The sequence below is a fragment of the Oryctolagus cuniculus genome, chromosome 16 (genome assembly GCF_051225735.1).
Source record: "Oryctolagus cuniculus isolate XC-2025 breed Fujian yellow rabbit chromosome 16, ASM5122573v1, whole genome shotgun sequence".
NCBI lineage: Eukaryota > Metazoa > Chordata > Mammalia > Lagomorpha > Leporidae > Oryctolagus > Oryctolagus cuniculus.
Window position 1 is genome coordinate 9,149,203 of NC_142882.1, and position 275,804 is coordinate 9,425,006.

General features: G+C 52.9%; 14 protein-coding genes, 3 long non-coding RNA genes and 1 pseudogene across 40 annotated transcripts; 8 read left to right on the forward strand and 10 right to left on the reverse strand.

The window, feature by feature from the left end:
* Positions 1-1,814: 1,814 nt before the first annotated feature.
* On the reverse strand, positions 1,815-22,251 carry LOC138847771 (uncharacterized). Of its 3 annotated transcripts, XR_016222585.1 has the most exons (4): positions 22,135-22,251; positions 21,741-21,975; positions 7,634-7,714; positions 1,815-2,117 (listed from the first exon to the last, which is right to left on the reverse strand). It is a non-coding gene; the product is annotated as an uncharacterized LOC138847771 (long non-coding RNA). The 3 variants fall into 3 exon arrangements; XR_016222584.1 differs by lacking the exon at positions 22,135-22,251 and having other exon boundaries at positions 1,815-1,991; positions 21,741-22,125; XR_011385729.2 differs by lacking the exon at positions 22,135-22,251 and having other exon boundaries at positions 21,741-22,125.
* Positions 21,638-22,888, forward strand: LOC149121458 (uncharacterized). The gene is made up of 2 exons (XR_016222586.1): positions 21,638-21,798; positions 22,675-22,888. It is a non-coding gene; the product is annotated as an uncharacterized LOC149121458 (long non-coding RNA).
* Positions 22,889-23,802: 914 nt separating this feature from the next.
* ANGPTL4 (angiopoietin like 4) lies at positions 23,803-28,761 on the forward strand. The gene is made up of 7 exons (XM_002722024.6): positions 23,803-24,271; positions 24,477-24,587; positions 24,712-24,829; positions 26,695-26,808; positions 27,132-27,227; positions 27,314-27,595; positions 28,126-28,761. The coding sequence occupies exons 1-7, from the start codon at positions 23,939-23,941 to the stop codon at positions 28,305-28,307; spliced, it is 1,236 nt and encodes a 411-aa protein (XP_002722070.3). The 5' UTR covers positions 23,803-23,938; the 3' UTR covers positions 28,308-28,761.
* Positions 28,762-34,251: 5,490 nt separating this feature from the next.
* Positions 34,252-43,045, forward strand: RAB11B (RAB11B, member RAS oncogene family). 2 transcript variants are annotated; one of them, XM_089315458.1, is made up of 6 exons: positions 34,252-34,345; positions 39,749-39,895; positions 40,633-40,828; positions 41,387-41,580; positions 41,677-41,757; positions 42,220-43,045. In XM_089315458.1, the coding sequence occupies exons 1-6, from the start codon at positions 34,306-34,308 to the stop codon at positions 42,363-42,365; spliced, it is 804 nt and encodes a 267-aa protein (XP_089171584.1). In that variant the 5' UTR covers positions 34,252-34,305; the 3' UTR covers positions 42,366-43,045. The 2 variants fall into 2 exon arrangements, with proteins under 2 accessions (XP_089171584.1, XP_051691460.1); XM_051835500.3 differs by lacking the exon at positions 39,749-39,895.
* A 4,836-nt stretch (positions 43,046-47,881) lies between these two features.
* Positions 47,882-67,888, forward strand: MARCHF2 (membrane associated ring-CH-type finger 2). 7 transcript variants are annotated; one of them, XM_089315470.1, is made up of 6 exons: positions 47,882-48,035; positions 51,332-51,507; positions 52,841-53,068; positions 62,135-62,330; positions 63,717-63,950; positions 67,239-67,888. In XM_089315470.1, exons 3-6 carry the CDS (start codon positions 52,893-52,895, stop codon positions 67,395-67,397), a joined length of 765 nt encoding a protein of 254 aa, XP_089171596.1. In that variant the 5' UTR covers positions 47,882-48,035; positions 51,332-51,507; positions 52,841-52,892; the 3' UTR covers positions 67,398-67,888. The 7 variants fall into 7 exon arrangements, with proteins under 7 accessions (XP_089171596.1, XP_069923650.1, XP_008247356.1 ...); XM_070067549.2 differs by having other exon boundaries at positions 47,883-48,035; positions 63,741-63,950; XM_070067550.2 differs by having other exon boundaries at positions 47,954-48,035; positions 51,332-51,672; positions 63,741-63,950.
* Positions 67,889-69,669: 1,781 nt separating this feature from the next.
* Positions 69,670-113,929, forward strand: HNRNPM (heterogeneous nuclear ribonucleoprotein M). 5 transcript variants are annotated; one of them, XM_089315468.1, is made up of 17 exons: positions 69,670-69,810; positions 79,547-79,716; positions 87,185-87,237; positions 88,115-88,122; positions 88,208-88,301; positions 90,234-90,272; positions 90,390-90,425; positions 91,114-91,267; positions 92,236-92,285; positions 93,098-93,158; positions 98,804-98,905; positions 100,148-100,192; positions 100,636-100,713; positions 108,943-108,996; positions 110,631-111,433; positions 111,934-111,985; positions 113,507-113,926. In XM_089315468.1, the coding sequence occupies exons 1-17, from the start codon at positions 69,698-69,700 to the stop codon at positions 113,668-113,670; spliced, it is 2,076 nt and encodes a 691-aa protein (XP_089171594.1). In that variant the 5' UTR covers positions 69,670-69,697; the 3' UTR covers positions 113,671-113,926. The 5 variants fall into 5 exon arrangements, with proteins under 5 accessions (XP_089171594.1, XP_017193459.1, XP_089171591.1 ...); XM_017337970.4 differs by having other exon boundaries at positions 90,234-90,425; XM_089315465.1 differs by lacking the exons at positions 69,670-69,810; positions 79,547-79,716; positions 108,943-108,996 and having other exon boundaries at positions 87,185-88,122; positions 90,234-90,425; positions 113,507-113,929.
* A 497-nt stretch (positions 113,930-114,426) lies between these two features.
* On the reverse strand, positions 114,427-120,564 carry PRAM1 (PML-RARA regulated adaptor molecule 1). The gene is made up of 10 exons (XM_008249132.5): positions 120,489-120,564; positions 117,890-119,174; positions 117,753-117,807; positions 117,573-117,673; positions 115,388-115,445; positions 115,192-115,300; positions 114,924-115,086; positions 114,808-114,841; positions 114,681-114,715; positions 114,427-114,574 (listed from the first exon to the last, which is right to left on the reverse strand). The coding sequence occupies exons 1-10, from the start codon at positions 120,489-120,491 to the stop codon at positions 114,537-114,539; spliced, it is 1,881 nt and encodes a 626-aa protein (XP_008247354.1). The 5' UTR covers positions 120,492-120,564; the 3' UTR covers positions 114,427-114,536.
* Positions 120,565-123,263: 2,699 nt separating this feature from the next.
* Positions 123,264-126,491, reverse strand: ZNF414 (zinc finger protein 414). The gene is made up of 8 exons (XM_070067547.2): positions 126,357-126,491; positions 125,499-125,781; positions 125,150-125,257; positions 124,954-125,059; positions 124,268-124,611; positions 124,134-124,184; positions 123,524-123,694; positions 123,264-123,422 (listed from the first exon to the last, which is right to left on the reverse strand). Exons 1-8 carry the CDS (start codon positions 126,357-126,359, stop codon positions 123,349-123,351), a joined length of 1,140 nt encoding a protein of 379 aa, XP_069923648.2. The 5' UTR covers positions 126,360-126,491; the 3' UTR covers positions 123,264-123,348.
* A 2,238-nt stretch (positions 126,492-128,729) lies between these two features.
* MYO1F (myosin IF) lies at positions 128,730-159,145 on the reverse strand. Of its 2 annotated transcripts, none has more exons than XM_008249129.5 (28): positions 158,709-159,145; positions 150,204-150,341; positions 149,768-149,857; positions 149,579-149,673; positions 149,213-149,300; positions 149,023-149,112; positions 147,579-147,710; positions 147,315-147,449; positions 146,921-147,053; positions 146,548-146,744; positions 146,231-146,311; positions 146,032-146,118; positions 145,263-145,349; positions 144,636-144,803; positions 143,517-143,602; positions 140,748-140,829; positions 139,621-139,727; positions 139,229-139,327; positions 138,968-139,112; positions 137,137-137,251; positions 136,877-137,046; positions 133,703-133,848; positions 133,262-133,408; positions 132,930-133,078; positions 132,405-132,488; positions 131,720-131,915; positions 131,463-131,632; positions 128,730-129,979 (listed from the first exon to the last, which is right to left on the reverse strand). In XM_008249129.5, exons 1-28 carry the CDS (start codon positions 158,709-158,711, stop codon positions 129,903-129,905), a joined length of 3,297 nt encoding a protein of 1,098 aa, XP_008247351.3. In that variant the 5' UTR covers positions 158,712-159,145; the 3' UTR covers positions 128,730-129,902. The 2 variants fall into 2 exon arrangements, with proteins under 2 accessions (XP_008247351.3, XP_089171590.1); XM_089315464.1 differs by having other exon boundaries at positions 150,204-150,372; positions 158,709-158,849.
* Positions 159,146-159,707: 562 nt separating this feature from the next.
* Positions 159,708-178,403, reverse strand: ADAMTS10 (ADAM metallopeptidase with thrombospondin type 1 motif 10). 10 transcript variants are annotated; one of them, XM_070067552.2, is made up of 26 exons: positions 178,120-178,259; positions 175,585-175,698; positions 174,641-174,827; positions 174,084-174,430; positions 173,603-173,759; positions 171,432-171,649; positions 168,857-168,940; positions 168,617-168,762; positions 168,276-168,319; positions 168,006-168,111; positions 167,762-167,908; positions 167,463-167,604; positions 165,441-165,548; positions 164,968-165,113; positions 164,804-164,867; positions 164,062-164,164; positions 163,723-163,856; positions 163,514-163,637; positions 162,364-162,444; positions 162,120-162,283; positions 161,883-162,009; positions 161,642-161,771; positions 161,220-161,424; positions 160,908-161,084; positions 160,679-160,838; positions 159,708-160,452 (listed from the first exon to the last, which is right to left on the reverse strand). In XM_070067552.2, the coding sequence occupies exons 3-26, from the start codon at positions 174,726-174,728 to the stop codon at positions 160,343-160,345; spliced, it is 3,312 nt and encodes a 1,103-aa protein (XP_069923653.1). In that variant the 5' UTR covers positions 174,729-174,827; positions 175,585-175,698; positions 178,120-178,259; the 3' UTR covers positions 159,708-160,342. The 10 variants fall into 10 exon arrangements, 8 of the variants coding, with proteins under 8 accessions (XP_069923653.1, XP_069923652.1, XP_051691497.1 ...); XR_011385731.2 differs by lacking the exon at positions 175,585-175,698 and having other exon boundaries at positions 161,642-161,767; positions 178,120-178,395; XM_070067551.2 differs by lacking the exon at positions 175,585-175,698 and having other exon boundaries at positions 174,641-174,824; positions 178,120-178,385.
* Positions 178,404-184,577: 6,174 nt separating this feature from the next.
* On the reverse strand, positions 184,578-185,104 carry LOC149121459 (uncharacterized). The gene is made up of 2 exons (XR_016222588.1): positions 184,930-185,104; positions 184,578-184,735 (listed from the first exon to the last, which is right to left on the reverse strand). It is a non-coding gene; the product is annotated as an uncharacterized LOC149121459 (long non-coding RNA).
* A 22,284-nt stretch (positions 185,105-207,388) lies between these two features.
* On the forward strand, positions 207,389-212,039 carry NFILZ (NFIL3 like basic leucine zipper). Its single transcript, XM_051835513.3, has 2 exons — positions 207,389-207,469; positions 207,730-212,039. Exon 2 carries the CDS (start codon positions 207,749-207,751, stop codon positions 208,604-208,606), a length of 858 nt encoding a protein of 285 aa, XP_051691473.3. The 5' UTR covers positions 207,389-207,469; positions 207,730-207,748; the 3' UTR covers positions 208,607-212,039.
* Positions 212,040-219,362: 7,323 nt separating this feature from the next.
* Positions 219,363-220,918, forward strand: LOC100357269 (polycomb group RING finger protein 2). Its single transcript, XM_089315509.1, is given in 5 exon segments — positions 219,363-219,501; positions 219,504-219,801; positions 219,803-219,831; positions 219,834-220,090; positions 220,877-220,918. Coding segments are annotated over 5 exon segments (765 nt in total).
* Positions 220,919-222,467: 1,549 nt separating this feature from the next.
* On the reverse strand, positions 222,468-223,694 carry ACTL9 (actin like 9). Its single transcript, XM_051835539.3, has one exon. The coding sequence runs from the start codon at positions 223,692-223,694 to the stop codon at positions 222,468-222,470; it is 1,227 nt and encodes a 408-aa protein (XP_051691499.1).
* An 11,422-nt stretch (positions 223,695-235,116) lies between these two features.
* On the forward strand, positions 235,117-236,296 carry OR2Z1 (olfactory receptor family 2 subfamily Z member 1). Its single transcript, XM_089316005.1, has one exon. It carries the CDS (start codon positions 235,191-235,193, stop codon positions 236,154-236,156), a length of 966 nt encoding a protein of 321 aa, XP_089172131.1. The 5' UTR covers positions 235,117-235,190; the 3' UTR covers positions 236,157-236,296.
* A 6,068-nt stretch (positions 236,297-242,364) lies between these two features.
* On the reverse strand, positions 242,365-243,090 carry LOC149121460 (transcriptional regulator ZNF706 pseudogene; annotated as a pseudogene).
* Positions 243,091-259,740: 16,650 nt separating this feature from the next.
* On the reverse strand, positions 259,741-260,361 carry LOC149121461 (endogenous retrovirus group K member 7 Pro protein-like). The gene has a single exon (XM_089315511.1). It carries the CDS (start codon positions 260,359-260,361, stop codon positions 259,741-259,743), a length of 621 nt encoding a protein of 206 aa, XP_089171637.1.
* Positions 260,362-260,507: 146 nt separating this feature from the next.
* On the reverse strand, positions 260,508-261,467 carry LOC149121462 (endogenous retrovirus group K member 10 Gag polyprotein-like). Its single transcript, XM_089315512.1, has one exon. It carries the CDS (start codon positions 261,465-261,467, stop codon positions 260,508-260,510), a length of 960 nt encoding a protein of 319 aa, XP_089171638.1.
* Between the last annotated feature and the right edge of the window lie 14,337 nt (positions 261,468-275,804).

The window sequence follows — 275,804 nt, forward strand, 5'->3', positions numbered from 1 at the left end:
CCCACATACCTGGAAGGACTTGAGCCAGGAGCCAGGAGCTCCATCCGGGTCTCTCCCTCATGGGTGGCAGGGACCCAACTACTTGAGCGACCACTGCTGCCTCCCAGGGTGTGCAGTGGCAGGCAGCTGGAGTCAGGAGGAGCAGCTAGAGTGAAGAACTGGAACCCAAGCACTGTGATCGGGATTGTGAGTGTGCTAACCACTGGACCAAACCCCGACTCCTGGAAAACCTCTTCTCCATAAATAGCAGCTCCCCGCATCCATGGCTTTTCCCTTCCTGGAGTTATCCATGGTCAGTCGAGGTCTGAAAATATTCTATGGAAAGTTCCAGAAATGCACAGGCATACATTTGAAATTGCTCACCATCCCCAGCAGGCTGATGCAGTGCTCAGCGTCCTGCCTGAGATGCACCCCACCCATCTTCTCTGCGCGCCCGAGCTGTAGGGGCTGCCCTCCTGTTAGTCGTAGGTCTCACACTGAGTGTGGTAGTCTTGCAGTGCTTGTGTCCTGGGAACCCTGATTTTACTCTGGGAGGCAGTAGTGACGGCTCAAGTCGCTGGACCCCTGCCGCCCGCATGGGAGACCCAGATGGAGTTTCTGGCTCCTGGTTTTGGCCCAGCCCAGCGCTGGCTGTTGGGGACATTTGGGGAGTGAGCCAGCAGATTGGAATTCCTCTCTTTCTCCCTCTCTGTCTCCCTTTCTCTTTGCCTCTCAAATAAATAACTCACATTTTTTTTTTTAATTTTTTGACAGGCAGAGTGGATAGTGAGAGAGAGAGACAGAGAGAAAGGTCTTCCTTTGCCGTTGGTTCACCCTCCAATAGCCGCTGCAGCCGGCGCGCTGCGGCCGGCACACCGCGCTGATCCAATGGCAGGAGCCAGGAACCAGGTGCTTTTCCTGGTCTCCCATGGGGTGCAGGGCCCAAGCACCTGGGCCATCCTTCACTGCACTCCCGGGCCACAGCAGAGAGCTGGCCTGGAAGAGGGGCAACCAGGACAGAATCCGGCGCCCCAACCGGGACTAGAACCCGGTGTGCCAGCACCGCTAGGTGGAGGATTAGCCTATTGAGCCGCGGCGCCGGCCAATAACTCAAATTTTTAAATCCCCCTCAGATCCATGAGGGATTGGCTCCACGACACTCCCCCACACCCCGCCCAGTGGATCCCCACGTTCATGGCTGCTCAAGTCTCTCATACAGAATGGCTGAGGGGCCAGGGGTTTGGCACAATGGTTAACTCCTATCAGAGAGCTTGCTTCAAGTCCTGGCAACCCCACTTCTGATCCAACTTCCTGCCGATGTGCACCCTGGGAGGCAGCAGGTAGTGGCTCAAATACTCGGGTCCCTGGCGCCCATGAGGGAGACCCAGATGGAATCCCTGGCTCCTGGCTTTGACTTGGCCCAGCCTGGACTGTTGCAGGCATTTGGGGAGTGAACCAGTGGATGGAAGATCTCTGTCCCTTTGTCTCTCTACCTTTCAAGTAGTCATTTTAAAAGTTTTTTTTTTTAAGAGTTATTTCTTTTATTTGAAAGGCAGAGTTTACAGAGAGAGAGAGATCTTCCATCTACCAGCACTGCCCAAACGGCCAGATGCAACGGCCGGAGCTGGGCTGATCTCAAGCCATGAGTTGGGAGCTTTTTCCAGGTCTCCCACATGGGTGGCAGGGGCCCAAGGACTTACACCATCTTCTTCTGCTTTCCCAGGTGCATTAACAGGGAGCTGGATCAGAAGTGGAGTAGCCGGGACTGGAACTGGTGACCATATGGGATACCTGTGTGGCAGGTGGCAGCTCTACCTGATATGCTACAACGCAGCCCCAATTTAAAAGTTTTATTTATTTATTTACTTGTCCAAGCTGGCTCCAGGAACTTCTTCTGGGTCTCCCTCGTGGGTGCAGGGTCCAAGCACTTGGGCCATCTTCCACTGCTCTCCCAGGTGTATTAGCAGCGAGCTGGATCAGAAGTGGAGCCGTGGGGGCTGGAACCTGCGCTCCTGTGGAATGCCGGCGCCTCAGGAGGGGGCTTCACCTGTTGCGCCACAGCGCCGGCCCCCACGCCAAGGCCTTCTGAGTTCCCCGTAATCGTATTCCCGCCGGGTGATATTGACCTGGAGAACAGTCTGGGCTGCGTGGGTGAGTGGCAGGCGCGCAGTGATCTTAGCCTTTTCTGTACCCTTTATTCCCAGATTCCCGACTCTTAGGCACGTCCATACCCCCGTCCCCGGCTGCAGCGTGAGTGGCGGGAGAAGAGAAGAGAGGGCGGGGGAAGGAGGCTTCGCCCACTCCAGGCTGCCCGGGAACGACTGCCCTGGAAGCCACGATCAGCCCCTTCATCACTTCAGGAGCCTCTGGGAGGGTCCAGAGCAGCCCCGCCCCAGGCTGGCCCCGCCCAGCTGCACCAGAAACAGCTCTGTCCAGCCCGGCTCCGCCTTCCGCCCCTGCCCTGAAGGCCCTGGGGGTCCTGACCGGGTGGGTGTGGAGAGGCATTGAAGGTAGCATGCTTCTACCCAGCTCACCTTCCACCCACCACCCAGCCGGCCTACATCTGGTTAGCTCTGCCTCCTGCACAGCCCTGGAACCCACCCCTGCCTCCCACTTCCACTGATAAAAGGTTCCTGCTTTGCCTGGTCTGTGCCTCCCTGTAGGCACCTTCCTGTACCCTCCCCTCCCCAGCTTTAAATGCTTTATTTATTTATTTATTTATTTATTTTTATTTTTTGACAGGCAGAGTGGACAGTGAGAGAGAGAGAGAGAAAGGTCTTCCTTTGCCGTTGGTTCACCCTCCAATGGCCGCCGCGGCCGGCGCGCTGTGGCCGGCGCACCGCGCTGATCCGGTGGCAGGAGCCAGGAGCCAGGTGCTTCTCCTGGTCTCCCATGGGGTGCAGGGCCCAAGCACTTGGGCCATCCTCCACTGCACTCCCGGGCCACAGCTGAGAGCTGGCCTGGAAGAGGGGCAACCGGGACAGAATCCGGCGCCCAGACCGGGATTAGAACCCGGTGTGCCGGCGCCGCTAGGCGGAGGATTAGCCTAGTGAGCCGCGGCGCCGGCGAATGCTTTATTTTTTATAAATTCTTATCTACTTTTATTTTAGAGGCAGAGAAAGAGAGGGAGAGAAAAAAATCGTCCATTTGCTGGTTGATTCCCCACATGCCCACAACAGTTGGGGCTGGGCCGGGCCCAAGCCAGGAGCCAGGAGCTCCATGCAGATCTCCCCTGTGAGTGTCAGAGACCCAATACTCGGGCCATCCCAGGGTCTGCATTAGAGTGGGAACCCAAATCCAGACACTTCAATACAGGATGCAGGGGCCCCAAGATCTATTTAAAAAGGGATAATAATCGATCAATTGGAGCTGGCATGTTGGTGCAGTGGGTTAAGCTGCCCTTTGCAATGCTGGCATCCCATATCAGAGCACTGGTTTGCTTTCCAGCTGCTCTGCTTCCGATCCAGCTCCCTGCTAATGCTCCTGGGAAAGCAGCAGAGGATAACCCAAGTGCTTGGGCCCCTGCACCCATGTGGGAAACCCGGAAGGAGTTCCTGGCTCCTGGCTTAAGCCTGGCCCAACCCTGGCTGTTGTGGACATTTGGGGGAGATGGAAGATTGATCTCTCGCTCTCGCCTTCTCTGTCACTCTGCCTTTCAAGTGAATAAGCGCATCTTAACACCTCCCAAAAGGAATAAATTAATTCTTCTTCTTCTTCTTCTTCTTCTTCTTCTTCTTCTTCTTCTTCTTCTTCTTCTTCTTCTTCTTCTTCGACAGGCAGAGTGGACAGTGAGAGAGACAGAGACAGAGAGAAAGGTCTTCCCCCTGCCGTTGGTTCACCCTCCAATGGCTGCTGCAGCCAGCATGCTGAGGCTAGCGCACCATGCCGATCTGAAGCCAGGAGCCAGGTGCCTCTTCTTGTCTTTCATGTGGGTGCAGGGCCCAAGCACTTGGGCCATCCTCCACTGCACTCCCGGGCCACAGCAGAGAGCCGGCCTGGAAGAGGAGCAACCAGGACAGAATCCATGCCCCGACCAGGATTAGAACCCGGTGTGCCGGCGCCAAAGGCAGAGGTTGATTTTTTTTTTTTTTTTTTTTTGTGACAGGCAGAGTGGACAGTAAGAGAGAGACAGAGAGAAAGTTCTCCTGTTACCATTGGTTCACCCTCCAATGGCCACTGCGGCCGGTGCGCTGCGGCCGGCGCACCACATGATCCGAAGCCAGGAGATGGGTGCTTCTCCTGGTCTCCCATGGGGTGCAGGGCCCAAGGACTTGGGCCATCCTCCACTGCACTCCCTGGCCACAGCAGAGAGCTGGCCTGGAAGGGGGCAACTGGGACAGAATCGGGCACCCCAAATGGGACTAGAACCTGGTGTGCGGGCACCGCAGGCGGAGAATTAGCCTATTGAGCAGCGGCGCCGGCCCTGAATTGATTCTTAAAAATAGTTTTAAAAAACAAAGGAAGCTAAAGAGATAGGACCTGGAAATGCAATGCATAATTGTACATTGGACCAGAGACCAGAAAACAAAAAATTGCTACAAAAAGCGTTATTGGACTATAGATAATAATAGGAATAAGGTCTGTGGTATAGAGCGTAATATGCTGCCAGGTTGTGGCCATTGTCTGGTTCTTACTTAAAGCTCTGGTTTTCAGCCCGGGGCGGCGCTGCCCCATGGGGGACACTGGCTGGATCTGGAGCTCTGTGCGGCTGTCAGGACTGGGATGTGTGCACTCCTGCCCTCTAGTGGACGCAGACCAGAGATGAGGTTCCACGCCGGCGATGCACCTGCTGGTCCCCAGGGCAGAGGGGCAGAGACCATCTGTGAGACCATGTTTTTTCCCAGGAAACATAGGTCGATTTATTTGTATTCAATAATACAGAAGGAGAGGGGAGTCGAGTCTGTGAGTGAGCCTCAAAAGCCTCAAAAACTTGTATTTATATACCTGTTACTACGTGCACACACAGATTTATAGTGTGCATACTTAATTTTCCATTTTGACTCTTTAAATATAGTTACTTTGCTTCTACCTAGATTTTACTGCAGTTCATTTATTTGTTTCTTTGATAGAAAGAGTGTGAGAGAGAAGTAGGCAGATGAGAGCTTCCATCTGCTGGCTCACTCCTCCAGATGCCTGCAATGCCTGGGGCTGGGCCAGCAGCTGAAGCCAGGAGCCAGGAGCTCCATCCAGGTCCTCCTCGTGGATGGCAGGGACCCAGGTACTTGGGCCATCACTGGCTGCCTCCCAGGGTGTGCATCAGCAGGGAGCTGGATCAGAAGCAGAACCAGGGCTGGAATCTGAGCATTCTGGTGTGGGATATGGGCTGTGCCAGGTGCCTGCCCCAGCTCACAGTTTTGGAGAATAAAAGGCCACCATCAGGTGCACCCCCGCTTTGTTTTGGCTCTAGGAAGGGCTCTCGTAGCTGGGTCACCACGCGCAGGCCAGGGACACGTGGGAGAGGAGGCAATCCTGTGATGAGACCGGGAGCCAGAGAGTGGGGAGCAGCCCGTCTAGGTCTTTCATCACAGCTCCTCTCTCAGGCGCTTTCTGGGCTCCCTTGAGAACTAGGTTAATCCTTTCCAAAGACAGAGCTGTCAGTCACCTCATCTCCTTGCATAAGGCTCCGCCTCTTAAAGGCCCCACCAACCTCCCATATCACACGTGAACCCCAGGTGGAGATGTCCTGAAAATAGAACACAGACCAGTGCTTTCAGCCTTTGGAGACTGAGCAATGTTTGTTATGGGACAGAGACTCTCTTCTGCCTTGCCTTGTTTGGGATCCTTCTTCTGCCACTATATGTGGGTCAAGTGTCCAGTTGGATGTCACTTCCTTGGGGGAGGCTTCTCTCATTTCCCAGAGCAGGTGGCCAGCCCCTCACCTCCCAAGCATCTTTATTACAACCCCTAGCCCTTATGAGAGTTGGTGTTAGTGACTAACTGTATATATATTTTTAAATTATTTATTTGTTTGAAAGGCAGAATTACAGAGGGAGAGAGAGAGAGAGAGAGAGAGAGAGAGAGAGAGAGAGAGATCTTCCATGCAATTTCCCAGGCGCAATAACAGGGAGCTGGATCAGAAGTGGAGCAGCTGGGATTCAAACTGGCTCTTATGTGGAATGCCGGCATTGCAGGCGGCGGCTTACCCTGCTGTGCCACAGCACCAGCCCCAAGTGTACATATTTTTAAAGACTTATTTATTTAAAAGGCAGAGAGACATATGGACATAGAGCTCTCATCTGCTGGCTCACTCCCCAAAAGCCTGCAACAGCCAGGACTGGGCCAGATAAAGCTGGGAGATGGGAAATCAATCTGGGTCTCCCACATGGGTGGCAGGGACCCAGCTGTTACTGCTGCCTCCCGGGGTGCACATTAGCAGGAAGCTGGCATTGAGAGCAGAGATGGGACTTGAATCAGACCCTTTGATATGGGATGCAGGCATCCCAAGAGGTGTCTCAACCTCTCAACCGCTATGCCACTCACTTACTGCTGACTGTAGTATTATGGACTGCAAGATTGGGTCTCTCCCAAACTTAGTGGATTGAAGTTGCCCAGGGCAGGCCTGTGCCTGTCACCTGCCATGGGTGTCAGCTCTGACAACATCACCTGAGAGGTACAGCCTTCTGCCTCCTCCCCCCTTCTTCTTCGGCTCTACACTCCCAGCTCTCCAGGCCAACAGCGCTGGGCTCCCACTGAGCCCTTTCTCACCCTGCTTCTCACGTCCAAGTACATCAGAAAATCCCAGCAGCTCCATCTTCAGGCACCCGGGACCAGCCCTCGTCATTGCTTGCCTAGCCAGGGCAGCCACCACCACCTCCTGCACCTCCTAGGCTCCATGTTCAGTCCCCATGTGGCAGCCAGAGGGAGTCTCTCTTTTTTTAAGATTTTTAAAAATTGCTTGAAAGGCAGAGTGACACAGAGAGATGGAGAGAGGGAGAGAGGGAGAGAGGGAGAGAGGGAGAGAGGGAGAGAGGGAGAGAGGGAGAGGGAGAGGGAGAGGGAGAGGAGAGGAGAGGAGAGGAGAAGAGAGGAGATCTTCCATCTGCTGGTTCACTCCCCAAATGGCGATAACACAGGGCTGATCCAGGTCAATGCCTGGAGCCTGGAACTCCTTCTGGGTCTCCCATGTGAGTAGCTGGGGCTTCCTCAGGTACCTTTAGCAGGGAGCTGGGTCAGAGGCAGAACAGCCAGGACACAAACTGGCACTTATGTGGGACACCAGCATCTCAAGCAGCAGGTTAGCCTGCTAACCTGAGCCTTATGTCTCTTCTCTGCTCAGCTCCTCCTTGGCTCCCACTGATGCACACCTGGGAGGCAGCAGGTGATGGCTCCAGCAGTTGGGTCCCTGGAACTCACAGAGGAGACTCAGATGTAGTTCCTGGTTCCTTAAGCTGGCCTGGCCTAGCCCCAGCTATTTCAGGCATTTGGGGAGTAAGCCAGCAGATGGCAGCTCGCTCTCTCTCTGTCTCTGTCTCTCTGTCTCTCTCTCTCTTGCTCTCACTCTCGCTCTCTCTCACCCTCTCTCCTTCATTGCCTTTCAAATAAAACGACAATAAATAAACAACATTGCAAACATCCTTCTGCCATTCTGCACTGCCCCCTATCTACCTTCTTGGATTCCGTTTCCCTCGAGCGCTTAGCGCTGCGCATGACTTACCTTGTTTACTGTGTCAGCTCCTTCGGGGCAAAGATCTTCGTCCAGAGTACTTGGGACAGGGCCTGGCACGGGACAGGTTCTCTGTAAGTGGAGGAGGAAGAGGGGACAGAAAAGGTGCCACTGATTTCTATTCCCATTTAGCTCCTCCTCTGAATCTCCGGACAGATTCATCTTGGACGAGGAGACCCCAAGCCGCCTCCAGTGCCACCTCCCGCCCCCGTGGGACGCTCAGCCTGCAGGGGCACCTGTTCCCTGCGGACACCTGGACGGCCGCTCTCTGATCCACCACCAGGGGGCGCCAGTCTCCCTGCTAAACCCCTGGAACCAAGGTGTTCTCCCTAATACCTACAGAAAATGAATTCTGTCTAGATTTTTTCTTATTGTTATAAAATAATATATAATTTTAAAAAATTCTTTATAAAAAATTAGGGCACTCGGAAGGAGGAAGTAAAAACTGGCCCATTAAGAACTCAGTTATGCCTTAACACTCGGTATTGCATCTACCAACAGATTTTTACCTCATCTACTGTTAACATAGTCAGGATTTTTATTTTAACCTTTTACTTTGGGGAATTTTAAACAAACAAACAAAAAGAAGTAGAGAAGGACATTATGTGCCTCTGAGCTGTACACTTAGAGATGGTTAAAATGCTTGATTTGATGTTTTATATAGGAGGTCCCTTCACATCCCTAGACGGACAGGGAGCTGTCATTAAGTTGCAGCTTGGGATGCCTGTATCCCCTGTGACAGTGCCTTGGTTAGAGATCTGCCTCCACATCCCACCCAGCTCCCTGCTGACGCACACCCTGGGAGGCAGTAGGGATGGCTCAGGTACTTGGGTTTCTGCCACTCACATGGGAGACCCAGATGGAGCTCCAGGCTCCTGGCTTTGATCTGGCTCAGCCACTGCCCAGCTGTTGTGGGCATTTGAGGAATGAATCAGCTGATGGAAGATCTCATTGTGTCTCTCTGTTTGCCTGCCTTCCAAATATGATGAAAATGGAATCAAAGATAAGTTCAGGTTGGCAACAAAGGGTTTGAAATCCACGATGCATAGTTTTTTCATAATATGCATTTCCCACAAAATTTTGGAAGTGTGCATAGATATAGGAAATGTTCGCACAATAATGAATTTTTTTCAGAATTTATTTATTTATTTGTAAAGCAGGGTGATAGAAAGAAGAAGAAGAAGAAGAAGAAGAAGAAGAAGGAGAAGGAGAAGGAGAAGGAGAAGGAGAAGGAGAAGGAGAAGGAGAAGGAGAAGGAGAAGGAGAAGGAGAAGGAGAAGGAGAAGGGATCTTCCATCTGCTTGTTCACTACCCAAATGACGGCCAACAGCCAGGACTGGATCAGGTCTAAGCCAGGGACCAGAGCTCCATCCAGGTCCCCCGTGTGGGGGGCAGGGACCCCAGTACTGGAGCCCACACTTACTGCCTCCCAGAGGCATCAGCAGGAAGCAGGAATCAGGAGCTGGAGTGAAGCATCCAGCTCAGGTGCCCTGATGTTGGCATCTTCACTGTCAGGCTAAACACCCATTTCCAAGACTTTGTAACCGTGACCTGGATCCCAGACTCCCTAAAAGAAAAGCTTGAACAAACTCATTCTTCCCTCTCACACACAGGCAGTTTCTTTATGGGAGAAAAGAAACAACTTCAAAGCAAAGTCAAAGGAGAATGAAAATCTGACAAAAGGCTGTGTGCGACTCTTATTACAGTCAGCTTGCTACGGACCTTCTAGGAGTTGACAAGGAAAAGAACACCCAACAAAAGCAAGCCAAAGAAATACAGATGTCTGTTGAACATTTCAAATGGTATTCTCCTACTCAGATTAAAATTAAAACTAGGTGAGAAAGCATTTTCACACTTAACAGATTGGCAGAAATCCAGCAGTTTGTTTGATAAAACAACTTGTGAGCAAGGCTGTGGGGAAATGAGCAATCACGCCCATGTGCTGTTGCTGCCTGTTCGTATTGGCCCGAATCCCACGGAGGACAATTTGGTGACATTTTGCCAACAGTACAAATAAGACATCCCCTTTGACATAATAATTCCACGGTGAGGAATTTACCCTGCAGAAGGGGCAGTGGAATACGTACAAAATGAGCATCGGTGAGATTGGATATTACTGCCGGATTTACAGCAGTTATAGGTCAGGAACAATGCAGGTATCCATTAACAAAGAGCAGGTTAAATACCTTATAATCCAAAAATAAATTGGGATAAGACACATCTATACCCGGTTGCCCCTCTTCCAGGCCAGCTCTCTGCTGTGGCCCGGGAGTGCAGTGGAGGATGGCCCAAGTGCTTGGGCCCTGCACCCGTATGGGAGACCAGGAGAAGCACCTGGCTCCTGCCTTTGGATCAGCGTGGTGCACCGGCCGCAGAGGCCATTGGAGGGTGATCCAACAACAAAGGAAGACCTTTCTCTCTGTCTCTCTCTCTCACTGTCCACTCTGCCTGTCAAAAAAAAAAAAAAAAAAGACACATCTGTAAAGAATGAAGATGCTTCTGTTTGCTGGCAAGAAGAGAGCTCTCAGATTTATAGTATTTAAAAAACGGGGAGAGTGGGTGCTTGGAGAAGGGGTTAAGATGCCATTTGTAATTCCCACAGTGCCTGCACTCAAGTCCTGCTCTGCTTCCCATCCAGCTTCCTGCCAGCGTGCACCCTGGACAGCAGAAGTGTACCCTGGACTAGACTTGGGCCCTGCAACCCCATGGGAGACCAGAATGGAATCCTAGGCTCCTGGCTTCAGCCTGGTCCAGCTGTTGTGGGCATCTGGGGAGTAAACCAGCAAATGGAGCATCTTTGTGTCAGTCTCTGTCAGAGTTACATAGACAGAACAAGAGACACAGAATGAGAGAGATCTTTCACTGTAGGTATACTCCCCATATGGCTGCAATGGCCGGGACTGGGCCAGACCAAAGCCAGAAGCCAAGAGCTTCATTCAGATCTTTCTCATGGGTGCAGGGCCCAAGGACTTAGGTCATCTTCTGCTGCTTCCCTAGGTGCATTAACAGGGAGCTGGGGCTGGCGCTGCGGCTCACTAGGCTAATCCTCTGCCTGTGGCGCCCGTACACCAGGTTCTAGTCCCGGTCAGGGCACCGGATTCTGTCCCGGTTGCCCCTCTTCCAGGCCAGCTCTCTGCTGTGGCCCGGGAGTGCAGTGGAGGATGGCCCAAGTGCTTGGGCCCTGCACCCCATGGGAGACCAGGAGAAGCACCTGGCTCCTGCCTTTGGATCAGCGCGGTGCACCAGCCGCGGAGGCCATTGGAGGGTGAACCAACAACAAAGGAAGACCTTTCTCTCTGTCTCTCTCTCTCACTGTCCACTCTGCCTGTCACAAAAAAAAAAAAAAAAAAAAAAAACAGGGAGCTGGATATAGAGCAGCCAAGACTTGAACCAGTACCCACATGGGATACCAGTGTTGCAGATGCTGGCTTAACCCACTATGCCGTGCCACGGACCCCATAAAATAAATACTAAAAAATAATACTTTTTCAAGTTTCACCTGAAAAGAAATGAAGTGTTTGTCCAAAGACTTGGATGCGAATGGCCGTGGGACTTTCTTTCTACTGGCCAAAGACAGAACCAGTGAACGTCGTTCTACAAATGAATGGATAAGAGAACTGTGGTTTATCTGTATCAGCAATAAATTTGAGTGAATTATTAGTACCCTCTCCAACAGGTGCAGCTCTCCAAATAATTATGCTGCATGAGTAAGAGAAGACAAGCCATAGGGAGCCCATTCTGGGTGATTCTATTTGTAGAGAATTCTAGAAAATGCCAATGAATGCCTAGTGACGGAGTGCAGATCCTGATGACGCAGGGAGGGACGGAAGGGAGGAGGCAGGGAGAGGTTTCCATGGGACACAGGGATACTTTGGGGTGTGGTAGATATGTCTAGTACCTTAATTGTGATAATTTCATGGGCGTGGACATAAGTCAAAGTTTATTACATTATAGGTTCAAATAACTTACATATGATAATCTACCAATTAGTCTTCTCTAGAGCTACTAAACAAATTCCCCACCGTCTTAATAAAAAGATTTCTTTGTTTGAAAGCAGAATGACAAAGAGAGGGAGAGACAGACAGAGATCTTGCCTCTTGCATCCGCTGGTTCACGCCCCAAATGGTTGCCAACAGCCAGGGCCAGGCCAGACTGAAGCTAGGAGCCAGGAATGCCATCTGGGTCTCTCACGTGGGTGGCAGGGGCCCAAGTACTTGAGCCATCACAGCTGGTTCCCCAGGCACGTGATCTGGGCCAAACACCCATCCCCCAGGTTCAGATCCTGATACGGGTATGCTATGCGACTTTAGCCAAGTGCCTGAACTTATAGGAAGTTCCATGTCTCCCAGACTTCACTCCAGCTGATCTGAGGATGACATAGAAAGGATTATGCCAGCGCTCACTGCTGTAGTTGCTCTTATTTCCTTAGGGGCTTCGGAACATTTACCCTGTGGCGCATGATGTCCCAAGGCAGCGAGGACAAGGGGGCTGGGCACTGGCGGGGGAGGGAGCTGAACCTGCTCCATCCCCTCCGAGTCCCAGCTCAGGTGCTTTTTTTTTTTTTTTTAATTTTTTGAAAGGCAGAGTGGACGTGAGAGAGAGAGACAGAGAGAAAGGTCTTCCCTTATCGTTGGTTCACCCTCCAACGGCTGTTGCGGCTGGCGCGCTTCGGCCGGCGCACCGCACTGATCCGAAGCCAGGAGCCAGGTGCTTCTCCTGGTCTTCCTCGCAGGTGCAGGACCCAAGCACTTGGGCCATCCTCCACTCTGCCACAGCAGAGAGCTGGCCTGGAAGAGGGGCAACGGGGACAGAATCCGGGGCCCCGACTGGGACTAGAACCCGGTGTGCTGGCGCCGCAAGGCGGAGGATCAGCCTACTGATCCGCGGCGCCGGCTTTTTTTTTTTTTTTTTTTTAGATTTGTTAGTTGTCGTATAATGGGTAAAGCCAACTCCCTTGTAATGCGCCTGGGAAAGCAGTGGAAAAGGGTCCAAGTGCTTGGACCCTTGTACCCATGTGGGTACAATCTGCCTATCAAATAAAAATATAATTTTTAAAAAAGATTAATTTATTTGAAAGGCAGAGTTTCAGAGAGAGAGAGAGAGAGAGAGAGAGAGATCATCCATCTGTTGGTTTACTCCCCAAAGGGCCACAACAGCCAGGCTGGGCCAGGTTGAAACCCGGAGTCAGGAGCTTCAGCTGGGTCTCCCCTGTGGTGGCAGAGGTTCAAGTACTTGGGCCATTATCCACTGCCTTTCCAGGCACATTAGCAAGAGGCTGGATGGGATGTAGAGCAGCCGGGTCTCCAACCAGCTCCTGAGAAGGGATCCTGGAGTTGCAAATGATGGCTCAAACTGCTGCACCACAACGCCGGCCCCTCCAGCTCCGATTCTGAGCCATTCTTTCTGCTTTGAGTCTCTGTGGTCCCTTGCCCTCGCTCTGACCTCCCCTGGGGACTTGTATGTGAGCAGAGGGTGGTAGGGAAGTCGAGGCTGGCTGTTGGGACAGTGGTGAGCATTTCCGGGACAGAGTGTCTGCATGCATAGGAGGGTGCTTCAGAGAGCTCATGGAAAAACAGAACCAAAATATGAGTTTAGAGGCGGACATTTGGTGCAGGGTTAAGACACTCCTGGGCTGGAGCAGCCGGGACTCAAACCAGCACCTACATGGGACGACGGCACTGCAGGAAGTGGCTTTACCTGATACGCCACTGCGCTGGCCTCCATAATATACATTTTTCATGACCTTTTGGAAAACCTCTTGCATGCATGGATGTCAATTTTTGGTATCCAAATAAGTGTTTCATTTTATTTTTAAAGAACTTTTAAATTAATCAACTAATCAATTAATTTGAAAGACAGTTTGAGAGAGAGAGAGAGAGATCTTTCATTTATTGGTTCACTTCCCAGATACCCACAACGGCCAGGGCTGGGCCAGGCTGAAGCCAGGAGCCTGGGATGCCATCCAGGTCTCCCACGTGGGTGGCAGGGGCCCATGCACTTGGGCCATGTTCCTCTGCTTTCCCAGGTACATTAGCAAGGAGCTGGACTGGAAGTGGAGCAGCCAGGACACGAACCTGTACCCATGATGGAGATGCTGGTGTTGTAGGTGGCGGCTTCCCCTGCTATGCCACAGTGCCGGCCCCTTGCTGAACTCTTTAAGTACCCACATGGACCCAGTGCTTTCCTGGGCTCATCTGAGAAGGAGGAACAGGTCTCAGGTCAGAGTGTCCTTTCATGCTCTCCTTAGACCTGGCTCATCTGTCCCCTGAGCTAAAGAACTCAGGTCTAGATTCCCTGCAGGAAGCTGCCAGCCTTGGGACTGGAAGCCCTAGGACAGGTCTGATCCCTTTTACTTTTTTTTTTTTTAAAAAAGTATTTGTATTTATTTTGTTTGCAAGGGAGAGAAAGATCTTCCATCCACTGTGTGTGTGTGTGTGTGTAAGATTTGTTTTATTTACTTGAAAGGCAGAGTAAAAGAGTGAAAGCAAAAGAGAGAGAGAGCGAGAAAGAGAGAATGGATGTCTTCCATCCTTTGTTTCACTCCCCAAATGACACCAATGGCAGAGGCTAGGCCAGGCAGAAGCTAGGAACCAGGAACTCTATCTTGGTCTCCTGCAGGGGCCCAAATACTTGGACCATCTTGTGCTCCTTTCCAGGGTGCATTAGCAGGGAACTGGGTCAAAGTGGAGCAGCTGGGATTTGAACCAGCATGCCAGCATTGCACGCAGTGGCTTAACCCACTGTGCCACATTGCCAGCCCCCACTCACTGTTTCACTTCCCAGATGCCTATACAACAGCTAGGGTTGGACCAGGTCAAACACAGGAGCCCAGAACTCCATCCAGGTCTCTCACGTGGGCGGCAGGGGTGCAAGCACTCGGGTCATCACTGTTGCCTCTCAGGGTGTGCATTAGTGATGCTTCCCCCACCGCAGCACTGATCATCCATGAGTCTAATTATGTGATGAAAATGAGCACAGTTAGTGGTGCCCACAAGGAGCAAAGAGACATCCTGTGCCTCCTGATAGCATGCACTGAGGACGACGGCGACCTCACAGAGAAGCAGCAGCAGACAGGTGCAAAGTCAGGGTGTGCTTTCAAAGACGCCCGTGTCCTGGTGTGCAGCGGTTAAGTCACTGTTCGGAATGCCTGCGTCCACATAGAGTCCTGGCTAACCTCCCCCAATGCCAGCTTTCTGCTAATGCACACCCTGGGAGGTAGCAGGTGATGGCTCAAGTACTTAGGTGCCTGCACCCACATGGGAGACTTGGATTGAGTTCCCAGCTCCTGATTTTGGTCAGGCTCAGTCCTGGCTGTTGTAGGCATTGGAAGAATGAACCAGCAGATGGAAGATTCTCTCTCTCTTTCTCTCTCTCTGCCTTTCAAATAAAATGGAAACAAATAAATTTTTTAAATTTTACAAAAAAGGGGGCTGGCGCTGTGGCATGTGGGTAAAGCCACCACCTGCAGTGCCCACATCCCATATGGGTGCCGGTTCGAGTCCTGGAGGCTCCTCTTCCAATCCAGCTCTGCCAATGTGTCTGGGAAAGCTGCAGAAGATGATCTAAGTCCTTGGGCCCCTGCACCCAGGTGGGAGACCTGGAAGAAGCCCCTGGTTCCTGGCTTCGGATCAGCCCAGCTCTGGTTGTTGAAGCCATTTGGGGAGTGAACCAGCAGGTGGAAGATTCTCTCTCTCTCTCTCTCTCTCTCTCCCCCCGTCTCTCTCTCTGTCTCTGTCTCTCTCTCTTTGTCTCTCCTTCTCTCTCTGTAACTCTGCCTTTCAAATAAATAAATAAGTAAATCTTTAAAAAAATTTTTACAAAAGGCCAGCGTCTTGAGGATAGGGAAGGACCCAAGACATGTGATGGCAAAATACAGAGTGTGTGATTGTGCCCCGAGATCCTAATGGGAAAGAACATGGCTGTGAAGACATGATTACCACCAGGGATGGAACTGGAATATGGACTGTACATTAGATAACAGAACTAGGTCAGGGCCACGTTTCCTGGAGCTTCCAGCAGTGTTGTGGTTATGTAAGAGAGTTTTTGTTCCATGCAAAGGGCAAAAGGCACACATCATGTCTGAAGCACGCACTCACGCAGTTCTGAGAAAAATACTGCGTGGGTGTGTGAAAGAGAGTGTATTATCTGGCTATGCTCTGAGTGTATTCTGTGGATCTGTGTGTGTTTGCTTTTCTATCACCTATCTATCTACCCACCTACCTATCTATTATATATACATATATGAGAGAGAGAGAGAGAGAGACAGACAGATGGAGGTACCTCCCATCTTCTGGATTATTCTTGAAATGCTTATCAGCCAGGAACTCCATCTAGGTCTCCTATGTGGGTGGCAGGGACCCAATCATTTGAACCATCACTACTGCCTCCCAGCGTATGCGTTAGCAAGAAGTGAATTTTGCTTAAAACTATTTATTTATTTTTATCTATTTATGTATTTTATATCAATGTATTATACATATGTCTATGTGTGTATATGGTATATATATATTGCATTGTGTGTGTATGTATGTACATATGTATGACTGTGTAAGGTTCTCTAAACAGTTCATAGGGAAAATGGAATTAAAAGATAAGTTTGTGGAACTGATGTTGGGGCACAGCAGGTTAAGCCACTGCCTGCAACACCAGTATCCTGTATCAGGGTGCTGGTTTGAGTCTTGGCTGATCCAGCTTCCTACTAATGCTCCTGGGAGGCAGAGGTGGTGGCCTAAGTATTTGGGCCCCTGCTACCAAAGTGGCAGAGCCAGATGAAACTCCTGGCTCCTGGCTTCAGCCTGGCCCAGTCCTGGTGTTTTGGTCATTTGGGGAATGAATCAGCAGATAGGAGATCGATTCTCTCTCTCTCTCTCTCTCCCCCTCTCTCTCTCTCCCCCTGTGTGTGTGTGTGTGTGTGTGTGTGTCCCTTTCTGTCACTCTGCCTTCCAAGTGAATAAGTTTTTTAAAAAAAGTGATATTTGGGTGAAGCAGTTAAGATGCTGCCTGGGGTGCCTGTACCCCATGTCAGAGTGCCTGGGTTCAAGTACCAAGTGGGAGGTCATTAGGTCACGGGGAGCCTTGCATGCCCATGGAATTAATGCTAAGCTTGCTGAGTGAGTCCTCAAGACCCCAGGCTGTGAAATGGGTAAGACTGGGCCCTCCAGTCCCTGGCTTCCTGCCTCCCCCCGGGGACCTTTCCCTCTGGCACCAGCTTCCACCATGATGTCAACTACAATGTGACGCAGCTGGAAGCCCTCACCAGAGGCTGCACAGGGCTGCCCCCTCCTGGACTTGCTGTGAGCATAAACATTTCCTGGGGGGTGGATATGTGGCCTAGGGGGTTAAGATGCTGCTTGGGCTCCCCATATCCCATACCAGAGTGCCTGGGTTCAAGTCCTGACTCTGCTTCCAATTCCACCTTCCTGCTAATGGGCAATGGGGAGGCAGCAGGTAATGCGTGAGTGAGCTGGTCCCTGCCAGCCACATGGGAGACTTGGATTGAGTTCCTGGCTCCTGCACATATGATAGTGAACCAGTGGATGAGAGGTATCTTTATCTGTCCTGTTGCTTCTCAGATATTTTTTTTTGACAGGCAGAGTGGACAGTAAGAGAGAGAGAGAGAAAGGTCTTCCTTTGCCGTTGGTTCACCCTCCAATGGCCGCCGTGCCCGGCGCGCTGTGGCCGGCGCACCGCACTGATCCTAAGGCAGGAGCCAGGTGCTTCTCCTGGTCTCCCATGGAGTGCAGGGCCCAAGCACTTGGGCCATCCTCCACTGCACTCCCTGGCCATAGCAGAGAGCTGGCCTGGAAGAGGGGCAACCGGGACAGAATCCGGCGCCCTGACCGGGACTAGAATCCGGTGTGCCGGTGCCACAAGGTGGAGGATTAGCCTATTGAGCCGCGGCGCCAGCCCTTGCTTCTCAGATATTAAGAACAAAGAAAATAAGGATGTGTTGCTATGGATTCGTTCTGAAAGAAGGAGCGTGGTGGGGGTAAGAAGCACAGAGTCACCACACAGACCCCAGGAGTCGGGTGAAAGCAGGCCAGAGGTGAGCAGCCTGCAGACTCATTTATTTCAGTTGGTACAGCAGCTTATATAGCCAAGGCAGCCAATCTGGTCAAGGGGCATTTATGCCCTAACCAATCACAGCCAATCATTTATGCCCTAACCAATCATGCCATCTTGGCATGGCCTTCTCATTCCACCACAAGGATGCATGAGGATGACCCACACATGCTAAACAACAAAACGTGTTCTATCCTCCCACTTTAGGAAATATACCTTCACAGCAATCTGAAAGTTAGATTCACATTTATGATATTTTTTCCAAAACTTTCTTTAGCTTAGTTTTTTTAAATCAGAGTTAAACACACATAGCATAAAATTGAATATTTTAAAAGATTTAGTTATTTATTTGAAAGGCAGAATTACAGAGAGGCAAAACATAAAGAGAGAGAGAGAGAGAGGTCTTCCATCTGCTGGTTCACTCCTCAAATGGCCGCAACAGCTGGAGCTGGACCAATATGAAGCCAAGAGCCAGGAGCTTGCTCCAGGTCTCCCTCATGGATGCAGGGGTCCCATCTTCCACTGCCCTCCCAGGCCATAGCAGAGAGCTGGCTCAGAAGTGGAACAGCTGGGACTCAAACACGAGATGCTAGCACTGCAGGTGGTGGCATTACCCACTACACCATGGCGCCGGCCCCAAAGTTGAACATTTTAAAGCATACAATTCAGTGGCGTTCAGTACATCCCCAGCATTCTGCAACCATCACTACTAGCTCGTTCCGGAACACGTTCTTAAAGATTTATTGATTAATTAATTAATTTGAGGGAAAGAGTGACAGGGAGGGGGAGGGGAGACAGAATGATCTTCCATTTGCTGGTTCACTCCCCAGATGGCTTCAATGGCCAGGGCTGAAGCAAGGAGCCTGGAACCCATCCAGGTCTCTCACATGGGTGAAAGCCCTTGTGCCATCCCCCCCACCCCCACCGCTTTCCCAGGTGCATTTGCATTAGCAAGGAGCTGGATCTGCAGCAGAGCACCCAGGTCTTGAATCAGTGCTTCCATATGGGACATGGGTGCTGTAAGTGGTGTCTTAGCCTCCTGTGCACAACACCAGCCCACATTTTCTGTTTTCTTTCTTTCTTTCTTTCTTTCTTTCTTTCTTTCTTTCTTTCTTTCTTTCTTTCTTTCTTTCTTTCCTTCCTTCCTTCCTTCCTTCCTTCCTTCCTTCCTTCCTTCCTTCCTTCCTTCTTTCTTTCTTTCTTTCTTTCTTTCTTTCTTTCTTTCTTTCTTTCTTTCTTTCTTTCTTTCTTTCTTTCTTTCTTTTTTAAATTTATGAGACAGAGAGAGCTGCCATTTGCTGGTGTCATTGCCCAAATGCCCACACCTGCCAGGGCTGGCCAAGGCTGAAACCAGGAGTCCAGAACCCAGTGCAGGTCTCCCACGTGGGTGGCAGGGACCCGAGCACTTGAGCCATCACTGCTGTCTTCCAGAGTGTCCATTGGCAGGAAGCTGGAGTGGGGAGCCAGGGCCGGGTGTTGACGGCAGGTGCTCTGATGTGCAGCATGGGCATCTTAACTGGCACGATCACTGCCAGGCCAAACACCTGCCCTGTAGCAGTTTGTGTCAACTTGGCTATCCTAAGGGATGCCTAGCTAGCTGGCAAATGTTCCTTCTAGGTGTGCCTGCACGGGTCCTGTGGACTAGATTAGCACTGGAATTGGTACACTAAAGACGACAGCCCTCCCCTATGGCGTAGGCACCATCAGTTCATTGTGGGCCCAAATGGGGTAAAAAAAGGCAAGGAGGCAGGGTCAAGGAGCGGCATGTCAAGCTGTCCCTTGGGACACCCACAGTCCCATGTGTTCCTGGGTTCTTTTTTTTTTTTAATTAAAAAAAATTTGTTTTTGACAGGCAGAGTGGACAGTGAGAGAGAGAGACAGAGAGAAAGGTCTTCCCTTATCGTTGGTTCACCCTCCAATGGCCGCTGCAGCTGGTGCACTGCGGCCAGTGCACCGCGCTGATCCAAAGGCAGGATCCAGGTGCTTCTCCTGGTCTCCCATGCGGGTGCAGGGCCCAAGCACTTGGGCCATCCTCCACTGCACTCCCTGGCCACAGCAGAGAGCTGGCCTGGAAGAGGGGCAACCGGGACAGAATCCGGCGCCCCGACCGGGGCTAGAACCCGGTGTGCAGACGCCGCAAGGGGGAGGATTAGCCTATTGAGCCACGGCGCCGGCCCCCTGGGTTCTGATCCAGCTCCCTGCTAATGCACACCCCGGTCGGCAGCAGTGATGTCCCCAGTGCTTGGGTCCCTGACACTCATGTGGGAAACCCAGATGGAGTTCTGACACCTGGCTTCCGCCTGGCCCAGCCCAAGCTGTTGAAGATATTTGGGGAGTGAACCAGGGGCTAGAAGATATCTCTCTCCTTCCCTTCCTCCCTCTTTGTCATTCTGCCTTTTCAAATAAATAGCATTTAAAAGAAAAAGCATAAAAAGGCAGAGAAAGTGTGAATTCTCCCTCTCTCCTGGAGCTGGGACATCATGTCCTTCTCTGGGACATTAGAGTGCCTGGGCATCTGGCCCTCACATGTGGGCTGAATTATAAAATCCTACTTGGCGGAGCCTAATGGGAAATGTTAGGTGCCTTGGGGTCTGAGCCCTTATGAACCAGCCAATGCTTTTCCAGGACTGTGGGAGACTGGATTATTGTTATAGAGCAAGTCCTCTCTCTGCCACATGGGCTGGGCTGCCCTTCTACTTTCTAAAACATTTCACTTATTTATTTACTTTTATTCATTTGAAAGGCAGAGAAACAGAAACAGAGAGATCTTCCATCCCTGACTTCTCTCCCCAAATGCCCTCAACAGCCAGGGCTGGGCCAGGCCAAAACCCGGAGCTAGGAACTGCATCCAGATTTTGTAACTGCAGGGAGCCGAGTCACTGCTGCCTTCCAGGGTGTGCGTGCATTAGCAGGAAGCCGGAAGCTGGAATGGGAATGGGAATGAGAATGGGAAAAGCAGAGCCAAGACTCAAACCCAGGCACTTGGGTATACCATGTGGGTGTGCCAAGCAGCATCTTAACCACTGCTCCAAACACCCGCCCTGCCCTTACATTTTCCGCAGAGAGTCGACACGGTCCCAATGCAGTGACCAGTCTTAGAGTCCCTCACCTGCAGGATGGTGAGCCAAAACAAACCCCTTTCTTTTATAAACAACCCAGTCTCGGGTATTCTGTCTCAGCACCAGAGAACAGATTCAGAGAATGATCTCGGCCAGACCCTGGGAGGAGCCAGGTAGTCTCGTTTCTGACCCAACTGTGGAAGTCACCCGCGCCATCACCTCTCCTGCACCCTATCAGCTTTAGCACGCAAGGGAAGCAGGGATCGCTTGCTGTTAATGAAGGCAGCAACGTTTCACAACATCTAAGACTGCAGCTATGAGTCACGCTGCTGAGTTCCAAGTCCCAGCTCTGTCCAGGCCATTATGCGAACTTGGATGAGTCCTTCACCTCTCTTTCAACGAGTCCTCATCTAGAAGACAGAATACCAAGAGTGCCTACGTCGTTCAGAGTTGATATTGGGCTCAAATAGACGTATAATTACTACCGACAAAGAGAGGGAAAGACAGAGAGAGAGGTCTTCCATCCTCTGGTTCACTCCCCAGATGGCCACAACAGCTGAAGCTGGGCCAATCCGAAGCCAGGAGCCAGGAGCTTCCTCCAGATCTCCCACATGGGTGCAGGGGCCCAAACACTCGGGCCATCTTCCACTGCTTTCCCAGGCCATAGTAGGGGGCTGGATTGGAAGTGGAGCAGCGGGGACTTGAACCAGCGCCCATATGGGATGCGGACACCCCACGCAGGACTTAACTTACTGTACCCCAAAGAACAGTTTTTAGGATAAAATCCAGAGCCAGCTCCAGCCCTCAGGAAGGACTTTTTTTCCTTATTTATTTGAGAGGCAGAGAGAAAGGGAGAGGAAGAGGGAGAGGGAGAGGGAGAGGGAGAGGGAGAGGGAGAGGGAGAGGGAGAGGGAGAGGGAGAGGGAGAGGGGAGAGAGCACATTCCCATCTCTGTTGCCTCCAGCGTGTGCACTCACAGGGAGCTGGGATCAGGAATGGAGTCAGGACTCGAACCCAGGCACTGCAACATGGCAGGTAAGTGCCTTGGCTCTTGTCGGAACCGTGCTGTGCCCAACAGTGGAGTCTTCTGCAGCTGGCTCTCGGCAGGAAACCGCAGAAGCTTCGAGGGCTCTGTGTGCCCTGGAAAACAGGTTGTGAAGAAGCCATCCGGTTGGGTATGGGTCATTGATGGTTTCTCTTGATGCAAGAAGCCTGGAGAGCAGAGGAGAAGGCCGCATGGGACAGACAGCCTGGGGTCATTTCGCCTCCCGCTCAGAGAGAAGTCAGCGGCAGGAGGGGCAGCCAGATGGTGGCTGTCTGAAGCCGCTCCTTGTGGGGTTTTCCTCCCTGCCTGTCCCGTCTGTCACTTACTGCCTCCGGGATCGGTCATCTGGCGTCTGGCCCAGCTGAGCCAAGTGTCTGAGTGGTGGCCTGCACGTCAGCCTGGAGCGTGCAGTTTCAGATTCCACAGCCTGGAGCTGGCTCCCGGCCCTGCTGAGTCAACTCTTCTCGCCTGAGTCTGAGCCAACCTGCCCCAGGGGGTCCTTCCTGGCAGGGGCTTTTCTCTGCCAGCCTCTGCTCCCTGGCAGGGCTGAGGCAAGTCTGAGGGGGAAGACTGGGGGTGGGGAGTGGGGGATGTCTCAGTGCAAGTTTGTTGAATGAATGCTTAATCCGTGGAAGAAATGGGGTCCAGCCCCACAACCTCCCATGGTATTCCCTTCATCCCAACCTTGTCCATATGCCAGGCTTAGAGTATTAGCATCTTTCTACCTTCCTGGGAACTCTGGACAAGGCCTGGGCTAAAGGGCCGGCGTTGTGTCAAAGTACGTTAGTTAATCCTCTGCCTGTGGCACTGGCATCCCATATGGTCGCAGGTTCTAGTCGCAGACGTCTGTTCTACTTCCGATCCAGCTCTCTGCTATGGCCTGAGTGCTTGGGCCCCTGCACCAGCGTGGGAGACCTGGAGGAAGTTCCTGGCTCCTGGCTTCAGATCGGCCCAGCTCCAGCCGTTTTGGCCATTTGGGGAGTGAACCAGTGGGTGGAAGACCTTTCTCTCTGTCTCTCCCCCTCACTGTCTGTTAACCCTACCTCTCAAATAAATAAATAAAATACTAGCAAGGCCTGGGCTAAGAGAGCAGATCTCTGTTGAACGAATGAAAGGTTGAGTGAATGAATGAATAAACCCAAAAGGGAGGGAAGGAGAGAGGCCATTGTTTTTCTGTTCCAGAGGTTTCTGCTTTAGCCAAAGCCTTGGACGCTGGTGGTGGAGGGTGGTCAATGGGGCGGGGGTGAGGCCTTGGACTGGAATTTAAGCAAAAGGTGCCCAGGTCCTGCTACTATGGAGGCGTTCATGGTGTGTAGGGGAGGGGTGGGGTGGGGGTAATAAGGGCGTTAGGAAGCACACAGAGCCAACCGCAAGGACGAACCGCGGCGTGGCAAGGACCGGTGGTGGGGAAAACCCTGGGAAGTCCCCCCTCCCCCTACGGTCCGGGCCTCCAGCCTGGCCTTGGGAGTGGAGATGGCGCAGGAGGCCGCCTGGAAGCAGGAAGGTCACAGGCCCCTTGCCGCCGCCCTCTCGCATAACTCAGTGCACCAGGGAGGGACCTTTGTAACTCGCCTTCCTCACAGCCCAGGATCCTCCCGGCTTCCGACTTGGGCACTTAGTGAAGGGGTCAGGAATGCGCCCAGGACCCGCTGACGCGAGTGCCCTTTCCCCTACTGAGCGCGGCCGGGGTGGGAGAGGATAGAGTGGGGAGGGGGCTTGGAATGCGCCGCCGCCCAGACGGGAAGCGTGAACAACCAGAGTTAGGTTGTGCATGTTGCGCGCAGAAAGGCTGGCCTGGGTCCGGCGCGGAGAATCATAGCTTTGCACCCTCAGGGCGCACCCTGACTCCGCCAGTCACCACTAGGCTGCCAGCACACAGGACCCCACCCCTGGCCGCACGCCCCGCCCCCGGAACTCCCCGCGCCCCGCCTCCGAGGCTCCCCTCCCACCCCTGCATCGGGCTTATAAAAGGGGGCGTTGGTCGCCGTGGGCTCACGCCGAGCCGAGCGGGCCTGCGGCTGCCATCTGTTCCCACCATTGAGCTCCAGCACCCCGAGCGAGTCTCCAGCCCTCGTATCTCCAGCAGCCCGCGTCCCGTGCGAGTCCTCCGCGCCCAGGCAGACGGTGAACATGCGCCGTGCGTCGACAGCCGGTGCGGCCCTGATGCTGTGCGCCGCCACCGCCGGGCTGCTGAGCGCTCAGGGCCGCCCTGCACAGCCCGAGTCGCCGCGCTTCGCGTCCTGGGACGAGATGAACGTGCTGGCGCACGGGCTGCTGCAGCTCGGCCACGGACTGCGCGAACACGTGGAGCGCACCCGCGGGCAGCTGGGCGCGCTGGAGCGGCGCCTGGGCACTTGCGGAGCCGCCTGCCAGGGTTCCGGAGGGACCGTCGCGCCCCCGCAAGCCTCCGAGAGCCCGCTGCCCGGAGGCGAGGCAGCCCCTGAGATCCTCCGCAGCCTGCAGGTACGTGAGTACTCCCAGGGCTGCCTCTGCGCGCTCCTCCGGGCTCCCCGCCGGCCTGGAAGAGGAGACACAGCCCAACGCCCTTGGGCTTATTTGCACCAGTCTCAAAGGATGAAGATGTGGCCTGGGGGGAGGGGCGGTGAGTGCGGTTGTTTGGAGGGGGGGGGGTAGTGGGTTCTCACCGGGATTCTCCACCCCTCCCCAGACACAGCTCAAGGCTCAGAACAGCAAGATCGAGCAGTTATTCCACAAGGTGGCCCAGCAGCAGCGGCACCTGGAGAAACAGCACCTGAGAATCCAGAATCTGCAGAGCCAGGTGGCCGAGGGCTGTCCCAGTTGGGGAGGGACGGACGTCAGGAGCGTCCAGACTGGGAGCCACGGGAGCGCGGGGTCAGCCTGAGCCCCCAGACCTGACCTCCTTCCCTCCCATCCTATCCCAGGTTGGTCTCCTGACGCCCGTGCACCTACACAATGGGCTGGCCAAGTCCGCCACAAGGAAGAGGCTCCCCAAAATGGCCCAGCCTGTCGACCCTGCTCAGAATGCCAGCCGCCCGCACAGTGAGTGGCTGACCCTCTTGCCAGTGCTGTCCCTGTCCTTGGCAGGTCTTTGTCAGGCCTTGGGGTGAGCCGAGCGACCCCCACCCTTCTGCTGACCACTAGCTGGGCCAGGGGTTGAGAAATAGAAACCCAGAGAGATCGGAGCTGCAGGGGAGCCGGGGAGGCAGTGACTCTGCTCAGGAACACTGCCCTGCAGGTTAGAGCCTTCTGGGAGCTGCCAGGTAGGGGGTTCTGAGGCCCCCCTCCCCTGTGATCTCTCGAGGTGTACATCTAGGATCTAGCTCACAGGCCAGACACACTCACTCCCTCCTGCATCTCACAAACCCGCCATTCCTGGTGCCTCCCTCTGCTGTCCCCAGAGTTCTCATCCTGTCTCCCCACCACCACCACCGGCAGAGAGTGAGCTATGGCCACTGTCCTCCAGGTCTGGGTCTTTGTGTATGTGGCTGTTTCAACAAATTCGTGGCTTATTTTGGTGCCAGAACGGTCTGAAAGCCATGCCTGGTTTTGTCGCTGTTGCTCATTCTCAGTGAGCTTTTCCAAGACCTCTCAGATCCATGCCTTTCAAAACTTTCTGTTTGCACCAAAATAAACTTTATATTTTGCTTCCATTCGCAATAACCTTTTTGAAATACCCTCCTGAATTTCCCCTAATTCCAAACCGCAGTGCTGTCTCTGTGTGTTGTGTGTGTCTGGCGCAATCTCCCAGTTCCCACCCTGGGTTCACGGCCCCACACCCGGTTTCCCTCTGCCCCTCCCACCACCTTGTCACCCTGCCGGGCATCTGTGGCCGCTCACAGCCAACTGGGTGAAAGGTCGGATCCCCCTTCACACTTCGGGCTGCCGGCAGCCCCGGTGATCCTGTGGGTCCCCGCCCCCAGACTCCTCCTCCCTTCCCTGCCCTTCCCACCACCCTGTGGTGAGGGGTTTTTCTGGGTCCGGGCTGGGGGAGGTGCGGTGGAAGGTCATGGGGGTGTATTGTGTAGTTTTGGGACTCCCAGACTCGCGGGCTCAGCCCTGCCAAGTAGGCGAAAGTTCAGAGCTGGAAAGACGAACAGCTGTCACTAATAAAGGCCACATTGGTGGTTTGGCCACGTGCCTGTCCTGATTGGATGGGAGGAAAGTAGGGGAAAGGGGAGCCGCCGGAGGGGGCAGGAAGGTGTCTTCCCTGGGGCTCTGGGCCCGCCCACACTCCCGCGGTTTGGATGCTGGGAGTCTTGGCCTTCCCCTCCCCCTGGTCACCTTTCCCCTACTTTCCCAGCTGGGCTGGGGGCGGTTCTTGCGGCTTCCAGACCAGCCCGGCACTAAGCTCCTTCCCTAGGGTTCTCCTCCCTTCCTCCCTCCCTCCCCAATCCTGCCCCATCTCTCTGGAGAGCTGGGATCCCCAAACCGCCTTCCGCATCCCCCACTGCACCAGCTGGGGTCCCTCTTGTTCAGCTCCCTCTATCATTCTTTCATCAGGTTTTTGTTGGATACATGGTGTGAGCTAGGCTCAGCTCACAGCCGGGGTGGGGGTGGGGCAGGAAGACTTCTATGCCCGTTTTGGGAGATCTGGCCTGGTCTGGGGGAAGGGGTCCTTCCAGAAGCTGGGACCCCAAGACAGGAGTCAGGGGATAGAGTCTGGCAAAGGGACCAGCATGCCCAAAGTCCCTATAGTCAAGGGATGGGAAACCTGTGGGCCAGAGCCGGTGGGAGGGAGGATGGTGGGTGCCATGCAGAGTATAAGCAGATAGATTGGGGGGCGGGGACCATGGGGATCAGGATTCTCCCTCATCCCCCTGTTACCTGCTGCCCAGCTCCCTGAGACCCCAGGAGACCCGCTGCTGCTTCAAGACCCCTCATCCCCCCACCTTGTGTGTTTGCAGAGCTGCCCCGGGACTGCCAGGAGCTGTTCGAGGAAGGGGAGCGGCAGAGTGGGCTGTTCCAGATCCAACCTCAGGGGTCCCCACCGTTCCTGGTCAACTGCAAGATGACCTCAGGTGGGATGCACTGAGCCTGGGTGCCCTTGACATTCTATGGGAGGCGGCCCTTTCTCTGCTGGTTTCCATCTCCGGGCTCCCAGGGTTGAGAACTGCAGGGTGGGTTAACCCGGATTATCTGGGGACTTGGCCTCCTCCCTCCCTCCTGTTGGCTCCCGAAGAGGATCTGGCTCCAGGGCCCTGCCTTCTGGCCAGTCCCTGAAGTCCCCCTGGGACAAATACGGGGGCAAGTTGGGCTCCCTGGGCTTGGGAATTGGGAGCCAGATGGGGTCGTCAGGTGCCCAGGGAGGAGGGCCTCCCAGTAACTGTGGGTCTCTGCGCAGATGGAGGCTGGACGGTAATTCAGAGGCGTCAAGATGGCTCCGTGGACTTTGACCGGCCCTGGGAAGCTTACAAGGCTGGCTTCGGGGACCCTCACGGTGGGTGTTTGCTGTGACTACCCTAGGAAGGGGGTCCACGGAGCCAGGTGGGGGCCTGCCTCACCGTGCGGCTTCTCTTGCTGTAGGCGAGTTCTGGCTGGGGCTGGAGAAGGTGCACAGCATCATGGGGGACCGCAGCAGCCGCCTGGCTGTGCACCTGCAGGACTGGGATGGCAATGCCGAGTCGCTGCAGTTCCCTGTCCACCTGGGTGGGGAGGACACAGCCTACAGCCTGCAGCTCACGGCGCCTGTGGCCAGCAAGCTGGGTGCCACCGCCGTCACGCCCAGCGGCCTCTCCCTGCCCTTCTCCACGTGGGACCAGGACCACGACCTCCGTGGGGACCTTAACTGTGCCAAGAGCCTGACTGGTGAGCAGGCCCTGACCCCCACCAATCCTGTCATGCCCCTCACTGCTGCCCTGTCCTGTCTTCAGCTCCACATTGCACCTGTTCCCTGCCCCTATCTTCTTCTTACTTGCTGGATACCTTTGGGGCCCTCTAGCCTCAATTTTCCCATCTTTAAAATGGGTATAACCATGGCACTCAGGCTGTGAAGTGGAACCCGCGAAAGTGCCTTTTGAAGGGGTCAAAAGTAGTGAGTGGAGTATCGGTCGTTTCGTTCGGCCTGAGCTCGCTCGTATAAATTGATCTCAGATGTGACAACTGTGTTTGAGAAGTGGGAGCCATGTGCCCTGTGCCAGGCATGGAGACCTGACTTGTTGTGGTCACGGGTCACGGGAGCTGCTTCACTGTGATGACAGGGCAAGGGGGTGCCCAGGGGCCCTAACACGGCTGCATCTCCCGTAGACTTCACAGTCACTGCGAGTGTAGGGTCCCAAGCTCGGTCTGGCCCCAGCCCTGTCCTGACTTGTCCCCTCTCCTCTGCCTTTGCCCTGCAGGTGGCTGGTGGTTCGGCACCTGCAGTCACTCCAACCTCAACGGCCAGTACTTCCACTCCATTCCCCGGCAGCGGCGGCAGCGGAAGAAAGGCATCTTCTGGAAGACCTGGCGGGGCCGCTACTACCCGCTGCAGGCCACCACCATGCTGATCCGGCCTGCGGGAGCCGAGGCGGCCTCCTAGCCTCCTCACTGGGGCCTGCACCCAGGCTCCTCGTGGACACTGACTTTGGCTTGGGCCCAGGAGGTGGCCGGCCACTCCCTGCCCAGGCAGGGGCTCCACGCAGGAGCCATTTGGAGCCTGGTGGACAGAGCAGATGCCCAAGACTTGAGAGTGGCTCCCTGTCTGAGCGGGAAGCCACACAGGTTGTTCTTGGAGAAGAACCAGGGCCACGCACGGGACCGTGGAAGCGTGGGACTCAGGGGCATTCAGAGTCCTCCTCCTCGCCCGCCCGAGGAGTGGGGGACGCAGAGGGACCACTCGGAGATGGCCAGGCTGGCCTTCGACGGCGGACTCAGTCACATTGACTGGTGCGGGGCACCGGGGCGCCCTCACGGTGCTGCCGTGGTGTGAGCTGGCGCAGCGGTGTCCAGGCGGGGTTCACAGGATTCTTGGGAATAAAAGCAACTTCGGAACATTTTGTCCTTTTTTTTTTTTTGGCCTTTGGTTTGTTTTTTAAAAGCGCACAAAGTCCACATCAACATGTGCCGGGGTGGGGAGGACGTACCCCCAGGTCTCCTGAGGACAAGGCTGGTTGAGCCGCCACCCTCCACTGATGTCACTTTGCTTTATTTATCCTCTCGCCCAGCGTGTTTTCCTTTGCAAAATCATGAGAAAATCCTCACTCGCTTCAGTCCCAGCACAAGCAGGTTAACAGAGAAACTGAAGCTGTAAAATCCCTTCGCAACCACATTGACGCAAAAGAATCTCAGTTTTCTTTTTTTTTCTTTTTTTTTTTTTTTTTTTTTGAGATCAGAGCACACATTTTCTGGTTCACTCTCCAAATACCTGCAACAGCCAGGGCTGAATCAGGCTGAAGCTAGGCAGTTCAGGTCTCCCATGCGGGTGGCAGGAACCCAAGTACTTGAGCCATCACCTACTGCCTCCCAGGATCTGCTTTAGCAAGAAGCAGAGGTGGGTTGGCTGGCACCACAGCTCACTTGGCTAATCCTCCGCCTGTGGCGCCAGCACCCCGGGTTCTAGTCCCGGTCAGTGCGCCGGATTCTGTCCTGGTTGCTCCTCTTCCAGTCCAGCTCTCTGCTGTAGCCGGGGAAGGCAGTGGAGGATGGCCCAAGTGCTTGGGCCCTGCACCTGCATGGAAGACCAGGAGAAGCACCTGGCTCCTGGCTTCGGCACCTGGCGCAGCACCGGCCATAGCGGCCATATGGGGGGGTGAACCAACAGAAGGAAGACCTTTCTCTCTCTCTCTCTCTCTCTCTCTCTCTCTCTCACTGTCTAACTGCCTGTCAAATAAATTAAAAAAAAAAAAAAAAGGAAGCAGAGGTGGGACTTGGACCCCGCGGCATGACATGTAGGTGTCCCAAGTGGCATCAACCACTGTAGCAAACGCCCATCCCCCACAGACTTTTGGAAGTACCTTCATACAGCTGACTGTAAATACGAATGCAGGATTTTTGGTAAATTTTTCAAAAAATTTTTTGCACCATATCTACATATTTTCTACTCTGGAATTCTCTCTCTCTCTCTCTCTCTCTCTCTCTCTCTTTTTCCCTATAGCTTTATTTATTGAGAGGCAGGGCTAGAGAGAGGAAGAGAGAGGGAGAGAGCGAGCTTCCATCTGCAAGGAATGGCGAAATGGCTGCATCGGCCAGAGCTGCGCTGATCTGAAGCCAGAAGCCAGGAGCTTCTTCCCAGTCTCCCACATAGGTGCAGGGGCCCAAGCACTTGGGCCATCTTCTGCTGCTTTCCCAGGCCATTTAGCAGGGACCTGGATTGGAAGAGGAGCAGCCAGGACTGAAACCAACACCCATATGGGAAAGCCAGCCCTGCAGGCAGAGGCTTATCCTACTACATCCCAGTGCTGGCCACTAAGTTGACCTTTTTTATGGCAATAGAAATTTAAGATTTAGCTTTTTAAAAGATACACTTACGTATTTGGCAGAAGAACAGACAGAGAGAGGTAGTCTTCCATCTGCTGGTTCACTACCTAGGCCTGAGCCAGACTGAAACCAGCAGTCTGGAACTCCACCCCTGTCTCCCATGTGGGTGGCAAGACCCCAGGGACTTGGGCCATTTCCCACTGCTTTCCCAGATGTATCGACTTAACCTCCTGTGCCACAATGCCAGTCCTCAAATTCAGTATTTATTGAGTAGCTACTGCCTACCAAGTGCTGTATCAGATGCCCGGGCTATTCTAGTGAGCAGAAAGACCCTTTGCCCTCACTGACCTGAATGCCATAGCCCCTCCTCTTACAGACAGGGCAGCCTGTGACTGATGATCCACACTGGGACACTTGGACAGTGAAGTGTGCAGCTCATTCCCAGACGTAATCAGGACCTCCTGACCCAGATTTTCCTTTTTAAATGTAGTCATAAGGGTGGGTATTCAGCACAGCGGTTAAGACACCACTTGGGACGCCAGTTCCAGGCTCCTGGTGTTTGGACTTGGCTGTTGCAAGCATCTGAGGGAGTGAACCAGCAGATGAACCATCTCTGTCTTTCCAATACGGCCAAAAAAAAAAAAACATTAAAAATATATAATCATAGCTCTACCGCATCGGCAAAACCAAATCATTCGCTGTAAATAGGTCAGGAAAATTAGAGTTGATGAAAGTAAAACAATGCCTGTGCTTTAGGATTCTAGCTGGGGAATTGCTTTATGAAGACACTGAAGGATGTGCTTGGTCTCAGGGACGGGGACACGCTGTGAGAGTGTATTGTGAGCCAGTTCTGTCGTGTGTGCTCCTGCCGTGCACCTGCACAAAGCTGGAAGGTATAGCTCAACTGATGCACGTGGCCATTTGGCGCAATGGAGACTCAGTATACATGACATACACAAGGGTCTTGCTGGTGTAATGCGGCAGACTGCTCTACAGTAAACGTTATTTTCATTTCATTTGAAAGACAGAGACAGAGACATGGAGAGAGATCTTCCATCTGCTGGTTCACTCTCCAAATGCCCACAACAGCCAGGGCTGGCCCAATCCAAAGACAAGTGCTTAGAACTCCATCTGGGTCTCCCCAGTAGGTGGCAGGGACCCTGGTACTGGAGCCATCACCTGCTGCCTCCCAGGGTGTGCATCAATAGGAAGCTGAATGCGATGCAGAGTAGCTCAGGTGCAAACCCAGACTTTCCAGTGTAGGAGGAGGCAGGCATCCCGAGCAGTGACTTAATCATGGTGCCAAACACCTGCGCCAAAAGTCAACTTTTTACAAGTAGGAGTACACTGTAAAATAAGGATAAAAAGTACAGGAGAGGGGCCAGCATTGTGGCGCAGTGGGTTAAGCCGCCACCCAGCAACACCAGCACCCATACTTGAGCACAGGTTTGTATCTTGGCTGCTTCACTTCCCATCCAGTTCCCTGCTAATGCACCTGGGAAAGTGGTGGAGGATGGCCCAAGTCCCTGGGCCCCTGTCACCCACGTGGGAGACCTGGATGGAGATCTTGGCTCTGGCCTGGCCCAGCCCTGGCTGTAGTGGCCATCTGGGGAGTGAACTAGCAGATGGAAGATCTCTCTCTGTCTCTCTGCCTTTCAAATAAATGAACAAATCTTTAAAAAGTGTAGTATAGCGAACTCATAAACCAGTCACATAGCCATTGATGGTCATTATCAAATATTATGTACTATTCATAGCTGTGTGTGCTATTCAAGGGAAGGTCTTCAAAAAATTTCATATTCATATTATGCAAAAAGAATGTATGGAGGCTGCTGCTATGGTGTAGCTGATAAAGCCACCGCCAGTTCTAGTCCTGGCCACTCCACTTCCGATCCAGCTTCCTGCTAATGTGCCTGGGAAAAAAGCAGAGGATGGCCCAAATGCTTGGGCCCCTGCACCATCATGGGAGACCCAGAAGAAGCTCCTGGCTTCGGATCAGCCCAGCTCTAGCTGGTGCAGCCATTTGGAGAGTGAACCAGAGATGGAAGATCTCTCTGTCTTTCCCCCCACTGTCTCTCTGTAACTCTGTCTTTCAAATGAAGGGTCACATGCACATGGCTCAGTCACCCAGCGCTTCATGCAAATCTCCACCCCAGGAGGAGCAGCCACCTCTGAACTGGGCCTGCCTGCACTTCCGCCCATCCCTCCAGGTGATGACAAGCACTTCCCCTCTTGCATATTCATTACCCTTCAAAATTAAAAAACAAACAAACAAACCTGTTTTCATTGCTCCGGGGGTCACGGCTTTGGAAATGATTCCCTTCATCTCCTTATTTGCTGCGAATGAATTACTCTGTGTGACAAGTGCTTCTGGTGTGCTTCCTAGAGTTTGCCAGGGAACAGGCACACAGGTTGGGGTGGGTAACACTCTCTGCTGATTTCACTCCCCAAAGGCCTGAAACAGCCCATACTGGGCCGGGCCAAAGCCAGGAGCCAGCAACACAATCCAGGTGGCTCACGTGGGTGGTGGAGACGCAACTACTTCTGCCACCCTCAGGAGCCCAAAGCAGCTATCAAATAGCCCCCAGGCACCCCAATACAGAAGGCAGGTGTATTAACCTCTGGCCAAACACACTCCCCGAAAGGTTTTTTAAATGGGGCATTCCCACGACCTGGCACAGAGTGTGAGGGGTAAGGGCAGAGTGGGGGGGGGCAGGGAGGAGACAGCTGCACTGGTCCAGGTGACAGTAGGTGCCCAGGACAGGGTGAGAACTGGTCAGAACCTAGAGGGATGGAATAAGGCAAGCTGAGGGATGAGACAGGTAGGAAAAGGTGAGGAAGGGGCCCATGATCTCTGGCTTGGTTGGGGAGTGGATGCTGGGAAGGAGGCCTGACACACACGCCAGGGCTGAGCTCCGAGAGGCAGCAGTTGTAATCACCAGAACACTGAGTTCCACGCTTGCATCACACGCCGCTGAACGGAATCTACTCAGCACAGAGAATTCTGGGGTGATGGGGGATACCCAGTGCCTGCCCTTAGAGGGCTCATGTTCTGTTGACGGGGACAAGAAAATAATCCATACTTTATACCTAATAATAGTGCTGTGCCCAGCAACGTTTGCTGAGAGATCTTAGGGGCTCTTATCACACACACACACACACACACACACACGCACAAGAAGTTAACTATAGAGGTCAAGGGTAGTTAAATCTTAACTAGTACTCACTTCACCATCTCTCTCTATATGTATGTAGGTATACCCTCAAAAAATGCATGATGCAGATCTGAAACGTGAAAATCAACAAAAAATACAATGGCATTGAGAAATCCTATGGGCCGGGTGTAAAACAGACTAAGGGGGAGAGAGGGGGAGGGGTTCATGTTGGGGAGCGCCCAGCACCCCAGTAAGGAATTATAAATATTCGTTAAATAAAGCCTTATACGGCAGGAAGTGGACACCTGAGTCAGCGTGTGTTTAAGGAAATGATCCAGTTATTCTCACGACGGCTTTCTCCCCCATTCACAGAAGAGGAAACTGAGGCACGGGGGTGGGGTGGGTAAGATGATTAGTATGGAAGGCAACTGCATCCGAGAGGGGGTGCCCAGCGCAGAGGTCACCGGAAACGGTCATTCACGGGCTAGGGTAGGAGAGGCCAGAGCAGCGCAGACTGACCTATGACGTCATCGGTACGCTAAGCAGCGTAGCATCACCTGGACGTAGCTCCATTTCCTTTCCCGGACAGGTCCTCTGGTAGTCGGGCAGAGTCTGAATCAAGCCTCTCATTGGCTACGCACTCCGTCAATCCGTTTCATTCTTCCAGTCTTCCGCCCCGCCTTCCTGAGCCAACCTCTGATAGGCTGCCGCGGCAGTCACTTTAGAAAGGTCCGCATTCCTTCCGCCTTTCTCCAGGAGACCGAGGGCGAGGAGGGTGTATCCCCGGCAGCGTCCACCCCCTGGACTCTGATTCCATCTCTCATTGGCTGAGCTGGGTGCCGGTCGCTACTCCACCCGCTGCCCATTGGCCAACCTACAGCCGCTCTGCGCGGCGCCGGCTCCGCCCCCGTCGGGTGTTTGTGGTGGGGCTGCGGAGTCGCCGATCCCGCCGGAAGCGCCAGGACAATGGGGACCCGGGACGACGAGTACGACTACCTATTCAAAGGTGCGGTCGGTGGGGCGCAGACGGGCGAGGGCGAGGCGGCGAGGCGGTGGGCACGCGAATCGAGGCCGCGCTCCGACCCGCTGGGCCCAGACCGGAGCCTGAGGCTTGGGACTCGCTAGTCAGGCATCTGGAAAGGCCGGGGCAGCCGGGGATCCGTCAGTTGCGGGACGGAAGGTGCAGCGGTGCGGAGCGGGCATCCCAGAGAGGCCTAGGGGCCCAGGATGCGCTGAGGCGGGGCCTGGGCCCAGAGGGGGTGGGGCCCGGAGCAGTGGGAGAGGCCGTTAGGGGCGGAGCCTCGTGAGGGGGCGGGGCCACCCCGGGATTTGGCGGGCCCGGCTAGGTTGAAAGTGCGATTTGGGATGGGGGGGCGGAGCCGTTGGAGGCGGGGCCAGGGTATGGTGGGTGTGTCCAAGACGTGGGCAGGGTCTGGTTTGATGGGGCGGGGCCCATCACGAGCCCAGCTCTGACTGGAGGCAGTGCATCTGGGGGCGGGGCCTGGAGGAGAAGGGACGGACAGTCGGAACCCGGTATGCGGTGTGGGGAGGAAGCCATGAATTGGGGTGCGGATCCAGAGCTGGGTTGAGAGGCAGACGTGTGTGCAGCAGTAATTAAGAGAGTTCTTTTTTGCTTAATTTAAAAAAATAGGTGGGAAGCAGAGAGAGACAGAGATAGAGCCCCCACCTGCTATTTCACTCCCCAAATGCCTACAGTGGTCACTACTGGGCCAGGGACCCAAAAACTCGACAGGTCTCTTACGTGGGTGGCAAGAACCCAGTTATTTGAGTCATCACCGCTGCCTCCCAGGGTCTGCTTTAGCAGGAAGCTGGAGTTAGGAGCAGGAGCTGGGTATGAAACCCAGGTAACCCGGATGTGGATACCAGTATCTTAAGCCCTAAACTAAATGCCTATGCTAGAACTCTTTCTTGCACTGAGTACCTGCACTTTTCCAAGCACTTTATAGGGACGTGTTCATTTAAATCCTCCCTGCAACCTTTGAAGTCACTATTGTCCAGCCTCTCTTTTTTACAGACAGGGAAGCTCAGCCCAGAGAGTCATGTGGGAGCAGAACTGAACCCAGGCCAGCTGTGGACTTGGCCACTTAGGGAGGGTGTCTTGGGGGCCTTGTGGCCAGGGTCTGGAATTTGGTGCTTTCAAACTACCGCAGAGCCTTATGCTGATGGCCCAGCTGCGGCCAACCTGCTGCTTCCCTGCCCAAGGGACCCAGGGTGGTGGGAGCATCACGTGGGGCGTAGGCGGGCCAGGGGCCAGCTGGGAAAACTCCCTCATTTCTCAGTGGGGTGGGTTTCAGTGTTGCGGGCTGGACTTTGACCAGCCCCAAGTCCTCTGCTATCCACGCTGGACTCCTTGGCTGACAGTGGCTGCCCTTGACCATCGCCCTGCTAACTGCTGTGTGCCTCTTCCCCTTTCTGGGGGAGTGGGGAGTCCAGCCACCTCTGGGAGTGTGCTATGTGCCTGGAGCCGGCCTTGGCTGACCGCTGTGCCTATGATATCATGCAGCATGTGGGGGTTGACAGAGGATATGTGTGTGGCAGAAGCCTTCCAGAGGCCAGCTCACGCAGAGGCCAGTGTCGTCATGTGGCCCCACGGGCTGGGGCTGTCACTGGGGGTCAGTGTCAGCCCCAAGGCCTCACCCTAAAGGCAGGGGGAAGCTGTGGGGGAGTTTTGGAGAGTCAGGATCTGAGGCCCTTCTGGGGACAGGTGGACCAGACGCTGGTCCTGCTGTGGCCGGTAACAGCTGCTCCCAGATGTGGCACTGCCAGGGCCCCTACTTGCCACCTCCCGCTTTCTGTGGTCACCCGCCCCCCCTTGTTATTTTCGTCCTTTTCTGTTATAAATAACCTGACTCCAAGTGTTTGCCTGAGGCCTGCTGGGTTATTTCCTTGAAGTGTGTTCCCAGAAGTACAGTTACTGGGTCAGGGGCAACCGCGCGGCCGTGTGGTTCCCGGAGCAGTCCCCATTGTCGGCTTCCTGGAAGCGCCACTCCGACTCCTGCAAGAGCTGGCACGGGGCAGGTACGCGCCTGCCCCGCTGCCCTCCCCCACTGGCCTGCTTTCCCTGAGTCGAGCAGGTGCCCCGCTGACCTTCTCAAGTGGTGCCGGTAGCAAAAGGTCAGTGTCTCCCACACCGGCCTTCCGCGGCCACCTCCACAATGCGTCCTCACCTGAGTACACCTCTGGGCTCTGGGCATTTGTCTCCTGGTGCGCTCCCCTTTCCACTCTGTGAAACTCAGGGGAGCTCTGTGGCTCCGACAGACTGAGAAGGCAGGAAGGAAGGGCCTGGAGGCAGGCGCGGCCCTGCCACGGCATCACTTGCCCGCCGAAGTGCCTGGGTAACGCCCAGGTCCCATCCGGACGCCCTGGCCAAGGCCGGGGTGGCCTTGCACAGGTCTCTGAGACACAGTTGCACCAGATGTGTTGACAAAGGCTGGCTTGGTGACCGCGTGGATCTCCAGCCCTATCACCTGCTGGGAGTCCCTCAGGAGCCGGAGGGGACAGCCATCCTCCTGCCCTCACCTTGTTGCCAAACCAGCCCCCTTGCCCCTCCTGTCGCCTCTCTGCCGCCGGCTGGGCCCCCAATGTGGATGAGGGGCCACTGGCTGCCCCCTCCCACCACCGCCTTGTTTTTCTGGTTGGCTCCCCTGACCTCGGGGCCAAGGCCAGCAGATCCCAGTGCTGCCAGTGTGCTGTTGGTTTCCCTCCCTGACCCGCCTGCCCCTCCCCACGAGGGAGGTTGTTTATTTGTACCTAATTATAGAGCTTCCCATTTCTCCTCCTCCCGTTTGATCCTGCCAGTCCTGACTTTTCCTGGATACCCCAGATTTCTCTGATAGGCGTTGGGCTGTGTCCCCATGGGCCACCAAGGCCCTCCTGGGTTCCTCTCCCCTTGCCCAGAGCCCCTGGCTAATCGGGGCCCACTGAGCCCTGGAGGACACAGGTCATGTGGAAAGCAGGCTGCGGCGGCTCAGGCCCTCCCTGTCCTCTGGGTTGTGTCCGGCCTTGCAGGGACGCGGCCAGCCCCAGAGCTCCCAGAGCAAGCAGCAGCTCCAGGCCCTCCCGCTGCTCTGCTTGCTTGTTGGGGACCCAGACATGGGGGCTCCACCTGTGCCCCAGCTCCTGATCCCTCTCCTCAAAGACCACTGGGGACTGGGATGTTGGGGGTAGCTTCTTGGCTCTGCCTGTGAGGGAGCGCTGCCTTCCAAACAGCCACTTGGTCTACCCGGGTGTCTGGGTCTGTGCTCCGGGGATGCCACCCTGTCACAGGCCAGACCCGAGCACCCAAGGCCTCCATAAGGTGCCAGTTCTTTGTTTTTGCCAACTGGGCTTGCCTGCTCTGCGGGCCAAGTGGCATGCCCCCAGGGACCCATTCCTGGCCAGCAAAGCCACTGACTTCTGAAGAAATGCTGGCGGCTGTGTCCTCAATGGTCCTTTCTTTCCCCCACACAACAGAGCTGTGTGCCCTCAACAATGCCATTGTCACTCCCGGCCTGCTCGTGGGGCCGGCCTGGCCACTGCCCTGCTGGCCACCTTGGGCATCAGGCACCCCATCTACCTCTGCCCTCCTTGCCAGGTGACCTTGGGCTGGGAGCTTGGGCGCTGTGGGCCAAGTGTTCCCAGCCGTGCAGTGAATTTACCTTGGCCCCTGTGGTAGCCCTGAGAACTGCATAAAGCTGAGGCCTGCCCCAGATAGAGAGGACATGGGTGGCCAGGCTGGGGCGGGACCACTGGGGCTGTGTAGCCGGGGCAAGGCTGGGAAGGGGGTGAAGGCACTGGGGGTCCCCGGCAGGGCCTGAGATTCTTGTTCTGTTTGGAGGATAGGAGAACTGAGAGCAGAGTGCCCCGGCCCATGGGGAGGAGATGAAGGTGGTGTGCGTGGTGGTTCCCAGGGCTGGTCCCGCCTGCCCTATGTGGCCTGGGAGCCGGTCCTTGGCCCCAGCAGCGTGGTTGGGAGGCTGCAGGGCCACATCTGGTTCCACCTCTGCATCTTCCTCTGACCTCGGTCGTCCTGTGTGAGGCACATAGGGTGTCACGAGAGGACACCAACCCTGGGGTCACAGGTCTCACGGGCCAGGCCGGCAGGGGTCTGAGGGAAAGGCTGAGGGGTCCTAACGGAGGAGCAGGGGTTTGTGTGAGCTGGAGGGCTGGAGAGGCTGGGGAATCCGGCCTCAGTACCGGACCCAAGGCAAAACCAAGAGCCCTCAGCCCTGTGCTTAACAGCCGATGACGCAGGCAGATGGCTGCAGACAAGTCCCTACTTGGTGGGCGTGGTTGGGAGACGGACTGAGCCTACTCTGCTGCCCCCCCGACACACACAGTGCGCCGTCGTGGCTCTGTTTCCCATCTGAGTCTTGGTTTCTGCATCTGTAAAATGGGTACCAGGAGTTTCCCCATCACAGCCTCATTAAATGTTCTTTTTGTTCTTGCTCTTATTATTTTTGTTCTTGATGCAGCCAAGGCCAGAGGGCAGTCTGATCTGCCCCTTCCCTCACCTGTGGCCTTCAGGGTGGTGACCAGGGCACACCAGGAGCTAGAGGCAATAGGCCTGGGAGGCTTTGCCAGCCATTGGGGTGTTTGTTCATTTCACAGACATTTGTGGGCACATCTGTGTGCCAGGATCTGCAGATACAGCAGGAGGCAAGACTGGACCTAGGGTTTGACCCTGAGAGAGGTGGGAGCTGCCCAGCCCTAGCGCGGAAGACAGCCAAGCTGCCTCAGGAGCTCAGAGCTGCCCTCTGGTGGTTGTAAGGAGAACAGGCTTTTGGTTGTGGCTCGGTGAACTCTGCAATTGTGGGGACCCCTGGAACCCAGGTGGTGCCCTGGACAGGGAGTTGGGAATCTGGGGACACACCCCCCTTTCCATCAAAGAACTGCATTCGGGCAGAAAAGTACACGTAGAGGCATGGAGCTCAACGAGTGAGTGTTCACCAACTGATCCCCTCCCCCATCTCCAAAGCAAAACATCGCAGCCCCAGAAGCACTCCTCGCCCTCCCTTCCCCGTATCTGTTTGAAAGGTGCTGAGGGGCTGGCCTGGGCCGTGAGAGGAAGAAGGGAGTCAGGATGACACCAGGGTTGGGGCTGAGCGCCGGGAAGGACCAAGCTGCTGTTAATCAGATGGGGTAGGCGGGGGTGGGGGATGGTGAGCAGGCTCCGTGATGTTTGCAGGTAGAGGGGAGGCCGCTGGGTGCCTGCTGCAGGGGCAGGGGCTGGCTTGGCCCTGGACTTGGCACTGAGGTCTGTGGGTTCCGTGGGTCCTAGAGAACTAGGAGCACAGGAGGTAGAAACAGTGAAGACAGAACTTTCAAGCTGCCTGGGAATCTGGACGGGAGAGGATGGGGCGGTGCCTGGGGCAGGAAGTAGGGTCAGGAGAGAACCTTTTCTTAACAGGAAGGAGAAATGCCAGCATGGGAGGGCAGCCCGGAGAGCCCTGGGCCTGGTCCCTCCTCTCCAGCCCGGCCAGCCCACGCCTGCTCTGCTCCCTGTGTCCCTCAGCTGCTTTGGGCCAGCCCTGCTGCACACGTCATGGCGCCTGGGGTCAGTGCAATGCCCTGGGGAGCATCTTTCCACCTGCTCTGGCCCAGGGCCAGGTGTGGGCTGGGCTGGCCAGCTGGGGGCAGCGGCTGGGGAGGCTGTGTACACTTGTCTATGACCTCTGGGTTCACGCACACTCACAGCCGTGCGGCCCCTCCCTCTGCAACGCGGCTGTGACACAGGAGGGCAGCGGTACAGGGTGGGGTAGCCAGGGGCTCTGTCCTGTGCTACACGTTTCCCTTCCACATGGAACAGTCAGCGCCTGCAGCACTGAGAGAAGACGGGAGGTGGCTTGCCATTTCCTGCCCCTGAAAACACCAGCAGAAACCCTCATCTGGTGGAGCACTGACCTTCCCGCACCCCAAACCGGACTACCCGGTATTAAAGACAGCTGCTTACTCGTGGCCCTTCTGGCCCCCAGCCACGCATGCTCTCACTTCCCCCTCCCAAGAGGACCTCTGTCCCACGTGCAGAGAAGGCAGTCCAGAGAGGTGCAGTCACTTGCCCAAGGTCACCCAGCTCCAGAGGTCTCTTGAGTTGTTCCCTAGTGCCTGGGAACATGCCTGGGATGTCCCCACACCCCAGCTGGGACGGTGCTGCTCTGAGGACCAGTGACTGCACAGCCCGAACTCCTTGCGATGTTGGCGCCGCGTTTGCAGGGAGCCGCGTGCAGCGTCTGTGGGTGGCTGCGGGGGCGCCTGGGGACTCACAGACCCTCACCTTGCCTCCTCCCCCCGCAGTGGTGCTCATCGGGGACTCAGGCGTGGGCAAGAGCAACCTGCTGTCGCGCTTCACCCGTAACGAGTTCAACCTGGAGAGCAAGAGCACCATTGGCGTGGAGTTCGCCACCCGCAGCATCCAGGTGGACGGCAAGACCATCAAGGCGCAGATCTGGGACACCGCCGGCCAGGAGCGCTACCGCGCCATCACCTCCGCGTGCGTGTCGGGGCGCGAGGCCTGTGTAGGAGCTGGGCAGGAGAGGGGCAGCAGAGGGTGGAGGGACTGTGCAGGAGCTGTGGGGCCTCAGGCACACCGGGGGATCGCTAGGAGCCACACGCGCAGCTCGGGCCCTGGCTCGAGCCCCTCCACTCTGCTCCGCCTTCCCAGCCCTCCTCTTCCTCGTCTCCCTGCTGTTGTGTGGCCCAGGCCTTGTCCCACACCTTCTGGGACCCCACTTCCTTTGCCACCTCGAGACCCCCTGCCATCAGGGCCACCCAGGCTCCTCTTCCCGGACGCCTCCCAGCCCCTAGCTGCTGCCTGTCGTCTGTCACTGCATCACGTCTGTCCTCGGGCCTCCCTGTCTCCTGGGTGACCTAGACTTGTACTGCACAGTGGGTGGTCACTTCTGCCCAGTGGTGGCCTTTGCCGCCCACAGCTCCTGTCCCCCTCTGTCCCTCCGCTGATGGCCTCAGGACACACAGCCCTGCCCTGGTTCCCGTGAGGCCGCTGCTGCCCATGGAGCCGGGAGGCTCACACCCGGCACCTGCCCCCTAGGTACTACCGTGGCGCAGTGGGCGCTCTGCTGGTGTACGACATTGCCAAGCACCTGACCTACGAGAACGTGGAGCGCTGGCTGAAGGAGCTGCGGGACCACGCCGACAGCAACATCGTCATCATGCTGGTCGGCAACAAGAGCGACCTGCGCCACCTGCGGGCCGTGCCCACGGATGAGGCCCGCGCCTTTGCAGGTGCCGCACTCCCCGGGCGTGGTGAGGCTTCAGGGTAGCGCCCAGTGGGTCCCAAACACAGCCCCTGCTCACTGGGCCCTGTTCTCTGTGTTCCAGAGAAGAACAACCTGTCCTTCATCGAGACTTCAGCCTTGGATTCCACCAACGTAGAGGAAGCATTCAAGAACATCCTCACAGGTGGGCACCGGGGCCTGGGGGGGGGGGCGGCCACCAGCCCCTGGACTCCTGCTTGTTACACTCACTGGTCAGTCTGGACACAAGGACAGAAGTGCAGCTCCCCGGGGTCAGGCCACATCCAGCCTTGCTGGTGCCCGGGACACAGGGACCCCTGACCCAGCTCCATAGGTGGGCCCTGCGTGGGTGAGTGGAAGGTCCAGAGCTTCCTGGTCCAGTTTATTTTTGGAGGGGAGAGGGGGCCTCTGATGAGAAGAGAACAAGTGGCTGTGGCCAGATGTGGGTCCCAGCTTGGGCCTCCCCAGCAGGCAGGCGCTCCCTGTGTGATGAGAGTGTGCAGGGCCCCGTGGGGGCCGTTGGGAGGGGCTCTGGACACAGCCTCAGGGATGCTGCCTGGGAAGTGGTCAGCAGGGGAGGGGGCGCAGCTCGCTCACGCCGAATGCCCGCCCTGCCCCTGCCCCGCAGAGATCTACCGCATCGTGTCACAGAAGCAGATCGCCGACCGCGCCGCGCACGACGAGTCCCCCGGCAACAACGTGGTGGACATCAGCGTGCCGCCCACCACCGACGGACAGAAGCCCAGCAAGCTGCAGTGCTGCCAGAGCCTGTGACCGCGCCGCGCCGGCGTCCCTGCGTGCGTGCACGTCCTCGTCCTCGGCCCTCGTCCTCGTCCTCGTCCTCAGCCCGGCCCCTCTCCCGGCCCCCAGTGACCGGCTCCTCCCGCCCTCCCGCGGGCATCTCGGCAGGAAGGACAGGGCCGGCCAGCGGCGAGGAAGACGGGCCGACGGAGCTGGCTTCTCCTGCTTTTCCGCGGCAGACTCCAGGGAGCGATCACCTCCCTCCCCGCCCGGCCAGTGGGCCCAGCAGGTCCCTCCTCACCCAGAACCCGGGCCGGGCAGGCGACGCTCCGGGCTCTCGGCATCCCGCCCGCCCCTCCACGCACCGCCCGCGCCGGCTCGCCCGCCCGCGCCCTCCCGCCTGTAGGTTGGAGCTGGGAGCAGACCCCGTCCCGCCCGCCCGCCCCTCTGCACGCCGCGCGCCCCTGCCCGCCCGCCCCTCTGTCTCGTCTCCCCGTGCGGTCAGGAGCCTGTCTGAGTGAAGCAATATCTCCGTGTTTTGTACATACAACCGCTCTTGTAGCCTTTGGTTTTTGTTATTGTAGAGAAACACAGATTCTTTATACACTTTGTAAGATTTACGCCGGCCCTAGCTCTCGATCTCTTCTTCGCCCTGTGGCCCCTGCACTGTTGCCCGTTACTAAAAATGTATACGCCGACTTCCTGTACAGAAATCTGCAGCTGCGCCTCTGTCTTATTTCTCTCGGTCAGGCGGCCGCTCCCGAGCCAAGGCCCCTCGCTGCACGGTGCGTGCCCCCGGCCACAACGCGCGCCCGGCCCCGACGCGGCCCGGGGCGGCTGTGGGTCCCCTGAGCTGCCCCGCGGGCGCCCCCTGGCGGGGATGGGAGAGTGGAACCTGTGCAGCGAGGGGCCCGCCCGGCTGATGCTGGTGAAGCCAGCCCCATGCCGACTCTGAGCCCGCACCAACGCTTGAGGGCACACGGGGAACACTGGTGATCCAGGCAAAGTGCTGGCGTCCTGTGCCTCCTCCCAGAATCCAGTTTCTCCCTGCTTGCCGTGGGCAGGGCTGGCCGGTTGAGCAGACGTGGCCGTCCACCAGCCACCTCTCCCCACCACTGCAGTGGCCTCCTGACTGTGTGTGTCCACTCTGCTGAGCACAGCAGCCGTCCCAGAAGCTCCAGCCAGCTACCAAAGAGGCCACTCATGCCCTGGGTACCTTGCAGGCCCAGTCCTTCTTGAATCCAGGCTCTGGAGGGTTGGGCAATCCCAGACACTTTCTGTGGGAAGAGCCAGGAACCACCAGAGAAGGCGAGCTGAGCCACTCGTGTGTGCTCCTGGCCTCGCTGGGGCTGTGGATGGGAGGGTAAGGGGGTATGGTGAGCATCAGCAGGTGGGGCCTGGGGTGCTGACTCCTCCAGGTTTGGACCTCTGGTGGACAGAGCCTTTGGGGGAAGCCAGGAGGCAGTAAGGACTCCTAGGTCCCTCATACGGTCTTGTGGTCAGCTGCCATCTCAGGCAATGTCCCTATGTGCCAGGCCTTGGGGCAGGGATGGGTGTGCTCCCCGTCCCCTTAGGACTGCCAGGCTAGGAGTGCTGTTTTCATTACTCTAGCCCCAGTGACTTCATAAACACATCAAGCTCTGTCCAGGCCTGTTTTTTTTTAAGTCTTTATAAAAGACTGAGGCACGTTCACAATGATGTGCCACCATTGTCACCATCCATCTCCAGAATTTCTCATCTTCCCAAACTGAAACTCTGTCCTCATGAAACTCACTCTCCCACCCCCCAACTCTCCGTTCTACTTCCTGTCTCTGTGACTCCGGGGCTTCCTATAAGTGGACTCATACAGTATTTCAAAAAAAAAAAAAAAAAAAGATTTATTTGAGACGCAGAGTTTACAGAGAGGGAGACACAGAGAGATCTTCCATATTCTAGCTCATTCTCCAAAAGGCCACAACAACAGGGGCTAGGCTAGATGGAAGCCAGGAACTCCATCCGGGTTTCTCACCTGGGTGGCAGGGTCCCAAGCACTTGGGCCATCTGCTGCTGCTTTCGCAGCTGCATTAGCAGGGAGCTGGATTGGAAGTGGAGCAGCATCCCTATGAGCTGCTGGCATCACTGGCAGTTTAACCTGCTGCCCCACCACACCCTCCCTAAGTCACACAATATTGTCCTTTCACATCTGGCTTCTTTCAGCATAATGTCCTCAGGGGCTGTCCATGTTGTAACAGGTGTCAGAATTTCCTTTGTTCTTTGAACATTTATTCATTTTATTTGAAAGGCAGAGCGCTAGAGAAAGAGTGGAGAGAGAGGTTTTTTTTGTTTGTTTGTTTTTTGTTTTTTGACAGGCAGAGTGGACAGTGAGAGAGAGACAGAGAGAGAAAGGTCTTCCTTTGCCGTTGGTTCACCCTCCAATGGCCGCCGCAGCCGGTGCGCTGCGGCCGGCGCACCGCGCTGATCCGATGGCAGGAGCCAGGTACTTCTCCTGGTCTCCCATGGGGTGCAGGGCCCAAGCACTTGGGCCATCCTCCACTGCACTCCCTGGCCACAGCAGAGAGCTGGCCCGGAAGAGGGGCAACCGGGACAGAATCCGGCGCCCTGACTGGGACTAGAACCCGGTGTGCCGGCGCCGCAAGGCGGAGGATTAGCCTAGTGAGCTGCGGCGCCGGCGAGAGAGAGCTTCTATCAACTGGTTCACTCCCCAAATGGCCACAACAGTCATGTAGGAGCTTCTGACTACATCCAGGTCTCCTAAATGGGTGGCAGTGGTCCAAGGACTTGGGCCATCTGCTGCTGCTTTCCCAGACACAGTAGCAGGGAGCTGGATTGGAAGTGGTGCAGTCAGGATTGGAACTAGCACTTTTATGATTTTCTGTCCTTTGGTTCACCCTCCAGATACACACAATAGCCAGGGCTAAGTCAGGCTGAAGTCAGGAGCCCAGAACCAACCTGGGTCTTGTAAGTGGGTGGCAGGGACTCAACTACTTGAGCCACCGCTGCTGCCTCCCTGGGTGTGCATTAACAGCAAGTTGGAATCAGAAGCAGAGCTGGGGCCCCATCCCAGGCACCCTGATGTGGGATGCCAGCATTCCAAGCTGTGCCAACCACTGTGCCAGAAGCCTCCCACCCCGTTTTAAAATTTATTTGAAAAAGGAAGAGAACTATAATTCCAGAACTTTTCCACACCCCAAAAAGAAATCTATTACCCACGAAGGAATTACTCTCCGTTTGGCCCTGCCCCAGCCCTGGCAACCATTAATCTGCTTTCTTTCTCTGTGGGTCTATGGCACTGTTTAACTAGCTCCTTCATGCCTCGCCCTCCCTGTAAATTGATAGCTGGGTCTGGATGCGTGATTAGATTGGGGACAGCACTTCATAAATAGTGTCCCCATGTACTTGAAGGACAATTAACATGGGCCTGCCTCTTGCTCTGTAAACAGCTATTAAGTGTCTCTTGGAGTCATCATCCATTAGGGGCTACTAAGTGGTGATATTCAAACTATCCCTTCTTCATTTTTTTCTGGAAGACTTCTCTACAGAGAACTGTCTCCTCTTCCATTGTGTGGTGACCTTGAGGTGCTCTGTGGGTACAAGTCAGCATGAATACTTAAATTTTTTTTTTTTTTTTTGCTCATCAGTTTTACTTAAAAAAAAAAAACTATTGGAAAGATTTACAGAGAGAGAGAGAGAGAGAGAGAGAGAGAGAGAGAGAGGTCTTCCATCCACTGGTTTACTCCCCAATTGGCCACAATGGCCACGGCCAGTGCTATGCTGATCTGAAGCCAGGAGCTGGGAGCTTCTTCCGGGTCTCCCACGCGGGTGCAGGGGCCCAAGGACTTGGGCCATCTTCTACTGCTTTCCCAGGCCATAGCAGAGAGCTGTATTGGAAGTGGAGCAGCCAGGACTTGAACCGGCGCCCATATGAAATGCCAGCACTGCAGGCCGTGGCTTTATCCGCTACACCACAGCGATGGCCCCTCATCAGTTTTATTTTATTTATTTATTTATTTTTTTAAATTTTTTGACAGGCAGAGTGGACAGTGGGAGAGAGAGACAGAGAGAAAGGTCTTCCTTTGCCGTTGGTTCACCCTCCAATGGCCGCCGCGGCCGGCGCACTGCGGCCAGCGCACCGCGCTGATCCGATGGCAGGAGCCAGGAGCTAGGTGCTTTTCCTGGTCTCCCATGGGGTGCAGGGCCCAAGCACCTGGGCCATCCTCCACTGCACTCCCTGGCCACAGCAGAGAGCTGGCCTGGAAGAGGGGCAACTGGGACAGAATCTGGCGCCCGGACCGGGACTAGAACCCGGTGTGCCGGCGCTGCAAGGCGGAGGATTAGCCTAGTGAGCTGCAGCACTGACTCAGATATGAGTTCTTAAAAAAAGAATCAGAGGTATTAGTGTTCACCCATGGCTTTTGAGATGGATAGATGCACATGGGTGCATGCATGCATATGTATTGCGATGAGAAAGCCAAGATCAGTGAATCCACACTTAGCTCCCACGTCTTAGTTTCTGAATGTCAGTCTGGAACCAGCGCCTCTTGGAGGCATGGTTGATTATAGGATTTGTGCAAGGGAAAATACAAGACAGGTCAGCCTGGGACACCTTTTGTTGTTGTTTTAAGATGTATTTATATGGGGGCCGGCGCCCTGGCCCAGTAGGTTAATCCTCCACCTGCAGTGCCGGCATCCCGAATGGGCACTGGTTTGAGTCCTGGCTGCTCCACTTCTGATCCAGCTCTCTGCTGCAGCAGCTACGGCCAGAGCTATGCCAATCTAAAGCCAGGAGCCAGGTACTTCTTCCTGGTCCCGCACGCAGGTGCAGGGGCCCAAGCACTTGGACCATCCTCCACTGCCCTCCCGGGCCACAGCAGAGAGCTGGACTGGAAGAGGAGCAGCCGGGACTAGAACCTGGCGCCCATGTGGGATGCTGGCGCCTTAGGTGGAGGATTAACCAAGTGAGCCACGGCGCAGGACCCTGGCTTAAATAATTTTTAAAAAGCCCATTTAAAATAAGTATTTTTACAAATTGACTAGTAATACATTTGTCACCCCCTGGATTGAGGTCTATGAGGGCAGTCCACACTGCGTCCCCAGCACATAGCACAGGGCTCTGATTCATGCACAGATTCATGAATGTATGAATGAATGATGAAGGATATTGGCTTCAGCATCTCCCACGGACACCTAACTTCTGAAGGTTTCTATTTCCCCTTTGTGAAATATGATCGTAAGTTCTCTTCCTGCCCCTAGGATTGAAAGGAAGCCTACTGAAGGAGCTTGCCCGGTGTCAAATCGAGTTCTGAAGCGGTTTTATTTATTCCAAAGCAGGGGTGGTCTGCAGGTGGCGCAGGCAGCTCCGCTTGCGTTCGGCATGGGGGATGGGGCGTGGCCAGAGTTGGGGGCGGGGCCGAGGCGCGGCTGGGGCGGAGCCAGCAGCCTGCGGCGCCGCGGGGCCGGTACCGCCCAGGACGTCCCCCGTCGCCTCCGGCCCCGCCTACCGGGGCGGGACTTGTACGACGATTGGAGAGTGCGTACGAGAGGCGGTCATCATTGGTCCGCGGCGCTGTCGGCTCGGCGGGCGGTGTCCGGACGCAGGTGCCGGCCGGAGCCGAGCGAGCGCCGCTGACGGGCCGGGCCGGGCCGGGACACGGGCCAGGGAGAACGGAGGGGCCTGCGCGGCCGCCCGGCCCGGCCGCGAATCAGGTAGGCGCGGGCCGGGGGGTGGATATAGGGCCAGAGGGCGTCTCCTCTCCTTTTGGCCCCGGGTTCGAGGCCCGAGCTTGGCCCCTCGGGCAGGACAGCAGGACTCGGACCCTTGGCCTTAGCCTTTGCCGGGACGCGGGGACCGCAGTTCCGGTCTCGAGGCTGGCGGGGTGGTTTCCTGGGCCTGGCACACAGTAGGCGCCTCTCGGAGTCTCTGTTTCCCAATCTGTAAAACTGGGTCACCCCCTCGCCAACCTCATTCTGGAGGTGTTGTGATGAGGAAAGCGCCCGGCAAAGAGAAGGCAGCCAGTAAGTGGCGAACGTCCTTACCGAAGCTCCTGGAAAGTAGTCAATTTCGTGAAGAACTGGGTGCTGCGCAGAGATGCTCCCGGACGGCGCCCTGTGCCGTGCGGGTGCTCGAAACAGGGTGGTCAGAATGTCCATGATGAGCTCCTCTGCCCTCCAGGAACCAGCCGAGGTGAAGTCCTGAACGTGGATTCTGTCACACGGGTCAGAGAGCTTAAGGTCTGTTGCCCGGGGCCACACAGCAAATCAGAGGCAGAGCTGGAGTTAGAACCTGTCCCTTGAGCTGGGCCGTGGAAGGGCAGAAGGACCCACGGGAGTGGAAAAGAAGGAAGAGGAAGGAGTGCATTGGTCAGGGTCTACATTTATCCTAAAAAAAAAAAAAAAAAAAAAAAAAAAGAAGAGCAGGGGCCGGCTCCGTGGCTCACTTGGTTAATCCTCTGCCTGTGGCACCGGCATCCCATATGGGCGCTGGGTTCTAGTCCCAGTTGCTCCTCTTCCAGTCCAGCTCTGCTGTGGCCCGGGAAGGCAGTGGACCCTGCATCTGCATGGGAGACCGGGAGGAAGAACCCGGATCCTGGCTTCGGATCGGCATGGCTCCGGCCTTAGTGTCCATTTGGGGGGTGAACCAATGGAAGGAAGACCTTTCTCTCTCTCTCTCTCTCTCTCTCTCTCTCTCTCTCTATCTCTATCTCTCTATCTCTGTCAAATAAAAAAAAAATAAGAAGAGCAGTGAGTGTTTCTTCAACCCTTACTGTGTGCCAGGTACTGACTGTGTGTCCTATCATACCATCCACATAGCTTTGTAAGCTGATAATGCTGGTGATAAGAAGAGTTAATGTTTATGGATACTGCTTCTTTTTTTTTTTTTTAAGATTTATTTTATTTATTTGAAAGACAGAGTTACAGAGAGAGGTAGAGACAGAGAGAGAGGTCTTCCATCTGCTGGTTAACTCCCCAGATGGCTACAATGGCTGGAGCTGAGCCGATCTGAAGCCAGGAGACAGGAGATTCTTCCAGGTCTCCCACACAGGTGCAGGGGCCCAAGGACTTGGGCCATCTTCTACTGCTTTCCCAGGCCATAGCAGAGAGCTGGATCAGAAGAGGAGCAGCCAGGTCTAGAACTGGCACCCATATGGGATGCCAGCGCTCAGGCCAGGGCTTTAACACAGTACGCCACAGCGTAGGCCCCAGGATACTGCTTCTTAATATTTACCAATTTACAAGCTTACTCTGATTGTGACTCCCATTCTATGGATGTAAAAACTGAGGCCCAGAGACTTCTGCAACTACCCAAGATCACACTGTGGGGCATTAAAGCTCTCTGACGCCTCTTGCCCTCAGGAAAAGGAGGCTGGGCAGACATGAAAAAGAGTGCGGTACCCCAGTGCCAGCCCGAACAGGCCTAGTAGGAGACAGCGCCTTCTCCCCCAGCAGACACAACCCACCAGTGCCTTCAGCATGTTTGACAGAGGAGAAAGATGAGAGGCGAAATGGCTTGAACCAAGACACACAGTGTCAGTGCCAGAGCCAGGAACTTAAAGAACCCCTATCTCCTGTGGTCCAGACCCACTCACTGGACTAAGTTCAAATCCTGGCTGTGTGACCTTGAGCACGTAGCAGCCCCTCTCTGAACCCTAGCCTCCCCTCCCCATCAGATGGAGGAAATCATCAGACTTAGGTCATAGAGTTGTGAATATGCTGAAATCCATCCCCTGGGCCCTGGGCCAAGTTTGCTTAAGGCCCTGTAGCTCTACACCTAAGTCCAACTTGCAGCTGCACTGTCCTTGTGTCGAACCCCAAGTTGGGCCTCTTCCAAGCCCAGGTCTGTGTGGTTTGCATGGACCTCTAAACATCTCTGATTCCCACCTCGGGAGCTGGCGGACCTGGGTCTGGGGAGGACACACGGTCTGGTTCCCTTATACTTAATAAAAAGATCTGGGAAATGCAGACAGTACACTGTGGCAGACCCAGAGCCAGGAGCATCTGGGGACAGTAGGTGGCAGGTGCATCAGGGTCCCACCTTTCCAGTCCTCACTGAACTGACAGATGGGGAAGGCAGATGTGGTTAAACACCTTGATGAACAAAACAAAGATTTTCAGAGAGAAAGGGTCAGGGAGAGAGAGAGGTGCATGCCATTGGAGGAGCAGTGTGGACACCTGTGACACTTTCCCCAGAGCACTCAGGGCAGGCTCCTCCAGGGAGGTGACTTTGAAGGGATCACTTGTAACAAGCATTTCGAGTTCAGAGATGATGAACGCAGAGGCAGATTGCTTGGCACAATACCCGGTCCTTAACCTACTGTTGCTGCTAGGATTATTATTTTCAGCGATTTGTGGGTCTGGCATAAGCAGATTTACCAGCGTGTGTTTGTTTGTTTCCCTGATAGTGAAAGAAACAGAAGAAATGAATAGATGGGAGCGGTGGTGATTCTCGTAACACTCGATTACTTGCAGACAGGCTAAGCCCAGTCTCCTGAGAGGCAGAAGGGATGGATTCCTCTCTGCAGGTGCTCAACTGCAGGGCCCAGTGGCTTCCTCACTGGCCTCGGAGCTGAAAGTTCTGGTTCCAGGCCCTCGGGAGGGACGCGAGGGACAGCGGCTTGCTGGCCGGGCAGGCCTTGGCCACTGCCCCTGGGATGTTATCTCAGGCCTGCAGCCTTCCCCCAGGCTCCTCCTGCTTTTGCCTGATAGTTGCTTATCTGGCCTCTGGTGGCCCAAGTACAGAGGCCCAGGGAGTCCTGTTGGACTTCCGGCTGAGCTGTTCAGAGGGTACCGATCAGAAGTTAGTCAATAGCTTTCTCTGCTTTTGTTCCCACTTTGGGTCTTGGATTATTGAACGGCAGGGGCTGGTCAAAGCTGACTCGGGGTGGGCCAGGGCTTCGTCAGTAAGTGCCTCCCAGGCCCTGGCACTTGGAGTTCCCTTATTTAAGACAGAGAGAGAGGGGAGGGTGGGGGTTGAAACCTTCCCTCTGCTGTTTTCACTCCTCAAGAGCTCACAACAGCCGAGACCGGGCCAGACCAAAGCCAGGAGGCTGGAACTCCATCTGGGTCTCCCTGTGGGAGACCAAGCACTTGAGCCGTCACTGCTGCCTCCCAGGGAGCTGGAACTGGAAGTGGAGCCAACACTTGAACCCAGGCACTCTGATACTGGATGCCAGCATCCTAGGTAGCATCTCAACTCCTACACCAAATACCTGCTCCTTGCTTGGGGTTTCTGAAACCTTAGGGGCTCTGGAGCCAGGTCTGGAGACAAAAACCTGGGGATTGGACAAGTTGGGAACGGAGATGCCGGGCTCCAGAGCGTTGGTGTTGATGCCTCCATTCCTCTCAGGCAAGTCTCAAGCTCTGAATTTCATTGGCTGGCTCCAGGATGGAGGAGATGGCCTAAGATCCCTGTTTGCTGGTCAGACCCTGAAGCAGAGGAAGATAACAGGATCAGAGCTCAGAAGTGCTTTCTGAGGATGCAGCTATCTCCCATTGCTGCCCCCGGGGACTGAGGCTGCCGCCCTCCGCCCCTGCCTGGGCCACTGCTTCGATGGCCTGAGACCTCCAGGAGTGCCCGGCCTTGTGAAAGGTCAGGAGCCGGAAAGGTCAAGGTGCCTCCGTGTTCTGATCTGTGGAGCAAGTTTCTAACTCAGTTCTGCATCTCCCAAAGGCAGGCTTGCATGCGCAGAGCCCAGCCCTAGGGCTCAAACCCACACAGGACAAATCTCTTCATGGTTGGTGGGGACAGGGCAGTGCTGGCCCCTGGCAAATGCTGAGCACAGGGTCTAGGACAGTAAGTGCTCAATAGCTGTCAGGTGGTGCTCCTCCTAAACCTGGAAAGGTGATATAGAAAGTGGAAGGTGGCCTGCAGACTTTCTTTGTGTGTGTGTGTATGTTGCATTTATTTATTTGAAAGGATGAGTTACAGAGAGAGACACAGAGAAAGAGAGAGCGATCTTCCATCTGCTGGTTCATTCCCTTAATGCCTGTAATGGCTTGGGCTGGTCCAGATCAGAGTCAGGAGCCTGGAACTTCATCCAGGTCTCCCCCAGAGGGGCAGGACTTCAAGCTCCTGGGCCGTCTGCTTCTGCTTCTGCTTTTGGGTGCATTAGCAGGGAGCTGAATCCGAAGCGGAGCAGTTGGGCCTTGAATTGGTGCTCTGATGTGGGATGCTGGTGTTGAGGTGTTGGTTTAACCCACTGTGCAGCAACACTAGCCCCAAGCCTGCAGGCTTTGAGGATGGGGCTGGGTCTGCCTCTTCTTAGGAAAACAAGAGATTGTATAACCTGAGCCCCTGTGGTGCACCAAGCTTGGGCCAAGTTGCATGAATGCCATCTCATTGAATCTTCTCAGCTCCCCCTCCCTGCCAAAGCCCCATTTTATAGATTAGACAAACTGAGATTCAGAGAGGTAAGTCCTTGTCTATCGTCCCTAGAGTGTTGGTAAGAGTAGACATAAATCCTAGTCCATTGGGCTCACTAACCTCACCGTTAACCTCCCCGACATCTCCCCAGGCTCCTGGGACCATGGGCCTCAGGCCCTGAGGACACGGGGCTGCCTGTGGCCATGACGACAGGAGACTGCTGTCACCTCCCGGGCTCCCTGTGTGACTGCTCTGGTAGCTCCGCCTTCTCCAAGGTCGTGGAGGCCACAGGCCTCGGGCCACCCCAGTACGTGGCGCAAGTGACCTCGAAGGATGGCCGGCTCCTCTCGACCATCATCCGGGCCTTGGATGCGCCAAGGTAAGTGGCAGCCAGGTGAGTGTCCTGGCATTCTCTTCTCTCCAAGCTGGGTGATCTCCCTCCAGGCTGGGGTCTGCAGTCCAGCCCCTGAGAGAGCCCAGGTGGGTGAATATGTCAGAAAAGGGGGCCCACACAGGAGCCACCACCCAGAAGCAGGCTGGTCAGGTGCAGGCTCTGGACTCACAGTTCCTGAGTTCAAATCCTGAGTACACCCCTCTCCTTCTGTCCTTGGGTAACCCAGGGACAAGCTACTTCACTGTACCTCCAAAAATGGATACTTTTTCTGATTGAGTTATTCTGAGACTACGATGCCAGGGTCTCCATCAAGAGCCTGCAAGGGAGGGGCCAGAGCTGTGGCACAGCAGGTAAAGCTGCTGCCTGCAGTGCTGGCATCCCATATGGGCGCCTGTTGGAGTCCTAGCTGCTCCACTTCTGATCCAGCTCTCTGCTATGGCCTGGGAAAGTAGTAGAAGATGGCCCGAGTCCTTGGACCCCTGCACCTGCGTGGGGGACCTGGAAGAAGCTCCTGGCTCCTGGCTTCGGATCAGTGCAGCTTCAGACATTGCGGCCATCTGAGAGTGAACCAGTGGATGTAAGACCTCTCTCTCTCTGCCTCTGTCTCTCAAATAAATAAATCTTAAAAAAAAAATCTTCAGGCCGGCGCCGCGGCTCACTAGGCTAATCCTCCGCCTAGCGGCGCCGGCACACCGGGTTCTAGTCCTGGTCGGGGCGCCGGATTCTGTCCCAGTTGCCCCTCTTCCAGGCCAGCTCTCTGCTGTGGCCAGGGAGTGCAGTAGAGGATGGCCCAGGTGCTTGGGCCCTGCACCCCATGGGAGACCAGGAAAAGCACCTGGCTCCTGGCTCCTGCCATCGGATCAGCGCGGTGCGCCGGCCGCAGCGCGCCGGCCGCGGCAGCCATTGGAGGGTGAACCAACGGCAAAGGAAGACCTTTCTCTCTGTCTCTCTCTCTCACTGTCCACTCTGCCTGTCAAAAAAAAAAAAAAAAATCTTCAAATAAATAAATAAATCTTAAAAAAATAAAAAAAAAGAGCCTGCAAGGGGATTTGCCACAAGGCAAGCAGTCAAGAAATGTCCAGGTGCTCCTTGATCTGCAAGGAGGTTACACCTGGTAAACCCACCTGAAGATGGAAAACACATTTAACATGCATAACCGATGGAACAGCATAACCTAGCAATTGGGCACATGACAAAGCCTCCGCAACTGCGGGCCCCACTGGGAGCCAGGCCTCACTGCCCCGCCCAGCATCACCAGAGAGAATCTTGAGGTTTGTTGCTAGTCTGGGGAAAGATCAAAATCAAAACCTCAAAGTACGGCTCCTACCACATGTGTAGTCTTCATATCATAATTGTGTTAGTTTTCTAGAATGGCAGTGAAGTACCCGAGGCTATAACCTTGGTTTTTTTTTTTTTTTTTTTTTTTCACATTTAAGATTTATCTATTTGGAAGAAAGAGAGAGAGAGAAAGAAATCTTCCATTTAGTGTTTAATTCCCCAGATAGCTGCAAAGGCTGGGGCTGGGCCAGGATGAAGCCAGGAGCCAGGAACTTCTTCCAGGTCTCCCATGTGGGTGCAGGGGCCCAACCACATAGGCCATCTTCTACTGCTTCTACCAGGCACATTAGCAGGGAGCTAGATTGGAAGTGCAGCAGCCAAGACATAAACTGGCACCCATACGGGATGCTGACACCACAGGTGGAGGCTTAGCCTACCACGCCACAGCACTGGCCCCCTGTGTCCATTCTGTCACTGAGTCACTGTGACTCAGTCCCGGGGCTTCCACCCTAACAACCCAGTTCAGTCAAAGAGTCCACCAGCAAATGCTGTGATTGGATTTAACACTGTTAATGTAAGACTTTGAGTGCCAACCTTCAGATTTCAGGGCACAAATGTTCAAACAGCAATTGTGAAGCCATTGCGGCCATTTGGGGAATGAACCAGCAGATGGAAGACCTGTCTCCCTCTCTCTGTCTCTACTTCTCTCTATAACTCTTTCAAATAAATAAAATAAATCTTTAAAAACATATTCTTCCTCTTAGAACTGATAACAAATTAGCAAACCAGACTTGTTATGCTTACAGATGGTTCTAGAAGGTTCACACCAAGTTTTTTTTTTTTTTTTTTTTTTTTTTTTTTTTTTTTTTTTTTTTTTTTATAGGCAGAGTGGACAGTGAGAGAGAGAGACAGAGAGAAAGGTCTTCCTTTTGCCCTTGGTTCACCCTCCAATGGCTGCCGTGGCTGGCGCACTGCGGCCGGCGCACCGTGCTGATCCGATGGCAGGAGCCAGGTGCTTTTCCTGGTCTCCCATGGGGTGCAGGGCCCAAGCACTTGGGCCATCCTCCACTGCACTCCCAGGCCACAGCAGAGGGCTGGCCTGGAAGAGGGGCAACCGGGACAGAATCCGGCGCCCCGACCGGGGCTAGAACCCGGTGTACCGGCGCCGCAAGGCGGAGGGTTAGCCTAGTGAGCCGCGGCGCCGGCCCACACCAAGTTTTAAGTACAGACAGTCTCCGACGAATGGGGTGAGACTCAAGGTCAACTTATGCTGTAGCCAAGTGTCACATTTAATTAATGCTTTAAAAAAAAAAAAAAGATTTACTGGGGCCGACGCCATGGTGCAGGTTAATTCTCTGCCTGTGGCACCGGCATCCCATGTGGGTACCGGTTCTAGTCCCGGCTGCTCCTCTTCAGATCCAGCTCTCTGCTGTGGCCTGGGAAAGCAGCAGAAGATGGTCCAAGTGCTTGGGCCCCTGCACCCGCATGGGAGACCAGGAAGAAGCTCCTGGCTCCTGGCTTCAGATTGGCGCAGCTCTGGTCATTGCGGCCTTTTGGAGAGGAAGACCTCTCTGTCTGCCTCTTGCTGTCTGTAACTCTACCTCTCAAATAAATAAATAAATAAATAAATCTTTTGAGAGGTAGAGTTACAGAGAGAAAGAAGGAGAAGTAGATAGAGAAATCTTCCATCTACTGGTTCACTCCCCAAATGGCTGCAATGGCCAGGGCTGTGCCAGGCCAAAGCCAGGAACCAGGAGTTTCTTCTGGGTCTCTCATGTGGGTGCAGGGGCCCAAGCTCTTGGACCATCTTCTGCTGCTTTCCCAGGCACATTAGCAGGGAGCTGGATGGGAAGTGGAGCAACTGGGACTTGAACCTGTACCCATAGGGGATGCTGACACTGCACGCTATAGCTTAACCCAATGTGCCAAAGCATCAGTTCCTAATTTATAGATTTTTTAAAAGTTTTAAATTCATTTCTTTGAGAGACAGAGATGGATAAACATATATTCACACACATAGGAAAAATAGGGAGGGCGCTCCTATTGGTTCACCTCCCAAATGCCTGCAGCAGCTCCGGGCGGGAAGCCGGGAGCTGAGAACTCAATCCAGGTCTTCCGTATGGGAGTTAGGGACCCAGATACCTAAGCCATCACCTGCTGCCTCCCGAGGGCTGCACAGTAGAGCAGGAATCAGGAGCCAGAGTTAGCCGGCGCCGTGGCTCAATAGGCTAATCCTCCGCCTTGCGGCGCCGGTACACCGGGTTCTAGTCCCGGTCGGGGCGCCGGATTCTGTCCCAGTTGCCCCTTTTCCAGGCCAGCTCTCTACTGTGGCCCGGGAGAGCAGTGGAGGATGGCCCAAGTGCTTGGGCTCTGCACCCGCATGGGAGACCAGGAGAAGCACCTGGCTCCAGGCGTGGTGCGCTCCAGTGTGGTGCGCTGGCCACAGCGCACTGGCCGCAGCAGCCGCTGCGGGGTGAACCAATGGAAAAAAGGAAGATCTTTCTCTCTGTCTTTCTCACTGTCCACTCACTCTGCCTGTCAAAAAAAAAAAAAAAAAAAAAGCCTCACTGTCCACTCACTCTGCCTGTCAAAAAAAAAAAAAAAAAAAAAAAAAGCCCAAGTACGGCATCAGATATACCTAACTCTGGCTCCTTTTTTTTTTTTGCCTCTCCTGGTCTCCCGTGCGGGTGCAGGGCCCAAGCACTTGGGCCATCCTCCACTGTACTCCCGGGCCATAGCAGAGAGCTGCACTGGAAGAGAGGCAACCAGGACAGAATCTGGTGCCCCGACCGGGATTAGAACCTGGTGTGCTGGCGCTGTAGGCAGAGGATTAGCCTCTTGAGCCACGGCACCGGCCAACTTGGGCATCCTTAACTGCAAGGCTAATTCACTGCATTTAAAAAAATTTTTTTAATTGTTTTTGAAGATTTATTTTATTTATTTGAAAGACATACTTACAGAGAGTGGAAGATACAAGGATGGAGAGAGAGAGAGAAAGAGAAGTCTTCCATCCACCAGTTCACTCCCCAAAAGGCCACAACAGTCAGAGCTGAGCTGATCCGAAGCCAGGACCTAGGAGCCAGGAGCTTCTTCCAGGCCCCAATTCACTGGTTTTTATGCAAAACTAGAAAGAAGCCGATGGAAGCCTCACGGCACTCTGGAGGGGAATCAGCTGTTGCTCCCTACAGATCTGCCTAGTGTCTTGGCCTCCAAGAAGACTCGTGTGAGCCCAGATCAGATCCGGTGTTCTTCTGGACATCCTCTGAGGTGCTGGTTCATGTGTCTGCATCTCCGTCAGACCCCCTTGAAGGCCGAAAGGGGTCTGTGCTGGTTGAAGGAGGTTGGGACACAGGAGTTCCCTGGTGGACCCAGGGGCCTCCCAGCCAGGGCTGTGAGGGCTGGGAGGTGGGGAGGAGGCCATGGTGGCTGTAACTGGGGTCTCTCTGTTTGGGATTCCTGAGTAGCTGTGTGTCTGGGAAGCCCTGAGTGAGTTATTTGTCCCCACTTTGCCCCTTGTTTGAGGTCTGGGAAAAGAAAAGCCCAGATGGAAGCCGACACCTGTACGGGTTGCTGAGCGGAACAAAGGCTGCAGCCTGGGCCCCTACCAGCCTTTCCTGCAGCCTTCAGGGACCCAGGCCAGCAGCAGGCAGCAGAGTGGCCCCTATGCGAGTCCTGCTGTTTTCTCTCCTGTCCTTGGCCAATTTGTGCCGTTTCTCTGGGACCGCGGCTGGGGTTCTGTCCGATCAGGGTGCAGCTGGTGGGACCATGGGCTCTCCTGGGTCTGTCCCTCAGCCTCTTTGCCCACAGCTCAGCGGCCCAAGGGTCTCCTTGCTTCTTTTCCTTTCTTTGGGTACATCTCGCCCCAAACCTCCCCAGGCTAGAGGGCAGATCAGAAGAGCTCTGCACGGGGTGAATGCTGCCATGTATCTGGAGGTAACTTCCGGGGATAGGGTCTTCCTTCCAGCCTCCCCAGGGGCAAATAGGGCTCCTCCCACCACTGCCAGGAGCTGGGTTTGGCAGAGGCCACACAGGCTGACCTCTAACTCCTAGTGAGTCTCTGCCATCTGAGAGGCCCAGGAATGGGCCTCAGGGGCACCAGTGGTTCCCAGCACCTTGGCTGGTTCCACTATCATAAGAGTCAAGGGCAGGAATTGTGGCACAGCAGGCTAAGCTGCCAGTAGGGAAGCCCACATCCCACATCAGAGTGCCTGGGATCGAGTCCTGTCTTGCTTCCAATCCAGCTCCCTGCTGATGTACCTGGGAGGCAGCAGTGATGGCCCACGTATGTGGGAGACACGGTTGGAGTTCCTGGGTCCTGGCTTTGGCCTGGCCCAGCCACTGGCTGTTGCTTGCATTTGGGGAGTGAACCAGCAGATGGGTTATCTTTCTCTTTCTATCTCTCTCTGTCGCTGTACCTTTCAAATAAGCAAAAATGAATAAATAAGCATTAAAAAAACACCCCAAATCTTCCATTTGCTCAAAGGAGACTGATTCCTCAGGGCACACAGCAGAGACTGTGCTAGGTGGACAATTCGGGGCTCTCAAAGCTGCGGAGGTTGAAGAAGAAGGCGCATGAGGCATCTCCCAGGCGCAGGACAGTCCTCCAAGGCCCAGGCTCGGGTCAGCCTCTGGGGACTCCGAGCCTCTGGCTCTCTGCCCAGCCCTTTCGGAGTATTTCCTGGTGTTCTCCCTGCTGTCCTCTTTCCTGAACTCTGATTGCTCATGTTGTCTCTTCTTTCTGGAACATTCTCTGGGCAGCCTGCAGGGCGGGGATGGGAGGGTCTGAGCACATCCTGCCCATACCCTCTCTGCGCTGATGTCCCGCCCATGTCCCTTGCACTGTGGCCCCAGCCTGAGCTCCTGAGCAATACACATTGTTCGTGTGCTTTGCCTGCTGGGGTGCTCAGGCCCTGGGGGGCAGACTCTCTGGGTCACAGCCCCAGCTCTGTGGACAACCAGCTGTGTGAGTTTGCACAGGTGAGTTCCCTCCCCAGGACTTTAGCTTCGTCACCTGTCAAACGGGAGCAAATGGATAGGAGGTCTTCAAAAGGTCCATGGAAAAATAAATATTACAAAAAAACCATGCATAGATTTCAAAATTTTCTGCATCAAAATAAACATATCTTTTAAATATTTGTTTTTATCTACTTGAAAGGCAGAGCGATAGAGACAGATGGCGAAAGCTCTTCTATTGTCTGAGAAAAGAATTTCAGGGGTCAATGTTATGGCATAGCTAGTGAGGCTGCCACTTCAACACCGACATCCCTTGTGGGTGCCAGTGCGTGTCTCGGCCACTCTATTTCTGCTCCAGCTCCCTGCTAATGGCCTGGGAGGGCAGCGGATGATGGCCCAAGTGCTTGGGCCCTGTACCCACGTGGGAGACCCAGAGGAAGATTTTAGTTCCTGGCTTGTGACCATTTGGGGAGTGAACCAGTGGATGGAAGATATGTCTCTCTCTGTGACTCTTGACTTTCAGATACATAAATCAATGTTAAAAAAAAAGAAAACAAACAAACAAACAAAAAACAGAATTTCAGACGTGAGACAGAGAGGAGTAGTAAGTGACCAGGGGCATCTCAGCAAAGAACTGAGCTAGAGAGAGAGGTTTGGGTACACAGGTTTCCCCTACCCCGCCTCCTTCTGGGATGCTGCTGGTTGGAGGGCTTCCTGGGTGTGGATGCGTGCAGTTCCTCTTGGGACTTCATCAGCACAGTGTTCTGGGATGGCACAGGCCCCCAGGGGAGGGCTGGGACCCACCTAAGGGGGTTCTGACCAAGGGAAGACTGCCGAGGTGCAGCTGCCAGTCCACTCCCAAGGCTGCTCCTACGTTTCTTCCCTCGCCTGACCACGCAAAAATTCCTATTTTTGTCCTCCGGCCCCTCTCACACACATAGGCTGAAGTCTATTTTGCTACCTAACTGTTTACTCCCCAAATGCTTGCAACAGCCATGGCTGGGTCAGGCCAAAGCCAGGAGCCAGCAGCTCCTTCTGAAATCTCCCATGTGGCTGGCAGGGACCCAGCTGCTTGAGCCATTACCTGCCGCCTCCCAGGATGTACTCCAGCAGGAAGCTGGAGTCCAGACTCAAACCAGGCGCTCTGCCAGCGGATGTGGTCATCCCAAACAGTGGCTTAAGTGCTGCATCCAATACCTCCAAAATTATCTTTACAAAAGAGATTTATTTTATGTGTTTGAACGGCAGAGTGCCAGAGAGAGAAGGAGAGACAGAAAGAGAGAGAGAGAGAGAGAGAGAGAGATCTTCCATCCACTGGTCCACTCCCCAGATGGCTGCAACGGCCAATGCTGGGCCAGGCCAAAGCCAGGAGCCAGAGACTGCATCTGGGTCTCCCACATGGATGCAGGGGCCCAAGGACTTGGGCCATCTTCCACTGCTTTCCCAGAGGCATTAGCCAGGGGCTGGATGGGAAGTGGAACAGCCGGGACTCAAACCAGCATTCATATGGGATGCCAGCATCTCAGGCAATGGTTTAACCCCCTTGCACCACAACATCGCCCTAAACTTCTCTTCTAATTCCATTGTTCTGTGACTTTTCTGAGGTCCCATTCTAGGAACCAGTGCATCCAAAGGTGGCTCCTAAGTGCCCAGTACACAGTAAATGCTCAATAAATATTAGGCCTTGCTTTTGCCTTTTTTAATTTTTCCCTTCCTGTCTCTGAATTTGCTCCTGCAGAGCTCTCCAGAAGGGCTCTTCTTCAAGGTTCTTGTCACTCCATTTCCCTGAGTGGTTTCCGGAGCAGGGAATTCCTTTCCTGTTAACTTTTGTGTATGTGTGTTAGGATCAGGGTCTGAGGTTAGAAGGAGACCGGGCATGGCTCTCTTGACATCATGGGAGAAATTAGCAGCCCAGGGCCAGGACAAAACAGAGAGAGGTCACCAGGCCCTCCCCACCCCTACAGCAGGAGAGTCCTAGACAGGGACAGAAAACTCTGAGAGGAAGCCAACATTATCTGGAGAACAGCTCTCCCACTTGCCCTCCTCTGTGTGTTCCCAGCATAACTGTTTTCTGGGCAGACATGCTCGGAGAGCAATGACTCACGTGCTGGATAACCTCACAGCCCACTGCGGCCACTCCCCCTGCATCTGCAGCTGCCCCAGGAAGGACTCAACATCCCCAGAGACTGGGGCGGGGGGGCTGGCGGCTTTCCTGAGGCAGTTTTCTGCAGATGCAGAACCAGTGAGCAGTTCTCCCTGGAAGCACAGTTTTCTCGGCCAGCATGGCCTTCAGGTGTGGCTGGATTCATATGGGATGTTGCCACGGCAGTAGTTTAACCTACTACGCCACAACGCTGGCCCCAGTTCCTGTTGGTTCTGATTGTACCACAGGCCTTTTCCTGAGTTGGTCCCCGTGACATCAGGGGTGTATGATGCTCTGATTGGTCAGGCCCAAGGTCGTCAGAGGTCATTGGTTCTGCCCTAGCCCTTGAACACTGAGCCAAGAGTGGGATGGTTTGCACAGGACAATTGGAGGTGGTTTTGCAGGAAAGAGATAACGAGGACGTTGGGCAGGCAGGTATAAGAGATGATCATCCTGGGCCTAGAAGGGTGCTGCAGGGGCCCTGGGGAGGGAACATATCATTCTGCTTGTGGGAGTCCCAAAGGCTGGGATATTTGGAGCTGGGCATTGTAGGGTGAGTAGGAGTTCGCAACATGGTGGCAACATGGTCGTAACAGAGATCCTGAGACTCAGTGGGTAGTGGAGCGGGTGCAGTGGGAGGTCCGATGGTGGCTCACAGCTCCTGTTTCTGTGTCCAGCGACTGTCCCTTCTGCCGGATCTGCCACGAGGGAGCAAATGGGGAGAGCCTACTGTCTCCGTGCGGCTGCACGGGCACGCTGGGCGCCGTGCACAAGAGCTGCCTGGAGAAGTGGCTTTCCTCGTCCAACACCAGCTACTGCGAGCTGTGCCACACGGAATTTGCAGTAGAGAAGCGGCCTCGGCCCCTCACAGAGGTAAACCTGGGGATCCCAAGGTCGGGGTGGGCAGAGGGGAGGGGGCGGGGAGGAGTACGGGGGGCAGGAGGAAAGGTGTCAGGCAAGGCCTGGGTAGGAGACCTGAGGGGTAAATAGGAGCCAGCCATGCAGAGAAGCCGAGGATGGACAGCCTGGCAGACGACACAGCACGTGCAAAGGCCCTGAGGTCTGGGGGAGCTCTGTGTTCTCGACAAAGCCTGAATGGCTTTGAGCAAATGATCAAGTTAAAAGAGAGGAGGAGAGCACCCCTGAAGGGGGTAGGAGCAGTCACACCTGGAGTTTGGACGTTAGCCCAGGTATGATGGTCAGGGCGGGGACAGGGCATCCACAGGTGGCCACTGGGCCCCTGAGGCACCAGGCTTCTCCCTGCCCAGCCTGGCCTAGGGTGACTCAGAACTGTATGGCGGATGTCATTGGTTTGTGACAAGTATGGGGAGCAGAGTCCATCCCTGAGGCTGGGGAATGCTGCCCCATAGTAGACAGGGCCACAGTGAAGAGCCCCGGGGACCGTGGGCCCCTGAGTAAGCCTCTGATCCACCCAGGAGCCCAGCTCTGGGGAGAATTGTGGGAGCGAGACCCAGGCCCTGCCCGCACCCCTTCCCACCCTGCACTTGGTCCTTGCTCTCCAACTGCATGGGCCTCCTGCCTACTGCACCTTATCTTGGCCTCCCACTCCTGCCTCAGGGCCTTTGCACCTGCTATTCTGCAGCCTGGAGCACCGTTCCCTCCTCCCTTCTTCATCAGCTCTTTCTGCTCATTCTATTCTCCTTGACATTACCTCCTCCAGCTTGTTTTCCCCTCCCCGACCCCCCACCCCTTTTCCTTTGCCCCCCAGCATGAGAGAGCAGGGACCCTTTCTGTCCTATCCACTAGGACTCTGTGAGCCAGGCTCATTTCCGTTGCCCATCATCTGCTTTGTGGATTTTTTTTTTTTTAATTTTGGAACCTCTGCACGTACAGAATGAGCTATGTTGTGGGGTCAGGAGGAATTCAAGTCTGAAGATGAGATGCTGTGTTTCATGTACACCTTCTGGCATAGACAGGTTGACAGTCACTTTATACATTTTTTTTTCCATGACGGTGCAGGAAGCAAAGTTCCGCAGTGTGGCATTTTCCACTTGTTCAAGATCTGGAAGCATTTTGGACCTCAGCTTTTTATGTTAGGGATGCTATAATATGTGCTAGCTATGTGGATTTGTGTCGATGAATTCCTCTGTGCCTCAGTTTGCCTCACCTGTAAAAGGGGGGGCACATGTCCCAGCACCCAGTAGGGCCTGGCTCATCGAGGCTCAGTAAGCGTTTGGAAGAAGGAAAGGGTGGAAGGAGACCCAGGCCTGGAGGCACTGCCCTTCCACTCCCCTGTAGCCTGCTGCGCTTCTCTCCCTGCAGTGGCTGAAGGACCCAGGACCACGGACAGAGAAGCGGACGCTATGCTGCGACATGGTGTGCTTCCTGTTCATCACGCCGCTGGCCGCCATCTCGGGCTGGCTATGCCTGCGCGGGGCCCAGGACCATCTCCGGCTGCATAGCCGGCTGGAGGCCGTGGGGCTCATCGCCCTCACCATCGCCCTCTTCACCATCTACGTCCTCTGGACCCTGGTGAGTCACCGCCGGGCCGGGGGTGTGGTCAGTGACTTTGGTGGCTGTCCCTTGCGTGTGGCCTCAGCCTGTGTTTTGTGAAGCTGCAGGTTCTGAGCCTGGCCCTGGTGCAGGGAAGCCCTGAGCCAGGCCTCAGCCTTCTGCTCTGAGTGTACATGGTTCTGATCTCCAGTCCTGAGTGCAGGGTCCACTAAGAGAGAGAGGCAGAGAGAAGGAAAAGCAACAGAAAGAAAGAAACCGGAAAAGGATGAGATGGAGGGAGATAAGAAATTAGAGGGCATATACTTAGCCCAGCATGTAAAATGCCCCTTTAGATGCCCACACCCCACAGTGGAGCACTCGGGTTCAGCACCTGACTCTGGCTCCTGGCTCCGGCTTCCTGCTCACGTGCACTCTGGGAGGCAGCAGTGGTGGCTCCAGTACTTGGGTTATTGCTGCCCTCAGGGGAAACCAGGATTGAGCTCTTGGCTCCCAGCTTTGGCCCAGCCCCACCTTAGCATCTGGGGAGTAAACCAGCAGATGGGGGCTCTCTTTGTCTTTCAAAAATAATAACGAAAAATTTTTTAAAAAAAGAAATTGAGCGAGAGAGGTAGATACCAAGAAATGGACTAGAAAAAAAAAAACCAAAAAACCCAAGACAAACAAACAAACAAAAAAGAAATGGACTAGGAGAGCAAGAAGAGAGAGACTGAGACCAAAAGAAGAGGTGACAAGCAAGATGTGTGTGTGTGTGTGTGTGTGAGAGAGAGAGAGAGAGAGAGAGAGATAGAGAGAGAGAGGGAGAGAGATTTTGATTAAGACATTGAAAATAGGAAGAGAAACAAGAGCCACAGAGGTTGATTAAAGACTTGGAGGGTAGAGAGATTTTGATTAGGAAACCAAGTGGGGCTGGCACTGTGGTGGAGAAGGATAAGCCTCCGCCTGCCACACTGGCATCCCATATGGGTGCCGGGTCGAGTCCTGGCTGCTCCTTTTCTGATCCAGCTCCCTGCAAATGGCTGGAAAAACAGCAAAGGATAGACCAAGTCCTTGGACCCCTGCATCCATGTGGGAGACCTGGAAGAAGCTCCTGGCTCCTGGCTCCTGGCTTTAGCCAGGCCCAGCCCTGGCCATTGAGGCCATTTAGGAAGTGAACCAGCGGATGGAAGACCTCTCTCTCTCTCTCTCTCTCTCTCTCTCTCTCTCTCTCTCTCTCTCTTTATTTCTGCCTTTCAAGTAAATAAATACAGCTTTAAAAAAGAAAACTGAATGACAGCGAGAAAGAGAGAGAGAGAGACAGACAGACCGACCAAAAGAGTGAGAAAGGAAGCAATTGAGGCTGAAAGAGATGCACACAATGACAGTGACAGTGAGAGTGACTGAGGTGGGTGGTGTTTGTTGTTCCAGGTTCATTGTAGGCATTAGAACTGTGGCTCAGAGAGAAAAAGTGCCCCTGTTTTCCACCTGTTGGGGGAATGTATCTGACAGTGCCTCTGACAGCACATGTGTGTGTGTGTATGTGTTTATTTTTTTGAGGTAGAACTTAGAATAGAATTTATTTGCAAAACTGGCACAAACCTGGATTCTAGAATAACTTGGGAAGTTTCGCATGTGTGTTTTAATATACAGAGGATGGAGCCACAAGTACTATTTTGCAGCCTGCTTGTTTTCACTTTGCTGGTGTCATTTGAAAAAACAAAACAAAACACCAGGCAGCCGCCCAACAGTCATTCATTCGTCTGGGTGTCCATATTTATTTTACCAATCCTTTCTGATAGACACTAGGATTCTTTCCAATGTATTATTTTCCCCAACTCCCACCTCCCCCTGTGTTTTTTTGGCCATGATGAACAGTCTTCGGGGGCTTGCCTGTGTCATTGTTTCTTAGGAATGCTTGGTCAAGGGATAGGAGCCACTGAGGTTATTTTTCTTTATTTATTTGTTAAAGAACACTCTATTTGGCTCATGAGAAATTGGGTAGAAAGCAGAGAGTTCCCCTGGATGGTCTCCTGCCGTCACAGCCTCTGCCACCATCAAACCTCTCCCCATCCCCCCGAGTGGTTACATTTGTTACAGCAGTGAGCCTTCAAGTACAGATTATTGTTACCTAGCGTCCACAGCTCCCATTACACTTCCTCCTCCATCCTGGGGCGCTGGATCCCCTGGGTTTGGGCAAGTGTGTGAGATACCCGTCCAGCATCGCTGCATCACACAGAGTGGCTCCATGCTCTCGGGATCCTCTGTGCTCCACCTCTTCGTCCCTTGTTCCCCTAACCCCTGACAACCACTGGTCTTTTACTGGCTCCATCATTTTTTTTTTCCAAAGATTTATTTATTTATTTGAAAGAGTTACAAAAGTTAGAGAGGGAGAGAACTTCCATCTGCTGGCTCACTCCCTAAGTGGCTGCAATGGAGCCACTTAGCCAGGAGCTTCTTCCAGGTCTCCCAGGTAGATGGCAGGGGCCCAAGCACTTGGGCCATCCTCTGCCGCTTTTCCCAGATGCATTAGCAGGAAGTCAGAATCAGAAGGAAGCCTGGACTTGAATCTGGACCTTCTGATACAGGATGTGGGCATCCAAAATAGTCTTTTTTAAAGATTTATTTATTTATTTGAAAGTCAGAGTTACACGGGAGAAGGAGAGGCATAGAGAGAGAGAGAGAGAGAGGTCTTCCATCCGCTGGTTCACTCCCCAATTGGCTGCCATGGCTGGAGCTGTGCTGTGCCAATCCAAAGCCGAGGGCCAGGAGCTTCTTCTGGGTCTCCCATGCAGGTGCAGGGGCCCAAGGACTTGGGCCATCCTCCACTGCTTTCCCATAGCAGAGAGTTGTATCAGAAGTGGAGCAGCTGGCACTGGAACCGGCGCCCATATGGGGTGCCGGCACTGCAGGCGGCAGCTTTACCTGCTATGCCACAGCGCTGGCCCCCCAAATAGAGTCTTTAAGTATCACCAAATGCCACCCCCGGACACCATTTCTTTTTTAGGGCTGAGTAATATTCCATTGTCTGGCTGTACCACTATCTGTTTACCTCCTGAGGGGCATCTTGGTGGCTTCCAAGTTTAGGCAGTGGTGTGAACTGACAGTTAACCCCTGCCAAGAGGTCGAATGGCTGCATTCCCACCAGGAGATAGAGAGCAAGTTGGCGGTGGTGGAGTGGGGGGAGTGGCCTCTCACGGTGCATGTACGCGGGCTCAGTGCGTGCAGGACGCGGCCGCATACTGGCTCTGCTTCTGGAAGCAGGAGCCCTGCCCTAGTTTGGACCCCCGTGCCTGCCCGCGCCTTCCCACCCACTGCAGTGCTGCCCCGCAGGTCTCCTTCCGCTACCACTGCCAGCTCTACTCCGAGTGGAGAAGGACCCACCAGCACGTGCGCTTGAAGATACGGGACGCAGATGGCCCCGAGGGCTCTCAGCATTCGGCGCTGGCAGCCGGACTCCTGAAGAAGGTGGCAGAGGAGACGCCCGTGTGAGCGTCGGGCTGGCGGGAGCCCTACTGCTGCCGAGGGGCTGGGGCGACCAGCCATGCCCAGGCGCCTGGGAGGACGGAGACTGCCTGACCCTTCCCCGACGGCTGGAATGCTTCTTAGGCCACCAGACGCCCAGTGGAGCCTCTTCTGTGATCCTGTGTGAATATATTTTCAGGTCTTTCTTTTTTCTTTTTTCTTTTTCTTTTTGCATATTGTTGTACACGACTAGGACAAATGGATGTGCTCCTGAGCTGTGCACAGAACAAGCACCCTGATCTCATTCCTTGGCCCACTGGGTGTCTGCTGGGCCAGCAGCTGTGGCCGGTGGTGTCAAGGGTGCCCTTTGTGGCTGGAATGTTCTGACAAGCTCCTTGCATTCCCCATGCACCTGGCAGGCTCGCTTTGCTGGCACCTTCAACTTTAAAAAAGTTGCACTGCGTTTCAGAAACCCACCCCCAGAACGAATAAAAGGAGCCCTTGCTGGGCAAAATGGACTGGTTGGTTTTGTTTCTGAAGCTAAGGGACTGCACGGAGGTTAAACCAGTGTGCGATGCTCACTTGGGATTTGTTAGGGAGGCTTGGGAAGACACAGAGTTTTCACATGAAAAGCGAGTAGCAGGGTTCCATAGTACATGATTTTCCTAAATATTATTTTATTTATCTGAAAGGCAGAGAGGAAGATAGAGAGGTCTTCCATCTGCTGCTTCACTCCCCAAATGGCCCCAAAAGCTGGAGCCAAGAGCTTCTTCTGGGTCTCCGATGTGGGTGCAGGGGCCTAAACACTTGGGTCATCTGCTGCTGCTTTCCCAGAGGCATTAGCAGGGAGCTGGATTGGAAATGGAGCAGCTGGGACTCAAACCAGCACCCATATAAGATGCTGGTGTCACAAGCGTAGTACATGATTTTATTTTATTTGAGAGAGTGAGAGAGCAAGAGAGAGCAAGTGCATGAGCTCCTGTCTGTTGGTTTACTCCCCAAATACCTGCAACTGTCAGGGTTGGGTTAGGCCAAAGCCAGGAGCTGGGAACTCAATTTGGGTCTCCCACGTGGGTGGCAGGGACTCAAGTATTTGAGTCATCAAGTGCTGCCTCCCAGGGTGTGCACCGGCAAGAAGCTAAATTTGGAAGCAGAGCCAGGATGCAAACCCAGGCACTCTGATTTGGGACACCGGCATCCCAAGGGGGCATCCTAACCACCAACTAAAGTGCACTCTGGGGTTCAGTTCTGAGCCTTCATGGTGTCCTCCCCTCCTCCCATTCTTGCTGCCACCCCATGAGCATAAGGCACTGTTATTACCCCCATTTTACAGGTGAGACGACTGATGCCCAGGGCAGCAAAGCCCTCTGCTAAGGTCCCTCGGCTGTAGGACGCTGAGCTGGGGGGACACCAGGTCGTCACCACTCCAGCTGACCTTTATTTTCCACGGGACTCAGGGAGGACCAGAATGGGTTGGTGCTAATTAAGGCTTCTACTTCTTGAGCTCTTTGTTCATGCTGAGCTTTTCACATCCGAGGGCTCTTGGCGTCTGTCCACATTGGATACTCAGAGCAGCCCTCAGCAGAGCTGCGGTGTCTCATATTAGCCCCATTTGCAGATGAGCAAGCTGAGGCTCCGACTGTGTGGCTGGAGCAGTGTAATTGAGGGACAGGGCTCAGAGAGATGGGCAGGGCTCCCTAGGTGTTGGGTGACAGACGCGCTGGTGGTTGGCAGCGACACAGGATCGGGTAGGCGCATTAGGCCAGCTGGCTTTTTTTGGAGGGGTAGGATGGGGTGCGGTGGGAGCTGCTGGTCTTTGCAACTTGACTCCTTTACATAGTCTGGCATCTACACCTCCTTAGGCCAACTCTGGAGATGCTGTAAAGATTCTCCAGGAATGCCATCCAGAAGAGAGAGCCGTTTTCTGTGCAAGTCTTTTCTAACATTTGGAATTACATGCAGGAGACACTTTCAGGTCTGGTGTTTTATATCATCTTGTAAACCTCAGGCAGGACTTTCGCTGCCCTTTACCTCCAGCAGGGAGTGATCGGGTCCCCATAGTGAGCGTGTGTGAGTGGGCGGAGCAGATTCCTCCGGGTTAGCCCGGCTTCCAGTCCAGCACCTCCTTCGCAGCGAGAAATGAATGAAGCCACAGCTGTCGTTCTGCGCCTGCGCTCGCCAGGGGGGCGTGGCTCGGGGCGGGAGGGGGACGAGGCGGGAGCCCGTCGCGGCGCGCGCAGGCGTTACTGGTCGCGCCGGGTCACGTGGGCGCGCAGGCGCAGCGCCGCGCAGCCAGTTCGCTCACACAAAGCCTAGACGCGGAGAAAATGGCGGCAGGGGTCGAAGCGGCGGCCGAGGTGGCGGCGACGGAGCCCAAAATGGAGGAGGAGAGCGGCGCGCCCGGCGTGCCGAGCGGCAATGGGACTCCGGGCCCGAAGAGGTGAGTATCTTACGGTCCCTTGCCCCATGGGTCAAGTTCCCTCGCGGCCACCGATGGCGGCTCCGTTAGGTCTGTTGGCCTCCCTGCCGGCGCGGCTTCGGGCCCGGCTTTCCCCGTAGAGCCTGCTGGGTGTCTGGGACTGCCGGGTGGCCCCGGGAGCGCCTCAGGGGGTCGCCTTTTCGTCCTCAGTTGTCTGTCTTCAAGTTCTTCGGTCCCCCCAGTTTGGGTCCGGCGCGGTCGCCGAGGCCCCAGGCCCAGCCATTGCGTGCGGGGGTGATGGTGCGGGGCTCCTGGAGCTGAAGAACCCTGGAGTCCGAGGCTCGCTCGGGTGACCTTGGGCGCTCGTGTTTTTGCCTCCCCCTGCCCCCCCGGCCAACCCCTGGCCCGCTCCGCCGATGGCCTCAGTTTACCGACTCGTGAAGTGGGGGGAGGGGAGGCGCGCGCGCACAGCCTGCCGCGCGGTCGGCCTCGGTAAACGGCAGCGGAGCGGGGGAGGTGTCGGGCCGGGTCGGGCCGCGAGGCCGGGTCGGGGCTCCTGCCTCCCCGCCGCGCGCCGCCGGGAAGAGCCTCGCTCGGAACCGCTCCCGGCCGCAGCTCCGGTCCCTCGCGACTTCCCGCGCCGCCTCCGCTGGTGCGCAGGAGGTTGTCGTGGAGACCTCGGACCTGGTGCTCCGCGCTCAGCCTTGGAAACAAACACACGAGAAGGGGGTGGGGGAGGCGGAGAAACCGTGAGCCTCTTCCGTGTTGCTGGGGGAAGCGGGTCCGTCGTCCGCTTCCCAGGTTCCCCCCCATTCTCCGGGCTACGTGTGGGGTCCTTGATTTTTAAAATATTTGGTGCCCCTGTCAAGCATTTTGTCTGATTACAGTCGCTTGAGAGGGAGAGGAAAAGGCGGAAAAATGTTTTGGATCCGAGACCGGCGGTCGTGCCGGGAGAGAAGGGTGAAGACAGGGCACGCATTTCATTTCCCGCAGGTTTTTTTCTCTTCTTTTTTTAATAAGATACACATAACACGAAATTTTCCATTTTTTCCCCTCTATTAAATGTACGGTTCAGTGGCGTTGGGCGCATTAGTGTTGTGCAGCCGTCTCTGACTCTCCGCGTCCAGAACTTACCCTTCTCCCAGACGGAAACCGGAGCCGCCAATCGAGAGCTGCCCCCATTCCTCTCTCCCCAGCCCCTGTAATGCCTGTCAGACTTTCTGTGAATTTGCCTTGTCACATTTTAATGTACAGAACTTTATAAAAGCTTATGAGGATTAAAAGTGAATTTAGCCGAGCACTTATGTTTATGAACATGCACTAAGTAGTAGCTGTGTTGCTGTCAGACTACAGATGTGGAGAGAATTCCAGAATCTCTTTTCTCAGGTGTGAAGAAACAAAATACCATGGTTACTGATCCTTAGAAATCAAGGGAGAACTGTAATTATTCCCAATAGTTTACTACTAAAAATTCAGGGAAGGGATGTGTTGGCTCCTGTTTTATCCACTGTCTGTCTGGGGGAGCCTCGTAGGACTTGTAGCATTTATTTGTGTGCTGTATACAGTATGGAGTGCTGCTAGAACCTTGCTAGGTGGGAGGTTGAATTAGTTACAGATTATGGCATCTGGGGTGTGTGTTTTCAAAATTTCCACTGTCCATTTTCAAATGGTCACTGAGTCATCCAACAAGGACAATACTTGAACAGCCGGTTTTATAGTTGGAATAACAGCCTTTGTTAGAAAGAACCTGAGTTTAATAGAGGATGCTTAATAGAGGATGCTTAAGGAAACTGGCAGCACTAAGATCATTTTTTGTAGGGCTTGTGGAAAACTTGTTTTGCATTACAAATCTGTCCAAATGAAGCTCTTTAGAAACCTATGCCCAGAGAAGGAAGACAGATGAACATTTTTGTAGTAAGGTAATTATGCTGTGATAGAAATTGCTAGGTTAGAAGCTTGGAGGAGGCCTCTCCCGTCCCCCTCCCCCACCTGTTAGGGGTGGGTATTGGGGTGGAGTGGAAAGATTGTATTCAAAACCCAGGGATTTGGTGCAGGCCTTGTGGCACAGTGGGTTAAGCTGTGGTTTGTGGTGCCCACATTCCATATTAGAGCACTGCTTGGAGTCCTGACTGCTCTTTTTGCAGTCCAGTTTCCTGTGTATGCCTGTGCCTGGGAAGGAAACAGAAAGCCACCCAAGTGCTTGGGCCACTGCTTGCTACCCATATAGGAGACCATGATGGGATTCTTGGCTCTTGGCTTCAATCTGGCCCAGCCCTGGCTATGGCCTTTTGGGAGAGTGAACCAGCAGATGGAAGCTCTCTTGATTTCATTCTGCCTTTCAAGTAAATAAAACCCAAGGATTTGAGAGAGAGAGAGAGAGAGAGAATATAAAATCTACTTATTTGAGAAGCAGAAAGAGTTCCTTTCCACTGGTTCACTCTCCAAATAACCACGTCAGCAGGTAGGGATAAGGAGTGGGAGCTAGGAGCTGGGAACAGTCTCCAAGTCTCCCATGTGTGTAGCAGGAACCAAACAACTTGGACCATCCCCTGTCGTCTCCCAGGGCCAGCATTAGCAGGAGGCTAGAGACAGGATCTAGAGCTGGGAGTTGAACCCAGGTACTGTCATGTGGGATGCAAAGATCCTAATTGGCTAGGTCAAATGCCCACCCATAAGTGCGATTTTTGATTATAAAGAACTGAAGTTGTAGTGTTTTAAGTTTGGAACATTGAAGACCAACTGATAGGCAATGAATTCCAAGTTAAGGAATTTGGATTTTTACCTTGAAAGCCTTTAGAAGTGAGAGAAAAATAACCCAGTTCTTCTGACTGCTCCATGCTGGAGGGATGTGCTGTGGACCAACATAGCAGGGAGCCAGCAAGCTTGACTGAGGATCCCAAGTTGGAAATCTGGTTTTGCAGTTACTTCCCTCCTGGCTGTGAGAGGTTTGTTTTATTTTGATGAGTGGTGTGTTCCACTTAAAGATAGTCAAGATTTAGATTAGAGTAAACAAAAAAACATTTTGTTTACTTTTAAATTTTTTAAAAAAGATTTATTTTATTTATTTGAAAGACAGTGCCACAAAAAACCTTTCATCTACTGGGTCACTTCCCAAATGGTCACAGTGGCCAGGGCTGGGCCAGGCCAGGGCCAGACCAAAGCCAGGAGGTTCATCTGGATCTCCTACATGGGTGGATGGGGTGCAAGTACCTGGGCCATCCTCTGCTGCCTTTTCAGGCAGGTCAGCAGAGAGCTGGATCAGAAGTACAGCAGCTAGGACTTGAACCAGTGCCCATATGGGATGCCTATGTTGCCGGTGGTGTCTTAACCTGTCAGGCCACAATGCTGCCTGTTATTTTCACTTTAGAGGAATATGGAGATTTGAGATTTCTTGAGGTTTTTTTTTTTTATGTTTGTTTGTTTATTTGAAAGGCAGAGCAAAGAAAGTGAGCTATCTTCAGTCTACTAGTTAACTCTCTTAGTACTCGCCCAGGCCTGAAGCAGGGCCCCAAGTATTTGAGCCACCACTTGCTGCCTCCCAGGGTGCAGTGACAGATAGCTGAATCAGAAGTGGAGTAGCTAGGACTCCATCGCAGCAGTCATGAATGATACGGGATGTATGGGATGCTGATGTTCCAACAGCAGCTTAACCTGCTGTGCCACATTGTCTGCTTCAGTTTAGGAGTTTGTTGGTATTTATTTAAGATTCCTTTACTTGAAAGGCAGAGTTATGGGGATAGGGAGAAAGAGAGATCTTCCATCTGGTTTACTCCCCAAGTGACCACAATTCTCAGGCTTGCTCAAGGAGAAGCTAGAAGCTTGAAACACCATCTGGGTCTCCCATGTAGGTGTAGGGGCATAAGGAAGGTGCATTAGCAGGGAGCTGGATTGAAAGTAGAGCAGCCAGGACTCATACTTGGGCCCCTATGGGATGCTGGTGTTGGCAGGCGATGGCATAGCCCACTGCACCAGAATGCTGGCCCCTGTGTGTATACGTTTTAAATGTTTTATATATATACATATACACACACTCAGACACAGTATTTGAAATCAGTGACAACATATTTTCCTTTATAGTTAATTTTGTGGCTGAATCAGAAAGCAAGGAGAGATTTCAGGGAACTTCAGGTTAGCTTGACTCAAAGGCCACCTTAAGGCCATCTTGACTCCAAGGCCCTTGTGAGTCCATAATACTACCCTGGAAGCACTCACTAAAACAGTCATTTGAATTGTTAAACCAGATTCTCTGTATTTTGCAGTGATGTGTGTGTTTACTGTACTTTAAAAAGGGATTGTATGCTTAGTAAAAGATTGAAAGGATCAGATTGTTAGCTTAAGATTAGAATGGGGGGACATAAACTGGTACCCATATGGAATGCTGGCGCTGCAGGCCGTGGCTTTACCCACCATGCCACAGCACCAGTCCCAGGATTGCCTTTCAAACTACTCCCATTTGATTGAGAAGCTCCTGAATTACTGAGATTCCATACTAGTGGGAATGGTATGGAGGCCTAGGAGAAGGTAAGAGTCACTTTTTGGCCAGCGCCACGGCTTACTAAGCTAATCATCTGCCTGCGGCGCCAGCACCCTGGGTTTTAGTCCTGGTCGGGGCACCGGATTCTGTCCTGGTTGCTCCTCTTCCAGTCCAGCTCTCTGCTGTGGCCCAGGAAGGCAGTGGAGGATGGCCCAAGTGCTTGGGCCCTGCATCCGCATGGGAGACCAGGAGAAGCACCTGGCTCCTGATCAGCGTGATGCGCCGGCTGCAGCGCACCAGCCATAGCGACCATTTGGGGGGTGAACCAATGGAAAAAGGAAGACCTTTCTCTGACTCTCTCTCTCTCACTGTCCACTCTGCCTGTCAAAAAAAAAAAAAAATCACTTTTTATGTGAGAATGTGGCAGTCCTTTGTGGAGTGAGTACTTGATATTTTATTTGTAATCTGTATGTACAGTATAATTCCAAAAGGGTGGAGTGGTAGCATAATAAATTGCTGAAGAACTCAAAGATATTCTAAAGCCATATTAAGTATAATTGATCTTGGGGCTGGTGCTGTGGCATAGCAGGTAAAGCAGCTTTTTTAAATTCTGGATTCCTTTAATACTTTTCTTTCCTTAAAAATTGCTGGTAGGTTATAAAATGTGACATGTTTTCAGATAATTTTCTGTCTTTTAAAATGTAACTGTACAGGGGCTCGCATTGTGGCATAGGGGGTAAAGCCACCTGTGACACTGGCATCTGTGGGGCACCGATTCCTATCCTGGCTACTCCACTTCAGATCCAGCTTCCTGCTGATGGACTGGGAAATGCCACAGACCTTTACCCACATGGGAGACCCAGATGGAGCTCCTGGCTTCTGCTTATGTCAGCACTGGCTGTTGTGGCCTTTTGGGGAGTGAAACCAGTGGATGGAAGATCTCTCTATCTCTCCCTCTTGTCTCTGTAACTCTTTCAAATCTTTATTTATTTTTAAGTAACTGTACGTAAGTATTTTTCTATGCTATAGAGTCGTCATAAACCTAATTTTTAATGTCTATGATACTCCAAATTTGGAGTATTTAGGATAATTTATTTTATGAGTTTTGCCACATTATAATCTGCCTATAAAAGTAAAAGTTTGGTCATTTATTTGAAAGGCGGAGTTACAGAGAGGCAGAGGCAGAGAGAGAGAGGCGTCTTCCATCTGTTGGTTTACTCCCAGATGGCTGCAACGGCCGGAGCTGGGCTGATCCGAAGCCAGGAGCCAGGAACTTTTTCCACGTCTCCCAGGCGGCTGCAGGGGCCCAAGGACTTGAGACATCTACTGCTTTCCCAGGCCATAGCAGAGGGCCTGATCAGAAAAGGAACAGCCAGGACTTGAACTGGTGCCCATATGGGATGCTGACACCACAGTTGGCGGCTTCACCCACTATGCCACAGTGCCAGTCCCTGAATGTGTGTTTTGAGTTGCTTGTCTTTGTGGACCATTCTCTATAATTCTACAAAGAACAGTTGGTGGTGGGCATTAGGTTTTTCTTTTCTTTTTTTTTTTTTTTGACAGGCAGAGTGGACAGTGAGAGAGAGAGACAGAGAGAAAGGTCTTCCTTTGCCGTTGGTTCACCCTCCAATGGCCGCCGTGGCCGGCGCACTGCGCTGATCCGATGGCAGGAGTCAGGAGCCAGGTGCTTTTCCTGGTCTCCCATGGGGTGCAGGACCCAAGCACCTGGGCCATCCTCCACTGCACTCCCTGGCCACAGCAGAGAGCTGGCCTGGAAGAAGGGCAACCGGGACAGAATCCGGCGCCCCGACCGGGACTAGAACCTGGTGTGCTGGTGCCGCTAGGCGGAGGATTAGCCTAGTGAGCCGCGGCACCGGCCCAAGATTTATTTTTTTAAAAGAGTTACACAGGGGCCCAGGGGCTTGGGCCATCTTCTACTGCTTTCACAAGCCTTAGCAGAGAGCTGGATAGGAAGTGGAGCAGCCGGGACTCAAACTGGTGCCGACCCTGCAGGTGGTGGCTTAACCTGCTACACCACAGTGCCGGCCCTGGCATTAGATTTTTCAAGAGGCTGGAAGTGACAAGAGGTAGTTTTCATCTTTTTTTTTTTTTGACCTGTGGAGAAATTTCTTAGAGAAAGGAAATGATCAGAGAAAAGTGCTTTGCCTATACTTGGGAGGTTGAACCCAGTGCCCTGTGAGAGGGGATTAATCCAAGCCAGAGGGCCAGCTTCTGTGTTAGATTAGGTGGTTTATTCTTAGCCATATGGAGCAGCAGAATGAACTAGACACTTTGTTACCTGCAGTAGCTGTAATTGTTTCTATATTTTATAACTAATATATGAACTAAATGGTCTGAAAAACAGACTGGAACTGTTCCTGTGTCCCAATAACTTTTTTTTTTTTAAATTTTTTGACAGGCAGAGTTAGAGAAGAGAGAGAGAGAGAGAGAGAGAGAGAGAGAGAGAGAAAGGTCTTCCTTCCGTTGGTTCACCCCCCCCCCCCCAAAATGGCCGTTACGGCCGGCACAGTGCGCCAATCTGAAGCCAGGAGCCAGGTGCTTCTTCCTGGTCTCCCATGCGGGTGCAGGGCCCAAGTACTTGGGCCATCTTCCACTGTACTCCCGGGCCACAGCAGAGAGCTGGACTGGAAGAGGAGCAACCGGGACAGAACTGGCGCCCCAACCGGAACTAGAACCTGGGGTGCTGGTGCCGCAGGCGGATGATTAGCCTATTGAGCCATGGCGCCGGCCCCAATAACATTTTAAAATGCGAATCTTGGGGCCAGTTGTAGTGCAGCAGGTTAGCTGCAGCCTGTGATGCTGGCATACCAGTTCCTGTCTGCTATTCTGCTTCCCATCCAGCTTCATGTCCCCTCCATCCCCCCAACCCCCCCAAAAAGGCCTATATACTTGGGTTCCTGCCAGTGAGAGACACTTTCACAAATACATTCTGTTTGGCAGACTTTGGTGCAGAATTTTTCTCACGGAGTCAACTGGCGGTCTGTGTGACAATTGTGGGTTTCCTTTTGGAATCAGCTGTGTGCTTGCTGCCATCCTGAGGAGCATTTATTGTGAATTTGGATGGTTTGAGTTCTAGGAATCAGGGTTGGAGTGGCTCTAACACATCTGTGGGAAGGGAAACCTATTGATTGTGTGTTGGCGTGAAGTGTGGCAAAGCTTCCTATGATACCTTCCCTTGGACCCCACTTGGCAACCATGTATTTGGATATGGAGGATGAATAAAAAAGACTTTGGGGGCTATAAGAAAATTGTTAACTTAAATTTTTTTTTTTAGAGTAAAAGTTTGCAGGCTACCATCTGGTGTTTGAATACTGCCCCTGCCCCATAAAAGGAAGAGACAGAATCCAGGCTACACATCAGCCCTTTAATTAAATAAAGATAGTTTTATAACTCATCAAAATTGTGATCTGGGCTGGGTAACTCCCGAAGTTTCTGCAGTGGCTGGGGCTGAGTCGATCCGAAGCCAGGAGCTTCATCTGGGTCTCCCATGTGGCTACAGGGGCCCAAGTACTTAGGGCCAAGACATGGACCTGTACCTATAAAGGATGCTCACACTACAGATGATGTCTTAACCCACTATATCACAGCTCTGCACTTGTACTCGCTTTCTCTCTTTCTTTTAAAGATTTATTTATTTGAGGCAGAGTTCTGAAGCCAGGACCCAGAAGCTTCTTCTGAGTCTTTTTTTTTTTTTGACAGGCAGAGTTAGAGAGAGACAGGTCTTCCATTCCGTTGGTTCACCCCCCTAATGGCCGCTACAGCTGGTGTGTTGCGGCCGGCGTGCTGCGCTGATCCGAAGCCAGGAGCCAGGTGCTTCCTCCTGGTCTTCTGTGCAGGTGAAGGGCCCAAGGACTTGGGCCATCCTCCACTGCACTCCCGGGCCACGGCAGAGAGCTGGACTGGAAGAGGAGCAACCGGGACTAGAACCCGGGGTGCCGGCGCCGCAGTGGGGAGGATTAGCCAAGCGAGCCGTGGCGCCGGCCCTTCTGAGTCTGTCATGTGGGTGCAGGGCAAGCACTTGGGCCATCTTCCACTGTCTTCCCTGGCTATTAGCAGAGAGTTGGATTGGAAGAGGAGGAGCAGCTGGGACTTGAATCGGAATCCATATGGGATGGCAGTGCTGCAAGTGGAGGCTTAACTTTCTGCACCACAGTGTCAGCCCCCCTACCTTTTAATAAATAAAGTAAAAAAGCCTGGTGTCCTGGCATAGTGGAACGCTGCTGCCTGCAATACTGTCATTGCGTATGAGGGCCAGTTCGTGTCCCAGCTGCTCCACTTCTGATCCAACTCTCTGATAGTCTGAGAAAAGCAGAGAAATACGGCCCAAGTGCTTGGATCCTGCCAGCCACACTAGAGACCTGGAGGAAGCTTCTGGCTCCTTCGTTTGGCCTGGACCAGCTCTGGCCATTGTGATCATTTGGGGAGTGAACCAGTAGACTGAGGATCTCTTTCTCACTCCTTCTCTCTCTGTATAACTCTTTCAAATAAATAAAGTCTTTAAAAAATGTAACAAAAGATGGTTTTATTTGTAAGGCTAAAATTGATTAGGCCTGTGTGTACTACTTCATATTTCTATTCCTTTCTCTTTTCCTGTTTCTTTCTTGGAATTGACACACCTTAGGCTGGCAGTTGATGTCACTCCCATCTCTGTTAAAGCCCATAGGAGGGTTTGTAAACCTAGGAGTGTACTTGTGGGAATGGTTTGGAAGGTGGATGTGGAAGAACATAGTACTGGAGATTTCTGCCCTGTGGGGCACTTCACTTTGAATGTCTCATGTTAAAACCAGTATTAGTCTTTTTTTTTTTTTTTAAAGATCCACTTACTTATTTGAAAGTCAGAGTTATGCAGAGAGAAGGAGAGGCAGAGAAGAGAGAGAGAGGTTGGTCAGTCTTCATTCACCAGTTCACTCCCCAGTCGGCCACAACAGCCGGAGCTGCACTGATCTGAAGCCAGGAGCCAGGAGCTTCCTCCGGGTCTCCCACGCAGATGCAGGGGCCCAAGGACCTGGGCTAACCTCCACTGCTTTCCCAGGCCATAGCAGAGAGCTGGATTTGAAGTGGAACAGCTGGGTCTCGAACTGGTGCCCATGTGGGATGCTGGTACTGCAGGTGGCGGCTTTTACCCCCTATGCCACAGTGCCAGTCCCCCAATATTAGTCTTGTGTCACGTGTAATTTTGTGTGGAATTGTAAACCTAGCAAATCAAGTATTGTCTTTCATGTTGTGCTAATATGTGAACACTTCTTTCTCTCTTGAATTCAGTGAAGGAGAACGACCTACTCAGAATGAGAAGAGGAAGGAGAAAAACATAAAAAGAGGAGGCAATCGCTTTGAACCTTACGCCAATCCGACAAAGAGATACCGAGCCTTCATCACAAACATACCTTTTGATGTGAAATGGCAGTCACTTAAAGACCTGGTTAAAGAAAAAGGTAATGGTACTGGTGGTTGAGTAGGGTAAGAAGATTGGTGTGTCATCTTTCTGTGGCAGTTTCCTCGGTTATTTTTGTCAGTGGAAGCTGTTCTGGGTAGAGCATGTTTCTGTCCAGGCTCAAGCTGAGCCCCTTCACCTCACCCCACTTTTTGTGGTCATGCCCCTGTGTGTCATACAGGGTGGTTTGTATGGTCCTTTGGCCTACAAATGATTGTATTGGCTTCGTATGGTTAATAATAAGGCTTTGAGTAGACTTGGGGAGTTTTTTGTTTTAAGGAAATTTATCAAATTCTTCACATTATGTGGGAGAGGTTTTTCTATTTCTTTTCTCTGCCCCCTCCCCTAATTAAAAAAAAAATTAAATCTATCAGGAAGGTAGTTTGTTTAAGTCTTGTGGCTGTCTTAGACTCAAAATCTAGTCGCTGGACAATGTGTGCTCAGATTCCAAACTGTATTTAAACTGTTAGACCCCTTTCCCTTCTGGGAGAAAAGAGAGTAGGTTGGCATTTGGAGAGCTCAAAAGTGAGGTATCTGCTTTGTAATGTAGTGCTTAAGGAGCATCTTGTCACAGTCTGGAATCCGGATTCCAGCCTAGGGTAGGGGAAGCAGCCAAGCTCCGCTGCCACCAGGTCTGAGGAGCCTGCCTGGTGCTTCTCTGCCCCACCCACTCTGTGCACACGTGTGTCCTCTTTCCTCCTTCGCTCTGTTCTGCTCTTGTCTCTCTTTCCTGATTCTTGGCCCTGCTGGTGGTTCTCAAGGCTGTGGTTTAGACAGAACTACAGATAGAGAACAGGTTGTATAATGCCTTGAGCTCCTCCCCTCCCTGCCAAGGGAAAACTAGAGTCAAATTACCTTTAATGGAGTCTTTTTGAAGGCTGACAGGTATTGTTTTCTGGAACATTCATAATGAGAAGAGATGTGAGCTGGCTTTGCTAGGTGATTACCATTTCAGGGACAGAGCTGCCAGTTGGGTAGGCCATTTTGGTATGTGTGCTGGTGCTCCCCGCCTTGGGTCTTGAAGTGATGAGTGGCCACTGCCATCATCGTCCCATCATTTATTTTGACCATGGCATGCAAGATGCACTAGGCACCGTGAACCTCTCCGTACAGTCATGTGTGCTGCTCCAATGTGGTACTTTTCCAGATAACACGGGTGGAAGCACGTTTTGGTGTGAGATTTGTGTTCCTGCCTTGATCAGCTAAATCATTCCCGCCAATGCTCTTAGGGCAAGAGTGCAGTTTCTTCTGTCTGAAGGGCGTGTCACGTTGCATCCCAGATGCAGTGTTCTTGGTTTTTGGGACTGCTGCTTCAATACGAGCTTAGAATTTCGTACAGTACAGTTGGGTCTCATTCGAATTAGTTTTTGGGATAACCCCCAAATTTGTGTTCTCGTGATTTGGTTGAACCGCTGAATTGCTATTTCCATGGATAATAAGGTATAGTAGTTCCAAGAACCAGGAATGTGGCTTTGAAAATGCAATTGTTAGAATTTTGTAAGAGATTGCAGGCCAAATCATTTTTCATTTTTAGGAGAGTGTGAACCAGTTTTGGGACATGATGGATCAAGTAGGTGATATTTTTACTGCTTAACCATTCAGTAATTCAGCTTTGGAAGCTTTGGAAGCTGCTTTGGAAGTAGCAGCAGCAGCAGCAGCCATGACGTTTCTGGATGTAGAAGCAGTTCACCTCAATTTACTATTTTGCACTGTATTAAGTGTGGAGCCAGCCTGGTGGTTTATTTGGATACTTCCAAACTGGTTCTCATATTCCCCTGGCATACTGCTACGAATGCCTGGGCGTAGCCCTTTCAGTGTATTTTTGGTGGTGTAATTTAGAATTACAGGTGTGCAGTAAATCAGTTATTTTAACAAACCTTACAATGTTCTTGTTTAGAGCTCCCCATACTGGTTAAATTAATTACTTTGCTGTTTTAACTTATTAGCAGTTTTGGATTGTGGGTAAAGTGATTCATGAGAGAAAGGTAATGAATGTGCTTTTTAATGATAGTGCTGTATTCAGTATGTGAAGTCTATAAAGAAATTTACATGTTTATATACATGTACTCTTTAAGAAATCTTTTCATTGTGAGGTTTTAAAATACCTTCTTATTCACGTCTTAGTATGCCAAAAATGTTTAAGTGGTTATTTTAATCTGAAATATTGAATTCTGTTGCTAAGTTTTTTGAAGACTGTTGCAGGAAAAAATGACAGGAGTACTTGACACCCTAGATCCCAAGTGGACACACCACAGAAATCGATGCTGTTATCAGACCACCCCATCAGCCTGAGTCCATCTCTGATGAAATCAATGCTATTCTTTGAGGAAACTAGCACAATAAGAGCTAGAATTAGTAGTGTCCTCAACTTTAATTTTCTGTCATGGCAACAATGTTTAATTGCAGCCTCTCAGAACTAAAGCAGCTTTGAGATGGCAAGAAGGGAGGGAGCTTTCCAAAGGCTGATCTTGGGTGAGTCTCACAGACCCTCCCTAATTCTCCCTGTGACACTGGTCAAAGCTCTTTTTCCCCTTTGACACCCGGTGTGTATTCTCTTTAGCATTTAGAAACAGTCTAGGCAATCCTATTTATAATATATGAACTGGTCACGTAAGTCTTTCCCCCTGGATAGAATCACAGAGCTTGTTTGGCACTGTCACAAAATCCAACATTGTTCATTTTATTTATTTTTTAGAAGATTCTTTGATTTATTTGAAAGGCAGAGTTAGAGAGGCAGAGAGAGAGAGAGAGATCTATCTATCTTCCATCTTCTGGGTCACTCCCAAATGGCTGCAATGGCCAGAGTTGAGCCAGAAGTCAGGAGTCAGGAGTTTTATCCAGGTCTCCCATGTACGCAGGTGCAGGGGCCCAAACACTTGGACCATCTTTGGCTTTTCCCAGGCCATAGCAGAGAGCTGGATTGGAAATGGAGCAGCTGGGACTTGACCGGGAGCCAATATGGGATGCTGGCACTGCACAGTGCTGGCCCCTTGTTGCCAGTTTTAAAGAGAAAATGGAGAGTTTTGTTTTGAGATAGACTGCTGCTTTGCTCAATTCCCCTTTTCTCATCACAGCCAGCGGCAAGGATTAAATACTGTTTCCACAGTCCACTCTGCCTGAGCAGCTGCTCTGCTGCCTTCCCCTTCTTGCTGTGGGTCCTGATGAAGACAGAGGAGGTTTCGACTATCTTGCCTTTTGGCCATGCTTATTTTTTAATGGGAGCATTACATGGAACAAGTGGCTGCTGTGAACACTGAAGAGTTGAGTTGCTGGATTGGGGGAAAAAAATTGGGAGGCACATGTGAAATATGCATTCGAGTTGCCAAACCAGATTTGAAAGTGGTTTAATAGTCGGGAGCATAACAGATAATGTTTGAGCATAAAAACTGGGAGAAAATAAAGATTTCTGAGAGCAAAAAGTGAATCTGGGCATTTTGAATTTAAATGTTGTGCTATGTTAGTTTGAGACCATGAAATCCTGTGGATAAAGGAAGCTTGCCACTGGGCTGCTTGTTTTCCTGGCCTAACCAGGGATCCACAGCATCAGGGTGGGGCAGCTGCAACCCATGCAGTACTGAGCTGTGCCAGAAATGAGTAAAAAATGAACCTAGTTTGAGGAAGAAAAGAAGGTCGGTGATGGAGTTTGCTCTCAAATCAATCCCATGTTTAGCAGCAGTCAGTTTTACTTGTGTAAGCAAAGATTTCCTTTTTTTTTTTTTTTTTTAAAGATTTACTAATTTAATTGAAAGGCAAAGTTACATAGAGAGGGAGAGGCAGAGAGATTTTCCATCTACTAGTTCACTCCCCAGGTGGCTGCAACAACTGGGAGAAGGCCAGGTTGAAACCAGGAACTTCTTCCAGATCTCCCACCTGGATGCAGGGTCCCAGGGACTTGGACCATCTTTTGCTGCTTTCCCAGGCACATTACTAGGGAGCTGGATCAGAAGTGGAACTGCCAGGACTCAAACTGGTGCCCCTATGGAATGCTGACATTACAGGCAGTGGCTTAACCTGTTATGCCACAGCGCCAGCCCAAGCTAAGATTTCTTTTATCACTTAATCCCTCTGTTGGTATTTAATGTATGACTTTAAATTTGAGATGTCAGCCGACAGAAAGCTGAGACCTGGAGGGCAAACATAGCCCAACAGAAAGCCAACTCCCGCAGGCTCTTGGAGATCATCTCGAGATGTGGATATAGGAAGCAGAATGTCTACTCAGTCTACCTGCTCCTTCATATTTGCCTTTTTATGGAAACCCAGCCTGTTTTGGAAAGGCTGAGATGAGGAAGCATTCATACATGAATGTTGAGGTTAAGGCCCGCCCCCACCCCACTGCATCCAGCCTTTGTGGTCCACTCTGGTCTTTAGTCCAGGTGGAGGGGAAGTGCTCTCTTCTGCTGTTGCTAGGGAGCAAGCATGAGTTCATGCATTTTCTAACTTGTGCTCATGTCAAATTTTGCCACGTTTCAAATTGTCTTTTATATCAAAGACAGAAGCTTTCCAAATTAAACTGCATTTATTCTGTATACCCCCATTAGAGTGGGCCATTGTGAGGTAAAGAATGTTTGACAGCATACCTCCATTTAAGGCCCCCGCTCCATTTGAAAAATCATAGGTGTCATTCATGGGAATTCTGTTCAGTGAAGCTTTGGCCCCTGTAGTCCCTCTTTTTTTGGGGGGGGGGAGGGGTGTCTATTTTAGACTTGAAGAGTCAATGGAAGCTCAAAAACAAATGCTCATTGTAAATAAAATGTGTTCCAGGTTGTTAAATTGTGGTTGCTCCAGACCACTTGAGTTCTTCTCAGCTTGCTTGCCCATCCTCTTGATGTGTTATATTTGCACAGTGTTGGTTCAAATTTCTTTGGGGACGTTTTTTAAATGAAGGTGGGTGATGATATTTGAAGTTAGAAATTTTTGAGTCTTTCATTTAGATAGATATTTTAATGTTTAAAGCTGCAGTAGGATTTGCCTTAGCTTGCTTTTGGAATTCCGTGGGTTCCATGCATGTTCAGGAGGAGAGGAACTGCAGTGTCTGGTTGTTAATCGCGAGTTCATTCTGTGAGACTGCTGCTATTGCCGGCTTGTCTCCTCTGTCTGAGTCCCAGCTCCGACCTGCTTCAGATAGTTTGCTCTTTTAAACTTCATCTGGTAGAAGGTGACCAGACTGGTGAGTTGGCAAGTTTTGCTTTCAAATTCCTGTTGCTGGGTGTACTGACTACATGAAGCAAGTCTTAGCTTTACTATTGCATTACTAAGAGAAGTGGTCTTTAAAGCCTTCATGGTTAGCTTCCTGTCAGGAAGTAGGATTTAGCAGCTACTGCAGATGTGAGATGCTGAGCTGTTGATGGGATTTTATGAATTTGTGAGGAAGCCCAGGGACAGCACTCCTCATGCTGGAGTGATTTCTAAACAGCTAAGCTGCTTGGAGGAAGATGAAAGAGGGGACATTTTAAACAATTTTTTAGTGCAAGGGATTGACGTTGAGTGTGTGCCATCACTAGAATGTTAAGTGGAAAAACATCTGATTTCTAAACCAGCTATTTTATTATAATGGTTATGACCATGGAAAAATGTTTGGTTTGGACTTGTTTGTTCTCTTGGTTGCAGTACCAGTGTTTTGATAAAAGTACTTTTCTGGATGCAGACTAGAAACTTCAAATGCAACAGTGTTTGAATCTTGACAACATGGTTATATCTGTCTTTATGATTCTTTTAAGTTACTAGGTGGTAGTCACAGCTGGTAAGGGAATACATTTGGGGATCTCTCTTCAATGTTTCTGATACTAGGCATTTTCATCCAAGTGGAGATAAGGACTGTTGGTCCTTCAGTGGCTGCTGCTGTTGAAGTGGCTCTTAATGTGGCCTCAGAAATGGTTATGATTTTTTAAAACTATTTTTCTGTAAAGCCAATTTGTACTCCATCCCTGGGCTGTGATCAGTCTTTGGGTTTTCCTCCAGGATTATATACTCCAAAGATTAAGCTATACCAATCCTCCTTGTTTCCTTTCTTCATTTCTTTGCTCTGATTATTTATCTCTTGTGCAAAGTGCAAGGTTTGATTCTGTAACATTTCGAAGAAAGGACAAGGAAGGCTAACTGTTGAACAGTTGGCATTCTTGCCTTAAGCACTGTGCAAATCCTTTAATAAATATGTCCTTCAACATGCCAGTTTTATTTGTGAAACAAGGACATGTTAATGAGTTATTGCTTTTCTTTAAGCCTTTTCTTGATAACATTAATTTTTAAATCTTCCTGGTAATTTTAATGTCTAGACAAAGGAGTTAGAAATAAGTAGACCTTCCCAAGGCCATAAGTGGTTTGATTTTACCCTTGCACTACTAAACCACACTTGAACTGGTGGTTATATTACCTTTGTGAAAATAGTCCTCAAAGAAAAAAAGGACATCCATGAAAACAAAAGTCCCCTTTGACATCTCCAAGTTTCAGTGCTTTTAAAGTTTGTTTACTGGTGCCATCTTCAAGTTCAGCAGCCACTGTGGTGGTGGTGTTGATGGAGTCTAATGTGGTCGTGGTGGTCATGAATTGGCAATCCAAACCTTAAGGAAAAGCTGCAGAAACTTTGGAAATGCTGTTTTCCCTTAGTGTAGATGAGAATCTTGTGAGTATTTAACTTACTTAGGTGCAAACTGCACCCTAAAATTGCATTCACATGTTTCCGTGTTTCACGGGGATGTTTAGAAAGCAGCAAGAATACAGCCTGGCTTGATTCACTGAAGAGAATCCAGTTGCTGCTCTGTTTTTGTCTCTCTGTATGTTCAAATATTCTGCTGCTTGCAGTCAAGGAGCCTGGTGCTATGTGCTGGACCAGCTTCAAGATTTGTGGGGCCTGCTGCAAAATTAAAATGAGGGGCCTCTTATTTAAAAATTGAGAATTTCAAGATGGAGAAAATGCCGTTAAGCCTAGTGTGGGGCTCTCCTGAGTATGGGGTTCTGTGATAACACAGGTGGCACCCCCAGGAGGCTGACCCTGTGGCATTTGTGTATGACTTTGAGCTCAGGCATATACAGACCTGTGTGTTTATGGCGTGTGAGCTCAGGTTGGAAGGATTGCAGCTTGTGTGCTCACTCGCTGCTCTCACCAGTAAGAGCATATGTGTAAAACTCCGTCCCTTCCCCAAAAAAGTGAGTCATGCAGGCTTCTTTCCTGTAGATTTGGATTGCCTCTAGTCATGAATGAGTATTCTGGACAGGGAAATCGCTATGGAAATCTGTGGAAATAGCTTGTTTGTGGTGGGAGGAAAATCAAGGACATGTTGTTAATGAGTTTCCACCTACTTTTACTGCACACCTGTAATGCCTAGTTTGGTGGTTTAGAGAATATGGAGTGTTTCTGGGCTTTCTTATAAGGCAGAGGCTCCATACAAGGTTGCTGATGATTGTTCTAAATTCCCATTGTTTTCTTGGCTTTTCTCCCTTGGTTTATGTGTCGTCTGGAAACTGATTTGTAGTTGGTGAGGTAACATACGTGGAGCTCTTAATGGACGCTGAAGGAAAGTCAAGGGTAAGTGTCTGAGAGAATTTCTTCTGTGGATTTACTACATGACAAATGTAACTGTATGGTGGCGTGGACTCGAATGAAATCAGGAAGGCAGTGAGTGCTCATGTATAGTAGCTATGTTTGACTTTTGCCAACATTCGAGTGGGGCGGGAGGGGGTTTGCAAATGTGAGTCCCGCTTTTCCAAATGGCTGGCCAAAGAGCTTTTTGGTATTCTGTTTGGATGCCCAATTTGGATAACTGGGGCCAATAGCAGCATTGTCTTCTTTGTTAACAGAGGAATTGGCTGTGTGTGAATTATGCATGGAATTTTAGCGGTGGTATAATTAATGTAAAATGTGTGTTCTTGTCTAGAAAATGTTACTCTTGGTTGTTTGCTGAATTTGAAAGTTGTGTGAACCAAAGATTCTGAAAAGTTGCCTCTGTGCCAGTAAATTGTAAACTAAATATTAAAAACCTGAACGTTCAAAATCTGCCTAGTTGGCTTAGAACAATCAAAAGGATGAGCTTAATTTATGGGAAGGATGGATTTAAGAGGAGCGCCATAAGGAATTGCTTGAGTTACAGAGGAAAGCAGATCTAAAGCTTGTGTGATTTCTTGGAGAACCTGAATTTAGGTCTGCTTATTATAACTTCAATTCTAGTGCAATGCTGGTAATGTGTAGGCAAAGGCGATATTAAGGAGCCAAGCTTTAATAAGGAAGGCCGGGCCAGGCACTGCTGTCAGCTTCCCCTTAGAAGGGTTAACTTTTAAAAACTTGGTTACATAAATCATATTTTCAATTGTTACTGACCATCATTGATATTTACATTTTCTTTTCTTTTCTTTTTTTTTTCCCCTCCTTCCTTGCTCTTCTGACTGGTCTGTGGCTTCTTCCAAAGGGATGTGCGTAAGTATTGTCTAGTTACTTATTGGCATTTGAGCCTTCTGAGTTATAGTACTGTTTTCACTCATTTCCTTTTGACTCTTTGTAGCGTTGTTGAATTCAAGATGGAAGAGAGCATGAAAAAAGCTGCTGAAGTTCTAAACAAGCATAGTTTGAGTGGACGGCCACTGAAAGTAAAAGAAGTAAGCTCTTGATTAACTCTGGGTACCATGTCACATTGTCCATGTTCATTTTCTTTTACGATTTATTTATTTATTTGAAAGGCAGTGTTACAGAGAGGCAGAAAGAGAGAGAAAGAGGTCTTCCATCTGCTGGTTCACTCCGCATATGGCCACAATGGCCAATCCAAAGCCAGGAGCCAGGAAGCTTCTTCCGGGTCTCCCATGCAGTTGCAGGGATGCAAGGACTTGGTCATCTTCTGCTGCTTTCCCAGGCCATAGCAGAGAGCTGGATCAGAAGTGGATCAGCTGGGACTCGAACTGTTGCCCATATGGGATGCCGGTACATTATGGCTTTACCTGCTATGCCACAGTACCACCAACCCCGTTTTTTTTTTTTTTTTTTTTAAAGATTTATTTATTGAAAGAGTATCAAGAGAAATTGAGAGAGGTCTTCTATCTGCTGTTTACCCCACAAATTGCTGCAATGACTTAGGTTGGGACAGGCTGAAGCCAAGAACCAGGAACATCCTCACCTCCCATTTAGGATGGCAGGGGCCTAAGTACTTGGACCATCTTCTGCTGGTTTCCCTGGCTCATTAGTGGGGATCTGGATCAGAAGTGGAGCAACCAGTCCCCAAACTGACACTCTGGTGCAGGCTGCCAGCATTGCAGGTTGCAGCTTTAACCTGCTGTGTCACAACAATGGCCCCTACATTGTTCCTGTTTAAAGTTAAGAAGGGACAGTAATGGTGTTGGCTGCATTTCACAATGTAGACCAACTTCTTGCTTTTCACAAAGAGGTCAGTCACTCCTGGAAGAACTCTGGAATAGTGGCGGAGCAGATCATGAATGACTGCTTACACGAGTGCTTTATGTCTCAGGGACATTTTCATAACTTATTCTTTCATCATTTTATTTATTTATTTGACAGGCAGAGAGGGAAAGACAGAGAACTTCTGTCCCCTGCTTTACTTGATCTGCATGGCTGGGCTGGGCTGGGCTGGACTGGGCTGGGGTGAGACTGGGAGTCGGGAACTCAGTCTGCATCTCCCAAGTGGGTGGCAGGGACCCAAGTATTTGAGCCATCACTTGCTGCTGCCTCCCAGGGTCTGCATTAGCAGGAAGCTGGAGTCAGGAGCTTGGAGCCAAGATCGACCCAAGGTACTCTGATGTGGGACATGGCATCCTAACTGCTAGCCCAAATGCCCACTCCTGTTCTGTTTTGTTTTTAAGTCAGTTTATTATTACTCAAATTTTCCATTTGGTCTGAATCAAATGCCTTTGTTTTTTCCCTCTAGGGGAGAGAGTGTTTGCTGTTAATTAAATCCTTCCTTGACTTCTTTCTAACTCCCTCACGAGAAGGAAATTTAATATATTCAGAGCTCAGAGAGGAAAGCCTAGTAGGGTGGTAAATCCCAGGACAGAGAATTCACAAGTCATGTTAGTACCTAAGCCTTGCACACCTGTCCATATGTTGTTACCCTGTTCAGAGCTACACACATGAGACCAACACCTAAAGGACTTTCTAATGATTGGGTATCCAGAGGACTCTAGAACAGTGTTTCAACCTCTGGAAAAATCATTGATGGACTTTACAGAAATTACAAAACTGCACTGAATTCTAGCAAGCCCATGAATTTCTTATTTCATTCTGGACGTTCTACTTCAGGTCAGCTAATGGTGTCATACCCCTCCTACTTTTCTTTTTTACTTAATTCAGTTGAAAGCTGCATTTTCAGCACTACATTTTATGCCCTTTCTTCCTTTCCTGTTCTTTAACTGGGACTCTCCTCGGTTGGTGGTTTAGTTCATTTGCCTTTCTTCTACTACATCTGAGGAATGCTTTCCAAACCGCCTTTCCATCTCTGAGGCTGTGAGAACGTTGACTTTCTTGAAAACATGTTTTAGTTGCCCCTGGGTCAGTTAAATGTAACACTTTTGTGCTTGTTTTAGGATCCTGATGGTGAACATGCCAGGAGAGCAATGCAAAAGGTGATGGCTACGACTGGTGGGATGGGTATGGGACCAGGTGGCCCAGGAATGATTAATATCCCACCCAGTATCCTAAATAATCCTAACATCCCAAATGAGATTATCCATGCATTACAGGCTGGAAGACTTGGAAGCACAGTATTTGTAGCAAATGTAAGTAAATGGAAACATTAACTAAAGTAGAAAATCAGAACTTTAATAAAGGATCTTGTTATAGAAGTAATGCTGTTGTTTGAAAGGAAAGATTTATGTGAGGGCTTTGTTATTGATTTGAAAATCAGCCTTGGAGGTGGGTTTTGTCAGACCCTTTCTAAATCATAGGAGTGACCACAGTGCCTTTGAGGGATCTGTTGCTGAGGTTTGCAGTTCATAAAAGCGGAAGCCAGGTCCATGTTTTCTGTGGATTTGTTTTTGTAGTTCAGGTGCAGGATAAATGTATATGGGTAAAGGAGTACTGATGCCTTCCTGGTGCGTCTGGATGAAGGATTATACTCCATCCACAAATGATGTATTTTCAGGAGAAAGTGGAGTTGGGGGGAGTGTGGCAATGGTGAAGACCTAGCAGAGAAGCTTGTTTTGTTTTTTTGTTTTTGTTTTTGTTTTTTTTTTAAACATTTAGAAAGTATAACTGTCCTAAAGTGTTACGTCAGTTTTCTGAGGAAAGATAGCGGGCTTCAGAGTCCTGTTTGAAAAACCACACTTGATTAGTGTTTGTGGTAACATCACCCAAGGTTTGTTTCCAACCAAAACCTGTCTGATTCATGTATACTAAACTGTTTACAATTTTTCTTCAGATATTTACATAAAGGCTTTTACTTCCCCTCCCCCTTCTCTTGATCAGCTGGATTATAAAGTTGGCTGGAAGAAACTGAAGGAAGTATTTAGTATGGCTGGTGTGGTGGTCCGAGCAGACATTCTGGAGGATAAAGATGGGAAAAGTCGAGGAATAGGCACTGTGACTTTTGAGCAGTCCATTGAAGCTGTGCAAGCTATATGTATCCTTCCCAGGATTCCACTCACACAGAACAATGTGACCTAAACGCTGTCTATTAGTAACAGGTTTGCCTGAGGAAGAGGTGACTGCGTGTCATCATTTCTCTGTGACTAGAGGGAGTTGTTGTGGAATTTGAAAGTTCTCTGAGATAGAATTAATCTAGTACAATGGGATAGAAGGGCTGTGCCCATGAGTAGGCTTTCCTGACGATTGTGGGTTTGGAGGGAGAAATCCAAAAGCTGTGTCACTAGGGGGAAACAGACTGTTACTCCTAAGCAGCTGTATCATTTTGTTCCCTCACGGGCCCCCTGCATACCCAGGTCACATCTTGTTTAATCCTAGTGAAGAGTACCACATAGAAATAGTCATAAGCTCAGGTGACAACATCACTGAGTGTCTGAGCCAGAGCACTTAGTGCTTTGCAACTTGCTAGGATATCTGGCTCGTTGGACACTCACAGAACACTGATGCCATTGCTTAAGGGGGTGGTTTGTGAAAAGCCCAAGACTATGCATGGAGTGTCACGCCTAAGGAGTAGGCTGAAACTTTCCCCCTTCATCTTTATTTGGTGCCCCTTTTATGCTTATTATAGAAGCAAATACTTGAAAGTATTCACCAGTTAACTGCAGGGATGGGGACTGTCTGGTTGTGGGCTGTGGGGCTGTGTAAGGCCTGCAAAATCATTTGGGCCGGTCCCGCCAAGGCAGCTGCAGATAGCACTCAAAATTTCAAGAAGTCTATACCAGGCTAACGTTAAAGTTGATAACTTTGTATGGCCCACAAATGATGCTATAAATATTCAGATGGCCCTTGGCAGTAAAAGGGTCCCCACGCCTCCCCTAAAGGGAATGGTAACAGTTGGAAGTATTTCTTGCTCCCTTCTCCCTCTCCTCTCCTCCTCCTCCCTTATTTCTCTCTTGCTGTGCATGTTTTTAGAATTGCAAGAAATAGCCTTAATTATGATATCAGCTATGTTTAACGGTCAACTGCTGTTTGACAGACCGATGCACGTCAAAATGGTAAGTTGATAGGATTTATTTTTCTGTAACATATTCAAAGAAGTCTGAAAATCATGGAATGATTAGAAGTGTACAGGTAGCTACTATGGCATATTCATGGATAAGTTAGTATGTTGAGCCCATTTGTGACAGAAACAACCTTTTGCTCATATGACTCCTGCTGGGGGGTTGTTTTCCCTTCGCACAGTTGGCTGTTAGTGCTATGTGTTTAGGAAGCAGGGAGTGTTCTATGTGAGCAAGTGATCATTTGGAAGGGATGGCTACATCTGTGGTTTCTTGTTTTCAGATTGTTGGGCTCTAGTGTGCGGTTTGTATCTTCTCTAGTGAACCTCAATAGGTCTTTGACTTGGCTTTTTTTTTTAAAGGTCTGTTGGAATCATTTCAGTCTTAATAAATAAGCATTATCCTTGCTGTGCTACAGAGAACAGCACACACACACATGACTGAAACATGTAGAGGGCAGTCTAGTTAGGACATGTGATGAACACAGGACCCAAGGATGAACTCTAAAGGGAGTTTTGGGATACTGGATTCACACACAAACATGAGTGTTTCACTGAGACTCTGCAGGTCCCCACCATCCCCCACAGCAGTAGGCATGTGTGTATTTTTTGTCTTCCTTGATGCAGAGGTAATAAGTGCCTTCCCACAATGCCCTTCACCCTTGCCAAGCATCCTGTGCTGTGGATGTATTATTTATTTAACCAGTCACATGTTGACGGGGTGGGGAAGGGTGAGGTTGTTGCATCTTTTGCTGTTGCAAATAGTGCTGCAGTAGATACTGAGATATATGCATTTTCTTTGTCTTTCAGGATGAGAGGGCCTTACCAAAGGGAGATTTTTTCCCTCCTGAGCGTCCACAACAACTGCCCCGTAAGTGTTTCAATTATTATAGCTGAAGGTTTGAATTTGAGTGGAGTTAACACTAATCAAAACTATGGAGCAGTTACACTTGAAATTGTGCCAGGGTGGTCTGCAGTTCTCTTGACCAGTTGTTGTCTGTAGGTTCTACAGGATGAGAAATGAGCAGAGTCTCTCTCTCTCTCTCTCTCCCCCATCTCTCTCTGTAACTCTGCCTTTCAAGTAATTTTTTTTTTTTTTTTTTTTCCCTGAGAGATTTATTTGAAAGAGTTGCAGAGAGATTGGGAGAGAGAGATTTTCCATCCCAGATGGCCTCCAGGGCCCAGTCTGTTTCAGGCCTAAGACAGGAGTCAGGAGTTTTCCCCTGGGTCTCCTACGTGAGTGGCAGGGGCCCAAACACTTGGGCCTCTTCTGCTTTTCCCAGGCCGTCCGTGGGGAGCTGGATTGGAAGTGGAGCAGCTGGGACTCGAAACGATGCCCATATAGGATGCCAGCATACCAGGCCAGCGGCTTTACCTGCTATGTCACAGTGCTGGCTCCATAAGTAAATCTTAGGAAAAGAAAAAGAAGTGAGCAGAGGAATTAGGATTTGAGGATTGTGAGGGTTGCATTGTGAGGAGGCTGCTCAGTGTGGAGGATGCAAGGCGTTATGCAAAGTGTCCTCAGGGTGGAAGAGCCAGAAATCGCAAAGGGAACTCAAGCAACCTACACAGAGGTTCTGAATAGATTGTTTGCATCATGTAGCCTGGTATTGCACTCCTAGGTGTACTCCAAGAAAATTAACTATATTTTCTAACATTTAATATCAGTGTTCCTAACAGCATGTTTCATAATAGCCAAAAAATTTGAAATGGGGGCCGGCGCTGTGGCATAGCAGGTAAAGCCGCCACCTGTGTGCTAGCATCCAGCAACAATAAGGGTGCCAGTTTGTGACCCGGCTGCTCCACTTCCGGTTTAGCTCTCTGCTGTGGCCTAGGAAAGCAGTGAAAGATGACCCAAGTCCTTGTGCCCCTGCATGTAGGTGACCCAGAAGAAGATGCTAGCTCCTGGCTTTTGATTGGCCCAGCTCTGCTGTTGCAGCCATTTGGGGAGTGAACCAGCGGATGGATGACCTCTTTTTCTGCCTCTCTGTAACTCTGCCTTTCAAATAAATAAATAAATCTTTATGTACAAATAAATTTAAAAAAAGTTGTAATGACTCTGTAGCTGATGAGTAGATAAATAAAATGCAGTAAGTCCATTCAGTGAAGTCTTGTTATGCCGTAAAAAGGAAGGAAACTCGGACAACTGTTGCAATATGGCTGAACATTTCCACCTGTGGAAAATGCCCAAAATACACAGATCTGCAAAAGCAAAAAGTGGATTAATGATTCCTTGGGCCAGAGAAAATGGAGAGTAACTGCTAATAAAGACCTCTTTTTTTTTTTTTTAATTATTTGAAAGGCAGAATGACAGAGATCTTCATCCACTGGTTCAATCTCTAAATGGCTAAATGGCTGGTTCTGGGCCAGGCTGAAGCCAGGAGCTAGGAACTCCATCCAGGTTTCCAATGTGAGTGGCAGGGGCCCAAACACTTGGGCAGATTCTCACTGCTTTCCCAACTATGCAAGCAGGGAGCTGGATCAGAAGTAGAGTAGCAGGGACTTGGGGCCAGCGCTGTGGCGGAGCAGTTAAAGCTACCGCCTGCAGTGCTGGCATCCCATATGGGTGCTAGTTGATGTCCTGGCTGTTTTACTTCCGATCCAGCTCTCTGCTATTGCCTGGGAAAGCAGTAGAAGATGGCACAAGTTCTTGTGCCCCTGTACCCATGTGGGGGCTCCTGGCTCCTGGCTGCCTTTTTTTTTTTTTTTTTTTTTTTTTTTTTTTAAAGATTTTATTTATTAATTTGAGAGGTAGAGTTACAGACAGTAAGAGGGAGAGACAGAGAGAAAGGTCTTCTGTTGGTTCACTCCCGAAATGGCCGCAACAGCCGGAGTTGTGCCGATCCGAATCCAGGAGCCAGGTGCTTCCTCCAGGTCTCCCACACGGGTGCAGGAAACAAGGACTTGGGCCATCTTCTACTGCTTTCCCAGGCCACAGCAGAGAGCTGGATTGGAAGAAGAGCAGCTGGACTACAACCAGCACTCATGGGATGCCGGCGCCGCAGGCGGAGGATTAACCAACTACGCCACGTTGCTGGCCCCGGCTCTTGGCTTCTGATCTGCACAGCTCTGGCCGTTGAGGCCAACTGTGGAAGTGAACCAGAGGATGGAAGGCCTCTCTCTCTCTCTGCCTCTCCTTCTCTCTCCGTAACTCTTTCAAATAAACGAATATTAAAAAAAAATAAAATTCTTAAAAAAAAAGTAGCAGACACTAACTGGTGCTCATATGGGATGTCAGCTTTACAGACAGTGATTTAACCTGCTGTGCCACAACTCGGCCCCATAGGGATGGAGTTTTAAGATTTATTTATTTTTATTGTATTTTATTTTTTGAAGATTTATTTGAGGGGTAGAGTTACAGACCAAGAGAGGGGAAGATAGAACTTCTACCCACTGTTTCATTCCAAAAATGGCCAAAATGGCCAGAGCTGGGCCTGTCTGCAGCCAGGAGCCAGGAGCAGCTCTGGGTCTCCCACACGAGTGCAGAGGCCCAACCACTTGGGTCATGTTCTGCTGCACCCGTGTGGGAGACCTGGAGGAAGCGCCTGGCTTTGGATCAACCCAGCTCTGGCCATTGCGGCCATTTGGGGAGTAAATCAGCAGATGGAAGACATTTCTTTCTCTCCCTCTTTCCCTCTGACTGTCTATAACTCTACCTCTGAAATAAATAAATTTTGAAAACAAAAAATAAAGGGGGCCTGCACTGGTGGGTTATCGCCCTGGCCTTTACGCCAGCATCCCATATGGGCGCCAATTCAATACCTGGCTGCTCCATTTCCTGTCCAGCTCTCTGCTGTGGCCTGGGAAAGCAGTAGAAGATGGCCCAAGTCCTTGAGCCCCTGCACCCATGTGGGAGACCTGGAGGAAGCTCCTGGCTCCTGGCTTTGGATCGGCACAGCTCCGGCCATTGCGGCCAATTAGAGAGTGAACCATCGGATGGAAGACCCCTCCCTCCCTCCCTCCCTCCCTCCCTCCCTCCCTCTGTCTCTCTCTCTCTCTGCACCTGCCTGCCTGCCTGCCTGCCTCCCTCTCCTCTCTCTGTGTAACTCTTTCAAGTAAAATAAATAAATCTTTAAAAAAAGAGATGGGGGCCAGCTCAGTGATATCCTGTGTTGGTGTCATTATGTACGAGTCCCTGCTGCTCCACTTCCGATCCAGCTCCCTGTTAGTGCACCTGGGAAGGCAGTGTTGGTTGGCTTAGGTTCTTGGACCCCTGCACCTACATGGGAGTCTTTAGAAGCTCTGGCTCCTGGGTTTGGATCAGCTCAGCTCCAGCCATTGCAGCCATTTGGGGAGTGAACCAGCGACCTCTCTCCCTGTCCCTGTCCCCCCACCCCCCCAAACAAATGAAATCTTATCTGTTAGGGAAGGGCCACACTTCCTCACCACATCCGTTTCTCAAGCAGATGACTTGCAGTGATTTCCCCCAGGAGGTGGGCAGCAACTCTTGTTGCCTTGTGCCTGGAGAAGGAGTACTCTGGGCCCAGGAGCTCATTCCTCTGGCGTCTGGTCCCCTTCAGTGTTTTGGGGAGTGAGTGACCTTGGTGATCCCTCGATGCTGTTGCTGTGCATTTGAAAACAGGAGTGTTAATCAGATTAAATGCCTGGGAGCTGGTGGCAGAGTGTGTGTATGAGTTTTGTCCTCCTTCCTCTTTTTTTTGTCAGACTGTGTTTACTTAGAGCCTTGTTCCAGACATGGATCTGTATTGTGTTCTTGTTTGTGTTTATAGGGCCTGGTGTTGAGGGTAGGCTGGGTGCCAGGAGTTGAATCTTTGCAGTCAGGAACACTAACTCCACCATTACTCAGCCTACTCAGATGGAGAGAATAGTGTGGCTCAGTGTGGTGATTGGCTGCTATGTAGCTTTTCTTCACCCCCCCCCCCCCCCCAAGCAAAGTTCTTTGGTCTGTCAGGGCACATTTATACTTCTTGCCACCTGATGACTTGAGGTGCCTTTTTTTTTTTTTTTTTTTTTAATATTTATTTGTTTGAAAGGTAGAGTTACAGAGAGGCAGAGAGAGAGATCTTCCATCTGCTGGTTCACTCCCCATATGGCCACAACGGCTGGAGCTGCGGCGATCCGAAGCCAGGAGCTTCCTCTGGGTCTCGCATGTGGGTGCAGAGGCCCAAGGACTTGGGCCATCTTCTACTGCTTTCCCAGGCCACAGCAGAGAGCTGGATTGGGAGCAGAGTAGCCAGAATATGAACCAGTGCCCTTGTGTGATGCCGGCACTGCAGGCTGCAGCTTTACCCGCTACACCACAGTGCTGGCCCCCGAGGCTCCTTTTGATCAAACGTTTGTCGGTTTGTGATTTAGGGAAGCAAATAGGTGCTTGGGTTGTGTGTATGTGTGTGTGTGTGTGTGTTAGATTTATTTATTTATTTAAAAGTAATAGAGAGCTTCCATCCCTTGATTAAATCCTCAAATGGCTGCAACATCCAGTGCTGGGCCAGGCTGAAGCCAGGAGTTTCATCTGAGTCTCCCATGTGGGTGCAGAGACCCAAACACTTGAGCCATCCTGTGCTGCTTTTCCCAGGCCGTTAGCAGAGAGCTGGATCAGAAGTGGAGCAGCTGAGATGTAAACCAGTTCTCATTTGGGATGCTGGTATTGCAGGCAGCATCTTTACCTGCTCCTCCACAGTGCTGACCCCTCAGGGTTCTTACTGTATAGATGGTTCTTAGTTCTTCTGGGTAACATTCACATGAAGTGATTTTTAGCTGCTGCTGTTGTGGCATATACGACGCACACCTTATTTTATTTATTTGAAAGAGTTAAAGAGGGAGACACACTCGCACACACACAGATATCTTCCATGGGTGGTTCGTTCTCCAAATGTCCGCAACAGCCAGAGCTGGGCCAGACTGAAGCCAGGAACTTCTTTCTGGGTTTCTCATGTGGGTGCAGGGACCCAACCACTTGGGCCATCTTCCACTGCTTTCCCAGGTGCATTAGCAGGGAGCAGGATCAGAAGTGGAGTAGCTGGGATTCAAACTGTTGTTCATATGGGATGGCAGCAGCTTTACCCACTATGCCACATGGCATAAGATTATGCCTAAGGGAGGGAGTGCACTGAGTGTGCCCATGTTGAATTCTGAATTGGACCTGTGTTCACTAGTGAAGGGGTTGGGGGAGTGGAGTATGGTAGCTGCAGTACACCCTGTGGAGACTGCCTGTAAGTGTCAAGGTTTTCTAGTAAGGGTAATCTATACCTTTTTAACTTTTTTTTTTTTTTAATTTGTTTTTATTTTGAGATAGAGTAACAAGAGTTCTTTGTGCTGATTCACTCCCCTAAATGCCCATAATAGTTGGGCCCAGGCTGAAGCTAGAAACACAATCCAGGTCTCCCATGTGGGAGGCAGCCAAGCCTTCAATGGTACCTCCCAGGGTCTGCACCTGGGAGTTGGGGGTTGAACTCCAGAATTGAATGCAGGCGCTCAGGTGTGGGGTTAGTTATCTTAACTACTAGGCTAAACTTCTCCCCAGTCTACACTTCTGACACACTCTTTTCCTTCCAGATGGACTTGGTGGTATCGGCATGGGGTTAGGACCAGGAGGGCAGCCTATTGATGCCAATCATTTGAATAAAGGCATTGGTATGGGAAACATAGGGCCTGCAGGTGAGAAATGCGTACACTTTGGGGGATTTCTAGGGGAGTAAACGTTATTAAAGTTAACTATTGGAATAATTAGACCTTGAATAGTTCAAATGGAATAAAAGTTTTAATTGACAGAAAATTCCCTCTTTGTTCTTCTCAGCTTTGTTTTGATAAAAGGCAGTATTCTGTTCTGAATTGAATCCTTTTTTTATTAAAAGACATTATGTCTTTTTGTTTTGTCCTCTCACAATGGCTTTCTGAGCAAAGGTGTTATGGCACTCAGTAAAAGGCAAGCCAGAGGGTAGGTCTTGCTCAAGGTCACACAGTCAGTGACAGACTGCTGGTCTCCTGACCACAGGACCCAGCAGTGCTGTCATGCCTTGAATCTACTGCCCAGAGCTCTTTGGGCTCCCCCTGGTGTTGATGCTTTTAGAAGCAGGAGCAGCAGTAGGTGCAGAAGAGTAGGTCTTGCTGTGTGACCTTCTGGCTATCGTGGATCCCAGGAAAAGACTGGACAGTTTTTTGTTCAAGAAGACAAGGGATAGAGCACAGATGAAAGCCCAGATGTGAAGGATAATCTTAAATTTCCTTGTTTACTGTTTCATTTCTGTTTAAGGAGGTATTTTCAAACCATTAAGGAATATTTCCTTTATGACCACAGACTTAGGCCTTGGAATCCTTTGAAATTGCCATCCACTGGGTGTCATCCACTACCACTGCCAGTTTTGTGTAGCCCTAATCTCCCTCCCAGGATCCCCTCTGGGGCTGGCCTCCTGGTCCAGGGCTCTGCCAGTCTACCCACCCCCACCAATCCAGTGATTGACACCTAAGAGGAAAGACTAGGTGCAAAGGGGGAAGCCTTGAAGCTTCAAGGAACTGCTTATTATTTTGAAGGTTGTAAGTTTTAAAAGGGTTATTTCTAAATCCTATTCCATAAAATATAAAAAGTAAATGTTTTATGGATTATATTTGTTAATTGTTTCATGTTTAATACTTTTTTACTTGGTTATTTAATAAAAACAGTGTAAATCCTATAGAATTTTAAGCCATGTGATGATATTTTGTTGAAGGCTTAGTTTTCTTAGGATTGTGATCTTTCGACAGTTGGAGTTGAAAAGGCCCTTCTAGTTTTCTTGACAAAATATATGCATCATCAGGGATATTTTTTGTTCATTTGCTTACTTGAAATTTCTTGTGCTTTTTAAAGTTTAAACGTTATTGCTTTGACATAATTTTAGTTTGCATTGACTTTTTCTTTTTAAGGAATGGGAATGGAAGGCATAGGATTTGGAATAAATAAAATGGGAGGTAAGAACAGTATTTATATAATCACCTTTAGATGTGGTTCTTTCCCCCCCCCTTCCTTTTTTCTCTCTTGAGCCTTGCATGAAATTCTCATTTTGGTTTGCAGGAGGTTTGAGTCTAGAAATTACTTTTCTCATCTGTCCATCTGTCTGGTGGTGTTTTGGCACTTGGCTCTTTCTTACTAACTAGCTCTGTGACCATGGTCAAATCACTCCATCTCTGGACCTTTTTTGCTTCTCTACTCTTGGTGGGGGTGGATCACATCAGCTTTAGAAGATGATTTTTAAACAAGGGAACCAGCAGTATTTTCTCAAAAGCCCTGGAACCGACAGTTCCTTGGGGAAAACACCCAAAGTGAAACATGTGAAAACATTTCTCTTTACCCTGCTGGTTTAAGTGGACTTGTTGGGATGATGCTAAAATTAAAATGTTTTCCTCTCTTGCAGCCATGGAAGGCCCCTTTGGTGGTGGTATGGAAAACATGGGGCGATTTGGATCTGGGATGAACATGGGCAGGATAAACGGTAAGGATTCTGTTTCCTTCCTGTTGACACGTTTGCTAGCTGCTGCCTCTTAGGTGACCCTTAGGCTGCAGACCTACTTGTAATTAAAAATGATCTCCTCCTCCTTTTCTGCCATATCAGATGTTTTTGAATGGCCTTAAATGTTTCAAAAGCAAAACTTGACCAGATTGAATCACTGAACTCGAGATGATCTGTGTTACAAATCTCTCGATAATTGTCCAGTGAAAATTAAAAAGCTATTGCCTTCAGCAGTAAAAAGCATGTGGGTATCTGTGACTGTTTTGCTCCCTGTAACATGTTCTCCACGTGTGAGAGCTTCTTCGTGTTTTGCCTTCCCAGGAGTGTTAGGGAGTGGATACCGTTAGTCTGCCTGCCCTGGTAACTGCAGGTTGTGGGCAGAGGCATTCATAAAAACCACAAACTCTTTTAATTTATCATTTACATAGTGCACATTTTATGTACTATATCCGTGGAGTCTTTAGCCCTCCCAGCCTTTTAACAGTAATGTGCTGATAATGCTAATTGTAATAATAACATGTTTCATTTAGTCCTTGCAAGAATCACATGACGTGTAGGTACTGTTCTACTCATTTCACCGGAAACCGAGGCACAGACAGTGACTTGCCTAAGGTCACGTGGCTAGTACATTTTGGTGCCAGGATGTGTACCCAGGCTGGCTCCAGAGCCTGGCTCTTCGTCACGCTGCGATCCTGCCTTTTAGAATTGCCTCCAGCACAGCGTCAGCCCTGTGCACCAGTAGGGCTGTAGAGTGGGCCTGAGGAGCCCAAGTCTTCTCTGAAGTCCTCTGTATGCTGGTTGACTCTCTGACCGCCACCTGTGGGAAGGCTGCTGCTTCTATAAATGTAAACTCTCCTGGGATAGGAAGTTATCAAGAATTTGGTGGATTTTTTTTTTCTCTTCTGTAATAACCTATATGTGAAAATAAAATAGAGCAAGCAAGAACCTTAACCAAGGATGTACTTTAACTCTCAGGCTTGAAAGGCATTTCTGCCTGCGCACAGGAAGGAGGCAGGCAGGGTGTTTTTAGCTGTTTTCAGGGGTACCGCCTAGCTCTGGAATGGATAGGAAACCTGGTTGGCCAAAGGCTATTTGAATATTTATAACATCATTTGTGGGCCATATAGAATTATCAGCTTAAAAGAGCCTGCTATGTATGTATTGAATTGTTTGTCCTGCCTGTGGCTGCCTTGGCAGGGCCAGAACAGATGATTTTGTGGGACCTGTGGGCCAGAAGTTCCCTACCTTGTTCTAGAAGATGGTGATTAAAATATGCAGGGAGGCCGTTGTGATGAGGTAGGCATGAAGGGTCATATGAGCTCCTAGGCTTGCCGGTGTCATGTGTATGCGGGAGTTAAGTAAGAAGTGAGAATTTGAGAAGTCTGGGGTACTAGTCATTTGCAGGGGGTTTGGATGGTTGCTCTGAACGCAGTGGTGCAATTTAGGGGTAGATGGAAACAAGGTGAGTCGGGTCTGGGAGCTGTGCTGAGATGTGGGACCAAGTCCCTGTAAATTGGTATGTGTAGTCCAGCAGTTAAGATTCTGAGCGTGGTGAACAAAGTCAAGTACTGTTCTCTGGAGAACCAGACGTGGAGTGTGTGTTTGGGTGCTGTGGGTTAGACGTTCTTGGGTGGTACTCTGTCCTCTGTTGCTGAGAACAACAACTTCACACTTGATCTGTGTACATTTGGGTGAAATGAACTCAAGAGCTCTTGGGTGCTGAGTGCACGGAATGTTTAAAATCACAGTGGAAAAAGAATTTATGAAGCTGTCTTTGCTTTGATTAATGTTTTAAATTTCAATTTATTTGTGAGAGTATATGAGAGAGCAAGTGAGCTCTCATTTGTTTCACTTCCCAAATCCCCACAGGAACTCAGTGTAGTTCAATGGCACATGAGTGGCAGGGAGCCAACCCACTTGAGCTGTCACTGCTACCTGCCCAGGTATGCAATTAGCAGGAAGCTAGAATCAGAAGGGGAGGCAGCACTTGAACCCAGGCACTCCCATATGGTCTGCTGGCCTTCCAAGCACTGTCACAACCACTGTGCCCAACCGCTGCCCTTGACTTTAACAATTGGTGACCATAATGCATGCGGTAGGGTTGCAGGTGCAGACACCAGACTGATTTTATTCGTTTATTCATTTTTAAGATTGATTTATTTGAGAGTCAGAGTTCCTAGAGGGGAATGGGAGAGACAGAGGTCTTCCATCTGTATGTTCACTCCCCAGATGGCTGCAGTTCCGCCAGGCTGGGCTAGCCTGAAGCCAGGAGCTTCATCTGGGTCTCCTACATGGGTGACAGGCACCTAAGCACTTGGGCCATCATCTTTTTTTCCCAGGACATAAATAGGGAGTTCTATTGGAAGTGGAGCATCCCGGACACAAACTGACACCCCTGTGGGATTCTGGTGGTGGCTTTACCTGCTACACCACAATGCCGGCCCCAAATAGATATTGATTTTACATGAGGTTCTCAGGCCAAACAATATATGTTAAATCTCGATAGATTGGCTTTCAAGTGTTTTAAACCAGAAGACTGTCAAACATCAAAGACTAGTTTAATGTAATATTTAGCAGTGAAAATAACTCCCCCTTCCACATGTGCAGCTTCAGTAAATTGGAGTTTGTACAGTGTTTCCATAACTCTAGGCCCTGCTGACCATTGGGAAGGTAAGTTCTGAGGCTTTTACTAGCACATTAAGGGCTGCATGTGGCTGCCCCCTCTGAGAAGTGTGCCACCGTCCCATTGGCTTACAAGGGCTAGGAGAGCTACAGAGCTCTGTGATGATGCCACTCTGGGATTGTTTCACTCCCTCCAGTGAGTGACCACTGCCTCTCACCCTTAGGCTTGCACAGGTCAGATGTGATGCCAGCAGCCAGGGGGCGAAGAGGGGCTCATTTGGGTTGATTGATACTCTTGACTGCTAAGTCACCCATTGCCAGAGCCCCTATTAGTTTGTGATGCCTCCCTGCTTCCACACCTCTATTGGACCTGTCCATCACTGAAAGGATGTGAGGGCTGCACGTAAGTAGTTTTCTTAGTTGTACAATAAAAAGTGCCCTTCAGGTGGCACGTGCCCACCTGCTGTCTCTGAGTACCGAGGTTCATCACACTCACTTCTTGAAGGATTTCTCAGCACAGGAGGGAGGCATGTTGCAGCTGCATGAGATGGACATACAGGAAAGAAGTAGCTGGCAGCAGGATCTGTGAAAGGGGCCAGCTGTGCTCAACCTTTACCCACATAAGCTGAGAGCTTTGTTTTAAGACATTATAAAAAACGACAAGTTATCCATATCGCATTATGTAGGTGACACCACTCCTGCTGTCAGTGAAGTCTTCCTATGCCGTGTGTATGGATGGGTTCTGTATTAGAACATGGGTGTTCACATTAGATTGAGGTCTCAGCCTTTTTCTCGCCCCATACCAGCATGTGATGTTGACCAGATTGGGAATCATTTGAGCCTCAGTTTCTGTGTAAAGGACAGTGGTTGGTGGATGGTAATGCAGGTGGGTTTGTAAGAACATGGAAGGCCCTTGGTGGGGTTATGAGCCAAGTGTGCAGTAGGTGCCATGTGGCAGCTGCTGTAGTGGTGGGCATGCTCCTCTGTGGCTTCCCTTTGATTCAGCCTGCTCTACAGGTGACACCCCCACCTACACACACACACACACAACAGTCAACTGCAATAGTGAGTGCTTGGTGAACCCTTTGTGTGGCTGGAATGGAAGCTGTAAATTGGTTCTATTCCTTTATGGACTAAAGATAGGCTTTCAGGGATTAGCTTATAGTGAATTTCATTTTTAAGGAAAGAAGAATGGGCCGGCGCCGCGGCTCAATAGGCTAATCCTCCACCTAGCAGCGCCGGCACACCGGGTTCTAGTCCCGGTCAGGGCGCCAGATTCTTTCCCGGTTGCCCCTCTTCCAGGCCAGCTCTCTTCTGTGGCCCAGGAGTGCAGTGGAGGATGGCCCAAGTGCTTGGGCCCTGCACCCCATGGGAGACCAGGGGAAGCACCTGGCTCCTGCCTTCGGATCAGCGCGGTGCGCCAGCTGCAGCGCGCCAGCCGTGGCGGCCATTGGAGGGTGAACCAACAGCAAAAAGGAAGACCTTTCTCTCTCTCTCTCTCTCTCTCTCTCTCCCTCTCCCTCTCCCCCTCTCCCCACTCTGCCTGTCAAAAAAAAAAAAAAAAAAAAAAAGAATGAATAATGGTTTGCTGTGGAATACTTAGACTTCCTGACTTGGTGGTGGTGGCTGTTTTGTGTCTGTAGTTTGTTTAGCTTTTGTCTGAAACACAGTGGTATTCCTCAAAGGCCTTAGGGCAGTATTTTCCCCAGAGGTAAAGTGTGGCGTGGGTGGAAGATTGGAGACAGTTTGCCAGGAACGAGACAGGAATGCCTGGAAGCTCTGGGGAGGCCCCTGGCAGAGGAAAGGAGGAGCGGGTAAGAAGGCCCAGTGTCCTGGCTGTCAGCGTTCACCCTCGCAGTGAGGTTTGTCTAGAAAGGTTTGTCTTAGTCAAGGCAGCTGTTTTTCCTTAGGCTTTTAAAAAATTGTTTGTTTTCTAGACAAAACTAAAAACATATGGCCCTTTAAGTTCTTCTTGATAGTAGTAGCATGATTTTTCTTTGTCTCTTAAAGACATTTTAGGAAAATGGCATAAGGCTTTCGTGTGCTGTGGGAATTAAACCTGCCACGTTTCTCTGACAGTGTAGGCTCGGGGGCAAGAGTCTCCTGCCTCAGGCCACTGTGCTTGCTGCTGCCTGTGGACGCTCTGGGTTGACTAGGAAGGATCTGACGGTGGAAGGCCTGGGGTAGTGTGAACCATCTGGCTGTAGAGCAGCTGTTCCCGTTTGGATTAGATGGCAGGCGTTTCTTGTTTTCAGCTTTTTTGTGTAGTTTGTGGCATCTGTGTTCTTAGTATCTGTGAGGCCCTAGCAAAATTGCCTATAGTGTTAGTTGAAGAGAGAGACAGAGAGGTCTTCCATCCACTGGTTCACTCCCCAAGTGGTCGCAACGGCTAGAGCTGAGCTGATCTGAAGCCAGGAACCAGGAGCTTCTTGCAGATCGCCCGTGTCGGGTGCAGGAGCCCAAGGACCTGGGCCTTCTTCCTTTGCTTTCCCAGGCCACAGCAGAGAGCTGGATCGGAAGTGGAGCAGCCTGGTCTCGAACTGGCACCCATGTGGGATGCCGGCACTGTTTGGTAGAGATGTGTGTTTCTTTTACCCTTAGCATGGTGAAGTAACCTGGATGATTTCTCATACCTTCCTAGGCTGCTAATGAAGAGTCACTTGCTCCTGGGCTTGCTGTGACTGCCTATAGCTTGGTGCCAGGTTGGCTTAGAATGCGGGGTAGTAAATTCATACCTGTATATGCCTAGTTTCCCGCTGCCAGGACTAGATTCATTTTTGTATGTTAAAAAAAATACTGTCATTTTGCCACAAATACTAATTTGTGGGTGTCTGTGGTAAGAACAAGATGGTATGTCTGTGACTTGGCAAGGTGTTTATCTCACACCTCTGATGAATCTGTCAACTTTGTTCCAAGAGTTGAATGCTGGCTTCTTGCCTGTGGGAATACTTCCTGCGGCCATAGGGTACTTGCTCCCCTGACCTGAGGGATGACATCACCCAAGACTGTGGAGTCTCTTTGTCCTGGAATTTGATACTTGTGATCAGATTGAGATAATAAAATGGTCTTTGTCCCAAACAAAAATTTTATATAATGATTGATTGATTGATTTGAAAGGCAGTTACAGAGAGGAGAGAGAGATCTTCCATCTGCTGGTTCTCTCCCCAAATGACTGCAATGACAGGCTAGGCCAGGCTGAAGCCAGGACCCAGGAGCTCCTGAGTTTCCACGTGGGTGCAGGAGCTCAGGGATTTGGGCCATTTTCTGCGGCTTCCCAGGCACATTTGCAGGGAACTAGATCAAAAGTGGAGCAGCTGGGATTTAAACTGGCACCTATATTAGTATGTCAGCCCCCCCAAACAAAATATTGAGTTGGGTTTTCAGAGTAGTTGGCCTGGATTGGCTGGGGCTGGGGCTGGGGCTGGAACATGGGCATGGGCATGGGCATGGGCATGCTGAAGCCAGGACCCAGGAGCTCCATCTGGGTTTCCCATATGGTTGGCCAGAACTTGGGAGCTGAGACTCAAACTGGCAGCACTTTGATATTGGATGGCATGTGTTTGGGCTTCCCAAGTGGTGTCTTAAACCTGTGCCACAACAGCTGTCCCTTGGATTCATTTCCTGATCTCTTTTCTGTCGCTCCCCCTCTTTGTGGAGGAATGACACTAAACCCTGCCTAGGCTTCATATCCGAGTCACGGCACCATTATGTCGCTCCCCCTCTTCATGGAGGAACGACACTAAACCCTGCCTAGGCTTCATATCCGAGTCACGGCACCATTATGTCGCTCCCCCTCTTCGTGGAGGAACGACACTAAACCCTGCCTAGGCTTCATATCCGAGTCACGGCACCATTATGTCGCTCCCCCTCTTCGTGGAGGAACGACACTAAACCCTGCCTAGGCTTCATATCCGAGTCACGGCACCATTATGTCGCTCCCCGTCTTCGTGGAGGAACGACACAGGACCCTGCGCTGTTCTTTTGTCTGCTCGGCCCTCCCCGGGTTTGCTGCTGGTTCTTCCCGGGTTGGCTACCATCCCTCCACCTCCGTGGAGGGGCGGGCCCCCTGCCACTTTCCCCACTTACGCAGGGGAGCGGCACACCGCCGGCCGGCTCTCTCGGGGGCTGCTCAGGTGTTCCTTCAGATGTTCCTCTTAGATGTTCCTGGTGCATATTGTCTCTCCTCCTTTATAGTCCTCTTCCACCAATCCCAACTCTGCTACCCACACGCCGAGTACGCTGCTCTCCTCCAATCAGGAGCAGGTCCTACAGTTTATTGGTTGAACTGGAGGCAGCTGTGTAGAAGCTGTTACTCCCTTCTCAGCGCCATATTGTGGGAAAGCAGATGCATAGAATAAGTCTTAATTCCAGTAACAGTCTAGTCCGAGTTGCTCCCCACACTTTTCCTGTGTCCTTTATGTGACATTTGACTTGTTGAGGTACTGCTCTCTCTAGCCTTCCTGCTGTGTCCTCGTCTATCAAAGCATAGATGTTTGCACTTCTTTGTGGAATTCATTTGTACTTGGTGCTTCAATGATATGCATAGGCCCTTAACCTTGAAGGACCTGGTCTATCCAGAGAGGCTCAGGATGGCACCAGGGGAGGCATTGTGGAGCCATTGAATCTCGGGCCTTCACTGCAAACATGTGGTCCTGCAAAGACCATTTTTTCCTGGGTGTCTTGTTAGGGCATGAAAGGCATTGCTGTCAATGGCTGATAGGCATGGGCTTGAAGCTGACAGGCTGGGCTTCCTAGCAGAGAGAGGACAGGTGCAGGTGCAGAGGCTTGAAGGTGAGGATCTGTGGGTCCAGGGGAAAAGTAGGTTCAAATAGTGAGTCTGCACAGGGGGATCTGTGAATGTCCATGCAGCTCTCTCTGTCACTTAGTTGCAGTTGCACAAAGCTTACTTGGGGCAAGGCTGACCTGCTCAGGTTGCTGAGGTGTTTCCACACAGTGCTCGTCAAGTAGGCGGTGGTCTCAGCACTGTGCAAAGGTGCTGCTGGCCCTCACCGTTTATTTAGGCTGTACATGGGGCTTCAAAAAGTTTATGGAAAATTCATATTTAATACTCCTTTCCATGAACCATTTGAAGCTCCCTTGATAGCATATCTACAGCTTCAGAGAGGTGTTGAGTGGATCTTGGTGCATGAGTGCAGGCCTCAGTCTTCTGAGCAGGAAGTCCCAGGGAGAGGCCTGTTTCCTGCCCAGTGTGGGGGGAAGCCTCGCCACTGAGGGTCTGAACCAGCTTGAGAAAACTGCTAAACAAGGGCTGAGACCCTGTTCTTGCTCCAAGTTCAGTTCATGGATGCACATGGCTCCTGGCTCTGCTGGACGCATTCGCAGGTGACCTTACAGACTGGGCCCCAGATTCTGGAGCTACACAGGATCCTAGCATGATGACCCGACGTCAAGGACTCTCAGTTTTCCATAAAATGATCTTGTCTGTGTGTGTATTTCTCATACCCCTTACCCTTTTCTTTCTTTCCTTAAATAATTTATTAGTTGGTTTGCTACTCTGGAATCTGTAATGAGCAAATTTCTGTTACCGTAGAGCAATTGGCTAATTTTTTTTTCTTCCTGATTCCTTAGAAATCCTAAGTAATGCACTGAAGAGAGGAGAGATCATTGCAAAGCAGGGAGGAGGTAGGAAACCTTAGTGTGCTGTTCTGACTGTTAGAACAGGCTGCTCCTGCTGTGCACCTGTGGTGTGAAAAGTGTGGCTCTGCCTCTCCCTAGCTGTGTGACGTGTGACAAGTTACTGAACCTCTCTGTTTTCACACTACTTGTGGACAATGGGATATAATAGTACCAGCCTCACAGGGTTGTTGTGAAGAGTAAATGAGCTAATGTACACAGAAGTACTTGTGTGAATGCTTGCTGTTGCCCTTGTGATGCTTATGTGATTTGGGGTTTCTTACTCTCTGTCGGTTAAAATTGTAAATTCCCAAAGGCAAGTTTTCCTTTATTGTAAACCTGAAAGCACACGGCCACCTATCATAACAGGCACTTGCCTAAATTATGAGCCTGTCCTCGTTATAAACATCCAGAAAGTATGAAGAAATATATACTGTGTGAAAGCCCGCGCTGCCACACTGCCCAGCGATAAATGCTGCAGACATTTCGGTATGGAGCCATACGTGCACAGGGCACGTAGCACTAACGGCACTTTTTCAGTCCAGTTTTTCCTCGAGGCTCTGAGTACCTTAGCCTTGCTTTGCTGTATCCATTCGCTCCTTACTGCTGTGGCAGGCTGACTCTGGAGTCCACGGGGGCCCTGTTGCGTTCTCAGTCTCTGCTGCCCTTGGCACTGGGAGTCGCCTCATTTCTGATGCTGCTGGGCAGGCCTCCTGTGCTTGCTAGGGCTCTGCCTTTTTCCTGTGGCAGCGAGGAAGTTAGGGTCCCTGAGACATCTGTGCTCTCAGAGCCTGATGTCCTGGAAGTGTGTGCACTTTTTTGCCACTTGGTATGGTGGTCTTCAGCCAAGAAGCAGCACAGAGAGTAGAGTGGCTTGTGAAGGGTCACAGCTGTGGGCAGTTACAGAGACAGCTCTGTTTCTCCCTGAATTCACATCTTGGGCTGGGCTGCTTAGGTCAGCAGTGGGCCGCTTGAGGCAGAACTGCCGGTCTTCAGAGGCAGGCAGTGGCGGTGAAGTTTCAGAGGGGCCTGGAGCTGGAGCCAGATGCTCCCGTCCAGCTCAGAGCTGCAGGCACCATGGACGGGGGTCACTGCATGCTGCGAGCTGGCTGGCCCTAGGCTTCTTCCACAGTCCACTCTGCAAGGCCATCAACAGCTTCCTTCCAAAGCCAGCCACGTTGCACACAAGTAGCTGGCTGTGTGCACAGAGGATCTGTGTTGGCTTGTAGAGTCACTTCACTGTGCCTTGGAAGAGCTAAGGAAATGCAGATTGACCTCCACGTAACTGCTCTGCATTACACTGGGTGGCCATTGAGTGTGGGCTTTCCACACTTCTCTTCTGAAGAGCATTTTCCATCCCTAGAGCTGGAAGTAGCACCAAAGTCTCAGAAATTGGTGCGAGGCTCAGATTTGATTAGGAAATGTCAGCCGTGACGCAGCATAGGCAGTGTTGTCACGACCCCAGTGCACTGTTACCCAGCTGTAACAGCAGTTAGTATTTGAGGGAGGTCTTGAGGATGAGTCCTCATGGGCTGCATTAGTGATCTGTGGTTGAGTTTGTGTGCTGAAGTGCCCAGCTGTGGCGTGGTATGCACACTGATGCTCAAGTCCGTGACACTCACTCATGTTTTTGTCTGTTTCAGGTGGAGGCGGAGGCAGTGTTCCGGGGATTGAGAGGATGGGCCCCGGCATCGACCGCATCGGGGGTGCTGGCATGGAGCGCATGGGCGCAGGCCTGGGCCACGGCATGGATCGAGTGGGCTCTGAGATCGAGCGCATGGGCCTGGTCATGGACCGCATGGGCTCAGTGGAACGCATGGGCTCCGGCATCGAGCGCATGGGCCCGCTGGGCCTCGACCACATGGCCTCCAGCATCGAGCGCATGGGCCAGACCATGGAGCGCATTGGCTCTGGTGTGGAGCGCATGGGCGCCGGCATGGGCTTCGGCCTGGAGCGCATGGCTGCGCCCATTGACCGTGTGGGCCAGACCATTGAGCGGATGGGCTCTGGCGTGGAGCGCATGGGCCCTGCCATCGAGCGCATGGGCCTGAGCATGGAGCGCATGGTGCCAGCAGGCATGGGGGCCAGCCTGGAGCGGATGGGCCCCGTGATGGATCGCATGGCCAGCGGCCTGGAGCGCATGGGCGCCAACAACCTCGAGCGCATGGGCCTGGAGCGCATGGGCGCCAACAGTCTCGAGCGCATGGGCCTGGAGCGCATGGGCGCCAACAGCCTGGAGCGCATGGGCCCCGCCATGGGCCCAGCCCTGGGCGCTGGCATCGAGCGCATGGGCCTGGCCATGGGTGGCGGTGGAGGTGCCAGTTTTGACCGTGCCATTGAGATGGAACGTGGCAACTTTGGAGGAAGCTTCGCAGGTTCCTTTGGTGGAGCTGGAGGCCATGCTCCTGGGGTGGCCAGGAAGGCCTGCCAGATCTTTGTGAGAAATGTAAGTGGCTCTTGATGGACTCCTCGGGGTGTGCACAAGGAGGGCTGGGAGGAGGTCAGTGGGACTGAGGGAAGAGGAGTGGGGCAGTGAGGAGAGCACGCCTTGGCCCTGTCCCAGAGACTGGCGCTGGTGGGACAAGAAGGGAGTAGGAAAGCACGCTGCACTTGACGAAGACTGAGTCCTGGGGCTGTGGCTTCTCCACAGTGAGCTGATTGTGTGCTTCATGAGCCTTTGCCATGAGCGTGCCCACATCGTGGCACAGCAATTTAGCGAGGCGGCTGTGCTTGACCAGCCTGCACCAACTTGGCCATGTTAGCCACTGCAGGCAGGGCCCCGGGGTCTGCTGGAGAACCTCACTGCTGTTCGCGGCTGAGGTCTTGGACTGCACATCAGCCAGCCTCTCTGTAGTCGCAAGTCCCCAATGTGTCTCAGAGCCGCTTGTGATTTGTGTGTGTTGAGACTTGGTTGAAGTGTACATTAGTCTCCCCTTTTCCCCTCAGCTCCCATTTGATTTTACATGGAAGATGCTAAAGGACAAGTTCAACGAATGTGGTGAGTGTCTGAGAAAGGCCCTCTCGGTGCTTTCCTGTGTCGTGGCTTCTCGTGACTCCATTGAGTCCAGCTGCAAAGCTTCCGTCCTGGGGTTGGCAGCTCCGTGGGCCGCAAAGGGCCTTGCCATTTTTCTGCCTCTGCAGATAGTTGAGCAGATTGTTTGAGCATCCTGGCACGTGCCAGACGCTGTGCTCTGTGTTCTCATTCCGCTCTCCACGTTCTCCTTTCCTTCCTTCTGGAGTAACGTTTTGAAACAAGATAGTTGTTCCCCTTGTGCACGTGAGTCAGGCACAGTCACTGACTTGGTGCCTTCAGAGTACTCCCCTGCCCCGCACGTGCCATGGCTGAGGCTTGACAGAGCTGAGCACACCACAGCGTGTGTGGTGAGGCTGTCTCTCTGGTCTCCTGGCACACCAGGCAGTGCTTCTGGAAGGCTCTTTTGTGGCCAAAAGGAAGTTGTTTTCTTTCCCTGCCCTTCAGGGTGGGCCCACGGCCCTCACTCTAGCACCTGTGTCCTTTTCAGCCACACCAGGGGGCTGTGGGGTCAGGACTTCCTTGGTGTATGCTCATTCCCTGTTTCAGTGGAGATACAGGTCTCGTTCTGGCCGCTTCTCTCGCTCCTCTCCCTGGTGAGCTGTGCAGTCAGAGCTGCCTTTTCCTCCACGCCGCTTCCCCTCCCTGCTCTGCAGTGTCCACGTGGTACCTAGTTGTCCCGTCTTGTCAGCTTGGATCATGCAATTCTTCCCCACCTCTTTGATAAGTCTGAACTCACAGGCCCCTTGAAGACTTTGCTCCCCATATCCCCTTTTGTCTCCTTTCCATCTGTGAACCAACTGCAGGTGCTTGTCCCCTGGAATGCTCAGGTGCCAGCTGGTCTCCCTTGTAGTGAATTTTCCAGTAAGCTGCCTCACAGCGTGGCTGGGAGAAGCCCTGGGATGCCAGCTGTCCTCGACACAGAGTCGGGCCCAGACTGACCTTGCTCTTGTGTGTTTGACACCTGCTGAAGTGGAACCCATGGCTTGTAGGGCTCTCCTGCTGTGGGCCGGTTTCCCTGGTGCTTGACACATACCTGGGCACATAGTAGGTGCTTGGGTGAAAATGTGGAGCTGCTCGCTAATTATCGCATGCCTGCCATTAGGCATAAGAGGCCGTGGCGTTGGTGATGGCTTGGTAATGGGGTGGGTGGTGGCGAATCAGACTCTGAAGTTTTTCTGTAAGCTGACTTCACACAGCCCCGTGTTTTGAACTTCCTGAAGTGTGAAGGTGAGCGTTTGAAGCCGCCAGGAAGGCTCTTCATGGGGCATGGTCAGACTCTTGTCTGCTGGCAGGAAAATGGCAACATGGCAGAGGGGCCGTGGTCGCTGGCCCTGGCCACCATGTTCTTTGTGTTCATGTACCAGACCTGGCCGTGTTGACTCTGTCAACTGAAATCCAACAGGTGATCTGGACTGAGGGGAGTCTAGGCTGAGACTGAGCTTGGGTTTGCCTGATGAGTGGTCTCTTCTTCCCTCCCTGTGCCAGGCCACGTGCTGTACGCCGACATCAAGATGGAGAACGGGAAGTCCAAGGGGTGCGGTGTGGTTAAGTTTGAGTCGCCAGAGGTGGCGGAGCGAGCCTGCCGGATGATGAATGGCATGAAGCTGAGTGGCCGAGAGATTGATGTTCGAATCGATAGAAATGCTTAAGCACTTGCCTTTTTTAAACATCGATACCAGACCTCTGAATTTGTATTTTTTCTTGTTAACCATTTTAATTTGTTGGCTGGATGTATAGAGATGTTTAAAAAATTCAGTTGCTTTTTGGGGTAATTTGAATTACTTTTTTAATGACTGGGGTTCCATTTGACTGTTTGCATTGAGATTGCAATGTGCGCAATTTTTTTTGTAGTTGTGGCATCTTGTTGACATCGAATAAGACTTTGATAATAAATACAAGTTCCTGAAAGTGGCTGGCTTGTGTGTGTTGGGGAGCAGGCACTCAGACTGCCTGGCTCCGTCGGAGCCATGAGCTGACCCCTAGGGCCCTGGCCCTGAGGAGCTGGGTTCCGAATGCCCATCTGGAGCATCTGGCTGAAGGGAGCTGCCTTGGCTCCTGGACGGTGCTCTGTGGGGCCCAGGCCCTGCACCAGCTCCTTCCCAGCTGGCGTGTCGTCGCTCTCCCAGACCAGGTTGTCGTGCGGGCTTGTGGGCAGTGTCCAGGGCATCTGGGCTCTGACAGACCAGGTGTCCTGGCCCCACTAGATGCTCTCAGGGAGCCACTGGCGAGTTGGTGGTGAACTGCCACCCAGCTCCCACCCACTCTGGTGAGCGGCCGAGTCAGACCCCACACACCCCACCTCTTGCCCTCTCACCTCTGTCCCTGAGACTGAGACCCCGTCACCCTGTGCCTGTGCTCCACTGAGTGCCAGTCCAGAGGGAAACAAAAGACAGGACACGCAGGGGTGCTGTGGAGAGGGGCTTTATGTGGGCGGACGTCTGTTGAGGCAAGGTTCAGGGCTTCTGAGTGGGTGGCTAGGCTGGTGGCCTGTCCTAGGTGTCCACACCAGTCGGCTTTACTGTCCCCGGAGGAATGGCTGGCTCTCCAGAGGGTCTGTGAGGAAGTGTGATCCAGTGACCCCTCCCCAAGAGGCTCGATAGCAGGCGCTGCCCCAGAGTCACTGGTCCCTTCCAGCCACCCCGAGCGAGTGTCTACCTACCCCAGACGCCGACGTCGTCATACACCTCCGTTTCCCTGGCAGAGAGCATAGTGGGGTCAGCAGGGGCCCCCGGCCTGTTGTCCTCCCTGCACACCCAGCCCCCTCCCCAGTCAGGGCCAGCACTCACAGGGGCAGCAGAGCGGTTCTGGGCACGTAGCCATCTGCAGAGAGAATGAGTAGGCTCAGTGGGTCCTCGGCCCCAGGGGTGGCCTCCCTCCCAGACACAGGGCCTGGCTCACTCACACTTGCCCTTGGGGTCCCGGCACAGCATCTCTTCCTGGCTGGTGAACTCGATCACCTCCAGGATCTCCCCGCGCCGGATCCCCAGGTGTCTGCCCCCACCACGCCGGGTCTTCGCATTGGGGTCTATCATCATCCTTGTGTGAACCACAATCTCCCCTTCAAACTGGGGTGGGGAGGTGGGGCAGGCGTGAGAGCTGCTGCCCAGGCGGCTCCCCACCTCTCTCCGAGGAGGGATTCCTGGGGCCCGACTCCCAGCCCTCAGACACACCTTGAACTTCTTCCGGAACTCCCTCTCGGCTTTCTCGGCCTTCCTGATCTGCTTTAGCAGCTTTGGGTCCGTGGGCAGTGACGGATGTGACTGGGGGGCCCTCTCCTTCCTGAAACCGTCAAGAAATGGGGGTGCTTATGAGCAAGGTGTGTCCCTGCCTTCTGCCCATCCCATCCTGGCCCCTGGCCCATGGTACCTGAGCGCTCCGTCTGCAGGTGGCCTCCTGGCAGCAGTCTGAGTGGGTGACGTGTCACCTAGGGGCAGTGGGAACGCGGGGCAGGGGCCTTGAGCTCAGCCTGTGTCTACCCTAGTGCCCGTTCTCGGACCGTGCCCCTGCCCTGCCAGGGCCCTGCCCCCCTTCTCCCCAGGCCTTTCTGGAGGTACCTGTCCGCCGATTGCCTGCCTTTGCCTCTGCACCTGCTGTACGCCAGCCGTGGCGATGGCTGCAGCACCCCTTAACTCCCAAGCCCTTGAAGCCTTCTTACTTACGCCAGTGGGCACCGCTGTCCTTCCCAGCTCCACAGCGATGAAATAAGGCCTCAGAGGGCTCAGGTGGCCCAAGAGCACCCAGCTCTCCAGTCAGTGGTAGAGGCAGGCTTTATTGTCAGCATTTGAAACCATTTTGCTCCTGCCTCCTAGGGCAGGTTGGATTCTGGGAATTTTAAGATTTGGTTCAAAAACTAAGGCAAAGGCAAGCACTCCCTGAAGGCCGGCCAAGTCCCCTCTGAGGAGGGGCTGTCAAAATTCTTGGACTGGCCGGTGCCGCGGCTCACTAGGCTAATCCTCCGCCTAGCGGCGCCGGCACACCGGGTTCTAGTCCCGGTCGGGGCGCCGGATTCTGTCCCGGTTGCCCCTCTTCCATGGCCAGCTCTCTGCTGTGGCCAGGGAGTGCAGTGGAGGATGGCCCAGGTGCTTGGGCCCTGCACCCCATGGGAGACCAGGAAAAGCACCTGGCTCCTGGCTCCTGCCATCGGATCAGCGCGGTGCGCCGGCCGCAGCGCGCCGGCCGCGGCGGCCATTGGAGGGTGAACCAACGGCAAAGGAAGACCTTTCTCTCTGTCTCTCTCTCTCACTGTCCACTCTGCCTGTCAAAAAAAAAAAAAAAAATTCTTGGACTGGCCTGGCTGATGAGATGGGGCGAGGTCTGACGGAGGGCCCACCTGTGCTACTTCCTGGCGAATGGCCAGGCTTCCAACAAGAGCCTCAGGAACCCCAAGTAGGTGAAGGATCCGGCTCCTGGAGCCCCAGCTTGTCCCCTCTGCCTGATGAAGCATCAACTCTGGACACTCGAGGCCCACGGTCCCTCCTGTCCAGGAGCTCACTGCGGGCACCTGTCATCCAAGATGCTGAGCTTGGCCTGTCCAGGGTCCCACCCAGAGCGCACAGTTCCTCCACTGCTCTTGCCTCAGCTGGCCCTGTTGTGTGGGTGGTCACCCAGGCACCCCAAGGGCCCTGCAGAACCCATGCACGCAGCGAAGAGCTGCCCCCGGGTCTGCACTGCAGGACAGACCTGAGCGGCCTGCTCAGTCCCTGCTGGAACTGCTGAGTGCTGGGGGTTGAGGGGAGGCTGGGGGTCCTGGCCCCACGTGCCAGGGGAAGGATGGACATGGCAGAGGGCAGAGCAGGCTTTGAGACTGTGTGCCCACAGCGAGGCCCGGGCAGCGCCACGAGCCAAGACCCAGGCAAGTGTGGTGTTTGATGGGAGTGGGGAGAAAGGGCAGGAGCATGGGGTACTGTGGGGTTGGGAAGGAGGTGGTGTGGGCCTGAGGCAGGCCATGACTGCAGTCTGCAGCCCCCAGACCCAAGCCACAGAGACTCCCCCCGGCGAGGAGGCAGCAGGGGTGCTGCCAGGAAGCTATGTGCTAACCCGGTGGAGCAGAAGGGGCCCAGGTTCCCTGCCAGGGCCTCTTCTGCCTGGTGATTCCCCGGCAGGAAGCCTTTCCCCACGCCATATCTGCCCCAGCTGGGTGGCCCATGGCCAGGCACTTGCCACATTCCCAGACATGCACTTCTATGATGCGGCCTTGACGTGGGGTTGTGCCTGTGTGAGCAGAGACTTGGAAGAGAGAGAACCCCAGGAAGGCAGGAGCGCCCAGGGGCCTGGCCAGAGAGCGGTGAGAGCAGCCTGCATACTGGGCCCACCACAGCCCCACCTGCCTTCAGCCCCTGTCCCGCCTGGACATCCCCACAGGCATCTCAGGAACGCCTGCTGTCCCCAGCCCAGCGTGTTCCCACTGCACGCAGGGACCCACCCGTGCCTTGCCTGAGTCGCCACCAGGTCCCGTTTGCTTCGTTCTGCTGCCATCCCGGCTCCTGCGCCACCCGGGCCACCCCCTGCCTGTTGTCCCCAGGCTTCCCTTCCTCACACAGGTCCCACTCACCAGCAGCTGGTGTGTCTGGCCTGTGGTTTGACCTGGGGCCCGGGCCGGTGAGGTCGGCAGGCTCCACGTTGTCGTAAAGCTCGTAGATGTACTCGGGCTCCCTGCAGGGATGGATGGGCAGCTGGGCTGAGGACCTGCTCCAGCCTTGCAGCCCGCACCTGGGCCCTTCCCCACACTTACAGCTTGGTGTCTGCCCGGAAACGGGTCCCAGCAGGAGAGCCTGTCCTCTGGAGATCTGTGGGAGAGAGGGTGCAGGAGGGAGGAGGAGCTGCCTGGGACCCTCAGCCCCTCTGCTGGGGCTGCCCACCCTCACCCACCTGTGGCTGCAACTGATGGTCTCCGAAAGCTCTGGATGTCCATCGGGCCTGGGGGCAGCGGGGGCTTGGCTGGAGGGGGTCCCAGGCTGCTGGCAGGAGGCAGAGGCCTCCTCCGGGGTGGGTGGCTGGCCCTGAGGCCTGACCTTGACCCTCCCTTGTGAGCGAGGTCTCCAGACCCCCAGCGGGGTATCCCAGGGACTCCAAGCCCAGGGCTGCTGAGCGGGAACTGGGGACAGGAGCCAGCAATGGCCGTGGGCAGCGAGCTCTCGGAGACGGAGCCTGGGAGCGCAGGCTTCCTGGGGAGTGCAGTGAGGAAGTCGGGCTGCAGGTGCTGCCTGGACGCAGCGCTGGGCTCCGGCTGGGAGAGCTTGCGGGGGCCCCCTGGCCGTGGTGGGTGCAGACACTTCCTGGGCAGCGAGCAGAACTCGGGTTCCGAGGATGTCCTGGAGAGGCTGTCCAGCCTGGGCTGCGGGGGCTTTGTGGAAGGCACTCTGAGCTCGGGCTGCTGCGGCCTCTTGGGCAGCACGCTGACCTCGGGCTCCGACGATGTCCTGGAGAGGTCCCCAAGCCCAGGCTGCAAGGGCTTCTTGGGAAACGTGAAGAAGTCTGGCCGCGGGGAGCGGGGCCGGGGCTCTTGGGCCTCCTGCGTCTGAAGAACACCACTGACCTCGGGCTGCGGCGGCTGCTTTGGAGGGAGGCTGGTGACCTGAGGCTGCGGGGGCTTCTTGGGAAAGGTGCTGAATTTGGGTTCTGAGAGGGGCCTGGCAGGGTTGATGGGCTGCGGCTGGGAGGACTTCAGAGGGCTCTCACCGACCTTGGGCTGCGGGGACTTCCTGTCTAGCTGTGAGAAATTCTTGGAGACATCACTGAACTCGGGCTGCGGGGGCTTCCTAGGGGGGTCTGCGAACTCGGGCTGCGGGGGCTTCCTGGGGGGGTCTGCGAACTCGGGCTGCGGGGGCTTCCTGGGGGGGTCTGCGAACTCGGGCTGTGGGGGCTTCCTGGGGGGGTCTGCGAACTCGGGCTGTGGGGGCTTTCTGGGGGGGTCTGCGAACTCGGGCTGCGGGGGCTTCCTGGGGGGGTCTGCGAACTCAGGCTGCGGGGGCTTCCTGGGGGGGTTGGCGAACTTGGGCTGCGGGGGTTTCCTGGGATGCTCGCTTGGCTCAGGCGGTGGAAACTTCTTCAGTTTGTTGAAGTCAGGCTTCGGCGGTTTTCTGGGGTGTTCACTGGGCTGGGGCTGAGAGGCCTGGAACCTGGCTTGGAGGCTGCGGAAGTCCTGCTGGCTCCCCTGGGGGCCATGAGGCCAGTCAGGCCGAGGTGGGCACCCAAGGAAGAGTTAAAGGTCAGGGGCACGCAGCCCCACCCCCACACTACTGTCCTTGGCCCTGGCTCTATTGTCCATTTGGGCTGAGATCGCCCCCTCCCCCCAGGCTCCTGGAGACCAACCACACCCTACTGACTGGTGCACCTAGGCACTGGGCCTGCCCCCACTCACCTCCAGCAGGTGGGAGGTGCCTTCAGAGCATCCTCCTGGACCCCCTAGTCCTTCACCCCCCGCGGGCCCAGTCCCTTCTGTTCCAGTTTTGAAATACATCCCGTAGCTAACCACTTCTCACCGCTTTCACCATGGATGGCGGGAGGAACTGTCCCCACTGCCAGGATCTTTCCTGGCCTGCAGCGCCAGACCCTCCCCCCAGCATCCCCGGCCAGTTTTCCTCCACAAGGATGTCCACGGGCTGTGCGCTGTGCGCGTGCAGCTGCTGGAATCCGAGCCCTGCCCGCCCACCCCCACAAAGTTTTGGCCGCTGTGCTTAGCAGCACAGCATGGCCGCTCACTAGGCGTTCACAGCCCAGTAGATATTCTGCTACGTGGGTGCATGGGTGCGCATGGCTTCTGTGCAAACCCCATGCCGTCTATAGAAGGGACCTGAGCATCCTCAGGGTGTCCGCAGGGCCAGTCCCTGGGGCTGTGGTGGGAACTCAGCCACAAACACAGGCACACTCCGGTCACACCTACGGGCGTCCAAGGGATGCTCGTTGTCCACAGGACTCCCACCACCTGGGGTCGTCTCGGATGCCCCGGGGACCCTCTCAGATGACCCCACACCTGGGCTCACAGAACTAGGCCTCGGAGGCTGGCTTCCCTCCGGGCCAAAGCAGTGGGGAGAGGAAGGGCAGTAACTGGCCTGGTTTGCCTCACTCGGGATCAGGCGTGTCCCTGGGAAAAGTGAGTCCTGCCTGGGGGCTTAAGTCAAGGCCTGCTGGTGACCACAGGGCTCCCCGAGTCAGGGTCGGCAGAAGCGGGGAGGAGTGGGGGTGCCTGACCCGCTTAGTCACCCCACAGGAAGCTCTGCTCCCTCTGTCGCTGCCTGTTCCCATGTTGTCAACTGAGGCTGAGCTGGGGAAAGGCCGGCTGCCGCCCTGAAGTCACAGCCGCAGCCCGGGCTCCTGTCTCGGGGGCTCCCCGCCCGACTATTCCTGTGTCCCCCGACCTCTTTCCCTAGCACCCGCTTCGCGTCTCTGCTCTTGGAACCCCTGCCTCCAGTTTCCACCTGCTGTGCCCCTTCCTCCCCAGCCTCTGCCCCGGGGCTGGGGGACTCACCATGTCTGCAGGCTGGTGATGGGCCGGGGCACCAGGCTGCTGCCTTCAGGAAGTGCCTGTGGCTTCTGCTCCCCAGGCCAGCACACAAGGTGGGGAGGGCAGAGGAAGAAGGAAAGGAGGCGGAGACGGCCCCGCCCGGCCTGTCCCCAGCCACCCTGACCTCCTTGCTCAGTGCATGGAATCAGCACATTCATATCACAGTCCTCTTTATTTTCATTTTTACTTTAAAAGCAGAATGACAGAGAGACAGGGATCTTTCATTCACCTGTTCACTCTCCAAATGCAAGCAACAGCCAGGCCAAAGCCAGGAGCCAGGAACTCCATCCGGGTCTCCCATGGGAGTGGCAGAGACCCAGGTACTTCCCAGGGTGTGCATTAGCAGGGAGCTGGAATTGGGAGCAGAGCTGGGACTCGAACCCAGGCACTGCCACGGGGGATGCGGGCCCAAATGCCCGATTCTGTTTTACATTTTTAATTGGCACATGATTGCACATATCTGTGGGGTAGTACGTGGTGTCTCAATCCACGTGTGCAATGTGCGATGATCAGGTCAGGGTAACTGGCATGTCCGCCAACTGGAACGTTCTGTCCCTGGTCTTTCTGCTGCCTCCTTGCTTCCAGTGGGAGCTCCTGGGGACTTGCTGCCCCCAGGCCAGCTGAGGCCGGAAGGCCAGGGGTCGGGGCATCCAGTGAGGAGGGGGATGGTCCCTGTATGATGGGTGAGGCCTCAGCTGCCTGCTCGTCTTGCCTAATACACCTTCCTCTTTTCAACACATCTTTGCAAGCCAAGAACTTCCCTGTTCTTGGGACAGATTTGCTGGGCTGGCGGCTGGGGGACCGCAGATTTAGGGGTGTGTGTTGGGGGTGGGGCGGGGCCATGATGTCCAAGAACTCGCCCATGGGGGAGCAGGGACATTCCAAGTTCCCTGAGATGGAAGGTAATGCAGAAGGAAGGATCCAGAAGGCAGTAATTGGGAGGAAAGCAAGGTAGGACGGCCCCTGGGAGGCTGGAGGAACCTGGGCCCTGTCCCGGGGAGGAAGGCTGGAAAGCACCCTCCTGGATCCTGTGTGGTCATGCGTGGAAATCGCCTGCGCAGCTTAGGAAACAGCAGAACTTCCAGTTTCTGGTCTGGGGCGGGGCCTGGACCGGGGTTGTTAGAAACCGCATTGGGAGATTGCAGTGCGCAGCTAAACAGCCACTCGGGGGCCCGTGGCTGGGTCACAGTTCCCAGATGTGGGTTCCCCTGGGAACTGGATTCTCAGGAGGTCTGGTAATGGTCAGGAGCATACAGTAGGCGCTCAGTGATGGCAGGCTAAACGCCTGACTGCCAGCTGACTCCCCAGGATCCATGTGGACGCCCCCAGCACAGAGCAGCGCAGTTTGGATGCCCAGGAAGCAGGCATGGAGCCCTGCGCCGTCTGCAGGGGCGGCCGCCAGCCGCCAGGGGGCGCGTCCACCACATTCCCCTTTGTGTTTTTGGTGCCTTTACGCGGAGCCGCAGAACCAGAAGCTGGAAGAACTGAGCTTGGGCCAGGGTCCGCCTTGGGGGAGTGGGAGTCCTCAGCGCGCCGCTGTGGGAATCTGCGGCGTGGGAGGGCTGAGCACGAGAAGTCGGGAGCCCGGGATGCGGGTGCTCGGGCCAGGATCCGCGGTCAGGGTAACCCGCTGGTGTGGGCACTGCCGGCTGCTGCACGGGCATCTGGCCGTGCCTCAACCCAGGCCAAAACGCCTGCTGCGGCTCACCGTGGTCAGTGGGAGCCTCCGATCTCGGGCCCACTTGCTTCTGCACCTGCGCAGGTGGGCGCCTGACAGGTCGCCAGACTCACGGGTTCGCCCCTCAGACACTCCCGGGCGCCCCCTGCCGGGCGGAACTCAAACCCCACTTAGGAGGACTCTGCTTCGGGTCCTGATGCTCTCGGAGCCCCTCTCTGACAAAGGTCACAGCTTTGTCCAGAGGGAGGGTTGGGGGGCGCGGGACTGCAGGGGACCGGGGGGCATTCAGGCTTGCAGGGGAGCAGGCAGAGGTCCGGCATGAGCGGGGAGGGGTAAGGACAGGGCAGCCAGGCCCTGACCCGGTGCAGTGCCATAGGGGAAAGACGCTCTGGGTTGCGGTAACAGGATGACCCCAGTGTGACTTCTCAAAATGGATGGGGTAGAGGTGGACTCAGACCGGGCGTCCATGAAGCGGGAGCCCAGGCAGCAAGGAGGGTCGCCTGGGACCCCAGCACTGCAGACAGCCCCCACCCCCACGGATGCCCCAGAAATGTTAAAATATTAATTTCTTTGGAAGGCAGAGAGATCGAGTGGGGGGGAGAGAAGAGCTATGCCCCATCTGGGGGTTCGCACTTCCCAAATGCCTGCAGTTCCTGAAGCCAGGAACGGGGAACTCCATCTAGGTCTCCCTTGTGGGTGGTGGGGACCCGAGCAGGTGAGCTCGGACTGCCTCCCGGGAGCTGCGGTGAGCAGCAGAGCTGGGACCCAGACACTCCTACAAGGGAGGTGGGGAACTTCACTGCTTTGCCAAATGCCGGTTCCCCACTCCCAACAACTTGAGAATTCGACCCCACCCAGGGATAGGGTGGCAGTGCACTGGAGACCTGGGTCCCAGGTCCCAGGACAGAGGCGACAGGGAACATGCGACATGGCTTGGCTGAGGGACAGGCCCTGTTTCTGTGCGACCGGCGTGAGCTGATGGGGGGGGGGGGGAGCTCTTGGGCTGCTGGGCTTTGGCCCCGTGTGCACTAGAGGGCAAGGGACCCAGACACAGCACAGGCTGGCTTATCGCGCCTCTTTTATTGTCCCCCACCTCAAATCACAAAACTCTTCAACTCCGCCGCCCGCCCCCCATCTCAGCCCGGATCAAAGAGGCGAGAAGACTGGCAGCTCCCCCTCTGACAGCAGCGGCGACGCACTGGGTGCAAGCGGGGCCGGGTCTGGGGTGGGGGGGAAAGGGGAGAAGGAAGCGCGTGAGCCTCGGCTTCGCCTCACCCCTGTGCCCCCCGCCCTCTGCAGCGGCGCTGTCCCCTGGCCTTACCCGCTGAGGCGTCGGGGCGCGGCCCGGACGCCTGGGCCGCGGGGGCGCCAGGGCGGTGGTCCTCCAGGTGCAGGGTCATGGCAGACCGCGAGGCCGTGGAGAAGGCGCACTGCATGCATGAGTAGCGGCCGCGCGTGTGCTCCCACACGATGCGGCCCGGAGCCGCGTGCCCTGCGGGCAGGCAGGCGGGACCCTATCAGTCCCGCGACCCTAGCCCGGGGGCGGCGGACGCGGGCGGCGGCTTGGACTTTTCCTCGCTTCCCCATCAGCTCCCGTGCGCAGGCGGCCAGGCCTAGCTGGATCCGTTTCTCCCGCCCGTCATCACCGCCGTAAACTCGGCTTATCCGCGGCCCCTGCGCCCACGAACCCTCGCAGGTGGGGAAAGGAGCGCTCCACGGTGATTGGGCGGGCGCGAGTTTCACACGGGAACGCCGGCGCAGAGGAAGGCGCAGGTGCCAGTGGTTTTTAAGGCAAAATCCTGTATTTCGGGGTGGCATTTTTTAGCCACCTGGGAACGGGACGGGCACAGATGCCTGCCAGTTTGCACTGCCCCTGCAGGGCGCAGGAAGGAAAGCCCCGCCAACCCTCCCTGGTGGTCACCTGCACGCACCTGAGGGCGCATCGGAGCCGCCCTGGGGTCTTCGGGGGCTGCCGCCAGCACCTGCGATAAAGGGGCGGGTCAGGTCCAGTCAGGGGGAGTCCAGCCCGCCGCTCCCTGCAGGAGGCCGCGCCCCCGACACTCACCTTGGCTCTTTTTCCAGACGGCAGCGCTGGAGGCCGGTGGCCCGGGCGCCGCAGCCAGGAAGGGGCGCAGGCGTGGGGGGCTTAGGCCGAAGGGCGCGGGGTTCAAGTAGGGTAGGAAAGGCCCGCTGGGGGCCGGGGCGGGGGTCGTGAAGGGCTCGAGCAGCGGGAACTGCAGGCCCGGCGCCGACGCGGGGTCAGGCTCCTGGGGCCGCTCAGGCGCTGGGGGCTCCTTGTCCAGGGCCGGGGGCGGCGGCGGGGCGGGGCTCTGCGCATGCTCTGCGCAGACATGCAGGTGCTTGAAGAGCGAGCGGTGCGTGCGGAAGCGCAGGAGGCAGTTTTCGCACCTGCGGTGATAAGGTGCGTGTGTGCCACCCTGTGCCACCCGGGGACTCGCTCTGGGAGCGTGCGAAGGGCCCCCACTTGCAGGCGCCGGGCTTCGCCAAGCACCTCCCGCCCACGACAGCCGCGACCCCTCCAGACTTGGAGCCCTGGCAACACGCGGAAGGAGGTCTCAATTTTAAGTTAGGGGGTGCGTTTTCCAACCACGCATGCTCCGCCCTTTCTCTCTCATGGGCAGCTCAGACGGGCGGGACTCGCCCGAGGCCACGCCCATCTCCTCCACCTTGGCACTAAGCGGGGAGGGCGAGGGGCCTGGCCCTCAACCCCGGGCTGGGTGAGGCTCTCACTTGAAGTAGCGGTTGGGCTTGTAGTGCAGCTTGCTGTGCGCCACCAGCTCCTGCATGCTGGGGAAGCTCTCGGTGCAGCTCGGGGCAGAGCAGCGGAAGAGCTTGCCTGGAGGGACGGAGGGCAGAGGGGTGGCTGAGGCTGGCCCCCCGGAGGGGTGGGCCCTGCCGGCCTCCTGAGCACCTACCCTGGCCCTACCTTCCAAGGACTGTGTGGGGGGGCAGTGCGTACGAAGATGCTGTGCCAGGTCCCGAACGCTGGGGAAACTGAGGCAGCAGCCAGGGCTCGAGCAGGGTATCTGCTTCCCTGCAGGATGACAGGACTGGGTGGTCAGCGGTCCCTTTCCCAGGGACACCACCAGCCACCCCACCGCCCCGCCCCTCCACCATACTGGGCCGCCAGAGGGTACACGGCCTGGCTGGTGCTTGGTCCATGGGCAAAAGCATCCCTCGGGCAGACCAGCTGGACCCCAACGTCCCACGTCTGCATTCCTCACTCCAGTGGTTCCCAGGCCCGTGGCTTCCCAGAAGGCCCCATCACAGGTCACCTGGTGCTGGGCGTCGTCTGGGAGGCCGCAGCTCCTCACTGGTCCCCGGGGCTGTGCCGGCTGGACCAGGGCTGGGTCCAGGCTCTGAGGCTGGGGAGGCACCCTGCTGTGTCCCTGCGGGCCACACTGGGGGCGTAGCTGCCCGGTCGGGGCCCGGCGCCTCCTCCATGGAGGTGGAGGCAGTGGCTGCCACCACCGGGGCCAACACCTCCTTGTCGGTGTCACTGGAGCTGGGCTCTGCAGTGGCCGGTATGTCCGGGCCGGGCCCCGACGGTTCCTCCTCCTGGTGGAAGGAAGAGGGGGAGGGAGCTCCTGTGCGCCCCAGGGAACCTGTCCCACGAGGCCCGGACATTTCTGGAACCCCCTTCCCCACCTAGAAGTCACCCTGGCACCCCCATTCTAAGGAGGCACCTACAAGACAGGGTGGGGGTAATTGTGCCCATGAGACACATCCCCAATTCCTAAGGCAGGGAAAGGGCGTGGCCCAGGAGGGGGTGGGGCCGCGGCTTTGAAGGCGGGGTTCTGGACTGGACAACCCTAGGCAAGATGCTGGAGAGGCCAGAAGCGGATTGTTTGAGGATGGAGACAGGCCCCGCCAACCTCGGGCTGCATAGACGGACGTGGAGCAGCTGAGGGCCCGGATATGCCTAGTAGAGGGGCGGAGCCCGAGCCCTGTGGGCGTGGCCGTGTCGAAACCAGGCCCGGAAGTAGGGGTAGGGCGATTGCCGAGTGACAGCCAGCTGCGGGCTGGTGCCCGGATGTGGGGGCGGGGTCGGTCGGAGGGTGTGTGCTTGGCAGGGACGCTCCCTGTCGGTTCCCGCTGCTCCGCCGCGCCCGCGCCCCCGGCGCCGCGCTCACCATCCTCAACCTGGCTCGGCCTCTCGTTTTCGCGGTTCCGGCGGCTCGGGCTGAGGAGGCAGCGACTTCCTCGGCGCTGCGGCCTCGAGCTCACGTCGGCGCCATTTTCCGAATCCCAGCTCTCGCGAGAGCGGGGGAGCGGAGCCTGCGCGAGGCGCCCCGCGAGGGGCGGGGCCTGAGATGGGCTCACCCTAGGCAGCCGCGAGGTCGCCGCTGCGGGCGAGCGCGGTTGGCGCCTTGCGGAGAACCGGCGATCGGGATGAGGGGGGCCCTCCTGGTCTCCGTGTCGTCGGCGCAAAATGGACATCCTTTCGGGCCCGTCCCGCCACCCACCCTCCAAAGGCGGCAAAGTGCGGTTCTCCTGGATTGAGCCACCTCCTTGCGGGGAAATTGGCAATTGGAAGGGGTCCGCTGAGCTGGTGGCTTAAGTGCCCGTCTTCAGGCTAGTCTTGGTCCAGGTGCCGAGGTCCCGGAGGTGAGGCCCCTAGGGGGCCGCTGCAAGGATGTGATCACCAGACCCACGGAGGCACTTGCTGCTCTGGTAGATAAAGCCCTATTGGCCAGTACTGTCCAGAGCGATTCGTGTGGAGGAATTCCAGGTCCAGGCGGGGAGACTCCAGGTCCCCAGCTCCCCGTGACCGCCCCCGCCCCCAACTTGCTGAATCCCACTTGGCCACCCTGAGAATTCCCTAAGGAATGCGACCTCGCTGACCAATCAAAACGTCACCAGCGCCACTGCCCCAGGGTGCGAGGTGCACGAACCAAGCTGAGCACGCACCTGTCAGCCCCATTTCAGTCTATCAGAACCTTCACCGCAGCTCCTCCGGGAGCCCGCGAATTAAGCAAGAGCTGCCCGGCTCCTTGCTCTGCACTTTGCAAATAAATCCCCAATGTCCATGGTTGGGTTTCTGAGCGTTGGGTGAACGGACCCAGGTTTGGGGGTTCTTACAGCAACACCCACTATTTTCGGAATTCTGAAACAGAGGGACAGATTTGTCTTTGCCAAGGAACAGTGGGGGGGCGAGCGCACTGCAGGTGCATGGCCAGGGCGGGGTGCAGAGGTCCGGAAGTGGCCTCGGTGCAGAATGGGTCATCAGGGCCAGGTGAGCAGTGGAGACAGAGGGTGTGGTTTGTATTATTGTAACCACTGATGAATTTTTAGCAGGAGGAGGCTTACCATCGGCTCTGTGGGGGTCATTTGAAGGAGAGGCCCTCTGGGAGAGATGGGACAGTACAGCTTAGATCTCTGTAACACGTTATTCAACCATCCCAGAGGTGCTGGCTGAGCCGAAGACAAATGGAGGCCTTGTCAGTGCCTGTGCCTCTGTTGTAAGGTGTAGGTGAGGATGTCGTGGCGTGGTGAGGATGCCCGCTTCCCCTATCGGAGTGCCTGGTTTCCAGTCCTGTCTCCAAGTCCAATCCAGCTCCCTGCTGATGCGCACCTTGGGAGGCAGCGGGTGGTGGCTAATGTACTCTGGCCCCTGCCTCCCACCGGGGAGACCTGGATGAAGTTCCAGGCTCCTGCTTCTGCCTGGCCCAGCCCTCGCTGTTGGAGGCATTTGGGGATTGAACCAGCAGAGGAACAATCTCTCTCTCTCTGCCTTTCAAATAAAGATAAATAGAGGCCGGCGCCGCAGCTCACTAGGCTAATCCTCCGCCTTGTGGCGCCGGCACACCGGGTTCTAGTCCCGGTCAGGGCGCTGGATTCTGTCCCGGTTGCCCCTCTTCCAGGCCAGCTCTCTGCTGTGGCCAGGAAGTGCAGTGGAGGATGGCCCAAGTGCTTGGGCCCTGCACCCCATGGGAGACCAGGATAAGCACCTGGCTCCTGCCATCGGATCAGTGCGGTGCGCCGGCCGCAGCGCACCGGGCACGGCGGCCATTGGAGGGTGAACCAATGGCAAAAGGAAAACCTTTCTCTCTCTCTCTCTCTCACTGTCCACTCTGCCTGTCAAAAAAAAAAAAAAAAAAGAATTTTTTTTAAAGTCAAACAAGACATACATACCTATGACTTTTATATGCAGAGAATACCGTTAGAGGGAGAGTGACTTTTCACTCTTTTGTGCGCCTTGAATGAAAAAGTTTTTCATTTCATTACCACTCTTCCAGTTACAAAGTCATGTGTTTTAAGAAACAAAGATCTCTTTGATGCTGGAGTGTGTGTGTGTGTGTGTGTGTGCGTGCGTGCGCAGCAGAGTTTGGTGCAATCTGGGGAAGTGAGACCTCAGAGGGGACTCAGACTCCAGGAAGGGAGGACAGGGACGGGGATTTTGTAAGAGTCAACAGGATGTGGGGCCCAGGAGAGGGTGGGGCCAGGGTGACTCTGAGGTTTGTCTTCGAAAGAAGCTGTCAAAATATGTCACACCAGGGTAGCTCTTTGGCTCAGCAGTTTTTTCTATTTTTTATTATTATTTTTTTTTGACAGGCAGAGTAGATAGTGAGAGAGAGAGAGAGACAGAGAGAAAGGTCTTCCTTTTTGCCGTTGGTTCACCCTCCAATGGTCGCTGCGGCTGGCGCACCGCGCTGATCCGATGGCAGGAGCCAGGTACTTCTCCTGGTCTCCTATGGGGTGCAGGGCCCAAGCACTTGGGCCATCCTCCACTGCACTCCCTGGCCACAGCAGAGAGCTGGCCTGGAAGAGGGGCAACCGGGACAGAATCCGGCGCCCCGACCGGGACTAGAACCCGGTGTGCCAGTGCTGCAAGGCAGAGGATTAGCCTAGTGAGCCGCGGCACCGGCTAGCAGACTGCTTTTCTGTAAAGACCAATACAAGGGTGGGGAGGCCCAGCGGCTTTCCCTGGGATGTCTTCCCAGCCACGTGCGGCTTCAGGAAAGGAAAGTGGACCCAATTCAAACTTTGGTGAGGTGAGAGGGGGGGCAGATCAAAAAGCTCAAGGAAGATGTAATTTAAAGATAAATGTATTTTGGTGCCAAAAAATTATAAAAAGTCAAAATCCACACATAAATTTTTTTCATAATACTAGTTTTGCATGAATTGGTTTTGAAGACCCCTGCTATGAAGGCACGGCTTGGCTCTGTGGTATCTTGGATAAGTGACTGAACCTCTCTCAGCCTCCATTATTCCACCTGTAAAACGGGGGCACCCATTGCCCCTGCGTTGCAAGGTCGTGAGAGCAACAGTCCTTATGGTTGGTGCTTTCGCCTGGCCGATGTTTATTGCCTTAGAGATGAGAGAAGGTGGCAAGTGGCATCGCTGGACACCTGCCTTGCCATGGACTGTGCCTGGCCAGCATCTTGCGGAGAGCCCAGGACACGACTCAGCCTGTACACACAAGGCAGCTAGGTAGGAGGTAGGTGCTGCACGTACCCTCTTTCGACACATGAAGAAACCGACACTTGGGCAGGGAGGGATGCCAGGGCCCGGGGGTGGGGTGGGGTGGGGTCTGCAGCGGTGACCCCCACGGCCTGAGCTGGGCTGGAGGTCGTAGGATTGGCCTTTTTGGCCAGGGCAGCCAAGGGCGATACGGCTCTCTGGCAGGCAGGCACGTTGGGCAGGCGGGAGGGCGCAACTGCAGCCCCCTCCCCAGGTCAGATCTTCTCCACATAGTTTCCCGGGAACAGGCCCTCCTGACCGTGCAGCCGGCCTTTCCACCAGCCCGAGGGATCTGTGGGAGAGAGGAGAGCGGTAGGCCTTGCCAGGCCGGCCCCACAGGAAGCCCTCAGGCCAGTTCTGTCTGACACAGCGCCATGTCCTTGACCTGCCAGAGGCAGGAACCATCCAAAACGCTCATAGAGGGGCTGGCGCTGTAGCATGTGGTGGGGGGAAGTTCAAGTCAGCAGTTCAAGTCCCAGCTGCTCCACTTCTGATCCAGCTCCCTGCTGATGGGCCTGGGAGAAGCAGCAGAACATGGCGCAAGTGCCGGGGCCCCTGCTATGCACATGGGAGACCCAGGTGTTGCATGAGCAGGAAGCTGGAGCCCAGTACGAACCCTGGCACTGCAATATGGGGATGTGGGCATCTCAGCCAGTGCCCTAACTGCTGCCCCTCCAGGAACCTGTCAAAGACCCTTCCCATGGCCTTTCCTAGCTATTGGCTCATACATTTTCTAGAACATTCTTTGCTTCTGCTCTTTCCTCCCCACTTCCTCCTCAAGACCCCTCCCCACCCTGCAGTGTGGACCCAGGAATGACCAGGTCTCCCTGACCCCCAGGGGGCTCTTGCCCATACCTGCAGAGCAGGCTGGTGAGTCCCAGCCTCTCAGGGGGCGGCCCAGAGGACCAAGGTAGGAGGCCGTTCAGGTGGACACCTTTCTGAGCACAGGGGTCTGTGTGGTGGGTTCTGCTATGGCTGTGTGTTTCACAGATGGGCAACACCAGGCTCAAGTCCTAGGTGACTCAGGGAGGCCAGACCCCGGGGTTTAAGTAAGATTTGAGCCCTGAACTCAGGCAGTGTTTCCTGATGTCTTCGGATAATAGTACAGAGGAGTGGAAGTTAACCCAATACTGGGGTTTAGGGTGGACCTGATTAGATTGGATTAGTTTAGAAGGCCATGGCCAGGGGCTGGCTTTATGGCACAACAGGTAAAGCCACCGTCTGCGACTTGGCATCCCATGTGAGCACCGGTACGTGTCCAGGCTGCTCCACTTCCGATCCAGTTCCCTGCTCATGTCTTGGGAAAAGCAGCAGGGGACAGTCCCAGTGCTTGGGCTCCTGCACCCATATGGGAGACCTGAATGAAGCTTCTGGCTTCGGCCTAGCTCAGCCCTAGCCAATGCAGCCATCTGGGGAGTGAAACAGCGGCTGGAAGATCTCTCTCTGTCTCTCTGTGTCTCTCCCTCTCTGTAATTCTGACTTTGAAATAAATAAGTTAATTTTAAGAAAATAAGAAGGCATGGCCAGAGGCTGAGACTGGGAGCCAACATGAACCTCTTTGCTGCCCCAGATGCTTCATTGCAGTCCTAGAAGCTGGCTTAGGGGGACCTCCAGAGCCAGGGCCATGGGGCCTATGCAGCCACTGGAGCAGGAGAGAGTTTCTCTGGTAGGGGCTGGTTGTCTCTGTTCTTCCCAAAGGATGGAAGGGTGTGTACCCCCTCGGGGGCTTCCTGGCAGCACCAGCATTCTGACCAGCTCGGGCCCAGGTCACCCACCTTCCATGAGGATCTCTATGACTTCGTTCACACTGAAGCTCAGCTCATCCACGTCTTGGCCGATGTACTGGTACAGCGCTCGGCACCGTGGGCCGTGGGTCCGTGGCTGGGGCTTGGGTCGGCCCACGCCAGGCACAGGCCTCTGTCCCACGCTGCGCTTCCTCTGTATGCTGCGGGCACAGGGGATGCCGATTGCAAACCCAGACACTCCCCCGGCCCCTGTCCACCTCCTGGGGTTGCCCTCCCTCCCCGCCTACCCAGCCACGCCCTGGTCTGGCACGTTGAGGAATTCTGTGTTGTGTTCTGAGGGTGGCCGTGCTCGGGTTCGTCTGCTGGCCCCCAGAGTTGAGGACGGAGGGCCTCGGGGAGGCCGCTGAGAGCCTCCTCCAGATGTGATCTCCATGGGCAGGGGGCCCCCTCTGGCGGAGGGGGCCACCCCATTGCGATCCAGGCCTGCAATGGGAGCAAGGATGGGGTTATTCATCAGGCAGCGTTTGAGGAAGGCTGGGCTCCAAATTCCCAGACTTCATAACCCTGGGCCAGAGGTGCTTTTGGCTAGGGGGAGACTCCCTGGCACCCTCTATAGGAGCGTGCTTGCTGGGTGGGTTTTGGAGGATTATAAGAGCTTAGCAAGGTAGCCTGGCATAGAAAAGATAAGAACAAACGTGGTGAGTTGACAAAACAAGACGCAGTCTGCGAGACAGGAGGGTAGGTTGGGAAGAGAGAACAGGCCAGGGGTTAGCTGGGGGTGGATTCCGAAGGGCTTTGAATGCCAAACTAGGCTTAGGGGTTCTCCAGTGGGAGATGGGGCACTGTGGAGGGTTCTGCACAGAAACGGGTGGTCAAGTGTGCTTGTTGGGGTCCATGGACTGGGGGTCCGGCTTAGGCCATTCGGCCCACAAGAGGCAAGGGAAGACCCTCAGTGAGAGGTGGTCTCCTCACCTCTGGGGGGCCCTGGGGCTGCCCGCGTGGGGTGCGGGCCCGACCTGCGGGGTTTTCCTTGGGCCATTCCTTTCCGCGTAGGCTCTGAAAAGGAAAAGGATGCCTGACTAACCTCTTGGCCCGCCGAAATGTCCTGTCCACTCTGGCCCCGCCCCCTCAGATTCATTGGTTCCCCTTCAGCACTCTTCGTTAGTTATTGGTACACTTGCTCTGCCCAGTGATTGGCCCCGCCCCCTCCTTTCCTCTGGACACGCCCATTTCAGGGCATGCCCCTCATTCCATAGGTTGGTTTGACACATTCGGTTGCCCCATCACGTTTCTCCTCCACTCATTGGTCACCTCTCTTTAATACTCTCTCTAGACACACCCCCTCCATGGCTCTCATCCACTCATGACCAGCATTACTTGCCCTGCCCCTAAAGCCTCGATTGGTCCCCTTGCTGGCCCCGCCTCCCACAAGGCCCGCCTCTTCCTGAGCACCGCCTCTTGGGGGAGGGGTCCGTCCCTGGTTTTGCGCAGACTCACTGGAGCTCTTGGGCAACCCGTCGCCCACGCTGACCGTGAGGGACCGGCCACTGGCCTTGAGCACCGCCAAGTCGCCGGAGCCGCGGGAGAAGGTGACGCTGCGGGTGCCGCCTCCGCCCCAGCCCTCTTTTTTCACTCGGAATTGTAGTCTGGGGGAGAGAAGAGGAAGCTGGCGGGGTTGTGTGTGGGGGAGCCAGGCGGGTCCACCCCACCAGGACCCGGGAGGGGATGGGGCGCCGTCCCCGGGCCCCTGGGGTGGAGGGGGCGTGCCGTGCGTGCAGTGCGGCGATCAGCCTGAGGACGGTGCTGGTGATGGGGGGCTTGGGGCGTACGTGTCGCTGAAGGTGAGGGGCAGGGGCTTCCCCGCCACCTCCTGGAAGCGCTTGCACAGGAGGCTGACGAGCTCGGTCTTGAAGATGCTCTCCAGGAAGCTGTCGGCCGCGTCCTCTTGGAGGATGAAGAAATCGTCCTGTCGCGTGCTAGGGACGGGCGGGAGGAGAGGCGAGGCGAGCCACAGGTGAGGGTGGCTGGGATGCAACCGGGGAGGGTCAGGTGAGAGGCGGAAGGGAGCGGTGGGTGACACAGGTGAGTTCCCAGAGGGGTTGCTGGGAAAGGTGTTAGCCCGGAAGGGCCAGGTGAAGTCTCGCAGGAGGGTAAGGGGCGGGGTGGCGTCGCTTCCGGGTCAGGTGAGTGGGACAGGTAGGGCCGAGAGAGCGCTCCAGGGGTAGCGACAGACTGTCAGGATTTCAGAGGGGGTGACCGTGGGGCCTCACCTGAGGGAGACTCCCCGGAGTGCCTGCATCTCCAGCTTTTTCTTCAGGACCTCACGCACCTGGCCCTTCTCGGGTCCCTTCTTCACTTTCTCCCTCCCAATGAGGTACACAGCCTTGGGCGTCAGGATCAAGTCGCGTTTGATGGGCTGCGGGCATGGAGACCAGAGGCTGGTGGCCGGGGCCCTGGGTGTGGGCGGCTCTGCCCAGGGAGTCAGCCCCAGGCTGAGAGGTGGTGCTGGTGGATCGGGTGAAGGCGTTTGGGTTAGGGGTGTGTGTGTGTGTGTGTGTGAGATGCTCCAAGTGGTCGGGTGTGTGTGTGTGTGTGAGAGAGAGAGAGAGAGAGAGAGAGAGAGAGAGAGATCCTCCCAGTGGTCAGGTGTGTGTGTGTGTGTGAGAGAGAGAGAGAGAGAGAGAGAGAGAGCGATGCTCCCGGTGGTCAGGTGTGTGTGTGTGTGTGTGTGTGTGAGAGAGAGAGAGAGAGAGAGAGAGAGAGATGCTCCCGGTGGTCAGGTGTGTGTGTGTGTGTGTGAGAGAGAGAGAGAGAGCGATGCTCCCAGTGGTCAGGTGTGTGTGTGTGTGTGTGTGTGAGAGAGAGAGAGAGAGAGAGAGAGCGATGCTCCCAGTGGTCAGGTGTGTGTGTGTGTGTGTGTGTGTGAGAGAGAGAGAGAGAGAGCGCGCGCGCGATGCTCCCGGTGGTCAGGTGTGTGTGTGTGTGTGTGTGTGTGTGTGTGTGAGAGAGAGAGAGAGAGAGAGAGAGATGCTCCCGGTGGTCAGGTGTGTGTGTGTGTGTGTGTGAGAGAGAGAGAGAGAGAGTGATGCTCCCGGTGGTCAGGTGTGTGTGTGTGTGTGTGTGTGTGTGAGAGAGAGAGAGAGAGAGAGAGAGTGATGCTCCAGGTGGTCAGGTGTGTGTGTGTGTATGAGACACTCCTGGTGGTCAGGTGTGTGTGTGTGTGTGTGTGAGAGAGAGAGAGAGTGATGCTCCCGGTGGTCAGGTGTGTGTGTGTGTGTGAGTGTGTGAGTGATGCTCCAGGTGGTCAGGTGTGTATTGTGTGTGTGATCCTGCAGGTGGTCAGGGGTGTTGTGTGTGTGAGAGATGCTCCCAGTGGTCAGGTGTATGTGTGTGTGTGTGTATGTGTGTGTGTGAGATGCTCCAGGTGGTCAGGTGTGTGTGTGTGTGTGTGAGTGATGCTTCAGGTGGTCAGGGGTGTGTGTGTGTGTGTGTGTGTGTGTGTGAGAGATGCGCCAGGTGGTCAGGTGTGTGTGTGTGTGTGTGTGTGTGAGTGATGCTCCAGGTGGTTAGGTGTTTGTGTGTGTGTGTGTGTGTGTGAGAGAGAGAGAGAGAGAGAGAGAGAACGAGAGACGCTCCAGGTGGAGGTATTTGAGTTAAGTCATGCACACAATACGAAGGGAGGTGGGCGTTCGGCTTAGTGGTTAAGAAGCCAGTGTCCCACACAGGGGGACCTGGGTTCTGTCCCTGGCTCCCTCTCTGGATGCCAGCTTCCTGCTAATGCAGACCCTTGGAGGAAGTGGTGAGGGCTCAGGTGATCGGGTTCCTGCCACTCAAGTAGGAGACCCAGATTAGGTTCCAGGCTGCCAGCTTTAGTCCCTGGGCTGTTGTCGGCATTTGGGGGAATGAGCTAGCCAATGGGAGCTCTCTCTTTGTCTTTCACCTCTGCGTCTCAAGTAAACAAATAAATAGTTATAAAATAGAGAAATAGAAGGAAGTTGGGTAAGGGCATACTGGTTAGAAAGGTGTCTGGGCCAGTGAACAGGTACAGGGTAAGTGAAGCACCTGCTGATTGGTCCAGATGGGAGCCCTGGGTGACAGTGCTTGAGTCACGTGACTAAAGCTAGCCCAGGTAAAGGTCTGGGGCTCAGGTGAGGGTGTATGCATCAGGTTGCTAGGTAAGGGTACCAGGTTCATGAGAGGGAGTCAGGGGCAGGTGTATGTGTGAACTGAGTTGGTACTGCAAGTCAGGTGAGGGTGTACCTGGGATGTGTGGGTTCAGTTGGGGAGTCCTGGGTGATGGTATCCATGTCAGCTGGGGAGGTATACCTGCCACACAGACCTGTTCAAAGCAGCTGAGGGCCCTTGGGCCAGGCTTGGCACGGGTGTCTGGGATGCGAGGTTGTGTAGATCAGGTGAGGGCGTGCGAGTGTCCAAGGCAGGTGCGAGTGTCCAGGCCATGTAAAGGTGTACAGATGATCTCACCATGGACCTGGCCTCTCTCTAAGCTGTGGGCAGGGTGAGTGTCTGGGTTAGGTGATAGTGTCTGGGGCTTGAGATGTGGTTTGAGTCCAGTGTGGTACCTGGTCAGGGAGTACAGGTCAAGGCCAGGTGCACCTGTGGGCAAGAGTGGCCAGGCTCGGCAGTGAGAGAACACCTGTGCCCAGGGCTGTCTGTAACAGGAGAGGATGACTGTGGTGGAGGTGCCTGGATGTTAGGGCTGAGAGTGTACATCTGGTCAGAGCTGCTGGGCATGCACCTATGGATAGGCTGCTTGGGCCAGGTGAGGGTGTGTCTGTATATGCGTAGCTGGGCCAGGTGAAGATATAGTGAATGGACAGGTGTATCTAGGGTGGGTGAAAGTATAGCTAACGAATAAATTTGTCCAGAATAGGTGAGGGTGGCCCTGTGGCCCAGGCTTCCGGGTGAGGTGAATGTAATTGTGGGCAGACATATCTGGCCAGGTGAGGTTTGATGAACAGCTGATTGCGTACATTTGGGCAAGTATGTCTGGGCCTTGTTAGGGAGTACCTGTGATGGGACAGTTGTGTCTAGGCTAGGTACATGTATACCTGGGGCCAGGTATGGGCAGGTGTGTCTAGGCTAGGTGCGTGTATACCTGGGGGGAGGTATGGGCAGGTGTGTCTAGGCTAGGTGCATGTATACCTGGGGGCAGGTATGGGCAGGTGTGTCTAGGCTAGGTGCGCGCATACCTGGGGGGAGGTATGGGCAGGTGTGTCTAGGCTAGGTCCATGTATACCTGGGGGCAGGTATGGGTAGGTGGGTCTACCTGTGATGGAACAGGTGTGTCTAGGCTAGGTGCATGTATACCTGGGGGCAGGTATGGGCAGGTGTGTCTAGGCTAGGTCCATGAATACCTGGGGGCAGGTGATGGTGTACCAGGCTGGAACCAGGCTCTCGCACACGTCCACCTGCTAGTGCCTCACCTTGAAGCGGCGGTCATACTTGGTGACCGAGTCGGCGAAGTCCACACGCTCCCTCTTGCCTAGGAACTGGCGCAGCTCCGGCCGCTCCTCCAGCCCCAAGTAGTCCCCGACAAAGTTGCGGTTGATGCTGTTTCTCCGCCGCTCTTTCTTGTTGAGGAGGATGTTGGAGGCTGAGGGGACAGGTGGGGGGTAGGGGTCATGGCTCAGCTCTTCTGGGTCCATCTGTCCAGGGCCTGAGCCTCCCACCGGAAGCCCCTCACCTTCCTCCCGCATCTCCTCGTGCTTGCGGACTGCCACGTGGCGCCGCCAGGCCTTCTGGATGATTCGGGCAAAGCCGTCGAACTTCCGCTCTCGTATCTCCTCCAGGAGGAAGAGCTTGGACAAGACACAGGGCTGGTGGGGTCCTGAGACCTCCCCAGGGGCTGCAGTCTCAGGTTTCCCCTGGTCCACCCCATTCCTATGCATCTGTTCATGTGCATGCACACACGTGCACTCATATGCTCTCATATGCACTCACACACATGCTCCAAAGGTGTTTTTCGGGGGCCCGTGTTTGGTCCAGCACCTGCGACACACGCATCCCATATGAGTGCTGGTTCAAGTCCTGACTGCATCACTCCTGATCCAGCTCCCTGCTAATGTGCCTTGGAATGCAGCAGAAGGTGGCCCAAGTTCCTCTGGCCTCTGCCACCCACGTGGGAGGCTTAGATGGAGTTCTTGGCTCCTGGCTTTAGCCTGGACAACCCTGGCCATTGAGGCCATTTGGGGAGTGAACCAATGGATGAAACATCTCTCTCTATTTCTGTCTCTCCACCTCTCTCATTCTCTATAACTGCCTTTCAAATAAATAAATAAATAAATCTTAATTTTTTTCTTCCTCCAATGACTGGACCTGGTGATTCCTTCAGATGGGGTGCACACACCTGTGCATTAAATTACATATATATGTGTGTATATATATATATATATAGCATGATTTTTTTAAAAAAGATTTATTTAGGGGCTGGTGCCATGGCTCACTTGGTTAATCCTCTGCCTGCGGCACTGGCATCCAATATGAGCGCCGGGTTCTAGTCCCAGTTGCTCCTCTTCCAGTCCAGCTCTCTGCTGTGGCCCGGGAAGGCAGTGGAGGATGGCCCAAGTGCTTGGGCCCCTGCACTCCATGGGAGACCAGGAGGAAACACCTGGTTCTTGGCTTCGGATTGGCGTGACGCACCAGCCGTAGTGGCCATTTGGGGGGTGAACCAATGGAAGGAAGACCTTTCTCTCTGTCTCTCTCTCTGTCTAACTCTGCCTGTCAAATAAAAAAAAGAGATTTATTTATTTATTTGAAAGAGCTACAGAGAGAGGAGAGACAGAGAGAGGTCTTCCATCCGATGGTTCTCCCCAACTGGGTGCAACGGCCGGAGCTGTGCCGATCTAAAGCCAGGAGCCAGGAGCTTCTTCCAGGTCTTCCACCCAGGTGCAGGGGCCCAAGCACTTGGGCCATCTTCCACTGCTTTCCCAGGCTGTAGCAGAGAGCTGGATCAGAAGTGGAGCAGCCGGGTCTTAAACCGGTGCCCATATGGGATGCCAGTGCTTCAGGCCAAGGTATTAACCTGCTGTACCTCAGTGCCAGTGCTGCATTAAATTATACCAAGGGGTTTGTCTTACTGGCTTCAGATCCCAGCTCTGCCACTGGCCAGCTCTGTGATCTTTCCAGAAACAGCAAAGACATCACAGTGTCCCATATGCTAATGAGGCAGTCACATGCCATCTGTCAAAGGTGCACCCTGGTTCAGAGAAGGCAGAAACAGGAACCAGGGATGGGTGTTTGGCGCAGTGGTTAAGCCACTGCTTGGGATTCCCACATCCCATAACTGGAGTGCCTGGGCTTGGTTCCCAGCTCCTTCTGCTTCTCATCCTGCCCCCTGCTACAGTGCATCCTGGGAGGCAGCAGATGATGGCTCAAGTGCTCTGGGTCCCTGCCACCCAGGATGGGGACCTGGATTGAGTTCCAGTCTCCTGGCTTTAGTGTGGCCCCAGTCCTGGCTGTTGCAAGCATGTGGAGTGTGAACCAGTGGACAGAAGATCTTTCTCTGTCTCACTCACCGACTCTGGGTTCTTGATGAAGACCTTGGTGCTCCCCATCTGGTACTGGTCGGGGTCCATGTTGACCGCCCGAAGCAGGTGCTGGATCCCCTGGCGTTCATCCCCACGCCACCGCGGCCATGTCTCAGGGGTCAGGATGGCGTACCTGGAGGCAGAGGGGCGGTGTGTGTGTGTGTGTGTGTGGTCGGAGCAGACAGGGCGGGTCTGTCATTCTGAAGGGGGGATGGGGTTCGTTGAGTGCAGGGGCTGGGGGCTGCTCACCTCTGCAGGAACTTGGGAAACTGGCGGCGGTAGGCGAAGCCCGCCCTGCGCACACGGATGTTCTCCTTCAGGCCCAGGTACTCCACCTGGTGCTTGACCCTGGCAGGGAGAGGGGTCTGAGTCCCTTGCGGGTGGGGGGCTGGAGGCCTGCATGATTGGGGGTGGGGTGAGACCTGGGGAGGCGGCTCAGGGATCAGTCTGGGGGTGACTTCTGTGGGGGTGGGATCTTGGGGAAGGGGTCTTTTCTCGTCCTGGCAGTCAGTACTGGGGGTGGGGTCTGGGGAAAGTGGGGGGCCTGGGCTAGCCGCTTGGTCAGCCCACAGACAGGCTGGGGTCATCCTGGAGGTCCCAGTCAGCTCTCAGTGTAAACCTGGGGCTGAGCCTGGTCTCACCTGCTCTCCTCCCAGTCCCGGGGCTTCTTGGTCTCGTTGGGCTTGATGCAGCGGATGTAGTGGGGTATGCACCTCTTCAGCGTGGCCACCAGGTCGTTGGCTTGTTTCTGCAGCGAGGAGAAGGGGAGGGGGCGCACAGGTGGGATCGTCGGGCCTCGTCTCCGCCCCAGCCCCAGGAGACTCGGATGTCTAGGGGGCATGGGGAACGGGGCTGGCGTGCAGTGCACCACAGGGAACCCGCGTCTCTGCTGTGTGTGTACCCAGCCCGCAGACTGTCACACTGGCACTGTCACCTTTGCCACACTCACTGCAGCCTGGCCCAGACAGTGCTTAGAAGGCCTGGCTGACTGCTTCACAGAGCAGTGAGGAGAGTTCATTTCTGCCCGCCCTTCATGGGGACGGGAACTTTGGGCGTCGGGGATCACGTGTGTGTCTGGGAGGGGAGCCTTGGGTTGCTCAGGGGGAGGGGGAGGACCAGAAAGGAAACTGTTCAAGGTGGGAGGACGGGGGTGTTGGATGAAGCTAGTTCCTCCTGTATGTAAGATAGGTGTTAAACTATCACCAGGACGGGACCCCCACGTTCACAGCCACGGGTGCAAGCAGCCCGGATATCCACTGACGGGTGAGTGGGTGCACACAGTGTGGTCATCCACACAATGGGATATGAGTCATGCGACACAAAAGGACAAGCCCCATGTGACTCCACTCCTAGGAGGTCCCTGGGGTCATCAGAGCTACAGAGACAGGAAGTAGAGTGTGTGGGAGGTGCCAGGGGCTGAGGGAGGGGAGTGAGTTGTCTCCTGGGGGCGGAGTTGCACTTTGGGAAGAGAAGAAAGTTCTGGAAACTGATGGTGGTCAGGGTTCAACAGCCACAGGAATGTGCTTAATGGGTAAGATGGTCCACTTTATGTGGGTGTTTTACCGCATTAAAAACAAATTATCAACATCTCCCTAAAAGTTCAATTTAGGTATTTGAGGGGGATGTCAAGGAAGCTGCTTGAAAACTCCCAAACCCAGAGCTGGAGGAGACTTCTGTGGTATGGAGGGTGCCAGAAACAGAGGCAGAGGCCCCGGGGGATGGGGGAGAGATGGGGTCTGGGGACTGGAACACTGGGTCGAAGCCTCACTTTGATCTTGGAGCCGGCAGTGCTGGGGCGGCCCTTCTTGTCTACGTCCAGCTTCTCGGGAAACAGCATCCGGAGGAAGGCCCTGGGGGGCAGAGAGAGGGGTGGCAGGTGCATCTGGGCCCTGGGGTGCCCTTCCCCAGAGGCAGGGCTGCCCCAGTGCCAGCACATCAAACAGGGATCTCTCTGAGGGTGAAGGGTGCTGTGATGTCTGAGCCGGGGAGTGCTGGTTTTGTCTTTTCTTTGGGTTCCTTTTTTATTTTTTTGACAGGCAGAGTGGACAGTGAGAGAGACAGAGAAAGGTCTTCCTTTTGCCGTTGGTTCACCCTCCAATGGCCGCCGCGGCCGGTGCACTGCGGCCAGCGCACCGCGCTGATCTGCTGTCAGGAGCCAGGTGCTACTCCTGGTCTCCCATGGGGTGCAGGGCCCAAGCACTTGGGCCATCCTCCACTGCACTCCCGGGCCACAGCAGAGAGCTGGCCTGGAAGAGGGGCAACCGGGACAGAATCTGGCGCTCCGACTGGGACTGGAACCCGGTGTGCCGGCGCCGCAAGGCGGAGGATTAGCCTAGTGAGCCGCGGCGCCAGCTTCATTGGGTTCCTTGATTCAGCTGCACTTTTTATATCTTCCTCTGTGATCAGGCAAGGAAGTAAAACACAGCAAGGTTAAATAATAGGGGTCTGGTGCTGTGGCGTAGCAGGTAAAGCCGCCACCTGCAGTGCCTGCATCTCATATGGGTGCCAGTTCGAGTCCCAGTCGCTCTACTCCCTATTCAGCTCTCTGCTACAGTAGAAGATGGCCCAAGTCCTTGGGTCCCTGCACCTGTGTAGGAGACCTAGAGGAAGCTCCTGACTCCTGGCTTTGGATCAACCCAGCTCTGGCTGTTGCAGCCATTTGGGGAGTGAACCAGCAGATGGAAGATCTCTCTGCCTCTGCCTCTCTCTCACTCTGCCTTTCAAATAAATAAATCAATCTTTAAAAAAAAATCAAATAATAAAATACAGTTGGCCTTCTGCATTCGTGGATTCAACCCACGGCAGACCCAAAACATCTGAAAAAAAAAAATCTGTGCCTGTACTGAATACGTACTGACATTTATTTATATGAGAGACATACACACAGAGAGAGAATCCTGCATCTGCTGGTTCACTCCCCAAATGCCAGCACTGTGCCCTGGCTGGGGCCGAGACCAATGGCTGTGAACTCAGTGTGGGTCTCCCACATGGGTGCAGGGACCCAGTCAATGGAGGCATTACTGCTGCTTTCCAGGGTCTGCATTAGCGGCAGTGGGGCTGAGTATGGAACCCAGATACTCTGATGTCGACTCGGAAGTGTTAACCACTAGGCCAAACGCCTGCTCCCAGACTCTTTATTTTCTAGTAGGTAGGCAAAACAGTGTAGCAACTGTTTATGTAGCATTTACCTTGTATTAGGTATTGTTAGGTCATCTAGAAAGATTTAAAGTAGACTGAAGGATGTGTAAATATTAGGCCATTTTATGGAAAGGATTTGAGTATCTAGGGGTTGGGTGTCCTTGGGGGATCCTAGAATCAGCCCTCCATGGATACTAAAGGGTGACTGCCACCTGGGGAAGCATCTTGGGCAGCAGGATCAGGTCCCTTCCTGGGGACCATTCATTCATTCATTTCCTTTGCTCCCTCCCTCCCTTCTCCTCTCATTCTTCTTTTTTAAACATTTATTTATTTGAAAGGCAGAGCAAGGTTGGGGGTAGAGAGACAGACAGAGAGAGGGATCTTCTATCCGCTGGTTCCCCAAATGCCCACAGCAGCCAGGTCAAAGCCAGGCTGAAATCAGGAGCCAGGAACTCAATCTGGGTCTTGCACATGGGTGTCAGGGGTCCAAGCCCTTGGACCATCATCTGCTGCCTTTGCAGGTGCATTGGCATTAGCAGGGAGCTGGATCACAAACGGAGCAGCCAGGACTTGAACTGGCGCTCCAGTGTGGCATGCTGGTGTCTCAAGCCGTGGCTTCACCTACTGTGCCACAAAGCTGGTTCCCCTTACGACAGTTGTACATGTTCATGTTTGCACGTGTATCCGAAGAAATACAAGGGTACTTCAGAAAGTTCTTGGAGAGTTGGCATTAAATGATTAATTTAGGGGGTGGGCATTTGGCCTATTAATGAAGACTGCTGAGTCCCACAGTGGAGTGCCTGGGTTTGATCCCAGCTTCCAGCTCCTGACTCCAGCTTCCTGCTGATGCACGCCTTGGGAAGCAGTGGTGATGGCCCAAGTACTTGGGTTCCTGCCATCCACACAAAGACGTGGGTTGAGTTCCCAGATCCTGGCTTCAGCCCTGGCCCAGGCCCAGTGATTGCAGGAATTAGGAGAGCAAACCAGCAGATGAGTGCTCTCTGTGTCTCTGTCTGCCTTTCAAATAATAATAATAATAAAAGATTTATTTTTATTTGGTGTACAACAGTTTGAAATCCATGCATGTACTAGGGGTCTCCCAGAAGTTCATGGAAAATGCAAGTTATGAAAAAACAAATGCAAGGATTTCCAAATGTTTTGCATCCCAGAAAAACTCATTGTTTCTTTCCATTTGTTAAGAGCATTCTGAAGGACCCTGGGAGCCCCAAGTCCCTTTCACATTGGAACTAGCCAGCAGGAGCTATCTGACTGCACAGCCATCCCCGGAAAGTCTGAGGGGTGACAGGAGCTCTGGGGAAGATGGGGGAGTGATCCCCAGTCCTCCCCACCACCTCAAGGGGGTTCTTCCTGGACGCCCGCACCCCCCAGGGCCACTCACTGCTCACTGGTCTGCATCAGCTCTATGAGGTCAGTGAAGAGGACGTCCCTGTTCCTCTCGCAGAAGCCGCTGACATCATAGGAGACCTGGAGGGAGACATGGGGGATGCTCATAGCCCAGATGGTCGGGGGTCCTGGGATCCTGCTCTGGGAGGGGGTCGGTCGCATCTACAGCTGTGGTTGGAGAAATCTGCGGTTCACAGCTCCCGGGCTCCTGGGTCTGATGTTTAAGTTGAGGTTGGAGGGTAGGTGCTGCAGCTTGGATCTGAGGCAGGGGAGGTAAAAGTTGTGAATCCCGATTGGGGGGGTGGGAGGCTGCAGTCCAGGTTGGGGGAGGGTCCCTGGGGGCTGCTACTTAATGTGGAGTCAATTCCAGTCAGCCTAGAAATCTGTGGTCAACTGGGGGACTGGGAGGCGGGGCCAGGGAGGTCAGAGTCTGGGCTGGGGCTGCTATCTTGGGTAGGGGGAGGCTCTCTCTAGTCCTGGCTGGGGGAACACCTGACCATTTTAGGGGTTGGTGGGCAGTGGTGTTAGCTTGGGGCAGAGCCTCCTGGGAAAGCCAGCTGCCCGTGCCAAGGTCTCGGGAGCAGGGTGGGAGAATCCACAGTGCTGTCTACTGCGTGGGAGGCCAGTGGGTTTCTGTCGCCTTGGGTGGGGGTCAGTAGGGAGCCCAAGCCCACTCTGAAGGGTGGCGGCTTACAGCAGATGCCTGGGGGCGGTGCTTGCAGATTTGTTCTGGGGGGGGGAGGGTCTCTAGGCACGGGGAGAGTGCTGGTGATCTGTTGCCCAAGCTGGGGTTATGGGGAGGGGCTTGTGTCCTGTCTCTTAGGGGGAGCCACTCTGTGGGTTGGGGGAAGCTGAGGCCATGAGCAGGGGCCAATGGGTTCCTGCAGCCCTGCCAGGCAGGTGCAGGGGGTTGAGAGTTCCTGGAGTCAGTGGGAAGGGGTCCATGGTGGAGGGTGGGGCCTGGAGGAGGGGGCTTATGGAATCCTGCAGTCCTGGCTGGGAGTCCCTGCAGGGTTGTTCCAGTCTGGGTATGGGGGCGGGGCTGCAACCTGGTGTCCCTGGGGGCACAAGGACCATCATAGTGGTGGGGGCCCAATGCCGGGGCATCACGCACTCTGCCGGCGTAGTGGTGGATGACGAAGCCGGCGCTCCAGCTGTTGAAGTGCTCGTGGGTGCCCACAGCCGCCTGCAGCTTCTGCAGCAGTGTCTGGTCGGCACCGCCACCCGTGGCGTGCATGGTGGCGCACACATCGTCCAGCACGCTCATGATGCCTGGCGGGTTCTGCGGGGACAGGCGGGAGGGGCTCACTCAGGCCTGGCCCTGCCCCATGTTGCTCCCCTAGCGTGGAGGTGGAGGTAAGGACATGGCCAGAGCTGAGGGCGGGGCTTCCAAAAAGTGCTAGTGAGGGACTCAGCTGTGTGTGGGGGTCCCCCCGGGGAAGCTCTACAGGAATCCACCCTTCCTTTCCTTCCAGGGACTGAAATCAATTGGTGGGACACCTGTCAGTTTCGACCCCTCTGATTCTGAGCTAGTCTGCCTTGGGCAGTGTTTGTTGAATGAATAAGTGACTGGTGAGCAGGTGGGCAGAATGAATGGATGACTGCAGGGCTATTTCAGCTGTGCTCCACCTTCTGGAGGGAGTGGACACAGGGTAGAGAGGGCTCCTGCCCAGGGTGTCATAGCCCCTGTCTGGGGTCTCCCGGCCTCATGTTGGGGACCCTAAGTTGGCCCAGCCCTCACCAGCTTGTTTTCGATGAGGTCGCAGACGACTTTGTTGTTGAAGTACTGGATAGGGGTCCAGCGGATGCCCTCCTGGACGTACTCCTCCTGGAGGTGGACATGGGGGCGGGTGGAAGGGGTGTGGCCGGTACCCCTTGCATGCCCCTCCCCCCATCACCCAGCACTGTTGCTGGCTCCTGTGTGGAGCAGGGAACTCAACACAGTTCTCCCATGTGGGTGGCAGGGATTGGAGCCATCAGCTGCTGCCTTCCGGGATGCACACGAGCAAGAAGCTGGGATCAAACCCCTGCCCCCTCATATGGGAAGCGGGCACCCAAAGTGACTCTTGACGGCTGCCTCCAAAATGTCCTCACAGTCAATCAGGAAAGGGCCCATGTTGTGGTGCAGCAGGTTAAGCCGCTGCCTGCGACGCCAGCATCCTGTATGAGCGCTGGTTCCGATCCAGCTCCCTGCTGGTGTGCCTGGGGGACCAGGATGGAGTTCCTGGCTCCTGGCTTTGACCTGATCCAACCCTGGCTGTTGTGGCTGGATCTGGGGAGTGAACCAGCAGGTGGAAGGCCTCTCTCTTTCAGTCTCTCCCTCTCTCTGTTGCTCTGCCTTTGAGATGAAATAAATAAGTAAATATTTTAAGAAATCTTACGATGGAGCCTGAGCAGGCAAGCAGAGAGAGAGAGAGAGAGATGGGAACAGGGTCCCCCAGCTGTCCATGTCCCTCACATGGTCCTGCCCCCCGACTCCGAGTGCCCCGGCCCTGCCCGCGCCGGCCGACCTGCTCTGCCTTCAGGGTGAGCTCGATGAAGATCTGCTGCAGCTTCTCATTGACAAAGTTGATGCAGAATTGCTCAAAGCCGTTTTTCTGCCAAGGGGGGACAGGCACCCTTCCTTCAGTGGGCCCCCGCTGGGGGCCAACCCCAGCTCACAGGGAGGGCAGGGTGTGGGCCAGGGGGCGGGGCCCAGGGGCCGCGAACCTGGAAAATCTCGAAGCCGTAGATGTCAAGCACGCCGATGCTGTACTCTTCCTGGGGCTTCTGCATGGCTCGGTTGATGGCCTGTGAGCGAGGTGTGGACAGGAGGTCGGTGGGCATCCGGGCAGGCCCTCCCCAGCCGGTTCTCACTCTTGTGAAAATGTTTAAGGCAGAGAGAGAGAGAGAGAGGAGCCAGGAACTCCCCATCCAGGTCTCCCGTGTGTGTGTGTGTGTGTGTGTGTGCGCGTGTGGCAGGACCCAACTGCACGAGCTGCCAAGGTTGTAACAGCCTCGCCCACCACCCCCCAGGCCCCACTCGCCTCCACCAGGAAGTCAAAGAGGCGGGCATAGAGGCCTTTGGCCAGGGCGTCGCGGGTGTAGGCCGCCTGCTCCACATTGAGCGTGACGTCGATGGACTCACTGCGCCCACCCCAGCGGCTGTCCATCTTGCGGCTGGTCAGCTTCTCCTGCAGGCGCCCACTGTCGATGCCCAGCAAGTAGGCGGGAAAGGCCAGGACTGCCCGGCCACGGGACAAAGGGCGGGCAGCTGGTCAGGCTCTCGGGCCTCACGCCAGCCCCTCCCTCTCCCCCCCCCCTCTTGCCCAGGGACTCTGACCTTGACCCCCCCACACCGAGTTCTCACCCTCCTGGGGATGAGCGGGCCCCCACCTGCCTTCCCGCGCCCACACTCACGGTCCACGCTCTCCACCCGGGCATAATTCCCATCTTCACAGAAGCTGATGTTCCCCAGGTGCAAGATCCCTGCCACGAGCTGCAGGACCAGTTGCTGGACACTGGGCGGGATCCCAATGACCTGCATGGCACTCTGTGGGCACAGCGGGGACAGAACCTGAACCACCAGCTGGACCTCTCCCTCGTCCCCAGGGTCAGGCTCCTGGGGCTGCAGCACAGACTCAGGGAGTCAAGACCCTTAGATCCCCCCACTGCCACCTCCATCCTGCCTTTGATGTCCACTCTGCTGTGTGACCTTGCATAAGTCCCTGCCCCTCTCTGGGCCTCATTCCCCTGGTTTGTAACTTGAGGCGGTTTCCTGCACCCAAGGGCTGGAGGGGTGCCCGGTGCTCACCAGAGTTTCGCTGAAGTCACTCCTGTCGTCTGTGCCGTCGACCTTGTAGGTGTCCGATTGGTTAAGGTAGTAATAGTAGTCAGGCGTCATGAGCCCCAGGTTCTGCCGCTGCTCCTGGGAGGCCCCTTCCAGCAGCTGCAGGGAGTACAGTGGACCCGCGCCTGAGCTGGGCGTGGCACAGCTCCCAGACTTTTCTTGTTGTCTCCTCCACGGCTTCCCAGTGGGGCTCCCTCCGCCCTGGGGCTGTGGCTCCCTGGCCCGCACCTGGTAGTAGATGTGGAAGTTCCTCTCGTTTTCATTCTGCGTGACCACGCGGGACTTCTCCAGCAGGAAGTTGGAGATCTTGCCTCCGTCCGGCTCCCCGCCACGGCTGAACTGAATCTCAAAGTACTTGCCCTGTGGCCGGGAGGGAAACACGCAGCCCCTGCTTGGGTTTGGATGTATTTGAGTGTGGCCTCCAGAGGATCACGAGCTGGAAGCAGCTAGGTCCCTCAGTGTGGCCATGTTGAAACATGGTGGAGGTTTAAGAGTGGGCTACATGGTGCAGTGGGACGTCCACATCCCGTATCAGAGCTTGGGATGGAGTCCAGCTCCTGCCTCCCTGGGAGGCAGAACGTGACAGCTCAAGTACCTGCCACCCATGTCGGGGACCCGGATGGAATTCCTGGCTTCTGGCTCCTGGCTTTGACCAGGCCCTGACCTGGCTGTTGTGGCCACTTTGGGAGTAAACCAGCACATGGGAGATCTCGTCCTCTCTGTTACTTTCCCTTTAAAAAAGGAGGGAGGGGCCTAGTGGGAAGTGGTGAGGTCATTGAGGGTGCTGCCCTTGCAAAAGATTCCAGTAGTTCTCCTGGGACCCAGGTAGGTCCTGTGAGAGCAAGTTCTTATCTGAACAGCTGCTGGGCCCTGTGTCTCGCTGCTTCCTGTCTCTCTCTCTGGCCTGTTCCTCAGGTACTCCCACCCTTGCAATGCCATTGCCATGAGGCCCGCACCAGAGGCTGAATCCATGGGGCAGGGCCGTCTCGGACTTTCAATCTCTCTTTTAAATTTTTTTTACTTACGTATTTGAGGAAGAGAATGAGCTCCTCCACCTATTGGTTCACCTTCCTAAATGCCCATAAACTGCCCCCCCCCCCCCAAATTGAGAGAATCCCCTTGGCTGTCACCGCTGCCTTACAGGGTCTGCAGGAAGCTAGAATCAAGAGCCAGAGCTGGGAACTAATGCCAAGCACCCTGGTGTGGGATGTGGGCATCCTAACAGGCTTTTTTTTTTTTTTTTTTTTTGTGCAGGCCACACAGCTAAACCATGACAGAACTGGACCATAAATCCAGATCTATTTACCTGTTTTGTGTTTCACTGGGCCTAGCAGTGCATCTCACACAAATAAGGAGCCCAAGAAGAATTTGTTGAAAAAGAAAGAATGAATGAAAAAAACTCACTGGACCTGAAATGTGAGTAGGAACAGGAGTAGCATGGCCACGGCTAGGGGAGTATTCATGGGTGTTGGATAGAGGTGTCATGGCCTCCTCAGCTCTGCCGATGGGGGACTCTATTCCTGACGGACCATAAGCAGGAAGTGAGTCTCCCAGCCTATGTCTAAGTAGGTATTTCCTGCTAGGTTTCCCCTGGGGCTGGTGTCCTCTGTGTGTGTGTGTCTGTGTGTGTGCACACGTGTGCATGTGCACACAGGTGGGCTTGTAGACTCACAAAGCGGCTGGAATTGTTGTTGCGCACGGTCTTGGCATTGCCAAAGGCCTCGAGCAGGGGGTTTGACTGCAGGATGATGTCCTTGACGTGCTGGGGAAAGAGGCAGGCAGGGCGGGAAGTGGTCAGCCTGGGGCTGGCAGGCGTGGGTGTGGGGATGAACCGCTGTGCAGGTGGGGCACTCCCGCCTCACCTGGACCTTCTCACCCCCGCCAGACACCTTGGAGATGTAGCCCATGATGTACTTGGCAGCCACCGTCTTCCCGGCTCCGCTCTCACCACTGGGGGAGGGTGGGAAAAGGAATGGTCAGGGGAAGGGCTCATTCTGGTGGACCACTCATTCATTCATTCACTCATTCATTTATTCATCCCTTGAGTACCTACTGTGTGCCAAGCTGATGTTCACAGGGGACAGATGGACAAAAACAATGAGTAAATACGAGTCCAACAGCAACAAGGAAACTAAACCAGGCCAGGGAGCAGAGAGGGCTGGTGGGGCTTGTTCAGATGGGGAGCCCAGGCAAGCTGCCCCCTGGGGAGGGGGCCCCTCACCCCGCACCTGATGATGACGCACTGGTTCTCAGAGTCGATGAGCATGTTCCTATACATGTTGTCCGTCAGGGCGTAGATGTGCGGGGGGTTCTCGTACTGGGCCTGGCAGGGGTGGTGGGGGGTTAGAACTAGGGGCTGGGGCTCTCAGGCCTGTCCCTCCACCCCGCCCCACTGGGGCCCCGGGCCTGGGCCTCACCGCGCCCTGGTAGAGGTCAATCTCGCGGTCGGTGAAGTAGGGCATCTGCTTGAAGGGGTTCACGGAGATGAGCACCGCGCCGATGTATGTCTGGGATGCGGTTAAGGGCCTGTGGCTTGCTCCCCGCAGTTCCCCGCCCCTCCATGGTGCTTCCCAGGGGCTTCCCACCACCCAGCTGGACCTCACGCTGATGCACCCGGAGTCTCTCAGGACAAATCGAGCTTGAGTCCACAGTGGGCCGAGTGGGATTTGCTGTGACTGAGCCGCCCCAGGACAGAGAGCAGACAGGACCACAACTGCCCCCAACCGGAGCCCCGCTGTCCGCCCACCCTTCCTGCCCCGCCCTTCCTCATTCACCTGCCTGCCCCGGCTGGTGCATCTGCCCTTCCGTGTAGACTCCCTTTGCTGCCCACCGCCCCGCCCCCAGCCCGGATACAAAGATGTAGTCATCCATGAACCGCTTGCGCAGGTTGCCCACGATGGCGTCCTCGGTGATCTGGGGCAGCAGTACCATGTCATCTACGCCGCTCTGTTTCACGTTGTGGCTCTGCCAGTGGAAGCGCTCCTTGCTGCCCTGGGGGCGGGAGCAGGGTGAGCTGGTGCCCCTGGTGAGGGTGGGCTGGGCTAGGTCGCTGCACAGGGCGCCTGCATCCCTTAGGCCTATCTGGTGCCAGTCCCGGCTGCTCCACTCTGATCCATCTCCCTGCTAATCCAGGCCTTGAAAGGCAGCAGATGATGGTGCAGGTGCTTGGGCCCCTGTACTGTTGTAGGAGACCCAGATGGAGCTCCTGGCTTCAGCCTGGCCCATCCCATCCCTTTGAGCTCCTGTTGGCCACCAGTTGGCTGTGACCTCTGCCCTCTGTGGCCACCTGTGACTCTGTTCCTCCCCCCCAGCTCCCTCCCTGCTGCCCTGTGGGGCCTTCGTGCTTCCCCACTCTGGGACCAGCTCCACAGCCTTCACAGTCTCCCCCCACCTCTTCCCCTCTCATTTTCTCCCTGTTTTTCCATCAGACAACTCCTGTAGGCCCACAGAAGAGACTGAGGCGCAGATGCCCCCCAAAGCCCTTCACCCCAATGTGGGATGTGGGCATCCCAAGGTTTACCCTAACCCGCTGCGCCATGACTTCCACCCCTGAATTGTCTTCAGAAGAATTACCTGGGGCTGGTGTTGTGGTGGGCTAAGCCGCTGCCTGTGCCAGCATCCCCTATAGAGTTGTGGTGCTCCATTTCTGATTCCAGCTTCCTACTAATGCGCCTGGGAGGGCACTGCAAGATGGCCACCCAAGTGGGGAACCCAGACAGAGCTCCTGGCTCCTGGCATCAGGCTGGCCTGGCCCTGGCTGTTATAGCCGTCTGGGGAATGAACCAGCAGCTAGAAGATCTCTCTCTGACTCTCCCTCTCTCTGTTTCTCTGTCTTTCAAATACATAAACGAATATTTTAAAATTACTTATTTTATTTGAAAAGCAGTGAGAGCGAGCTCTCCTGTTGACTGGTTCATTCCCCAAATGCCCTCAAGAGCAGGGGCTGGGTCAGGAGCCAGGAACTCCATCTGGGTCTCCTACATGGGTGCCAGGGGCCCATTACTCCACTGCCTTCCAGGGTGTGCATTTGCAAGAAGCTAGAATTAGAAGCAGAGCCAGACAGGAAGCCAGGCACCTTAACCAATGCACATAATGTGTGCTCCAGTCCCTGAATGTTCATATGAACGGATCTCTCTACATCTCCTACATCTCTCTATGGCTAAACATCTGAAGCTGCCCGTCACCTTCCCACCTGCCCATCCATCCATTCCACAAAGAATTCTTGAGCCTCTGCTGGAAAGCATTAGGCCTTCAGGTAGAACTCCTGGGCTGGGCATTTGCTCTCGGGGTTAAGAAACCACACTGGACACCCACATCCCACAGTGGAGCGCCTAGGCTTGCGTTCCGGCTCCCCTTCTCATTCCAGCTCCCTGCAAATGTGCACCTTGGGAGGCAGCTGGTGATGGCTCAAGTGCTTGGGTCCCTGCCACCCATGGGGGAAACCTGGATGGAGCTTCTGGCTCCCAGCTTTTGTCCAGCCTAGCTCTGGCTGTTGCAGGCATTTGGGGAGTGAACCAGCGTGTGGATGGAAAATCTCTCTCTTTCTCCCCCACTCTCTGTCACTCTGCCTTTCAAATAATCTTTAGGGGGAGAACAAAAGAGAAGGGTGGGTGGGAAGGGGCTCAGAAGTTGGTAGGTAAGGCCGTGTGGACAAAATGAGGATGGCTTGAGGACCAAGTGGGCTGAGAGGGGGAGGGGCCAGGGAGCACGCACTTGCTGCCTGCGTATTGGAGAGCAGAGACCAAGCACGCTGGGTGGGGGTGGGTCGTGCTTGGGGCAGGAGGGCTGGGCACATCTGTCCTTCCCCTGAGCTGGCTGGTGGGGTGGGGGTGTTTGCAGGGGTGACGGGCACAGCCCAGCCAGTGGGTGGGGACACAGGAAACAGGATTCTGTTTCTGAAGCCTGTGTAGGGTGGGGCCTTGCACAGTAACCCTGGTAACCAGCACCTGCCTGCCCCTCACTCAGGCCCTGGGCTCAGCTTCCCACCCTGTTCCTTCGCGGCATCCCCTCGGCACACGGGGGTCCACTGAGCTGCTCTTGGGTCCCTTTTCTAGGAGGCAGAACATGGCACAGAGAGGCCAGATGACCCCTGAAGTCACACAGCAGGAACACGGTGGTGCAGGAGACAGGGACCCATGAGGCTGCCCCTCCTCAGCTCGGTTGGGTGGCTGAGAGGGTTGGATGGGTCGGGACCGGTCCAGTCTGCTTGTGCTGGGACTTCTCAGGCTGAGCTGAGACCAAGGCCACTTCCCTTTGCTGGAGTTGGGGGCCCAAGGCCAGCTGCCTGGCTGTGCTGGGCCCCAGTACACAGTTCCTCTTCCTGTCTTCCCCTTCCCTCTGGCGGCTCAGTGACCCCCTTCCTCTTGCAGCCCTGCTGGGCTCCATCCTGTCCTGAGCATCCCGGCCTCCTAGACCGGCCCTCCTTCCTGCCAACCTTGCAGCCATTGGCCTGAAAGAGGGAGTGGCTTTTCCCCAAGAGCATCCAGTGTGCTCACGTCTGAGTGGCTGCAGGGGATGTGGAGGGAGGGGGGAGGCTGTGTCACCTCTCCAGGCCTCAGTTTCCTCATCTGTCAAACAGACTTCACAATGACTCCTCCGAGAGTGGACGTTGGGAGAGAGAAGCCCTGAGGTGTCTCAGGACACGGTGGCTGGTGGATCGGTGTCTGGCAGAGGCCTGGCCTATAGGAGCTGATATTAATAAACACACACTGGATGAGTGAGTGAATGAATGAATAAGTGAATGAGTGAGGTACCATGGGTCTGAGACTGCCCCTGCCCTGGCTCAGGGGTATCCTCCCCTGCTGGCTCAAGTTGAAACTGTGGCCTCCTAAGTCCCTTCTCTTGGGGGTGGGGAGCTACGAAGAGGCTGTGGTCGCAGTGGCCACAAGCTGTGTGACTCAACTGGCTGGGGCTGTTGTGAAAGACAGGGCTTGAGGTGGCCGGGGTGGGGGTGGGGGCAGGAGTATCTTCCTCCACCCAGGGGACAGGCAGGGACGGCTGTCTTGGTTTGGGCGGAGGGAGGGGCTGTTTGTGGTCAAGGTGACAGCTCCAGAGGCGCTGGGCACTTGAGATTGTAGAGAGCACACTTCCTGAAGTCCCCTGGGCACGGAGGCAGCTGGAGACGCGGCTGGGGCCTGGCCCCACTCTTGGGGAGTGCAGTGAACCCCAAAGGGTGAATGGAGTTGCTCACTGGAGACCATGTGGGAGGGGACTGAGGAGAGGCGGGGCATCAGCCAGGGCTCCCTTGGAAGGCTGGTCTGGCAATATGGAGGTGGGTGTGTGGGTGCTGGACCCAGGTTGCTTTGGGAGGCAGGGTCAAGGTTCAAAGAAGCCTGGGGGGTTGGGCAGGGGTCTGCATTACTCCTGGGGATCTCTCACCAAGCAGGAGGAGGAGAGGGGGACAGAGTAGGGGAGGAGGAGAAGAGGAAGGAGGAGGGGGAGGAGGGGAGGGGAGGGGGAGGGGGAAGGGAGAGGAGGGTGTGAGGAAGGCGGTGGCTGTCAGGGTGTCCCTGGCAGTGGCTGAGTGGAAACTCCTCTTCCACTCTGGTTTGTGCAGCAGATCACCGTACTCCCCTGCCTCCGTTTCATTTGCGAAATGGGAACATCAAGGGCCACAGACCTCACCGGGCTGCACACAGCTTCAGCGAGGCCAAGGAGGTCACGCATCAGTGCTGGTCTTCCTGGCCACGGCCGTCAGCAGCCTCCGTGAACTGGCTGGGTCCCACGCACCCAAGGCCCAGGGCTGTGGGCTGCAGGTGGCGCTGACTGCTCCAGGTCACCTGCTCCCTGAGCAGCTCAGGGACAGCAACGAAAGAGCCACTTCCTTCCCTCACCGCTGGGGTCCCGTGGGCTGCGGTTGCCAGAGGAGATGTGAAGCCGCTGCCGGTGGGGGGATCCTGGGGCTGCACCCAGCATCCACGCACTGTGCGGGCAGCAGTCTCCCCTCCCTGCCTCAGGTGAGCGCTGGGTCTCACTTCCTTCCTGCTCAACAGGAGGCCCTTACCACCCTGCAGGAAACCGGGTTTCTCCTGCCTTGGGTATTTGTCCGGCAGGTGGAGCCTGCTGAGGGGGCCACTCCTCACCTCCTCCAAGAGCCCCAGGCCTTGCCTTGTTGGGGATGAGCTCCTGAAGTAGGCCCCCAGCCCCCATGGTGGAAACCTGCCTGTCTGACTCGGCGCTGTCTTTACTCGAAATGTCCCATCAGTTGCAGGTCTCACTGATTCTTCCTCCTGAACCCCTCTTTTTAAAAACATATTTTATTTATTGGAAAGGCAGGACTGAGAGAGGGAGAATCAGAGTCAGAGAGAGAGAGAGAGAGAGAGAGAGAGAGAGAGAGAGAGATCTTCCTTCCGCTGGTTTACTCTCCAAATGGCCACAACAGCCAGGGCTGGGGCAGGCAGAAGCCAGGAGCCAGGAGCTCCATCTTGGCCTCCCAGGTGGGTGGCAGGGGCTCAGTCCCTTGAGCCATCAGTGCTACCTCCCAGGATTCACATTAGCAGGAAGCTGAAATCAAGAGCAGAGCTGGGACTTCAACCCAGGTACTCTGATATGGGACATGAGTGGCCCAAGCAGTGGGGGAGAAGGAGGAGGAGTGCAGGTACCCACTGCACCCCACAAATTCCCCCGACTTTCAGTTTTTTCTGTCTGTCCCATGGCCCCTGTCCCTGGACCAAGCAGCCATGTCACTGGCCTCCTTGCTTGAAAACAACCACCCCATCATCACCAACCAGTTACCGCCTCTGAGCCCCAATATAGTCAAACAGAAACTGCTAATAACCTTCGTGCCAGCGCCACCAGCCAGGGTCAAACGGGGGAAAACCATGCTATCATCAACCTTCCCTACAACCGGTCTCCACCAACAACCATCATCAATAACAACAACTAGCATCGACAGTGACAGCCACCAGCAACAACACCAGCCAGCAACAGCCACGTGCAGTTGACTACCATTAAATGGTCCACAAGGGTTGGGTGCTGTTGCACAGTGAGTAAAGCCACTGCCTTCAATGCCACATGGTCACTGGTTTGAGTCCAGGCTGTTCCACTTCCTGTCCAGCTCCCTGCTAATGCTCCTGGGAAAGCAGTGGAGGATGATCCAAGTGTCTGGGCCACTGCACCCAGTGTGGGAGACCCAGAGAAGCTCCTGGCTCCTAGCTTCAGCCTGGCCTAGCCATGGCCATCATGGCCATTTGGGGAGTGAACCAGTGGATGGAAGATAGATCGATTGATTGATCGATGTCTCTCTCTAACTTTGCCTTTCAGGTAAATAAATAATAAAAAAATCCCATAAAGCAACAACCATCATCCATACCTTTTTTTTTTTTTTGAGAGGCAGAGTTATACAGTGAGAGAGAGAGACAGAGAGAGAGAAAGGTCTTCCTTCCATTGGTTCACCCCCCAAATGGCTGCTGCAGCCGGTGCGTCATGCTGATCCGAAGCTAGGAGCCAGGTGCTTCCTCCTGGTCTCCCATGCGGGTGCAGGGCCCAAGCACTTGGGCCATTCTCCACTGCCTTCCCGGGCCACAGCAGAGAGCTGGACTGGAAGAGGGGCAACCGGGACAGAATCTGGCACCCCAACTGGGACTAGAACCCGGGGTGTCAGTGCCGTAGGCGGAGGATTAGCCTAGAGAGCTGCGGCGCTGGCCAATCCATACCTTTTTCAAACACCACCAATAAATTGCTACCACCGTTACTGATCACTGTCACCAGAAGTCAACCATGAACTCCCAACAGCACCATCACAAGGATCCAAGTAATGGCAACTACCCACTGCCAGTTTCACTGAGCCAGCATCCCCAGCATTTCTAGCTGAAAACAACCAACCTCTACTGACCGATGTTCAACACCAGTTTTCACTAAAGACAACTGTCACCACCACCAACTCACCTACAGGAACCATGTACCTGCAATAACCAACACCAGTGACCACCACTACCACCACTACCACCACCAACTCAACAACTCCCCCACAAGGACCATCGTCATCACCAACCTGTAACACCAGTGTCAATGACCACCACCACCACCAACTCAACAACTCCCCCACAAGGGCCATCGTCATCACCAACCTGCAACACCAATGTCAATGACCACCACCACCACCAACTCAACAACTCCCCCACAAGGACCATCATCATCACCAACCTGCAACACCAGTGTCAATGACCACCACCACCACCACCAATTCAACAACTCCCCCACAAGGACCACCGTCATCACCAACCTGTAACACCAGTGTCAATGACCACCACCACCACCAACAACAACTCAACAACTCCCCACAAGGGCCATCGTCATCACCAACCTGCAACACCAATGTCAATGACCACCACCACCACCAACTCAACAACTCCCCCACAAGGACCATCATCATCACCAACCTGCAACACCAGTGTCAATGACCACCACCACCACCACCAACTCAACAACTCCCCCACAAGGGCCATCGTCATCACCAACCTGCAACACCAATGTCAATGACCACCACCACCACCAACTCAACAACTCCCCCACAAGGACCATCATCATCACCAACCTGCAACACCAGTGTCAATGACCACCACCACCACCACCAACTCAACAACTCCCCCACAAGGGCCATCGTCATCACCAACCTGCAACACCAATGTCAATGACCACCACCACCACCAACTCAACAACTCCCCCACAAGAACCATCATCATCACCAACCTGCAACACCAGTGTCAATAACCACCACCACCACCACCAACTCAACAACTCCCCCACAAGGACCATCACCAACCTGCAACACCAGTGTCAATGACCACCACCACCAACTCAACAACAGTTACACACGGCAACTCCTGCAGAGTCCCCGAGGCTGAGTCATCACCTATCAGCACTGGTAAATCCAGCAGCGTTTGCCCTGCCCGGCAGTGGCAGCTACCCTTAACTGAGTGCATCTGCTCCATAAAGGGCTTGACGGTCACGGCTGCATTGACGCCTTCAGTCACCTCCCGGCCCCCCACCTCCACAGGGAGCCCCCAGCCTCCTGGATGGTCTCCATTCATTTTCTCTCCTACCGTCTTTGATGTGTCTCTCACCTCCCAGACCGTCTGCTGAGCCGACTGTTGACTCAGCACTTTGCCCGGCTTCCTGAGAGGATTGCTGTTCTCTCGAGCAGCGAGTCACTTCCTGTGTTCTTTTGATGATAGTCTGCCCATCTGAGCTCCTGAGTCTTACTCTGTCTTGGAAGAGCTCCCATTCCAAGCTCAGAACCCCCACAGGGAAGCTTGGTTGTGACTTGGCCAGAGGGATCCTTGACCAGGGATGTCCAATTTTCCCTTGACTTTCTGGAAGGAGGTGCTCTTCTCTCTTTGCCTCTGTCCTGCTCAGCTGCCTGCTGTGGCTGCCAAGCACCCTTGTCTCTGTGCCAGCCATGGGCCCTCATCCTAAGATCTGAAGCTGTGGGAGTGGCTTCCCCGTGGTCAGCTCTGGCTCCCTCTTAGCATGCCTAGCCGGGGCAGGGATGGGACACCGTTCTCACTGCCAGGGGCCATTTGGATATTGGTAACATCATCCACAGACCAACTGAAAGACTAGCCTGCTATAGATGGATCAGAATTTTGAATCCCACATGCTGTTGCCTCAGCAGGGCCAGACCAAATAATTTTGCAGACATTATAGGGACCTCGGGCTCTAGACCCATGATCGTGACAGTCTCCCCAACCTTGTCACAATGAGCTTCAGCCCTCAACCTCAATAGGCAGTGACCCTCTGGTTGCAGACTTTCTGTTACCATCGCCATGAGCAATGCCACTGGACGTGTGCAGTCTCCCCGCCTCCGCCCTTTGTGATTGCTACAGCTGAGCCACCCACTGCCCCCCGGGGCACACCGTCACTGCACCCCACCACCCAGGAGACACAGCTTCCTCTCCCAGTTGTGAACTTTGAGCGGCCATAGCCACAGACCACCTCCCCTCCCACCGGAGGCTCCAGTGCAGAGGCCCCCAAGGAGCCAGACCAGCCGTATCAGACCAGCTTCCAAGCCTGAGGCCAAGAGAGGGGAAGTAACTTGCCCCAGGCCACAGCGGGGAATGAGGGACCAAGCAGGGCTGGAAACTGGATTCCCTAGCCCCCTGCCAAGGGGTAAGTTCCTGAACCTGCATGATTCCCTTGGGGCTGTCTTCTGTGTCTTGGACCACCTGTGGCTGCTCCCCTCCACCAGCATGGTCCCCTGGTAAGGGACACTGGGGACACCCGCGCCACACCAAGGGACCCTCAGAGGGTCTGCCATTCTAGTTCTCATCACCCCACTTTCTTGTGTTTTTCCGGGCACCTCCACCTGGCTGGTGCCCCCCTCCCTTGCATGTCCAGGACCACCCAGGAAGGACTCACCATTCTTTGGGGCCGGTGTCTGTGCCTCCTGGGGGGCACCCGAGTGGGCTGTGACAGGGTACAGGTTCAGGGGGGTCCTGGGGGCGGCTGGGGCATGGCCTTCCTCCCGCTCCTTCACTCCGCTCCCAGCCCTAGTTCCTCTTACCGTGGCGGTCCCCCTCTCACTTCCTTTGACGGGAGGGGCCCTGGCCCTGGGGGCGGGGAGAGCCTCAGAGGTGGCAGGCAGGGCCCACAGAGCTGGGGCCCCAGGCTGACAGCCCCCAGGACGTCCCTCCTCCGGCTCCCCAGGGACAAGAGCTGCAGCCAAGGGCCTCAGGTCAGCTGGCTGTGGACCGACCTGCTCAGGTCTCCTCAAAACTGGGAAGCAGGGTTTCAGACGTTCGCCCTGGGAGCCCCCCAGGCGACCTCCCTCTTCTAGAGCCACCTCTGCCAGCCCTCCCCGCACAGCCACCCAGGGCAGCCACGCCTGTCTGGGTGTGGTTGCGCCCGCGAAGGGGGAGGGGACCAGGAGTCAGGTGCGGCTGACCCAAGCTTTGGATGTCAGCTCTGGATTTACCACCACCACCTTTGCTGTGCTACCCACCCCCGGGACATCTTGGTCTCCCCATCTTTCTCAAGAGCCCTTCTGGGTGGGATCCCTTGTGTTAACGCGTCCTGATCTTGGAGACACCGACACACCGCGTCCTCCTCCAGCCATGTAAGGCAGCGCTTGACCCAAGTGGGCACCGGCCTCTGGTCCATGCCCGTGAGTGGTCTTTGTCTCTGCCTGGCGGGGCATCCTCCTTGAGGGTGGCCGGGCATGGCGCCCCCTAGCGGCTGCTTCGGAAGGAGCCCGTGTCTCTGTCAAGCTCCTTCACTTTGCTGAGTCAACCTGGCAAACCTCGGTGGTGAGAGCCAGGCGCAGGAAGGCCCCGGGCCTGGGCAGGTCCCGGGTCAGCGTGGGTAGAAGCCCCCTGCTCTCTGCAGAGGCTGCCCTAGACACACAGCCACACGCGGACATCTACACAAGACAGGACTTTATTGAAGTAGGGCTTCCTGGCAAGGAGGGTGTGGGCCCCAGGGCAGGGCCTGTTAGCACCATGACGGGGCGGCCTGGATGGTGGGGTCCTCCCTGGGCACGCAGGGCAGGGGCTGGGGCCGATCTCCCCCCACCGCTCAGCTCAAGGGCAGCTGTAGTAATTCCCCTGCAGGGGGCGCAGACCTGTCCCGCCGCCTCACCCCAGGTCAGGCAGTGCTGGGGGCAGGGCACCTGCAGACCCCTCCCCACCCCCGCTCTTCACAGTACGTATTCCGATCACAGGGGGAGTGGGGAACACTGGCGTTCCCAAAGGTGGGTGCAGAAGGCACTGGGCTGAACACTGTGCCTTCTCCCCAGGCCTACTCTGGAGTTGGGGGCAGGGGGTCTCACTATGTGAACTGACAGAGGGGCTGAAGAGGGGCCCTGGGAGGGTGGAGGTCACCAGCCCTTCTCCATCCCCTAGCCAGGGGCCCTGCAGGGATTCCCAATAAATAACTTCCGGTTGCATCTCACCCTCCATTCCCAGCTCCCCGCCCCCTGGGGCTCCCTCGGTGGGGGAGGGGGAGCAGGCTGCAGCCGGGTCTCCCCAGCTGTGGCTCCGGGTGCCGCGCTCCCCCTAGCGGCCGTGGCAAGTTTTGCAGCACATCTGGCGGAAGTAGGCTCGGCTGCAGAACTGAAATTTGAGCACCAGGGGGCAGTAGGCGACCTTGTTCACGTCCTTGCACTCTGGGGGCGGGGGTGGGGGGAGGAAAGGAGGGGAAATCAATGTGAGGCACACAATGGCACAGGTGGGCAAAGTTCATGGAGGCTCCCAGGTGCCTGAAATAAATGCCTTAATAAATGCTTGGATGCAAAGTTTTTTGTTTCTTTGGCTCTGGGACTATGATCAGGAAGCCCCATGCCCTCTGTGGTCTTCCTGGTGGCTCATCCCCTCGTTCTGTTGCCCACGTACCTTCAGGGCCGTCCCCAGGGGGCGCGCTGTCACACTTGGCCTCACACTGTTGTGTGGCGGGCGGCCGCAGGGCCTCGGGGCACTCACGCGACGGCTGGCCGGTGTGGCTGGTGCAGCGCACAGAGCGCTGCTGCTGCCCGAAGCCGCACTGCGCAGAGCACTGTGGGAAGGGGGCGCTGAGCTCAGGCGTCCAGCAGAGGGCCCCCACCCCTGGGGTGCCTCTGCATACCTCGCCCCACTCGCCGGCAACCCAGCGGGCTGGGGGGCAGCGGCGCAAGTTGCAGCGCATAGTGGCAGGCGGCTTGGCGGCGGGCGGGCAGTGTGCAGGGGGTAGTGTGGCTCGGTGGTCTGCGCTCTTGCAAAGTACCACGCGGTGACGGAGGCCAGGCCCGCAGCTGGGGGTGCACTGCAGTGGGAGAGGGCATTTGGGGCTCAGCAGGAGGAGGGGAAGGGTCCAAAGCACAGGACCCCTCTCTCCCCTCCCCCAACCGGGTCATTCCAGGTTCTGCCCCCACCCAGGGAGCATAGTGGGCGGGCTGACCTCAGACCAGTCGAGGGCTGCCCACTCCGGAGGGCACGCAGGGCCGTGACAGGCCTCCAGCACCGGCGGACGCGGCTGCGGGCAGGCGCTGTCGTCCAGCGCCTTCTCCTCGGCCGCCGACACACGGCGCTGGCACACTACGGAGCGGCTGCGCACGCCCGCATCGCAGCTGCGGCTACAGCGTGACCAGTTCCCCACGACCCAGCTGCGGGGGGCACGCGGGGGGTGAGCGGGTGCGCAGGCCAGGGGACCCCCATCCATCTGCTGGTCACCACCCGCACCTACGGAAGGCTGGGCTGGGCCAGGCCAGGAGGGCAGGGGAGCACCGTCACCCTGCCTCCCGCACCATCCTCTCCCCTCCTTCTCATGGGCACCAGCGTCACCGCAACCCGGGCATCCCGCCCCATCCTGGAGGCACTCACTCCGGCGGGCAGGGCTCCGTGTTGCAGGCGCGTTGCCTCTTGGGCAGCTTGCTGTGGGCGCTGCAGTGGTGCGGGGCCACTGCCGAGCTGTCCAGCTGATTGCGGCACTCCACGGCCTGCACCTGGCTGCCTAGGGGAGCAGAGGGGCCCGCTCAGCCCCGTGCATCCCCGGGAACCACGACCCTGTGATGTGGGGGCAGAGAGAGCCTGGAGCCCGCCCCCAGCCCCGCCCGGGCCTCACCGCCCGCGCACTGGGCGGAGCACTTGGTCCAGGGCGCATAGTGCCAGGAGTAAGGCGGCAGCGCGTCGCGGGAGATAGGGGCGTTGAAGCGGTAGCGGAGAGCAGGCAGCTCTGTCCGGGCCAGCACCTGCAGTGGGCGGTGGGGGAGCGGCCGCAAGTCACGTTCACAACGAAGAATCTGGATTCCCTACCGGAGGCAGATGTCCACCTGCCTCGCGCCCCCAGCCCCGTGGTTACCATGACGATGAGAGAGGCGTTAATGGGTCCCAGGGCTTCCAGGCTCTGCGTCTGGTCGGGCCCCTGCCGCAGCTGGAAGGTGGTCCCGGCCAGGGGCAGGCGGTGAGGCTGGGGGGTCCCTGGCAGCCCCTCCAGCAGCAGGGACTCCTGATCACCCTTTAGGGCTGGAGACAGTGCAGGAGTCAGAACTCGAGCCACACCCACTCCCAGATCCCCTCCTCCTCCTCCCCCAGCCTCTGCTCACCCAGGTGACTGAGGGACAGGTTCAGGTCCTGGATGAAGATGTGGACGGAGCCTTTGGGGATCCACACGACGTCCTCGTACCCTGGACGGTGGCGCTCAGCTGTCACCCATCCCTTGCATTCACAGTCCCCCCTCCCCCATTCTTGGTCCCCAGTGGTCACAGCTAACCAACTGTTCCCATGCTACAGGGACATCCCACTGCACCCTGTGAAAGACACCTATCATCACTCCCATTTTACAGATGCCAAAACTGAGGCTCCGGGAAGTCAGCTTCCCTCAGGGAAGAGGCCTAGGCTGGGATTCGAACTCAAACTTTCCTGTCTTCCTGACCACCACAAGTGACTGGATGCACCCTCCTTCATCCTCCTGTAAGCAGCAGGGTCGGGCCTGGACAGAGGGGAAGGGGGCGCCCCAGGGCCCCCAGCCACATAGGCCGACCACCTGTGCCCAGGCATCCTGGCTGATCTGGCCACGTCCCCACACCGGCCCCTGTTGGGTCCCACGCATCCCTTGGCCTGGCTTCTCGGGGAAGGGGTCATTTGGTGCTGCAGCCCCCAGGGGTCAGGTGTGCCCAGGCCAAGGGATCCTCGGTGTCCCTCTCCATCCCCCACCCCTGCACATCACTGCCATGTCTTTTGGGCTCCTGTGTCCCCGACACCTTTCCTGCTCTAACAGTCCTCGCCTTGGGGACAGCAGTCATCTGCATGTCGGTGTGGGCTCCTCCTTCCCTCCCTCTCCTGCCCCCAGAAGCCCTGACTGGCCCATCACTGGCTGCCCCTTACAAAACCAGGGAACAACGCCCACTCTGCAACTCGCTCCAGGGGGGCCCGCCAGTGGTTCCTGCAGACTGGACAGAGCCCTCAGCCCTCTCCTTCCCTCCGAAGTGCTTCCACCTTCTGAGGAGTTCCTGGGTTTCCTGATCTGTCCCACGGATGATGGCCAGGGACCCCCCCACCCCCACTGAGAGCCAGCATGAGGCCCCCACCCGCAGAGGGGGGAGATTTGGGTTCTCATCCCCTGAGCCACCGACTGCCAAGGTTTGCTGAGACCCTTCCTGATCCCGGGTTGGGGCACTTTTTGGGTGGAGTCTGAGAAGTTGCTGGCCTTGGCCCCGCCCCCAGCTGCCTGGGGCGGAAGTGAGGGGTGCTCACCGGCCCCAGGTGAGGCTGCGCTGAAGACGCCCTCGATGGTCTCGCAGGCGCTGCCGTCGCCCCCGCACACTCGGCATTTATCTTCTCGCAGGTCCGAGCCCAGGACCCGGTCGCAGCCCACGTGCTGTGTGCAGAGCGCATGGTAGGGGTGCCCTCACACCCCGCCCCCGCCCAAACCCCCACCCCGCCCCCGCGGAGGTCCCTCCCACCTTGCACTCGCCGCTGACACAGATGTCCACCGTGTCCGGCCGGCAGGGTGTCCCGTCCACGACAGCCGCTGCCCTCTCAGTGTAGAAGTTGAAGCCTTCTGCGAGGCACGTGAGCGAGCAGGCCTTCACGCCCCCTGGGGGGCACGGCCCCGTCAGACCCAGGCCAGCCCCCCTGGGACGCTGTGCTTGCTCCCTGGGGGAGGTGAGGCCCAAACGAACAGACCCCAGACCCAACAGAACCAGGGGGGCCCAGTGTTCAGTGGAGGCACCCTGGGTGCTCCGGCCCCGGGCTGCGTCCATCCACTTGCTGCCGGACACGCCCCCAGCGTCCCCTCTCACCCCCTCGGTAGGTTTTCCACGTGTAGAATTTTCCACGGAAAGGAACGCTGTCAAATTCGGAGCACTGCATTTCCCTGAAGTCCTGGGAGCCCGGGGGACAGTCCTGGGGGCGCCAGAGAGGAGGAGGAAGGGACAGGTGGGCGGGGACCGAGTTAGAGCACAGAGGTGTTGCTCCAGTGGCTGGGGTTGCAGGAGTGAGGCTGGCAGCAGAGAGCAGGCTGGGACACAGGTCCAGGCGAGACTGGACTGCCGCTGACCTAAGCTAGCGGCAAGCTGGGGACGACCCCTAGGTTTCTGGTTCAGAGCAGAGGGCCTTTTCCGGGGGCAGGAGACAGAGATGGGTGAAGCCGCTGTATACTGGAGGTATACAGGAACACCTGTCTGCACCCGGGTCCCAGCCTCTGGGGGATCCCTGCAGGTACACAGGGGCAGCAGAGAAGCCGGGGAGGGGGAGGCTTAGGTGTGTCTGTGTAGGGGCGAGGTTCCAGCAAGATGGTGGAGGTCCCAGCGAGGCAAAGTGAGGAGAGGACAGGTGTTGGGCAGGCCAGGTGAGCTGTGAGGGGAGGAGGCAGCTCCACCAGAGTTCCCGGGCAGGAGGAAGGAGGAGATGCAAGGAGCCAGGCTCTGGGGTGGGCTGCTCAGCCAGGGAAGTGAGGGGCGGCCTGCAAGGGGCCACGATTCTCCCAGAGCTTTCTCCCGAACAGGGGGCAAGGTAAGTGGCCCGGGGTCTCCCGAGACTCACGTCGGTGTTGCAGGAGCGATGCCGCCGTCTCTCACCCAGGCAGTACTTGCCCCCGATAGTTGGCCTGCAAGACACGGGTGAGAAGGGGAGAAGAGATGGGGCAGGGGGCCATAGTGGGGACGGTGGTCTCCCGGCTTGTGGGGCAGGGGGTGCTGAGGGCTGACCTGGGGCTGTCGCAGTGCCGGCTGGAAGAGGACACGCCGCCGCCACACGTCCGGCTGCAGTCGCCCCACGGGGTCCACGGACCCCAGGCCCCGTCCACACCTTCCGGCCGAGACCCGAAGGGGACACACACCCGCTTGTAGCACCACTGCGGAGTGGGGGATGGGGAGTGGTGAGTGTGTCTGCGGACACCGGCGGGATAAGGCCCCTGGCTTCCCCCCACCCCCTCTAGGTCGGAGGCCTCTGCCCTTCTGGGACCGGGTGGGAGGAGCGGACAGAGGCGGGGAGCGAAGCCGGGGGCAGAGCCAGCTAGCATGGGGCGTGGCCTAGGAGCCAGACGCCACCAATGGGGTGAAGCTGGAGCACTGGGCCAGGCATGCGGGGCGGGGCTTGAGGCCAGGGGGCGTGGCCTCAGGCGCGTGCGCGGGGCTGGGGAGGACACGCCCTGCAGGCTCTGGGCGGGGCCTGCGCTCACCCCCTTGTCGATGGTGTGCGTCTGGCACAGCGTGCCCTCGGCGGCCGGGATGCTGTTGGTGATGCACCTGTTGCTCTTGCTCAGACACCACAGCTCGCTGCACACCTCCTGCGGGCCGAGGCGCCCGCTCAGGCTCGCCCCCCCGACCTCCCTCCCTCGGGCAGCCCGCCTGGCTCAGCAACACCCAGGCGTCCCGCTCTCTGCAGGCTCGGAGCTGGGCCAGTGGCCAGCGCTGCTGTCCTCGGGCCTCACCGAGTCTTGGCAGGGCACGGCTTGGGACGTGTCTGTCACTTAAGTACTTCGGGGACATCCCCGTGCATGCCACACACTCCCGGGGTGGGGGGTGTGGGTGGGGTGTTCGGGTAGACAAGGCCCCTTGCTTGAGGTCAGGGAGCTAGTTAGCCCCCTAAGGTATAGGAAGGGTGGATTCTGGCTTCCTTTTTGGGGTGCATACAGCAGCCCAGGGTTGAAACACTCTGTTCCCCTACCTGTACCAGGGAGAACCTGATTATTTCAAGCTGGAGGGGGTAGGGGTTTGGGAGGGGACAATGCTGGATCAGCTCTTCCCGACTTCCCCAGTGAAGTCAGCCCCCGTTTTTTCCTGTCTGAATCCGCCTTGGGCTGGTACGGGCTCTGTCCAGGGAGCCACTCTGATCTCAGGTTAATATCCCCGGATTTCCCCCTTGGGCTACAGTGGCCTGGTGTCATAGACCCTCTGGACCATATCCTGCTTCATTCCTCCCTGTTAGAATCATTATGTAACCCCTTTGCGGACCCTAACCCTTCCAGGCCTTGACCATCTGGGGGTTGGACCAAGCAACAGCTGTAGGAAGTGGCCTTTCCAGGATCAGCCACCGCTACCCACGTGGGAGACCTGGATGGAGTCCCTGGCTCCGGGCTTTGGGCTGTTGTGGCTCATTTAGGTAGTGAACCAGAGGATGGAAGATCGGTCTCTCTTCTCTCTCTGCTTTTCAACTAAGTAAGCAGAGCCAGTGCCAGTCCAAGCTTGCTCTTCCGCAGGTGGCTCCCCTTCCCCACCCCCTGGTAGAATCTGGAGTGCAGAGACCCTGGGGCTGAAACTCCAGCTCCGCCATGTTCTCAAGTCGTCTTGGGCCAGCCGCCCCACCCCACCCCCCACCCAGCTTCAGTCCCTTCCGGTTCTGTGAGGGTGACGGCAGTCAGGAGCTGACCCGAGGCAGTGCACATCACGGGCTCACCACACAGTGAGTGCTCAGTGCCAGCCATCCCTGTCATCATCATGGAGGGCAGCCTCAGAATTCCTGAGGAATCCATGAAAGGGGGCTGGGGTGGGGCTGGGGAGGCAGACAAGAGGGGACTGTTCATGCCACATAAGCAGTTCCAGCCGTCTGCCTCCTTGTCTCGCTGTGGAATTCACTCCCTGCTTGTGCACCAACCTGGACATGAACTTGGCCATGGCCCCGGACACTGACCCTTTGAGGAGGGTGTGGAGGACGGGGTAGTAGGGGAGTGTTCAGGGAGTGGAGGGAGGTGGGTGGAGGAGGGGCGGCAGCCCCACTGCCCTTGTGGCTGAAACAGGAAGCCAGCAGGTCTCCTGCTTCCTGGGGGGGGAGGGGGCGGGAAGCTGGGCATGGGACTCCCCACCCCCACCCCCTGCTTGCTTCTCCACGCACACAGGAAGCTTTGGGAATTTGAACCCCGGCTCAGAACCCATCCAGCCAAGGGCTGAGGCCACGGACATGGGAGTCCCAGCAATGTTCTGTCCAGCTGAAGATGGCCGGTCGCTGGGCCACTGCTTGCTCCTACCAGGTCCGCTGCTTAGTTAAAAGCCATCCAGTAGGAAGCCTCGGGCCACTGGTGCCAGACAGCAGGTGGCACCCCCAGCCCAGCCCTCCAACCAGGGCCTGGAGAAGCCTGAGATCCGGTCATGCACCTGCAGCTCCCCCGCCCCCCGGGGGGGTCACTTCACCGCCCCCTCCCCCCGGGGGGTGCCCCGTGCAGCCCCTCCCCTCCCAGGAAGGAAAGCAGGAAGGCTCTCTCTACCCCGTATTTACACTGACGCGATTTGACGCCATGCTGGAAGCGGCACTGCTCGTCCGCATCGTAGGCCTGGCCCGGCGCCACCGTTGGGTACACGAAGTCCTGTCTGGGAGGCCGGTTGTTCAGGCAGAGCCCCAGGCCGGAGCTGTGGTGGCAAAAAAGCAGCCGTCACACCAGGGGCCTTTGGGCCAAGAGCTCACCCCCAGCCCCCACCCCCACCATATCCCCCCTTCCTGGAGCTGGGCTGGGGGTCATGGGGAACAGCTGATTGGGGGGGGCACTGGGTGTGACCACATGCTCACTCCAGAAAGCTGGTGATGTAGTCGCGGCTGCATGAGGACCACACGAATGGATTGGTCTTCATGGTGATGTGGGCGGCCATGAGCTTGGCGGGGTCCTGGCCGCGGGCCCCACAGCTGTTGCCCACACCATCGTGGTTCATGCCGAACCTGGGGAGAGGGATGTTGGCTCCGCCAGGTGCCTAGAGATCTGCCTGGCTCCTCCCGTCCACCCACCGCCGCTGCGTTCCCCCCTCCCCAGGCTCACGTGTGCCCGATCTCATGGGCGATGGTGAACGCCGTGGCCAGCCCGATGTCTTCGTTGATGCTGCAGCTTCTCTCTCGCTCACACATCCCGCCCACGGGGGCCAGACCTGGGAATCGACACATGGGGAGAGGCTAGGGGCTTGGGGCTGTGCTGGCCCTGGAGGGTAGGGAGTGGGGGGCCCTGCACCCTGCCAAGTCACACCCGAGGGCTGGCTCCCCCCTTCTTCCCCAGCCCACAGCCTCCTTCATCCAAGCCAGGGGACTCGGGTACCTAGTGTGCCACAGGGCTTGTTTTTGTAGATGCAGATGTCATAGCTGGGGAAAGAGAAGGGGGCAGTGAGGGCACTGGGCTGCATGCCTAAGCCCTGCGGCTTCCACGGGGCCCCAGCTCTGGGGCCTCTTGCTGCACCCCCAGCTGGAGCTGACAGGAGCAGATGAGCAAGCGACTGACTGAATGACCGAATGAAAAGTGAGCAAGAGAGTTCACCAGAGTCCACCTGCCCAACGCCCCACCCCCACCCCAGGCTCCCAGCAGCCCCTCCCACCCCCCAGCAGACCCCTGCACGGGCCCCGAGGGTCCCCTACTCCACTTGGCCCCTCCCCGCCCCTCACCGCGTGATGAGCACTGCTGTGTCATGGTTGGCCACACCGTTCTCCGGAATGGCGTTGCCATGGCCGCTGTGGTTCACGATGGATTTCTGCCACTTACAGAAGCTGTCCAGGGACTTCCCGGCATGGTGGGTGATCTCCAGGGTGGGCTGGGGATGGACAGAGTGAGGCGCGTGGGCGCTTGGCACTCCGGGGACTGCAGGCGGTGCCTGGTGCAGCGGGGCAGGGGTGGGGCCCTCGTACCTGGTCCTCAGTGAGCAGGATGAGACGGGTTACCAGGATGTTCACGGTGTTTCCCAGACTCGAGTCCTGGAAAAGTTTGGCAACCTGACCTCCAAGAAACAAGAGAGACCAAGTCTTAAGAGGAGCCCAGAGAGCAAAAAGTAGCAGTCAGCATCGTGGTGCAGCGGGTGAAGCCAATGCCCATGACGCTGGCCTCCCACACAGGCACCGGTTCAAGTCCCGGCTGTTCTACTTCCGGTCCAGCTCCCTGCCAGTGGCAGAACAGGGCCCACATGCCTGAGTTCCTGCCACCAACGAGGGAGACCTGGATAAAGTTCCTGGCTCCTGCCTGGCCTAGCCCTGGCCATTGCAGCCATCCAGGGAGTGAACCAGTGGATGGAAGAACTCTCTCCCTCTCTCTCCCTGTGTGTACCTCTGACTTCCAAATAAATTAATGTCTAAAAAAAAGCCAAAAATTAGCTTTTGACAGGCAGAGTGGACAGTGAGATAGAGAGAGACAGAGAGAAAGGTCTTTCTTTGCCGTTGGTTCACCCTCCAATGGCCGCCGTGGCCGGCATGCTGTGGCCGGCGCACCGCGCTGATCCGAAGGCAGGAGCCAGGTGCTTCTCCTGGTCTCCCATGGGGTGCAGGGCCCAAGGACTTGGGCCATCCTCCACTGCACTCCCGGGCCACAGCAGAGAGCTGGCCTGGAAGAGGAGCAACCGGGACAGAATGCGGCGCCCCGACCGGGACTAGAACCCGGTGTGCTGGCGCTGCAGGGCGAGGATTAGCCTAGTGAGCCACGGTGCCGGCCCAAAAATTAGCTTTAATGAAGTAAGTAGCTCCTATGTGCTGGGTCCTAGGCTGAGCCTGTGGCACACGAGACAACAATAAAGGCCACAGGAAACCTGCATTATCTTTTAACTCCATTTCCCAGGGACTCTGTAGCAGCCTCAAACATGCTTTGAGGAGCAGGCCCTGGGAACACCCAGATCTCACACAGAAGGCTCGGCGCTCCCAGCCCGTGGTGACTCAAGGCGGGGCTCCCTCCTGGTGGGCCCCCTTCCCACTCACCCACCCTGGCTGCCAGGGGTGGCCTGAGCAGTGTGCACATCTGGCTTCCTTCCAGAGCCGAGGTGGGCCTCTGGGGACCAGCAAGGCGCCGGACAAAAGGAAGCAGGAAGCGGAGCCCCAGAGGGAACCCAGGCTTTGCAGGGGTCGCGGTCTCCCTGTCTTGGAAACTCCCCGAAAGCCCAGCAGAAGCTAAGAAACTCTGAAAGCCCCAGGAAGGCAGGGCCGGGGCGGAACCTAGGGTGGCAGAGTTGGCGTCATGGCCGCATCTTGGCCAGCCTACTGCCCGCCAAGCCTCTCTGCCTACTTGGCTGTTTCATCAGCTACTTCCTGGGCGCCAAGCACTCTACCTGGCTTCCTTCCCGCCACTCCTCAGCCCCTCCAGGAGACCCCAGTACACAGAGGGGGAGCTAAGGCTCAGAGATCTAACATAGGAGCCAGGCACACCTGCCCTGTGTCTGCGGCTCTACCCCCACAGGATCCAAAATGTTCCAGGGGAAAAGAAAGCTGAGTCTACACTGATCACAGATGTTTCTTGTCAATCCTCCCCCAAACAGTGCAGTATAACAGCTGTTGACACAGCATTGATACCACTGAAATTCAAGTAATGTGGGGGGGGGGTTAACTACACAGGTGAGTGTAATATGCACAGGTGATATGCGTTTTAGATAAGGGACTCTGGCCTCCTCCATGGGAAGTCCTTGGACCAATTCCTTGCAGACACCACGAGAGAACTGGGGGCCAGCTGCACTGTGGCTTAGTGGGTAAAGTCGCCTCCTGCAGTGCCGTCATCCCATATGGGCGTCGGTTCGAGTCCTGGCTGCTCCACTTCCAGCTCCCTGCTAACAGGACTGGGAAAGCAGTAAAGGAGAGCCCGAGTGCTTGGGCCCCTGCACCCATGGGGGAGACCCGGAGGAAGCTCCTGGCTTCAGCCTGGCCAGCTCTGGCCATTGCAGCGTCAATCAGCAGACAAAAGATACCCTCCCTCTCTCTCTCTTTTTCCTATCGCTGCCTTTCAAATAAATAAATAAATCTTTACAAAATAAATGAACCTGCAGCTTGCAGGCACTTCTTAAGGCTAGTAGGACACGACACACGTAAGCACGTCTGTCTGTCCGTCTGTACCTACGTATAATTCCCACAGGCTGGCCTCCCACACACTGGTAGGAGGGTACTTCAGAGAGTTCTGTGTTACCAACTCATTCAGTCCACCTTGGCCTTACAAAGTGCGTACCATTTTATAGATGGGTAAGCCAAGGCAGAAGGCTGGAGTCGCTTGCTCAACAGCACACAAGTAAGGGTGGCAGAGCTGGGTTTTGAGCCCGGGGAAGGCTGCCTCCACTCCAGGGTCTCTGCTCCTAACCTGGTCCCTCTCTCCGCATTCATGGCCACACAGGGCTCACCTCTGTACTCAGTCCCCCTCCAGCCCCAGGTAAGGCAGGGGGCTTGGGTGAGAAGGCCACACCTCTTTTCCCCGCCCCCTGGGGGCTCAGGGCTCCGCACCCAGGGAGGGGAAGGCACTTACAATGCTCATGATGGCCAGCACGTACTGCTCCACGTCTCGGCGCCCGTGGTACGCCACCATCATCTTGTCGGCCACCACCAGGGTCTCCACGTAGTGCTCTCGGCTGACGGAGCGCTTCAGGCCCGGCTGGCCTCGCTCCGTGTCGTTCCCCAGGGGCCTGGCGGGCGGCGGCTTCAGGGTGCGCAGCCACCACGGCCGCCCCTTCCACGGCTTCTCGTCTGTGGAGGCCAGCAGAGCAGGGACATCCCCTCAGCCCTCCGCCATGCCCCACCCCAACAGCCCGCAGGGACGGCTCCTGGACCTCGCGCTGCCTGCTCTTGCGGGCGGTCTGTAACAGGCTGTCTCGCGCCTGACCTGCCAAACACCTCTCTTCTATGGGGCATCTAGCAGTAGAGTCGGGCTGTACCTCGCCCCACTGCCTGAACATTCGTTTGGGTCTCACTGTCACCCAGGTGGGCCATGGCGCCCCCAGGGCGCTCTGCCCTACTCCCTGCCTACACTATACCTGCACTGGCCTCCTGGCTCCCCACGGTAGCACCACCTAGCTTTCTGCTGGTACGACCGGCTGCACTTGTAGGTGGGAACTACAGAAAGTTCACAGGGGGACCAGCGCTGCGGTGCCGCAGGTTAAGCCGCCACCTCTGATGCCAGCATCCTATACAGGTGCCAGATGGAGTCCCGGCTGCTCCACTTCCGATCCAGCTCCCTGCTAATGCGCCTGGGAAAGCAGCAGAGGGTGGCCCAAGGGCTTGGGTCCCTGCTACCCATGTGTGAGACCTGGATGGAGTTCCAGGTTTCTGGCTTTGACATGGCCCAGCCCAGGCCATTGTGGTCATCTGGGGAATGAACCAGCACATGGAAGATCTCTCTTCCTCTGTTAACTCTGCCTTTCAAAACAAAAAACTCTCAAAAAATTAGAAAATAAGAGAGTTCATGGGAAGAGAATGAAAAGATAAATTTATATTGGTGCAAAAATATTTTTTTGGCTGGTGCTGCGGCTCACTTGGCTAATCCTCCACCTGCAGTGCCGGTACCCTGGGTTCTAGTCCCGGTTGCTCCTCTTCCAGTCCAGCTCTCTGCTGTAGCCCGGGAAGGCAGTGGAGGATGGCCCCGGTCCTTGGGCCCTGCACTCGCAAGGGAGATCAGGAGGAAGCACCTGGCTCCTGATTGGCGCAGCGCCGACTGTAGCAGCCATTTAGGGGGTGAACCAACAGAAGGAAGACCTTTCTGTCTGTCTCTCTCTCTCTCTCACTAACTCTGCCTGTCAAAAAAAAATTTTTTTTAAATCCATGCACGAAAAATGAATGGCTATGAAAACAAATGATGGAGACGTCAACATTTTTTGCATCAAAATAAAGTTATCTTTTAAAAAATTATTAATTTATTTTGAAGGCAGGCGGACACACACATGATCTCCCATCTGCTGGTTCACTCCCCCCAGATGCCGGCTTCAGCCAGGAGCCTGGAACTCCATCCGGGTCTCCCACAAGTGGGCGGCAGGGACCCCAGCACTTGAGCCACCACTGCCGCCTCCCAGGGTCTGTGTTAGCAGGAAGCTGGAGCCAGGAGCCAGAGCTGGGCTATTCCCAACACCCACCCCTACACTTATCTTGCAATCCATTTTCCCAAGAACATTCTGAAGAATCTCCCATGTCTGCCAGTATCCTACTCCCAGACTCCTCCGCGTCCTGCTGCGGTACTTTCCCTTGGAACAGCATGCTGCTTTCATAACCATAGGATTATCCTGGCTCGTGCATTCCCGACCGTTGAGCCCCTAACTCTCTCCTATCTGCCTCACTGGAAATCCGACCTTTGGGACAATGCCTGACACTGTCCTTTTTTCCGCCTGGCATTTTGACTGTACAGTTGTCCAGGTATCTGACACACCAATCTGTCACTCAACTGATTGGACAATGCTCTTAGCATGGTTTTCACCTGAACTGGTTGGACGAGCCTGCCCGCCTGTCTGGTTGTCTCCCTCACTGCTGGGTCGGCCGGCCAGGGGAGGGACGGAGTGCTCCACTGACCCTGCACCTCCCAGCTGTCCTGCTGCCAGCAGGTGGACGGGCCACCCACATCCCACCACCACGTCTGCTTCTCAGCTCTTCCATTCTTGCACCTGCTGACCTCCAGGTGCAGCCCCTCTGCCCATCCCTGAGGGACAGGTGTACCTCTCACTCCACAGGCTGTGTCCAGGTGGGGGTGACGCAGTGAGGAACGCTTGTACACCACGTGGGGGCCACTCTCCTCTGGTCCCCGGGGACCCTTGGGCCCGCCTTGCAGGGGTTCAATCAGGTACTCTTCCTCGTCTGCCACTATCAGGCCATGCTGGGGGGGGGGTGGCGGGGGCGTGACAGACAGCTCAGGTCAAGTTCTGGTTCCTGAAACCCCCCTCCGCCTTTATGAGCTCTTCTACTGGGCTCACTGTGCTCCTGCGATTATCAGTTCTTGAGGCAGATTTCAGCTTGTTCATTCCCAGCCTTCCCTAAGGCTATACATTTTCCTCTGCATACAGCTTTGGCTACATCCCCCAAGAACCAATGAGCTCAAAATACTTTGCCCCACTACCATCCCCCTCTCTGACCTATCTTTCAGACTTTTTTTTTTTTAACTGTGGCCACTCCCCCCTGCCACCCAGAATCCTCAGCTCACCAGGCCCCCGCAGGTGCTGATGGCCACATGGGAGCTGCCGGCCTGGCCCTGCAGGTGGCCGGCGTAGAGGCAGTGAGGTCGGGCGGCCCTCTGCCAGGCCAGGCCCTCCCGTGTCCAGTACTCCACGGAGACGTGGCCTGCCAGCAGATGGGGGCTGTGGGTCAGGTTCAGCAGGAAGTGGGTGCTGGGTGCGGACACCTTGTAGAACAGGCGGGCCTCGGCAGTGGCCCCCGCGCCCCGGCGCTGCCTCCGGGGGACAGGCGGTGAGAAGGCCAGCAGTGCCCCGTTGTGGTCCACGCGGGTGGGGAAGGCAATCTCATAGCTCTCCAGGCTGGACAGGAACTCACCTGTGGGTGGGGAGGTCTGGGGTGGGCTCCAGTAGTTTGGGCTGATCCTGGCTGCTTGGCTGACGACGGTGGCCTCGCTGCCCTTAGAAGCCAGGTCCCTGGCTGCAAGGCTCTGCCGGCTTCAGCGAGCCCAGGGTCATCCCCTGCATGACTCCCAGCCCAGCCCAGCTCCTTGCCCCCTCCCTCTGCCACCCTCAAAACTGCCCCTACCTTGAGACCGGAAGGCATGTGTGACTTCGAAGGTGAGGCCCAGCCCCAGGGTGAGGGCCCAGCGGAGCAAATGGCAGGCAGGAGCCATAGGGGCTACGTGTCCACATGTCTCTCCCCAGCCCCGGCTGCTGGCAGCCCTCGCAGCGCTGCCTTCCCGGTTCACAGCCTGGGCATCATCACCCAGCTTCTGGAGAAAGGGAGGGGCGGGTCAGGGAGGGCCGGGCCCAGCCAAGGCCGCTGGCGTCTGCCCCCTTCTCCAACAGGGACAGCCACAGCATTCCCCCAGTCTGAAGACTGCCCCCCTCTCCTCCTCCTCACCCCTCCCCACTGAAAAGATCAGAGAATGAGAAGAAACCAGTTTGGAGAAGGTGCACCTGGCTGGGGGAGGGGGGAGGCAGAGAGGGGCTTGGCAGGGACCCAGGAGGGGGCAGCGCAAGGCAGCAGCCAGGGGCAGTGGGTGTGAATCTGCAACCCAAGGTCCCCGATCAGGCCTTCCAGCACCCCAGACTCCCCTGTTCCTGACTCCCAGCTGTGAACAGCATCCCGTTCCTGCCCCCGCTTAGTCTTCCTCCCTGGAGCTGCTGCCTGCCCAGCCCACACCACACTGGGCCACCGCCCTGCTGCGAGCCCTCCCTCTGCTCTCCTGCCCTGCCCCCGCCCTTCCCCGCTCGCTCTGCACAATCCCCCTTAATCACACGCTGTCTTGTTGGCTTTGCAGCCTGGCCAAGTCTCAGAGCCCATCCCCAAACAGGGCAGCTTGGCTGCAGGGGAGGGAGCCGGGTTTACTGCAGCCTGCCGGCCCACACTCCCCCGCCGCTTCCTGGACCCCTCCAGCGACGGGGGGCTCACTCACAGATATTTCAGACTTCGCTGTGCTGTCTGCTCAGGCGGGCTAACGCTACTCCTTGGGTTTTTTTTGTTTGTTTCATCGTTATCATCGTTACCTTTTGGGGGCTTCAGTGGGTGCTGAGGTGCGGGACCCCTGAGTGGATCCTCCCCACAGCTGCCGCCTGCCCTGGGTGAGGGGGGGGTGTCTCTCTGTGCCTCAGTTTCCTTTTCTGCAGAGCCCGGGCAGGGAGAGGGGGACAAAGAGGAGGAGCTGGGTTGGTCCCCACTGGAGCTCCAGGGTCACTGGGAAAACCCAGAGCCGGCTCCTGTCTTACACTCACTGCCAGCGAGACCGTCCCTCCCAGGCCTGTAGCCGCTCTCTCTGGTCCTGGCTGCAGCGTCCCTGGGCGTCCTGCCTGAGTTCCCCAGCCCCCTCCCCCAGCATGGCTGGCTCAGCATGAAAGGACCCGGCAAAGGTGTGTCCACAGGTGTGTGTCAGGGGCAGGGCAGGGAGAATGGGTGATGGCCTGGGTGGGCTGCGGGTGGTGGCACCGCCTGGGACGATGCGGGGGAGGGCAGGGGACCACGAAGAGGTCAGTGGGTCTGGGAGAGGAGATGAGGTCCCAGGCGCAGGAGGTCCCAGTCAGGAGGAGGAATGGGAGCAGCGGGTTGGTGGGCTACTGGGATCCAGTGTGAGTGTGTGTGTGTGTGTATATGTGTGCACTGTGTCCGTGTGTATATGCTGAGCATGTCCGTGTATGTGCACTGTGTGTGGTTCTGTGTGTGCAGTGTCCACGTGTGTCCATGTGTGCACACAGTGTCCGTGTGTATGTGTGTACATGCTGAGTATGTCCGTGTATATGTATATGTGTGCACCATGTGTGCTTCTGTGTGCAGTATCTGTCCGTGTGTGCATGTGACTGCACAGCATGTCCGTGTATATGTGTGTGTCCATGTGTATATGCACACTGTGTCCGTGTGTATGTGTGCGTGTGCACACTCGGGCTGGGCCACTGCCCCCAGCCCCTCCTCCCAGAAGGCAGGAGGGAGGTGCTGGCCTGCAGGAGGAAATGCCTCAAGGAAAGTGCCCGGAAACCGAGGCTCCGGCCCGGCCCGGGGACCCTGAAGAGACCAGAGCTCCACACACACACCTCTGGGCTGGGCTGGGCTCAGGGAGCCGGCTGCTGGGTTCCCCCTGCGCAGGCCACGGCCACAGCCGACCAGGCAGAGGCCCCACTGCCCCGGCCGCCGGCCTCCTCCTGGGCTTTGGCCGCACAGCACATCTGGCCCAGCAGGCAGGAGCAGACAAAGGCCGCCACCGCCTGTGAGGAGGGGCCCCTGCGCCCCCCCAGACTCCCCACCCACCAACCAACAACCAGCTGCTAATGAAAGGCCCTGAGCGAGCACCACTCCCTGAGACAGACCCGACAGCCGGCGGCTGCGGTGGCCTGGGTGACCACGCAGGGGAAGTGGGCGGTGCCATTCCCACACCCAGACACACAAACACGCACTGCGACCACACCTGCACAGCCGGGGCCTCGGCTATGGCCCGCACGCACCGGAGACCCAGAAGAATGCTCTGGGCCCCAGGCACACACACACATGCACAGTATACATACAGCGCACATGCATGGACACACTTGTGCACACACAGAATGTACATACAGTGCACACATATGGACACACTCGTGCACACACACAGTGCATGCACACACATGGGTACACTCACTGCACACAGTGCAGACACATGCATACACGGACACACTCATCCACACACACAGACATGGACACAGTGCACACACACTCATTGCACACACAATGCACACACATGAAGACACAACCATCAGACCCATGTGTACAGACACAAACATATACACTCGGTGCACACACAATTCATACACTGCACACACACACTGCACAGTTCAGACACAGCACACACACACTCGGTGGACACATATGCACACATATACTTATTGCACACATACACAACCACTAGACTCATGTGTGCAGTCATAAACACACTCAGTGTACACACACATAACAGACAAGGATACACCCTGCACACACTCATTGCACACATACACAGTGCACAACCACAGGCAGACACATAACCATCAGATTCATGTGTATATACACAACTGTGCAAAACACACTTAGTGCAGGTTGCATACACACACACTCGGTGCACACACACAACCACCGGACCCATGTGTACAGACACGCACTCACACACGGACAGGCAAGCCGGGGGGGGGGAAACACAGACACAGAAACCCGCACGCCCCGGGCCTACACACAGACTCACACACTCATGACAGGCGCACGGGCCTACAGGCAGACACGTCCACACCCGCAGCGCACCAGCTCATCCACCCAGACACCCCCCGCCGACACACATCGCCCCAGGAGACCTGGCGGCGGGCGCACCCGGTTCACCCCGCGCTGGGGGACGCCCGCACGCACATACGTGGACGGCCGCGCGCACCCCGCGCACACCCAGGCGCTCCCGCGACCCCAGGGTGCGCTCCGGGACATCACGCACCGACACGACGCACGGCGGGACGGCCCGGCGCCACCCCCATCCCGGGCGCAGGCACACACCACGTCCCGCACCAAGCCCGCCGCCATCCCGCCCGCGGCCCGCTCGCTACCTGCGCCGCCGCCGCGGGGCCTCCCGTGCGCCGTGGACGCCGCCGCCGCCGCCGTCTCGCCGCCCCGCGCGCGCAGGAAGGGAGGGAGCGAGCGCGCGCGGCGGCGTGGCCGGGGGAGGGGGCGCGGGGAAGGCACTTCCTGAGCCGCCTGCCAGGGTTATAAAAAAACCCCCAGACCGCGCGCGGCCAGAAACCCCGCCCGCCTCCGCCGCCGCCGTCGCCGCCGGCCGGCCTGGGCCGCGAGCTGGACGCGGGCCAGGGACCCGGGAGCTCGGGCCGCCGCGCCCCGCCCGGGCCGGGCGCCCCATCGTGCATGGGGGCGGGGAGCCGAGAGGCGCGGGGGAGGGGACGGGGAGAGGGTGGGGAGCGCGAAGTGGGAGGGTGGGGGAAGGGGAGGGCAACGCTGGGTGGGGGGCGAGTGGGGGAGGGGAGCGCTCGCTGCCTCGCCAGCATCAGCAGCTTCGGCCGCAGCTGTTAGTTATTGAACCGCTATTGGGCGCCTCCCGTGTGCCAGGCACGGTGCCCGGGGCGGCCGGCTAGACCCGCCCTCCCCAGCTCCCCTCTCTGCCCCTGGGCGCCGTGCCGCTGTGAAGTGGGGCCTGGTTGGGTCCCAGGTCACGGATGAGGAAGCCGAGGCCGGAGGGGGGTGAGGGGGAGCGGAGAGCTGGCGGAGCCAATGCGGGCGTGGGGGTGTCCTCGGGCTGGGATGGGAACCCCCGGGGAATGGGGGCCTCTTGTGCCAGGCTGCAGGGGTTGGGTGGGGCTGGCAGGACCTTGGCCGAGGCCGTCGCTTGTTGTGAGGTGCTGGGTGCAGAGCGGACAGACACGCGAGGCCCTCTGGGATCTCCCTGACCCTGGAGTCCCAGACTCATGTAGCCCCCAGCATCCTGTCCCCGCCCCCCCCCCCCCCCAGCTTTTGGGGCTCTGGGCCAGATCGGAAGGGCAGCAGCCTGTCCTTGGGTGCTCTCCGCTCAGGGCCCCGGGACCCCCACTTAAGGAACAAGTCATTTTAGTGCAGTGTCTCTGGCTACTGCCCCTTAACCCGTGGGCCTACTGGGGCCCAGCCTGGGCTGCTGTCCACCTGAGAGCCTTGGTCCGTCTGAGAGCCACCCAGTTTGCCCAAGAGCATATGGGTATATCCAGACCTCAGTGGCAAGTTTGGGGCTTCCTTGCTGTGAGATCATTGATTACTTACAATTATTCTGTGCATCCACTGCAGCCCCAGACTTCCTGTGGGGCAGGTGGCCTGATGGGCTGATTGAGGAACAGGCAGGGACACCACCCCCTGCTGATAGCACTGTGTTGCCACTTCTGGAGGGAATCCTGGGAAACAATTTTGCATTTAAAAAAACGATTTATTTATTCAAAAGGCAGAGAGAGAGGTCATCCATTTGCTGGTTCACTCCTCAGATGACAGCAATGGCTGGAGCTGGGCCAATCTGAAGCCAGGAGCCAGGAGCTTCCTCTGGGTCTCGCATGGGTGCAAGGACCCAGGTACTTGGGCCACCTTCCACTGCTTCCCCAGGCTCCTTAGCAGGGAGCTGGATGAGAAGTGGAGCAGCCAGGACTCGAACCAGTGCTCCTCATGGAATGCGGATGGCGGTTTAACCCGCTGTGCTGTCACGCCGTCTCTGGGTTCATTCTACTCTCAACATGAGCCTCCCCGACTAGAATCAGGAGGAAGGAGGTCGCAATATCCCTGGTACCTACAGGAGGGCCTGGAACGTATTGGTTCTCAATATGGAGTACACAGGGAGCTGGCATAAGGCTGCCGAGAAGGTGAGGTTGACCTTGTGGCTTGAATGTTAAGATGGAGACAGTGGGGCTGAAAATGTGGTTAGGGGGTTCATTCTGTTTATCTAAATCAGCTTAGACTGACTTAAGAAATTGGGAGGTGCAGGGGGGGGAATAATGGGGGCGCAGTACTCCAGTGCTGCCACTGGATGGCGCTATAGAGGCCCACTCGTTCCTGGATTGTTGCAAGGGAATCCCAGAGGCACTGGAGTCACTGTTCAGGGGTGACCTCTTAGTGGCTGGAGTCCCTATTTTTATTTGAAATGCAGAGTTAGAGAGGGGGAGAGACAGACATAGATCCATCTTTCATCCATTGGTTTACTCCCCAAATGGCCGCAATAGTCGGGGCTGGGCCACACTGAAGCCAGGAGGGTCTTCTGGGTCTCCCACGTGGGTGCAGGGGCCCAAGCACTAGGGCCATCTTCTGCTGCTTTCCCAGGTGCATTAGCAGGGAGCTGGTTCAGAAGTGCAGCAGCCGGGACTTGAACCTGCGCTCAAATACCACCAAGCCAGCCCTGTGGGGCCCCCTGTTCTTAACCCATCTACTAAATGTTTTCCCAGCTGCCTGTCTTGGTGTCCCCTTAAATGTTGAGACAGATTTTTAAAAAAATTGAAAGCCAGAGTGATGGAAGGAGAGACAGAAAGATCTTCCATCTACTGGGCCACACCCTAAATGCTTCAGGCTGAAGCCAGGAGCCAGGAGCTCCATCCAGGACTCCCACATGGGTGGCAAAGACCCAAGTACTTGAGCCATCGTCTGCTGCCTCCCAGGGTGCGCCTTAGCAGGGAGCTGGATTACAAGTGGAGGTGGGGCTTGAAGCAGACGTGCCAAGTGGGCCCACACACGGGCCCCAGATGTCATGCAGGGAGGTAGGAGAAGGATGGCTGGTGGGGGGGGCAGTATCAGCCAGAGGCACAGCACAGGCCAGGGCCTGCAGTGGGACGTGAAGGGCAGGCAGTGCCCTTCCTTCTGACTAGAGTCTCTACCCAGACCCCCTCTGGCAAATGCACAGGCCTCCCCTCCCTACCCCCGCCCAGCAACTCAATGGTACATTCATCTCTCTCCGCTGGGGTAGACCAGATGACCTCATCTACAGCTGAACTCACAGTGCTCTGAGGAAAGGGGTGCCCCCTCCCCACCCCTTGCACTTTAGGGACCAGGAGGAGGTAGCTGAACCAGTTTGAGGCAGAGGCTGGGGGAAGACCCTCCACCCTGCCCAGAGCGGCTGGAAGCCCCCATCCCTTGCCATCAGCCCCTAAGTGCACCCCTGGAGCCCCACATGCAGCCGGCTTGCTCGAGCCCCTGTCCCTTGGGTGCAGCCTGGCCTTGTAAGATGCGGGGGTTGCTTCAGAAAGTTCATGGGAAACGGGATTAAAGGGCAAGTTTTGGGTGAGCATTTATTTGGTCTAGCGGTTAAGATGCTGGTTAAGACGCCCAAGGGTTTGAGGCCCCATTCCAGCTCCCTGCTAATGCACACCCTGCTAATGTGCACCAGCGGTGATGGCCTGAGTGCTTGGGCCCCTGCCATCCGTGTGGGAGACCTGGCTGGAGCTCCTGCCTCCAGGCTTTGGCCTGGCCTGGCCCCTGCTGTTGTGGGCATTTAGGTGTTAACCGGTGGATGGGAGTTTGCTCTGTCCCTCTCAAATAAATACAAATCAGCACAGAGAATAGTACCTGAGCCTGGAGCTCAGAAAAGCAACTTCCTGGGGGGAGGGAGGGGATTTAAAGGGTCCTTAAGGGAGGAGTCCAGGGGCCGGCATTGTGGTGCAGTAGGTTAAGCCGCTGCCTGTGACACCAGCAGCCAACCTCAGAGCGCCGGTTCGAGTCCTGGCAGCCCTGCTTTGGCTGCTTGGGCCCCTGCACCCATGTGGGGGACCTGGATGGGGTTCCTGGCTCCTGGCTTTGGCCTGGCCCAGCCCTGGCTGTTGCAGATCTTTGTTGGGGGAATGATGAAAGTGGATGGAAGATCTCTGTGTCTCTGTTGCTCTTTCAAATAAGTAAATCTTGAGAGAGAGGCGCCCTGGTCAGGTGAGGCAGGTGGGGACAGGTCAGGACAGGTGGGCTAGGACAGCTGCATGCAGGTCCCTGAGGGGTGGGGAGGCAGCAGGTGAATTGGCAGCCCTGGAGCCCTTGAGTTCTTAGGGGAGCCTTGCTGGTGACCTGGCCCCTAGGCCAGGAGCAGAGTTCCCATCTGAGGGGGCGGATGGGAGGTTTGGGTCTGCCACACTGTACAGGTGCTGGTTGCTGGAGGGGACGCCCTTGTCCTTAGCTTGGTCCTTCTAGACCCTTCCTTGACTATCCCCTGGCTGTGTCCGGTGTCCCTGAGTGTCCACAGCTTCCATCCTTGTGACCCCGGTCACTGTGTTGCCCCAGCTGCCTCCCATCTAGGCTGCGAGCAGTGGGCCAAACATGGGGCTGTTGCTGCATTGTGGCCGCCCCAGTGCCTGGTGCCTGGGAAGCCCCCTGCCCCTACTTCCTGGGTTTCTCCTCTGCCCCACTGCCCTCCAGCTTTTGGACCTGATGTTATAGGATCACTGTTCTTGGGGTACAGCCCCTTCCAAAGGTCCTAACCCCAGTGACCTCCCCACTGAAGTAAGCAGGCATATAGGCTAAAATTGATTAGATTTGTGAACTGGAAGACCACGCTTTTGCCATGCCCCTGTGTGACCTCATCTCCCTACCTGGCCAGACCTGGCTGCCCACCAGCCAATCAGGTTAAAAGCCAGGACATGGTGTGGCCCGGCCCGGCTCTTCTTCCCTGGCCTCTTGCCAGGAGGGGGCTTGCTGTAGCCCTGTGCCTTTAGGGCCTTCAGGGCGCATGGCCTTCGGGCCATGTGCTCCAGGCTTCCTGGCCTAGATGCTCATCTACGTGGCTGGTTCCTGGTGCTCAGTATGAACCCAGATTTATCTCTCTCTCTTAATAAAGCTCTCACTCTCCTATGCCTCTTTCTCACTAAATAAAGGCTTAAAATGTACCATGCTGCCTCGTTTATCTGTGCCGGTATTTAGAATTCTTCTCTAAATATTAGGCAGGAACCCTCTTGGGCTTACTAATATTGGGGATTTATTAGTAAGCATATGGTGGAATCGTATGGCACCCCAAATTCCGATAGCACATGTGGCATCCCAGATAGCAATTCTGGGGAACTTTAAGGGGCCACATTTTAGTAGATTTTAGGGGGTCATGTCCGATTTCACCACCAGGCCAGAGAGAGAGTGAGTGATTGGTTTCTGGTGCACTGGTTCATTCACTCCTCAAACAGCCACAAGAGCTGGGGCCGGGACTCCAGACAGGTCTCCCTCTCGGGTGGCAGGGAGCCAGGTGCTGGAGCCATTGCTGCTGCCTTCCAGGGTGTGCATTAGTAGGGAGCTTGAATGTGGGCAGAGCTGGGACTCGGCCCAGGCACTCGGATGTGGGATGTGGGCATCCCAAGCGGCGTCTCCAGGGCTGTGCCAAGTGCCTGCCCCGTCTCTCTCTTCTTGCAAAGCCCCCAGAAGTCCATCGCGTGCCAGTGCCCTATGTCAAGGGAGGGACCCAGGGAGGCCGGTGCTGCAGGTGGTAAAGGATTCGCCCGATGGAGGGGGTGGAGTGGGCGGAGCAGTGGGCAGAGGCTGCTGGTTGCAGCAGGGGCTGTGCTGCACAGTTGGGGTGCATTTTCCTGTGTCCCAACAGGTTTTCCCAGTTAGGTTATTTGCCTCTCTGGGGACTTCCCAGCCCACCAAGCGCCCTGATAGTTCCACTGAAGGGCACAGGAGCCTCTGCTGTGGTCTGGGGGTTCAGGAGATGGAAGGGGACCTGAGACCTTGGGCAGAACATGGGGCGTTAGTTGAGGTGGCAGCCCCTCTCCGGCTCCTTGGGTGGGGCGTTTGTGCTCTGATTTGGGGGAGGGGGCGCAGGCCTGGGTTGAGGACATCTTTTGGATCAGCTCAATCCCTCTGCAGCTTGCCCGCCTCGATGTCTCCTCTGGGTTTGCAGCAGGTGTGCATTTAATTGGCGCCTTGGATGTTCAGGTATGTTCTATGGATCTGTGGCCAAGAGAAGAGATTAGGCAAGGCTAAATAGGGTTGTTCCCTGCAGGTCTCCTCAGGGCCTCTTTAGATAGTAAACTTTTTCATTGAAAGGAAGAGTGGTGGTGGGGGAGATGGCCGCTGGGGAATGAACCAGGGCTGGGCCAGGTCGGAGCCAGGAGCCTGCAACTCCATCCGGGTCTTCCACGTGGGCGGCAGGGACCCAAGCCCTTGATCCATCACTGCCTCTCAGGGAGCTGGAACTGGGAGTGGAGGGGCACCAGATGTGAATCAAGGCTTACAGTGTGCTGAGTGCCCACCTCTTGTCAGACCCCTCCCCCCTTTCTTTAAAAAAAAAATATTTATTTATTTGAAAGGTGCAGTTGCAGAGAGAGAGAGAGAGATTGTCCATCCACTGGTTCGCTCCCCAAACGGCTGCAAATGCGGACGGAGGTGCCCAGATCTGAAGCCAGAAGCCTGGACTCCACCCTACAGGCGGCCCGCCACAGCGCCCAACCCTCGTCAGACCCTTTAATCCAAGGGGTCTTCCACAAGTTCTGGGAGAATGGAATGAAAAGTATGAGGGTATCGGGGTGCCCACATTGTGTTATATAATACATGCACAATGCATATTACGAGCAGAAATAGGCACGGGTTTTGAAAACTTTTCCCCCCGCGGACACGCATGCTTTTAATGCCTTTACTTGAACTTTTGGGAGCGCCCTGGTGCACTCCTGTGGTTTCTGCAGCTTCTCCAAGCCCCTGTGGCCCAGGACGCGTCTCCCCGCTCCGGAGCCGTACAGGAAACACCGCCTAAGTGCAGAGGGGAGCGTGAATGGTGGCGTTCCAGGCAGGGAGTTCTGGCCCAAGCATCAAAGCGGGTCTCCTCGGCCTTCCCTCCACCCCCTCCCCCGCCAGGCCCGGGCCCTGAGAACGAGGCTGGCAAGCTCTCTCTGGGGTGGCCCAGCGGGGTTGCAAACTCTGAGCAGGCCAAATTAGGAGCTCACCAGGAGGCTGGCAGGGGTCAGCCCAGGCAGGAAAGGGGCTGGGCTCTTGAATGTCCGCCCCGGCCCTGGAGGGGGGGGGGCTGTCTCCTGCGGAGGCTTCCGTGGCCCCCCAGGGGTTAAGCTCAGCACAGAAGCACCGGATTCCTCCACCTCCCTTCCCCCTCGCCCCAGCCCCTCCCCCAAGCCAGACCAGGGTCACAGCAGGAGGCCGCAGATTGGCCCCGCCCTTCCAAAAGTAAACACTACAGTGCTGGCCTGGCTCCTCCGGGTCGGCCGCCAGGCCTTTGCCCAGCCCCCCTGGTCTGTCACTTTCTCCCTCCTTCCGGCCGCTGGCAGCCTCTCTGGCTGGGGGGATCCCTGGGACTTGGTCACTGAAGACCTCACCCCTAATATTTTATCGATTCTTGAAGGGTGCGGGGAGGGAGAGGAGGAAGTCGGGCTGGCTGTCCCCCAGGGCCAGCTTGCCCTGCAGTGTGCTGGCTGTTAGTACTGCTGTCGTCGTTGGCAGCAGCGCGGGAAGCTGTGGCAGAGCTGAGCGCGCACATGGTAGGCCTGCAGCCTGAGCTGGTGGCTGCCTGGAGCGCCAGCCCCTGCCCCATCTCTGCGCCCGCCCAGCAGTGGCCACCGTGGCAGGGCCGGGGTGGGGGGTGGGGAACCCTCGGGTTGTGGCAGTCTGGTTTCCTGTCCCAAAGGCCAACACTTCCCATGCAGCGCCCTGCTAATGCACACTCTGGGAGGCAGCAGGTGATGTCTCGCGCACTTGGGTTCTGGGAGACCTGGTTTGAGTTCCTGGCTCCTGACGAGCCAGGCACTCCCGTGTGGCATGTGGGCGTCCCAAGCGGCCGCGTAAGATGCTGCGCCACAAGAGCCGCCCCCAGCCTGTCCATTTTAGAGTACAATTCTGTGGTATTCCACAGACCACACGGCTTGGTCAAGATTCCGAATCGTCCCCCAAATTCCTGCTTTCCCTGTTGTTGTCCATTCGTCTCCCCATCCCAGCACCTAGCAACCATGGACCGGGTCTTTGTGCTGTGGCGTCCTGTTTTAGGGAATATGGTTGATCTATATCTGGGCATCAGAAGTATTCAGAAAAAAAAATGTGTCTGCAGTGAGGGGATGGACAGACCTTTTTCTTATTATTCCCTAAACAATACAGCGTAAAAGGTATTAATATAACATAAAAAAAATTGAACTATTGATTTGAAAGGTAGAGAGTGAAAGAGAGGAGAGAGAGAGAATCTTCCATCAGTTGGTTCACCCCCTAAATGCCTGCACCATCCAGGGCTGGGCCAGGCTGAAGGCAGCAGCTCCATCCAGGTCTCCTGCGTGGGTGTCAGGGACACGAGCACTGGAGCCGCCACTGCTGCCTCCCAGGCCACCAGCAGGGAGCTGGACCAGAGGTGGAGCAGCCCAGACGTCACACTGACTCTGCTGTGGGATGCTGGTGTGGCAGGTGGCGGTTTCCCCAGCTGTGCCGCAGCACCGGCCCCATATTCTTGGATCTATCACGTCTAATCCCAGGAGTGAAATTGCTGGGTTGTAGGGTGACTCCACGTGTAAGTTGTGAAGAGCCCCCGAACGGTTGTCCACAGCAGGTCACGTCGGGTCCTGACTCCTCCATGCCCTCGCCAACGCTTGTTATTATCTGGTGTGTAGATTCTGGCCATCCTGGGGAGTGTGACGCGATGTTGCACGTGGTTTTGCTGTGCCTTTCCCTCATGAGTGTTTTTTGGATTTATCCTTTGCCATTTTTGTTGTTGTTGTTGTTGTTGGTAACTAGCAAGATCTAGTTAGAGTGAGAATTCTGGCTCCTCCTCCTTCTCCTCTTCTTCTTCTTTTCTTTTTTTAAGATTGTATTTATTTATTTGAGAGGTAGAGTTACAGACAGTGGGAGGGAGAGACAGAGAGGTCTTCCATCCGCTGGTTCACTCCCCAAATGGCTGCAACGGCCGGAGCTGTGCTGATCCAAAGCCAGGAGCCAGGAGCTTCTTTGTGGTCTCCCATGTGGGTGCAGGGGCCCAAGCACTTGGACCATCTTCTACTGATTTCCCAGGCCACAGCAGAGAGCTGGATTGGAAGAGGAGCAGCCGGGACTAGAACCGGTGCCCGATTGGGATGCCAGCACCGCAGGTGGAGGATTAACCTACTGTATCACGGCGCTGGCCCCTCTGGGCCTCTTCTGATTAGCATGATCAGACCTCACCTGATTCCCACTGTGTGTCTTCCCAGCCCCGGCCCCAGCCCTCAGTGTCCTCTACACTCAGGGGACTGGCAGCACATCTCAGTTTCGATACTTGCCGAAGTGATGCAGTGTGCACAGGTGTCACCTGGTATCTGCAGGGGTTTGGACACCAAAGTCCACAGATGTTCATATACCCTGTCTAGATGTTGGCATTGTGGCACAGTGGGTTAAACTGCCACCTGCAGTGCCGGCATGCCATATGGGCACCAGCTGGAGTCCACGTCTGATCCAGCTCCCTGCTAACGTGCCTGGGAAGGCAGCAGAGGATGGCCCAAGTGCTTGGGTTCCTGTCACCCATGTGGGAGACCTGGAAGAAGCTCCTGGCTCCTGGCCCGGTCCTGGCCATTGTGGTCATTTGGAGAGTGAACCGGTGGATGGAAGACCTCTCTCTCACTCTATCAAATAAATAAATAAATCTCAGAAAAAGAAGAACCCCAATGTTCCTTTTTATTTTTTTACTTAAAGATTCACTTGTTTATTTGAAAGGTGAAGTTACGCATGGAGAGACAGACGTAGATTTTTGTCGGGTTTGTGCATGTGCGTGCATGGGGTTAGGGGGCTGGCCGAGCTGGGCTGTCTGGGTCTCCATCCTGCTCTCGCTGCTACAGGCTGCGGGCGAGATGCCCAGCTTCTGTCCTAGCTATTTCCGCTCTCAATGTGGATTCAGTCAATCAGCAAATATTCGACGGACACCAACTGTGTGCCAGGCTCTGCTCCAGGTGCTGGGGGGCGGGGGTGCTGTTGCGGTCCCAGTGCTTTTGGTAGAGAGGAGGCACAGACAAAGGACGGTCGGCCACCACCCTCCCCTGCGGAATCCACGGGTACCGCGTCCGTGCATCCAGTCAACCACGGATGGACAATACTGGAAAACATTTGCATCCGCACTGAACATGGACAGGTTGCTTTTTTTTCCCCTTCTTCTCAAGATGCCCTAAACAATACAGCCTAACAGCCATTTACATGCATTTACGTTCCTTAGGTGTTGTGAGCCACCCAGAGGTGAACTGAAGTGGACGGGAGGCATAGGTGTTGTGGAGCAGCGGAACAAGCTGCTGCTTAATACACTGGCACCTGTTTGGGTGCTCTACCTGTGATGCAGCTCCCTGCTGATGTGCCTGGGAGGCAGCACTGATGGCTCAAGTGCTTGTGTCCCTGCCGCCCATGTGGGACACCTGAGGTGGAGCTCCTGGCTCCTGGCGTCAGCCTGGTCCAGCCCTGGCTGTTGCAGGCATTTGGGGAGTGAACCAGTGGATGGAGGACCTTTTATCAGCATTCCGATGTAGCAGGTTAAGTTGCCACCTGCGACACTGGCCTCTCATCCAGCTTCCTGCTTATGTGCCCAGGAAAGCAGTGGAAGGTGGGCCAAGTGCTTATGCCTCTGCACACATGTGGGAGACCTGGAGGGAGCTCCTGGCTTCAGCCTGGCCCAACCATCTGCCATGGCCGTTTGGGGAGTGAACCAGCAGATGGAAGCTCGCTCTCTCTCTCTCTTTCTGTGTCTCTCCCTCTCTTTCTCTGTGACTCTGTCTTTCATATAAATAAATACATTTTTTTTTGACAGGCAGAGTGGACAGTGAGAGAGAGAGACAGAGAGAAAGGTCTGCCTTTTGCCGTTGGTTCACCCCACAATGGCCGCTACGGCCGGCGCACTGCGCTGATCCGAAGCCAGGAGCCAGGTGCTTCTCCTTGCGGATGCAGGGCCCAAGTACTTGGGCCATCCTCCACTGCACTCCCAGGCCACAGCAGAGAGCTGGATTGGAAGAGGGGCAACTGGGACAGGACCGGTGCCCCAACTGGGATTAGAATCCGGTGTGCCGGCGCCACAGGCGGAGGATTAGCCTATTGAGCCACAGCGCTGGCCAATACGTCTTAAAAATAGTTTATGGATGGGAGAGAGGTGCTTAGGCAAAAAGGGCTTTACAAGGTCTGTAGAAAAAGGTAGTAAAAGTTGTTTATTTTGGTGCCAAGATTTTTGAAATTTGTATAGTTTTTTTTAAAGGTGATTTATTTGAGAGGTAGAGAGAGGGAGGGAGGGAGGGAGAGAGAGAGAGAGAGAGAGAGAGATCTCCCATTTATCTGTTGGTTCACTCCCCAAATGCCTGCACTGGCCCCTGATAGGGCCTAAGCTGGAAGTCCAGAGCTCCTTCCAGATCTCCTGCATGGGTGCAGGGACCCAAGTACTTGAAGCCTCACGGCTGCCTCCCGCCGTGCGCACTAGCAGGGAACTGGAGCCAGGAGCCCGAGCCAGACCTTGAACCCAGGCACTCTGACGTGGGACAAGGACGTCTTAAACCACTGTGCCAGACACGAGGGCAACCCTCTGTGACATACAACTTCATTACAGGATGTGTCAACTGCAGGCATCTGGGGCGTGAACCGCGGGTGGGAGACCTGTCTTTGTCTCTCTCCACCTTTCACATAAACCAATAAGAAGGAAAACAGCAGGATGATGTCTGACGTCCCGGAGCAGGGAGGGGTCTTCAAAAGGTCACGGAAAATGTGGATTATGAAAAATGAGGCTTTTTTTTTTTTTGCTTCAAGGTGAATGTAACCTTCCCATTCCATTTTTTCCCCTATGGACTTTCGGGAGCAGCCTCATTGCCCACGCGATGGGTGGTGGCCGTGTGCAGCCTGGGGCATGCTGGGGAAAAATCTGACACTATTCAGAATTCAGAACTCCCTGGCCAGAGCCCTGCTGAGGTTTCTGGCAGGGGTGGGGGTGGGGTGGGAGGTGGGGGTGGGGGAGGTGGGGCCGGCTCCTCAGTGTAACAGATGTTGCTCAGATGTCAGCCGGGGTCAAGCCAGCCTCAGGGACATTTGGCGCCTGCCTCTCTCCCACGACCTGCAGGGGGCGGGACACCCTCCCCTACACGCCTCTGACAGCCAACTCCCAAGGCCTCTGCTCTCACAGTTGCAGTTTCTTCCTGCTGCTCGCTCACACTCACCCCCTCTTCCTCGGGGGCGGAGGGAGCGGCTGTTTGGGATCGCCAGTCCTGTGTGCCAGACGACCCCTGCAAGACCACGCGTGTACCTGCCCAGGTTGCACGCCAGTCCCTGGCCCTGCAAGGCAGGTGCGGTTGTTAGGTTGCCTGAGTAAGATGTAGGCTGACACGGGACCCCGCCTCCTGCCGGGAAAGGCTGTCTTGCATAACACAGTGACTGAGCTTGGTGAGAAGGAGGCTGCCCTGGGAGTCTCAGCACACCCCCACCCCCAGGCTGGTAGCCCTGAGCAGCTGGCTGAGCACTGGCGGCCTACTGGCTGCAGGCATGGAGACTGAGGCTGGGGCCGAATGTGGCTTCTTCTCGCGGGTCCTGTGGTCACTGGATCTTTCCTCAGGGTGTGGATAGTCGGAGCCAGGGGTTAAAGGCTGTAGGAGGCCGGCGGCACCGTGGCTCACTAGGCTAATCCTCTGCCTAGCGGCGCCGGCACACCGGGTTCTAGTCCCGATCGGGGCGCCGGATTCTGTCCCGGTTGCCCCTCTTCCAGGCCAGCTCTCTGCTGTGGCCTGGGAGTGCAGTGGAGGATGGCCCAAGTACTTGGGCCCTGCACCCGCATGGGAGATCAGGTGAAGCACCTGGCTCCTGGCTTCGGATCAGCGCCATGCACCGGCCGCAGCGCGCTGGCCGCGCCGGCCATTGGAGGGTGAACCAACGGCAAAGGAAGACCTTTCTCTCTGTCTCTCTCTCACTGTCCACTCTGCCTGTCAAAAAAAAAAAAAAAAAAAAAAAAAAAAAAAAAAAAAAAGGTTGTAGGAACAAAACCTTGCACGGGGCAAGGGATGAGGGTGCATGGTGAGTTAGAAAGATGCGTTTGACTCAAGCCAGAAGCAAATGGGGGTTCCAGGGTTACCGAGCTGTGGGCCTGGGTGTGTCCTTTGGGAAGACTGGCTTGGCCTCTGTGTCCTGGGCATCCCCTGGGAGTACGAGCCCTACCCCTCTCAAATGGGCCTTGCAGAGCGTGTCGTCCACTTCCAAAAAACGTTAAATTGGGGCCGGCCTGGTGGTGCGGCAGGTTAAGCTACCGCCTGTGATGTTGGCATCCTGAAGGCTCCTCTGTCCATACAGCTCCCTGCAGATGCAGTGGGAGTTGGCCCAGCTGCTCAGGTCCCGCCATGCATGTGAGAGACCTGGTGGGCGTTCCAAGCTCCTGGCTTCTGCCTGGCCCAGCCTTAGCTGTTGTAGGTGTTTGGGGGAGTGAACCAGCAAATGGAAGATCTCTGTCTTTCAAATAAATAAAATAAATATATCTTTAAAAAGGTTAAGTTTATTTTGGTGCAAAAAATATCAAAATTTATGCAGGTTTTTTTCAGAATATGCATTTTCTTTTTTAAACACTATTTAAAAAGGATTTATTTATTTAAGTGAAAGGCAGAGTTACAGAGAGAGAGGAAGACACACACACAGAGCGAGTGCGAGAGTGAGAGAGATTGATCATACGTCCACTAGTTTACCTCCCAGATGGTCACAATGGCCTGAGCTGGGCCAGACTGAAGCTAGGAGCTTCTTCCAGGTCTCCCATGTGGGTGGCCCGGGGTCCAAGCAGGGAGCTGGATCGGAAGAGGAGCAGCCGGGACTCCACCCAGCACCCATTTGGGATGCTGGCTTCCTAGGCTGCGGCTTTCCCTGCTACTGCATAGCGCCAGCCCAGGATTATGCATTTTCTGAGAGTTTTGTGTAGGCTTCCTTCTATGCAAGGATTTCAAGAATCCCCCTCCCCCACTGCATTCAAGTTAGCTTTCAATTTTGCACAGACCTCTTGAGTTTTCTTGATCACACACATATGTGGGAATTCAACCAAATCAAAAGAGCACTCCTGACTCACTGTTCACCCCCTCCCCCTCCAAATAACTTTACCCTCAAACGTTGCCCTCTGTTTACTCCCAGGATGCTCATGATGGCTGTGGCTGGGCTGAGAGCAGGGAATTCAGTCCAGGTCTCCCATGTGGGTGACTCAGTGCTTGAAGCATCGCCGCTGCCTGCCAGGCTCTGTTGTGGGCGGGCTCTGGACTGAGGCACCTGGATATTGAACGTGGGCATCTGAGCCGGTGTCTTGACCACTGCCCAAGTGCTGGCCTCAAAGCGGTTTTCTCTTCGAAAGATTTATGTACTTGAAAGAAAGAGCAACACACACACACACACACACACACACAGAGAGAGAGAGAGAGAGAGAGAGAGAGAGAGAGGGAGATCGAGGTCTTCCATCCACTGGTTCATTCCCCAGATGGACACAACAGCTGGGGCTGGGCCAGGCTGAAGCCAAGAGCAAGGAACCTCACTGGAGCTCCCCCGTGGGCAGTGAGGCTCTGAAAACCTGGGCCATCAGTGCCTTCCAGTGTGCTTTAGCAGGGAGCTGCAGAGTCAGGACTGGCACCCGGATGCTCTGCTGTGAGATGCAGGCATCCCGAGTGCTGTCTTAACCGCTGAGCTAAGCACTTGCCCTGGATTCAGGTCGCACCGGAGGAGCCCCAGGCACAGGAATAGATCATCTTACTTGGGGTTACGCAGCTCAACCAGTGGCAGGGTTGGCGTCGGCACAACACGGCAGTTAACTCACAGCCAGCATGGAGTAGGAACCTGGTTCTGCCCCTCACCGGCTGTGCCCCAGTTTCCTCCTCTGCAAAATGGGTCTAGGAAAGGTACCTACTTGAGGATGCCGTGAGAGTTAAATGACACGTGTGTGATGCATACCCGTGTGTGGTGCAGGGGGTTAAGTTGACATCTGCTATAGGAACACATCCTGATATTTGTTAATATTTACCATAAAATTTGCTTATACATATGTTCAAAACTTTGCATAGTTTCTGGTTTGTTAAAAGTTGATTATGTTTCAGAAATATTCAAATAATATGAGATTATTTGTCTATTGAATTTCAGTTTTCACCAATCTTTTAAGTAGTCACATATTTCTATACGGTGTAAAGAAGAGCAAATGCCTCTAATAAATCATAGCCTTTCTTTCTTTCTTTTTTTTTAAATCGTCATCAAGATTGTGTTTTAAACCAAGGCACTGCAATTGGAGTGGAAGTTTGAACCAGAGGAATCCTGCCACCTAGTGGTTCTGGGGTGAATAGCCTGTAGAATTTGCAACGTTAACTCATACCAGGGTTCTTTTTTTTTTAATATTTATTTTTATTTATTTGAAAGATAGAGTTACAGGGAGAGGCAGAGACAGAGAGAGAGAGGTCTTCCATCCGCTGGTTCACTCCCCAATTGGCCGCAACGGTTGGAGCTGTGCTGATCCAAAGCCAGGAGCCAGGAGCTTCTTTGGGTCTCCCACACGGGTGCAGGGGCCCAAGGACTTGGGCCATCTTCTACTGCTTTCCCAGGCCACAGCAAAGAGCTGGATGGGAAGAGGAGCAGCCAGGACTAGAACCAGTGCCTATATAGGATGCCGGTGCTTCAGGCCAGGGCGTTAACCTGCTGCACCACAGTGCCGGCCCCCATACCAAGGTTCTTAATGAGTTCATAGAGAAATGGGATTTAAAAATAAATTGTTTGGGGGGGGGCCTCTGGCATTGTGGCACAGTGAGTTAAGCCACCACCTCTGATTCCAGCATCTTATACCCCTGTCACCACGTGGGAGACCCGAATGGAGTGCCTGGCTCCTGGCTTCAGCCTCCACCACATCTGACTGTTGCGGCCATCTGGGGAGTGAACCAGCAGACGGATTGCTCTCTCTGTCAAGCTGCCTTTCAAATACATCTGACAAAAAGGGATCTGTTTAGGGCAGGCTTTTGTCCCGGCAAGCTTGCTTGCCCATGGGCTGTGCACTGGCTGGGGACGGCACTGGGTCAGTTTGATTGCCTGGGGTACGAGTGGGCTGTGAGTGGTGCTTCCAGGACAAGGGTGGTGGGAGCCAGTAGCTCCAGAACTTGTGGAGATTTGAAAAGCACAGTGACAGCAGCCAGAATTCACTCTGCGATGTATCCTCCACGTGTGCCTGCAACTCTGAAGCACATCACTAATAAAGCACCCCTCCCCCTCCCCGCCCTCCCCCTCACCGCACCCAAGTCTTTTCTGGGCCTCGGCTCTGTGTTCACAGCTGAGTTCTTTTAGCTGTTATTCTTTGTTTTGATAACTTTTAAATCTTGAAATAGTTTAAGATGCACAAGAAATTGCAAGAATGGCGCAGTGTTCCCACACGCTATTTCCCCATGACGGTACCATCAACACTGAAGTCCACCATCAAAACCAGCATGGAGCTGGCATCTGGACCCACGGTCCTGTGCCTGCAGATCCAACCAACTGCACATGGAAAATACTAGAAATATATGTTTGAGCGGCTGGTGCTGTGGCACAGCAGGTTAAGCCATCCCCTGCTATGCTGGCATCCCATCTGGGCACCGGTTAGAGTCCCGGCTGCTCCACTTCCAATCCATCTTCCTGCTAATGCACCTAGGAAAGCAGTGGAAGATGGCCCAAGTGCTTGGACCCCTGTCATCCACATGGGAGACCTGGATGGAATTGTTGGCTTCTGGCTTCGGCCTGGCCCAACCCCAGCTGTTGTGACCATTTGGGTAGTGAACTGGTGGATGGAAGATCTCTCTCTGTATCTCTATAAACTCTGCCTTTCAAATCAATCAATCAGAGCAACAAATAACAGGAATCGCGCCTGGGCTACCAATCTCTGTTGAGCGAAGCCACAAAGGAGAGTGCAGTTCCACAGTCGCCCACCAGGAGCCGCTGTTCCCAAGTCGAGGCCCCCAGCAGGAACTGAGTCCTGGTTCATCCAGGAGCCTGGGGCAGGCTGCACAGTCCCGTCCCCACCCCACCCCCCCCCCCCCCCCCGCCCCGCCCCGGCTCCCAATCGGCCCTGCAGCCCGGTCCTTCAGAGGCCACCTTCCAGATCTTTCCTACAAGCAGCACTGACCCTGTGCCTCCATCAGGCTCCCAGACCTCCAGACGTAGCCATGCTGACACCTAACCCCCGGGGCTGTGCACCAGCTATTGCCTGTGCCTGGCGTGCCTTGGCCTCTGGGTGCGGATGTTGGCTGGGGGAACCCGCCCCGTACTTAGGTCACCCACCGCCCCTGCCCACCTGCTTCATTGTTTTCTGCCTCGGTTTCCCCGGATGGGTCAGCTGGACAGAGAGTGTGTTCGGGGCAAAGAATTCAAGGACATGGGGAGTCACAGGGAGCGCTGGAGCAGCAGAGACTCCAGGTGCCAGGAGCGCCCTCCTTCTGCCTCTGATATTTCTAGACATCTTTAGGGCACCAGCCTTTGAGATCACAGCTTTGTCCAGCCCGGCTCCCCCCTTGCTGGAACCCCTGGTGGTGGCCAGGCCGGCAGATTCTCCCCTCCTGGAGGGGCTGTTGGCTCTACGGCGATCGCCCTGAGCCCTGGGCCAGCCTACAGCACCTGCTCCCTGGGCAGACACCAGGTGTGAGGGGGGGACGGCCCTGGTGGCCCAGCCACGAGCTGCAGACAGCTCCTCCCCAAGAGCTCCCTCCGCGGAAGCGCCAGTGACTCCCTCCACCACTCCCTCCACCGCGGAGGGGTTGGGAGGCCCCTGGGGCTGCCGTGGCTCATGCAGGACTCGCCGGGGAGAGACAGCAGCTGGCAGGAGGTGAGCCCCACAAGCAGGTCGAGGCCCAGCGTACGGGGGGCCGGGGACCTGCACCCAGCACCGCCTCGCCCTGCCCGACGGCCCAGCCTCTCTCATGCACTGGGCCGCTTCTGCTCTGTAGCCCCCGCCCCATGTCTCCCCCTGTCTCTGGTCCTGTCTCTGGCCCTCCCTCTCTGTCTCTCTCCAGGTCTCCCTGTCCACGTGTCGTTCTTTCTCCCTCGTCGCCCACCTCCTCCTCCTCCTGCACCCCAGGCTCCTACTTCCGGCCGGGGCTCCCTAGCTCAGCGGGTGTAGCCCCCCACCCAGGTCCCCAGCTCGGCTCTCCATAGGGAAGTGTGCCCCGGCCGGCCGCAGCCCTGCCGGTACGGATTGAACGACGGAAGGGCAGGGTCCACGCAGCTCTGGAAATCCGGGTCAGACCCCTGGCCCCTTTGTGTGGGAGCCTGGGACTGCAGTGGAGGTCTGGCGGTCTCTGGAGACGGCCGCTTGGGGACCAGGGACATGGGGTGGTTCTAGGAGCTGCTACTCCTGGGGTCAGCTGTGGGCAGCACAGGGGAGGCTTCCTTTCATTGGGTTGAGGTGTAGGCCTGTGAGGGTTGGTTCTCAGGGTCTGGCATTGTTTGAAAGATTGATAGATTTATTTGAAAGGCAGAGAGAGAGAGAGAGAGACAGAGAGAGAGACAGAGAGAGAGACTATGAATCTTCCATCCACTGCCTCACTTCCCCAAATGCCGTTGGGCCAGGCCAAGCCAGGAGCCAGGAGCCCCATCTGGGGGGCTCCCGTGTGAGCAGCAGGGACCCAGGCTCTTGAGCCCTTGCTGCTGGCTCTTCCTGTGCCCCTCAGCAGGGAGCTGGAGTTGGAAGCAGAGCTGGGATTTGGACCCAGGCACTCTACTGTAGGGGGCAGGTGTCCCAACTGCCGAGGGAAAGGCCTGCTCCTGTGGGAACTTGGCCATGGCCAAATGTGCCCTGGGGGTGGGGGGGAGGCGGCTGGAGTAGGGGAGGCTGCCTGGGGGTTCTGGGGTGGAACAGGCAGGGGCAGAGTCGGGATCGCAGATGTTTCCTCCCCTTGTGGAGTGAGACTCATTCCAGAAGCATTTAGCAAGCACCTACTATGTGCCAGGCCTGTGAGGATACATCAGAGAGAAGAAACACAGGCCTCCCGGGAGAGACTTCAGCCAGATCATCACATAAATGAGTGTAAAATTACTGTGATACGGGGGCCTGTGTTGGGTCTAAGCTGCCGCCAGTGACCCCATAATCCCATATAGGCGCTGGTTTGTGCCCTGGCTGCTCCGCTTCCAATCCAGCTCCCTGCTAATGCGCCTGGGCAAAACAGCAGAAGATGGCCCAAGTGTTTGGGCCCCTGCCACTCACACGGGAGACCCAGAAGGAGTTCCTGGCTCCTGGCTTCAGCCTGGCCCAGTGCTGGCTGTTGTAGCCATGGGGAGTGAACCAGCAGATGGGAGAGCTCTCTCTCTGTGTCTCTCTTTCTCTCTCTCTCTGTAGTTCTGACTTTCAAAATAAATATATGAATCTTAAAAAATTACTATGATACTAAATGCTAAGGAGCAGAGATACCTGGTTTTCAGTAGGCCCATAACAGAGGCTCCTGACTTGTCTTGGGGGCCGGGGAAGACTTCCCAGAGCAGTTGTGATCAGAGGATGAGAGTGGGCAGAGTAGGGGGAGGAGGAAGCGCATTCCAGCCAGCAGGGCTGGGTGTGCAAAGGGCCTGTGGTGAGCTGGACAGGTGGCAGGCCAGCCCGGCTGGAGCATGGCCTGGGAACATGTGGACCTCGGGGATGGGGTGAGGGAGTGTGGTCTTGGTCTGCTTGGGGTTTGCAGCAGGAAAGTGGAGTAATCTGATTTGTGTGGTGAAAAGATCCCTCGGGCAGATAATAAATTTCGGTAAAGTGCGTAGCACAGGCAGACCCAGGTGCCCAGGAAGGGCTGGGGTGATGTTAGAGAGCATTTTGGGGGATCCAGGGTGGGTAGTGGTCAGAGAATCCATTCCTGTCGTCACAGGTGCCCAGGGATGTGGCTCGCACCTGTCCATCTAGGAGTTATGGTGTTTTCCAGGCTTGGGGTGCAGGCTGGAAAAGTGAGGGATCCTTTTTTTTTTAAGAGAGAACTCCCATCCAGGCCTCCCATGTGTGTGGCAGGATCCCAAGTACTTGATCCCGTACTGCTGCCTCCCAGGGTGTGTATTAGCAGGGAGCTGGAGTCAGGAGCCGGAACTGGGACTCGAACCCAGGCACTCCGAGGTCGTAACTGCTCCGCTGAGTGCCCACTCATCGCTGTTGAGACCCTCCCAGCTGAGGTCTGAGCCGGTGCGGGGGCTGTGCTCAAGGTACCTCCAAGCTTCCTTCCTTTGGGGCCAGCTGCCCTCACTGCTTCCTGGCCACACTGCTGAGGCCTGGGTGGGGACCTTGAGCTTCCGCAGGGCTGCCGGACCACAGCGGGCTGGGCTCAGGCACATCCGGTCCTGGGGTGCCCAGGGTTGGGGGGAGGGGATCTGAGAGGTTGGAGCTGGAGAGAGAGAGAGACAGACCTCTCGGCCCAAGGCCTGGGATGCTGCTTGTTCTGCGCCAAGTGCCAGGAGGTCAACACCCAGGGTGGGCTCAGCCTGGCTGGGGGCTCCCATCTGGGGGTCCTCGCTGGAACATGCACGGTTTGCTGACGACTGAACACCTGCTGCATTTGTAGCCTGCACCGGCACCTACCTTACCTGTTCAACCCTTGTCCCAGGCTTGTGCCTACTGCACAGTTGGATAGACTGAGGCTCAGAGGAAGGAAGACGAGGCACTTATCCGAATGTGGTCGCGGGAGGGGGCTCCGGACAGCCCTGCCCGCCCCCGCTTCCTGCCTGTGAACCTGTTCCTGGTGCCAGGGACTCCACAGCTGGCTGTGCTGGCTGGGCACAGGAGGCACTGGCAGCTTCCGGTCTCTGCCCAGAGCCCCGGGTGGGCGGGGGTGGAGGGGCTGGCCGCAGGTCCCAGAGGGCTTTGCTTTTTCCTTCTTGCAATCTGAGCTGCCGCAGAGGCCTCTCGGTTTTAGAGACTGGTTTCGCTGGGGGCTTTTAAGAGGCAGGGGCTCGCTCAGAGCGAGAGTGCAGGGCCCCAGGATTCCACCGGCTTGCCCTGGGTCCGTGGGAGTGTGGGCTCTTGGGGTTCTGAAGCCCTTCCGAGGAAGCGCTGGGCTGTCGAGGGCCGTGGGAACAGCCATGGTGGGACCTGAGTCACAGCTGGGGGAGAGGCTCCATCCTGGTCCCCCTGAGTCTGGGCCGAGAAGGTAGACAGCAGGACCTGGACCCAGAGTGGTGGGTTTCTGATTCCTTTCTTGCTCACCTCCTGGGCGGGCAGCTCATTACCTGTCAAGGCAAGCTCTGCTGGGTTAGTGAGCTGGAATTCTGTTTTTTGAAAAAGGAACCATTCAGGCCGGCGCCGCGGCTCACTAGACTAATCCTCCGCCTTGCGGTGCCGGCACACTGGGTTCTAGTCCCGGTCGGGGTGCCGGTTCTGTCCTGGTTGCTCCTCTTCCAGGTCAGCTCTCTGCTGTGGCCAGGGAGTGCAGTGGAGGATGGCCCAGGTGCTTGGGCCCTGCACCCCATGGGAGACCAGGAGAAGCACCTGGCTCCTGCCATCAGATCAGCGTGGTGCGCCAGCCGCAGCGCGCTGGCCGCGGCGGCCATTGGAGGGTGAACCAACAGCAAAAAGGAAGACTTTTCTCTCTGTCTCTCTCTCTCTCACTGTCCACTCTGCCTGTGAAAAAATTAAAAAAAAAAAGAAAAAGGAACCATTCAGAATTTCATAATTCATCATCTTTTTACATTTTTAGTTATTTATGAGAGAGAGAGAGAGCTTCCATCTGCTGGTTCTCTCTGCAAATGTCTGCTATGCTGAGATACTGGAGTCCCAGTGGCTGTGCCAAATACCTGTGCCTATTTTTTGTATGTGTTTTGTTGGATATCCAATAACTGTGCACATGTGTAGGGTACAGTGTGATAATCTGATACATGTACAACAATGTATGATGGCCAAATCAGGGTGATTATCTTTGTCATCCCCATAAACATTTATCCTTTCTTTGTATTGGGAAAATTTGAACTCTTCTTTTCTTGTTCTTTTTTTTTTTTTAAAGAAACATTTATTTATTTGAAAAGCAGAGTTACTGAGAGGAAGAGAGAGAGAGAGAGAGAGAGATATCTTTCATCTGTTTTTTTTTCCCCCCAAATGGCCACAACAGCCAGGGCTGAGCCAGGCCCAAGCTAGGAGCCAGGAGCTCCATCTTGGTCTCCCATGCAGGTGCAGGGGCTCCAGCACTTGGGCCATCCTCTGCTGCTTCTCCAGGTGCATTAGCAGGGAGCTGGATCGGAAGTGGAGCAGCCAGGACTCGGACTGGCACCCATATGGGATGCTGGCGTCACAGGTAGCAGCTTAACCCACTACGCCACCGCGCCGGCCCCAGGACCCGGGGCCTTGTTCCTCCCACTAGTTACCTTAACCTCCCTCTGCCTGCCTTCCCCTTCCTCAGCCTTGTGACCACTGTTCTGTTCTCTGTGATTATGGAACCCATTTTTTTTTTTTTTTTTTTTTTTAGTGAGCTGGGAGTCTCAGAATCTCCTTTCAGAGGCTGGTGGGCACCTGCACCTCCGCCCCCGTCCCTTTGCCAGGCCTGCATAGAGCACACACGTCCTTCCACCCAAAAGTTTCCCTCCTGTATTTATCTGAGTGCCTGTTCTGGGGATCTGTGGATGTGGGAGTCACAGCCAGAAAAGCCACTGCTGGGGCGGTGCAATTCTACCAGGCCCTGCAACCCCAGAGGAGGGTCCTGGTTTGATTCCTCATTGGAGTCAATCTGGTGGGCTTCCTGCAGGAGGAGAGACCTGAGTGGCATCCTGGGGGAATGGATATGATTTGGCTGGGTCGAAAGGTGTGGGAAGACTTCCGGCAGAGGGAATGGCATGTGGGGAGACGGAGATGAAAGATGGCCTAGGAGGCTGGAGTGGTGGTTGAGGAGGAGTGTGGGCCCTGCTGAGGCCAGGAAACAGAACTAGGTGTGCAGCACCCAGGGCACGGGCGAGAGAAACTCCGGACAGGGCAAGAGTCTGGCTTTGCCAGGGAGCAGCCCCCCCCCCCCCCGGAGTAGGGAACGCCCAGCTCACCGCAGCCTTGCCGGCACTGGGTTTGATCACTTTTTCAATCTTTGCCGATTTCAGTGGGGAAAAAATGATCTTGTCCCTCTTGCGAGCGACAAGCCGGGACAAGTTCTGCAGATCTGTCCTGGCCTCCCTGTGGCCCCCTAGCTTGGGAGAGCGAAGACGCCTGCACCCAGGAGTGTGTGTGTGTGTGTGTGTGTGTGGTCATTTCTGTTCCCCCTCTGGGCATGGAGAGAGAGAGGAGACCCTGGGCTGCCCTGTGTCACCTTTTTGGGAGTCCTTTCAAAGTTTTAAATTTCTCTCTCCTCTGTTGGCCGCAGGGTCACCCTGTAACCGTAGCTTTGTCCTTATCTGGAATATCTTCTGGGCTCAAAGCAGAGAGTTAGCCGGCCCAGGAAGGAGTTCCCTGGGAGGTCACTCTGATATGCGAAGCTTAAGTTTAAGTTTTCAAAGCATCTGTGCATGATCGGTTCCTTGAACTTGTATAACACTTGTACATATTTGTGGGCTACATTGTGATCAGACATTTATGTATTTCAGAGAGAGAGAGAGAGAGAGAGAGAGAGAGAGAGAACTTCCACTGGTTCACTCTCCAAATGCCCACAACAGCAGGGGCTGGTGTGGGGAGGCAGCCCGGAGCCAGGAGCACAGTCCAGGTCTGCCACACGGGTGGCATAGGCTCACCTCCTTGAGCCGTCGCTGGTGTGTTTTAGCAGGGAGCTGGAGTCAGGCGCTGAGCTGGGGACCGAATCTGGGGCAGGCGTCTGAACTGCTGAACTGAACAGCCACTCCCAGTAGCACGTTTTGGTGCACGTGTAACACACATCGTGGTCACGGCAAAGAAAAATCAATGCATCCATCGCCTCAAATGCACTGTTGTTTCTTTGTATTGCGAGCATTCTAACTCCCCTCTCCTAACTATTCTGAAGTCTAATAATTTACTGGTAACTGTGGCTGCCCTGCTGTGCTACACTAGAAGTCAATCTTGCCTGACTGTATTTTGATAGCCATTGTTCAACCCACCTCTGTTCCCCGCTGCCCAGTCCTGTGGCTTTTTTTTTTAAAAACAGATTTATTTATTTGAAAGAGTTACAGAGAGAGAGTGTAGGGGAGAGAGAGACACACACACACACAGAGGTCTTCCATCTGCTGGTTCACTCTCCAGCTGGGCTGTTGGAAGCCAGGAGTCAGGAGCTTCTTCCAGCTCTCCCATGTGGGTGGCAGGGACCCAAGCCCTCTGCTGCTTTCCCAGGCCATAGCAGGGAGCTGGAGCGGAAGTGGAGCAGCCAGGACTTGAACCAGCGCCCATATGAGATGCTGGCACTGCAGGCGGTAACTTCAACTTTCTCCACATATGAGTGAGAACTTGAGCTCTGTGTGTTTTTGTGCCTGGCTTATTTCACTGGACACAACGTCTTCCAGCTCCGTCCACGTTGCTGCCCTTGAACCCATTCCACAGATGAAGAGCAGAGGCCCCGAGAGGTCAAGTCACCAACCTGGCATCCCACGGCCAGCAGTGGCCGAGTATCTTCTTGTCACTCCATCAACTCCTCTTCTGTCACAAAGATCTAATTTAATGCCTATTTGGGCAGTGGGGGTGGGCCACCTCTCTGTCCCCATTGTCTCGCCCTGCCCCAGGCCTCGCTAGGGAGGGGCTGTGGCGTCCAGCTCAACACCAACCTCACAAGGCAGGGAGAGGAAAGAAAAACAGGAAAGAGAGAGAGGAAAGCACAGAGAACCCTCTGGGAGCCGCAAGTGCCCCTGCGGCCCAGCTCCTGACTTACAGCCTGGTTCTGTGCCACCCAGCTCTGGGCTCCGGGTTCCAATCCCATGTTTGCTGCTAAAATCTCCTTTTAGTTCCTTCTCAGGTGTGGCTCTAGGACTCCTCTGACAACTGTATTTATCGATCTGAGCTATTACTGGTGCTGGTTTTAGCCCCCCCCCCCTTTCTTCTTTTAAAAAATATTTATCTGGGGCTGGTGCTGTGGAGTAGTGGGTAAAGCCGCTACTCCCATATGGGCGCTGGTTCAAGTCCTGGCTGCTCCACTTCTGGTCCAGCTTTCTGCTATGGCCTGGGAAAGCAGTAGGAGACGGCCCAAATCCTTGGGCCTCTGCACTCCTCACACGGGAGACCTAGAAGCTCCTGGCTCCTGGCTTTGGATTGGCGCAACTCTGGCCATTGCAGCCAACTGGGGAGTGAACCAGTGGATGGAAGACCTCTCTCTCTCTGCCTCTCCTTCTCTCTCTGTGTAACTCAGACTTTCAAACAAACAAATAAATCTTAAAAAATTATCTATTTAATTTATTTGAAGGGCAGAGAGACAGAGACAAAGATATTATGGATAGACAGAGAACTCTCATTGGCTGGTTCATTCCCCCAAATGCCTGCAATGGCCAGGGCTGGGCCAGCCTGAAGCCAGGAGCCAGGAGCTCCATCCGGGTCTCCCACATGGGTGTGGGGCCCAAGCACTTGGGTCATCATTGCCGCCTCCTGGGATGCGTAACAGCAGGGAGCTGGCATCAGGAGCGGTGGTGGGACTTAGACACTCAAATATGGAATGCAGGCATCCTAAGCTGTGTCTTAACCACTGCACCTCCACTCTCTAAAGTGTTAACGGACTCATGATAATTTCCTTTAAGGGGTACAGAGTTGACGGGGTGCCACGTTGCAATTCAGTGCCTGTACACAGTTGGCAGTGGTCAGCCTGGGGTGACTGACACATCCTTGTGTTGGGCACCTTTTAACCCCTCTCTCCTAACTGAAATACTTAATTAACTGTAGTCACCCAGAGTATCTGGACTGTGCTGTAAAACATCAGAAGCCCCTCCTGGGGTGGGCATTGGGCTCAGTGGTTAAGGTGCATCTTGGGGTGCCCACATGCCACATCCGAATGCTGAGTTCGAGTGCCGACTCCACTCCTGACTCCAGCTTCCTGCTAATGCCCCGGGAGGCAGCAGTGACGGCTCGAGCACTTGAGCCCCTGCCACTCACATGGGAGAGCTTGACTGAGTTCCTGGTTTCTGATTTTGGCCAGCTCCAGTCCCTGCTGTTGTGAGGGTCTGGGGAGTGAACCAGTGGACCGGACAGCTCTGTCTGTCTTACTGTCTCCCTGCCTTTCGAATAAATAAAACAATTAAAAACAGCAAAATGAAAGTTAAATTAGTCACGGATGCTTACAGGGCAGAGGCTGGTGAAGGTACATTTTAGCTCCACTTCAGGAAAACATTCTCAGGCACTCAGCCTGTTTGACAGCACATGAGCCAACTTTGAAGGGACTGAGCTCCCTGTCTCTCCCGGGAACCAAGCAGAGTCATGATTGCTGCCGGTCAGGGAGGCTGCAGAGGCTGATGGGGCTGGGGTGGAGGTGGCCTGGGCCGTGTGAGGAAGACTCTTTTCCTGTTCCCTCGCCGTCTCACTGGTCTCCGTTAGGGCTTCCTCCTTGACCACAGGAAGATCAACCCTCACTCCATCTTCTCGAAATAAACTCAGGCAGCAGACCTATCTGTAGCCCCATCTCTCTCTGCGTTCCTGCAGAGGTGCTGGGGGCGGTGACTGGGGGGCTCAGGCCAAGCCACAGCGGGGAGCCACTCAGGAGCGAGCATTGCAGGAGGACCCAGGCCCGCTGCACCAGGCGGGCAGCTGCTCTGTCCCGTCCTTCTTACGGCTGACCACCATCCTACTCTTGATCTTGCTTGGGTCACTGCTGGCTCTGGCTTGGCTTTTAACATTTTTAAAAAAGCTCTATTTACTGGGCCAGCGCCGCGGCTCACTAGGCTAATCCTCCGTCTAGTGGCGCTGGCACACCGGGTTCTAGTCCCAGTCGGGGCGCCGCATTCTGTCCCGGTTGCCCCTCTTCCAGGCCAGCTCTCTGCTGTGTCCAGGGAAGGCAGTGGAGGATGGCCCAGGTGCTTGGGCCCTGCACCCCATGGGAGACCAGGAAAAGCACCTGGCTCCTGGCTCCTGCCATCGGATCAGTGTGGTGCGCCGGCCACGGCGGCCGTTGGAGGGTGAACCAACGGCAAAAGGAAGACCTTTCTCTCTGTCTGTCTCTCTCACTGTCCACTCTGCCTGTCAAAAAATAAAAAAAAAATAAAATAAAAAAAGCTCTATTTACTTAAAGGCAAAGAAGAGAGAGAGAGAGAGAGAGAGAGAGAGAGAGAGAGAGAGAGAGAGAGGTCTTCTATCTGCTGGTTCACTCCCCAAATGTCTGCAATGGCTGGGTTTGGGTCAAGCTGAAGCTAGGAGCCAGGAGTTCCACCCAGGTCTCCCATGTGGGTTTAGGGGCCCAAGCACTTGGGCCATCTTCCACTGTTTCTCCCAGGCAATCAGCAGGGAGCAGGATCAGAATAGGCGCAGCAGGGACATGAACTGGCGACCATATGGGATGCCGGCGCTGCAGGGGAGGCCCAATGTACTAGGCCACAGCGCTGGCCCCTTGTTCTGAATTCTTAGGTGGAACCCTTATACTTGTCTATGACTCTTCTTCCTATTTTGTATCAGAATCACATAAGGTGATGATAGGAGAACCCAAATCTGTGTGCTAGAGTGTGCAGGAAAACCAACATGAGAGACTGGGCTGTGGCAAAGGAGGGGGCTGCCCATCCTTGGACACTGGGAGTCTTTTCTGAGCTCTATCTTGGGAGCATCCCTCCTGTTCTGCTCTCATTCTCAGTGCACTGGTTCTCCAATTCTGGCTACACGGAAAGTCCTCAAACATTGCTTTTTTGTTGGTTGGGCGGACGGATGCATCCATGGATGGATATGCAGATGGCTGAATGGATTTGTGGAAGAATGACTGGCACATGGGTGGTACCAAGGACAGAATGTGTGGACGGAAAGATGTCTAGCAAAGTCACAAATTTTTTTAAAGATTTATTTATTTATTGGAAAGTCAGAGTTACACAAAGAGAGGAGAGGCAGAGAGAGTGAGAGAGGTCTTCCATCCGACGGTTCACTCCCCAATTGACTGCAATGGCCAGAGCTGTGCTGATCTGAAGCCAGAAGCCAGAAGCTTCTTCTGGGTCTCCTGCATGGGTGCAGGGGCCTAAGGACTTGGGCCATCTTCTACTGCTTTCCCAGGCCATAGCAGAGAGCTGGATCAGAAGAGGAGCAGGCAGGACTAGAACCAGCGCCCATATGGGATGCCGGCATTTTAGGCCAGGGCGTTAACCTGCTGTGCCATAGCGCCAGCCCCACAATATTTTTTTTTTTTTTAAAGGAATCCACCAGTGAACTCATAGATAGCCGGATGATGTCCCAGTTTGTTTTCTGAGTTTGGGTCATCTATCACAAGTACAAGTACATTTTGCTCACGGTCCTGAGACTGGGAAGTCCCGAGAGCGTGGCCTTGGTGCCCACTCAGAAGTGAGCAAAGCCTTGTGGCTGCATCATATAACGTGACAGCGGGCATCACCTGATGAGACACAGCAGGTTTACCAGAGAGTGCTTGCCGGGAAAGCAAAGCCACTAAGCTGATAGCCAGTTAATCCCCTGGTCCACGAATGAATTAGTCCAATCACGAAGGAGATCCCTTCTGACCCACTCACCTCCCAAAGGGGCTGCCTCCAAATACTTTTTTTTTTTTTAAAGATTTTATTTATTTGAGAGGCAGAGTTACAGACAGTGAGAGGGAGAGACAGAGAGAAAGGTCTTTCGTCCACTGGTTCACTCCCCAAATGGCCACAATGGCTGGAGCTGTGCCGATCTGAAGCCAGGAGCCAGGAGCCTCTTCCAGGTCTCCCACATGGGTGCAGGGGCCCAAGGACTTGGGCCATCTTCCACTGCTTTATTGGACCATAGCAGAGAGCTGGATGGGAAGAAGAGCAGCCGGGACTAGAACCGGCACCTGTGTGGGATTCTGGCGCCGCAGGCGGAGGATTAACCCACTGAGCCACAGCGCTGCTCCCCTTCCAAATACTTCTAGTATAGGAATTTGGGAATTGAGTTCCCAGCACAATTCACTGCACTTTCAATTCAAGAAAGCCGCTACAGTTCATCATAAAACTGAGTGTTGAGTTTCCTGGTGGCAAATGTAAAGAGGGAAATGTGGTAGGGTTCATGGTTTTTGGTGAGTGGTTCGGCAGGAGGGCCAGTCACTCACCAGCTGTGAACAGGTCGTTCATTCTGGGTGTTCCTGTGCCACCTGCCATTTACAAGCACCATGCTAGGTCCCAGAGTCCCGGTGGCAGACAGATGTAGGACACACCTGCTCCTCACGGATGGCGAGATGGATGAAGGTTTGAGAGGGGGTGGGTGGAGAGATGGTAGGTTGGTTGGGAGCGCGGGTGGAGGGATGAGTGATGAGTGATGAGGTTGCCTGATGGATGGGTGGGTGGGCAGGCCCACAACTCTGGCCTTTGAACGGGAGGTCTTGGGAGTACAACCCGTGCACAGCTTAAGTCTCAGCTTAGGTTTTGGCCCTGACTCTGCTCAGTTCCCTCTATGGACACACATTCATTTATTCATTCTCTCTCTCTCTCCTCTCTCTTTGTAGGTTCAGCCTTCCTTCTGTCTCCCTCTGGGTCTCCAAGAACCTCACCCTGAGAGCCCTCGGCTTGTCCACTTTCTACGTGGTAAGAACATTCCTGGATGGAACCGAATCCTTCTGAGGACGCAGCGTCCATAGCTCCCCATGATGACTGTGGCCCTTCTCTGTGCCCTGCTCACCCCTGCTCAGTCTGCCAGCTCCCCTTTCTCTCCCCCAAATCCCTCACCCTGGTCTGCAGCCCAACTCTGTCCACAGGTAGCTGCGGCCACACAGGATGAATCAGAGGAAGGGGTCATTTGGGTCAACCCCCTGCCTCCACCCCAAGACCTCTTTCCTCTTCCCTAGGTCCACTGCATGCACGGTCATGGACATCGGCATCTTGAGCCCAACAGATGCGTCTCGGGGTCATGGCAAGAGCCTGTGGCCCCCCCGGGGCAGGGGCCCAGCTGTGCGTCGGCAGCGGGAGTTCATGCCGGAAGACAAGAAGGACACGGTTTACTGGGAAAAGCGGAGGAAGAACAACGAGGCGGCCAAGAGATCCCGGGAGAAGAGGCGGCTCAACGATGCGGCCATTGAGGGCAGGCTGGCCGCACTGCTGCAGGAGAACGCTCTGCTCAGAGCTGAGCTGCGGGCGCTCCAGCTCCGATGCGGCCTCTTGTCCACCATGGGCAGCCCCTGCACCTTACCCTTGCATGCCCTGCTATGGGAATCTCCCTGGACTGGGGACCCCTACCATGGGGCTGAACCCCTCTCGCTCCTGCCTGGCTCCCACGGCTGCCTCTTGAGGCCGTGTTCCCTGGGCGCTGGGGTGCCAGGATGCCAGGGCTGCCTGGTGGCTCACAGGTGGACTGGCATGGCTGCTTCTCCCAGATCGCTCCAGGAGCCTGCAGCCCCTACTCCCAGGAGAGTCGACATGCCCTTACAGGCTGCCCTCTTCAGCTGCCAACTCTTGGATGGGCACATGGGGTCCAGGCCGGAGCTCAGGCCGTGCTGGGGGTTGTGGTCACCTATGCACCCCAGATGCCGGGCCCCAGGGCTCTCAGATGTGTTGCTGACACCCGCTGCTGATCCCATGGGGCTGCCTCCTGGGGTGACCTGCCCTGTCTCAGGGGACAGTCCCAAGGGGCTGACTCCACCTTCCTTGCCCCACAAACTGCGCATCAAACCCCAAGCCTCTTGCAAGGCACCTCAGGGATGGGCAGGGGGTCAGGAATCCCCCTGATTCCTGAGGGATGGTTGGGACCGTGCGGGTTTGGGTGGGGGATGGGTGGCGTGGCCTTGACCAAGCTGGGACTGGGAAAGGCCTGTAGGCAGCAGGGTGCACCCTGGCTGGGAGAGTCCACTTCCCAGTGAGCAGGCCAGGCCTCTAGGTGGAGGGAGTGGGGTCCCATCGTGGGCTCTATCATGGCTCTGCCTTGCTCTTAGATTTATGCTTTGGACTGTCACTCCCTCCTTCCTTCCTTCCCTCCTTCCTCCTGTCCATCCATCTACCCCTTTGCCCATCCATCCACCTGCTCATTGTCTCATCCATCCATCATCCATCCACTTATCTACCCACCCACCTGTTCATCTTCTCATCAGCCACCTGTCCACCATTCATCCATCCAGCCATCCATTTTACTATCCTCTCTTCATGCACTAATCCCATGCACCCATCATCAATCCACCCATCCACCCATGAATCCTACTATCCACCCATCCTTTCACCCTTTCATTCATTTAATCATTTGCTCATGCACTCACTTGTTAGCCATCTATTCTCTCATTCATTTGCTTACAAAGCACCTGCCCCCTCACACACCCAATTGTGATCTTTGGGTCTTCCCTCCCTGCCCAGATTAGTGACAGGTATGGGGACACCTTCCTGGCCTTAAGATTCCTGCATTCTTTATGCATTTATTCACTTAATTCATTCATTCCTATGAATGTGTGTTCGTCATTCATCCATTCAACAGTCTGCGTGGGCTAGGAGCCTTGCTCTAACCAGACCCTGCACACTACAGCTGGGTCTGGCTATGCCTGCACATGTCCCTTGGTTCTGGTCCAGAGCTGGCACTGGACAAGGCCAGGCCCCTGTGCCCTGTGCCCAGCTCTCTGGCAGGAGCAAAGAAAGCCTTGACTGGTTCCCTGTCCTGCTGGTCACAGCAGGGCACTCAACCAGACCTTGCCTGGCCAAGGATCTGCACTACTGGCTCAACTGCTGTGCTGAGTGTGAGTGGGGTGAGGCCCAGGGGCCTGCCTTCTCCCTGGTGCCTGGGACCATCAGGGGAAGGATGGAAGGAAGCCTACTTTGGAGGGTGTGGCCCCAGCCTGTCCATCACAGTTGCCTTAAAGCAAGCAAAGATTTTTCTGCATTGCAGAGGCCCCCAGCGTCTATTGATGGGTTCTCATCCAGTCCACTTCAATACCTCCATGGACGGAGGGCTCACTTCTCCAAATCTACTTCATGAATCCTTCTCTTGACCCAAAACCTGCTTCTTGCAAGCATCTACCTCTCATACTGTCCTTCACACAGGAGCCACTCAGATCCACAACCTTCTTCTTCCTCCTGCTTGGAGATGGCTGGCTTGGGGGAAGAAGCCTCCTGCTGCCCTATTGCCTCAGGTGGTTTAAGAAGATGAAACCTTGTTAATTCTGTATACGGCACGACACAGAGTATGCAGCCAACACGTGTTAGCTTCTCTCACCTTTCCTTTTTATAAAGGAGCCCAGTCCAGGGGAAAAGTCCTCAACTTCCAAAATTCCTTTGCTTCTCCATGGCTTGGCTCTTCTTTTTTTTTTTTTTGTCCATGCTATTTATATATGATGTTCCTTGGAACTGAATATGAATAATTTATTCATTCAGCAAATACATATGCCTTTTCAGCAACAATTTTTTGAGTTCATACTAAGTGTCAAGTGGGGACTGGTAAAGAAAGTAGTCTTTGAGAGTCTGTGGAATAAGTAAACTTGTGTGGCTGTCTAGAACATCCAGCCGAGATGTGTTGGTTACCCTCCTCCTGGGCCAGGTGTGGCTTGTGCCCCTGAGAGCCATCGGGCAGCTGGTAATTTTCCATGTGGCTTTTCCGGAAGCTACTGTTGTAAGACGTTCCACCATGGGGAATCCTGTGCCCCTTGGGTTATCCTTGTCAGATTCATGATTGATTTGGGGACTGAATTTTGAAGACATGCAATCATGTGGTACATTTCCTCTTCCACCCATCCTCCAAGGCAGGTGAGAGCTCTTTGGATGTGAGTGCATAAAATTCCTCTCTGAACTTTACACGGGGCCCACCTAGGATGAGCAATCCATGTTGGATGAACGTTTTCGCCTGCTGTGGTGGTGGCTGCCTGGGGCAGAGGCAGAATGAGTTCAAGTTGCCGATGGGGTCACATTTTTCCATCTCGTCCACGTGAGTTCTTAGACGTTCTGGCTGAACCCGCTGTGATCTGGGTCTTCCAGACTCACATTGGGTTTTGTGGACCAACTGTGTCAGCATTGCCTAAGGATTTATAAGACGTGCAGAATTCCAGGCCTCTCCCAGGATGGCTGAATCAGAACCTGCCCTTCTGACAAGACGCCCACGTGATCCACTTTTGCATGGAAGTTTGAGAAGCACTAACATTTCTGTTAACAAGGCATTTCCTGTCCAGAGCCAGAAAGTGAATGTTTTGGCTTTGTGGATTAGATGACTTTTGCTGTGCTGACTCTACTCTGCCATTGCAGCCATGGACAATCCGTAAACACATGGGCGAAGCTGTGTTCCAATAAAACTTTACTGACAAAAACAGGTATGGCCAGGTCTGGGCTATAAACTTAGGAGAGGAATTGTAGATTCCAGAGGTGTCTTCAACCTTGACATGCCCACAGTTCTGCAGACAGGTGTTAACAATGTATGCTCGGCCGGCGCCGCAGCTCACTAGGCTAATCCTCCGCCTTGCGGCGCCGGCACACCGGGTTCTAGTCCCAGTCGGGGCGCCGGATTCTGTCCTGGTTGCCCCTCTTCCAGGCCAGCTCTCTGCTGTGGCCAGGGAGTGCAGTGGAGGATGGCCCAAGTGCTTGGGCCCTGCACCCCATGGGAGACCAGGATAAGTACCTGGCTCCTGCCATCGGATCAGTGCGGTGTGCCGGCCGTGGTGGCCATTGGAGGGTGAACCAACGGCAAAGGAAGACCTTTCTCTCTGTCTCTCTCTCACTGTCCACTCTGCCTGTCAAAATACACACACACACACACACACACACACACAAAACAATGTATGCTCCCCCACATGAGAGGACATTTGTGTTTGCCGTACTCATCCTTGGTTTGGAAGGGCTTTTTTGTCTTTTGTCAGTCAAGGGGGTGTACATGATTTGAATCTACAGTCCTGTGTTGACTACCTTTCCCAAGATCTATTAACCAGTTCTATGAATTGCCTGCTCCCTCAGGTTTTTTACTTTTTTCTTATCGATGTCTCAGCGCTCTCTATACATCGCGGACCCACATTCTCACACCCTTCATTCCATAGGAACGTCACCTTCTCATCTGATTTGTCTTTTCCCTTTATTTATGGTATCTTTTGCTGTCCAGCAGTTTGAAAATTGATGTGGCCAATGTACAAATCTTCTGTGGTTTGTATAGTTTTTTTTTTTTTTAAGGAATCCTGTTGTTTCTCAAAGTCACTGTCTCCCAAATGCTTTTCTAAATGTTATAAAGTTTTGCTTCTTACACTGAGATATTTGGCTCATGTGTTTCTCTCTTTCATCTGCTACGTGAAACTCCCTGGACCACAGAATCACCTAGGGGTGCTAGCTTCATTATAGACATTGAATCTGACTTTCCAGGGCCTAGGCCTGGGAATCTGCATTTTCACTGACACCTAGGTGATTAAAACATTTCATTTATTTTGAGGGGGGGAGGGAGAGGGAAGGTAGAGGGAGGGGGAGGGGGAGAGGGCTAACAAGCACTAACTCTTATCCAGTGCTTCACTCTTCAAAATGTCTACAACCGCCAGGGCTGAGCCAGGCCAAAGCTAGGAGGCAGGAACTCAGTTCAGGCCTCGCAGATGGGAGGTGGGAACTCAGCCACTGGGCCTTCAGAGATGCTTCCCAAGGGGCACAGTAGCAGGAAGCGGGAATCAGGAGCAGAGCCCTGAATCCAGGCCCTGTGATGTGGGAAGTGGGCATCCTAACCACAATGCCAAATGCCCACCCCAGTGAGCCTTATAATCAGACCAGCTCAGGACAAGCTGGCTCGGTGGCTAGCAGAATGGTCTGGGAGCTGGGCAGGATCAATTTCCCAGTCCTGGCTGAGGGGCCTCACTGATGTCACTGTCCCTCCCTGACTGTAAATGATTATCTGCAAATGGACAGAAGCCTCTGGTGAAGACTGAATGAGAAGAAGCAGGTAAATGCCTTGATCCATGGCCTGCCCTGGCAACTGGGCTGGCTTTTTTTTTTTTTTTTTGACAGGCAGAGTGGACAGTGAGAGAGAGACAGAGAGAAAGGTCTTCCGTTACCGTTGGTTCACCCTCCAATGGCCGCTGCGGCCGGCATGCTGCAGTTGGTGCACCGCGCTGATCTGAAGCCAGGAGCCAGGTGCCTCCCCCTGGTCTCCCATGTGGGTGCAGGGCCCAAGCACTTGGGCCATCCTCCACTGCCCTCCCAGGCCACAGCAGAGAGCTGGACTGGAAGAGGAACAACCAGGACAGAATCCGGCACACCGACTGGGACTAGAATCTGGGGTGCCAGTGCCGCAGGCAGAGGATTAGCCTATTAAGCCGTGGCGCCGGCCTGTTTTTTTTTTTTTAACATTTATTATTTATTTATTTTAAAGGCAGAGTTACAGAGAGGCTGAGGCAGAAAGAGAGAGAGAGATCGTCCATTTGCTGGTTCACTCCCCAAATGGCTGCAACGGCTGGAGCTGTGCTGATCTGAAGCCAGGAGCCAGGAGCTTCCTCCGGGTCTCCCACGTGGGTGCAGGGGCCCAAGGACTTGGGCCATCTTCTATTGCTTTCCCAGGCCATAGCAGAGAGCTGGATCAGAAGCGGAGCAGTTGGGTCTCAAACCAGAGCCCATATGGGATGCCGGCACTGCAGGTGGTGGCTTTACCTGCTGCACCGCTGCGCCGGCACTGGGCACTGGGCTGTTTTATCCTCACGGAGAATGTAACTAATCCTGCTTCCCTTTTTGCTTTGTCCACCAAGGGCTAAACTCTGCTCAATCAAAATACTTATACTCATTTATTCAGCTTCTGTTCTTTACTCATTTAGCTAATATTTATTGTAAAATATAAACTTTCTTGTCTGATCTGCCTTTTCATTTTGTTCGGGGCATGTTTTGCTGTGCAACAGTTCAAGAATCAGAGGCAGTCAAATTTATCAAATTTTTTTTTCTCTTGTGGTTCATCTTTAACAATCCTCCTGTGTCTCAAGATCTTAGAGGCAGTCATTGGTCTGGGGAGAGAGAAAAGAAAAAAAATAGATGTGGTTCCTGCCTCTGTGGTGGGGGTGACAGATTAAAACTAAATAAGAAAAATGTAGGGCCGGCATGGTGGTGCAGCACTATGACTGCTGCTTGCAATGCTGGCATCCTGTATCAGAGTACTGGCTTCAAGCCCCAGCTGCTCTGCCTTGAGTCCTTCTGATGCTCCTGGGAAGTCAGCGGAAGATGGTCAGAGTGCTTCGGCCCCTGCCACCTGCCTGGGAGACCCAGAGGGAGCTCCAGGCCCCCGGTTTCAGCCTGGTCCAGCTCTGGCCGTTGTAGCGACTTAGGGGAGTGAACTAGTGGATGGAAGATCTCTCTCTTTCTCTCTCTCTGCCTCTCCCCCTCTCTGTCATTCTACCTTTCAAATATCAAATAAAGCTTTGGGGCTGGCGCTGTGGTGTAGTGGGTTAAAGCCATGGCCTGAAGCACCAGCATCCCATATGGGCGCTGGTTCTAGTCCTGGCTGCTCCACTTCTGATTCAGCTCTCTGCTATGGCCCAGTAAAGCAGTAGAAGATGGCCCAAGTCCTTGGGCCCCTGTACCCACGTGGGAGACCTGGAAGAGGCCCCTGGCTCCTGGCTTTGGATCGGAGCAACTCTGGCTGTTGTGGCCAATCGGGGAGTGAACCAGTGGTTGGAAGACCTCTCTTTCTGTCTCTAACTCTCTCTGTAACTCTTTCAAATAAATAAAATAAATCTTTAAAAAATAAAGCTTTTTTTTTCTCAAAAAGGAAAAATGTGTAGGGGAACCACCAGCAAGTGTCATGGAGGAAAAAGAGGCGGGGGCTTGGGAGAGGAAGGAGTGAGCGGGTCATCATCACTGCAGTGGGGAGATCCAGAGGGGCTTTGCTGAACAGATGACATTTGAGGAGACTTGTGGAGGTGAGAGAGGCGGTCGTGTGTGTCCCTAGGGAAGAGCAGTAGGTGTAGAGAACAGCTTGTGCCGAGGTCCTGTGGCAGGACCATGCCTGAGTGTGTGTGGATGGTGTAGAGTGAGGGAGGTGTTGAGAGAGATGGAGGGGTGAGGCTGGCCAGGTGTGCCAGGCCTTGTGGGTCGAGGTGAAGGCTTTGGCTTCCTCTCCCAGCAAGAGGGGGCTGTGGGGGGCAGTTTCTGAGCATGTTTCTGCTGTAACCATCTCCCCACTTCCATCCTGTGGTGTGTGAGGCTGAGTGAAAATAAATACACTCACCACACATGTACAGGCGGGGGGTCGGGGTGGGTGGCGACTGACCACGCTGCCGTTGTGACTCACTGCCCCGCCAGTGGTTGTGTCCCCCCGCCCCGTCCTCAGAGCCATGGTGCCCGTCCCATTCTTGCTTCTGAGCTGTTCTGAGCTGGGAGGAGCAAGGCAGGCAAAGCTGCTCCAAGAGGTGGAATCAGGGTGGGAAACGCAGAGGTATTGCTTTTCTTCTTTATCAAGCTGCTTTCTGTTACGTCCTCATTTTTGACAAGCAGGGGAGGGAGGGGAAGGTCAGGTACACATAGAAGGAAGTGGGCAGGGTACAGGGTCAGTTGAGGTGGGAGGGAAGCCGGTGGCGAAGTGGCCGGGAATAGCCTACAAGGCAGCATGGTTGGCTCACAAAGACAGGAGGAGCTGGAGTAAGGTGGCTCCTGCTGATGACACCTGAGAGGAGGGCCACACAGGACTGGGGTGGATGGGAGGAAGGTACAGGTGAAAACATGCTCCGGAGGGCAGGCACTTAGTGCAGTGGTTAGGATGTCACTTGGGACACCCATACTCCATGCCAGCGTGCTTGGTTCAATTCCTGGTACTCCATCTCTTTTTTATTTTATTTTTTAAAAGATTTTATTTATTTATTTGAGAGGCAGAGCTACAGAGAGAGGGGGAGAGGGGGAGGGGGAGGAGGGAGAGAAGGGGAGAGAGAAAGAGAAAGTTTTCATCCACTGGTTCACTCCCCAAATGGCTTCAATGGCTGGAGCTGAGCTGATCCAAAGCCAGGAGCCAGGAGCTACTTCTAGGTCTCTCCCACACGGGTGCAGAGGCCAAAGCCCTCGGGCCATCTTCCACTGCTGTCCCAGGCCATAAGCAGAAAGCTCAATTGGAAGAGGAGCAGCTGGAACATGAATTGGCACCCATATGGATGCCGACACTGCAGGCAGAGGCTTATTGGCCTACTAACACCACAGTGCTGGCCCCTGGTACTCCACTTCTGATCCAGCTTCCTGCTGACGTGCACCCTGGAAGGCAGCTGGTGATGGCAAAAGTACCTGGGTATCTGCCTCTTATGTGGGAGACCTGGATGGAATTCTGGGCTCCTGGCTTCAGCTTGCCCCAGACTTGGCTGTTGTGTGCACTGGGGGGGGGGGTGTGAATCAGCAGATAGATCTCTCTCTCTCTCTCTCTCTTCTCTGTCTCTCCTAGGGGCTACACCAACAGAAGGCTCAGGAGCAAAACCAGGAATCAAATCTCATTCAGATATAGGATGCAGGCAACCTAACCTCCAGGCCAAGTGTCTATCCTGCAAGCAATTTTTAAAAAATTTTATTTCAGACATTAGAGAACAGTCTTGTTGTTTTTAAAGATTTATTTATTTACTTGAAAGGCAGCGGTATAGGGAGGAGAGACAGAGAAGCCTTCCACCACTGGTTCACTCCCCAAAAGGCCACAATGGCTGGCTAAAACCAGGAGTGGGGAGCTCCATCAGGGTCTCCCATGTATGTGGCAGGGACTAAAGGACTTGGGACATCTTCTGCTGCTTTCCCAGGCATGTTAGCAAGGAGCTGGTTCATTGGTGGAGCAGCCGGGACTTGAACCTGCGCTCCTATGGGATGTTGGCACTGTGGGCAGTGGCTTCATCTGCTGTGCCATGGTGCCAGCCCTGGGTGCGAATGATTTTGCCAGTTCATGTGGCTGGTGATGGTAGCTTGTTTCCGATGACTTGCCGCCCGAAAGTGCGCTCGCGTCATTTCGCCCGTGGGCTGATGGTATCTGAGGGTCACATTCTGGGAAGTGCCAGAGCTAAGCCAGAAGGTGAGTGCATTTGTCATTTAAACAGGCAGTGGCCCCATGTCCTGCTATGGGGGCTGTACGATTTCCTCCCTCAACATCAGGTACCCGGTGCCAACGTTCCCACAGCCTCATCACCAGTGGGCGTTATCAAACTCTTTGATCTTTGCCAACGTGGTGGGTGAAAAATGATATCGCGGTGCAGTTGTCATGTTCACTTCCCTTCTGAAATTCAGCACCTTCCCCTGTGCCTAAGAACTATGTGTGTCTCTCTCTCTGTGAGCCCAAGATTCATATCTTTGCTGACTTTTCCATAGATTGCCATAGACTGTTGATTCTTTCCAAGAGCTCTTTACATATGACAGACATTACCCTTTCAAGTTATGAAAGGTGCATTAGGCAGGGAGCTGGATCGGAAGCGGAACAGCCGGGACATGAACTGGCATCCATATGGGATGTCGGCACTGCAGGCGGTGGCTTTACCTGTATGCCACAGTACTGGTCCCCCCCACTGCCCCAATGTCTTATAATTGAGTAGGATATGAAGTTATAAACACTGAAATATGAGGGGACTGGCATCTGATGCAGCAGTTAAGATGACACTTGGGGTGCCTGCACCCCACATTGGAGTGCCCAGTTCTCCTGATTCCCCTGCCTGCTAAGATGCGCCCTGGGAAGCAGCCGCAGATGGTTCAAGCGGTTAGGTCCCTGTCACTCATGTGGGAGACCTGGAAGGAGTTCTGGGCTCCTGGCTTGGTTGCTTGATTCATTTAACTAAAAAAGATTTACTTATTTGAAAGGCAGAGTTGGGGGGGGGGGGAGAGAGAGAGAGAGAGAGAGAGAGAGAGAGAGAATCTCCCCACTGGTTCATTCCCCAAATGTCTGCAATGACCATGGTCGGGCCGGGCTGAAACCAGGAGTCTGGAGCTCCCTCTGGGTGCTCAGAAGGGAAGCTGTTGTGGATCAGTGGGCACAGCAGGTTCTGGTCACAGGGAAGTGTAGGGGGGGTGACAGACCTTCTAGGTCTGATCAGGCCCTTCGAGGAGGGTCTGGCAGGCTGAGACTCCCATCTCTTGTTCAGTGTGGTGTGCTTAGATTTTGGCACAGGGCTGAGCACACACAGCGTTGAGCATGTGAATGAACTAAACCAGAAATGGAAGAAATGAGGACTGCTGGCCTTGGGGAAGATTCCTGGTGGGGGTGGGGTGGGGTGGGGGTATGCGCCTGGGAGTGCAGACTTTAAGGTTCTTAGTGCTTGGGGTTAATGGGCGGGGGTGGGGAGGCTTCCATATATGACTCATAGAAGGAGTGAGATCTCTTTTTAGTTTTAATTTTTTTTTTTAAAAAGATTATGTATTTGAAAGTCAGAGTTACACAGAGAGAGGAGGAGACACAGAGATCTTCCACCTGCTAGTTCACTTCCCAAATGGCTGCAACAGCGTGAACTGGGCTGATCCAGAGCCAGGAGCCAGAAGCCAGGGGCCAGGAGATTCTTTTGGGTCTCCCCTGTGGGTGCAGGGACCCAAGCACTTGGGCCGTCTTCCACTGCTTGCCCAGGCACATTAGCAGGGAGCTGGATTAGAAGTGGAGCAGCCGGGACTCAAATCAGTGCTCATATGGGATGCTGATGTTGCAGGCATAGGCTCAACCTACCGTGCTATAGCACTGGCCCAAGATGGTGAGATTTCTGACACTCTTGAGGTAGTGAGCTCCCCAGCACTGGGAGTGTGTCAGTGGGAAGGGTGCGTGATCAGTTGGTGGTACAGGAAATTTCTGCCCCAGCGAGTCTGGTCTCAATGAGTGTCCCGGGGCAGGTGTTTGGCACAGCGCCAAAGCTGCTTGTTTGGGAGGCTTGTATCCCGTATCTGGTGCCTGGGTTCAAGTCCCAGCTTGGCTTATCATTCCAGCTCCCTGCTAATGCACACCTAGAGGGCAGCACGTGATAGCACAGGTCATTGGCTCCTTGCCATCCGTATGGGAAACCTGGCTTGAGTTCCTGGCTCCTGGCTTTGGCCTGACCCACCCCTGGCTGTTCTAGGCATTTGGCAAGTGAACCAGCAGGTGGGAGATCTCTCTCTGCCTTTAAAACAAAATCTTTAAAAAAAATAAATGAGGGTCCTTTGGGTTTCCTGGCAGCCTGGGGCAGTGGGGGTTTCTACACTCCCTCACTTCCTATAGCATCTGAGACTCAGCCTGCCCTGTGCATGGGGCTGGCACTGTGTGTGTGTGTGTGTGCGTGTGTGTGTGTCTCGCTTGAGTTTTGGGTGCCTTGCTTGCTTCAGTCCTGGATCCAAAGACTTTGCAGCTTTAGACTCTTGAGTGTGGAAGTACTGCCCCCTGGTGGGAAAGCAGGAGAAATGTCTCCGTGGCACGAACATGATTGGGGCAATCATTCAGGAGTTTAGACCCCAAAGTTCTAGGCTGATGATTCTTAAGACAGCGTAGATTTAAGCCCAGCTGTGGGGCTTACATGTGGCGGCCTCTGGGACGTGAGTAGGATGGATTAGGTCCTTAGGGTGGAATAATTAATTAAAGGACTTGTGCACCGTTGCCGCCTCCACGCGGATGGCCGGGCTCACCTCTCTGAACCACACGACTCCCTGGTCCTTGACGGGTCCTTCCGGCATCTTTGGCCGTCCTCCCCTGAGCTCCCCGCTGTCGCAGTCCCATGAGGACCGCGGCGAGGTCCTGGAGCGGGAGAAAGGTGCTCCGTCGAGTTCTACGAAGTGGGGGGCAGGGGCTGAGAGGAGAAGAAGGGCCCCGTGGAAAACGGAGATGGGGACAAGGAGAAGACGGGGATGTGCTTCCTGCGGTGTCCAGCGGCCATGACCCTCATGCAACTCGCCAAGTTCAGCAACAGGATGGATGTGCCGAGCAAGTACAAGGTGGAGGTGGAGCCACGGAAGGAATACTACACTCTCATGGATATCGCCTACATCTACCCGTAGCGGAGGAACGGCCCACTGCCCTTCAACTACCTTGTCCAGCCGGCCTGCAAGTGGCTCACCCACGCCCTCCGAGGGCACCAATACCAGCGTGAGTCAATCAGCGACAAGGCTCCCAGCCCTGCCACCCTGCCAGCCACCTCCTCCGCCCTGCCCAGCCCAGCCACTCCCTCCCATGGCTCTCCCAGTGCCCATGACCACCCCCCCCCGGCCACCCACTCCACCTCCCCTACTCCCCCATCGGCTGCCGGTGGGGCCGTCGCAGCTGCCAACGAGGGCACCTAGAACTGCCTGCAGGCCCCATCCTCCACCAGCAGGGGGCGCAAGATGACTGTCAACGGAGCTCCTGTGCCCCACCTTAACTTGAGGAAAGAGACCCTCTCCCTCCTTTGGAGCCATGCCTCTCCATTCCCTCCACTTTTTCTGGGCCCTTTTTTCCCACTTCTTCTACTTTCCCCAGCTCCTTCCATCTTAGGAGTGAGGGGTGGGTTTTATAAATCTATCTATGTAAAAAAAAAATAAAGGACTTGTGGCACTTTTCTCCTCCTCCTGTTCTTCCTCCTTCCCTCTCCTTGCCCCACATCCTCTCCTTTGTCCCTACATCCTCCCTTTTGTTGAGATCCTTCCTCAACTCCTTGCAGTGCAAATGGCAAAACAGATAAGTTACACAGGGCAGCAGCTATGAAACAGGTAAGAGGGGAATCCCCTGAGACTTCAAAGAGCTCCCCAGCTGCCTTCTATACTCCCCTCCCCAGCCCCGTGGCGAATTTCCTCTTAAATGGATAAAACCTGAGGTCAAATGCATCCCGTGTGTGAACCTCTTTGCTTCCAATAAAGCAACCTGTTTCTGTTGAGGTCGGTCTCTGTCTCTTTTTCTGTCTCTCCTTTTTGGGGGTATGAGAGACCAGAACGCCAAGCTATTGCAGACCTAACAATAGTTGAATCCTGGAGGGAGGGAGGGAGGGAGAGGGAGAAAGAGAGAGAGAGAGAGAGAGAGAAAAGCCATTGTCCACCCGTTCACTCCATAAATGCTGACAACAGCCAGGACTGGGCCAGGTCAAAGTGAGTAACTGGGAACTCCAGTCTCCCACCTGGGTGGCAGCGACCCGAGCTGCCACTGCCTGCTGCTCCTAGGGTGTGTGCGAGCAAGAAGCTGCAATTGGGAATGGAACCTGAGGCAATCTGGCATGGGATGCAGGACCTGATTGCCGGTCCAAACACCTGCTGCCCTGGTGACTCCACGAGGAGCCAGGGACAGACACGGATGCACCGCTTACCTGTGACTTGCTGTGTGGTTTTCTCCTTGTCATGCTGGGACTGCCTGCGTGAACGCCCTCATGGGGGCCAGTGTGTGATGCTGGCATCCCATATGGGCACCTGTTTGAATTCTGGCTGCTCTGCTTCCGATCCAGCTCCCTGCTAATGCACCTGGGAAAGCAGCAGAAGATGGCCCAAGTGCTTGGATTCCTGCCACCGACACTGGGGACCTGGATAGAGGTCTTGGCTTCAGCTTGGCTCAGCCTTGGCTGCTGTGGATGGATGATCTCTATCTTTCCTTCTCTCACTGTCACTCTGCCTTTCAAGTAAATAAATAAATCTTGGAAAAAAAATGCCCTCACCAGAGGCTGAATCAATGGGGTCTGTTTGTGAACTCCCAAAACCAAGAGCCAAAATAAATCTTTTTCCTTATAGTCTCCGTCAAGTATTCATATAGTTTCCAAAACACTCACACACCGCCCTAGAACCTTCTGGGAGTTCTTGTTTATTGAACGGTTCAGGCTGCCACAAAAAATTAAGTTGTCCACTCTGGAAAATTTTTGCATAAGACTGATGTTGGCTGGGGCCTGTGCTGCGGCTCAGTAGGTTAAATTGCCACCTGCAGTGCTGGCATCCTATATGGGCACCCATATGAGACCTGGCTGTTCCTCTTTGGACCCAGCTCCCTGCTAGTGGCCTGGGAAAGCAATGGAAGATGACTGAAGTGCTTGGGTCCCTGCACCCATGTGGGAGACCTGGAAGAAGCTTCTGGTTCCTGGCTTTGGCTTGGGCCAGCCCTGGCCATTGCAGCTACTTCGGGAGTGAACCAGTGGATGGAAGATCTCTGTGTCTCTTTCCTCTCTGTAACTGACTTCCAAATAAAATCTTAAAAAAAAAAAAAAAAAGGGATGAGGTTAGGAAGGCAGAGAGAGCAAGAGCGAGAGCAAGAGAGATGATTTTTTTTTTTTTTTAAAGCACAGGTGTTTGGCTGTTAGGAGGCTGTTTGGAGCCCAGGTTTGATTCCTGGCTCTGCTCCTTAGTGAACTCACTAAGGTGCACCCTAGGTGTCAGCAGGTGGTGGCTCAAGTACTTGGGGCTGTGCCACACCCAGGGGAAATCCGGATGGAGCGCCCGGCTCCCAATATGAGTGGTTCCGTCCCAGCTGCCGTGGGCATTCGTGGGGAGTGAACCAGTGGATGCAAGATCTGCCTGTCTCTTTCTCTCTGCCTCTCGAATAACATAACTACTACTACTACTACTACTACTACTACTACTACTACTACTACTACTACTAAGCTAACAGAGGCGTCCTCAGGGTTGGTCGTGGGGGAGGTGAGATCAGGACCGGGGTGTCTCCAAGGAAATGCAGGGCAGGGCAGGGCAGGGTCCCACAGCGGGGCGCACAGAACCGAGCCGGCTGGCAGCAGGAGCTTTATGTTAGGCGGATGGCCTCCCCTCCCCGCCCCACTCAGTAGCACTTGCGGTACACGATGTGCGGGCCCTGCTCCTCGTACTGCTCCCGCAGGACCCAGCAGGACTGGAAGGCGCGCAGCGAGGCCAGGATGGAGCCCCCGATCCACACGGAGAAGTGCCGGGTGGGCTGTGCCGCCACCACCACGTGGGCCTCGGGCGGCAGGGAGCGCAGCAGCTCGGCGCGGAAGCGGCCCTCGAAGCCGGGGAAGAGGGAGGAGCCGCCACACAGCAGCACGTTGTGCGCCACGTCCGAGCGCACCTCCAGCGACACCTTGCGGAGGCTGTGCTCTGCCATGGTGGGGAGGCCCACGGGCGACAGCCCCGGGATCTCGGGAGGGTGGAACAGCAGCTCCGGGCACTGGAACAGCTCCTTGCCCAGCGTGACCGTCCGCCCGTCGGGCAGCTTCAGCGTCTGCCTGCACTCCTGCTCTGAGCGCGCCTGCTCCTTCTGGAAGTCCGCGGCCACGTAACAGTAGCGGTGCTTGATGCTCTCCACGGTGTCCAGGTCGTGCTGCCCCAGAGGGAAGCCAGAGCCCAGCAGCACCTCGGCCAGGAAGGCGGTCAGGTGGTTGCCTGCCAGGTCCAGGCGCTCCGTGGCGTGTGGCAGGTTGTAGCCCTGGAAGACGGGCACGGTGTAGGTGACGCCGTGGCCGGTGTCCACCACCAGCCCGCTGACCCTGCCGTGGGCATAGGCGGACAGCACAGACTGCGAGGCTACGTACATGGCAGGCGCGCACAGCGACTCGAAGGCCACCTCCACCAGCTTCTCGCGGTTGGTGGCGGGGCTGAAGGGCGGGTCCGAGAAGAGCAGCGGGTGGTCCTGGGCGGCCACCTTGAGGTCGTGCTCCAGCAGGTGGCGCCAGATAAGCTCGGCAGCCTCCCAGTCCACCACGATGCCGTGGCGCAGCGGCTGCACCAGCGCCAGCTCCGGGTGCGCGCGTGCCGCCTCGCCGATGAACGTCTCCATTTCGGGCTGCCCCTCGGTGGCCTGCTTCTTGGGTTGGCAGCCCATGAGGGTGGCCACGGTGTAGGTGGGCCGAGCCTGCCCGGCGAAGCCCACTTTGCAGGTGCCCGTGCCCATGTCGATCACCACGGCGCCCGTTCTCGGGGGCAGCCGGTCGCCCACCATGCCAGGGGAGTCCGAGCTGGTCTCTGCGACCGGCCTGGGGGCCTCCAGGGAAGACTCAGGCTCCCGGGGGTGCATGGGATAATCTTCATCCATGGCTGCAGGTGGCCTGGGTGAGGCTCCCTGGTGGCCTCACCTCCCCTTGGGGTGCGTTGCATACAGAGGGAAGGAGAGGCTGAGGCCTGGCCGGGGTGAGCACCCAGAGAGCGAGGTGGACTGAGGGGGGCAGAGGTCTATGACATCATCTTGCCTCCGCCCCCTCCCCCACCCCGGGGGGGGGCGTGCTATAACCTCACAATACAGGGCCAGGGACCGCCCTGCCTAGCCCTCCTTGCCCCAGAATCCACATCTGTTCCCCATGGCCCCTCCCGCCTTCTTGCCACATTTGGGGCCAAAGGACAGAACGTTCCAGAAGAAGGGGCTCTCACACGGCTCCCGGCCTCAGAATCTGGTAAGACCCTGGTGCCTGGCCATGCGGGAAGGCTATGTTTACAGGCCGTGGCAAGCTGGTCACAGGCCTCCTTGGAATATTAGAAAATCCACACTTAGACTCTTCCCATATGCCTGCCTGTCCTTCCAGTCCAGCTGCTCCCTCCACTTGTTTATTTGAAATGAAGATTACATAGAAGGGCAGAGAGAGAGAGACAGAGAGAGAGAGAGAGAGACAGAGAGAGAGAGAGAGACAGAGAGAGAATCTTCCATCTGCGGGTTCATTTCCCAAATGGCCACTGGAGGCCAAAACCAGGAGCCAGGAGCTTCTTCTGGGTCTCCTACATGGGTGCAAGGTTATCCTACATGAGTGCAGGATGATAACTTGGGTTATCATCCACTGCTTTCCCAGGAACATTAGCAGGGAGCTGGATCAGAAGTGGAGCAGCTGGGACTTGAACCAGCACCCACCCATATCGGATGCTGGTATTGCAGGTGGTGGCTTTACCCATTACAGCGCAATGCCAGACTCTGGCTGCTCCACTTCTGATCCAGCTCCCTGCTAACGTTCCTGGGAAAACAATGAAGATGGCTCAAGTACTTGGGCTCCTGCCACTCACATGGAATACCCAGATGGAGTTCCAGGTTCCTGGTTTTGGCCTGACCCAGCCCCTGCCCTTGATGCCATTTGGTGAGTGAGTGAACCAGCAGATGGAAGATCTGTCTCTCCTCTGTAACTTTGCCATTCAACCAATCAACCAATCTCAGTGAGACACCTCTTCCTGGAAGCCTTCCTTGACTTCCCTTCTCTGTACTGCTACTACGTGGTGTGTGTGTGCAGGCAATCTGTCTCCTCTCCTAGTTTCCCCCATGCTTTCCCTTGGCAGGAGTGAGGCTGGATGGAATGCAAGAGGTCTTCAGCACAGACAAGAGGACCAGGGGTTGCATTTGAGAGCAAAGAATCGTTTCAACAAGGGATAGGAGTCTGCACAATCACTCAGGAGAAATGCTTCAAAACCATGGCTGCATTGGGTGGCATCAGGTATCCTGTTAGTTAAAAAAAATAAAAAGTGATTTTTTTAAGTAGTATGTGTGCATGCATTTGGTAGTAAGATACCCAGGAACAGTGCTACTGAATACATTATGGGGCTATCTAAGTAGGATAGGTGTAACTGCTAGTTCTGTCTAGATTTATTACTCTGCTGGAGAGTGGGATTTGTTAAACTAGAGCTGAAACAACAAAGCTGAATAAACTGATTTATTAACTTGCAAGATGTTACAGGGTTGCAAAGATGCCACACCAAAAACGACTGATTCTCTTTATTGTGGTAGCTCTGTTCCATAAGATTGCTGTGACACTGGATTAGTGGAGGCTGAGACTTCAGCTCTGGTCATAACATTTTCATCAACAATTAATACGAAGTGTTGTGTTTTGTGTATTTCTGTTGAGAGACACCTTACTTAACATATATGGGGTGTCTTCAACAAACTCATGAATGAATGAATTAAAAAATAGTGTAAAAAAATTAGTGTGTATTTTCTGTGGAAATTTTGAAATCCCTTTAGTATTGTTTTCCTGCTGAAAAACAAAAACCCTGAGACCAATTAATTAAACTTTCTTAAATTTTAATAAAAAGTGATCTGAGCAAGACATGGGTTTACAAGCAGGCGTTGCTCCACACTGAAGATGGTTCAGCATGCCCCCACCTACAAGTGGTGAACCGCATCTCCAACCAGAGAAGCAAGAAATTCCATGCAGGGATGACTTTGCCTCATTTGAACATAATTTGGCAGCCTTCACTTTGAGATTGGCTGAGGGCTCAGCTGCTGTGATTGGGTGAGGCTCTGTTGCCTGGTTACCAGAGTATACTTCTAGGCTAAGTCATAACTTCTTTGCAGATCAAGCTAGGTTGCAGTTTATGGGGTATGGAGGCTGGCTTCGGACAAATTTCATCACCCAAGTATGGACACAGGTGCGTCCCAATTTATTTCAGTTCAATAACTCTCTGACTTTACAGTCAACAGCGTTATAACTTTTGGGTGAAAGAAGCTTAACCGCCTCCTGTTTTTTCTGTAAGGCACATCAAAACTTTATTTTAAAAAAGATTCATTTATTTGAAGAGGAGAGAGAGAGAATCTTCCATCTGCTGATTCACTCCCTAATGGCTGGGGGCTGGTCCAATCAGAAGCTGGGAACCAGGAACTCCATCTAGGCCTTCTATGTGGGTGGTAGGGGCCTTAGTGCACTTGGGTCATCCTTCACTGCTTTCCCAGGCACATTATCAGGGAGCTGGCTTAGAAGTGGAGCAGCCGGGACTCAAACTGATTTTGAGTTGTGGGGTGTCAGCATTGCAGGCAACAGCTTAGCTCTCTGTGCCACAGTGGCAGCCCCAGGACTTTCTTATGTTTTTTTTTTTTTTTTTTTAAAGATTTATTTATTTATTTGAAAGTCACAGCTGGATAGAAAGTGGAGCAGCCGGGTCTCGAACTGGCGCCCATATGGCATGCTGGCACTTCAGGCAGGGGCGTTAACCCACAGCACTGGCCCCAGGACTTTATGTTTAGAAACACCGGATAACACTTCAGTCAGGTCTGGGCTAGGATAAAACCAGGAGCCAGAAACTCCATCCAGGTTTCTCACATGGAGTTGTACCATCTTCCTCTGTCTTCCCAGGCACATTAGCAGGAAGCTGGCTCAGAAGTGGAGCAACTGGGATTTGGACCAGCTCTCTGATATGGGAAGCTGGCATTGCTATTTCACAATGTTGCACCCCAAGACCTTCTTAATTGAGGAAGCAGAGTGCTGAGTTTCCATGCAAACTCCTTACCTCCGTAAAGACTGCCTTGATTGTTGGCTTGCAAAGCAGATTGCACAATGAATGTTAAATCCAGCTTTTAAGACCTGGTTGTATGGAATGCCAGGTTGAGTAGCTTGAACCAAACTCACAGGTAGATCAATTACTAATGTCTGTCATGGGCTTGGAATTTGAGAAGGTTGGCATGACCCAAGAATGTTTCTGATGGCCACTACCCACTATGTATCAGGGACTCACCATGTATCACTTTAAAAAAAAAAAGATTTATTTATTTATTTATTTGAAAGAGTTACAGAGAGAAGGAGAGGGAGAGAGAGAGAGAGGTCTTCCATTCACTGGTTCACTCTCCCAGATGGCCCCAATGGCTGGAGCTATGCCAATCTGAAGCCAGGAGCCAGGAGCTTCTTGGCTCTCTCACATGGGTGCAGGGGGCCCAAGGACTTGGGCCATATTCTACTGCTATCCCCAAACCACAGCAGAGAGCTGGATTGGAAGTGGAGCAGCCAGGACTCAAACTGGCACGCATATGGGATGCTGACACTGCAGGCGGTGGCTTTACCTTCTATGCCACAGTGCTGGCCCCCATGTCTCACTTTTGTTCCTGCTTCCTTCTGGTTCTACCCTGTTGCCACCTGTCTGACTCAGCTTTATTTTAAGCAATACTCTATAAATCTCTCTGCTTTGCCCTTGAGAGAGTCACCTATTACTTCCTGCAGTGCCTCTCTGGCCCTTGTCCTTTCTATGGATAACATCATTGGCACTAGAACCATCCACCTCCACATTGCTGCTTCTCTACAGTCTTGGAGACCTCTCAAGAAGAGTTTAGAGGAAGAATTGTCCCAAGCCAGGGAAGCTGCCAAGTGGCTGACTGTCCCTTCACCATCACTGCCTCATTTTTTAGCTCAAAATAAATCTCCTGGGCTGGCACTGCGGCTCACTAGGCTAATCCTCCACCTGCAGTGCTGGCACACTGGGTTCTAGTCCGGGTTGGGGCGCCGGTTCTGTCCCGGTTGCTCCTCTTCCTGTTCAGCTCTCTGCTGTGGCCCAGGAAGGCAGTGGAGGATGGCCCAAGTGCTTGGGCCCTGCACCCACATGGGAGACCAGGAGAAGCACCTGGCTCCTGGCTTCAGATTGGCGCAGCATGCTGGCCGTAGTGGCCATTTGGGGGGTGAACCAATGGAAGGAAGACCTTTCACTCTGTCTCTCTGCCTGTCAAAAAAAAAAAAAAAAAGAAATGTCCTGGACATCACATTGTGTGTGTTCATTTGTAGCAATGGATACACACATATCCTTCTCCCAAACAAAAGAACTTAGATGTTTGCCACACTGATTGATCTACATCAGCATTACCCATTCCTCTTGTGGTTAATTGAGAAATGTTTTCCTGTAATCCTCCAGGGATAATCCAAATATCAAGGGTTCCAGGCTTTCATTGCAACTAATTTCTCCCTAGCAGAAAGGAGGACCCAGAGGGTGTCTGATGCAACTGCTGTCCCTGGAGTCCTCATCCCCAGATGATGACGTCTATATTTGCACAGACTGAGTGCAGAGTGCTGGTTAAGTGCAAGATGCTGGAATCCAGGTAGGTTTTACCAGGGACTATCCTCAAATGAGGTGTGTTGACATGTTTATGGGGGCACTGAGCAGGGTCCCTCTGCATTTAGGCCCTGGTGAGAGTGGCTTGTGGAGATCTTGGGGGTCCAAGGATGATTTAAGAGTCCAGATCACAGTGGCAGGATGGGTTCAAGCATCTGCTGATATTGTTTTCCACAAGCACATTTTGCCTACTGAGTTTATACAGGTATTTGGATGGGGAGATCGATTCTTGCCTCTCTCTTTGACTTTTGCCAACCTGTGGGCAGATGTCTGGTAGTTAGGCCAAATGCACATTTTTTTTATCTGTATGTTGTCACTGTTGTGAACCTAAGCAGATTGGACACAGATAACAGGTGGCCAGCCATGTTGACTTCCACAATAAGAAATGTTCCAAGTAGTAAGGGGTGGGTACCTGACTTTGGACATGGGTCTAAGACCAGCATAACCTGTCTCACATGTAGGTTGGGGGCACCTTCAGCTTCCCTTCTGATCCCTGGGGAGTAATCCTCAGATTGGAACTCCAGGGCAGCCTATTTGTGTATTAACTTCCAAGAACAGGCAGTATCCAGAATGGAGACAGCCCAGAATTTGAAATTAGACAGCTGGGAATTTCAATCTGAGCCCAACCTATCTCTCTCTCTCTCAAAGATTTATTTATTTATTTGAAAGAGTTACAGAAAGGCAGAGGCAGAGAGAGAGAGAAAGAGAGATATCTTCCATCTGCTGGTTTACTCCCCAGATGGTTGCAATAGCCAGAGCTGTGCTGACCTGAAGCCAGGAGCCAGGAGCTTCTTCTGGGTCTCCCACACAGATGCAGGGGTTCAAGGACCTGGGCCAACCTCTACTGCTTTCCCAGGACATAGCAGAGAGCTGGATCAGAAGTGGAGCACCTGGGACTCAAACTGGTTCCCTTATGGGATGCTGGCACTGCAGGCAGCAGCCTTACCCTCTATGCCACAGTGCTGGCCCCAAGTCCAACCTCTCTTACTAGCCCTGTGACTTTAGGGAAGTCATCCTCTCTTTGACAGTTAAGACAAAAATATTTCCCTAGCAGAAGATATTCATTCAACAACTATTTATTGGGAAAATAATAGCTGTGGGTCCTTGAGCTATTGTAGTTAGACAAGGGAAAGAAACAAGGACTGCCCCGTAAACCAGTATGTCGTTGCTTGGTTATTATGGTGGCCAAGGATCTAGATCATGCCTGGTAATAGGGTCAAGAAAAGAGATCTTTAAATTTTATTTATTTGAAAGGCAGAGGAGAGAGAGGGAGAGAGGGAGAGAGGGAGAGAGGGAGAGAGGGAGAGAGAGAGAGAGAGAGAACATCTTCCATCTGCTGACTCACTCCCCAAATAGCCACAATGGCCAGACGGACAAAGCTGTTCCAGGCCAAAGCCAGGAGCCCTGTAGCTCCATGTGGGACTCCAACATGGATGGCAAGGCCCCAAGTATTTGAGCCATTCTGCTGCTTTCCCAGGTGCATTAACAGGGAGCTGGATTGGAAGTAGAGCTGCTGGGACTGGAACTGGCTTTCCAATATGGGACACCAGCATTACAAGTGGTGGCTTAACCCACTGTGGCACAACACTGGCTCCAAGACAAGTGAGTTTCACTGGCCATAGGAAGATAAGTAACGTAGCTCCTTTCGCCTACTCACTCAGTGGCAGCAAAGAGATCCCAGATACAAATACTGGCATTGTTGAAGCAAATGGGAAAACAGAGTGGTAAAACCCAGCTCTAAAACTTGTCCACCCAGATGAGGATTTATTTAGGATTCACTCTGAGATGCTTTATCCAAGATTAAAATCATAGTGACTTTCCAGCTCTGCTTGGCTGACTACAGGGCAGGAGGTTGGGTGACTGGAAACATTTTTTTTCCAACAGAAGTTTTTGGGGAAAGAGCATGTCAACAGCTCAGGGATCATGACTGTGCTAGAGGAACTGCTGGCTATAGATCTCAAGACCCAGAGCCTTTTAAATTGTATTTAGATGCAACAAAGGCAGTGGGACCACTTGGGCACTCTGGAAGGAAGGCTGAGCTTGCGAGAGTCTGACACTGGCTGAACATTTTTGCAAGAAGAATCAGAAGACCCAGCGGTGGGGCAATCACACTGTGCTCAGACTCAGGTGTCCACCAGCAAGACTCTGGTGTCTTTTTTTTTTTTTTTTTGACAGGAAGAGTGGACAGTGAGAGAGAGAGACAGAGAGAAAGGTCTTCCTTTGCCGTTGGTTCACCCTCCAATGGCCGCCGCGGCCAGCGCACTGCGGCCGGCGCACTGCGCTTATCCGATGGCAGGAGCCAGGAGCCAGGTGCTTTTCCTGGTCTCCCATGGAGTGCAGGGCCCAAGCACCTGGGCCATCCTCCACTGCACTCCCTGGCCACAGCAGAGGGCTGGCCTGGAAGAGGGGCAACCGGGACAGAATCTGGCGCCCCAACCGGGACTAGAACCCGGTGTGCCGGTGCCGCTAGGTGGAGGATTAGCCTAGTGAGCCGCGGCGCCGGCTGACTCTGGTGTCTTAAGGCAGATTCTGGGGAGCTATTGGCTTATTTTAATCTTACTCTTGAGTTCATTCTTTTAACCACTTGTCCATATAACTCCTGTGCTCTAGGCCTTCTGCCTGGAACAATCTTCTTTCCTCTAACATATAGAAAACTTCCACTTCATCTTCAAAACTCAGTTCCAATGTCCCAATGAAGTCTTCCCTGACGCCATTCCAGCCATCTTCATCCCCTGGATACCCAAAGCATCACGAATACATTTCTATAATATTTTATTTAAAAAAATGATTTTAAAATTTATTTGAGCTGGTGCCATGGCTCAATAGGCTAATCCTCCGCCTGCAGCACCAGAACCCCAGGTTCTAGTCCCAGTTGGGGCACCGGATTCTGTCCTGGTTGCTCCTCTTCCAGTCCAGCTCTCTGCTGTGGCCCGGGAGTGCAGTGGAGGATGGGCCAGGTGCTTGGGCCCTGCACCCCATGGGAGACCAGGAGGAAGCACCTGGCTCCTGGCTTGGGATCAGTGCAGCGCACGTAGTGGCCACTTGAGGGGTGAACCAACGGAAAAAGGAAGACCTTTATCTCTGTCTCTCTCACTGTCTAATTCTGCCTGTCAAAAAAATAAAAAAAATTTATTTGAAAGGTACTGTGACAGAAAAGGAGAGACAAGAGGATATCTTCCATCCATTGGTTCACTTCCTAAATACCAGCAACAGCCAGAGTTGGGCTAGGCAAAATTCAGGAGCTTGAAACTCCATTCCAGGCATCCCACATACGTGGCAGGTACCCAAATACTTGGGCCATTATCTTCCATCTTCCCAGACACATTAGCAGGAAGCTGGGTTAAAAGTGGGCACACTGATGTGGGATTCAGGTGTTCTAGCCCACAACTTACACGGCTCTGCAATAATGCCAACCCATTCATTTCATTTCTGATCAGACTATTCTGAAACAATTTGGACAATGCTTATGTCCCCTCTCATACTTTAAATTCTGCAACTTACTCTCTTTTATCATTGACTATTTTGGAAGATGCCACCAGTGAGAAACTCTACTCCACTGTTGGTTGGAATTCACTCTTAGAAAGTTCTTTGTTGGGGTAAACCATATAGCTGGATTCAGTGTCCACCCCTCTAGCATGAGGTAGTTGATCCTACCCTGTCCCTTTAAAAAATCCCTTCCAACAAGAGGCTCCTTCAACCTTGACTTATGGTGGACCCAGCTACAGAACATCACACACCTCACCGACTGCATTTCCATCTTTTACAAAGATTCTGTTCATTTATTTCCTGTCACAGACTGCTTATGGAGACTGTGGGGTCCAGGGAAATGGAGATCTTTCTTGGGTGATTAACCTACAAATACCTTATGCCCAGCCCAGTGCATGACAAATTTTGTTGAGTACATGAATGAATGGTGATGACTTGGGTGTGACAGTGTGACAAATAACCAAAGGCGGCCTTGAGTGAGGAATAACTCTAATGGAAGCCTCATGACAGGACTCAGGGAGGACTCTCAATAGAATCTACTTGTCTTTGAGTGGCCAGCGTTGCTGCTTCTTAACCACTCCAAGTTGAGGACAGACATTTGTTGGATCCTGAACTTTACATTGTTGGGAGTTGTGGGTTGTGTATTTCAGGACAGTCTAGGTTTCTCCAGGAGCCTGGAGGTTGTCAAGGAAATGAAGTAGTCCTGATTTAAGTGTACAGTGCCTCTTGGTCCTTGGTCATCTTTTTTGTTTACCTTATTTACTCAGGAAATATTTATTAGAGGTATAAAATCTTCTAGGACTAGTGTCATATAGTAATCCTTGAAACTGAGTCACACTACTTACAGGATTCTAGTCTACCATCCAATACATTGAAGCCACCAATAATAGCTAAGCTTGTTGATAATTGTCTCCCCAACCCTAGGCCACTCAGCTCCCAATATGCTGTCACCTATACTGCTGTCACAATGCCTCTGTGGTTGTAACTTTAGAGTCACACCCTCAGTTTGACCTCAGTGTTGGATCAATATACTTTTGCTTTGCTCCAGATTCTCATCAAGGAATTTTCACAAAGGCCCTTCTCTCTGTTTTCTTGCTTGATATGTGACCTATGACCCCTTATTTCACCTCCCAGCCTATTTGGAATCTCATCACTGCTTTGGCCAAAGGATCCTTGGAATGAGGGACCTTGAAGCATTCTGTTAGGACGATGTTACTTTAACTTGCACTCAAAATTTTGACTGCAAAATCATTTTTAATTTTTAATTTAATGTAAATTAAAAAGTGGTTAGCTCGATAGAATAAATAAAGGGGAGAGTGATCCAACATGGGAAGTGAGATACTCAGCAGACTCATAGAATGGCGGATGTCCTAAATAGCACTCTGGCCTCAGAATCAGCCCTAAAGGCACTCGGATCTGGCTGAAAAGCCCATGAGAGTATTTCAGGCATGGAAAGCCAAGACACTCTGGCAAAAAGATCTCTGTGAGTGAGATCCCAGTGGAAAGAACAGGTCTTCAAAGAGGGAGGTGCCTTTCTCTGAAGGGAGGAGAGAACCTCCACTTTGACTATGACCTTGTCTAAACAAGATAAGAGTCGGAGAACTCAAGGGGCTTCCATAGCCTTGGAAACTCATGACTGGTGCATAGGGAGATTACTGATGCCATAAACAGGAGTGTCAATTTGTAAAGTCAACAACAGGAGTCGCTGTGCACTTACTCCTCATGTAGGATCTCTGTCCTTAATGTGCTGTACACTGAGGCTTAATGCGATAACGAGTACTCAAACAGTATATTTCACTTTGTGTTTCTATGGGGGTGCAAACGATTGAAATCTTTACTTAATGTACACTAAACTGATCTTCTGTTAAAAAAAAAAAAAGAAACTATCAATTCCCAACTTGACTCTCACTGGGATTAAACATGACAATAGGTCTGATCTGATTTCATCATCATTTAAAAAAAATCATCTATTATTTTTCACTTTATGTTTCTGTGTGGGAACAAACTGTTGAAATCCTTACTTAAGGTATACTAAGCTGATCTTCTGTATACTAAGATAATCGAAAATGAATCTTGATGTGAATGGAAGGGGAGAGGGAGTGGGAAAGGGGAGGGTGGTGGGTGGGAGGGACGGTATGGGGGGGGAAGCCATTGTAACCCATGAGACGTACTTTGGAAATTTATATTCATTAAATAAAAGATAAAAAAAAAAGTGGTTAGCTTTTGACTAGGATGTGGCCAGGTGTCTCAATCAGAAATTCAAGTAATTTCTTTCTCATCTCATGCCTGTGATAGATATCACTAAGTGATCAAGGGGTTCACCCCCCCTTCCTACTGATCTTAGGCATGGCCTCATACCTCAATACAGCATCACAAATAAGCCAGTCCCAAAAGGACAAATACCATATATTCCCCCTGATCTGTGACAACTAACAGAGCACCTAAAAGGTAATCTAAAGAAGTGAAATTAACACTCTGATATGCAATGATTTTGAACAGCCCTTGTATCAGCTGTTGAGGAACAGTTATTTTTTTTAATACAATTTGTTGAACTCCTTATGTAGTATAGAGTTAATTGTATGTGTATAAAGTTAATTGAAAATAGATCTTAGAAAAAAATAAGAATGGGAATAGAAGAGGGAGGAGGAAGAGGGGTGGGAGGGTGGGTATAGTGGGAAGAATCACTATATTCCTAAAATTGTACTTATGAAATATATGAGGTTTGTATTCCCAAAATGAAAGGTTTCTGGGGAAAAAAAGACAATATCACAGGCAGCCACTACCAAATGGTGATGACTGGCATGTGGGATGAAAATGGTTTACTTTTTACTTGTTGAGCTCTTCATTTTGTAGAATGATTAAGCTTTTAACTGCAGTGTAAATTAAAAATGTTATTTAAAAAAGAATGATTTTATATAAAAAAGGATGGACTGATGCTTTAGATGATGCAATGCTTATAATAACTACTTAGAAAATTGATAAGGCAAAATATAATCTTAATGAAATAATTTAAAATATACATAATATTTTATAGGCTAATAGTAAGCATTTATTTACATATGATAATTTTGTTTTTCATCAAATTATTCTTTTCAATTAAATTAAATTATTATTTTAGTATATTATAAATTCTTTTGGATTTTTTAGAGACAATTTATGAATTAAACAATTTTATTGCTTCCTCTCTAAAAAATTATCTGCTGTACATACTCAGGTGTCTTGCCACAGTCTCTTCCTCCTCCAGCTGAAGTCTTTTGTATATAACATGAGGCATGTAAATGAATCCGTGTCCTCGGACTTCATTCTGGTAGGACTCTTTAGTCAGTCAGGGCCACGTCAGCTCCTCTTCTCCCTGGTGGCTGCTATGTTTATCATGGGCCTTTTGGGCAACACTACTCTACTTTTCTTGATCCGCATGGACTCCCGGCTTCATACACCCATGTACCTTCTGCTCAGCCAGCTCTCCCTGTTGGATGTTGGCTTCCCCTTGGTCACCATTCCCAAGATGGCATCAGACTTTCTACAGGGAGAAGGTTCCATCTCCTTTGGGGGTTGTGCAGCTCAAATATTCTTCTTGACATTGATGGGTGTGGCTGAGGGTGTCCTGCTGGCTCTCATGTCCTATGACCGTTATGTTGCTGTGTGCCATCCCTTGCAGTATCCTGTGCTCATGAGGCATCAGGTGTGCCTGCTAATGGTGGGTACCTCGTGGATAGCAGGTGTGCTCAATGCCTGCATCCAGACATCCATCACCTTGCATTTCCCCTACTGTGCCTCCCACATCGTGGACCACTTCTTCTGTGAGGTGCCAGCCCTGCTGAAGCTCTCTTGTGTAGACACCTCTGCCTATGAGTTGGCACTGTCCACTTCTGGGGTGCTGATCCTCATACTTCCGCTTTCCCTCATCGCCACCTCATATGGTCACGTATTAGGGGCTGTTCTACGCATGCACTCAGAGGAGGCCCGAAACAAGGCATTCACCACGTGCTCTTCTCACATCACCGTAGTGGGACTCTTTTATGGCGCTGCAGTGTTTATATACATGGTACCTAGTTCCTACCACAGCCCATACCAGGACAATGTGGTTTCTCTCTTCTACAGCCTTATCACCCCCACACTCAACCCTCTCATCTACAGTCTGAGAAACCGGGAGGTGCGGATGGCTTTGATCAAAGTGCTCAGCAGAGCTGGGATCAGGTCAAAATTATGTCCACCCTGGAAACTGCTGTGATTCCAGTGGTCCTGCATCCAACCCATCCTTTCAAAGCATTGACTGGTGGTGCAGCTGCTGAGCCCTTCTATCCAAGGCTGAGTGACCGTCCATTTCCACCCTGTTCCATGACTCATCAGGTTTATGTTTTCCCCCATGGACTGCTGGAAAGTAAGGGTAACAATCTCAATCACTTTTACTATGTTCTTTCTCTAACAATGCATTATTTCCAAGAATGAGAAACCCTATTTTGTAAAGTTGAAATTTCTCTGTTACTGGATTGATAATTATACTAATTAACATTTGTTGGCCAGTTGATCTACTAAGCGTGTTATTTCATTATTATGACAGCTTTGAAATATAGGGAGTAGTATGAGAGTACTTCAACAAGCTCATAGATAATGGAATGCACATGTTAGTGCAAAAATATTTGATATCCTTGCATAGTTTTATCATTATATGCACTTACATGAACGTTTTCAAGACTTCTCTTCCTTGGATTTCAGAAATTTTTTTTGTAGCAACACAAAATTTTACTCTACTTTTACAAACTTTTTGAAGTCCCCTCCTGTATTTTATGTATAAAAGAAGACTCAAAAAACTCAATAGTGGTCATGCTGTAACAAGGTAGAATAGACATGTGAATTCATAGTCTTCTTTTGCCAAAGAGGGATCTCCAACTACTGTGGTTTGATTATCAAATTATACAACAGGTGAGAGAGAGAAAGGCAGGGAAGGAGAGAGAGAGAGAGAGAGAGAGAGAGAGAGAGAAACAAGGAGGGTGAAAACAACATTTGGAGGATTGTCAGGTTCTGGAAGATTTAAATCATTGTTTTGAAAGGTGATGGAGGCATTAAACTCAATATTATTCATACCATGTTTGTTAAAATTTGGGGTTTACTGTTTTTTTTTTTTTTTCATCCGTGAATTTTTTTATTGTGAATTCTTTTTTTTCCCTCAAAGAAACCTTTTATTTAATGGGTACAAATTTCATAAGTACAACTTTAGGAATACAGTAATTCTTCCCACCACACCCACCCTCCAACCCCTACTCCCACTCTACTTCCTCCTCCCTCTCCCATTCCCAGTCCCATTCTCCATTAAGATTCATTTTCAATTAACTTTATACACAGAAGACCAACTGTATACTAAGTAAATATTTCAACAATTTGCAAACACACACACAGAAAAAAACTGTTTGAGAACAAGTTTTAAAGTTAATTTTCACAATATAACTCATTGAGGACAGAGGTCCTATATGGGAAGTAAGTGAACAGTGACTCCCATTGTTAATATAACAATTGACACTCTTATGTATGATGTCAGTGATCATCTGAGGCTTTTGACATGAGCTGTCAAGGCTATGGAAGCCTTCTGAATCCACAATCTCTGTCAGTATTTAGACAAAGCCATAAGCAAAGTGGAATTTCTCTCCTCCCTTAAGAGAAAAGTACGCCCTTTTTTGATGGCCACTTCTTTCCACTAGGATCTCACAGATATTTTTTTGCCACAGTGTCTTGGTTTTCCATGCCTGAAATGCTTTCATGGGATTTTCAGCCAGACTAGAATGCCTTAAGGGCTGATTCTGAGGTCAGAGTGCTATTTAGCAATTTTCATTCTATGAGTCTGTTGTGTGTATTGCTTCCCATGTTGGAACATTCTCTCTCTCTTTGTAAAGATTTATTTATTTATTTGAAAGACTGAGTTACACAGAGAGAGAACGAGAGGCAGAGAGAGAGAGAGGTCTTTCATCCGCTGGTTCACTCCCCAACTGGCTGCAATGGTCAGAACTGCGTTGATCTGAAGCCAGGAGCCAGGAGCTTCTTCTGGGTGTCCTACATGGGTGCAGGGGCCCAAGGACTTGGGCCATCTTCTACTGCTTTCCCAGGCCATAGCAGAGAGCTGAATTGGAAGAGGAGCAGCGGGAACTAGAACTGGCACCAATGTGGAATGCCAACATCACAGGTGGCAGCTTTACCCGCTATTGCCACAGTGCTGGTGGGGTTTACTGTTGACCAGAATCTGGCTTTTGTCAACAGCCACTTAGTATTTTTTTGGGGGAGGAGGCAAATTTCATTTCTTGTAAACAATTATCCAGCTCTTGGACAAGATTCAACTTAAAAAATTTTTTTAACAGCTTTTTTGAGGTAAGGTTGATATGCAATAAATTGCTTATATTTAAGATTTAAAATTTGATGAACTTTCAAACACACACATGAAATAATCACCACAATCAACAGTGAAAAAAAATATATATATTCATCACTCCCAGAAGTTTGGTGGTATTCTTTAGTTGACCTTCCCTTCCTCCTTCTGCAAAGAACTATTGATCTACTTTATGTCACCAAAGCTCAGTTTTCATTTGCTTGAGTTTTACACAAATAGAACCATAAGTATATACTTTGGTTTGGTTTCCTTCTCTTGGCAAAGTATTTTGAGTGTCATTCATATTGCATTTATTTCATTACTTTCACTGGAGGGATACCACATTCATTCCGAAAGCAACATCTTTGGACTAATGTTAGTGCGGAAATCTTGTTCCATTATTTTGCCTATTTATGTCTTCATACTTAAATTGCATTTCTAGTAGGCAACATATATTTGGGGCATGCTTATTTTATCTAACCTGAGGATATTACCTTGATTTCAAAACCAGATAAGGACATGATAAAAAAGAAAATAGCCCAATATCCCTCATGAACACAGATGCAAAAATTCTCAACAAAATACCAGCAAACTGAATCCAACAGCACATCACAAGGGTCTTTCATCCCAACTGATGATAGTTGCTCACTGCAGCCACTCTTAATCATTATAGTTCTGGAAGTTTTAGCCAGAGCCATTAGGCAAGAGAAAGAAAGAAAAGGCATACAGGCTGGCGCCGCGGCTCACTAGGCTAATCCTCCGCCTAGCGGCGCCGGCACACCAGGTTCTAGTCCCGGTTGGGGCGTCGGATTCTGTCCCAGTTGCCCCTCTTCCAGGCCAGCTCTCTGCTGTGGCCAGGGAGTGCAGTGGAGGATGGCCCAGGTGCTTGGGCCCTGCACCCCATGGGAGACCAGGAAAAAGCACGTGGCTCCTGGCTCCTGCCATCGTATCAGCGCGGTGCGCCGGCCGCAGCGCGCTGGCCGTGGCGGCCATTGGAGGGTGAAACAACGGCAAAGGAAGACCTTTCTCTCTGTCTCTCTCTCTCACTGTCCACTCTGTCAAAAAAAAAAAAAAAAGGCATACAAACAAGAAAGGAAGAAGTCAAATTATCCTTGATTGTATATGACATGCTTCATATATAAAGAAACCAAAATATTCTACAGAGACCCAGCCCTGGATAATACGAATCTGCTTATATTGTACACTTTGAATCACATCCCTTGTCATCTTCTGTGACCAATTTCTTTCACTTGGCACTAATGTTTCTAAGTTTTTTTCCATATTGTAGCATGTATCAGTCTGTAATATACTTTTCTTACAATATATCTTGATCTCTTTTTGGTACCTCTGGTTGCTCATAATAGATGGTAATATTACAAGGGTACTTTCTTTAATATTTTGGATAATGTTTGTAGGACTGCCATTATCTCCAACTTAAATGTTTGTAAAAAATGATCAGTGAAGGGCCGGCTCTGTGGCTCACTTGGTTAATCCTCCACCTGCAGTGCCGGCATCCCATATGGGCGCCAGTTCTAGTCCTGGCTGCTCCTCTTCCAGTCCAGCTCTCTGCTGTGGCCCGGGAGTGCAGTGGAGGATGGCCCAAGTGCTTGGGCCCCTGCAGCAGCATGGGAGACCAGGAAGAAGCACCTGGCTCCTGGCCTTGGATCAGCATAGCTCTGGCCATAGCGGCCATTTCGGGGGTGAACCAACAGAAGGAAGATCTTTCTCTCTGTCTCTCTCTCTCACTGTGTAATTCTATCTTGTGTTGGAATGAGAAGGCCATGCCAAGGTGGCCACTGGCAACAGAAACTGCCTGGCAACAGGCTGTGATTGGATGGTTTTGGAAACCACATGACAATGGAGCCTGACTGACAACAGGCTGTGATTTGATGCCTTAGAAAACCACATGACAACAGAGCCTGACTGGCAACAGGCTGTGACTGGATGGCTTCAGAAACTATCTGGCAACAGGGTGTGATTGGTTAGGGCATAGACCTTCCCTTGACCGGATTGGCTGCCTTGGCTATACAAGCTGCTGTAGCAAATGAAATAAATGAGTCTTCAGGCTGCTTGCCTGCTTTCACCCGACTCCTGGGGTCTCTGTGGTGACTCCATGCCTCTTGCCCCCACCACGCTCCTCCTCTCAGAATGAATCCACAGCAACACTATCTGTCAAATAAATAAAAAAAATCAGTGAAGATTTTATAGACTTTCCTTATCCTCCAGGGTCTGGATTCTAGAACCAACAGGATTTAATCATCCAAATTTTCTTTTTTAAAAATATTCCTGGGTCTGGAGTTGTGGTGTAGAGGGTAAAGCTACTGCCTGAAGTGCCGACATCCCATATGGGCCCCATTTGAGTCCCAGATGCTCCACTTCCAATCCAGCTCTCTGTTATGACCTGAGAAAGCAGGGTCCTTGGGCCCCTGAGCCCATGTGGGAGACCTGGAATAAGCTCCTGTGTCCTGGCTTCAGGTTGGCCTGGCCCTGGCCATTGTGGCCATTTTGCGGGGGGGTGAACTAGTGGATGCCTGTATGTAATTATGCCTTTTCAATAAATAAACCTTTAAACATTCCTTTAACAACTTTTTTTTTTTGGGATAAACATATACAACTTACAGATTTTTGGTAGAATGTAGGGCAATATTTCAACATATGTATACAAGTGTAAACTGTTGCCATGTATATTGCATTAGGCAATGCATTATGTAAGATGATTTCACAGAGATTTCTAAGTGAAATCAGAGGAAAATAACTTTATATATATATATTTTTAAAGATTTATTTATTTATTTGAAAGAGTTACACAGAGAGAGAAGGAGAGGCGGAGGGAGGGAAGGAGGGAGGGAGGGAGAAGTCTTCCATCCACTGGTCCACTCCCCAATTGGCCACAATGGCTAGAGATGTGGCAATCCAAAGCCAAGAGCCAGGAGCTTCTTCCAGGTCTCCCACATGGGTGCAGAGACCCAAGGACTTGGACCATCTTCTACTGCTTTCCCAGCCATAGCAGAGCTGGATAGGAAGTGGAGCAGCCGGTTCTAAAATGGTGCCCATATGGGATGCTGACACTGCAGGTGATGGCTTTACCCGCTATGCCACAGTGCCAACCTCTTTTTATTTTCTTAATTTGTGTGAAGGTTATATAAGGTTACAAAATTTGATTCAGCTTTTACATTTTATTATCTACATAAAAACCTATAATATATTCTTTTAAAAAAAGATTTATTTATTTGAAAGGCAGAACTACAGAGAGGCAGAGAGAGAGAAAGAGAGAGAGGGAGGGAGGGAGGGAGAGGGGAGAGAGAGGTGAGAGAAAGGGGAGAGAGAAAGAGAAAGAGAGAGAGAGAGAGAGAGGTCTTCTAGCCAGTGGCTCACTCTCCAAATGGCTATCTTCCACTGCTTTCCCAGGCCATAGCGAAGAGCTGGATTGGAAGTAGAGCAGCTGGGAGTTGAACCAGTGCACATAGGGGATGTTGGCACCACAGGCAGCAGCTTTACCCACTATGCCACAGCGCTGGCCCCTATACCATATTCTTCAGTGGCCTGTGGGCAATGAGACTATACATCTCACTTTGATTTTTATGACTTCTGCAGGTTTTCTTATGATTTCTACCAACTTTATGAAGGGTCTAGAACATAACACCTCACAGGTTTGAATTCAGGAAATGGAACGAAACCAAGTCAAGTTTAAACTGATATCATATGCTATAAATAACCCTATGGTGAGTCAAAAATTCCTTTTATGAGGGAATATCATAGGGATGTGGTGAAATGACTAAAAGTAAAGAAGTTCCCAATTCAATGCCCTTAATTTACTATTTAAGCAAATATTATTAAACACTGAAAACAACAAAGTTCTGTAATTTGTGTGCTGGATGTATTTCATGTATAACAAACAAATCTTCCATTTGAATGGAAAAACCTCTATCATTCAAGTGTTTATGGCATCCCCATAATACATACATTTGGTTGCTTAATTGTGTCCCAGTTATCTCAGAGGCATTCTTCATTCTTTAAAATTATTTTCCCTTTATTTTTGTATGACTTTAACCTAAGATCTGGGACTGCAGAGCAGTCAAGGACATCATGACTCCATCTGTAAACTTAATGCTTGAACATCAGCCAATTCTGGAAGAAGTGGAGTCTTAGGACACTTGCTCTTAAAGTACTGTGGGAAGGTCTTAGGGTCTGGCACTGTGTCCTACAGGCTATGCAGGTAGATATTATGACAGCTTCAGCAGTAGCCTTTTGCTCACGTTCTTGTTTCTTCTTTAGTCCAGCTTGCTTTCTGGCATTTTTCTGCTCAGACTGAATCTTCTGCTGTCCACAAGCCGTATCCGGGCTGGGACAGTCCTGGTCCAAGATCACGCAATGTAAGAAGGTTGGGGCAGGTTGTGTTGGGGAGAAGGGAGAGTGTTTCCAGTACCACTTCAACCTCTTCCACCTGCCAAGGAAGGGAAAGAGTAGGGCCAGAGTGCAACAGCCCGTGCCTTGCACACTTGTCACCCCTCAGCCTGAGAAGGGCCACTCTGACCATTTCTTTCAAACTGGAAAAAATGAAGAATATGTGCAATGGGAATACCGAGTCTCTCTTCTTCCTCAAATGCAGAGCACTGAATCCAGTGTACAAATCATGAGTACCCAAACCTGGAGAGAAACCACTGTCTCCCCAAGCTGGTGACCTTCTTAGTTTTTGAGGAATCCCTAGGGCTGGCTCTGGCCTGCATGGCTCTGTGTTTCTTTGTGTGACACCTGAGGTTTTATGGGTCTTTGTGAAGCACTGAGACATTCCCATCATGAAGGCCAACATCGTTGTCTCAGCTACATCCTGCTCATTGCCCTCATCTTCTGCTTCCTCTGCTCCTTACTGTTTATTGGTCGTCCCAACACAGCCACCCCTATCTTCTGGAAAATAACATTTGGCCTTGTGTTCACAGTGGCTGTTTCCACTGTGCTGGCCAACACCATCACTGTGATTCTGGCCTTCAAAGTCACAAAACCTGGAAGAACTATCAGGTGATTGCTGGTATCAGGAGCTTTTGTCATTCCCATCATTTCCCTGATCCAACTGGTTCTCGGTGGTTTCTGGTTGGGAATCTTTCCTCCCTTTATTGACTTAGATTCACACTCTGAGCACAGCCACATCATCCTGGTGTGCAACAAGGGCTCAGTCACTGCCTTCTACTGTGTCCTGGGCTACCTGGGCTCCTTGGCCCTGTTCAGCTTTCCTAGCCAGGAACCTGCCTGACACACTCAATGAAGCCAAGTTCCTGACATTCAGCATGCTGGTGTTCTGCAGTGTCTGGGTGACCTTCCTGCCTGTCTACCACAGCACTAAAGGGAAGGTCATGGTGGCTGTGGAGGTCTTCTCCATCTTGGCCTCCAGTGTGGGGCTCCTGGGCTGCATCTTTGCCCCCAAGTGCTACATTATTCTTATGAGACCTAAGAAGAACTCTTTGGAAGGGTTAAAGAATAGAAGTGATTCTAGGGGCAATAGGTATCCTAAGGTTTTATCTCATAACTCTCCAGCACAGTTTTAGAGTTTGAACTTCTGAATCACCATGATGTTACATCCCAATATTTAAAGTCACTGAAACATTTCCTTTTTATACTTGTTACCTTTTTTTACAACAATTATTTATTTGATCTCTCCATTATTTTTAGCAGATCAAAGTGTCCTGCTCCCTTAGGAATCTCCAAATTTACAAATTTACCGTGAAAATAGCAAGGAAGTGGTGATTCCTCCCCCATCCTTTGGGATTTTTTTTTATCATAAACAAGCCAGACAGGGTAGAGAATTGTAAATCAGTTCTTTGGCTGAGTTTGTTACCACCTCCACATTGTCTGACAGGTTGGTCCCCAAGATTGTATTTAAAAACTTCATTCCCACTGGTCCTGTGGGTGTTCCTCTCTTGGAACCCCCTCTTTGCCACACTGGTCTGGCAGGAGGTTTCCACCCTAAATAAATCCTACTTTACTTTCAAAAAAATTATTTATTTGAAAGACAGAATGCAAAGAGAGACGGGGAGAGAGCGAGTGAGCTTCTATCCACTGGTTCATTCCTTAAATGGCAGCAGTGGCTGGGGCTCAGCCAGGCAGAAATCAAGAGCCCAGAACTGCATCCAGGTCTCTCCCATGAGGGTGGCAGGGACTCAGGTACCATCTAAGAAGTACTATCTTGGAAGTGTAGCAGCCAGGACTGTAATTTTTGCTGATATGAAATGCCAGCATTTCAAGTGGTGAGTTGACCTGCTATGCTAAAATGCTGGCCCCTATATCCATGTCTTTCTTTTGAAGAGCCCTGTGTAAAGCTAATATAGGTGGTCATTGTGATTATATACATGAGTGCTTTCTTACATTAATGGCTAATCAAAAAGATTATTTTATTTCTCAATTTATAGACACTATTATTATTCATATATTGATGAGATATTTAGCATGCACATTCTTTATATTGTTTTTTTTTTTTTTTTTTTTTTTTTTTTTTTTTTTTTTTTTTACAGGCAGAGTGGATAGTGAGAGAGAGAGGAGAGAGACAGAGAGAGAAAGGTCTTCCTTTGCCGTTGGTTCACCCTCCAATGGCCACCGCGGCCGGCGCGCTGCGGCCGGCGCACCGCACTGATCCGATGGCAGGAGCCAGGAGCCAGGTGCTTTTCCTGGTCTCCCATGGGGTGCAGGGCCCAAGCACCTGGGCCATCCTCCACTGCACTCCCTGGCCACAGCAGAGGGCTGGCCTGGAAGAGGGGCAACTGGGACAGAATCCGGCGCCCCGACCGGGACTAGAACCCGGTGTGCCGGCACCGCTAGGCGGAGGATTAGCCTAGTGAGCCGCGGCGCCGGCCTCTTTATATTGTTTTCTAGCTCATTTTGAGATTACATCATGGTCTATTTGGAATTACTTCCTAAATTCAAGGGTTCATCCTGTTCCACATTTTTACATGTGTATATTTTCCATTAATCTGTCAACAAATCATCTTTGTTCATATGTTTTGAAATGAGAGACTTATAAACTACACACATATAGCTTATCTTTATACATATGGTAAGTTCTGAAGCCATGTATTTGCTTGCTGTGTTTCATGTTGTAACAACATGATGCTTTGACTAACATACAGATTACTACAATTCAGCAAATTAACATATGCATTTCTTCATGGTGTGTGTGTGTGTGTGTGCGTGTGTGAGAGAGAGAGAGAGAGAATGAATATCTATCTAAAATCTACTCTACTGGCAAATGCTCAGTATGCATTCAATACCATGTTGTTGAGATTGTTTTTATGACATGGGAGTTTGCTGCAGCTTGGCCTCAAACAAGAGCTTGCTTAAAGTGCTGTGGGGAATCTCATAGGAGGAGTCCCAAAGATGAGTCATGGAATACCACTTACCCAACAACTAATAGGAGTTGGACCATGGAGAAAAATTCATGGTAGTCCCAAATGAGTTACAGATCACCGCTAACCACAAACAAGCTAAAATAAGAATGGAGTTACTTATGCTAAGCTAGGAGCTGATGACATCACTTACACTAAGTTTAGTGTCTGCCAAGAAAAACATCTCATCAGATTGAACAGACACGTCTGGACAGTCTGATAACATGTGTGCTAAGGACGATAACCTCTAGTCCCCCCAGTTACAGCACAGTGATTGATAGCACCAGACACAGCACTGGACACAGCGGATATGCCCTGTCTTAGACAGCCCTGAGAAATTCCAGAATGTGACTGATTGACACCTGGACCCCCACCAGGGACCTTTTTCCCCTGTAGTGGCAAAGATAAAAGGAGATCTCTTTCCACTGCTCTCCATCCCCTTGGGGATCATGGCCCAGTATGTGTGAACCTCTGGATCTCCACGTATCTTGGAACTGAAAAGCCAGCCCATTACTCTGTAGTGGCACAAGGTGATTATGGGACCAAACTCCATCATAACCAACGCCTTGACACCTCTCATCAGCCTGCTGCCAGACCTGACTGCAGAGCTGGACCAGACCTCTCAGTAGGGGACCTCTCCAACTCCTTGCCTTTCCATCTTCCTGGTAACTTTGCGCCTACTTCCCAGAGTGACAGTCATCCCATGACTTTCTTCCTGTAAGTGAATATTCTGAGATTCATCTCTCCGACTGGTAACGAAGGCTTCGGACTTTGGATTTTGACTTTGTGACCATGATATGAACCTTGAGAACACAGCATTTATATTGATATTAGCCATGTGTAATATGAAGGATTATGCCTCAACCCTATTATTGAGAATAATGCCATATGCTTTGCTGTACTTATACTACTACTGTTGGATTGCCTTTCAGATTGCTTTGATGCTAAGCATCAAAGTGTTAAGATCTGTGGATTAATGAATGTAACTATATAGACTGGTATGCAGAGTAGTGAAGCCCTAGTGTAGTGTGGGCAATAACAACCTTTCATTGGAAAGGCAGTCTTGTGTCCGTGTGTTCCTTCTTTCCTGTACTCTGACACATCACACTTAAGCCCTGTTGAGCTGCGTGACAGTAGGCACTCATGACAAGTGCAGAATGCTAAATGTGTTAGAAATGTGAATGATAAAATTCTTCATAGCCTTGAAGGCCATTGAACCTCCTGTCTTCTTCATTGTGGCAAAGCCAACATGTGTCTGAAGATAAATCATGTTGATTTTGATTAGTATTTTCCTGAAAAAAATCAGAGGATAAACCTTGCTTTCTTTTTTCATGTTTTGTTGATCATTTGTTTTTCCTCTTTTGTTTGGTGCCTAGTTGAGGTTTTCCAATTGTTTGATCTGGCCTTCCTCATTTTCATATTTTATTCAATTTGCATATATTCTGGTTTAATGTATTTGACCAAATGTGTTATGCAGATTTTAGTATCTTTCCTGCGTTTTTCCCATTCTCTTACTTATGAATTTTGGTGACAAAAGGCTTCTAATAATCTTAGTACCAGAGCTATGATTTAGATCTATATTTTACTTATTTCAAGAAGAAAAATACTCTAATCACTGCATGTGAAGCTGCCTTTCTTTTATTATTTTTTAAACTTTTATTTAATAAATATAAATTTCAAAAGTACAGTTTTTGTATTACAGTGGCTTTTTCCCCCCATAACTTCCCTCCCACTTGCACCCCTCCCATCTCCCGTTCCCTCTCCGATTCCATTCGCATCAAGATTCATTTTCAATTATCTTTATATACAGAAGATTGATTTAGTATATATTAAGTAAAGATTTCAACAGTTTGCACCCACACAGAAACACAAAGTGAAAAATACTGTTTCAGTACTAGTTATAGCATTAATTCACATTGGACAACACATTAAGGACAGAGATCCTACATGGGGAGTAATTGCACAATGACTCCTGTTGTTGGCTTAACAATTGACACTCTTGTTTATGGCGTCAGTAATCACCCTAGGCTCTAGTCATGAGTTGCCAAGGCTATGGAAGCCTCCTGAGTTCACCAACTCCAATCTTATATAGACAAGGCCATAGTCAAAGTGGAAATTCTCTCCTCCCTTCAGAGAAAGGTACCTCCTTTTTGATGGCCCGTTCTTTCCACTGGGATCTCACTTGCAGAGATCTTTCATTTAGGTCTTTTTTGCCAGAGTGTCTTGGCTTTCCATGCCTAAAATACTCTCATGGGCTCGTCAGCCATATCTGAATGCCTTAAGGGTTGATTCTGAGGCCAGAGTGCTGTTTAGGACATCTGCCATTCTATGAGTCTGCTGTGTATCCTGTTTCCCATGTTGGATTGTTCTCTCCTTTTTGATTCTATCATTTAGTATTAGCAGACACTAGTCTTCATTATGTGATCCCTTTGACTCTTAATCCTATCATTATGATCAATTATGAACTGAAATTGATCACTTGGACTAGTGAGATGGCATTGGTACATGCCACCTTGATGGGATTGTATTGGAATCCCCTGGCACATTTCTAACTCTACCATTTGGGGCAAGTCTGATTGAGCATGTCCCAAACTGTACATCTCCTCCTTCTCTTTCACACTCTTATATTTAATAGGTATCACTTTTCAGTTAAATTTAAACACCTAAGAATAATTGTGTGTTAATTAAAGAGTTCAACCAGTAGTATTAAGTAGAACAAAAAATACTAAAAGAGATAAAGTATTAAGTTGTTCATCGACAGGACAAGGGCTGATCAAGTCATTGCTTCTCATAGTGTCCATTTCACTTCAACAGGTTTCCTTTTTGGTGCTCAGGTTAGTTGTCACTGATTAGGGAGAACATATGATATTTGTCCCTCTGGGACTGGCTTATTTCACTCAGCATGATGTTTTCCAGATTCCTCCATTTTTTTGCAAATGACCAGATTTCTTTTTTTTTTTACTGCTGTATAGTATTCTATAGAGTACATGTCCCATAATTTCTTTTTTTTTTTTCCGTCTTCCAATATTTCTTTTTTTTTTATTTTCTTTTTATTTATTTATTTATTTATTTTTTTTATCTTTTATTTAATGAATATAAATTTCCAAAGTACGACTCATGGGTTACAATGGCTTCCCCCCCCATACCGTCCCTCCCACCCACAACCCCCCCCTTCCCACTCCCTCTCCCCCTCCATTCACGTCAAGATTCATTTTCGATTATCTTAATATACAGAAGATCAGCCTAGCATACCTTAAGTAAGTATTTCAACAGTTTGTTCCCACACAGAAACATAAAGTGAAAAATAATAGATGATTTTTTTTAAATGATGATGAAATCAGATCAGACCTATTGTCATGTTTAATCCCAGTGAGAGTCAAGTTGGGAATTGATAATTTTTTTTTTTTTACAGAAGATCAGTTTAGTGTACATTAAGTAAAGATTTCAATCGTTTGCACCCCCATAGAAACACAAAGTGAAATATACTGTTTGAGTACTCGTTATAGCATTAAGCCTCAGTGTACAGCACGTTAAGGACAGAGATCCTACATGAGGAGTAAGAGAACAGTGACTCCTGCCGTTGACTTCACAAATTGACACTCCTGTTTATGGCATCAGTAATCTCCCTATGCACCAGTTATGAGTTTCCAAGGCTATGGAAGCCCCCTGAGTTCTCCGACTCTTATCTTGTTTGGACACGGTCATAGTCAAAGTGGAGGTTCTCTCCTCCCTTCAGAGAAAGGCACCTCCCTCTTTGAAGACCTGTTCTTTCCACTGGGATCTCACTCACAGAGATCTTTTTGCCAGAGTGTCTTGGCTTTCCATGCCTGAAATACTCTCATGGGCTTTTCAGCCAGATCCGAGTGCCTTCAGGGCTGATTCTGAGGCCAGAGTGCTATTTAGGACATCCGCCATTCTATGAGTCTGCTGAGCATCTCACTTCCCATGCTGGACCACTCTCCCCTTTATCCATTCTATCGGTTGGTGTCAGCAGATACTAGACTTGCCCATGTGCTCCCCTTGACTCTCAGTCCTTTCATTATGATCAATTGTGAACTGAAATTGATCACCTGGAATAGCGAGATGGCATTGGCACATGCCACCTTGATGGGATTGAATTGGAATCCCCTGGTATGTTTCCAACTCTACCAATTGGGGCAAGTCAGCCCGAGCATGCCCCAAATTACACATCTCTTCCCTCTCTTATTCCCACTCTTACGTTCAACAGGGATCACATTTCAGTTAATTTTCAACACTCAAGAATAACTGTGTGATAATTACAGAATTAAACCAGTCATATCAAGTAGAACAGACAAAAAAAAATACTATGAGGGATAATGTATTAAGTTGTCCATCAGCAGTCAGGGCTATGCTGATCAAGTCACCATTTCTCATAGTGTCCACTTCACTTCAGGAGGTTTCCCCTTTGGTGTTCAGTCAGTTGTCACCGATCAGGGAGAACATATGGTATTTGTCCCTTTGGGACTGGCTTACTTCACTCAGCATGATGTGTTCCAGATTCCTCCATTTTGTTGCAAATGACTGGATTTCGTTGTTTCTTACTGCGGTATAGTACTCTAAAGAATACATATCCCATAATTTCTTTATCCAGTCTACTGTTGATGGGTATTTAGGTTGATTCCAGGTTTTAGCTATTGTGAATTAAGCTGCAATAAACATTAAGGTGCAGACAGAAGCTGCCTTTCTTATTGTAATGACAACAACATATAAAATAGGTATAAAAATGGGAACAGATCTCTTAATAAAGACTCTGTATGACAAACCCAAAGTTAACATTGTCACTGATGAAAGGTATGAAAGGTTTTTGTTAAAACAGAAACATGACAAGGATGTCATTCTCACAACTTTTATACACCTTTGCATAGAAGTCCCAAAGTTATTAAAAAGTAAGCAATAAACAGAATTCAAATGGGAGGAAAAGAAGTAAAACTGTCTTCTATTTACTATTTACATGATGTAAAAAATTATTGGAAGCAATCAGTAAGTTCAGTACAGTGGCAGGATACAAAATCAACACAGAAAAATCAGTAACAGCTGTGTACACTAACAATGAACTATCCCAAAGCAACGTCAAGCAAACAATCTATAGGAGTGAAACTGACACTTTTTGAGATGTGACAATTTTGAACAGCCCTTGTCTTGACTGTTGAGGAACAGTGTTTTTTTTTTTTTTCCTTCATATTATTTGTTGAACTCTTTACTTGGTGTAGGGTTAATCTTATCAGTATAAAGTTAACTGAAAATAGATCTTTTTAAAAGATAAGAATGGGAATAGGAGAGGGAGGAGGAAGAAGGGTGAGAGTGTGGGCAGAAGGGAGGGCAGGGTGGGAAGAATCACAATGTTCCTAAATTTGTACATACGAAATGTATGAAGTCTGTATTCCTTTAAAAAATTAAAAAAAAAAGGGGTGGGGCGGCTCCCTGGCACAGTAAGTTAATCCTCTGCCTGTGGTGCCGGCATCCCATGAGGGCGCCGGTTCTAGTCCCAGCTGCCCCTTTTCCAATCTGGCTCTCTGTGGCCTGGGAAATTAATAGAAGATGGCCCCCAGTCTTTGGGCCCCTGCACCCACGTGGGAGACCCGGAAGAAGCTCCTGGCTCCTGGCTTCACCTTGGCAGTTCTGGCCGTTGCAGCCAATTGGGGAGTGAAGGAGCGGAAGGAAGACCTTCTGTCTCTCCCTCTCACTGTCTGTAACTCTACCTTTCAAAATAAAAATCTTAAATAAAAAAAAAGGGCAAGAAAACAGCAAAAAAGAGAACACGGTAGACCCTGAGGAATGAAAATGTATAACTTCTCAACAAAATACCCGGAAATAAAACCCAACAACACATCAAAAAATTCACTCACCTTGTTTCCCCAAGCGAGGCCCCCAGCAGCTGAGAGACCAGCAAGCCAACGGCCGGGCGTCGCGCATGCGCACGTCGGGAGGTGGCCGCGGAGGCTGCTGGGAAGGCTGGGCGGCGGAAGAAGCCGTGCACGGGAACTGGAGCGAGGAGGCCGGAGTGGAGGAGGCCGCCCTCAGAGTGTGGCCGCCCACGCAGCCAACGCCCTGCAGCGGGAGGACAAACTGCGGAGCCCTCGTCTGCCCTTGACTTGTGAGGCGCAGGCCGCCTCAGCCATCCTCGGTGCCGAGCACTAGGCCTCAGCCTCGGGCGGCGAGGCCCGGACTCCAGCGGCGACGGAGATCCGTGGCAGAGAAAAAAAAAAAATCCGTCCTAGTTTAACGCCGAGCCGCCAGTAGGCCCAAGGAAAGGTCGTCCACAGTGGCAACCAGGCGCTATGGTCCCTGGTGACTTGAACGAAAGGAGCTGTGGGTGGCACCGTTGGTGGTGTGGCTTGGATTGGCGGAAAGAGCCTGGCGGGGACGCATTCCCTGGGACTAGAGCTGGTGCAGGGTGGTGTGGCAGACAGGCCGGAAAGTCAAGGTATGACTGCAAAACGGAAGTGCCATCCCAGCTGCAGCTGGCCTCAGCTTGCGCTCTGTGTCGGGCACACCCTGGCACGTTGCCCGAGTTTTCTGCTTGCTCCTGCATCCCTTGTGCAGTGCATAGATTGAGGATTGGCAGAGGTGCTTTGCAGCCCTGAGGCCGGACGTCGACGGGGATGGAGACTTTGTGCTGAGTGGGTTTTTCTCCTTCTCCTATGTGCGGCGGCCAGTGGACGGGATCGGGGCATCCTGAGAGCAGAACGGAAGCATCTTGGTAAGTTCACGGTTGTCTATGTGTGTTAAGCACGGGTATGATTATGAGTAGGTGTGGCAGTTTGTGACTCGGTTCCTCTTGGTAATTATGAGAAATAGTCACGGAAATGGCAATAATGAAGATCAACGACTCTGAGGCTTTCTTCCTCCTTTATCCTCACAGAACCTTTCATTTTCTTTTCCATTTTCTTCCCCCTTTTCTGCTTTCAGGAGTTTCATTTTCACGTTGTGCCCCTCCTTGCGTTTTTCTCTATCATTAGCCAAAATATTAAGTCTAATATTTGGTGGAAAGTCGTTCCTGCGTGTGAGTTCTCTGGTTAGGGTGCAAGGACTGTGTTCTCTCAGAATTGGGGATACAGCAATGGAAGGATTCTCCCATCTCGGACACTCTGGGTGGGGAAAGTGAGGATGCGCCTTGTTCAGGAGCCCAGCGTGAGAGCCTGTAACCCATGTCATCGAACCGAAGGCTACCCATTGCACACTGCCTCTGCGTTCCATCCTAAAAAGTATCTGGCTACTCCCATTCTTTGCAGAAGAGGGCCAGCCATATGTGCCAGTCACATCCTAGAGTTTTCTATGCTTGAATCTTCGTAAGACTCATTTTGGGCAGTGACTGCCAATTCCCTCTGTGATTGGACTTCCATACCTAATAGTACCGTGCGAATGTATTTTTCCAGTAACTGGTGGGCATTTCGTTATTGTTTCCATGTCTACAAAGTGTCATTTATATGGCTATCTCAACATCTTTTTATTCAATATCCAACAATTGAGATGTTACTGATTTTGTATGGCTGGGATACACTAATGATGTCTCTTATTAAAAGAGCTTTATATATTTCTCTGATTGAGATAACTGGGCCAAAATTTTAGATCAGTGAATAGGCATTTAAAAAAAAAGGCTTTAGTAGTTGCCACATTAGCTGCTGGTAAACCTGCTGCTTTCCATGTTCCCTGTACTCCCCAATCTGTATTCATTAAAGTTTCCTTCATAATCCCATGTTCATCTCCTCAGCCCTGGATAAAAAATCTCTTGTGTCTCTATGAATTTGCCTATTCTTTACAACTTGAGTCATATCCTTTATGATATTTTATGTTTGGCTTCTTTCACTTTGCAAAATGTTTTTTACTGGAATTAAAAATTTTTCTTATTAATATAAAGATAACAGATAAATTATTTCCAAGTTATGTCCATGTTGTAGCATGTGTCTATAGTGTATTTAGCTGAAAAAATCTTAATATCATGGTTTCTTTTTGGCATCATAATACCTCTGGTTGCTCATAATTGGATGGGAATATTATGAGTATGTTTTTTAATTTTCTAGGTAATATTTGTAGAATTGGCTTTATCTCTAACTGAAATGTTTAGGAAAAATAAGCAGTGAAAATTCCATATATTTTCTTTAGTTTCCAGGGTTTGGATTCTGGAATTAATCTTACTTTGTCATCAAATTTTCTTTTTTAAGAAATGATTTCTTGGCCGGCACTGCGGCTCACTAGGCTAATCCTCTGCCTTGCGGCGCCGGCACACTGGGTTCTAGTCCTGGTTGGGGCGCCGGATTCTGTCCCGGTAGCCCCTCTTCCAGGCCAGCTCTCTGCTGTGGCCCAGGAGTGCAGTGGAGGATGGCCCAAGTGCTTGGGCCCTGAACCCCATGGGAGACCAGGATAAGTACCTGGCTCCTGCCATCGGATCAGCATGGTGCGCTGGCCGTGGTGGCCATTGGAGGGTGAACCAACGGCAAAGGAAGACCTTTCTCTCTCTCTCTCTCTCTCACTGTCTGCCTGTCCAAAAAAAAAAATGATTTCTTTATTGAATTTTTTGTAATCATCTAGTAGTACTTTTTAAAGTGTATAGGGGAGTATTTAACACATGTGTACAGTGTAAACTTATAGTATGTAAATTGCATTAGGTAATATGTAAATGATTGCATTGAGCTTTGTAAGTGGAATCAGAAGAAAATAATTTCTTATGTTTTATGAGATTTTCTTCAAGTGTCTATGAGTCTTATGAAAATTGGTTAGAGGCTTCTTCATTTTACTATCTGCTTTAAAATCTATAAATCTTCCATATAAACTGAAAACCTTGTTAATTAAAGCATTTATGGAAAAGTAACAGAATTTGGATTTTTTTTTTCCTTTTTAGTTCCCACATATGAGGACAAATAGAATTTGTCTTTCTGTCTCTGGCTTATTTTGCTTAACATGATATCTTCTTTTTCCATTCATTTTATTTCAAACGACAGGATTTCACTCTTTTTAGTTGGTGAATAGTATTCCATTGCATGTATTTACCACATTTTCTTCATTTAACTGATGATAGATTCTTGGCTGATTCTATCTTTTATTTATTGTGAGTAGTGCTGCAATAAACTTGATTCAGTCTTTTGATTCAGTGATTTTATGTCTTTAGGATCTATCTACAGTAGTGGGATTGCTATGTATATTGTAGTTCTATTTATAGTTTCTTTTTCTTTTTTTGAAGATTTTATTTATTTTTGGAAACTAGAGTTACAGTGAAGCAGAGGCAAAGAGAGAAAGGAGAGGTCTTCCATCCACTCGTTCACTCCCCCAAAATAGCCATAGCTGGGCTGATTTGAAGCCAGAGGCGAGGAGCTTCTTCTAGGTTTCCCAGGCAGGTGCAGGGGCCCAAGCACTTGAGCCATCTTCCACTGCTTTCCCAGGCCACAGCAGAGAGATGGATCAGAAGTGGAACAGCTGGGACTACAATTGGTGCCCATATGCAATTTTTGGGCACTTTGCCTATTAAGCCATAGCACTGACCCCCTATTTCTAGTTTCTAAAGAGAAATCCAAACTGTAGTCTATAGTGGCTGTATGAACAGACATTCCCTCAAACAGTGCTCTTGCACGACAACAACTCTCCTTGTACAACATCCTTGACAGTACTTGTTACCTGTTTTTTAGTATTTGTTTCTTTCCATCTTTTGGATAGTAGCCATTCTGATAAGGTTTGAGTGATATTTTATTGTGGTTTTCATTTGTATTTCTTTGATGGCTAATGATATTGAGCATTTAAATTTTTTGGCCATTTGTATTTCTTTTGAGAATTGTCTCTTCAGGTCCTTTGCTCATTTTCTAATTAAATTGGTTATTTTTTTTTGTGTTGTTGAGTTTTTAAAGTTTCTGATAACTCTTGCATATGAATCCATTGTGAGATAAGTAGCTTGTAAATATTTTCTCCCATTTTTTGAAGTCTCTTTGCTGTATTGGTTGTTTCCTTTGCTGGGAAGAAACTTTTGAGTTTGACATAATCTCATATGTCTGATTTTGCTGTGATTGCCAAGAAATCATTGCCTACATTAATGTCTTTTTAAAAAATATTTATTTATTTATTTGAAAGAGTTACACAAAGAGAAGGAGAGGCAGAGAGAGAGAGAGAGAGAGAGAGAGAGGTCTTCTATCCGCTGGTTCATTCCCCAGATGGCCACAATGGCTCGGGAGCTGAGCCTATCCAAAGCCAGGAACCAGGAGCTTCTTCCAGGGTTTGCGGGTGCAGGGGCCCAAGTGCTTGGGCCATCTTTCACTGTTTTCCCAGACCATAGCAGAGAGCTGGATTGGAAGTGGAGCAGCCGGGTCTCGAACCGGTGCCCATATGGGATGCTGGCACTGCAGGCGGCAGCTTTACCTGCTATGCCACAGCACTGGTCCCTACACTAATGTCTTGAAGTGTTCCCCTTGTGTTTTCCTCTAACAGTTTCATAGTTGCATGTGTTACATTGAGGACTTTGATTCATCTTGAGTTGGTCTTACATACGGAGAGAGGGAGAGGGATCTAATTTCTACGCACATTCGACATATGTATGTCCTGTTTTTCCAACACCATTTATTGACATGAAATTGATTTAATAAACATAGTTGGTTCCCAAAAACTTATTAACAAGTAAGGTTGTTTTTTTCTAAAAAATTAAACTGTCGCGTCCCTCGACCAGCAAGGAAGACACGACCCGAACTCTTCTTCCAGCAGTTTATTCAGGAACCTCTTTCAAACTTCTAATCCCGCGCCCTTTTTTCTCCCCTCCCTCTTATAGCCATCCGCGCATCAATCAAAAGCGGCCAAGTGGCAAGCATTGATTGGTACAGCAACGCGGAAGCCGGAAGGGAGCTCAAACATCTCCTTATTAGGAGATGTTTGTTTCTCACCAGTCCTTCCGGGGGAAAGGAGCCGGCGCCATCTTTAGGGCGCCGTGCAATGGCTCCCCACAGTTCCCCCTTTTTGTTTTAGAACTAGGCATCTAAGGATTACAGGAGAAGGTAGGGGTCTGTCCCCCACTGCCAGACATCCACCTGGAACAGCATCCTTTTCGCGGGGGTGGGATCTGGGATGCCAACCCACATGCAGACAGACTTGCCTTCCAGAGAACGTAATGGCTCGTTCTCTCTGCAGTGCTTTGCCTCGCACCCTGCACCCATGCCTAGCATTCAAGGAAGGCCAGCCATGCTTGCGGCAGTTGTCCAGCCTCAAGGGCATAAAAGGCTTGAGCTATCATGGCCAATTCCCGCCAATGAGCTGTCCTCATCCTGCACAAATACCACAGGCAAAATAACACAACAAGTAACAGCAACCCGTCAAAGCTCCAAGTCCTGCCCACTCCTTCAGGTTGGAGACAGCTGGATCTGGGATGACAGTCCAGATGCGAAGGAGACATCCACACGCGTGGAGTTGATGGTGACCACGGCAAGGCGCAGTTGCTCCAAGGTGTAGTCAAATTCCGCGGACCAATTCGGCATCGGCTTTGGGAATACTGATAGAATCCCCCATCTCTGCTCCGCCAGTGTCCGCTGCATTTGAGGCAGAAGTATCAAAAGCAACAGCAGGATTCTCCTCGTGGCAGACCCGCCTGACCGCTCGCTCCGGAACCCACACCGGGTCATGTTGATCCTGTGGAAAAACACAAACAGCACCTCGTGCCCATGCCAGCACGGGATCAGGGCCACGCCACTGGCCCGTCAAGAGATCTTTCCATTTTACCAACCCTCTACTTGGGTTTCCTTGTTGCTGATGCCTGTCCGCGGCTGAGTGCCCATGCACATCCAAATTTAAAAAATTAATTGTAAGTAAGACTAAGGCAATTCTCTCTCTCGGGGTGCGGCTATAGCCAACTCCCCCTTTTTGTTTTAAAAGATATTCTTTCAGTGTGCGGTGTGCTCGCTCAATTATGCCCTGGCCCTGAGGATTGTATGGCAATCCATGGACAAGTTGAACCTCCATTTTTTGGCAATAGGTGGTAAAGGTTTGAGATGTATAGGCCGGGCCATTATCAGTTTTTAGCACCTGGGGTTTCCCCCAGGCGGCCCATGCATCCAGACAATGAGCAATCACCTGACGTGTAGATTCACCACTGAGGGGAGAGGCATACATAATGCCTGAGCACGTGTCCACTGAGACATGAACATATTTCAATTTCCCAAATTCCGATACATGGGTCACATCCATCTGCCATACTCTCCCAGGCAGTAACCCTCTAGGGTTTACGCCAACACTGGGTTGCGCACGAGTAACAGCACAGTCAGCGCAATCAAGTACAATCTGTCTGGCATCTGCGCGGGAAAGATGAAATTTCTGCTGCAAAGCGCGCGCGTTGACATGAAAAGATTGATGGAAAGCTTTAGCAGCCTCTGCAGAAGTAGTAAAAAAGATGAATTCCTGTCTAGTACACAGATCTACTCGCGCATTGCCTTCACATAAAGGACCAGGCATGCCTGTGTGGGCTCTAATATGCTGAGCAAAAAAGGGATTTTTCCGTGACCAAAGCAACTGTTGGGCTATATGTAATAGGGATGCAATTGGGCTAGAAGGTTTAATCGGCCCTGCAGTTTCCAATATCTTTAATGCGTTCACCACATATAAGGAATCTGACAACAAATTAAAGGCAAAAGAGCACTGCTTAAGGACCTCAATAACTATTTTTAATTCCACAACTTGAGGTGAGCCTGGCTGAAACTGATGAAATACCGGGTCATTACCCTCTACCATATAAACCCCACAGCCTGTTTTTGACCCATCCGTAAATATATTTGGAGCACCTAGTAATGGCTCAGCGGCTGTAATTTTTGGAAATACTACCGGATGTTCTTTAAAGAATTGTAACAATGGACTTTTTGGTAAATGATTGTCTATAAAGCCTGGGAACCCACAGCGAAACACTGCCCAATCATCTAAAAGAGCACATAGGACGTTGACTTGTTTGGCATCATAAGGAACAATCACTTCACACGGCAATTTTCCAAAATATTGTAAACATTGTTGCAAACCTTCCAGTGCTAGCTTTGCCACCGCTGCCGGATAATACTCAATAGACTTGGCTGGAGAGCTCCTTGGATGTATCCATAAAAGCGGACCTTCCTGCCATACTAGCCCTGTAGGTTGGCTAAGCGTTGGGAGAATGCACAATGACAATGGCAGATTTTCATTCATTCTGCATAAGAATGCCTCCTGTAATTTCTTTTCTACCTTCTCTAGGGCCTCCCTGGCCTCCGGAGTTAAGCACGGCGGTGAGTCCAATGCCGAATCACCACGCAAAATGACATAAAGTGGCTTAAGTTCATAATTGGGAAGATTCAAATAACCCCTAACCCAATTTATATCTCCTAATAATCTCTGAAAATCATTTAAAGTCTTTAAACTATCTTTGCGCAATTCCACCTTTTGAGGAACAATTTGAGTACTAGTTATGCGGGATCCCAGATAAGTTGCAATGCTTCCTTTTTGAACCTTTTCAGGGGCAATAAATAACTTCTTACTTTCTAACAACTGAATCAAATATGCAAAGCCATCATCTAATACGAATTCGTCTTTTGCTGCTAAGAGGATGTCATCCATGTAATGGATGCATTTTAGGGAAGAAAATCTCTTACGTAAAGGCCCAATCGCTTGACCCACGAATAGCTGACACATTGTGGGGCTGTTAGCCATGCCCTGTGGAAGCACAACCCATTCATACCTCTGGTCAGGCTGCTCATGATTGCACGCCGGCAAGGTAAAGGCAAACCTTTCACAATCCTTTGTATGTAGGGGTATGGAGAAGAAACAGTCTTTAATATCTATTATTATTATGGGCCATCCCTGTGGAAGTGTAGATAGAAGAGGCAGCCCACGTTGCACAGGCCCCATGACCTGCATCTGCATATTAATAACTCTCAAGTCATGTAGCAACCGCCACTTCCCAGATTTCTTTTTTATTACAAAAATAGGAGTATTCCAAGGCGATACAGAGGGTCTAATGTGTCCTAAATTCAATTGTTCTTGAATCAATTGCTGCGCTGCGACCAATTTGTCTGAGGACAGAGGCCACTGAGGAACCCACACTGGGTCCTCGTGCTTCCAAGTAATGGGAATACCTTCCTCAGCGGCCCCTATGAAAAACCCAGCCCTTGGTGAGGAGGCCTCTGCACTACTTCAGTGGGCTCATTTCTTCCTTGTAAGAATTTTCCTATTCCATAATTCGGATGGTGTCCCATATCCTTCATCAATTTTTGAGAAACACGGGAGTATTCATTACTTAATTTATAGTTCATGTCTTTCAAAAGGTCTCGGCCCCATAAAGAGATAGGTAAATCCAAAACATAAGGTTGCACCGTGCCTGAATGTCCCTCTGCATCCTCCCAGCGCAGCATTACTGCGCTCATCTCAGGAGTTTCTGAATATCCCAGTCCCCGAAGGGATTGTGAGGATGCCTGCTTAGGCCACTTTGGAGGCCAATCCTTGGAGGCGATGATACTACGGTCTGCACCTGTGTCTAGTAGGCCGAGAATGTCCTTTCCATTTATTTTTATCTTTAAGGTTGGTCTCTGGTCTAGTTCTAAAGACAAGAAGGTACAATCTACGCCTGTGGATCCAAAGCCTTCACTTCCTCGTTGTTTCTTTGATGCACTGAACTGCAAATGCTTGCTAGGAAGGATTACAAGTTGTGCAATCCTGTCTCCTGGATTAATAGCTGTTATACCTCTAGGGGACTCAACCATGATTTTCACCATGCCAGTATAATCCGAATCTATGACTCCTGGATGAATTATGAGACCTTTCAAGGTAGAGGATGAATGTCCCAACAACAATCCCACTGTCCCTTCCTCTAGGGGTCCCTGAAAGTCTGACTCAATGGCTTGCACTCCCATTTTTGGTGTCAGTATGAGTCTGGTGGTGGCACAGAGGTCCAGGCCTGCAGAGCCTGCAGTGGCTCTCCGTGGTCTCTGGGATGTCTGAAGCTGGGCCACTGACTTTGCCTCCCCTGCTGTTGGTCCTGATGGGTGCCCTGATGCTGACTCTCAAATGCCCCATATATTTGCGGGCCCTGGGGACGAGGGCCCCGCTGCCCGTTTTTTGGACGCGCCCCACCATTGCCAGAAACAAGGACGTTGCCGTCAATGTCCTTTACCGAGCGGCATTCATTGGCCCAGTGCTTTCCCTTCCTGCATTTTGGACAAATTCCTGGTCCTTCCTGTCTTTGTTCTTTGCCTCTTCCCCTTTGCGGACATTGCCGCTTCATATGTCCCATTTTTCCACAGCTGAAACATGCTCCAGCGTTCCCTGATCCCCTATTGCCCTTCGTGATTTGAAGGACTGCTGCAGCAAGGCCAGTGTTGGATAGCGGCCCTCCTATTTCCCTGCATTGTTTTATCCATACCTGAAGCCCTTTGCTCTTCCATGGTGTTATAGCAGCTCTGCATTCCTTAGTGCACTGCTCAAAAACCAACTGTTCTATCAGCGGCATGGCGCGATCTGGATCTCCAAAAATCCTACCCGCAGCTTCCACCAGGCGCGCTGCAAAGTCTGAAAACGGCTCGGTGGTTCCCTGTGTAATCTTTGTCAAATTCCCACTTACCTCTCCTCTGTTGGGTATAGACTTCCAAGCCTTGATGGCTATCTTGTTAACTTGTTCATACACTGCATGTGGGTAACCTGTCTGCTGGTTAGCAAATCTCCCTATGCCTAGCAGCATATCTCTGTCCCAATGCTGATTCCCTGCCGCTGCATTTTCTGCCGCTTGTTCATTGGCAAAGTCAATCAGGAAAGCTCTGAAGTCTAAGTATTGTCCTGGTGACAATGCAGCACGAGCCAACCCGCTCCAGTCATTTGGAGTCATGCAGTATCTTTGAAGATTTTCTACTTGAGCCAGCGTGAATGAGCCGCTGATGCCATAGGCTCTTACTGACTCCGCTAGTGATTTGATTATCTTTATGTCGAGGGGTTCCTCGTACCTCTGCCCTTGCGGATCTTGAAAGACAGGATAGGCACTTAACAACTCCGCACCAACCTGTTTCCAGACTCCCAGACAGAAAGTCCGCCCTCTTTCTTGCGCGGATACAGGCTCATACTGAGGAGGAGAGGCTTCAGGCTCCTCCCCTAAGTTCCCCTTGAAAGTACCATGCTTAAGTTCCTTTTTTCCTTTTAATTGCAATTTCCTCATTTGCCGATTTAATTCCCGTACTTGCTTTATATCAGACTCTTTGTTATCGCCACACTCTTCAGACTCACTGCTGCTTTCTGAGCTACTTTCTGCACTAGAACTACTTACTAAGGAGGGGCTGCGCAACTCGGAAAGATTGGGGTACAGTTTTTTCCTAGTTCTTTTCCGACTCTCCTTCAAAGTTTTCCCTTTTTCTCTGGCAGCTCTCTCGGAGCGCTCTTCCTGAAGCTCCTCCAAGGCAGCTTGACCGCTCAGAATAGCTTCACTACACTGCTCATCCTCGAGGCATGCTCGCACTAACTTCCATATTGGTCTCACTCCCCCTTCAAGATTACCCTGTTCAAATGCAAAATCCAAATCCCTGCCTAGTTTGTCCCATGAAGGGATAGTAAGGCTTCCCGAAACCCCATACCAGGGTGCAATGGTATCGCAGTTACATAAAAACCTATGCAACGTACTAGGCTTAAGTTTCAAACCGTTTTCCCGAAGCAGCGCATTCAGCGCCAGAAAAATTTCATGGGACTGTGAATTACCCATCGTCAAAAATTGCGCTCCTTCCCTGGCCACGGGTCAGAGCTCCTTCTGCTTTTGTCGCAGAACTTCCTCTGCTTTAATCGCAGAACTACCCTCCCGCTATTATCGCAGGACTGCCCGCTCTTATCGCGGATCCCCACCTTATTTTCCCGGGGGACTTACCAGCGCTGCCCTGACTGCAGGAAGTTCTGAGTTTGCGTTCGAGATGTTCCCCGTACGGGCCACCAGTTGTCGCGTCCCTCGACCAGCAAGGAAGACACGACCCGAACTCTTCTTCCAGCAGTTTATTCAGGAACCTCTTTCAAACTTCTAATCCCGCACCCTTTTTTCTCCCCTCCCTCTTATAGCCATCCGCGCACCAATCAAAAGCGGCCAAGTGGCAAGCATTGATTGGTACAGCAACGCGGAAGCCGGAAGGGAGCTCAAACATCTCCTTATTAGGAGATGTTTGTTTCTCACCAGTCCTTCCGGGGGAAAGGAGCCGGCGCCATCTTTAGGGCGCCGTGCAATGGCTCCCCACATTAAACAATTTTTAATATATTTTTATTTATATAAAGAGAACAAATGTCATATATACACTTTTTAAAAAAGATTATTTATTTGAAAGGAGGAGTTGCAGAGAGGCAGAGGCAGAGAGAGAGATCTTCCGTCTGCTGGTCCACTCCCCAAATGGCTGGAGCTGAGTTGATCCAAAGCCAAGAGCCAGGAGCTTCTTCCAAGTCTTCCATGTGGGAGAAGAGAGCTGGATTGGAAGTGGAGCAGTCAGGACTCAAACTGGCACCCATATGGGATGCCGGCACTGCAGGCTGTAGCTTTATGCCACAATGCCAACTCCCACATATGTGGTTTTAAGAGCATAATGGGGGCCCGGTGCTGTGGCCATTGAGATCACTTGGGAATGAACCAGCAGAATGGAAGAACTCTCTCTTTCTCTGGCTCTGCCTCTCTCTGTAATTCTGTCTTTCAAATAAATAAAAATAATTCTTTTTATTTTTATTTTTTTATTTTTATTTTTTTATTTTTTTGACAGGCAGAGTGGACAGTGAGAGAGAGAGACAGAGAGAAAGGTCTTCCTTTGCCGTTGGTTCACCCTCCAATGGCCGCCGCGGCCGGTGCACTGCGGCCGGCGCACCGTGCTGATCTGATGGCAGGAGCCAGGAGCCAGGTGCTTTTCCTGGTCTCCCATGGGGTGCAGGGCCCAAGCACCTGGGCCATCCTCCACTGCACTCCCTGGCCACAGCAGAGAGCTGGCCTGGAAGAGGGGCAACCGGGACAGAATCTGGCGCCCCAACCGGGACTAGAACCCGGTGTGCCGGCGCTGCTAGGCGGAGGATTAGCCTAGTGAACCGCGGCGCCGGCCAAAAATAATTCTTTTAAAAAAAGAGCATAATGGTACTTCCTACCCTACCTTCCCTCCCACCCTACTCTTCCTCCTCCTTGAAAGGCAGAGTGACACAGAGAGATGGAGAGACATGGAGAATAAGAGATCTTTTATTTGCTGGTTCACTCCCCAAATGGCAGCAGTGGCTGAGGATGGGTTAGGCTGAAGCCTGGTATTTGGAATTCTGGTTTTCCCACATGGTGGCATGGGCCCAAGTACTTGGGTCATCTTCTACTGCCTTCCCAGGTAAATCAGCAAGATGGTAAATAAGATCAGAACAGCTGGGACTCAAACCATTGCTCTGATGAGGGATGCTGGTATGTCAGATGGTGGCTTAAGTGGCTGTACCACAATTCCAGGTCCAATAAGGAATGGTTCAAAAAATGTTGAAAGTATGAATGGATTGTAAAAAGCTAACAAAAATAGGGACCAATTCTAAGGAAAGAAGAAAAAATGAATTTGTAATGAGAAAATAGAACATTAAATCTTTGAGAAACAACATGTGATAATTATTTTTAAATCCATGAACTCATATTTTTGGTTAGGTATTTAGAAAAAGTTGAGGATGTTAAAGTATTAAAGCTGAAATGATAAAGAATTATTTATTACTGAGATAAACATGTAAGAAAACTGAATGAACAGCTTAATATCTATGACAATAAATTAGAAGTCATGAATCCACTTTGTAAATTAACATTTATTAAATAAAAAAAGAAGTCATGAATCAAATGCTCATTTTTCCAGGAAAATATGATTGAACAGAACTACTTTCCTAAGATTTGATATATTAGAGAAGAAATTGTGCAAACTGTTCACACCAAATGCCTCAGGTAGCTAAAGAGGCTTAACTTTTGTTTGACCAGCTGAATAAACCTTAACTTTGGTTATTCAACTAGACTATGAATATTTAAGTGAACATTTGTTTCTGCTTAGGATAGAAATGAGAGTCCATGGTGGATGCATCAAGATTTTCTAAATATTCATGGAGGTTAATGCATATACTAATTCGTGTCCCTACAGGACACCTTGCTGTCTCATCAATTCATTGGTGTGTCATGCATTTATAGGACCTTAGAAAAGACAAATCAGTCTGGTTAACAGCTGTATCACTCAGCATAATGTCACCTCACCCCACTCACCCTGCAAACCTCTCTCAGTGATTTGGACACTGTTACATAACAGTGAAAGAAGAGCTGTTCCAAGATCTTCCACTACCCTGGTAACCTCAGTCACCCCAGCTTCATGAGCAAGTGCAGGAGAACCACTGAATGACAGCCTGGGTCTGACAGTACTTCAGGATATTGTTAAGGAGCTCCCTAAATTACATGATCTGACTCCTCTCTAAAATGCTGCTCCTGTCTTTTAGTAGTTGCAGAAGAACTTCTGATAATTTCTGGTGTTTCATTTTGCCATCCACAGGATCAGTAAGGTTCCTCCACCTTTCCCCCAGTCTGTCCTTGGGTTTCCAAATCTACAGTGCCTTGTCTAGTGATCAGTTCACCTTGTGGAATACTCTGTATTGGTGGTCTGGAAAGCATTGAGTTATCTCCAACTACAGCTGCCAGGCACAAGAGAAATCTGTTACCATAATAGCTGGAACCACAGTAGTATTTTCTGCTTAAATAGGAACCCATTTGGATCTCTTCAAAAGCCCACAGGTAAATGTGTTGTGAATTCTGGAGAAATCTTTGATTCTCCCCAAAACCATTCTCTCATATCTGATGAGAGGGAAGTGTGGATGTAGACTACACAATTTCCATGGTTTGAAACATATCCCAAGGAATTTTCCTGGGTTGTGAGATTTTTGATAGTGGGCATGAGAAGGAAGATGCAATCAGCACTGGATGTGCAGAACCTCCAACAAGATTCCTGTCCAGAGCCAGTGTGTACTTCCTCTAAACACTGAGAATGTTGGCTGCTGACTGTTCACAGCTCTGTATAAAGGAAATGTCCATAATAGAGGGACTGCCCTCTATTATGGTGGGTAAAGCTGCAGTGGCATCCCATATGGGTGCTGGTTTGAGTCCTGGCTGCTCCACTTCTGATCCAGCTCTCTGCAGTAGAAGATGGCGCAAGAGCTTGGTCCCCTGAACTCACATGGGAGACCTGGAAGAAGCTGCTGGCTCCTGGCTTTGGATTGGCACAGCTCCAACTGTTGCGGCCAATTGGGGAGTGAACCAGCAGATGGAAGACCTCTCTCTCTCTCTGCCTCTCCTTCTCTCTCTGTGTAACTCTAACTTCCAAATAAAGAAATAAATCTGTAAAAAAAGAAACTAGATAGTAATGGAGCAAGGAAGTGAAAGATCTGTAAGCTGAAAACTGTAAAATCTTAATAGACAAATTGTAGAACAACAAATAAATATAAAGAAATCCCATGTTCATGGACTGGAAGGACTAATAGTGTTAAAATGTACATAATACTGGTCGGCACCGTGGCTCAATAGGCTAATCCTCCACCTGTGGCGCTGGCACACTGGGTTCTAGTCCCGGTTGGGGTGCTGGATTCTGTCCCGGTTGCCCCTCTTCCAGGCCAGCTCTCTGCTGTGGCCAGGGAGTGCAGTGGAGGATGGCCCAAGTCCTTGGGCCCTGCACATGCATGGGAGACCAGGAGAAGTACCTGGCTCCTGGCTTCGGATCAGCGTGGTGCGCTGGCTGCAGCGTGCCAGCCATGGTGGCCATTGGAGGGTGAACTACCGGCAAGGGAAGACCTTTCTCTCTGTCTCTCTCACTATCCACTCTGCCTGTCAAAAAAATGTACATAATACTGAAAGCCATAAAGTGATGTAGTGCAATCCTGACAAAATTCCTATGTCATTTTTCACAGAAGTAGAGAAGAACCAAGGTTACCAAGGCTGGGAGTTTGGAGACCCAGGGAGATATTGGTCAAAGGAATCAGAATTTCAGTTAGACAAGACCAGTGAGTTCAAGTAATGTCTTGCATGTCATAGGAAAACAGGGACACCATTTTGTCCACTTGCAAAGTGCTTAGTAGACTTTAAGTGCAGTCAACATATACAAATGAGAAGCATGTGAAGTAAAATACATGGTAAATACTTGGATGGAGCTAACTGCAATGTATATAGATATCAAATTGAATCATTTCCTTGGAAGCAAAATCTATACAATTTAAAGTAATCCATTAAAAACATGCAAGAAAATTCTGTTGAGGATGTTTTCTCTGAAAAGTGAGGGAAAATAAGTGTGATGAGGAAGTCAGTGTTTGGAGCAGAGCATAGTTCCTTTCATTTGTCACATGGAAACCATGTAATGCTGACGGGGCTTCCAGAATTTTGAATGGGGAGAGCATCAGTGAAGTGGGAAACTGGATTAATAGTGTGCAGAGGTACATGTGGGAGTGAACTTGTACCCTTTTCTGGATATGCCTACACATTTACAATCACGAAGCCCATTTTTTTGCAGACTTGAGAGTGATATTAGTTAGATACAGCACTGAAGAGACTGGGTGGGGAGCACAGAGTCATCAGTGATGAATATCAGCCCTTGACTTCTTTCCAGTGCATATGTGGAATGATGCAACTGGTTTTTTTGTTGATCCCAGCACCAACTCTTTCTGAAATTGCCAAACACACCAAGAAGTGCACTGGAGTAACAGTTAGCCCTTTGTGCACTGTCCAGTCATTCAGTGGTCCCCAGTGCCTTGTTGGACCATGATGAAATCACACAAGGAGGAGAGGAATGAGAGTCCAAAACATGTTTTTCAAATGTGTTTTCCCCCAGAATGGAGGGTGACAGGTGCAGGGCCCCAGGGCAGGGTGATCCCTTGAGTTCCTGTATGGGACACAGTGAAGCAATGAAAAGGTTGAGCTGCAAGTGCTGGGCTGATCACATGGACACCAAAGGCAATGTCTCACTGCATGTCTCACTTCCTTAGAAATGACTCCCTCTAGTTGCTAGTTGTGCCCCTTTCTGACTCACTAGATAGGCACACAGCAATACTGGGAATCAGCTGTGCCCTCTACAGAGAGCAGTTCTCTGCAGGGGATTGAGCCTGCCGACTCCTGCCAGCTCCTTGTTCCCCTGATCTCAGCTGATATTCAGGACTTTGTTTCTGCATTGTGAAAACCCTGGCAAGATGTTGTCTATGAGCCTTCTTTGCCTACTCTTGCATACTGTACACACTTCACAGGGCATGACTCACAGGGAATGCCATTTTTACCTTAAACCAAGTATCAACCAAGATGGAGACCTGCTTCTGGGTGGCTTTTTCCCTCTCTACTACCCAGGACAAGAAAGCGAATTGGCCCAAATGTCTTTTTTATTCAGACCCCAGTATAAAAGTTCTGTGTCTTGGTAAGTTCAAGATTGTGCATATGCATTAAGTGTGGTTATGATTGAATGTGAGTGTATGTCACTATGTCTGTGTTTAATCCTTTCTGAGAATGCTGGAAGGTATGCAGAAAGTGGCAGAAATGCCAATAAAGAAGGGCACAGATTCCCTCCCTTTTTGTTCCTTCCATGCCTTCCTATTCATTTTTCTATTTGCTTCTTAGTCCTTCAGGGACAGAGCAGTGACATCAACATCTCTGTGCCCACTCCATTGTCTTAGATCTCTCAGAAGCAGCCCTGAGCATCTTGGAATGAGTCATAATGTTGGGACTCCAGATCCCATCCTACCTGCTTGCATGGAGTGAGCACAGGTGTCCTGAGACACTGAGACCCTGGTCTGGGGTCAACGTTAGGATTAAGGGATCACTCTGAGTGTCAGTGCTGACAAGAGCATTGTTGAAATGTACCCGATAGTGAGTCCATGTGTGTCAGAGATGTGCCAGCATAACAGATAGTGTCTCACCACTTGTCAATAACTGAGCCCCAACAGACTGCAGGCATTAAGTCCCTGAAAGTCATAAGGAGAAAGGGGTTTATCTTTTGCAGTTCTTTTGCTTGGATCCTGAAGATACTTCTTCAGGAACCACACAGAAACTTCATTAATTCTGGGCTTGACGCACCTGAGCAGCATGTGTTTTAGTAACTGTTAACATTAATGTGTGGTGAGGATTAGAAACAGACATCCTGTCTCTGCACCCTTGGTGGTGGTGACAGTGGAGTGTGCTTCTGACTCACTGCAGAGAACCATATGCTCATGTGTTCAGAAGAGGGTGAGGCGGAGAGATGTTGGTTTAAATGGTGTGTGTTGGTGCTTGTCAGTGCCTTTTGGAATTTAATGCTTATCAGTTCAGCAGGTTGCCAAGCACTGGGGGCAATTGATAATGGGGCTGGTGACCTTTGAGGCACAGTGTTAGTGTGTGCTCTCTCCTAGTCTGTGTTTTCACAGTGTTCTGTCCCTTCTCAAAGTTTCATTGAATTTGTCTGTTTTTAATTTGTATATGATTAGCCAAGATGCCTAATAGGACATTTATGGTAAACATTTTAAGCATGTGAATCTTCTGGTTGTGTGGCAGCTACTGATTGTACTCTGTCTGATATAGGGAGATAGGATGTGATTATCTGAAAGTGAGTTAATCTCTCATCTCAGGGATGCTGTGTGGGAGACAGGGAGGATCTGCCTTGTTGTAATCTTAGGGTGAAAGGTTTTAGATCATGCCATGAAGAGGAGGCCAGGCTTTGCTCTCTGCCTTCTCTTCTCCAGGTAGAAAGTGTCTGGCCACCCTTTTTTGTACAGACCTGCCAGCCCTCTTGTGCTTGTCACAGTCTAAAATTGCATATGCGTATCTCGTTGATGGGCTCAGATGATTGATTCTTTCTGGAGTTTGACTTCAAGCTCCAGCTTCAATACAGGGAAATAACTTCCCTACAGCTGATGGAAGATATGTTGTTATTTGCCTAACAGAAGTTATTTTATATGCATATCCCACACTTGTTTACCCAGTATTTGGTCTTTGACTGGGCATTCATTTTGTGTGACTGTAATACTCTAATGATAATTTTTATTTAATAAACTGCATATTTCTCTGAGATGATGGGGATACATCACTGAATAATGAGATAAGGTCTTTTATCAAGATTTAAAAAATATTTACCAAATCATTGCTGATAAAACTGTAGATGTTCGTCACCCACTCACAAATCCCCATAGTCCTTTTCAGTGTCTCCACATCCTTCATTCTTTCTCTCCTGCATACCACTCATTTGTCTTGTGTCTGTAAGGATCAGCCTGTTATGGTCACTTCATGTGAATTGATTCATATCCTTTGTGGTCTGTTGTGACTGACATCTTGCAGTGCACCATGTTTTCCTGTTTTATCCATGTTGTGGCTTGCAGCATCATTTAGTATACTTTTCTCAAAATATCTTAATATCTAAGTCTGCCTTGGTGTCAGCCACTCCTGTTTACTCAAAATTATACCTCTGCATGCCAGGTCCTGTACTTAACAACTGACAACTTTGCCTTCACAAAAAAGGAATTAAACTAGTCAACTTTCAGCTGATAGGAAGTGATCTAAATAACCCAGGGTGAATGCAGTATGCCCTTCACAATGAAACATTATACTACGAAAGCCAAATGTTTAAAAGAAAAAAAGTTTATTCAGTGGTTTTAATTTTTTTATTCAGATAAATAGAGCTAAGCTATGGACACATGCCAGGAACACTATTTATTTGCCAGGTCAACTTCATTGTTAACAAGTAAGTCCTCTATATGATCTGAAAACTTCCTTGGATTAAATGTGTATAGAAGGGTGATTTTTACCTAGAAGACAAAATTAAATTTCAAACTGCACATATAAGAACAACATGTACAACACTGTTTGACACAATGGAGAAATACCTTTCAACTATAAGTAAAGCACTGCCAATTACAAACTGTATGAATATATATTGTAATATTGAGGAAAAGGTCAAATTCTTAGTTAAGCCCCAAATAGAAACATATCCAAGTGCAAAGAACTAAAGGAATGACTGGATAAATATATTAGTCTCATGTAACTTATTACCAGAAAGGATATTTCTTAGCATGCATTCAAATTATGGAAGAAATGTAATAAATTAGAAAAATCCAGAATTCCAAAGGAATGCATAATGAGGTAATAGAACATATACCCTTTTAGGTATGTAAAACAGGAAAGCTCTTCTTAAATTCTAAGAAATCAAATTTTCACTTAAGATACATTGAAAAATGGAAAGAACATGCAAATATAAAATATGAAATGATAATTCAATACAGAGAAAAATGAAAACCAAGTGAACATCTCCAATTATCCAACAGAGTTTATGAATAAGTCCTTACGTTTTAAAGAAAACAAAAAGTTAAAGCTGACTTGAACAGAGTGAAATATTGTATTAGGAAATTATAGCAAGGACAGGGGTCAAATGGCTCAGGTGGACCTAGCTGAGGAGGAGAAAGTTCTAAAATTTGGGACAACTGATGAGTCAGGTGGAATTCAGCCTACTCCAGAAATTACTGAAAACAGAAATGCTTGCTCCTGGGTGTTGTCCTTAAGTTGGGACACATCGAGGCTTTCCTAAAGGGTTCCTGAAGGTGAGTGTGAGAACAGACATGGTTGATTTCAGAGGAGTTCAAGGGCCATTCCACAATCTTCTAGAGCACTTGGAACCTCACTCACACCTCCTCCTTTTGCCAGAGCTGAGGCACCACTGAGTGGAAGCCTGAGTCTGATCATTGCTGCCTCAGGGTATGGCTGTGTTGTTGCTCTGAATTCCATAGTCTCAGCCTTCTTCCTGGTGCTACTCCTCTCTAGGTGGCTGTGGAAGAACTACCAATATGTGCTGGCCTTCCGCTTTGCCATCCAGGAGATCAATAAGGACTCCCAGCTACTCCCCAACCTGACCCTCGGTTTCAAATTCTACAATGCCTTTGCCAGTGAACAGTACACCTTATTGAGCATAGTGTATTGGTTGTTTGGGGCCACTATAGCTTTACCTAACTACACTTGCCATACACAAGGCAGACATGTTGCCATCATTGCTGGAACCACATCAGCATTGTCTGTTGAATTTGGAACGCTTTTGGAGCTCTACAAAACCCCACAGGTAATTGAGTTGTGAATCTGGAGGACAATAGTTGAATCTCCTCCAACACTATTCTCTCACCTCTGAAGAAAGGGAAATGGGGCATCTCCCTGTGGTATAAGACTGACCCCATGGGAATTCCTGGGGTGATTAATAGTGGAGGGAGAAGAAACAAAAGGAAGTAGCAGGGAATGCTGAGAGCCTCCCCCCAGATGACTGTCTAGGGCCTGTGTATCCATCCCCCACCAGCTGGAGACATTGGCAAATACAGCTCCATACTGCATCAGAAATGTCCACAGCACACAGAGGTATCCTGTCCTAGTGCAGCACTGTCTCGGGAGGGATCCAGAGACCAAGCAATATTAGATGTTAAGATATGAAGTCCTGCTCATATGGTTTCTGTTTGGGGAAATCTGATGGCTATGTGAGTTCCAAAGATTTCCAAGGCAGGTTTTTTTTTTTTTTCTCTGTAACTCTGACTTTCTTTTTTTTTATCTTTTATTTAATGAATATAAATTTCCAAAGTACGACTCATGTGTTACAATGGCTTCCCCCCCATACCGTCCCTCCCACCCACAACCCTCCCCTTTCCCACTCCCTCTCCCCTTCCATTCACATCAAGATTCATTTTCGATTATCTTAATATACAGAAGATCAGCTTAGTATACCTTAAATAAGTATTTCAACAGTTTGATCCCACACAGAAACATAAAGTGAAAAATAATAGATGATTTTTTTTAAATGATGATGAAATCAGATCAGACCTATTGTCATGTTTAATCCCAGTGAGAGTCAAGTTGGGATTTAAATTTTTTTTTTTTTTTTTACAGAAGATCAGTTTGGTGTACATTAAGTAAAGATTTCAATCGTTTGCACCCCCATAGAAACACAAAGTGAAATATACTGTTTGAGTACTCGTTATAGCATTAAGCCTCAGTGTACAGCACATTAAGGACAGAGATCCTGCATGAGGAGTAAGTGCACAGTGACTCCTGTTGTTGACTTTACAAATTGACACTCCTGTTTATGGCATCAGTAATCTCCCTATGCACCAGTTATGAGTTTCCAAGGCTATGGAAGCCCCTTGAGTTCTCCGACTCTTATCTTGTTTAGACACGGTCATAGTCAAAGTGGAGGTTCTCTCCTCCCTTCAGAGAAAGGCACCTCCCTCTTTGAAGACCTGTTCTTTCCACTGGGATCTCACTCACAGAGATCTTTTTGCCAGAGTGTCTTGCCTTTCCATGCCTGAAATACTCTCATGGGCTTTTCAGCCAGATCCGAGTGCTCCAAGGCAGGTTTTTAAAATGATTGATTTATTTGAAAGCACAGCAGAATTGGGAAAGTTACACCCCCCACCCCCTGAAATGGAGAGGGAGAGAGGGGCGGAAGGGAGAGAGAGCTTCTATTCAAAGGTTTATTCCATAAATGCCTACAATAGCCAGATCTGATCAGGCAGAAACCAGGAGCTAGGAACTGAATGCAGATCTCACACTTAAGTGGCTGTGGTCAAGCACTTGTATCATGTTCTGCTGCCTTTTCAGGCATGTTTGCAGGAAGGTAGATAAGAAGTGGTGTAGCCAAGCCTTGAACTGGATGGAGTTCTGAAATGGGATGCTGGTGTTACAAGTTGGAACTTAACTCATCTGACCCAAACTGGCTACACCCAGAATGTTGAGGCTCAATTCAAGTTAGAATAGAATTCACCTAATCCCTGTGCCCAATCATCCCTTTTTCCCAGGCACACAGATTGATTTCTTCACAGCATTCTCAGTGATAGTTCTGCTTACTAGTCCTCATGTCAGAGTGTTTTTCTTGCTGTTTTTATTTGAGGGCCAGAGAAACACACACACACATAGACACACACACACATAGACACACACACACACACAAATACACAGAATTCCCATCTGCTGGTTCACTCACCAATACCTCCCATGATGTTGGACTACACCTGCCATAGCAGATGCATAGAGCCAGGAATGAAACCCCATATGAATGTAATAAATCCAATTATTTGAGCTATAATTATTGTCTCCCAGATCTGCACTAGCAACTTAGAGATACTTCACCAGGGACCTGCCACACAAGCAAAAATCAGGACGTGTACCTGCCAAACATAGGCCACATGGTGATCAGAGGATTCTGGTTTGGAAAAATTATTTTGCCCCAAATCAAAGAAGGTTGGTGATTGTATCCTTGGAGACAACGCAGGATTCCTGTGGTAATCAGTGCACTCCAGATACAAAGAGATCAACACAGTAGAGATTTCTGTCTCAGAGTTATCTACAATGGTGGCTGCTGGAGGAGGTGGCTCTGCTCCACCAGTCACCCTGGGCAAGGATGGGGAAAGACCACTGGCTGGGTGAAGCAGCATCCAAAGTTCCTTCTTCCTCAGTCCCCACTGCAAGACACGAAGCAACTGACAGAACTCTCATACAGAAAGTGACAGATTTTCTTTAAAGCTACCAACGAGGAGTTACATTTATTAACCTAAAGCAATGGGCATGTGAAGCATGGTCTTCTCTGTGGCCAAGATAGCAGGATTTGTCCATTCCTGCCATGCACTTTGTCTTTACTCAGTAGCATACTGCAGAAGGAATCCCTTGTTTAGAATTTTTTTCACTCGCTTCCAAGAGTGAGAACCCAAATCCCACAAAAGTTTGATTGTGTTTTTCTTTGCTTTTAGCTCACCTATGGCCCTTTTGATCCCATGCTAAATGATAAGGACCAGTTTCCCTCACTCTATCAGATGGCCAGCAGTGACAGCTCTTTGGGCCATGGAATGATCTCCTTGTTGCTGCATTTTGGCTGGACTTGGGTGGCTCTCTTTGTGTCTGATGACATGAAGGGAGAGCAGTTCCTTCAGTACTTTGAAGCAGCGATGCTCAAGAAAAGTGTCTGTGTGGCCTTTACAGTGAAGCTCCCTGTCACAAAGAAGTTGTATGCGGATAGTGATCTCACTTTCATGAGTAGCATCAGAGTTTCATCTGCAAATGTGCATATACTCTATGGTGATGTAAGAGGTCTCATCAGTGTGGACATTTCAGTGCAGTCATTTTTAACCATGGGGAAAGTGTGGATCATGACATCAAAGTGGGATCTTATCATTTCTGAGACAAACCACATGCTGCACTCTTTTCATGGAGGCTTCTCATTTTCACCCTACAAGGAAGAAATCCCTGGCCTCAAACTTTTTGTCAAGACGGCAAAGCCTTCCCACTACCCAGAAGACTTTTACTTCAGTAAATTATGGCTTTTTCATCTGGGCTGCTCACTTGAAGGATCATTTTGTGGACATATTGGAACCTGCTCACCAAATACTTCCTTAGAGTTTCTTCCAGGACATATTGACCTGTTGACCATATCTGACTCCAGCTATTTAGTCTACAATGCTGTCTACACAGTGGCCCACGTCCTCCATAAAATGATTTTGGAGAAAGTAGAAATGGGATCTCCAGGAGAAGCAGCCCATCCTATGATTCTTCCTTGGCAGGTAAAGCTCCCCTAGAACAGAACAGACACTGGCTACTTGATGGAATCTAGAGATGTTTTATTGAGGTACAGCATCATGACCCTGCTCTCATCTTAAGGTCAGCAGGATTACAATGGAAATTTTTTTTTAAAATTTATTTCTTTATTTGAGTGGTAGAGTTACAGAGAGAGGGAGAGACAGAGAGAAAGGCCTTCCATCTGCTGGTTCCCTTCGCAAATAACTGCAGTGGCTGGAGCTGGGCTGATCGAAGCCAGGTGCCTGGATCTTCTTCTGGGTCTCCCACATGGGTTCAGGGGCCCAAGCACGTGGACCTGGAAGCTGGGATCTTTCCATTGGATACTGCTATATCTGTGATTGTTGACTTTGGCTGGAGTTTTCAGTCATTGCCGATTTTGAATGTATACTATTAGAAATTGTATCAGAAAATAGTATTTTTTACTTTGCATAACTCTTTCATTTATTTATTTAAAGGGCACAGATTTCATGTATTTATATGTCAATTTAAGAAAATAACAATACTTCCCACCCCTTCTCCCTCACTCCCACCCTTCATCCTCATCCTTTTATATTTCTTTTAATTTTTATGATAACATACTTTCAGCTTACTTTATAATCATATGCTTAAACCTCTACTATATAAGGAATTTAACAAGTAGTA

Excerpts from the sequence above, each read along its gene's own strand:
- PRAM1 (XM_008249132.5), bottom strand. Across the intron at positions 115,301-115,387 it reads CCTGCAGACGGAGCGCTCAG|GAAGGAGAGGGCCCCCCAGT; the intron begins GTACCATGGGCC and ends TGACGGTTTCAG. Across the intron at positions 114,575-114,680 it reads TGACGACGTCGGCGTCTGGG|ACCCTCTGGAGAGCCAGCCA; the intron begins GTAGGTAGACAC and ends ACTTCCTCACAG.
- HNRNPM (XM_017337970.4), top strand. The coding sequence starts at position 69,698 with ATGGCGGCAGGGGTCGAAGCGGCGGCCGAGGTGGCGGCGACGGAGCCC. Across the intron at positions 88,302-90,233 it reads GGCCACTGAAAGTAAAAGAA|GATCCTGATGGTGAACATGC; the intron begins GTAAGCTCTTGA and ends TGCTTGTTTTAG. Across the intron at positions 90,426-91,113 it reads GCACAGTATTTGTAGCAAAT|CTGGATTATAAAGTTGGCTG; the intron begins GTAAGTAAATGG and ends TCTCTTGATCAG.
- NFILZ (XM_051835513.3), top strand. The coding sequence starts at position 207,749 with ATGGACATCGGCATCTTGAGCCCAACAGATGCGTCTCGGGGTCATGGC.
- LOC149121461 (XM_089315511.1), bottom strand. The coding sequence starts at position 260,361 with ATGGTGAAAATCATGGTTGAGTCCCCTAGAGGTATAACAGCTATTAAT.
- MYO1F (XM_008249129.5), bottom strand. Across the intron at positions 143,603-144,635 it reads TCCACCACTACGCCGGCAGA|GTCTCCTATGATGTCAGCGG; the intron begins GTGCGTGATGCC and ends GTCTCCCTCCAG. Across the intron at positions 139,113-139,228 it reads TTTCCCAAGTTCCTGCAGAG|GTACGCCATCCTGACCCCTG; the intron begins GTGAGCAGCCCC and ends CTCTGCCTCCAG.
- ADAMTS10 (XM_051835537.3), bottom strand. Across the intron at positions 161,772-161,882 it reads CTCCGCCCAGTGCGCGGGCG|GCAGCCAGGTGCAGGCCGTG; the intron begins GTGAGGCCCGGG and ends CTGCTCCCCTAG. Across the intron at positions 160,839-160,907 it reads TTGCCGGCGAGTGGGGCGAG|TGCTCTGCGCAGTGCGGCTT; the intron begins GTATGCAGAGGC and ends CCCTTCCCACAG.
- MARCHF2 (XM_089315470.1), top strand. The coding sequence starts at position 52,893 with ATGACGACAGGAGACTGCTGTCACCTCCCGGGCTCCCTGTGTGACTGC. Across the intron at positions 53,069-62,134 it reads CGGGCCTTGGATGCGCCAAG|CGACTGTCCCTTCTGCCGGA; the intron begins GTAAGTGGCAGC and ends TTCTGTGTCCAG. Across the intron at positions 63,951-67,238 it reads TCTACGTCCTCTGGACCCTG|GTCTCCTTCCGCTACCACTG; the intron begins GTGAGTCACCGC and ends GCTGCCCCGCAG.
- LOC149121462 (XM_089315512.1), bottom strand. The coding sequence starts at position 261,467 with ATGACTCCAAATGACTGGAGCGGGTTGGCTCGTGCTGCATTGTCACCA.
- ZNF414 (XM_070067547.2), bottom strand. Across the intron at positions 125,258-125,498 it reads CAGACGACGCCCAGCACCAG|GGAAGCAGATACCCTGCTCG; the intron begins GTGACCTGTGAT and ends GTCATCCTGCAG. Across the intron at positions 123,695-124,133 it reads CGGCTCCGATGCGCCCTCAG|GGCACGCGGCTCCGGGCCGC; the intron begins GTGCGTGCAGGT and ends GCCTGCCCGCAG.
- ANGPTL4 (XM_002722024.6), top strand. The coding sequence starts at position 23,939 with ATGCGCCGTGCGTCGACAGCCGGTGCGGCCCTGATGCTGTGCGCCGCC. Across the intron at positions 24,830-26,694 it reads GAATGCCAGCCGCCCGCACA|AGCTGCCCCGGGACTGCCAG; the intron begins GTGAGTGGCTGA and ends GTGTGTTTGCAG. Across the intron at positions 27,228-27,313 it reads TGGCTTCGGGGACCCTCACG|GCGAGTTCTGGCTGGGGCTG; the intron begins GTGGGTGTTTGC and ends CTCTTGCTGTAG.
- OR2Z1 (XM_089316005.1), top strand. The coding sequence starts at position 235,191 with ATGAGGCATGTAAATGAATCCGTGTCCTCGGACTTCATTCTGGTAGGA.
- RAB11B (XM_089315458.1), top strand. The coding sequence starts at position 34,306 with ATGGGGACCCGGGACGACGAGTACGACTACCTATTCAAAG. Across the intron at positions 34,346-39,748 it reads GTACGACTACCTATTCAAAG|GAAGGAGAAATGCCAGCATG; the intron begins GTGCGGTCGGTG and ends TTTTCTTAACAG. Across the intron at positions 41,581-41,676 it reads TGAGGCCCGCGCCTTTGCAG|AGAAGAACAACCTGTCCTTC; the intron begins GTGCCGCACTCC and ends TCTGTGTTCCAG.
- ACTL9 (XM_051835539.3), bottom strand. The coding sequence starts at position 223,694 with ATGGATGAAGATTATCCCATGCACCCCCGGGAGCCTGAGTCTTCCCTG.